The sequence below is a fragment of the Leuresthes tenuis genome, unplaced genomic scaffold (genome assembly GCF_036924035.1).
Source record: "Leuresthes tenuis unplaced genomic scaffold, fLeuTen1.0.hap1 SCAF_23, whole genome shotgun sequence".
Taxonomy (NCBI): Eukaryota; Metazoa; Chordata; class Actinopteri; order Atheriniformes; family Atherinopsidae; genus Leuresthes; species Leuresthes tenuis.
This window is the reverse complement of record NW_027325377.1, coordinates 6,728,983-7,017,340: the sequence shown is the minus strand read 5'-3', so window position 1 is coordinate 7,017,340 and position 288,358 is coordinate 6,728,983. Positions and strand designations below refer to the sequence as shown.

At 42.4% G+C, this 288,358-nt stretch overlaps 3 protein-coding genes, 1 long non-coding RNA gene and 54 other non-coding genes across 58 annotated transcripts; 55 read left to right on the top strand and 3 right to left on the bottom strand.

Annotated features, from left to right (window-relative positions):
- Positions 1–94,731: 94,731 nt before the first annotated feature.
- Positions 94,732–97,515, bottom strand: LOC140282889 (uncharacterized). Its single transcript, XM_072377468.1, has 6 exons — positions 96,695–97,515; positions 96,531–96,596; positions 96,381–96,449; positions 96,206–96,273; positions 95,126–95,666; positions 94,732–95,043 (listed from the first exon to the last, which is right to left on the bottom strand). The coding sequence occupies exons 1-4, from the start codon at positions 97,497–97,499 to the stop codon at positions 96,218–96,220; spliced, it is 996 nt and encodes a 331-aa protein (XP_072233569.1). The 5' UTR covers positions 97,500–97,515; the 3' UTR covers positions 94,732–95,043; positions 95,126–95,666; positions 96,206–96,217.
- A 10,241-nt stretch (positions 97,516–107,756) lies between these two features.
- Positions 107,757–109,626, bottom strand: LOC140282549 (uncharacterized). The gene is made up of 4 exons (XM_072377005.1): positions 109,556–109,626; positions 109,085–109,467; positions 108,501–109,006; positions 107,757–108,416 (listed from the first exon to the last, which is right to left on the bottom strand). Exons 2-4 carry the CDS (start codon positions 109,451–109,453, stop codon positions 107,786–107,788), a joined length of 1,506 nt encoding a protein of 501 aa, XP_072233106.1. The 5' UTR covers positions 109,454–109,467; positions 109,556–109,626; the 3' UTR covers positions 107,757–107,785.
- Positions 109,627–111,103: 1,477 nt separating this feature from the next.
- On the bottom strand, positions 111,104–113,887 carry LOC140282874 (uncharacterized). The gene is made up of 6 exons (XM_072377451.1): positions 113,067–113,887; positions 112,903–112,968; positions 112,753–112,821; positions 112,578–112,645; positions 111,498–112,038; positions 111,104–111,415 (listed from the first exon to the last, which is right to left on the bottom strand). Exons 1-4 carry the CDS (start codon positions 113,869–113,871, stop codon positions 112,590–112,592), a joined length of 996 nt encoding a protein of 331 aa, XP_072233552.1. The 5' UTR covers positions 113,872–113,887; the 3' UTR covers positions 111,104–111,415; positions 111,498–112,038; positions 112,578–112,589.
- Positions 113,888–158,455: 44,568 nt separating this feature from the next.
- Positions 158,456–158,543, top strand: trnas-gcu (transfer RNA serine (anticodon GCU)). Its single transcript has one exon. It is a non-coding gene; the product is annotated as a tRNA-Ser (tRNA).
- A 12,820-nt stretch (positions 158,544–171,363) lies between these two features.
- On the top strand, positions 171,364–172,026 carry LOC140282895 (uncharacterized). The gene is made up of 4 exons (XR_011909957.1): positions 171,364–171,452; positions 171,589–171,686; positions 171,770–171,861; positions 171,946–172,026. It is a non-coding gene; the product is annotated as an uncharacterized lncRNA (long non-coding RNA).
- Positions 172,027–172,988: 962 nt separating this feature from the next.
- trnas-gcu (transfer RNA serine (anticodon GCU)) lies at positions 172,989–173,076 on the top strand. The gene has a single exon. It is a non-coding gene; the product is annotated as a tRNA-Ser (tRNA).
- A 1,597-nt stretch (positions 173,077–174,673) lies between these two features.
- Positions 174,674–174,755, top strand: trnas-gcu (transfer RNA serine (anticodon GCU)). The gene has a single exon. It is a non-coding gene; the product is annotated as a tRNA-Ser (tRNA).
- A 1,602-nt stretch (positions 174,756–176,357) lies between these two features.
- Positions 176,358–176,439, top strand: trnas-gcu (transfer RNA serine (anticodon GCU)). Its single transcript has one exon. It is a non-coding gene; the product is annotated as a tRNA-Ser (tRNA).
- Positions 176,440–178,041: 1,602 nt separating this feature from the next.
- On the top strand, positions 178,042–178,123 carry trnas-gcu (transfer RNA serine (anticodon GCU)). Its single transcript has one exon. It is a non-coding gene; the product is annotated as a tRNA-Ser (tRNA).
- A 1,387-nt stretch (positions 178,124–179,510) lies between these two features.
- trnas-gcu (transfer RNA serine (anticodon GCU)) lies at positions 179,511–179,592 on the top strand. The gene has a single exon. It is a non-coding gene; the product is annotated as a tRNA-Ser (tRNA).
- A 1,519-nt stretch (positions 179,593–181,111) lies between these two features.
- Positions 181,112–181,193, top strand: trnas-gcu (transfer RNA serine (anticodon GCU)). Its single transcript has one exon. It is a non-coding gene; the product is annotated as a tRNA-Ser (tRNA).
- Positions 181,194–182,793: 1,600 nt separating this feature from the next.
- Positions 182,794–182,875, top strand: trnas-gcu (transfer RNA serine (anticodon GCU)). The gene has a single exon. It is a non-coding gene; the product is annotated as a tRNA-Ser (tRNA).
- A 1,600-nt stretch (positions 182,876–184,475) lies between these two features.
- trnas-gcu (transfer RNA serine (anticodon GCU)) lies at positions 184,476–184,557 on the top strand. Its single transcript has one exon. It is a non-coding gene; the product is annotated as a tRNA-Ser (tRNA).
- Positions 184,558–186,157: 1,600 nt separating this feature from the next.
- Positions 186,158–186,239, top strand: trnas-gcu (transfer RNA serine (anticodon GCU)). Its single transcript has one exon. It is a non-coding gene; the product is annotated as a tRNA-Ser (tRNA).
- Positions 186,240–187,839: 1,600 nt separating this feature from the next.
- trnas-gcu (transfer RNA serine (anticodon GCU)) lies at positions 187,840–187,921 on the top strand. Its single transcript has one exon. It is a non-coding gene; the product is annotated as a tRNA-Ser (tRNA).
- A 1,600-nt stretch (positions 187,922–189,521) lies between these two features.
- trnas-gcu (transfer RNA serine (anticodon GCU)) lies at positions 189,522–189,603 on the top strand. Its single transcript has one exon. It is a non-coding gene; the product is annotated as a tRNA-Ser (tRNA).
- A 1,600-nt stretch (positions 189,604–191,203) lies between these two features.
- Positions 191,204–191,285, top strand: trnas-gcu (transfer RNA serine (anticodon GCU)). Its single transcript has one exon. It is a non-coding gene; the product is annotated as a tRNA-Ser (tRNA).
- Positions 191,286–192,885: 1,600 nt separating this feature from the next.
- Positions 192,886–192,967, top strand: trnas-gcu (transfer RNA serine (anticodon GCU)). Its single transcript has one exon. It is a non-coding gene; the product is annotated as a tRNA-Ser (tRNA).
- Positions 192,968–194,567: 1,600 nt separating this feature from the next.
- Positions 194,568–194,649, top strand: trnas-gcu (transfer RNA serine (anticodon GCU)). Its single transcript has one exon. It is a non-coding gene; the product is annotated as a tRNA-Ser (tRNA).
- A 4,698-nt stretch (positions 194,650–199,347) lies between these two features.
- Positions 199,348–199,435, top strand: trnas-gcu (transfer RNA serine (anticodon GCU)). Its single transcript has one exon. It is a non-coding gene; the product is annotated as a tRNA-Ser (tRNA).
- A 1,597-nt stretch (positions 199,436–201,032) lies between these two features.
- Positions 201,033–201,114, top strand: trnas-gcu (transfer RNA serine (anticodon GCU)). The gene has a single exon. It is a non-coding gene; the product is annotated as a tRNA-Ser (tRNA).
- Positions 201,115–202,714: 1,600 nt separating this feature from the next.
- On the top strand, positions 202,715–202,796 carry trnas-gcu (transfer RNA serine (anticodon GCU)). Its single transcript has one exon. It is a non-coding gene; the product is annotated as a tRNA-Ser (tRNA).
- Positions 202,797–204,396: 1,600 nt separating this feature from the next.
- On the top strand, positions 204,397–204,478 carry trnas-gcu (transfer RNA serine (anticodon GCU)). Its single transcript has one exon. It is a non-coding gene; the product is annotated as a tRNA-Ser (tRNA).
- A 1,600-nt stretch (positions 204,479–206,078) lies between these two features.
- trnas-gcu (transfer RNA serine (anticodon GCU)) lies at positions 206,079–206,160 on the top strand. The gene has a single exon. It is a non-coding gene; the product is annotated as a tRNA-Ser (tRNA).
- Positions 206,161–207,764: 1,604 nt separating this feature from the next.
- Positions 207,765–207,846, top strand: trnas-gcu (transfer RNA serine (anticodon GCU)). Its single transcript has one exon. It is a non-coding gene; the product is annotated as a tRNA-Ser (tRNA).
- A 1,600-nt stretch (positions 207,847–209,446) lies between these two features.
- trnas-gcu (transfer RNA serine (anticodon GCU)) lies at positions 209,447–209,528 on the top strand. The gene has a single exon. It is a non-coding gene; the product is annotated as a tRNA-Ser (tRNA).
- Positions 209,529–211,128: 1,600 nt separating this feature from the next.
- Positions 211,129–211,210, top strand: trnas-gcu (transfer RNA serine (anticodon GCU)). Its single transcript has one exon. It is a non-coding gene; the product is annotated as a tRNA-Ser (tRNA).
- Positions 211,211–212,810: 1,600 nt separating this feature from the next.
- On the top strand, positions 212,811–212,892 carry trnas-gcu (transfer RNA serine (anticodon GCU)). The gene has a single exon. It is a non-coding gene; the product is annotated as a tRNA-Ser (tRNA).
- A 1,600-nt stretch (positions 212,893–214,492) lies between these two features.
- Positions 214,493–214,574, top strand: trnas-gcu (transfer RNA serine (anticodon GCU)). Its single transcript has one exon. It is a non-coding gene; the product is annotated as a tRNA-Ser (tRNA).
- A 1,601-nt stretch (positions 214,575–216,175) lies between these two features.
- On the top strand, positions 216,176–216,257 carry trnas-gcu (transfer RNA serine (anticodon GCU)). The gene has a single exon. It is a non-coding gene; the product is annotated as a tRNA-Ser (tRNA).
- Positions 216,258–217,859: 1,602 nt separating this feature from the next.
- Positions 217,860–217,941, top strand: trnas-gcu (transfer RNA serine (anticodon GCU)). Its single transcript has one exon. It is a non-coding gene; the product is annotated as a tRNA-Ser (tRNA).
- Positions 217,942–219,542: 1,601 nt separating this feature from the next.
- On the top strand, positions 219,543–219,624 carry trnas-gcu (transfer RNA serine (anticodon GCU)). Its single transcript has one exon. It is a non-coding gene; the product is annotated as a tRNA-Ser (tRNA).
- Positions 219,625–221,226: 1,602 nt separating this feature from the next.
- trnas-gcu (transfer RNA serine (anticodon GCU)) lies at positions 221,227–221,308 on the top strand. Its single transcript has one exon. It is a non-coding gene; the product is annotated as a tRNA-Ser (tRNA).
- A 1,600-nt stretch (positions 221,309–222,908) lies between these two features.
- Positions 222,909–222,990, top strand: trnas-gcu (transfer RNA serine (anticodon GCU)). The gene has a single exon. It is a non-coding gene; the product is annotated as a tRNA-Ser (tRNA).
- Positions 222,991–224,590: 1,600 nt separating this feature from the next.
- On the top strand, positions 224,591–224,672 carry trnas-gcu (transfer RNA serine (anticodon GCU)). Its single transcript has one exon. It is a non-coding gene; the product is annotated as a tRNA-Ser (tRNA).
- Positions 224,673–226,272: 1,600 nt separating this feature from the next.
- Positions 226,273–226,354, top strand: trnas-gcu (transfer RNA serine (anticodon GCU)). The gene has a single exon. It is a non-coding gene; the product is annotated as a tRNA-Ser (tRNA).
- A 1,600-nt stretch (positions 226,355–227,954) lies between these two features.
- Positions 227,955–228,036, top strand: trnas-gcu (transfer RNA serine (anticodon GCU)). Its single transcript has one exon. It is a non-coding gene; the product is annotated as a tRNA-Ser (tRNA).
- Positions 228,037–229,637: 1,601 nt separating this feature from the next.
- On the top strand, positions 229,638–229,719 carry trnas-gcu (transfer RNA serine (anticodon GCU)). Its single transcript has one exon. It is a non-coding gene; the product is annotated as a tRNA-Ser (tRNA).
- A 1,600-nt stretch (positions 229,720–231,319) lies between these two features.
- On the top strand, positions 231,320–231,401 carry trnas-gcu (transfer RNA serine (anticodon GCU)). Its single transcript has one exon. It is a non-coding gene; the product is annotated as a tRNA-Ser (tRNA).
- A 1,600-nt stretch (positions 231,402–233,001) lies between these two features.
- trnas-gcu (transfer RNA serine (anticodon GCU)) lies at positions 233,002–233,083 on the top strand. Its single transcript has one exon. It is a non-coding gene; the product is annotated as a tRNA-Ser (tRNA).
- A 1,600-nt stretch (positions 233,084–234,683) lies between these two features.
- Positions 234,684–234,765, top strand: trnas-gcu (transfer RNA serine (anticodon GCU)). Its single transcript has one exon. It is a non-coding gene; the product is annotated as a tRNA-Ser (tRNA).
- Positions 234,766–236,365: 1,600 nt separating this feature from the next.
- trnas-gcu (transfer RNA serine (anticodon GCU)) lies at positions 236,366–236,447 on the top strand. Its single transcript has one exon. It is a non-coding gene; the product is annotated as a tRNA-Ser (tRNA).
- Positions 236,448–238,047: 1,600 nt separating this feature from the next.
- trnas-gcu (transfer RNA serine (anticodon GCU)) lies at positions 238,048–238,129 on the top strand. The gene has a single exon. It is a non-coding gene; the product is annotated as a tRNA-Ser (tRNA).
- A 1,600-nt stretch (positions 238,130–239,729) lies between these two features.
- On the top strand, positions 239,730–239,811 carry trnas-gcu (transfer RNA serine (anticodon GCU)). The gene has a single exon. It is a non-coding gene; the product is annotated as a tRNA-Ser (tRNA).
- Positions 239,812–241,411: 1,600 nt separating this feature from the next.
- Positions 241,412–241,493, top strand: trnas-gcu (transfer RNA serine (anticodon GCU)). The gene has a single exon. It is a non-coding gene; the product is annotated as a tRNA-Ser (tRNA).
- A 1,600-nt stretch (positions 241,494–243,093) lies between these two features.
- On the top strand, positions 243,094–243,175 carry trnas-gcu (transfer RNA serine (anticodon GCU)). Its single transcript has one exon. It is a non-coding gene; the product is annotated as a tRNA-Ser (tRNA).
- A 1,601-nt stretch (positions 243,176–244,776) lies between these two features.
- On the top strand, positions 244,777–244,858 carry trnas-gcu (transfer RNA serine (anticodon GCU)). Its single transcript has one exon. It is a non-coding gene; the product is annotated as a tRNA-Ser (tRNA).
- A 1,600-nt stretch (positions 244,859–246,458) lies between these two features.
- trnas-gcu (transfer RNA serine (anticodon GCU)) lies at positions 246,459–246,540 on the top strand. Its single transcript has one exon. It is a non-coding gene; the product is annotated as a tRNA-Ser (tRNA).
- Positions 246,541–248,141: 1,601 nt separating this feature from the next.
- On the top strand, positions 248,142–248,223 carry trnas-gcu (transfer RNA serine (anticodon GCU)). Its single transcript has one exon. It is a non-coding gene; the product is annotated as a tRNA-Ser (tRNA).
- A 1,600-nt stretch (positions 248,224–249,823) lies between these two features.
- trnas-gcu (transfer RNA serine (anticodon GCU)) lies at positions 249,824–249,905 on the top strand. The gene has a single exon. It is a non-coding gene; the product is annotated as a tRNA-Ser (tRNA).
- A 1,601-nt stretch (positions 249,906–251,506) lies between these two features.
- trnas-gcu (transfer RNA serine (anticodon GCU)) lies at positions 251,507–251,588 on the top strand. The gene has a single exon. It is a non-coding gene; the product is annotated as a tRNA-Ser (tRNA).
- Positions 251,589–253,188: 1,600 nt separating this feature from the next.
- Positions 253,189–253,270, top strand: trnas-gcu (transfer RNA serine (anticodon GCU)). The gene has a single exon. It is a non-coding gene; the product is annotated as a tRNA-Ser (tRNA).
- Positions 253,271–254,870: 1,600 nt separating this feature from the next.
- On the top strand, positions 254,871–254,952 carry trnas-gcu (transfer RNA serine (anticodon GCU)). Its single transcript has one exon. It is a non-coding gene; the product is annotated as a tRNA-Ser (tRNA).
- Positions 254,953–256,552: 1,600 nt separating this feature from the next.
- On the top strand, positions 256,553–256,634 carry trnas-gcu (transfer RNA serine (anticodon GCU)). Its single transcript has one exon. It is a non-coding gene; the product is annotated as a tRNA-Ser (tRNA).
- A 4,661-nt stretch (positions 256,635–261,295) lies between these two features.
- trnas-gcu (transfer RNA serine (anticodon GCU)) lies at positions 261,296–261,383 on the top strand. Its single transcript has one exon. It is a non-coding gene; the product is annotated as a tRNA-Ser (tRNA).
- A 1,597-nt stretch (positions 261,384–262,980) lies between these two features.
- trnas-gcu (transfer RNA serine (anticodon GCU)) lies at positions 262,981–263,062 on the top strand. Its single transcript has one exon. It is a non-coding gene; the product is annotated as a tRNA-Ser (tRNA).
- Positions 263,063–264,653: 1,591 nt separating this feature from the next.
- On the top strand, positions 264,654–264,735 carry trnas-gcu (transfer RNA serine (anticodon GCU)). The gene has a single exon. It is a non-coding gene; the product is annotated as a tRNA-Ser (tRNA).
- A 1,591-nt stretch (positions 264,736–266,326) lies between these two features.
- Positions 266,327–266,408, top strand: trnas-gcu (transfer RNA serine (anticodon GCU)). The gene has a single exon. It is a non-coding gene; the product is annotated as a tRNA-Ser (tRNA).
- Positions 266,409–288,358: the final 21,950 nt, after the last annotated feature.

The window sequence follows — 288,358 nt, the reverse complement described above, 5'->3', positions numbered from 1 at the left end:
AGATATGGAAGGCAAATTAGGACAAATTAGAAAGGGCTTGCTTTCTGTGAAAACTGGTGGGATTAATGTCTACATTCCTCAGAAATCTTTTAGGTGCTCTTCTGGTTAGAGGACTTAACGGTCGTCTTATAAAGGCTGACCAACTCATGTGCATGTACAAATTTGTTTAAAAACTGAAGAAAAAAAGAATCTGCAAAACCATGAAACACTACGGAATTCCCGTGTCTCACTGATCGGACGCAAGGCTCCTCTTGATACATTCAGCTAGTCTGAAAAACACACTGAGCAAAATCAGCAAGCTACAACTGTGACATCTATTCCTTTTGATCTATCAAGGAATGGATCGTTTGGTCAGAAATGGTCGTTAATTTGGAAGGACAAAGAAAGGACTGATACGGCTCCTCAACACATCATCTGATTTGCAAATAAGTTCCCACGGGGACTGGAGTTGACCTACGTTCATCTAAATGGAATAATAGTCTATTGCCTTAAAAAACACATAGATCAATGCAAATTACCTGAGGACAAGTGCAAGGGGAAATTAGGGTTACGAGAAAACTGCATTCTCAGCACACCAATAAGAGGGGAATTAGCTTGGTCAGAAATGGTCGAAATGGTCGTTAATTTGGAAGGACAAAGAAAGGACTGATACGGCTCCTCAACACATCATCTGATTTGACAATAAGTGCCCATGGGGACTGGAGTTCACCTGCGTTCACCTAAATGGAATAATAGTCTATTGCCTTAAAAAACGCATAGATCAATGCAAATGACCTGAGGACAAGTGCAAGGGGAAATTAGGGTTACGAGAAAACTGCATTCTCAGCACACCAATTAAAGGGGAATTAGCTTGGTCAGAAATGGTCGAAATGGTCGTTAATTTGGAAGGACTAAGAAAGGACTGATATGGCTCCTAAACAAATAAGTGCCCACGGGGACTGGAGTTGACCTGCGTCCACCTAAATGGAATAATAGTCTATTGCCTTAAAAAACGCATAGATCAATGCAAATGACCTGAGGAAAAGTGCAAGGGGAAATTAGGGTTACGAGAAAACTGCATTCTCAGCACACCAATAAGAGGGGAATTAGCTCAAGTGGTAGAGCGCTCGCTTAGCATGTGAGAGGTAGCGGGATCAATGCCCGCATTCTCCAGGAAGATGTAACTTAATCTGTGAAGACTACCATTGTCACTTGATGTATTGTTGTTCTATACTTTGCATCTCACATTTGAGCTTCATAATATGCAATGACCTTTCAGGAAGAGGATATGAACTGCTCCTCCTTTCACAGAAGTGGAGTAATTATTATCTCACTGTAGGGATGTTTGAGGTTCTCTGATTTGCAAAAAAGGGTGAAAAAAATTAAACTGCACTTTGGATACGTCAAATTTAGGGTTGGGCTTTTACAATCTATTCAGTATTTACCAAGATATGGAAGGCAAATTAGGACAAATTAGAAAGGGCTTGCTTTCTGTGAAAACTGGTGGGATTAATGTCTACATTCCTCAGAAATCTTTTAGGTGCTCTTCTGGTTAGAGGACTTAACGGTCGTCTTATAAAGGCTGACCAACTCATGTGCATGTACAAATTTGTTTAAAAACTGAAGAAAAAAAGAATCTGCAAAACCATGAAACACTACGGAATTCCCGTGTCTCACTGATCGGACGCAAGGCTCCTCTTGATACATTCAGCTAGTCTGAAAAACACACTGAGCAAAATCAGCAAGCTACAACTGTGACATCTATTCCTTTTGATCTATCAAGGAATGGATCGTTTGGTCAGAAATGGTCGTTAATTTGGAAGGACAAAGAAAGGACTGATACGGCTCCTCAACACATCATCTGATTTGCAAATAAGTTCCCACGGGGACTGGAGTTGACCTACGTTCATCTAAATGGAATAATAGTCTATTGCCTTAAAAAACACATAGATCAATGCAAATTACCTGAGGACAAGTGCAAGGGGAAATTAGGGTTACGAGAAAACTGCATTCTCAGCACACCAATAAGAGGGGAATTAGCTTGGTCAGAAATGGTCGAAATGGTCGTTAATTTGGAAGGACAAAGAAAGGACTGATACGGCTCCTCAACACATCATCTGATTTGACAATAAGTGCCCATGGGGACTGGAGTTCACCTGCGTTCACCTAAATGGAATAATAGTCTATTGCCTTAAAAAACGCATAGATCAATGCAAATGACCTGAGGACAAGTGCAAGGGGAAATTAGGGTTACGAGAAAACTGCATTCTCAGCACACCAATTAAAGGGGAATTAGCTTGGTCAGAAATGGTCGAAATGGTCGTTAATTTGGAAGGACTAAGAAAGGACTGATATGGCTCCTAAACAAATAAGTGCCCACGGGGACTGGAGTTGACCTGCGTCCACCTAAATGGAATAATAGTCTATTGCCTTAAAAAACGCATAGATCAATGCAAATGACCTGAGGAAAAGTGCAAGGGGAAATTAGGGTTACGAGAAAACTGCATTCTCAGCACACCAATAAGAGGGGAATTAGCTCAAGTGGTAGAGCGCTCGCTTAGCATGTGAGAGGTAGCGGGATCAATGCCCGCATTCTCCAGGAAGATGTAACTTAATCTGTGAAGACTACCATTGTCACTTGATGTATTGTTGTTCTATTCTTTGCATCTCACATTTGAGCTTCATAATATGCAATGACCTTTCAGGAAGAGGATATGAACTGCTCCTCCTTTCACAGAAGTGGAGTTATTATTATCTCACTGTAGGGATGTTTGAGGTTCTCTGATTTGCAAAAAAGGGTGAAAAAAATTAAACTGCACTTTGGATACGTCAAATTTAGGGTTGGGCTTTTACAATCTATTCAGTATTTACCAAGATATGGAAGGCAAATTAGGACAAATTAGAAAGGGCTTGCTTTCTGTGAAAACTGGTGGGATTAATGTCTACATTCCTCAGAAATCTTTTAGGTGCTCTTCTGGTTAGAGGACTTAACGGTCGTCTTATAAAGGCTGACCAACTCATGTGCATGTACAAATTTGTTTAAAAACTGAAGAAAAAAAGAATCTGCAAAACCATGAAACACTACGGAATTCCCGTGTCTCACTGATCGGACGCAAGGCTCCTCTTGATACATTCAGCTAGTCTGAAAAACACACTGAGCAAAATCAGCAAGCTACAACTGTGACATCTATTCCTTTTGATCTATCAAGGAATGGATCGTTTGGTCAGAAATGGTCGTTAATTTGGAAGGACAAAGAAAGGACTGATACGGCTCCTCAACACATCATCTGATTTGCAAATAAGTTCCCACGGGGACTGGAGTTGACCTACGTTCATCTAAATGGAATAATAGTCTATTGCCTTAAAAAACACATAGATCAATGCAAATTACCTGAGGACAAGTGCAAGGGGAAATTAGGGTTACGAGAAAACTGCATTCTCAGCACACCAATAAGAGGGGAATTAGCTTGGTCAGAAATGGTCGAAATGGTCGTTAATTTGGAAGGACAAAGAAAGGACTGATACGGCTCCTCAACACATCATCTGATTTGACAATAAGTGCCCATGGGGACTGGAGTTCACCTGCGTTCACCTAAATGGAATAATAGTCTATTGCCTTAAAAAACGCATAGATCAATGCAAATGACCTGAGGACAAGTGCAAGGGGAAATTAGGGTTACGAGAAAACTGCATTCTCAGCACACCAATTAAAGGGGAATTAGCTTGGTCAGAAATGGTCGAAATGGTCGTTAATTTGGAAGGACTAAGAAAGGACTGATATGGCTCCTAAACAAATAAGTGCCCACGGGGACTGGAGTTGACCTGCGTCCACCTAAATGGAATAATAGTCTATTGCCTTAAAAAACGCATAGATCAATGCAAATGACCTGAGGAAAAGTGCAAGGGGAAATTAGGGTTACGAGAAAACTGCATTCTCAGCACACCAATAAGAGGGGAATTAGCTCAAGTGGTAGAGCGCTCGCTTAGCATGTGAGAGGTAGTGGGATCAATGCCCGCATTCTCCAGGAAGATGTAACTTAATCTGTGAAGACTACCATTGTCACTTGATGTATTGTTGTTCTATACTTTGCATCTCACATTTGAGCTTCATAATATGCAATGACCTTTCAGGAAGAGGATATGAACTGCTCCTCCTTTCACAGAAGTGGAGTAATTATTATCTCACTGTAGGGATGTTTGAGGTTCTCTGATTTGCAAAAAAGGGTGAAAAAAATTAAACTGCACTTTGGATACGTCAAATTTAGGGTTGGGCTTTTACAATCTATTCAGTATTTACCAAGATATGGAAGGCAAATTAGGACAAATTAGAAAGGGCTTGCTTTCTGTGAAAACTGGTGGGATTAATGTCTACATTCCTCAGAAATCTTTTAGGTGCTCTTCTGGTTAGAGGACTTAACGGTCGTCTTATAAAGGCTGACTAACTCATGTGCATGTACAAATTTGTTTAAAAACTGAAGAAAAAAAGAATCTGCAAAACCATGAAACACTACGGAATTCCCGTGTCTCACTGATCGGACGCAAGGCTCCTCTTGATACATTCAGCTAGTCTGAAAAACACACTGAGCAAAATCAGCAAGCTACAACTGTGACATCTATTCCTTTTGATGTATCAAGGAATGGATCGTTTGGTCAGAAATGGTCGTTAATTTGGAAGGACAAAGAAAGGACTGATACGGCTCCTCAACACATCATCTGATTTGCAAATAAGTTCCCACGGGGACTGGAGTTGACCTACGTTCATCTAAATGGAATAATAGTCTATTGCCTTAAAAAACACATAGATCAATGCAAATGACCTGAGGACAAGTGCAAGGGGAAATTAGGGTTACGAGAAAACTGCATTCTCAGCACAGCAATTGAAGGGGAATTAACTGAAGTGGTAGAGCGCTTGCATCGCATGTGAGAGGTAGCGGGATCAATGCGCGCATTCTCCAGGAAGATGTAACTTAATCTGTGAAGACTACCATTGTCACTTGGTGTATTATTGTTATGTACTTTTCATCTCACGTTTGAGCTTCATAATATGCAATGACCCTTCAGGTAGAGGATATGAATTATTCCTCCTTTCACAGAAGTGGAGTAATTATTATCTCACTGTAGCGATGTTTGAGGTTCTGTGATTTGCAAAAAAAAAAGGGTGAAAAAAATTAAACTGCACTTTGGATACGTCAAGTTTAGGGTTGGGCTTTTACAATCTATTCAGTATATACCAAGATATGGAAGGCAAATTAGGACAAATTAGAAAGGGCTTGCTTTCTGTGGAAACTGGTGGGATTAATGTCTACATTCCTCAGAAATCTTTTAGGTGCTCTTCTGGTTAGAGGACTTAACCGTCGTCTTATAAAGGCTGACCAACGCATGTGCATTTACAAATTTGTTTAAAAGCTGAAGAACAAAAGAATCTGCAAAACCATGAAACACTACGGAATTCCCGTGTCTCACTGATCGGACGCAAGGCTCCTCTTGATACATTCAGCTAGTCTAAAAAACACACTGAGCAAAATCAGCAAGCTACAACTGTGACATCTATTCCTTTTGATGTATCAAGGAATGGATCGTTTGGTCAGAAATGGTCGTTAATTTGGAAGGACAAAGAAAGGACTGATACGGCTCCTCAACACATCATCTGATTTGACAATAAGTGCCCATGGGGACTGGAGTTCACCTGCGTTCACCTAAATGGAATAATAGTCTATTGCCTTAAAAAACGCATAGATCAATGCAAATGACCTGAGGACAAGTGCAAGGGGAAATTAGGGTTACGAGAAAACTGCATTCTCAGCACACCAATTAAAGGGGAATTAGCTTGGTCAGAAATGGTCGAAATGGTCGTTAATTTGGAAGGACAAAGAAAGGACTGATACGGCTCCTCAACACATCATCTGATTTGACAATAAGTGCCCATGGGGACTGGAGTTCACCTGCGTTCACCTAAATGGAATAATAGTCTATTGCCTTAAAAAACGCATAGATCAATGCAAATGACCTGAGGACAAGTGCAAGGGGAAATTAGGGTTACGAGAAAACTGCATTCTCAGCACACCAATTAAAGGGGAATTAGCTTGGTCAGAAATGGTCGAAATGGTCGTTAATTTGGAAGGACAAAGAAAGGACTGATACGGCTCCTCAACACATCATCTGATTTGACAATAAGTGCCCATGGGGACTGGAGTTCACCTGCGTTCACCTAAATGGAATAATAGTCTATTGCCTTAAAAAACGCATAGATCAATGCAAATGACCTGAGGACAAGTGCAAGGGGAAATTAGGGTTACGAGAAAACTGCATTCTCAGCACACCAATTAAAGGGGAATTAGCTTGGTCAGAAATGGTCGAAATGGTCGTTAATTTGGAAGGACTAAGAAAGGACTGATATGGCTCCTAAACAAATAAGTGCCCACGGGGACTGAAGTTGACCTGCGTCCACCTAAATGGAATAATAGTCTATTGCCTTAAAAAACGCATAGATCAATGCAAATGACCTGAGGAAAAGTGCAAGGGGAAATTAGGGTTACGAGAAAACTGCATTCTCAGCACACCAATAAGAGGGGAATTAGCTTGGTCAGAAATGGTCGAAATGGTCGTTAATTTGGAAGGACAAAGAAAGGACTGATACGGCTCCTCAACACATCATCTGATTTGACAATAAGTGCCCATGGGGACTGGAGTTCACCTGCGTTCACCTAAATGGAATAATAGTCTATTGCCTTAAAAAACGCATAGATCAATGCAAATGACCTGAGGACAAGTGCAAGGGGAAATTAGGGTTACGAGAAAACTGCATTCTCAGCACACCAATTAAAGGGGAATTAGCTTGGTCAGAAATGGTCGAAATGGTCGTTAATTTGGAAGGACTAAGAAAGGACTGATATGGCTCCTAAACAAATAAGTGCCCACGGGGACTGGAGTTGACCTGCGTCCACCTAAATGGAATAATAGTCTATTGCCTTAAAAAACGCATAGATCAATGCAAATGACCTGAGGAAAAGTGCAAGGGGAAATTAGGGTTACGAGAAAACTGCATTCTCAGCACACCAATAAGAGGGGAATTAGCTTGGTCAGAAATGGTCGAAATGGTCGTTAATTTGGAAGGACAAAGAAAGGACTGATACGGCTCCTCAACACATCATCTGATTTGACAATAAGTGCCCATGGGGACTGGAGTTCACCTGCGTTCACCTAAATGGAATAATAGTCTATTGCCTTAAAAAACGCATAGATCAATGCAAATGACCTGAGGACAAGTGCAAGGGGAAATTAGGGTTACGAGAAAACTGCATTCTCAGCACACCAATTAAAGGGGAATTAGCTTGGTCAGAAATGGTCGAAATGGTCGTTAATTTGGAAGGACTAAGAAAGGACTGATATGGCTCCTAAACAAATAAGTGCCCACGGGGACTGGAGTTGACCTGCGTCCACCTAAATGGAATAATAGTCTATTGCCTTAAAAAACGCATAGATCAATGCAAATGACCTGAGGAAAAGTGCAAGGGGAAATTAGGGTTACGAGAAAACTGCATTTTCAGCACACCAATAAGAGGGGAATTAGCTCAAGTGGTAGAGCGCTCGCTTAGCATGTGAGAGGTAGCGGGATCAATGCCCGCATTCTCCAGGAAGATGTAACTTAATCTGTGAAGACTACCATTGTCACTTGATGTATTGTTGTTCTATACTTTGCATCTCACATTTGAGCTTCATAATATGCAATGACCTTTCAGGAAGAGGATATGAACTGCTCCTCCTTTCACAGAAGTGGAGTAATTATTATCTCACTGTAGGGATGTTTGAGGTTCTCTGATTTGCAAAAAAGGGTGAAAAAAATTAAACTGCACTTTGGATACGTCAAATTTAGGGTTGGGCTTTTACAATCTATTCAGTATTTACCAAGATATGGAAGGCAAATTAGGACAAATTAGAAAGGGCTTGCTTTCTGTGAAAACTGGTGGGATTAATGTCTACATTCCTCAGAAATCTTTTAGGTGCTCTTCTGGTTAGAGGACTTAACGGTCGTCTTATAAAGGCTGACCAACTCATGTGCATGTACAAATTTGTTTAAAAACTGAAGAAAAAAAGAATCTGCAAAACCATGAAACACTACGGAATTCCCGTGTCTCACTGATCGGACGCAAGGCTCCTCTTGATACATTCAGCTAGTCTGAAAAACACACTGAGCAAAATCAGCAAGCTACAACTGTGACATCTATTCCTTTTGATCTATCAAGGAATGGATCGTTTGGTCAGAAATGGTCGTTAATTTGGAAGGACAAAGAAAGGACTGATACGGCTCCTCAACACATCATCTGATTTGCAAATAAGTTCCCACGGGGACTGGAGTTGACCTACGTTCATCTAAATGGAATAATAGTCTATTGCCTTAAAAAACACATAGATCAATGCAAATTACCTGAGGACAAGTGCAAGGGGAAATTAGGGTTACGAGAAAACTGCATTCTCAGCACACCAATAAGAGGGGAATTAGCTTGGTCAGAAATGGTCGAAATGGTCGTTAATTTGGAAGGACAAAGAAAGGACTGATACGGCTCCTCAACACATCATCTGATTTGACAATAAGTGCCCATGGGGACTGGAGTTCACCTGCGTTCACCTAAATGGAATAATAGTCTATTGCCTTAAAAAACGCATAGATCAATGCAAATGACCTGAGGACAAGTGCAAGGGGAAATTAGGGTTACGAGAAAACTGCATTCTCAGCACACCAATTAAAGGGGAATTAGCTTGGTCAGAAATGGTCGAAATGGTCGTTAATTTGGAAGGACTAAGAAAGGACTGATATGGCTCCTAAACAAATAAGTGCCCACGGGGACTGGAGTTGACCTGCGTCCACCTAAATGGAATAATAGTCTATTGCCTTAAAAAACGCATAGATCAATGCAAATGACCTGAGGAAAAGTGCAAGGGGAAATTAGGGTTACGAGAAAACTGCATTTTCAGCACACCAATAAGAGGGGAATTAGCTCAAGTGGTAGAGCGCTCGCTTAGCATGTGAGAGGTAGCGGGATCAATGCCCGCATTCTCCAGGAAGATGTAACTTAATCTGTGAAGACTACCATTGTCACTTGATGTATTGTTGTTCTATACTTTGCATCTCACATTTGAGCTTCATAATATGCAATGACCTTTCAGGAAGAGGATATGAACTGCTCCTCCTTTCACAGAAGTGGAGTAATTATTATCTCACTGTAGGGATGTTTGAGGTTCTCTGATTTGCAAAAAAGGGTGAAAAAAATTAAACTGCACTTTGGATACGTCAAATTTAGGGTTGGGCTTTTACAATCTATTCAGTATTTACCAAGATATGGAAGGCAAATTAGGACAAATTAGAAAGGGCTTGCTTTCTGTGAAAACTGGTGGGATTAATGTCTACATTCCTCAGAAATCTTTTAGGTGCTCTTCTGGTTAGAGGACTTAACGGTCGTCTTATAAAGGCTGACCAACTCATGTGCATGTACAAATTTGTTTAAAAACTGAAGAAAAAAAGAATCTGCAAAACCATGAAACACTACGGAATTCCCGTGTCTCACTGATCGGACGCAAGGCTCCTCTTGATACATTCAGCTAGTCTGAAAAACACACTGAGCAAAATCAGCAAGCTACAACTGTGACATCTATTCCTTTTGATCTATCAAGGAATGGATCGTTTGGTCAGAAATGGTCGTTAATTTGGAAGGACAAAGAAAGGACTGATACGGCTCCTCAACACATCATCTGATTTGCAAATAAGTTCCCACGGGGACTGGAGTTGACCTACGTTCATCTAAATGGAATAATAGTCTATTGCCTTAAAAAACACATAGATCAATGCAAATGACCTGAGGACAAGTGCAAGGGGAAATTAGGGTTACGAGAAAACTGCATTCTCAGCACACCAATAAGAGGGGAATTAGCTTGGTCAGAAATGGTCGAAATGGTCGTTAATTTGGAAGGACAAAGAAAGGACTGATACGGCTCCTCAACACATCATCTGATTTGACAATAAGTGCCCATGGGGACTGGAGTTCACCTGCGTTCACCTAAATGGAATAATAGTCTATTGCCTTAAAAAACGCATAGATCAATGCAAATGACCTGAGGACAAGTGCAAGGGGAAATTAGGGTTACGAGAAAACTGCATTCTCAGCACACCAATTAAAGGGGAATTAGCTTGGTCAGAAATGGTCGAAATGGTCGTTAATTTGGAAGGACTAAGAAAGGACTGATATGGCTCCTAAACAAATAAGTGCCCACGGGGACTGGAGTTGACCTGCGTCCACCTAAATGGAATAATAGTCTATTGCCTTAAAAAACGCATAGATCAATGCAAATGACCTGAGGAAAAGTGCAAGGGGAAATTAGGGTTACGAGAAAACTGCATTCTCAGCACACCAATAAGAGGGGAATTAGCTTGGTCAGAAATGGTCGAAATGGTCGTTAATTTGGAAGGACAAAGAAAGGACTGATACGGCTCCTCAACACATCATCTGATTTGACAATAAGTGCCCATGGGGACTGGAGTTCACCTGCGTTCACCTAAATGGAATAATAGTCTATTGCCTTAAAAAACGCATAGATCAATGCAAATGACCTGAGGACAAGTGCAAGGGGAAATTAGGGTTACGAGAAAACTGCATTCTCAGCACACCAATTAAAGGGGAATTAGCTTGGTCAGAAATGGTCGAAATGGTCGTTAATTTGGAAGGACTAAGAAAGGACTGATATGGCTCCTAAACAAATAAGTGCCCACGGGGACTGGAGTTGACCTGCGTCCACCTAAATGGAATAATAGTCTATTGCCTTAAAAAACGCATAGATCAATGCAAATGACCTGAGGAAAAGTGCAAGGGGAAATTAGGGTTACGAGAAAACTGCATTTTCAGCACACCAATAAGAGGGGAATTAGCTCAAGTGGTAGAGCGCTCGCTTAGCATGTGAGAGGTAGCGGGATCAATGCCCGCATTCTCCAGGAAGATGTAACTTAATCTGTGAAGACTACCATTGTCACTTGATGTATTGTTGTTCTATACTTTGCATCTCACATTTGAGCTTCATAATATGCAATGACCTTTCAGGAAGAGGATATGAACTGCTCCTCCTTTCACAGAAGTGGAGTAATTATTATCTCACTGTAGGGATGTTTGAGGTTCTCTGATTTGCAAAAAAGGGTGAAAAAAATTAAACTGCACTTTGGATACGTCAAATTTAGGGTTGGGCTTTTACAATCTATTCAGTATTTACCAAGATATGGAAGGCAAATTAGGACAAATTAGAAAGGGCTTGCTTTCTGTGAAAACTGGTGGGATTAATGTCTACATTCCTCAGAAATCTTTTAGGTGCTCTTCTGGTTAGAGGACTTAACGGTCGTCTTATAAAGGCTGACCAACTCATGTGCATGTACAAATTTGTTTAAAAACTGAAGAAAAAAAGAATCTGCAAAACCATGAAACACTACGGAATTCCCGTGTCTCACTGATCGGACGCAAGGCTCCTCTTGATACATTCAGCTAGTCTGAAAAACACACTGAGCAAAATCAGCAAGCTACAACTGTGACATCTATTCCTTTTGATCTATCAAGGAATGGATCGTTTGGTCAGAAATGGTCGTTAATTTGGAAGGACAAAGAAAGGACTGATACGGCTCCTCAACACATCATCTGATTTGCAAATAAGTTCCCACGGGGACTGGAGTTGACCTACGTTCATCTAAATGGAATAATAGTCTATTGCCTTAAAAAACACATAGATCAATGCAAATTACCTGAGGACAAGTGCAAGGGGAAATTAGGGTTACGAGAAAACTGCATTCTCAGCACACCAATTAAAGGGGAATTAGCTTGGTCAGAAATGGTCGAAATGGTCGTTAATTTGGAAGGACTAAGAAAGGACTGATATGGCTCCTAAACAAATAAGTGCCCACGGGGACTGGAGTTGACCTGCGTCCACCTAAATGGAATAATAGTCTATTGCCTTAAAAAACGCATAGATCAATGCAAATGACCTGAGGAAAAGTGCAAGGGGAAATTAGGGTTACGAGAAAACTGCATTTTCAGCACACCAATAAGAGGGGAATTAGCTCAAGTGGTAGAGCGCTCGCTTAGCATGTGAGAGGTAGCGGGATCAATGCCCGCATTCTCCAGGAAGATGTAACTTAATCTGTGAAGACTACCATTGTCACTTGATGTATTGTTGTTCTATACTTTGCATCTCACATTTGAGCTTCATAATATGCAATGACCTTTCAGGAAGAGGATATGAACTGCTCCTCCTTTCACAGAAGTGGAGTAATTATTATCTCACTGTAGGGATGTTTGAGGTTCTCTGATTTGCAAAAAAGGGTGAAAAAAATTAAACTGCACTTTGGATACGTCAAATTTAGGGTTGGGCTTTTACAATCTATTCAGTATTTACCAAGATATGGAAGGCAAATTAGGACAAATTAGAAAGGGCTTGCTTTCTGTGAAAACTGGTGGGATTAATGTCTACATTCCTCAGAAATCTTTTAGGTGCTCTTCTGGTTAGAGGACTTAACGGTCGTCTTATAAAGGCTGACCAACTCATGTGCATGTACAAATTTGTTTAAAAACTGAAGAAAAAAAGAATCTGCAAAACCATGAAACACTACGGAATTCCCGTGTCTCACTGATCGGACGCAAGGCTCCTCTTGATACATTCAGCTAGTCTGAAAAACACACTGAGCAAAATCAGCAAGCTACAACTGTGACATCTATTCCTTTTGATCTATCAAGGAATGGATCGTTTGGTCAGAAATGGTCGTTAATTTGGAAGGACAAAGAAAGGACTGATACGGCTCCTCAACACATCATCTGATTTGCAAATAAGTTCCCACGGGGACTGGAGTTGACCTACGTTCATCTAAATGGAATAATAGTCTATTGCCTTAAAAAACACATAGATCAATGCAAATTACCTGAGGACAAGTGCAAGGGGAAATTAGGGTTACGAGAAAACTGCGTTCTCAGCACACCAATAAGAGGGGAATTAGCTTGGTCAGAAATGGTCGAAATGGTCGTTAATTTGGAAGGACAAAGAAAGGACTGATACGGCTCCTCAACACATCATCTGATTTGACAATAAGTGCCCATGGGGACTGGAGTTCACCTGCGTTCACCTAAATGGAATAATAGTCTATTGCCTTAAAAAACGCATAGATCAATGCAAATGACCTGAGGACAAGTGCAAGGGGAAATTAGGGTTACGAGAAAACTGCATTCTCAGCACACCAATAAGAGGGGAATTAGCTCAAGTGGTAGAGCGCTCGCTTAGCATGTGAGAGGTAGCGGGATCAATGCCCGCATTCTCCAGGAAGATGTAACTTAATCTGTGAAGACTACCATTGTCACTTGATGTATTGTTGTTCTATACTTTGCATCTCACATTTGAGCTTCATAATATGCAATGACCTTTCAGGAAGAGGATATGAACTGCTCCTCCTTTCACAGAAGTGGAGTAATTATTATCTCACTGTAGGGATGTTTGAGGTTCTCTGATTTGCAAAAAAGGGTGAAAAAAATTAAACTGCACTTTGGATACGTCAAATTTAGGGTTGGGCTTTTACAATCTATTCAGTATTTACCAAGATATGGAAGGCAAATTAGGACAAATTAGAAAGGGCTTGCTTTCTGTGAAAACTGGTGGGATTAATGTCTACATTCCTCAGAAATCTTTTAGGTGCTCTTCTGGTTAGAGGACTTAACGGTCGTCTTATAAAGGCTGACCAACTCATGTGCATGTACAAATTTGTTTAAAAACTGAAGAAAAAAAGAATCTGCAAAACCATGAAACACTACGGAATTCCCGTGTCTCACTGATCGGACGCAAGGCTCCTCTTGATACATTCAGCTAGTCTGAAAAACACACTGAGCAAAATCAGCAAGCTACAACTGTGACATCTATTCCTTTTGATCTATCAAGGAATGGATCGTTTGGTCAGAAATGGTCGTTAATTTGGAAGGACAAAGAAAGGACTGATACGGCTCCTCAACACATCATCTGATTTGCAAATAAGTTCCCACGGGGACTGGAGTTGACCTACGTTCATCTAAATGGAATAATAGTCTATTGCCTTAAAAAACACATAGATCAATGCAAATTACCTGAGGACAAGTGCAAGGGGAAATTAGGGTTACGAGAAAACTGCATTCTCAGCACACCAATAAGAGGGGAATTAGCTTGGTCAGAAATGGTCGAAATGGTCGTTAATTTGGAAGGACAAAGAAAGGACTGATACGGCTCCTCAACACATCATCTGATTTGACAATAAGTGCCCATGGGGACTGGAGTTCACCTGCGTTCACCTAAATGGAATAATAGTCTATTGCCTTAAAAAACGCATAGATCAATGCAAATGACCTGAGGACAAGTGCAAGGGGAAATTAGGGTTACGAGAAAACTACATTCTCAGCACACCAATAAGAGGGGAATTAGCTCAAGTGGTAGAGCGCTCGCTTAGCATGTGAGAGGTAGCGGGATCAATGCCCGCATTCTCCAGGAAGATGTAACTTAATCTGTGAAGACTACCATTGTCACTTGATGTATTGTTGTTCTATACTTTGCATCTCACATTTGAGCTTCATAATATGCAATGACCTTTCAGGAAGAGGATATGAACTGCTCCTCCTTTCACAGAAGTGGAGTAATTATTATCTCACTGTAGGGATGTTTGAGGTTCTCTGATTTGCAAAAAAGGGTGAAAAAAATTAAACTGCACTTTGGATACGTCAAATTTAGGGTTGGGCTTTTACAATCTATTCAGTATTTACCAAGATATGGAAGGCAAATTAGGACAAATTAGAAAGGGCTTGCTTTCTGTGAAAACTGGTGGGATTAATGTCTACATTCCTCAGAAATCTTTTAGGTGCTCTTCTGGTTAGAGGACTTAACGGTCGTCTTATAAAGGCTGACCAACTCATGTGCATGTACAAATTTGTTTAAAAACTGAAGAAAAAAAGAATCTGCAAAACCATGAAACACTACGGAATTCCCGTGTCTCACTGATCGGACGCAAGGCTCCTCTTGATACATTCAGCTAGTCTGAAAAACACACTGAGCAAAATCAGCAAGCTACAACTGTGACATCTATTCCTTTTGATCTATCAAGGAATGGATCGTTTGGTCAGAAATGGTCGTTAATTTGGAAGGACAAAGAAAGGACTGATACGGCTCCTCAACACATCATCTGATTTGCAAATAAGTTCCCACGGGGACTGGAGTTGACCTACGTTCATCTAAATGGAATAATAGTCTATTGCCTTAAAAAACGCATAGATCAATGCAAATGACCTGAGGACAAGTGCAAGGGGAAATTAGGGTTACGAGAAAACTGCATTCTCAGCACACCAATTAAAGGGGAATTAGCTTGGTCAGAAATGGTCGAAATGGTCGTTAATTTGGAAGGACTAAGAAAGGACTGATATGGCTCCTAAACAAATAAGTGCCCACGGGGACTGGAGTTGACCTGCGTCCACCTAAATGGAATAATAGTCTATTGCCTTAAAAAACGCATAGATCAATGCAAATGACCTGAGGAAAAGTGCAAGGGGAAATTAGGGTTACGAGAAAACTGCATTCTCAGCACACCAATAAGAGGGGAATTAGCTTGGTCAGAAATGGTCGAAATGGTCGTTAATTTGGAAGGACAAAGAAAGGACTGATACGGCTCCTCAACACATCATCTGATTTGACAATAAGTGCCCATGGGGACTGGAGTTCACCTGCGTTCACCTAAATGGAATAATAGTCTATTGCCTTAAAAAACGCATAGATCAATGCAAATGACCTGAGGACAAGTGCAAGGGGAAATTAGGGTTACGAGAAAACTGCATTCTCAGCACACCAATTAAAGGGGAATTAGCTTGGTCAGAAATGGTCGAAATGGTCGTTAATTTGGAAGGACTAAGAAAGGACTGATATGGCTCCTAAACAAATAAGTGCCCACGGGGACTGGAGTTGACCTGCGTCCACCTAAATGGAATAATAGTCTATTGCCTTAAAAAACGCATAGATCAATGCAAATGACCTGAGGAAAAGTGCAAGGGGAAATTAGGGTTACGAGAAAACTGCATTCTCAGCACACCAATAAGAGGGGAATTAGCTTGGTCAGAAATGGTCGAAATGGTCGTTAATTTGGAAGGACAAAGAAAGGACTGATACGGCTCCTCAACACATCATCTGATTTGACAATAAGTGCCCATGGGGACTGGAGTTCACCTGCGTTCACCTAAATGGAATAATAGTCTATTGCCTTAAAAAACGCATAGATCAATGCAAATGACCTGAGGACAAGTGCAAGGGGAAATTAGGGTTACGAGAAAACTGCATTCTCAGCACACCAATTAAAGGGGAATTAGCTTGGTCAGAAATGGTCGAAATGGTCGTTAATTTGGAAGGACTAAGAAAGGACTGATATGGCTCCTAAACAAATAAGTGCCCACGGGGACTGGAGTTGACCTGCGTCCACCTAAATGGAATAATAGTCTATTGCCTTAAAAAACGCATAGATCAATGCAAATGACCTGAGGAAAAGTGCAAGGGGAAATTAGGGTTACGAGAAAACTGCATTTTCAGCACACCAATAAGAGGGGAATTAGCTCAAGTGGTAGAGCGCTCGCTTAGCATGTGAGAGGTAGCGGGATCAATGCCCGCATTCTCCAGGAAGATGTAACTTAATCTGTGAAGACTACCATTGTCACTTGATGTATTGTTGTTCTATACTTTGCATCTCACATTTGAGCTTCATAATATGCAATGACCTTTCAGGAAGAGGATATGAACTGCTCCTCCTTTCACAGAAGTGGAGTAATTATTATCTCACTGTAGGGATGTTTGAGGTTCTCTGATTTGCAAAAAAGGGTGAAAAAAATTAAACTGCACTTTGGATACGTCAAATTTAGGGTTGGGCTTTTACAATCTATTCAGTATTTACCAAGATATGGAAGGCAAATTAGGACAAATTAGAAAGGGCTTGCTTTCTGTGAAAACTGGTGGGATTAATGTCTACATTCCTCAGAAATCTTTTAGGTGCTCTTCTGGTTAGAGGACTTAACGGTCGTCTTATAAAGGCTGACCAACTCATGTGCATGTACAAATTTGTTTAAAAACTGAAGGAAAAAAGAATCTGCAAAACCATGAAACACTACGGAATTCCCGTGTCTCACTGATCGGACGCAAGGCTCCTCTTGATACATTCAGCTAGTCTGAAAAACACACTGAGCAAAATCAGCAAGCTACAACTGTGACATCTATTCCTTTTGATCTATCAAGGAATGGATCGTTTGGTCAGAAATGGTCGTTAATTTGGAAGGACAAAGAAAGGACTGATACGGCTCCTCAACACATCATCTGATTTGCAAATAAGTTCCCACGGGGACTGGAGTTGACCTACGTTCATCTAAATGGAATAATAGTCTATTGCCTTAAAAAACACATAGATCAATGCAAATTACCTGAGGACAAGTGCAAGGGGAAATTAGGGTTACGAGAAAACTGCATTCTCAGCACACCAATAAGAGGGGAATTAGCTTGGTCAGAAATGGTCGAAATGGTCGTTAATTTGGAAGGACAAAGAAAGGACTGATACGGCTCCTCAACACATCATCTGATTTGACAATAAGTGCCCATGGGGACTGGAGTTCACCTGCGTTCACCTAAATGGAATAATAGTCTATTGCCTTAAAAAACGCATAGATCAATGCAAATGACCTGAGGACAAGTGCAAGGGGAAAATAGGGTTACGAGAAAACTGCATTCTCAGCACACCAATAAGAGGGGAATTAGCTCAAGTGGTAGAGCGCTCGCTTAGCATGTGAGAGGTAGCGGGATCAATGCCCGCATTCTCCAGGAAGATGTAACTTAATCTGTGAAGACTACCATTGTCACTTGATGTATTGTTGTTCTATACTTTGCATCTCACATTTGAGCTTCATAATATGCAATGACCTTTCAGGAAGAGGATATGAACTGCTCCTCCTTTCACAGAAGTGGAGTAATTATTATCTCACTGTAGGGATGTTTGAGGTTCTCTGATTTGCAAAAAAGGGTGAAAAAAATTAAACTGCACTTTGGATACGTCAAATTTAGGGTTGGGCTTTTACAATCTATTCAGTATTTACCAAGATATGGAAGGCAAATTAGGACAAATTAGAAAGGGCTTGCTTTCTGTGAAAACTGGTGGGATTAATGTCTACATTCCTCAGAAATCTTTTAGGTGCTCTTCTGGTTAGAGGACTTAACGGTCGTCTTATAAAGGCTGACCAACTCATGTGCATGTACAAATTTGTTTAAAAACTGAAGAAAAAAAGAATCTGCAAAACCATGAAACACTACGGAATTCCCGTGTCTCACTGATCGGACGCAAGGCTCCTCTTGATACATTCAGCTAGTCTGAAAAACACACTGAGCAAAATCAGCAAGCTACAACTGTGACATCTATTCCTTTTGATCTATCAAGGAATGGATCGTTTGGTCAGAAATGGTCGTTAATTTGGAAGGACAAAGAAAGGACTGATACGGCTCCTCAACACATCATCTGATTTGCAAATAAGTTCCCACGGGGACTGGAGTTGACCTACGTTCATCTAAATGGAATAATAGTCTATTGCCTTAAAAAACACATAGATCAATGCAAATTACCTGAGGACAAGTGCAAGGGGAAATTAGGGTTACGAGAAAACTGCATTCTCAGCACACCAATAAGAGGGGAATTAGCTTGGTCAGAAATGGTCGAAATGGTCGTTAATTTGGAAGGACAAAGAAAGGACTGATACGGCTCCTCAACACATCATCTGATTTGACAATAAGTGCCCATGGGGACTGGAGTTCACCTGCGTTCACCTAAATGGAATAATAGTCTATTGCCTTAAAAAACGCATAGATCAATGCAAATGACCTGAGGACAAGTGCAAGGGGAAATTAGGGTTACGAGAAAACTGCATTCTCAGCACACCAATTAAAGGGGAATTAGCTTGGTCAGAAATGGTCGAAATGGTCGTTAATTTGGAAGGACTAAGAAAGGACTGATATGGCTCCTAAACAAATAAGTGCCCACGGGGACTGGAGTTGACCTGCGTCCACCTAAATGGAATAATAGTCTATTGCCTTAAAAAACGCATAGATCAATGCAAATGACCTGAGGAAAAGTGCAAGGGGAAATTAGGGTTACGAGAAAACTGCATTTTCAGCACACCAATAAGAGGGGAATTAGCTCAAGTGGTAGAGCGCTCGCTTAGCATGTGAGAGGTAGCGGGATCAATGCCCGCATTCTCCAGGAAGATGTAACTTAATCTGTGAAGACTACCATTGTCACTTGATGTATTGTTGTTCTATACTTTGCATCTCACATTTGAGCTTCATAATATGCAATGACCTTTCAGGAAGAGGATATGAACTGCTCCTCCTTTCACAGAAGTGGAGTAATTATTATCTCACTGTAGGGATGTTTGAGGTTCTCTGATTTGCAAAAAAGGGTGAAAAAAATTAAACTGCACTTTGGATACGTCAAATTTAGGGTTGGGCTTTTACAATCTATTCAGTATTTACCAAGATATGGAAGGCAAATTAGGACAAATTAGAAAGGGCTTGCTTTCTGTGAAAACTGGTGGGATTAATGTCTACATTCCTCAGAAATCTTTTAGGTGCTCTTCTGGTTAGAGGACTTAACGGTCGTCTTATAAAGGCTGACCAACTCATGTGCATGTACAAATTTGTTTAAAAACTGAAGAAAAAAAGAATCTGCAAAACCATGAAACACTACGGAATTCCCGTGTCTCACTGATCGGACGCAAGGCTCCTCTTGATACATTCAGCTAGTCTGAAAAACACACTGAGCAAAATCAGCAAGCTACAACTGTGACATCTATTCCTTTTGATCTATCAAGGAATGGATCGTTTGGTCAGAAATGGTCGTTAATTTGGAAGGACAAAGAAAGGACTGATACGGCTCCTCAACACATCATCTGATTTGCAAATAAGTTCCCACGGGGACTGGAGTTGACCTACGTTCATCTAAATGGAATAATAGTCTATTGCCTTAAAAAACGCATAGATCAATGCAAATGACCTGAGGACAAGTGCAAGGGGAAATTAGGGTTACGAGAAAACTGCATTCTCAGCACACCAATTAAAGGGGAATTAGCTTGGTCAGAAATGGTCGAAATGGTCGTTAATTTGGAAGGACTAAGAAAGGACTGATATGGCTCCTAAACAAATAAGTGCCCACGGGGACTGGAGTTGACCTGCGTCCACCTAAATGGAATAATAGTCTATTGCCTTAAAAAACGCATAGATCAATGCAAATGACCTGAGGAAAAGTGCAAGGGGAAATTAGGGTTACGAGAAAACTGCATTCTCAGCACACCAATAAGAGGGGAATTAGCTTGGTCAGAAATGGTCGAAATGGTCGTTAATTTGGAAGGACAAAGAAAGGACTGATACGGCTCCTCAACACATCATCTGATTTGACAATAAGTGCCCATGGGGACTGGAGTTCACCTGCGTTCACCTAAATGGAATAATAGTCTATTGCCTTAAAAAACGCATAGATCAATGCAAATGACCTGAGGACAAGTGCAAGGGGAAATTAGGGTTACGAGAAAACTGCATTCTCAGCACACCAATTAAAGGGGAATTAGCTTGGTCAGAAATGGTCGAAATGGTCGTTAATTTGGAAGGACTAAGAAAGGACTGATATGGCTCCTAAACAAATAAGTGCCCACGGGGACTGGAGTTGACCTGCGTCCACCTAAATGGAATAATAGTCTATTGCCTTAAAAAACGCATAGATCAATGCAAATGACCTGAGGAAAAGTGCAAGGGGAAATTAGGGTTACGAGAAAACTGCATTTTCAGCACACCAATAAGAGGGGAATTAGCTCAAGTGGTAGAGCGCTCGCTTAGCATGTGAGAGGTAGCGGGATCAATGCCCGCATTCTCCAGGAAGATGTAACTTAATCTGTGAAGACTACCATTGTCACTTGATGTATTGTTGTTCTATACTTTGCATCTCACATTTGAGCTTCATAATATGCAATGACCTTTCAGGAAGAGGATATGAACTGCTCCTCCTTTCACAGAAGTGGAGTAATTATTATCTCACTGTAGGGATGTTTGAGGTTCTCTGATTTGCAAAAAAGGGTGAAAAAAATTAAACTGCACTTTGGATACGTCAAATTTAGGGTTGGGCTTTTACAATCTATTCAGTATTTACCAAGATATGGAAGGCAAATTAGGACAAATTAGAAAGGGCTTGCTTTCTGTGAAAACTGGTGGGATTAATGTCTACATTCCTCAGAAATCTTTTAGGTGCTCTTCTGGTTAGAGGACTTAACGGTCGTCTTATAAAGGCTGACCAACTCATGTGCATGTACAAATTTGTTTAAAAACTGAAGAAAAAAAGAATCTGCAAAACCATGAAACACTACGGAATTCCCGTGTCTCACTGATCGGACGCAAGGCTCCTCTTGATACATTCAGCTAGTCTGAAAAACACACTGAGCAAAATCAGCAAGCTACAACTGTGACATCTATTCCTTTTGATCTATCAAGGAATGGATCGTTTGGTCAGAAATGGTCGTTAATTTGGAAGGACAAAGAAAGGACTGATACGGCTCCTCAACACATCATCTGATTTGACAATAAGTGCCCATGGGGACTGGAGTTCACCTGCGTTCACCTAAATGGAATAATAGTCTATTGCCTTAAAAAACGCATAGATCAATGCAAATGACCTGAGGACAAGTGCAAGGGGAAATTAGGGTTACGAGAAAACTGCATTCTCAGCACACCAATTAAAGGGGAATTAGCTTGGTCAGAAATGGTCGAAATGGTCGTTAATTTGGAAGGACTAAGAAAGGACTGATATGGCTCCTAAACAAATAAGTGCCCACGGGGACTGGAGTTGACCTGCGTCCACCTAAATGGAATAATAGTCTATTGCCTTAAAAAACGCATAGATCAATGCAAATGACCTGAGGAAAAGTGCAAGGGGAAATTAGGGTTACGAGAAAACTGCATTTTCAGCACACCAATAAGAGGGGAATTAGCTCAAGTGGTAGAGCGCTCGCTTAGCATGTGAGAGGTAGCGGGATCAATGCCCGCATTCTCCAGGAAGATGTAACTTAATCTGTGAAGACTACCATTGTCCCTTGATGTATTGTTGTTCTATACTTTGCATCTCACATTTGAGCTTCATAATATGCAATGACCTTTCAGGAAGAGGATATGAACTGCTCCTCCTTTCACAGAAGTGGAGTAATTATTATCTCACTGTAGGGATGTTTGAGGTTCTCTGATTTGCAAAAAAGGGTGAAAAAAATTAAACTGCACTTTGGATACGTCAAATTTAGGGTTGGGCTTTTACAATCTATTCAGTATTTACCAAGATATGGAAGGCAAATTAGGACAAATTAGAAAGGGCTTGCTTTCTGTGAAAACTGGTGGGATTAATGTCTACATTCCTCAGAAATCTTTTAGGTGCTCTTCTGGTTAGAGGACTTAACGGTCGTCTTATAAAGGCTGACCAACTCATGTGCATGTACAAATTTGTTTAAAAACTGAAGAAAAAAAGAATCTGCAAAACCATGAAACACTACGGAATTCCCGTGTCTCACTGATCGGACGCAAGGCTCCTCTTGATACATTCAGCTAGTCTGAAAAACACACTGAGCAAAATCAGCAAGCTACAACTGTGACATCTATTCCTTTTGATCTATCAAGGAATGGATCGTTTGGTCAGAAATGGTCGTTAATTTGGAAGGACAAAGAAAGGACTGATACGGCTCCTCAACACATCATCTGATTTGCAAATAAGTTCCCACGGGGACTGGAGTTGACCTACGTTCATCTAAATGGAATAATAGTCTATTGCCTTAAAAAACACATAGATCAATGCAAATTACCTGAGGACAAGTGCAAGGGGAAATTAGGGTTACGAGAAAACTGCATTCTCAGCACACCAATAAGAGGGGAATTAGCTTGGTCAGAAATGGTCGAAATGGTCGTTAATTTGGAAGGACAAAGAAAGGACTGATACGGCTCCTCAACACATCATCTGATTTGACAATAAGTGCCCATGGGGACTGGAGTTCACCTGCGTTCACCTAAATGGAATAATAGTCTATTGCCTTAAAAAACGCATAGATCAATGCAAATGACCTGAGGACAAGTGCAAGGGGAAATTAGGGTTACGAGAAAACTGCATTCTCAGCACACCAATTAAAGGGGAATTAGCTTGGTCAGAAATGGTCGAAATGGTCGTTAATTTGGAAGGACTAAGAAAGGACTGATATGGCTCCTAAACAAATAAGTGCCCACGGGGACTGGAGTTGACCTGCGTCCACCTAAATGGAATAATAGTCTATTGCCTTAAAAAACGCATAGATCAATGCAAATGACCTGAGGAAAAGTGCAAGGGGAAATTAGGGTTACGAGAAAACTGCATTTTCAGCACACCAATAAGAGGGGAATTAGCTCAAGTGGTAGAGCGCTCGCTTAGCATGTGAGAGGTAGCGGGATCAATGCCCGCATTCTCCAGGAAGATGTAACTTAATCTGTGAAGACTACCATTGTCACTTGATGTATTGTTGTTCTATACTTTGCATCTCACATTTGAGCTTCATAATATGCAATGACCTTTCAGGAAGAGGATATGAACTGCTCCTCCTTTCACAGAAGTGGAGTAATTATTATCTCACTGTAGGGATGTTTGAGGTTCTCTGATTTGCAAAAAAGGGTGAAAAAAATTAAACTGCACTTTGGATACGTCAAATTTAGGGTTGGGCTTTTACAATCTATTCAGTATTTACCAAGATATGGAAGGCAAATTAGGACAAATTAGAAAGGGCTTGCTTTCTGTGAAAACTGGTGGGATTAATGTCTACATTCCTCAGAAATCTTTTAGGTGCTCTTCTGGTTAGAGGACTTAACGGTCGTCTTATAAAGGCTGACCAACTCATGTGCATGTACAAATTTGTTTAAAAACTGAAGAAAAAAAGAATCTGCAAAACCATGAAACACTACGGAATTCCCGTGTCTCACTGATCGGACGCAAGGCTCCTCTTGATACATTCAGCTAGTCTGAAAAACACACTGAGCAAAATCAGCAAGCTACAACTGTGACATCTATTCCTTTTGATCTATCAAGGAATGGATCGTTTGGTCAGAAATGGTCGTTAATTTGGAAGGACAAAGAAAGGACTGATACGGCTCCTCAACACATCATCTGATTTGCAAATAAGTTCCCACGGGGACTGGAGTTGACCTACGTTCATCTAAATGGAATAATAGTCTATTGCCTTAAAAAACGCATAGATCAATGCAAATGACCTGAGGACAAGTGCAAGGGGAAATTAGGGTTACGAGAAAACTGCATTCTCAGCACACCAATTAAAGGGGAATTAGCTTGGTCAGAAATGGTCGAAATGGTCGTTAATTTGGAAGGACTAAGAAAGGACTGATATGGCTCCTAAACAAATAAGTGCCCACGGGGACTGGAGTTGACCTGCGTCCACCTAAATGGAATAATAGTCTATTGCCTTAAAAAACGCATAGATCAATGCAAATGACCTGAGGAAAAGTGCAAGGGGAAATTAGGGTTACGAGAAAACTGCATTCTCAGCACACCAATAAGAGGGGAATTAGCTTGGTCAGAAATGGTCGAAATGGTCGTTAATTTGGAAGGACAAAGAAAGGACTGATACGGCTCCTCAACACATCATCTGATTTGACAATAAGTGCCCATGGGGACTGGAGTTCACCTGCGTTCACCTAAATGGAATAATAGTCTATTGCCTTAAAAAACGCATAGATCAATGCAAATGACCTGAGGACAAGTGCAAGGGGAAATTAGGGTTACGAGAAAACTGCATTCTCAGCACACCAATTAAAGGGGAATTAGCTTGGTCAGAAATGGTCGAAATGGTCGTTAATTTGGAAGGACTAAGAAAGGACTGATATGGCTCCTAAACAAATAAGTGCCCACGGGGACTGGAGTTGACCTGCGTCCACCTAAATGGAATAATAGTCTATTGCCTTAAAAAACGCATAGATCAATGCAAATGACCTGAGGAAAAGTGCAAGGGGAAATTAGGGTTACGAGAAAACTGCATTTTCAGCACACCAATAAGAGGGGAATTAGCTCAAGTGGTAGAGCGCTCGCTTAGCATGTGAGAGGTAGCGGGATCAATGCCCGCATTCTCCAGGAAGATGTAACTTAATCTGTGAAGACTACCATTGTCACTTGATGTATTGTTGTTCTATACTTTGCATCTCACATTTGAGCTTCATAATATGCAATGACCTTTCAGGAAGAGGATATGAACTGCTCCTCCTTTCACAGAAGTGGAGTAATTATTATCTCACTGTAGGGATGTTTGAGGTTCTCTGATTTGCAAAAAAGGGTGAAAAAAATTAAACTGCACTTTGGATACGTCAAATTTAGGGTTGGGCTTTTACAATCTATTCAGTATTTACCAAGATATGGAAGGCAAATTAGGACAAATTAGAAAGGGCTTGCTTTCTGTGAAAACTGGTGGGATTAATGTCTACATTCCTCAGAAATCTTTTAGGTGCTCTTCTGGTTAGAGGACTTAACGGTCGTCTTATAAAGGCTGACCAACTCATGTGCATGTACAAATTTGTTTAAAAACTGAAGAAAAAAAGAATCTGCAAAACCATGAAACACTACGGAATTCCCGTGTCTCACTGATCGGACGCAAGGCTCCTCTTGATACATTCAGCTAGTCTGAAAAACACACTGAGCAAAATCAGCAAGCTACAACTGTGACATCTATTCCTTTTGATCTATCAAGGAATGGATCGTTTGGTCAGAAATGGTCGTTAATTTGGAAGGACAAAGAAAGGACTGATACGGCTCCTCAACACATCATCTGATTTGCAAATAAGTTCCCACGGGGACTGGAGTTGACCTACGTTCATCTAAATGGAATAATAGTCTATTGCCTTAAAAAACACATAGATCAATGCAAATTACCTGAGGACAAGTGCAAGGGGAAATTAGGGTTACGAGAAAACTGCATTCTCAGCACACCAATAAGAGGGGAATTAGCTTGGTCAGAAATGGTCGAAATGGTCGTTAATTTGGAAGGACAAAGAAAGGACTGATACGGCTCCTCAACACATCATCTGATTTGCAAATAAGTGCCCATGGGGACTGGAGTTCACCTGCGTTCACCTAAATGGAATAATAGTCTATTGCCTTAAAAAACGCATAGATCAATGCAAATGACCTGAGGACAAGTGCAAGGGGAAATTAGGGTTACGAGAAAACTGCATTCTCAGCACACCAATAAGAGGGGAATTAGCTCAAGTGGTAGAGCGCTCGCTTAGCATGTGAGAGGTAGCGGGATCAATGCCCGCATTCTCCAGGAAGATGTAACTTAATCTGTGAAGACTACCATTGTCACTTGATGTATTGTTGTTCTATACTTTGCATCTCACATTTGAGCTTCATAATATGCAATGACCTTTCAGGAAGAGGATATGAACTGCTCCTCCTTTCACAGAAGTGGAGTAATTATTATCTCACTGTAGGGATGTTTGAGGTTCTCTGATTTGCAAAAAAGGGTGAAAAAAATTAAACTGCACTTTGGATACGTCAAATTTAGGGTTGGGCTTTTACAATCTATTCAGTATTTACCAAGATATGGAAGGCAAATTAGGACAAATTAGAAAGGGCTTGCTTTCTGTGAAAACTGGTGGGATTAATGTCTACATTCCTCAGAAATCTTTTAGGTGCTCTTCTGGTTAGAGGACTTAACGGTCGTCTTATAAAGGCTGACCAACTCATGTGCATGTACAAATTTGTTTAAAAACTGAAGAAAAAAAGAATCTGCAAAACCATGAAACACTACGGAATTCCCGTGTCTCACTGATCGGACGCAAGGCTCCTCTTGATACATTCAGCTAGTCTGAAAAACACACTGAGCAAAATCAGCAAGCTACAACTGTGACATCTATTCCTTTTGATCTATCAAGGAATGGATCGTTTGGTCAGAAATGGTCGTTAATTTGGAAGGACAAAGAAAGGACTGATACGGCTCCTCAACACATCATCTGATTTGCAAATAAGTTCCCACGGGGACTGGAGTTGACCTACGTTCATCTAAATGGAATAATAGTCTATTGCCTTAAAAAACGCATAGATCAATGCAAATGACCTGAGGACAAGTGCAAGGGGAAATTAGGGTTACGAGAAAACTGCATTCTCAGCACACCAATTAAAGGGGAATTAGCTTGGTCAGAAATGGTCGAAATGGTCGTTAATTTGGAAGGACTAAGAAAGGACTGATATGGCTCCTAAACAAATAAGTGCCCACGGGGACTGGAGTTGACCTGCGTCCACCTAAATGGAATAATAGTCTATTGCCTTAAAAAACGCATAGATCAATGCAAATGACCTGAGGAAAAGTGCAAGGGGAAATTAGGGTTACGAGAAAACTGCATTCTCAGCACACCAATAAGAGGGGAATTAGCTTGGTCAGAAATGGTCGAAATGGTCGTTAATTTGGAAGGACAAAGAAAGGACTGATACGGCTCCTCAACACATCATCTGATTTGACAATAAGTGCCCATGGGGACTGGAGTTCACCTGCGTTCACCTAAATGGAATAATAGTCTATTGCCTTAAAAAACGCATAGATCAATGCAAATGACCTGAGGACAAGTGCAAGGGGAAATTAGGGTTACGAGAAAACTGCATTCTCAGCACACCAATTAAAGGGGAATTAGCTTGGTCAGAAATGGTCGAAATGGTCGTTAATTTGGAAGGACTAAGAAAGGACTGATATGGCTCCTAAACAAATAAGTGCCCACGGGGACTGGAGTTGACCTGCGTCCACCTAAATGGAATAATAGTCTATTGCCTTAAAAAACGCATAGATCAATGCAAATGACCTGAGGAAAAGTGCAAGGGGAAATTAGGGTTACGAGAAAACTGCATTTTCAGCACACCAATAAGAGGGGAATTAGCTCAAGTGGTAGAGCGCTCGCTTAGCATGTGAGAGGTAGCGGGATCAATGCCCGCATTCTCCAGGAAGATGTAACTTAATCTGTGAAGACTACCATTGTCACTTGATGTATTGTTGTTCTATACTTTGCATCTCACATTTGAGCTTCATAATATGCAATGACCTTTCAGGAAGAGGATATGAACTGCTCCTCCTTTCACAGAAGTGGAGTAATTATTATCTCACTGTAGGGATGTTTGAGGTTCTCTGATTTGCAAAAAAGGGTGAAAAAAATTAAACTGCACTTTGGATACGTCAAATTTAGGGTTGGGCTTTTACAATCTATTCAGTATTTACCAAGATATGGAAGGCAAATTAGGACAAATTAGAAAGGGCTTGCTTTCTGTGAAAACTGGTGGGATTAATGTCTACATTCCTCAGAAATCTTTTAGGTGCTCTTCTGGTTAGAGGACTTAACGGTCGTCTTATAAAGGCTGACCAACTCATGTGCATGTACAAATTTGTTTAAAAACTGAAGAAAAAAAGAATCTGCAAAACCATGAAACACTACGGAATTCCCGTGTCTCACTGATCGGACGCAAGGCTCCTCTTGATACATTCAGCTAGTCTGAAAAACACACTGAGCAAAATCAGCAAGCTACAACTGTGACATCTATTCCTTTTGATCTATCAAGGAATGGATCGTTTGGTCAGAAATGGTCGAAATGGTCGTTAATTTGGAAGGACAAAGAAAGGACTGATACGGCTCCTCAACACATCATCTGATTTGACAATAAGTGCCCATGGGGACTGGAGTTCACCTGCGTTCACCTAAATGGAATAATAGTCTATTGCCTTAAAAAACGCATAGATCAATGCAAATGACCTGAGGACAAGTGCAAGGGGAAATTAGGGTTACGAGAAAACTGCATTCTCAGCACACCAATTAAAGGGGAATTAGCTTGGTCAGAAATGGTCGAAATGGTCGTTAATTTGGAAGGACTAAGAAAGGACTGATATGGCTCCTAAACAAATAAGTGCCCACGGGGACTGGAGTTGACCTGCGTCCACCTAAATGGAATAATAGTCTATTGCCTTAAAAAACGCATAGATCAATGCAAATGACCTGAGGAAAAGTGCAAGGGGAAATTAGGGTTACGAGAAAACTGCATTTTCAGCACACCAATAAGAGGGGAATTAGCTCAAGTGGTAGAGCGCTCGCTTAGCATGTGAGAGGTAGCGGGATCAATGCCCGCATTCTCCAGGAAGATGTAACTTAATCTGTGAAGACTACCATTGTCCCTTGATGTATTGTTGTTCTATACTTTGCATCTCACATTTGAGCTTCATAATATGCAATGACCTTTCAGGAAGAGGATATGAACTGCTCCTCCTTTCACAGAAGTGGAGTAATTATTATCTCACTGTAGGGATGTTTGAGGTTCTCTGATTTGCAAAAAAGGGTGAAAAAAATTAAACTGCACTTTGGATACGTCAAATTTAGGGTTGGGCTTTTACAATCTATTCAGTATTTACCAAGATATGGAAGGCAAATTAGGACAAATTAGAAAGGGCTTGCTTTCTGTGAAAACTGGTGGGATTAATGTCTACATTCCTCAGAAATCTTTTAGGTGCTCTTCTGGTTAGAGGACTTAACGGTCGTCTTATAAAGGCTGACCAACTCATGTGCATGTACAAATTTGTTTAAAAACTGAAGAAAAAAAGAATCTGCAAAACCATGAAACACTACGGAATTCCCGTGTCTCACTGATCGGACGCAAGGCTCCTCTTGATACATTCAGCTAGTCTGAAAAACACACTGAGCAAAATCAGCAAGCTACAACTGTGACATCTATTCCTTTTGATCTATCAAGGAATGGATCGTTTGGTCAGAAATGGTCGTTAATTTGGAAGGACAAAGAAAGGACTGATACGGCTCCTCAACACATCATCTGATTTGCAAATAAGTTCCCACGGGGACTGGAGTTGACCTACGTTCATCTAAATGGAATAATAGTCTATTGCCTTAAAAAACGCATAGATCAATGCAAATGACCTGAGGACAAGTGCAAGGGGAAATTAGGGTTACGAGAAAACTGCATTCTCAGCACACCAATTAAAGGGGAATTAGCTTGGTCAGAAATGGTCGAAATGGTCGTTAATTTGGAAGGACTAAGAAAGGACTGATATGGCTCCTAAACAAATAAGTGCCCACGGGGACTGGAGTTGACCTGCGTCCACCTAAATGGAATAATAGTCTATTGCCTTAAAAAACGCATAGATCAATGCAAATGACCTGAGGAAAAGTGTAAGGGGAAATTAGGGTTACGAGAAAACTGCATTCTCAGCACACCAATAAGAGGGGAATTAGCTTGGTCAGAAATGGTCGAAATGGTCGTTAATTTGGAAGGACAAAGAAAGGACTGATACGGCTCCTCAACACATCATCTGATTTGACAATAAGTGCCCATGGGGACTGGAGTTCACCTGCGTTCACCTAAATGGAATAATAGTCTATTGCCTTAAAAAACGCATAGATCAATGCAAATGACCTGAGGACAAGTGCAAGGGGAAATTAGGGTTACGAGAAAACTGCATTCTCAGCACACCAATTAAAGGGGAATTAGCTTGGTCAGAAATGGTCGAAATGGTCGTTAATTTGGAAGGACTAAGAAAGGACTGATATGGCTCCTAAACAAATAAGTGCCCACGGGGACTGGAGTTGACCTGCGTCCACCTAAATGGAATAATAGTCTATTGCCTTAAAAAACGCATAGATCAATGCAAATGACCTGAGGAAAAGTGCAAGGGGAAATTAGGGTTACGAGAAAACTGCATTTTCAGCACACCAATAAGAGGGGAATTAGCTCAAGTGGTAGAGCGCTCGCTTAGCATGTGAGAGGTAGCGGGATCAATGCCCGCATTCTCCAGGAAGATGTAACTTAATCTGTGAAGACTACCATTGTCACTTGATGTATTGTTGTTCTATACTTTGCATCTCACATTTGAGCTTCATAATATGCAATGACCTTTCAGGAAGAGGATATGAACTGCTCCTCCTTTCACAGAAGTGGAGTAATTATTATCTCACTGTAGGGATGTTTGAGGTTCTCTGATTTGCAAAAAAGGGTGAAAAAAATTAAACTGCACTTTGGATACGTCAAATTTAGGGTTGGGCTTTTACAATCTATTCAGTATTTACCAAGATATGGAAGGCAAATTAGGACAAATTAGAAAGGGCTTGCTTTCTGTGAAAACTGGTGGGATTAATGTCTACATTCCTCAGAAATCTTTTAGGTGCTCTTCTGGTTAGAGGACTTAACGGTCGTCTTATAAAGGCTGACCAACTCATGTGCATGTACAAATTTGTTTAAAAACTGAAGAAAAAAAGAATCTGCAAAACCATGAAACACTACGGAATTCCCGTGTCTCACTGATCGGACGCAAGGCTCCTCTTGATACATTCAGCTAGTCTGAAAAACACACTGAGCAAAATCAGCAAGCTACAACTGTGACATCTATTCCTTTTGATCTATCAAGGAATGGATCGTTTGGTCAGAAATGGTCGTTAATTTGGAAGGACAAAGAAAGGACTGATACGGCTCCTCAACACATCATCTGATTTGCAAATAAGTTCCCACGGGGACTGGAGTTGACCTACGTTCATCTAAATGGAATAATAGTCTATTGCCTTAAAAAACACATAGATCAATGCAAATTACCTGAGGACAAGTGCAAGGGGAAATTAGGGTTACGAGAAAACTGCATTCTCAGCACACCAATAAGAGGGGAATTAGCTTGGTCAGAAATGGTCGAAATGGTCGTTAATTTGGAAGGACAAAGAAAGGACTGATACGGCTCCTCAACACATCATCTGATTTGACAATAAGTGCCCATGGGGACTGGAGTTCACCTGCGTTCACCTAAATGGAATAATAGTCTATTGCCTTAAAAAACGCATAGATCAATGCAAATGACCTGAGGACAAGTGCAAGGGGAAATTAGGGTTACGAGAAAACTGCATTCTCAGCACACCAATTAAAGGGGAATTAGCTTGGTCAGAAATGGTCGAAATGGTCGTTAATTTGGAAGGACTAAGAAAGGACTGATATGGCTCCTAAACAAATAAGTGCCCACGGGGACTGGAGTTGACCTGCGTCCACCTAAATGGAATAATAGTCTATTGCCTTAAAAAACGCATAGATCAATGCAAATGACCTGAGGAAAAGTGCAAGGGGAAATTAGGGTTACGAGAAAACTGCATTCTCAGCACACCAATAAGAGGGGAATTAGCTTGGTCAGAAATGGTCGAAATGGTCGTTAATTTGGAAGGACAAAGAAAGGACTGATACGGCTCCTCAACACATCATCTGATTTGACAATAAGTGCCCATGGGGACTGGAGTTCACCTGCGTTCACCTAAATGGAATAATAGTCTATTGCCTTAAAAAACGCATAGATCAATGCAAATGACCTGAGGACAAGTGCAAGGGGAAATTAGGGTTACGAGAAAACTGCATTCTCAGCACACCAATTAAAGGGGAATTAGCTTGGTCAGAAATGGTCGAAATGGTCGTTAATTTGGAAGGACTAAGAAAGGACTGATATGGCTCCTAAACAAATAAGTGCCCACGGGGACTGGAGTTGACCTGCGTCCACCTAAATGGAATAATAGTCTATTGCCTTAAAAAACGCATAGATCAATGCAAATGACCTGAGGAAAAGTGCAAGGGGAAATTAGTTTTACGAGAAAACTGCATTCTCAGCACACCAATAAGAGGGGAATTAGCTCAAGTGGTAGAGCGCTCGCTTAGCATGTGAGAGGTAGCGGGATCAATGCCCGCATTCTCCAGGAAGATGTAACTTAATCTGTGAAGACTACCATTGTCACTTGATGTATTGTTGTTCTATACTTTGCATCTCACATTTGAGCTTCATAATATGCAATGACCTTTCAGGAAGAGGATATGAACTGCTCCTCCTTTCACAGAAGTGGAGTAATTATTATCTCACTGTAGGGATGTTTGAGGTTCTCTGATTTGCAAAAAAGGGTGAAAAAAATTAAACTGCACTTTGGATACGTCAAATTTAGGGTTGGGCTTTTACAATCTATTCAGTATTTACCAAGATATGGAAGGCAAATTAGGACAAATTAGAAAGGGCTTGCTTTCTGTGAAAACTGGTGGGATTAATGTCTACATTCCTCAGAAATCTTTTAGGTGCTCTTCTGGTTAGAGGACTTAACGGTCGTCTTATAAAGGCTGACCAACTCATGTGCATGTACAAATTTGTTTAAAAACTGAAGAAAAAAAGAATCTGCAAAACCATGAAACACTACGGAATTCCCGTGTCTCACTGATCGGACGCAAGGCTCCTCTTGATACATTCAGCTAGTCTGAAAAACACACTGAGCAAAATCAGCAAGCTACAACTGTGACATCTATTCCTTTTGATCTATCAAGGAATGGATCGTTTGGTCAGAAATGGTCGTTAATTTGGAAGGACAAAGAAAGGACTGATACGGCTCCTCAACACATCATCTGATTTGCAAATAAGTTCCCACGGGGACTGGAGTTGACCTACGTTCATCTAAATGGAATAATAGTCTATTGCCTTAAAAAACACATAGATCAATGCAAATTACCTGAGGACAAGTGCAAGGGGAAATTAGGGTTACGAGAAAACTGCATTCTCAGCACACCAATAAGAGGGGAATTAGCTTGGTCAGAAATGGTCGAAATGGTCGTTAATTTGGAAGGACAAAGAAAGGACTGATACGGCTCCTCAACACATCATCTGATTTGACAATAAGTGCCCATGGGGACTGGAGTTCACCTGCGTTCACCTAAATGGAATAATAGTCTATTGCCTTAAAAAACGCATAGATCAATGCAAATGACCTGAGGACAAGTGCAAGGGGAAATTAGGGTTACGAGAAAACTGCATTCTCAGCACACCAATTAAAGGGGAATTAGCTTGGTCAGAAATGGTCGAAATGGTCGTTAATTTGGAAGGACTAAGAAAGGACTGATATGACTCCTAAACAAATAAGTGCCCACGGGGACTGGAGTTGACCTGCGTCCACCTAAATGGAATAATAGTCTATTGCCTTAAAAAACGCATAGATCAATGCAAATGACCTGAGGAAAAGTGCAAGGGGAAATTAGGGTTACGAGAAAACTGCATTCTCAGCACACCAATAAGAGGGGAATTAGCTCAAGTGGTAGAGCGCTCGCTGCGCAAAGGCAGGGAGCCGATCTTTCCGCTCGTCTCGCCAGCAAAAAGACCCAAAAAAATAAAGAATAAAGAAATATCATTGACATTATTCCCTACAGCTATATTCAGGCGATATCTCTGAGCATTATGGAACATTGTTAGTTGTATGTTAATTGAGTCACCTGGCGTGAGGTAGATGCGAACCGGAGATCTGCCGGACAGAGCTATGACGCTCCCCAGCGATCAGCGATCAGAAATCCGATTGCGATTTCTGATCATTGTATTAATTAATACTTATTCTGTGTGTATTACTAAGAATATGGCTTTAGCTTTAGGATTCTATGCCCCCAATGACAAGTAATTCTTATCTGTTTATTGTTATTATAATAATAATAGCCATAATAATAATAATAAGACTGATGCCATAACAGTGTCACGTTATTGTATTTATTCATACTTATTATTTTGTGTTTATTATGAAGAAGATTGCTGACTTTAAGATCACATGCCCCTCATTGGCTTGTAATGTTTATTTCTGTTTCTGTGTAATGATAATAACAATAAAGTGTGTCTTCAAAGGCTGTGGGACAATATGGAGCTTTTTTGATGATGTCTTAAATGTTGGTACAATCAGATTTAATGTATATGGACATATAAGTAAAATAAACAAATATTTAAGAATCAAGAGTCTTTATTGTCTGTATATGAGGCAATGACATTTTAATAAAACACTGAAGTGAAACTACAGAAAAGTAAAAAAAACTGTACACTAAGTAAAAAAAATAAATAAGTAAAAGCATAAAAACTATATACATTCTATACATGGATATACAATATTTACAAGCAAAACAGTTGTAATTTATTTTGCTGGTGGTCTTTTCTCTTTTAACCACTCTTCAAGTGTTTTTTCATTCGAGGCACGCGAGCAGAATGTTTCATTCCCGTGACGGCTGTGCCCGAACTCCTTTGTTTTCGGGTGGCCACACTGGCTACAGGTGTTGTAGCCGACTCCTCTGACATATTTCCTTTTTTGGACTCCACTCTCCTCCTCAAGAGCCCGCCGGCGCCTGTTCCTCTCTGTGTACCGGGACACAGGAGCAGCAGGGGACTGAATTAGTGGAGCTGGGCCCGCACTAGAAGTTGAGGCACCAGACGCTGTCAGTACCAGTGACACAGTATTGACTGGATTAATGATGAAAGTGCCAAACTGTGGTGACATGGGCTGCGCAGGGTCTGGTGCCTTGGGGGAGGGTAAAATAGGGTGTGCCCTGGTGGCAGCAGCGGGCCGTCGGCCTGGCCGCAGAACAGGAGCCTGTCCTTCCAGATTTGGAGGGAGGACAAACTCATGTCTTGGGCCAGATGTGGAGGGAAGGAGCCCCAGCTTCTCCTTTGGTGGTGGAAGCTGGTCGGGTGCCAGAGGAATCGGGTTGGTTGGAGCCATTCCCTGAGAAAGGACACTCTTCTCCTGGCTCTTCTGTCGCCGTTGAAACCTGAGAGAAGACCATTTTTTGTTAGATATGTATTCATTAGAGAACTATTCAGTCAATTTGAGGTGAATAATGTGCCTGACCTACCACTGAATGAGTGTCCTCTGATTTAGCTCAAAGAGCTGGATCATCGTCTCAGCCAGGACCCCAGGACTGCTAAGCACCAAGTCCCGGATGTGGTGGTAGTCGCTCAGGATCTTGGACCATCTGGGGGTGGAAACTCCAGCCTTCTTGGTGGTAGTCTTGTGCAAAGTGCACAGCCTTATGCACATTGCCTCCACCAAGCGGCTGGTGCTGGGCCACTGTGCTGGCCCCCCAGGATGTCCTATCAAGCAGCGCTTCACACTCTCCACACCCGGCGTGACTCCAGACCGCTTAGGAGCCTTAAAACGACCACTTGTCAGTCGCGGCTGATGACGAGGCTGGTAGTTGACCCGCTCTTTGTCGCCTTCAGGGAGAGCTGTCCACAGCTGGATGACCTGGGTCACCTGCAGCTCAGTGAGGTAAGAGGCCTCACGGAGACCCACCAGATAAGCAGCGAGATCCTGGACCTTGTCCCACCCAGCGAGCCCATCTGGTCCGATGACCACTCCCTAATAAATAAACCGATTAATAGTAATATATCTGAAATAAAATGTAATTGGATTTAAATAGCCCTTAATGTGTCTTACCTGAGCCTCGTTGGACGGATTGCCTTCACTCTTCAGAGCAGCCTGAGAAGTGTCAGGAAGCTCTGAAGGGGCGGCGGCAGAATGTTGTCCTCCATCACGTGACGTGGACGGCAGATTAGCAGGTGATGCAGGGGCCTGGGGTGGAGAGGCCTGAGGACTCGTCATCAACGATGAGGGCCTGTTCACCAGATCACGACAGGGGTCATCCTCATGGAGCACAGGAACTGTGATGTCGTTCAAGGTCTCCTCTTCAAACCCCTCATCCTGTACATCCTCATCATTGACTTCCTGCACCAGCCTGTCCTCCTCCTCTGGGTTCTGGAGCACAGGAGTCAGTGTATTGCCGGTCTGGCTGTACAGATACTCCATTCCCAGCAATTCACCTACAAAAACAAAACAGAAAAAAGAAAGTAATTCATATTTAATCTAATCTACTATCTATCTAATAATTTTGTCCTCATCTCGGCTGACATCTCCTGGACAGACAACATCACAGCGGTCATCATGAAGGCTCAGCAGCAGCTACACTTTCCCTTCCCACTGCATCAAGATACCTTGTGCACCTTCACATTCACTGATTAAGGAGTTGCTTTTAATCTCATTGTACATATATATTGAGATAGTCTATTCTATTCTAATACATTAAAGGTTTAACTGATTAATAAATAGTGACATTAAATATCAAATTAATCATGGTGTTCTTTTTCATGTTGAAAGGGGCACAATGTCTTGCCTGTGTATGCTCCAGGCGTGCGGTAGCGCTCATCCCAGCGTCTCTGCAGCACCCTTTGGCTGAGCTGGTCCACTGCCTCTCTCAGAGCACTGCCATAGGAGCGGAAAGCAGGCGCTCCTTTCACGGCGTCCTCCATCCGGTCATCATTCCAGCGCATCAGCCCTTCCAGAAGATACGCTTGGAAATGCGCATCACTGGCACTGGTTCCTGAAGGGTAAATGCACAGAGAAGCATTTGTCACATTAGATATTCAGAACATATGACATGCATATGCTATGAAGTATCTGTAATGTGTAATAGAATTACAACCAGATAATGAGAAAAAAATAAAAATAGGTAGTAACCCGTTTGTATGCAATAAATACCTGGAATGAATCTGTTTAAGTGGAGGTGGAAGGACTCCAGGGAGGTAGAGCCACGGGCACACCTGTAGCAGCACAGCTCCACACCGCCTTTCTTCAGGGTGCCCGTCTTTATGTAAAGCGGGAAGTCCTCTGGGTCTTGGATACAGCCGACGTGTTTCCTCTGCTCCTGCCATATCTGCTGGATCCGTTCGTGGTCCAGCAGAGGAACACCCAGAGTGTCCTTCCCGCTTGTACTGTCAAACAGACTGATCAGTGACCCAATCAGTCTGGTGGTCTCCTCTACCCCTCTGGTCCTCCTCCTGCAGTGCAGCGCCAACTCCCTCCGGGTAATGCGAGTGGTCAGCGTCTCCTCCGAGATGTGGCCAATCCTCTTCGCTGCCAGCTCACTCTCCTTGGCACGGCGAAGAGCAGCAACATCTTCCGGATCCCACTCGAAAATGCACGTGGACAGGCGTGCCATGAAAATGCTGTAGAGGAGGTGAGCCTCAGTTGTGACGCCTGCAGCAAACCGCCGCATGAAATGCCAGATATCAAGGCGCACCTGAAGCTCATCCCACTCTGCAAACATGGCCTTCACCCGACAAAGGCCATGCTGACTGCAGCAGTCTCTGTCCACGTACATTATTTTTGGTGGCTCCTCTCCTGCCGCCCTGTACCGCTTCATTAGGCCAGCTGCCATCGCGTCAAGTGCCTGTCCCTCACCGGCTGTCATGACCGAGACAAGAACTTGACCGTGCTCGTTGCCCACATTAGTGCACCAGGCAGCTGTACCTGCAGCAGCACCAGCAAGTTTCTTGGTAACCTATTCAGAAAAGATAAAATTAGAAAAGATTAGAAAAAAAAAAGTTAAAATCAGTATTCATTATGTATACACTCAAAATTCTGCATATAAACAGGGCTGTGATACCTTTTTTGTGGAGTCCATCTTGAGGACAGAGCCAAAGATGCTGGTTATTTTGGCCTTCACCTCATGCAGTCGCCCAAGAACATCCCTGGCATACACAGCCAACAGCCACTTGGGCTTGGGAAGGGCTGGTAAGAGGGGAGGCTCAGCGAATGCAGGGGTGTGCACAACAGAGGACCTTGTGAATGGTTCACAAGCTGTCAGGTACTGCAGGACACGCTGCATCCACGCTTCGCTGTGTTGTTCCTGCAGTTTTCTGTACAGTTGAGTCACACTGTTGCCCATTGTCCTCTCCCTCATCATCCTCAGCACCCGGATGTCACATGAGTATCTAAGGAAAATAAAGAGTGTAATGACTAAAGAACAACACAAATGTAAGCACCTCATAATGGTTGACATTCATTATGAATTACCTGTATGTAAGCAAAGCTGGAAATTGGCTGCGGTGGCCCATATCCAGCTGGCCTAAGATGTCCTCAGACCAAGCGGGATACTTTTTAGAGCAGCGTTTGCACTCCAGATACTCAGTGGCAAGATCATACCACCCATCAATGTCCAAAACCTTGCGCACTGTTTGGTACAGCCCTGCTGCTGTTAGTCTGTGCTTGCCACAGGCTGGACGGACACAGACGAGAGGAAACAGCCACATCTTCTGGGGCATCCATAAGAAGACTGGCCGACAGAAGAACTGGTCAGGTGAGGCGGGAGGCTGGGTGTGTATGAGAGGGGCCTGAGGAGGATGCCACCAAAGCTTCAGCGGGGTCACTAGCTCTGGCTTGCCGGTTCGTGGGTTGGCCTTGAATAACGTGCGCCGAATCCACTCCTGCTGGAAAGATGGAAGCTGACCCTTCCAGTGACTTGGGAGCTCAGCTGGTGGCTGATGAATGACAAGACCTGGTATCGCTGCTGGTGGAGGATCGGCACAGGCCTCAAGGTGCACAGTGGCTGCAAGAGCTAATGAAGGAGAAGTGAGGCAAACAGGCAGCAAAACAATATTAGGTTGACTGTTGCGTTTCATATTAAGATGCCATAAATGCAGCTAACAAACAGGCGCCGTGCAGAAATACTACAGAAAGAAACTGAAAAAAATGGTGTTAAAATGCAAAAAAGCCAGTGGAACTTTTAGATGCAAGAAATATGAAGTAAATACAGCTGAATTTTAAATGAAATGATGTTAAAAAGTTACAATTAAATGAAATAGAGTAAGGAAAATTATGCAAAATGAATTCAGTCGAATTAATGATGCCCACAGATATGAAACATGCACACAGACACTGTAATGACTACTATTCTAATCGTTAGAACAACGAATGTTCACCGTCCTGTGGGCTCAGAGGGAGAGGGAGACAGAGGGAGTTAGAGGGAGCTAAAGCGTGAATGGGAGGAGCATGCGGTGTAACTGTGAAAAATTCAGGTGATTGTTTTAGAGCACACGGATGTGCAGAGTTAAGTTGAAGTGAGCAGGGATAAGCAAAATAACAATACACAGACACCTTTGTACATCCTTAAGGTTTGGAAGAAGTGCACTCAAAGAATGCATCCCGGTTGATGTGATATATTTCTGTATTGTGAAGAAAAATATATTTAAAACGTAGAAATTTTCCACAAAATAATGCTTTTTAGTGTTGTCACTAAACATTCACACAATATTTGTGTCATATGCCACACCTGTATTTAGCTGTGCTTCACATTGCGCTGCAGCAGATACCAGCTCCTCATCATCATCCTCAGAAGTGCCTGATGAACAAATATTAAAACTATCAGGCCTACTGTTAACAACACACAGAGACAAATGTTCACAAGATGCTGCGCACTTACCAGCAGAGAAAAGCTGTTTGGTCGGGGGTTTGGAAGGTGGTGGTAAGGGACACTGTGGTGCTGGAGCTGAAAAAAATGGACAAGTCTGTGTAGTCAAGTAAAATGGTAAAGCCACACATGTAGAACTGCTGTCGGGGAAATTCAAAGTTCAAACTCCTACTCACAGGGTTTAACTGGTGATGTCAGCTTTTTTGCCAGCTGTGAGGGAGACAAATGTTTGCCCCGCGCCAACAGCGCTTTCACAGTGGCAGTTTTCCATGGACCAGTTTGGAGTCCTGGTGCAGAGGAAGTGGAGGCTGCAGATGGAGGTGCAGAGGAAGTGGAGGTTGCAGATGGAGGTGCAGAGGAAGTGGAGGCAGATGTCCGTCTCTTCAAGACATATGCCTTGAACAAGGCCATGTTGGTGTTGGGCCGGGCATCTGCTCTGACCAGGTAATTAATGAGGGCCTGGGCCTCCTTGCTGTGGTCCTCATAAACCTCCTTCATGGAGCGGCCCTTAAATTCTCCAAACTCCACCATCAAAAAGCCCGGGTCTCCAGTTTCCTGTGCTTTAGCCTGCATGTCCTGCTTCTTCCTAAACTTCTCCAGTTCCTCTGTCATCTCTCTGATTTGGGAAGTGTACTGCAGGAAAAGCTGTTTATTTTGTGCTAGCGGGTTTTCCTGTGCTCTTTCTTTCGAGATACTATCCACTAAATATAGTGCATAGCTAAGATTGTGCTCCAGGAGCCATCTAAATCTCTGGCCTTGGTACATACCAAACTGAAGCTGGCAGTGAGCCAGTACTAAAAAGTCATCAGTTTGGTCTCCACCATGGCCAGTGACAAAAGTCCTGGCCTCTGCCAGCACCTCCTCTTTGGGTTTCGCCCTTACAGGCCTGACACTGCCAAACCTCTTTGCCTCCTCCGACGGCGCCATGAGAAGTCTGGTTGAACTGGCTGACTGGCGGCGAAAAACTGGATATGCATACATTCTGTGAATGAATATGAAAAATAAGGAAAAGTGTGTAAATTAAACTGTAACAGAGGCTGTTACATCCCATGGGTACTTGCAAGAGGCACAGTGACAGAGCTGAGGAAAAGTGTTTTTCTTCCCATCCATGCCACGCCCCCACCCAACACCCTCGCACCTGCTGTAACACAGAGGTGTGAAAAACAGCAGGGGGTGCAGCCAGAGCTTCTTTTCCACACTTAGCCTGAGGACCTGGTGGTTATTTATCTTTCTTTCAATCAGAAGTAAAATCAGCGAATCAGATCCGCGGATTAACGCCACATTAACATCACGCAACCTCCCCACAGGACCATGGAAAATGCCATTAGGCTAACTTTCAGTACATACAGTATATCTGTCCATATGGGCTTTAAGGCACGCAGCATAACATCATTAAGGCCTAAGATAATTGCTGTGACATTTATTAACTGTACTCTGTAACTGTAACCGGCACTTATTCGTGTCATATGGTAGCATGACAGCAACGTTTTACTCCTAGCCACATGTTACCTGTAACTAGCTACATTTTTCTAAACACAACTGTCAATATTTGGACATCTCTCCTGGCACTACTCCATCTATCCATCTATCCAACTATCCAACTACCCATCCATCCATCAATCCATCCATTCATTCATTCATTCATCCGTTTTTTCGGCTTTCATAAAACAGCGCTTCGCTCATAATTCACACATAATCATCGCATACTTTTAACTTTTTATATTTTGCATTTTATGCTAAGTTTAGCAACACCCTTTGCTATTTATTAACGGTAGAAAAGCATACAAGTTTACAGTCGATAACGGAATGAAACAGGACGACTTACCTTAGCGATAGATGGAGAGACGAGAACTGCCTGACCGCAATGCTTCAAAATATGACGGAGGAGAGGGAGGAACGCTGATTGGTCAAAAGTAAGCCAGCAGAGGGAAGAACCGTGATTGGTCAAATGTAAGCCCAAAGTAAGCCCACAGGAGGAGACGTGATTGGTCAAAAGTAAGCCACAGGGAGACGTGATTGGCTAATGTGGGCTTACTTTGGGCTTACTTTGGGCTTACTTTGGCGAAATTGACGGAACTCAGCAAGCGCAAGTGAGAGGTAGCGGGATCAATGCCCGCATTCTCCAGGAAGATGTAACTTAATCTGTGAAGACTACCATTGTCACTTGATGTATTGTTGTTCTATACTTTGCATCTCACATTTGAGCTTCATAATATGCAATGACCTTTCAGGAAGAGGATATGAACTGCTCCTCCTTTCACAGAAGTGGAGTAATTATTATCTCACTGTAGGGATGTTTGAGGTTCTCTGATTTGCAAAAAAGGGTGAAAAAAATTAAACTGCACTTTGGATACGTCAAATTTAGGGTTGGGCTTTTACAATCTATTCAGTATTTACCAAGATATGGAAGGCAAATTAGGACAAATTAGAAAGGGCTTGCTTTCTGTGAAAACTGGTGGGATTAATGTCTACATTCCTCAGAAATCTTTTAGGTGCTCTTCTGGTTAGAGGACTTAACGGTCGTCTTATAAAGGCTGACCAACTCATGTGCATGTACAAATTTGTTTAAAAACTGAAGAAAAAAAGAATCTGCAAAACCATGAAACACTACGGAATTCCCGTGTCTCACTGATCGGACGCAAGGCTCCTCTTGATACATTCAGCTAGTCTGAAAAACACACTGAGCAAAATCAGCAAGCTACAACTGTGACATCTATTCCTTTTGATCTATCAAGGAATGGATCGTTTGGTCAGAAATGGTCGTTAATTTGGAAGGACAAAGAAAGGACTGATACGGCTCCTCAACACATCATCTGATTTGCAAATAAGTTCCCACGGGGACTGGAGTTGACCTACGTTCATCTAAATGGAATAATAGTCTATTGCCTTAAAAAACACATAGATCAATGCAAATTACCTGAGGACAAGTGCAAGGGGAAATTAGGGTTACGAGAAAACTGCATTCTCAGCACAGCAATTGAAGGGGAATTAACTGAAGTGGTAGAGCGCTTGCATCGCATGTGAGAGGTAGCGGGATCAATGCCCGCATTCTCCAGGAAGATGTAACTTAATCTGTGAAGACTACCATTGTCACTTGATGTATTGTTGTTCTATACTTTGCATCTCACATTTGAGCTTCATAATATGCAATGACCTTTCAGGAAGAGGATATGAACTGCTCCTCCTTTCACAGAAGTGGAGTAATTATTATCTCACTGTAGGGATGTTTGAGGTTCTCTGATTTGCAAAAAAGGGTGAAAAAAATTAAACTGCACTTTGGATACGTCAAATTTAGGGTTGGGCTTTTACAATCTATTCAGTATTTACCAAGATATGGAAGGCAAATTAGGACAAATTAGAAAGGGCTTGCTTTCTGTGAAAACTGGTGGGATTAATGTCTACATTCCTCAGAAATCTTTTAGGTGCTCTTCTGGTTAGAGGACTTAACGGTCGTCTTATAAAGGCTGACCAACTTATGTGCATGTACAAATTTGTTTAAAAACTGAAGAAAAAAAGAATCTGCAAAACCATGAAACACTACGGAATTCCCGTGTCTCACTGATCGGACGCAAGGCTCCTCTTGATACATTCAGCTAGTCTGAAAAACACACTGAGCAAAATCAGCAAGCTACAACTGTGACATCTATTCCTTTTGATCTATCAAGGAATGGATCGTTTGGTCAGAAATGGTCGTTAATTTGGAAGGACAAAGAAAGGACTGATACGGCTCCTCAACACATCATCTGATTTGCAAATAAGTTCCCACGGGGACTGGAGTTGACCTACGTTCATCTAAATGGAATAATAGTCTATTGCCTTAAAAAACACATAGATCAATGCAAATTACCTGAGGACAAGTGCAAGGGGAAATTAGGGTTACGAGAAAACTGCATTCTCAGCACAGCAATTGAAGGGGAATTAACTGAAGTGGTAGAGCGCTTGCATCGCATGTGAGAGGTAGCGGGATCAATGCGCGCATTCTCCAGGAAGATGTAACTTAATCTGTGAAGACTACCATTGTCACTTGGTGTATTATTGTTATGTACTTTGCATCTCACGTTTGAGCTTCATAATATGCAATGATCCTTCAGGTAGAGGATATGAATTATTCCTCCTTTCACAGAAGTGGAGTAATTATTATCTCACTGTAGCGATGTTTGAGGTTCTGTGATTTGCAAAAAAAAAAGGGTGAAAAAAATTAAACTGCACTTTGGATACGTCAAGTTTAGGGTTGGGCTTTTACAATCTATTCAGTATATACCAAGATATGGAAGGCAAATTAGGACAAATTAGAAAGGGCTTGCTTTCTGTGGAAACTGGTGGGATTAATGTCTACATTCCTCAGAAATCTTTTAGGTGCTCTTCTGGTTAGAGGACTTAACCGTCGTCTTATAAAGGCTGACCAACGCATGTGCATTTACAAATTTGTTTAAAAGCTGAAGAAAAAAAGAATCTGCAAAACCATGAAACACTACGGAATTCCCGTGTCTCACTGATCGGACGCAAGGCTCCTCTTGATACATTCAGCTAGTCTAAAAAACACACTGAGCAAAATCAGCAAGCTACAACTGTGACATCTATTCCTTTTGATGTATCAAGGAATGGATCGTTTGGTCAGAAATGGTCGTTAATTTGGAAGGACAAAGAAAGGACTGATACGGCTCCTCAACACATCATCTGATTTGCAAATAAGTTCCCACGGGGACTGGAGTTGACCTACGTTCATCTAAATGGAATAATAGTCTATTGCCTTAAAAAACACATAGATCAATGCAAATTACCTGAGGACAAGTGCAAGGGGAAATTAGGGTTACGAGAAAACTGCATTCTCAGCACAGCAATTGAAGGGGAATTAACTGAAGTGGTAGAGCGCTTGCATCGCATGTGAGAGGTAGCGGGATCAATGCCCGCATTCTCCAGGAAGATGTAACTTAATCTGTGAAGACTACCATTGTCACTTGATGTATTGTTGTTCTATACTTTGCATCTCACATTTGAGCTTCATAATATGCAATGACCTTTCAGGAAGAGGATATGAACTGCTCCTCCTTTCACAGAAGTGGAGTAATTATTATCTCACTGTAGGGATGTTTGAGGTTCTCTGATTTGCAAAAAAGGGTGAAAAAAATTAAACTGCACTTTGGATACGTCAAATTTAGGGTTGGGCTTTTACAATCTATTCAGTATTTACCAAGATATGGAAGGCAAATTAGGACAAATTAGAAAGGGCTTGCTTTCTGTGAAAACTGGTGGGATTAATGTCTACATTCCTCAGAAATCTTTTAGGTGCTCTTCTGGTTAGAGGACTTAACGGTCGTCTTATAAAGGCTGACCAACTTATGTGCATGTACAAATTTGTTTAAAAACTGAAGAAAAAAAGAATCTGCAAAACCATGAAACACTACGGAATTCCCGTGTCTCACTGATCGGACGCAAGGCTCCTCTTGATACATTCAGCTAGTCTGAAAAACACACTGAGCAAAATCAGCAAGCTACAACTGTGACATCTATTCCTTTTGATCTATCAAGGAATGGATCGTTTGGTCAGAAATGGTCGTTAATTTGGAAGGACAAAGAAAGGACTGATACGGCTCCTCAACACATCATCTGATTTGCAAATAAGTTCCCACGGGGACTGGAGTTGACCTACGTTCATCTAAATGGAATAATAGTCTATTGCCTTAAAAAACACATAGATCAATGCAAATTACCTGAGGACAAGTGCAAGGGGAAATTAGGGTTACGAGAAAACTGCATTCTCAGCACAGCAATTGAAGGGGAATTAACTGAAGTGGTAGAGCGCTTGCATCGCATGTGAGAGGTAGCGGGATCAATGCGCGCATTCTCCAGGAAGATGTAACTTAATCTGTGAAGACTACCATTGTCACTTGGTGTATTATTGTTATGTACTTTGCATCTCACGTTTGAGCTTCATAATATGCAATGACCCTTCAGGTAGAGGATATGAATTATTCCTCCTTTCACAGAAGTGGAGTAATTATTATCTCACTGTAGCGATGTTTGAGGTTCTGTGATTTGCAAAAAAAAAAGGGTGAAAAAAATTAAACTGCACTTTGGATACGTCAAGTTTAGGGTTGGGCTTTTACAATCTATTCAGTATATACCAAGATATGGAAGGCAAATTAGGACAAATTAGAAAGGGCTTGCTTTCTGTGGAAACTGGTGGGATTAATGTCTACATTCCTCAGAAATCTTTTAGGTGCTCTTCTGGTTAGAGGACTTAACCGTCGTCTTATAAAGGCTGACCAACGCATGTGCATTTACAAATTTGTTTAAAAGCTGAAGAAAAAAAGAATCTGCAAAACCATGAAACACTACGGAATTCCCGTGTCTCACTGATCGGACGCAAGGCTCCTCTTGATACATTCAGCTAGTCTAAAAAACACACTGAGCAAAATCAGCAAGCTACAACTGTGACATCTATTCCTTTTGATGTATCAAGGAATGGATCGTTTGGTCAGAAATGGTCGTTAATTTGGAAGGACAAAGAAAGGACTGATACGGCTCCTCAACACATCATCTGATTTGACAATAAGTGCCCATGGGGACTGGAGTTCACCTGCGTTCACCTAAATGGAATAATAGTCTATTGCCTTAAAAAACGCATAGATCAATGCAAATGACCTGAGGACAAGTGCAAGGGGAAATTAGGGTTACGAGAAAACTGCATTCTCAGCACACCAATTAAAGGGGAATTAGCTTGGTCAGAAATGGTCGAAATGGTCGTTAATTTGGAAGGACAAAGAAAGGACTGATACGGCTCCTCAACACATCATCTGATTTGACAATAAGTGCCCATGGGGACTGGAGTTCACCTGCGTTCACCTAAATGGAATAATAGTCTATTGCCTTAAAAAACGCATAGATCATTGCAAATGACCTGAGGACAAGTGCAAGGGGAAATTAGGGTTACGAGAAAACTGCATTCTCAGCACACCAATTAAAGGGGAATTAGCTTGGTCAGAAATGGTCGAAATGGTCGTTAATTTGGAAGGACTAAGAAAGGACTGATATGGCTCCTAAACAAATAAGTGCCCACGGGGACTGGAGTTGACCTGCGTCCACCTAAATGGAATAATAGTCTATTGCCTTAAAAAACGCATAGATCAATGCAAATGACCTGAGGAAAAGTGCAAGGGGAAATTAGGGTTACGAGAAAACTGCATTCCCAGCACACCAATAAGAGGGGAATTAGCTCAAGTGGTAGAGCGCTAGCTTAGCATGTGAGAGGTAGCGGGATCAATGCCCGCATTCTCCAGGAAGATGTAACTTAATCTGTGAAGACTACCATTGTCACTTGATGTATTGTTGTTCTATACTTTGCATCTCACATTTGAGCTTCATAATATGCAATGACCTTTCAGGAAGAGGATATGAACTGCTCCTCCTTTCACAGAAGTGGAGTAATTATTATCTCACTGTAGGGATGTTTGAGGTTCTCTGATTTGCAAAAAAGGGTGAAAAAAATTAAACTGCACTTTGGATACGTCAAATTTAGGGTTGGGCTTTTACAATCTATTCAGTATTTACCAAGATATGGAAGGCAAATTAGGACAAATTAGAAAGGGCTTGCTTTCTGTGAAAACTGGTGGGATTAATGTCTACATTCCTCAGAAATCTTTTAGGTGCTCTTCTGGTTAGAGGACTTAACGGTCGTCTTATAAAGGCTGACCAACTTATGTGCATGTACAAATTTGTTTAAAAACTGAAGAAAAAAAGAATCTGCAAAACCATGAAACACTACGGAATTCCCGTGTCTCACTGATCGGACGCAAGGCTCCTCTTGATACATTCAGCTAGTCTGAAAAACACACTGAGCAAAATCAGCAAGCTACAACTGTGACATCTATTCCTTTTGATCTATCAAGGAATGGATCGTTTGGTCAGAAATGGTCGTTAATTTGGAAGGACAAAGAAAGGACTGATACGGCTCCTCAACACATCATCTGATTTGCAAATAAGTTCCCACGGGGACTGGAGTTGACCTACGTTCATCTAAATGGAATAATAGTCTATTGCCTTAAAAAACACATAGATCAATGCAAATTACCTGAGGACAAGTGCAAGGGGAAATTAGGGTTACGAGAAAACTGCATTCTCAGCACAGCAATTGAAGGGGAATTAACTGAAGTGGTAGAGCGCTTGCATCGCATGTGAGAGGTAGCGGGATCAATGCGCGCATTCTCCAGGAAGATGTAACTTAATCTGTGAAGACTACCATTGTCACTTGGTGTATTATTGTTATGTACTTTGCATCTCACGTTTGAGCTTCATAATATGCAATGATCCTTCAGGTAGAGGATATGAATTATTCCTCCTTTCACAGAAGTGGAGTAATTATTATCTCACTGTAGCGATGTTTGAGGTTCTGTGATTTGCAAAAAAAAAAGGGTGAAAAAAATTAAACTGCACTTTGGATACGTCAAGTTTAGGGTTGGGCTTTTACAATCTATTCAGTATATACCAAGATATGGAAGGCAAATTAGGACAAATTAGAAAGGGCTTGCTTTCTGTGGAAACTGGTGGGATTAATGTCTACATTCCTCAGAAATCTTTTAGGTGCTCTTCTGGTTAGAGGACTTAACGGTCGTATTATAAAGGCTGACCAACGCATGTGCATTTACAAATTTGTTTAAAAGCTGAAGAAAAAAAGAATCTGCAAAACCATGAAACACTACGGAATTCCCGTGTCTCACTGATCGGACGCAAGGCTCCTCTTGATACATTCAGCTAGTCTAAAAAACACACTGAGCAAAATCAGCAAGCTACAACTGTGACATCTATTCCTTTTGATGTATCAAGGAATGGATCGTTTGGTCAGAAATGGTCGTTAATTTGGAAGGACAAAGAAAGGACTGATACGGCTCCTCAACACATCATCTGATTTGCAAATAAGTTCCCACGGGGACTGGAGTTGACCTACGTTCATCTAAATGGAATAATAGTCTATTGCCTTAAAAAACACATAGATCAATGCAAATTACCTGAGGACAAGTGCAAGGGGAAATTAGGGTTACGAGAAAACTGCATTCTCAGCACAGCAATTGAAGGGGAATTAACTGAAGTGGTAGAGCGCTTGCATCGCATGTGAGAGGTAGCGGGATCAATGCCCGCATTCTCCAGGAAGATGTAACTTAATCTGTGAAGACTACCATTGTCACTTGATGTATTGTTGTTCTATACTTTGCATCTCACATTTGAGCTTCATAATATGCAATGACCTTTCAGGAAGAGGATATGAACTGCTCCTCCTTTCACAGAAGTGGAGTAATTATTATCTCACTGTAGGGATGTTTGAGGTTCTCTGATTTGCAAAAAAGGGTGAAAAAAATTAAACTGCACTTTGGATACGTCAAATTTAGGGTTGGGCTTTTACAATCTATTCAGTATTTACCAAGATATGGAAGGCAAATTAGGACAAATTAGAAAGGGCTTGCTTTCTGTGAAAACTGGTGGGATTAATGTCTACATTCCTCAGAAATCTTTTAGGTGCTCTTCTGGTTAGAGGACTTAACGGTCGTCTTATAAAGGCTGACCAACTTATGTGCATGTACAAATTTGTTTAAAAACTGAAGAAAAAAAGAATCTGCAAAACCATGAAACACTACGGAATTCCCGTGTCTCACTGATCGGACGCAAGGCTCCTCTTGATACATTCAGCTAGTCTGAAAAACACACTGAGCAAAATCAGCAAGCTACAACTGTGACATCTATTCCTTTTGATCTATCAAGGAATGGATCGTTTGGTCAGAAATGGTCGTTAATTTGGAAGGACAAAGAAAGGACTGATACGGCTCCTCAACACATCATCTGATTTGCAAATAAGTTCCCACGGGGACTGGAGTTGACCTACGTTCATCTAAATGGAATAATAGTCTATTGCCTTAAAAAACACATAGATCAATGCAAATTACCTGAGGACAAGTGCAAGGGGAAATTAGGGTTACGAGAAAACTGCATTCTCAGCACAGCAATTGAAGGGGAATTAACTGAAGTGGTAGAGCGCTTGCATCGCATGTGAGAGGTAGCGGGATCAATGCGCGCATTCTCCAGGAAGATGTAACTTAATCTGTGAAGACTACCATTGTCACTTGGTGTATTATTGTTATGTACTTTGCATCTCACGTTTGAGCTTCATAATATGCAATGATCCTTCAGGTAGAGGATATGAATTATTCCTCCTTTCACAGAAGTGGAGTAATTATTATCTCACTGTAGCGATGTTTGAGGTTCTGTGATTTGCAAAAAAAAAAGGGTGAAAAAAATTAAACTGCACTTTGGATACGTCAAGTTTAGGGTTGGGCTTTTACAATCTATTCAGTATATACCAAGATATGGAAGGCAAATTAGGACAAATTAGAAAGGGCTTGCTTTCTGTGGAAACTGGTGGGATTAATGTCTACATTCCTCAGAAATCTTTTAGGTGCTCTTCTGGTTAGAGGACTTAACGGTCGTCTTATAAAGGCTGACCAACGCATGTGCATTTACAAATTTGTTTAAAAGCTGAAGAAAAAAAGAATCTGCAAAACCATGAAACACTACGGAATTCCCGTGTCTCACTGATCGGACGCAAGGCTCCTCTTGATACATTCAGCTAGTCTAAAAAACACACTGAGCAAAATCAGCAAGCTACAACTGTGACATCTATTCCTTTTGATGTATCAAGGAATGGATCGTTTGGTCAGAAATGGTCGTTAATTTGGAAGGACAAAGAAAGGACTGATACGGCTCCTCAACACATCATCTGATTTGCAAATAAGTTCCCACGGGGACTGGAGTTGACCTACGTTCATCTAAATGGAATAATAGTCTATTGCCTTAAAAAACACATAGATCAATGCAAATTACCTGAGGACAAGTGCAAGGGGAAATTAGGGTTACGAGAAAACTGCATTCTCAGCACAGCAATTGAAGGGGAATTAACTGAAGTGGTAGAGCGCTTGCATCGCATGTGAGAGGTAGCGGGATCAATGCCCGCATTCTCCAGGAAGATGTAACTTAATCTGTGAAGACTACCATTGTCACTTGATGTATTGTTGTTCTATACTTTGCATCTCACATTTGAGCTTCATAATATGCAATGACCTTTCAGGAAGAGGATATGAACTGCTCCTCCTTTCACAGAAGTGGAGTAATTATTATCTCACTGTAGGGATGTTTGAGGTTCTCTGATTTGCAAAAAAGGGTGAAAAAAATTAAACTGCACTTTGGATACGTCAAATTTAGGGTTGGGCTTTTACAATCTATTCAGTATTTACCAAGATATGGAAGGCAAATTAGGACAAATTAGAAAGGGCTTGCTTTCTGTGAAAACTGGTGGGATTAATGTCTACATTCCTCAGAAATCTTTTAGGTGCTCTTCTGGTTAGAGGACTTAACGGTCGTCTTATAAAGGCTGACCAACTTATGTGCATGTACAAATTTGTTTAAAAACTGAAGAAAAAAAGAATCTGCAAAACCATGAAACACTACGGAATTCCCGTGTCTCACTGATCGGACGCAAGGCTCCTCTTGATACATTCAGCTAGTCTGAAAAACACACTGAGCAAAATCAGCAAGCTACAACTGTGACATCTATTCCTTTTGATCTATCAAGGAATGGATCGTTTGGTCAGAAATGGTCGTTAATTTCGAAGGACAAAGAAAGGACTGATACGGCTCCTCAACACATCATCTGATTTGCAAATAAGTTCCCACGGGGACTGGAGTTGACCTACGTTCATCTAAATGGAATAATAGTCTATTGCCTTAAAAAACACATAGATCAATGCAAATTACCTGAGGACAAGTGCAAGGGGAAATTAGGGTTACGAGAAAACTGCATTCTCAGCACAGCAATTGAAGGGGAATTAACTGAAGTGGTAGAGCGCTTGCATCGCATGTGAGAGGTAGCGGGATCAATGCGCGCATTCTCCAGGAAGATGTAACTTAATCTGTGAAGACTACCATTGTCACTTGGTGTATTATTGTTATGTACTTTGCATCTCACGTTTGAGCTTCATAATATGCAATGACCCTTCAGGTAGAGGATATGAATTATTCCTCCTTTCACAGAAGTGGAGTAATTATTATCTCACTGTAGCGATGTTTGAGGTTCTGTGATTTGCAAAAAAAAAAGGGTGAAAAAAATTAAACTGCACTTTGGATACGTCAAGTTTAGGGTTGGGCTTTTACAATCTATTCAGTATATACCAAGATATGGAAGGCAAATTAGGACAAATTAGAAAGGGCTTGCTTTCTGTGGAAACTGGTGGGATTAATGTCTACATTCCTCAGAAATCTTTTAGGTGCTCTTCTGGTTAGAGGACTTAACCGTCGTCTTATAAAGGCTGACCAACGCATGTGCATTTACAAATTTGTTTAAAAGCTGAAGAAAAAAAGAATCTGCAAAACCATGAAACACTACGGAATTCCCGTGTCTCACTGATCGGACGCAAGGCTCCTCTTGATACATTCAGCTAGTCTAAAAAACACACTGAGCAAAATCAGCAAGCTACAACTGTGACATCTATTCCTTTTGATGTATCAAGGAATGGATCGTTTGGTCAGAAATGGTCGTTAATTTGGAAGGACAAAGAAAGGACTGATACGGCTCCTCAACACATCATCTGATTTGACAATAAGTGCCCATGGGGACTGGAGTTCACCTGCGTTCACCTAAATGGAATAATAGTCTATTGCCTTAAAAAACGCATAGATCAATGCAAATGACCTGAGGACAAGTGCAAGGGGAAATTAGGGTTACGAGAAAACTGCATTCTCAGCACACCAATTAAAGGGGAATTAGCTTGGTCAGAAATGGTCGAAATGGTCGTTAATTTGGAAGGACAAAGAAAGGACTGATACGGCTCCTCAACACATCATCTGATTTGACAATAAGTGCCCATGGGGACTGGAGTTCACCTGCGTTCACCTAAATGGAATAATAGTCTATTGCCTTAAAAAACGCATAGATCAATGCAAATGACCTGAGGACAAGTGCAAGGGGAAATTAGGGTTACGAGAAAACTGCATTCTCAGCACACCAATTAAAGGGGAATTAGCTTGGTCAGAAATGGTCGAAATGGTCGTTAATTTGGAAGGACTAAGAAAGGACTGATATGGCTCCTAAACAAATAAGTGCCCACGGGGACTGGAGTTGACCTGCGTCCACCTAAATGGAATAATAGTCTATTGCCTTAAAAAACGCATAGATCAATGCAAATGACCTGAGGAAAAGTGCAAGGGGAAATTAGGGTTACGAGAAAACTGCATTCTCAGCACACCAATAAGAGGGGAATTAGCTCAAGTGGTAGAGCGCTAGCTTAGCATGTGAGAGGTAGCGGGATCAATGCCCGCATTCTCCAGGAAGATGTAACTTAATCTGTGAAGACTACCATTGTCACTTGATGTATTGTTGTTCTATACTTTGCATCTCACATTTGAGCTTCATAATATGCAATGACCTTTCAGGAAGAGGATATGAACTGCTCCTCCTTTCACAGAAGTGGAGTAATTATTATCTCACTGTAGGGATGTTTGAGGTTCTCTGATTTGCAAAAAAGGGTGAAAAAAATTAAACTGCACTTTGGATACGTCAAATTTAGGGTTGGGCTTTTACAATCTATTCAGTATTTACCAAGATATGGAAGGCAAATTAGGACAAATTAGAAAGGGCTTGCTTTCTGTGAAAACTGGTGGGATTAATGTCTACATTCCTCAGAAATCTTTTAGGTGCTCTTCTGGTTAGAGGACTTAACGGTCGTCTTATAAAGGCTGACCAACTCATGTGCATGTACAAATTTGTTTAAAAACTGAAGAAAAAAAGAATCTGCAAAACCATGAAACACTACGGAATTCCCGTGTCTCACTGATCGGACGCAAGGCTCCTCTTGATACATTCAGCTAGTCTGAAAAACACACTGAGCAAAATCAGCAAGCTACAACTGTGACATCTATTCCTTTTGATCTATCAAGGAATGGATCGTTTGGTCAGAAATGGTCGTTAATTTGGAAGGACAAAGAAAGGACTGATACGGCTCCTCAACACATCATCTGATTTGCAAATAAGTTCCCACGGGGACTGGAGTTGACCTACGTTCATCTAAATGGAATAATAGTCTATTGCCTTAAAAAACACATAGATCAATGCAAATTACCTGAGGACAAGTGCAAGGGGAAATTAGGGTTACGAGAAAACTGCATTCTCAGCACAGCAATTGAAGGGGAATTAACTGAAGTGGTAGAGCGCTTGCATCGCATGTGAGAGGTAGCGGGATCAATGCCCGCATTCTCCAGGAAGATGTAACTTAATCTGTGAAGACTACCATTGTCACTTGGTGTATTATTGTTATGTACTTTGCATCTCACGTTTGAGCTTCATAATATGCAATGATCCTTCAGGTAGAGGATATGAATTATTCCTCCTTTCACAGAAGTGGAGTAATTATTATCTCACTGTAGCGATGTTTGAGGTTCTGTGATTTGCAAAAAAAAAAGGGTGAAAAAAATTAAACTGCACTTTGGATACGTCAAGTTTAGGGTTGGGCTTTTACAATCTATTCAGTATATACCAAGATATGGAAGGCAAATTAGGACAAATTAGAAAGGGCTTGCTTTCTGTGGAAACTGGTGGGATTAATGTCTACATTCCTCAGAAATCTTTTAGGTGCTCTTCTGGTTAGAGGACTTAACGGTCGTATTATAAAGGCTGACCAACGCATGTGCATTTACAAATTTGTTTAAAAGCTGAAGAAAAAAAGAATCTGCAAAACCATGAAACACTACGGAATTCCCGTGTCTCACTGATCGGACGCAAGGCTCCTCTTGATACATTCAGCTAGTCTAAAAAACACACTGAGCAAAATCAGCAAGCTACAACTGTGACATCTATTCCTTTTGATGTATCAAGGAATGGATCGTTTGGTCAGAAATGGTCGTTAATTTGGAAGGACAAAGAAAGGACTGATACGGCTCCTCAACACATCATCTGATTTGCAAATAAGTTCCCACGGGGACTGGAGTTGACCTACGTTCATCTAAATGGAATAATAGTCTATTGCCTTAAAAAACACATAGATCAATGCAAATTACCTGAGGACAAGTGCAAGGGGAAATTAGGGTTACGAGAAAACTGCATTCTCAGCACAGCAATTGAAGGGGAATTAACTGAAGTGGTAGAGCGCTTGCATCGCATGTGAGAGGTAGCGGGATCAATGCCCGCATTCTCCAGGAAGATGTAACTTAATCTGTGAAGACTACCATTGTCACTTGATGTATTGTTGTTCTATACTTTGCATCTCACATTTGAGCTTCATAATATGCAATGACCTTTCAGGAAGAGGATATGAACTGCTCCTCCTTTCACAGAAGTGGAGTAATTATTATCTCACTGTAGGGATGTTTGAGGTTCTCTGATTTGCAAAAAAGGGTGAAAAAAATTAAACTGCACTTTGGATACGTCAAATTTAGGGTTGGGCTTTTACAATCTATTCAGTATTTACCAAGATATGGAAGGCAAATTAGGACAAATTAGAAAGGGCTTGCTTTCTGTGAAAACTGGTGGGATTAATGTCTACATTCCTCAGAAATCTTTTAGGTGCTCTTCTGGTTAGAGGACTTAACGGTCGTCTTATAAAGGCTGACCAACTTATGTGCATGTACAAATTTGTTTAAAAACTGAAGAAAAAAAGAATCTGCAAAACCATGAAACACTACGGAATTCCCGTGTCTCACTGATCGGACGCAAGGCTCCTCTTGATACATTCAGCTAGTCTGAAAAACACACTGAGCAAAATCAGCAAGCTACAACTGTGACATCTATTCCTTTTGATCTATCAAGGAATGGATCGTTTGGTCAGAAATGGTCGTTAATTTGGAAGGACAAAGAAAGGACTGATACGGCTCCTCAACACATCATCTGATTTGCAAATAAGTTCCCACGGGGACTGGAGTTGACCTACGTTCATCTAAATGGAATAATAGTCTATTGCCTTAAAAAACACATAGATCAATGCAAATTACCTGAGGACAAGTGCAAGGGGAAATTAGGGTTACGAGAAAACTGCATTCTCAGCACAGCAATTGAAGGGGAATTAACTGAAGTGGTAGAGCGCTTGCATCGCATGTGAGAGGTAGCGGGATCAATGCGCGCATTCTCCAGGAAGATGTAACTTAATCTGTGAAGACTACCATTGTCACTTGGTGTATTATTGTTATGTACTTTGCATCTCACGTTTGAGCTTCATAATATGCAATGACCCTTCAGGTAGAGGATATGAATTATTCCTCCTTTCACAGAAGTGGAGTAATTATTATCTCACTGTAGCGATGTTTGAGGTTCTGTGATTTGCAAAAAAAAAAGGGTGAAAAAAATTAAACTGCACTTTGGATACGTCAAGTTTAGGGTTGGGCTTTTACAATCTATTCAGTATATACCAAGATATGGAAGGCAAATTAGGACAAATTAGAAAGGGCTTGCTTTCTGTGGAAACTGGTGGGATTAATGTCTACATTCCTCAGAAATCTTTTAGGTGCTCTTCTGGTTAGAGGACTTAACCGTCGTCTTATAAAGGCTGACCAACGCATGTGCATTTACAAATTTGTTTAAAAGCTGAAGAAAAAAAGAATCTGCAAAACCATGAAACACTACGGAATTCCCGTGTCTCACTGATCGGACGCAAGGCTCCTCTTGATACATTCAGCTAGTCTAAAAAACACACTGAGCAAAATCAGCAAGCTACAACTGTGACATCTATTCCTTTTGATGTATCAAGGAATGGATCGTTTGGTCAGAAATGGTCGTTAATTTGGAAGGACAAAGAAAGGACTGATACGGCTCCTCAACACATCATCTGATTTGACAATAAGTGCCCATGGGGACTGGAGTTCACCTGCGTTCACCTAAATGGAATAATAGTCTATTGCCTTAAAAAACGCATAGATCAATGCAAATGACCTGAGGACAAGTGCAAGGGGAAATTAGGGTTACGAGAAAACTGCATTCTCAGCACACCAATTAAAGGGGAATTAGCTTGGTCAGAAATGGTCGAAATGGTCGTTAATTTGGAAGGACAAAGAAAGGACTGATACGGCTCCTCAACACATCATCTGATTTGACAATAAGTGCCCATGGGGACTGGAGTTCACCTGCGTTCACCTAAATGGAATAATAGTCTATTGCCTTAAAAAACGCATAGATCAATGCAAATGACCTGAGGACAAGTGCAAGGGGAAATTAGGGTTACGAGAAAACTGCATTCTCAGCACACCAATTAAAGGGGAATTAGCTTGGTCAGAAATGGTCGAAATGGTCGTTAATTTGGAAGGACAAAGAAAGGACTGATACGGCTCCTCAACACATCATCTGATTTGACAATAAGTGCCCATGGGGACTGGAGTTCACCTGCGTTCACCTAAATGGAATAATAGTCTATTGCCTTAAAAAACGCATAGATCAATGCAAATGACCTGAGGACAAGTGCAAGGGGAAATTAGGGTTACGAGAAAACTGCATTCTCAGCACACCAATTAAAGGGGAATTAGCTTGGTCAGAAATGGTCGAAATGGTCGTTAATTTGGAAGGACTAAGAAAGGACTGATATGGCTCCTAAACAAATAAGTGCCCACGGGGACTGAAGTTGACCTGCGTCCACCTAAATGGAATAATAGTCTATTGCCTTAAAAAACGCATAGATCAATGCAAATGACCTGAGGAAAAGTGCAAGGGGAAATTAGGGTTACGAGAAAACTGCATTCTCAGCACACCAATAAGAGGGGAATTAGCTCAAGTGGTAGAGCGCTAGCTTAGCATGTGAGAGGTAGCGGGATCAATGCCCGCATTCTCCAGGAAGATGTAACTTAATCTGTGAAGACTACCATTGTCACTTGATGTATTGTTGTTCTATACTTTGCATCTCACATTTGAGCTTCATAATATGCAATGACCTTTCAGGAAGAGGATATGAACTGCTCCTCCTTTCACAGAAGTGGAGTAATTATTATCTCACTGTAGGGATCTTTGAGGTTCTCTGATTTGCAAAAAAGGGTGAAAAAAATTAAACTGCACTTTGGATACGTCAAATTTAGGGTTGGGCTTTTACAATCTATTCAGTATTTACCAAGATATGGAAGGCAAATTAGGACAAATTAGAAAGGGCTTGCTTTCTGTGAAAACTGGTGGGATTAATGTCTACATTCCTCAGAAATCTTTTAGGTGCTCTTCTGGTTAGAGGACTTAACGGTCGTCTTATGAAGGCTGACCAACTCATGTGCATGTACAAATTTGTTTAAAAACTGAAGAAAAAAAGAATCTGCAAAACCATGAAACACTACGGAATTCCCGTGTCTCACTGATCGGACGCAAGGCTCCTCTTGATACATTCAGCTAGTCTGAAAAACACACTGAGCAAAATCAGCAAGCTACAACTGTGACATCTATTCCTTTTGATCTATCAAGGAATGGATCGTTTGGTCAGAAATGGTCGTTAATTTGGAAGGACAAAGAAAGGACTGATACGGCTCCTCAACACATCATCTGATTTGCAAATAAGTTCCCACGGGGACTGGAGTTGACCTACGTTCATCTAAATGGAATAATAGTCTATTGCCTTAAAAAACACATAGATCAATGCAAATTACCTGAGGACAAGTGCAAGGGGAAATTAGGGTTACGAGAAAACTGCATTCTCAGCACACCAATAAGAGGGGAATTAGCTTGGTCAGAAATGGTCGAAATGGTCGTTAATTTGGAAGGACAAAGAAAGGACTGATACGGCTCCTCAACACATCATCTGATTTGACAATAAGTGCCCATGGGGACTGGAGTTCACCTGCGTTCACCTAAATGGAATAATAGTCTATTGCCTTAAAAAACGCATAGATCAATGCAAATGACCTGAGGACAAGTGCAAGGGGAAATTAGGGTTACGAGAAAACTGCATTCTCAGCACACCAATTAAAGGGGAATTAGCTTGGTCAGAAATGGTCGAAATGGTCGTTAATTTGGAAGGACTAAGAAAGGACTGATATGGCTCCTAAACAAATAAGTGCCCACGGGGACTGGAGTTGACCTGCGTCCACCTAAATGGAATAATAGTCTATTGCTTTAAAAAACGCATAGATCAATGCAAATGACCTGAGGAAAAGTGCAAGGGGAAATTAGGGTTACGAGAAAACTGCATTCTCAGCACACCAATAAGAGGGGAATTAGCTCAAGTGGTAGAGCGCTCGCTTAGCATGTGAGAGGTAGCGGGATCAATGCCCGCATTCTCCAGGAAGATGTAACTTAATCTGTGAAGACTACCATTGTCACTTGATGTATTGTTATTCTATACTTTGCATCTCACATTTGAGCTTCATAATATGCAATGACCTTTCAGGAAGAGGATATGAACTGCTCCTCCTTTCACAGAAGTGGAGTAATTATTATCTCACTGTAGGGATGTTTGAGGTTCTCTGATTTGCAAAAAAGGGTGAAAAAAATTAAACTGCACTTTGGATACGTCAAATTTAGGGTTGGGCTTTTACAATCTATTCAGTATTTACCAAGATATGGAAGGCAAATTAGGACAAATTAGAAAGGGCTTGCTTTCTGTGAAAACTGGTGGGATTAATGTCTACATTCCTCAGAAATCTTTTAGGTGCTCTTCTGGTTAGAGGACTTAATGGTCGTCTTATAAAGGCTGACCAACTCATGTGCATGTACAAATTTGTTTAAAAACTGAAGAAAAAAAGAATCTGCAAAACCATGAAACACTACGGAATTCCCGTGTCTCACTGATCGGACGCAAGGCTCCTCTTGATACATTCAGCTAGTCTGAAAAACACACTGAGCAAAATCAGCAAGCTACAACTGTGACATCTATTCCTTTTGATCTATCAAGGAATGGATCGTTTGGTCAGAAATGGTCGTTAATTTGGAAGGACAAAGAAAGGACTGATACGGCTCCTCAACACATCATCTGATTTGCAAATAAGTTCCCACGGGGACTGGAGTTGACCTACGTTCATCTAAATGGAATAATAGTCTATTGCCTTAAAAAACACATAGATCAATGCAAATTACCTGAGGACAAGTGCAAGGGGAAATTAGGGTTACGAGAAAACTGCATTCTCAGCACAGCAATTGAAGGGGAATTAACTGAAGTGGTAGAGCGCTTGCATCGCATGTGAGAGGTAGTGGGATCAATGCCCGCATTCTCCAGGAAGATGTAACTTAATCTGTGAAGACTACCATTGTCACTTGATGTATTGTTGTTCTATACTTTGCATCTCACATTTGAGCTTCATAATATGCAATGACCTTTCAGGAAGAGGATATGAACTGCTCCTCCTTTCACAGAAGTGGAGTAATTATTATCTCACTGTAGGGATGTTTGAGGTTCTCTGATTTGCAAAAAAGGGTGAAAAAAATTAAACTGCACTTTGGATACGTCAAATTTAGGGTTGGGCTTTTACAATCTATTCAGTATTTACCAAGATATGGAAGGCAAATTAGGACAAATTAGAAAGGGCTTGCTTTCTGTGAAAACTGGTGGGATTAATGTCTACATTCCTCAGAAATCTTTTAGGTGCTCTTCTGGTTAGAGGACTTAACGGTCGTCTTATAAAGGCTGACCAACTTATGTGCATGTACAAATTTGTTTAAAAACTGAAGAAAAAAAGAATCTGCAAAACCATGAAACACTACGGAATTCCCGTGTCTCACTGATCGGACGCAAGGCTCCTCTTGATACATTCAGCTAGTCTGAAAAACACACTGAGCAAAATCAGCAAGCTACAACTGTGACATCTATTCCTTTTGATCTATCAAGGAATGGATCGTTTGGTCAGAAATGGTCGTTAATTTGGAAGGACAAAGAAAGGACTGATACGGCTCCTCAACACATCATCTGATTTGCAAATAAGTTCCCACGGGGACTGGAGTTGACCTACGTTCATCTAAATGGAATAATAGTCTATTGCCTTAAAAAACACATAGATCAATGCAAATTACCTGAGGACAAGTGCAAGGGGAAATTAGGGTTACGAGAAAACTGCATTCTCAGCACAGCAATTGAAGGGGAATTAACTGAAGTGGTAGAGCGCTTGCATCGCATGTGAGAGGTAGCGGGATCAATGCGCGCATTCTCCAGGAAGATGTAACTTAATCTGTGAAGACTACCATTGTCACTTGGTGTATTATTGTTATGTACTTTGCATCTCACGTTTGAGCTTCATAATATGCAATGATCCTTCAGGTAGAGGATATGAATTATTCCTCCTTTCACAGAAGTGGAGTAATTATTATCTCACTGTAGCGATGTTTGAGGTTCTGTGATTTGCAAAAAAAAAAGGGTGAAAAAAATTAAACTGCACTTTGGATACGTCAAGTTTAGGGTTGGGCTTTTACAATCTATTCAGTATATACCAAGATATGGAAGGCAAATTAGGACAAATTAGAAAGGGCTTGCTTTCTGTGGAAACTGGTGGGATTAATGTCTACATTCCTCAGAAATCTTTTAGGTGCTCTTCTGGTTAGAGGACTTAACGGTCGTATTATAAAGGCTGACCAACGCATGTGCATTTACAAATTTGTTTAAAAGCTGAAGAAAAAAAGAATCTGCAAAACCATGAAACACTACGGAATTCCCGTGTCTCACTGATCGGACGCAAGGCTCCTCTTGATACATTCAGCTAGTCTAAAAAACACACTGAGCAAAATCAGCAAGCTACAACTGTGACATCTATTCCTTTTGATGTATCAAGGAATGGATCGTTTGGTCAGAAATGGTCGTTAATTTGGAAGGACAAAGAAAGGACTGATACGGCTCCTCAACACATCATCTGATTTGCAAATAAGTTCCCACGGGGACTGGAGTTGACCTACGTTCATCTAAATGGAATAATAGTCTATTGCCTTAAAAAACACATAGATCAATGCAAATTACCTGAGGACAAGTGCAAGGGGAAATTAGGGTTACGAGAAAACTGCATTCTCAGCACAGCAATTGAAGGGGAATTAACTGAAGTGGTAGAGCGCTTGCATCGCATGTGAGAGGTAGCGGGATCAATGCCCGCATTCTCCAGGAAGATGTAACTTAATCTGTGAAGACTACCATTGTCACTTGATGTATTGTTGTTCTATACTTTGCATCTCACATTTGAGCTTCATAATATGCAATGACCTTTCAGGAAGAGGATATGAACTGCTCCTCCTTTCACAGAAGTGGAGTAATTATTATCTCACTGTAGGGATGTTTGAGGTTCTCTGATTTGCAAAAAAGGGTGAAAAAAATTAAACTGCACTTTGGATACGTCAAATTTAGGGTTGGGCTTTTACAATCTATTCAGTATTTACCAAGATATGGAAGGCAAATTAGGACAAATTAGAAAGGGCTTGCTTTCTGTGAAAACTGGTGGGATTAATGTCTACATTCCTCAGAAATCTTTTAGGTGCTCTTCTGGTTAGAGGACTTAACGGTCGTCTTATAAAGGCTGACCAACTTATGTGCATGTACAAATTTGTTTAAAAACTGAAGAAAAAAAGAATCTGCAAAACCATGAAACACTACGGAATTCCCGTGTCTCACTGATCGGACGCAAGGCTCCTCTTGATACATTCAGCTAGTCTGAAAAACACACTGAGCAAAATCAGCAAGCTACAACTGTGACATCTATTCCTTTTGATCTATCAAGGAATGGATCGTTTGGTCAGAAATGGTCGTTAATTTGGAAGGACAAAGAAAGGACTGATACGGCTCCTCAACACATCATCTGATTTGCAAATAAGTTCCCACGGGGACTGGAGTTGACCTACGTTCATCTAAATGGAATAATAGTCTATTGCCTTAAAAAACACATAGATCAATGCAAATTACCTGAGGACAAGTGCAAGGGGAAATTAGGGTTACGAGAAAACTGCATTCTCAGCACAGCAATTGAAGGGGAATTAACTGAAGTGGTAGAGCGCTTGCATCGCATGTGAGAGGTAGCGGGATCAATGCGCGCATTCTCCAGGAAGATGTAACTTAATCTGTGAAGACTACCATTGTCACTTGGTGTATTATTGTTATGTACTTTGCATCTCACGTTTGAGCTTCATAATATGCAATGACCCTTCAGGTAGAGGATATGAATTATTCCTCCTTTCACAGAAGTGGAGTAATTATTATCTCACTGTAGCGATGTTTGAGGTTCTGTGATTTGCAAAAAAAAAAGGGTGAAAAAAATTAAACTGCACTTTGGATACGTCAAGTTTAGGGTTGGGCTTTTACAATCTATTCAGTATATACCAAGATATGGAAGGCAAATTAGGACAAATTAGAAAGGGCTTGCTTTCTGTGGAAACTGGTGGGATTAATGTCTACATTCCTCAGAAATCTTTTAGGTGCTCTTCTGGTTAGAGGACTTAACCGTCGTCTTATAAAGGCTGACCAACGCATGTGCATTTACAAATTTGTTTAAAAGCTGAAGAAAAAAAGAATCTGCAAAACCATGAAACACTACGGAATTCCCGTGTCTCACTGATCGGACGCAAGGCTCCTCTTGATACATTCAGCTAGTCTAAAAAACACACTGAGCAAAATCAGCAAGCTACAACTGTGACATCTATTCCTTTTGATGTATCAAGGAATGGATCGTTTGGTCAGAAATGGTCGTTAATTTGGAAGGACAAAGAAAGGACTGATACGGCTCCTCAACACATCATCTGATTTGACAATAAGTGCCCATGGGGACTGGAGTTCACCTGCGTTCACCTAAATGGAATAATAGTCTATTGCCTTAAAAAACGCATAGATCAATGCAAATGACCTGAGGACAAGTGCAAGGGGAAATTAGGGTTACGAGAAAACTGCATTCTCAGCACACCAATTAAAGGGGAATTAGCTTGGTCAGAAATGGTCGAAATGGTCGTTAATTTGGAAGGACAAAGAAAGGACTGATACGGCTCCTCAACACATCATCTGATTTGACAATAAGTGCCCATGGGGACTGGAGTTCACCTGCGTTCACCTAAATGGAATAATAGTCTATTGCCTTAAAAAACGCATAGATCAATGCAAATGACCTGAGGACAAGTGCAAGGGGAAATTAGGGTTACGAGAAAACTGCATTCTCAGCACACCAATTAAAGGGGAATTAGCTTGGTCAGAAATGGTCGAAATGGTCGTTAATTTGGAAGGACAAAGAAAGGACTGATACGGCTCCTCAACACATCATCTGATTTGACAATAAGTGCCCATGGGGACTGGAGTTCACCTGCGTTCACCTAAATGGAATAATAGTCTATTGCCTTAAAAAACGCATAGATCAATGCAAATGACCTGAGGACAAGTGCAAGGGGAAATTAGGGTTACGAGAAAACTGCATTCTCAGCACACCAATTAAAGGGGAATTAGCTTGGTCAGAAATGGTCGAAATGGTCGTTAATTTGGAAGGACTAAGAAAGGACTGATATGGCTCCTAAACAAATAAGTGCCCACGGGGACTGAAGTTGACCTGCGTCCACCTAAATGGAATAATAGTCTATTGCCTTAAAAAACGCATAGATCAATGCAAATGACCTGAGGAAAAGTGCAAGGGGAAATTAGGGTTACGAGAAAACTGCATTCTCAGCACACCAATAAGAGGGGAATTAGCTTGGTCAGAAATGGTCGAAATGGTCGTTAATTTGGAAGGACAAAGAAAGGACTGATACGGCTCCTCAACACATCATCTGATTTGACAATAAGTGCCCATGGGGACTGGAGTTCACCTGCGTTCACCTAAATGGAATAATAGTCTATTGCCTTAAAAAACGCATAGACCAATGCAAATGACCTGAGGACAAGTGCAAGGGGAAATTAGGGTTACGAGAAAACTGCATTCTCAGCACACCAATTAAAGGGGAATTAGCTTGGTCAGAAATGGTCGAAATGGTCGTTAATTTGGAAGGACTAAGAAAGGACTGATATGGCTCCTAAACAAATAAGTGCCCACGGGGACTGGAGTTGACCTGCGTCCACCTAAATGGAATAATAGTCTATTGCCTTAAAAAACGCATAGATCAATGCAAATGACCTGAGGACAAGTGCAAGGGGAAATTAGGGTTACGAGAAAACTGCATTCTCAGCACACCAATTAAAGGGGAATTAGCTTGGTCAGAAATGGTCGAAATGGTCGTTAATTTGGAAGGACTAAGAAAGGACTGATATGGCTCCTAAACAAATAAGTGCCCACGGGGACTGGAGTTGACCTGCGTCCACCTAAATGGAATAATAGTCTATTGCCTTAAAAAACGCATAGATCAATGCAAATTACCTGAGGACAAGTGCAAGGGGAAATTAGGGTTACGAGAAAACTGCATTCTCAGCACACCAATTAAAGGGGAATTAGCTTGGTCAGAAATGGTCGAAATGGTCGTTAATTTGGAAGGACTAAGAAAGGACTGATATGGCTCCTAAACAAATAAGTGCCCACGGGGACTGGAGTTGACCTGCGTCCACCTAAATGGAATAATAGTCTATTGCCTTAAAAAACGCATAGATCAATGCAAATGACCTGAGGAAAAGTGCAAGGGGAAATTAGGGTTACGAGAAAACTGCATTCTCAGCACACCAATAAGAGGGGAATTAGCTCAAGTGGTAGAGCGCTCGCTTAGCATGTGAGAGGTAGCGGGATCAATGCCCGCATTCTCCAGGAAAATTTAACTTAAACTGTGAAGACTACCATTGTCACTTGATGTATTGTTGTTATATACTTTGCATCTCACATTTGAGCTTCATAATATGCAATGACCTTTCAGGAAGAGGATATGAACTGCTCCTCCTTTCACAGAAGTGGAGTAATTATTATCTCACTGTAGGGATGTTTGAGGTTCTCTGATTTGCAAAAAAGGGTGAAAAAAATTAAACTGCACTTTGGATACGTCAAATTTAGGGTTGGGCTTTTACAATCTATTCAGTATTTACCAAGATATGGAAGGCAAATTAGGACAAATTAGAAAGGGCTTGCTTTCTGTGAAAACTGGTGGGATTAATGTCTACATTCCTCAGAAATCTTTTAGGTGCTCTTCTGGTTAGAGGACTTAACGGTCGTCTTATAAAGGCTGACCAACTCATGTGCATGTACAAATTTGTTTAAAAACTGAAGAAAAAAAGAATCTGCAAAACCATGAAACACTACGGAATTCCCGTGTCTCACTGATCGGACGCAAGGCTCCTCTTGATACATTCAGCTAGTCTGAAAAACACACTGAGCAAAATCAGCAAGCTACAACTGTGACATCTATTCCTTTTGATCTATCAAGGAATGGATCGTTTGGTCAGAAATGGTCGTTAATTTGGAAGGACAAAGAAAGGACTGATACGGCTCCTCAACACATCATCTGATTTGCAAATAAGTTCCCACGGGGACTGGAGTTGACCTACGTTCATCTAAATGGAATAATAGTCTATTGCCTTAAAAAACACATAGATCAATGCAAATTACCTGAGGACAAGTGCAAGGGGAAATTAGGGTTACGAGAAAACTGCATTCTCAGCACAGCAATTGAAGGGGAATTAACTGAAGTGGTAGAGCGCTTGCATCGCATGTGAGAGGTAGCGGGATCAATGCGCGCATTCTCCAGGAAGATGTAACTTAATCTGTGAAGACTACCATTGTCACTTGATGTATTGTTGTTCTATACTTTGCATCTCACATTTGAGCTTCATAATATGCAATGACCTTTCAGGAAGAGGATATGAACTGCTCCTCCTTTCACAGAAGTGGAGTAATTATTATCTCACTGTAGGGATGTTTGAGGTTCTCTGATTTGCAAAAAAGGGTGAAAAAAATTAAACTGCACTTTGGATACGTCAAATTTAGGGTTGGGCTTTTACAATCTATTCAGTATTTACCAAGATATGGAAGGCAAATTAGGACAAATTAGAAAGGGCTTGCTTTCTGTGAAAACTGGTGGGATTAATGTCTACATTCCTCAGAAATCTTTTAGGTGCTCTTCTGGTTAGAGGACTTAACGGTCGTCTTATAAAGGCTGACCAACTCATGTGCATGTACAAATTTGTTTAAAAACTGAAGAAAAAAAGAATCTGCAAAACCATGAAACACTACGGAATTCCCGTGTCTCACTGATCGGACGCAAGGCTCCTCTTGATACATTCAGCTAGTCTGAAAAACACACTGAGCAAAATCAGCAAGCTACAACTGTGACATCTATTCCTTTTGATCTATCAAGGAATGGATCGTTTGGTCAGAAATGGTCGTTAATTTGGAAGGACAAAGAAAGGACTGATACGGCTCCTCAACACATCATCTGATTTGCAAATAAGTTCCCACGGGGACTGGAGTTGACCTACGTTCATCTAAATGGAATAATAGTCTATTGCCTTAAAAAACACATAGATCAATGCAAATTACCTGAGGACAAGTGCAAGGGGAAATTAGGGTTACGAGAAAACTGCATTCTCAGCACAGCAATTGAAGGGGAATTAACTGAAGTGGTAGAGCGCTTGCATCGCATGTGAGAGGTAGCGGGATCAATGCGCGCATTCTCCAGGAAGATGTAACTTAATCTGTGAAGACTACCATTGTCACTTGATGTATTGTTGTTCTATACTTTGCATCTCACATTTGAGCTTCATAATATGCAATGACCTTTCAGGAAGAGGATATGAACTGCTCCTCCTTTCACAGAAGTGGAGTAATTATTATCTCACTGTAGGGATGTTTGAGGTTCTCTGATTTGCAAAAAAGGGTGAAAAAAATTAAACTGCACTTTGGATACGTCAAATTTAGGGTTGGGCTTTTACAATCTATTCAGTATTTACCAAGATATGGAAGGCAAATTAGGACAAATTAGAAAGGGCTTGCTTTCTGTGAAAACTGGTGGGATTAATGTCTACATTCCTCAGAAATCTTTTAGGTGCTCTTCTGGTTAGAGGACTTAACGGTCGTCTTATAAAGGCTGACCAACTCATGTGCATGTACAAATTTGTTTAAAAACTGAAGAAAAAAAGAATCTGCAAAACCATGAAACACTACGGAATTCCCGTGTCTCACTGATCGGACGCAAGGCTCCTCTTGATACATTCAGCTAGTCTGAAAAACACACTGAGCAAAATCAGCAAGCTACAACTGTGACATCTATTCCTTTTGATCTATCAAGGAATGGATCGTTTGGTCAGAAATGGTCGTTAATTTGGAAGGACAAAGAAAGGACTGATACGGCTCCTCAACACATCATCTGATTTGCAAATAAGTTCCCACGGGGACTGGAGTTGACCTACGTTCATCTAAATGGAATAATAGTCTATTGCCTTAAAAAACACATAGATCAATGCAAATTACCTGAGGACAAGTGCAAGGGGAAATTAGGGTTACGAGAAAACTGCATTCTCAGCACAGCAATTGAAGGGGAATTAACTGAAGTGGTAGAGCGCTTGCATCGCATGTGAGAGGTAGCGGGATCAATGCGCGCATTCTCCAGGAAGATGTAACTTAATCTGTGAAGACTACCATTGTCACTTGGTGTATTATTGTTATGTACTTTGCATCTCACGTTTGAGCTTCATAATATGCAATGACCCTTCAGGTAGAGGATATGAATTATTCCTCCTTTCACAGAAGTGGAGTAATTATTATCTCACTGTAGCGATGTTTGAGGTTCTGTGATTTGCAAAAAAAAAAGGGTGAAAAAAATTAAACTGCACTTTGGATACGTCAAGTTTAGGGTTGGGCTTTTACAATCTATTCAGTATATACCAAGATATGGAAGGCAAATTAGGACAAATTAGAAAGGGCTTGCTTTCTGTGGAAACTGGTGGGATTAATGTCTACATTCCTCAGAAATCTTTTAGGTGCTCTTCTGGTTAGAGGACTTAACCGTCGTCTTATAAAGGCTGACCAACGCATGTGCATTTACAAATTTGTTTAAAAGCTGAAGAAAAAAAGAATCTGCAAAACCATGAAACACTACGGAATTCCCGTGTCTCACTGATCGGACGCAAGGCTCCTCTTGATACATTCAGCTAGTCTAAAAAACACACTGAGCAAAATCAGCAAGCTACAACTGTGACATCTATTCCTTTTGATGTATCAAGGAATGGATCGTTTGGTCAGAAATGGTCGTTAATTTGGAAGGACAAAGAAAGGACTGATACGGCTCCTCAACACATCATCTGATTTGACAATAAGTGCCCATGGGGACTGGAGTTCACCTGCGTTCACCTAAATGGAATAATAGTCTATTGCCTTAAAAAACGCATAGATCAATGCAAATGACCTGAGGACAAGTGCAAGGGGAAATTAGGGTTACGAGAAAACTGCATTCTCAGCACACCAATTAAAGGGGAATTAGCTTGGTCAGAAATGGTCGAAATGGTCGTTAATTTGGAAGGACAAAGAAAGGACTGATACGGCTCCTCAACACATCATCTGATTTGACAATAAGTGCCCATGGGGACTGGAGTTCACCTGCGTTCACCTAAATGGAATAATAGTCTATTGCCTTAAAAAACGCATAGATCAATGCAAATGACCTGAGGACAAGTGCAAGGGGAAATTAGGGTTACGAGAAAACTGCATTCTCAGCACACCAATTAAAGGGGAATTAGCTTGGTCAGAAATGGTCGAAATGGTCGTTAATTTGGAAGGACTAAGAAAGGACTGATATGGCTCCTAAACAAATAAGTGCCCACGGGGACTGAAGTTGACCTGCGTCCACCTAAATGGAATAATAGTCTATTGCCTTAAAAAACGCATAGATCAATGCAAATGACCTGAGGAAAAGTGCAAGGGGAAATTAGGGTTACGAGAAAACTGCATTCTCAGCACACCAATAAGAGGGGAATTAGCTTGGTCAGAAATGGTCGTTAATTTGGAAGGACAAAGAAAGGACTGATACGGCTCCTCAACACATCATCTGATTTGACAATAAGTGCCCATTGGGACTGGAGTTCACCTGCGTTCACCTAAATGGAATAATAGTCTATTGCCTTAAAAAACGCATAGATCAATGCAAATGACCTGAGGACAAGTGCAAGGGGAAATTAGGGTTACGAGAAAACTGCATTCTCAGCACACCAATTAAAGGGGAATTAGCTTGGTCAGAAATGGTCGAAATGGTCGTTAATTTGGAAGGACTAAGAAAGGACTGATATGGCTCCTAAACAAATAAGTGCCCACGGGGACTGGAGTTGACCTGCGTCCACCTAAATGGAATAATAGTCTATTGCCTTAAAAAACGCATAGATCAATGCAAATGACCTGAGGAAAAGTGCAAGGGGAAATTAGGGTTACGAGAAAACTGCATTCTCAGCACACCAATAAGAGGGGAATTAGCTCAAGTGGTAGAGCGCTCGCTTAGCATAGGCAGGGAGCCGATCTTTCCGCTCGTCTCGCCAGCAAAAAGACCCAAAAAAATAAAGAATAACGAAATATCATTGACATTATTCCCTACAGCTATATTCAGGCGATATCTCTGAGCATTATGGAACATTGTTAGTTGTATGTTAATTGAGTCACCTGGCGTGAGGTAGATGCGAACCGGAGATCTGCCGGACAGAGCTATGACGCTTCCCAGCGATCAGAAATCCGATTGCGATTTCTGATCATTGTATTAATTAATACTTATTCTGTGTGTATTACTAAGAACATGGCTTTAGCTTTAGGATTCTATGCCCCCAATGACAAGTAATTATTATCTGTTTATTGTTATTATAATAATAATAGCCATAATAATAATAATAAGAGTGATGCCATAACAGTGTCACGTTATTGTATTTATTCATACTTATTATTTTGTGTTTATTATGAAGAACATTGCTGGCTTTAAGATCACATGCCCCTCATTGGCTTGTAATGTTTATTTCTGTTTCTGTGTAATGATAATAACAATAAAGTGTGTCTTCAAAGGCTGTGGGACAATATGGAGCTTTTTTGATGATGTCTTAAATGTTGGTACAATCAGATTTAATGTATATGGACATATAAGTAAAATAAACAAATATTTAAGAATCAAGAGTCTTTATTGTCTGTATATGAGGCAATGACATTTTAATAAAACACTGAAGTGAAACTACAGAAAAGTAAAAAACTGTACACTAAGTAAAAAAAATAAATAAGTAAAAGCATAAAAACTATATACATTCTATACATGGATATACAATATTTACAAGCAAAACAGTTGTAATTTATTTTGCTGGTGGTCTTTTCTCTTTTAACCACTCTTCAAGTGTTTTTCCGTTCGAGGCACGCGAGCAGAATGTTTCATTCCCGTGACGGCTGTGCCCGAACTCCTTTGTTTTCGGGTGGCCACACTGGCTACAGGTGTTGTAGCCGACTCCTCTGACATATTTCCTTTTTTGGACTCCACTCTCCTCCTCAAGAGCCCGCCGGCGCCTGTTCCTCTCTGTGTACCGGGACACAGGAGCAGCAGGGGACTGAATTAGTGGAGCTGGGCCCGCACTAGAAGTTGAGGCACCAGACGCTGTCAGTACCAGTGACACAGTATTGACTGGATTAATGATGAAAGTGCCAAACTGTGGTGACATGGGCTGCGCAGGGTCTGGTGCCTTGGGGGAGGGTAAAATAGGGTGTGCCCTGGTGGCAGCAGCGGGCCGTCGGCCTGGCCGCAGAACAGGAGCCTGTCCTTCCAGATTTGGAGGGAGGACAAACTCATGTCTTGGGCCAGATGTGGAGGGAAGGAGCCCCAGCTTCTCCTTTGGTGGTGGAAGCTGGTCGGGTGCCAGAGGAATCGGGTTGGTTGGAGCCATTCCCTGAGAAAGGACACTCTTCTCCTGGCTCTTCTGTCGCCGTTGAAACCTGAGAGAAGACCATTTTTTGTTAGATATGTATTCATTAGAGAACTATTCAGTCAATTTGAGGTGAATAATGTGTCTTACCTACCATTGAATGCGTGTCCTCTGATTTAGCTCAAAGAGCTGGATCATCGTCTCAGCCAGGACCCCGGGACTGCTAAGCACCAAGTCCTGGATGTGGTGGTAGTCGCTCAGGATCTTGGACCATCTGGGGGTGAAAACTCCAGCCTTCTTGGTGGTAGTCTTGTGCAAAGTGCACAGCCTTATGCACATTGCCTCCACCAAGCGGCTGGTTTTTGTTTTCTGTACAGTTGAGTCGCACTGTTGCCCATTGTCCTCTCCCTCATCATCCTCAGCACCCGGATGTCACATGAGTATCTAAGGAAAATAACGAGTGTAATGTCTAAAGAACAACACAAATGTAAGCACCTCATAATGGTTGACATTCATTATGAATTACCTGTATGTAAGCAAAGCTGGAAATTGGCTGCGGTGGCCCATATCCAGCTGGCCTAAGATGTCCTCAGACCAAGCGGGATACTTTTTAGAGCAGCGTTTGCACTCCAGATACTCAGTGGCAAGATCATACCACCCATCAATATCCAACACCTTGCGCACTGTTTGGTACAGCCCTGCTGCTGTTAGTCTGTGCTTGCCACAGGCTGGACGGACACAGACGAGAGGAAACAGCCACATCTTCTGGGGCATCCATAAGAAGACTGGCCGACAGAAGAACTGGTCAGGTGAGGCGGGAGGCTGGGTGTGTATGAGAGGGGCCTGAGGAGGATGCCACCAAAGCTTCAGCGGGGTCACTAGCTCTGGCTTGCCGGTTCGTGGGTTGGCCTTGAATAACGTGCGCCGAATCCACTCCTGCTGGAAAGATGGAAGCTGACCCTTCCAGTGACTTGGGAGCTCAGCTGGTGGCTGATGAATGATGAGACCTGGTTATTGCTGCTGGTGGAGGATCGGCACAGGCCTCAAGGTGCACAGTGGCTGCAAGAGCTAATGAAGGAGAAGTGAGGCAAACAGGCAGCAAAACAATATTAGGTTGACTGTTGCGTTTCATATTAAGATGCCATAAATGCAGCTCACAAACAGGCGCAGTGCAGAAATACTACAGAAAGAAACTGAAAAAAATGGTGTTAAAAAGCAAAAAAGCCAGTGGAACTTTTAGATGCAAGAAATATGAAGTAAATACAGCTGAATTTTAAATGAAATGATGTTAAAAAGTTACAATTAAATGAAATAGAGTAAGGAAAATGATGCAAAATGAATTCAGTCGAATTAATGATGCCCACAGATATGAAACATGCACACAGACACTGTAATGACTACTATTCTAATCGTTAGAACAACGAATGTTCACCGTCCTGTGGGCTCAGAGGGAGAGGGAGACAGAGGGAGTTAGAGGGAGCTAAAGCGTGAATGGGAGGAGCATGCGGTGTAACTGTGAAAAATTCAGGTGATTGTTTTAGAGCACACGGATGTGCAGAGTTAAGTTGAAGTGAGCAGGGATAAGCAAAACAACAATACACAGACACCTTTGTACATCCTTAAGGTTTGGAAGAAGTGCACTCAAAGAATGCATCCCGGTTGATGTGATATATTTCTGTATTGTGAAGAAAAATATATTTAAAACGTAGAAATTTTCCACAAAATAATGCTTTTTAGTGTTGTCACTAAACATTCACACAATATTTGTGTCATATGCCACACCTGTATTTAGCTGTGCTTCACATTGCGCTGCAGCCGATACCAGCTCCTCATCATCATCCTCAGAAGTGCCTGATGAACAAATATTAAAACTATCAGGCCTACTGTTAACAACACACAGAGACAAATGTTCACAAGATGCTGCGCACTTACCAGCAGAGAAAAGCTGCCGTTTGGCCAAGTGTTCGGTCGGGGGTTTTGAAGGTGGTGGTAAGGGACACTGTGGTGCTGGAGCTGAAAAAAGTGGACAAGTCTGTGTAGTCAAGTAAAATGGTAAAGCCACACATGTAGAACTGCTGTAGGGGAAATTCAAACTCCTACTCACAGGGTTTAACTGGTGATGTCAGCTTTTTTGCCAGCTGTGAGGGAGACAAATGTTTGCCCTGCGCCAACAGCGCTTTCACAGTGGCAGTTTTCCATGGACCAGTTTGGAGTCCTGGTGCAGAGGAAGTGGAGGCAGATGTCCGTCTCTTCAAGACATATGCCTTGAACAAGGCCATGTTGGTGTTGGGCCGGGCATCTGCTCTGACCAGGTAATTAATGAGGGCCTGGGCCTCCTTGCTGTGGTCCTCATAAACCTCCTTCATGGAGCGGCCCTTGAATTCTCCAAACTCCACCATCAAAAAGCCCGGTGCTTTAGCCTGCATGTCCTGCTTCTTCCTAAACTTCTCCAGTTCCTCTGTCATCTCTCTGATCTGGCAAGTGTACTGCAGGAAAAGCTGTTTATTTTGTGCTAGCAGGTTTTCCTGTGCTCTTTCCTTTGAGATACTATCCACTAAATATAGTGCATAGCCAAGATTGTGCTCCAGGAGCCATCTAAATCTCGCAGCATAACATCATTAAGGCCTAAGATAATTGCTGTGAAATTTATTAACTGTACTCTGTAACTGTAACCGGCACTTATTCGTGTCATATGGTAGCATGACAGCAACGTTTTACTCCTACCCACATGTTACCTGTAACTAGCTACATTTTTCTAAACACAACTGTCAATATTTGAACATCTCTCCTGGCACTACTCCATTTATCCATATATCCAACTACCCATCCATCCATCAATCCATCCATTCATTCATTCATTCATTCATTCATTCATCCGTTTTTTCGGCTTTCATAAAACAGCGCTTCGCTCATAATTCACACATAATCATCGCATACTTTTAACTTTTTATATTTTGCATTTTATGCCAAGTTTAGCAACACCCTTTGCTATTTATTTACGGTAGAAAAGCATACAAGTTTACATTCGATAACGGAATGAAACAGGACGACTTACCTTAGCGATAGATGGAGAGACGAGAACTGCCGGACCGCAATGCTTCAAAATATGACGTAGGAGAGAGAGGAACGGCGATTGGTCAAAAGTAAGCCAGCAGAGAGAAGAGCCGTGATTGGTCAAATGTAAGCCCAAAGTAAGCCCACAGGAGGAGACGTGATTGGTCAAAAGTAAGCCACAGGGAGACGTGATTGGCTAATGTGGGCTTACTTTGGGCTTACTTTGGGCTTACTTTGGCGAAATTGACGGAACTCAGCAACATGTGAGGCAGGGAGCCGATCTTTCCGCTCGTCTCGCCAGCAAAAAGACCCAAAAAAATAAAGAATAACGAAATATCATTGACATTATTCCCTACAGCTATATTCAGGCGATATCTCTGAGCATTATGGAACATTGTTAGTTGTATGTTAATTGAGTCACCTGGCGTGAGGTAGATGCGAACCGGAGATCTGCCGGACAGAGCTATGACGCTTCCCAGCGATCAGAAATCCGATTGCGATTTCTGATCATTGTATTAATTAATACTTATTCTGTGTGTATTACTAAGAACATGGCTTTAGCTTTAGGATTCTATGCCCCCAATGACAAGTAATTATTATCTGTTTATTGTTATTATAATAATAATAGCCATAATAATAATAATAAGAGTGATGCCATAACAGTGTCACGTTATTGTATTTATTCATACTTATTATTTTGTGTTTATTATGAAGAACATTGCTGGCTTTAAGATCACATGCCCCTCATTGGCTTGTAATGTTTATTTCTGTTTCTGTGTAATGATAATAACAATAAAGTGTGTCTTCAAAGGCTGTGGGACAATATGGAGCTTTTTTGATGATGTCTTAAATGTTGGTACAATCAGATTTAATGTATATGGACATATAAGTAAAATAAACAAATATTTAAGAATCAAGAGTCTTTATTGTCTGTATATGAGGCAATGACATTTTAATAAAACACTGAAGTGAAACTACAGAAAAGTAAAAAACTGTACACTAAGTAAAAAAAATAAATAAGTAAAAGCATAAAAACTATATACATTCTATACATGGATATACAATATTTACAAGCAAAACAGTTGTAATTTATTTTGCTGGTGGTCTTTTCTCTTTTAACCACTCTTCAAGTGTTTTTCCGTTCGAGGCACGCGAGCAGAATGTTTCATTCCCGTGACGGCTGTGCCCGAACTCCTTTGTTTTCGGGTGGCCACACTGGCTACAGGTGTTGTAGCCGACTCCTCTGACATATTTCCTTTTTTGGACTCCACTCTCCTCCTCAAGAGCCCGCCGGCGCCTGTTCCTCTCTGTGTACCGGGACACAGGAGCAGCAGGGGACTGAATTAGTGGAGCTGGGCCCGCACTAGAAGTTGAGGCACCAGACGCTGTCAGTACCAGTGACACAGTATTGACTGGATTAATGATGAAAGTGCCAAACTGTGGTGACATGGGCTGCGCAGGGTCTGGTGCCTTGGGGGAGGGTAAAATAGGGTGTGCCCTGGTGGCAGCAGCGGGCCGTCGGCCTGGCCGCAGAACAGGAGCCTGTCCTTCCAGATTTGGAGGGAGGACAAACTCATGTCTTGGGCCAGATGTGGAGGGAAGGAGCCCCAGCTTCTCCTTTGGTGGTGGAAGCTGGTCGGGTGCCAGAGGAATCGGGTTGGTTGGAGCCATTCCCTGAGAAAGGACACTCTTCTCCTGGCTCTTCTGTCGCCGTTGAAACCTGAGAGAAGACCATTTTTTGTTAGATATGTATTCATTAGAGAACTATTCAGTCAATTTGAGGTGAATAATGTGTCTTACCTACCATTGAATGCGTGTCCTCTGATTTAGCTCAAAGAGCTGGATCATCGTCTCAGCCAGGACCCCGGGACTGCTAAGCACCAAGTCCTGGATGTGGTGGTAGTCGCTCAGGATCTTGGACCATCTGGGGGTGAAAACTCCAGCCTTCTTGGTGGTAGTCTTGTGCAAAGTGCACAGCCTTATGCACATTGCCTCCACCAAGCGGCTGGTTTTTGTTTTCTGTACAGTTGAGTCGCACTGTTGCCCATTGTCCTCTCCCTCATCATCCTCAGCACCCGGATGTCACATGAGTATCTAAGGAAAATAACGAGTGTAATGTCTAAAGAACAACACAAATGTAAGCACCTCATAATGGTTGACATTCATTATGAATTACCTGTATGTAAGCAAAGCTGGAAATTGGCTGCGGTGGCCCATATCCAGCTGGCCTAAGATGTCCTCAGACCAAGCGGGATACTTTTTAGAGCAGCGTTTGCACTCCAGATACTCAGTGGCAAGATCATACCACCCATCAATATCCAACACCTTGCGCACTGTTTGGTACAGCCCTGCTGCTGTTAGTCTGTGCTTGCCACAGGCTGGACGGACACAGACGAGAGGAAACAGCCACATCTTCTGGGGCATCCATAAGAAGACTGGCCGACAGAAGAACTGGTCAGGTGAGGCGGGAGGCTGGGTGTGTATGAGAGGGGCCTGAGGAGGATGCCACCAAAGCTTCAGCGGGGTCACTAGCTCTGGCTTGCCGGTTCGTGGGTTGGCCTTGAATAACGTGCGCCGAATCCACTCCTGCTGGAAAGATGGAAGCTGACCCTTCCAGTGACTTGGGAGCTCAGCTGGTGGCTGATGAATGATGAGACCTGGTTATTGCTGCTGGTGGAGGATCGGCACAGGCCTCAAGGTGCACAGTGGCTGCAAGAGCTAATGAAGGAGAAGTGAGGCAAACAGGCAGCAAAACAATATTAGGTTGACTGTTGCGTTTCATATTAAGATGCCATAAATGCAGCTCACAAACAGGCGCAGTGCAGAAATACTACAGAAAGAAACTGAAAAAAATGGTGTTAAAAAGCAAAAAAGCCAGTGGAACTTTTAGATGCAAGAAATATGAAGTAAATACAGCTGAATTTTAAATGAAATGATGTTAAAAAGTTACAATTAAATGAAATAGAGTAAGGAAAATGATGCAAAATGAATTCAGTCGAATTAATGATGCCCACAGATATGAAACATGCACACAGACACTGTAATGACTACTATTCTAATCGTTAGAACAACGAATGTTCACCGTCCTGTGGGCTCAGAGGGAGAGGGAGACAGAGGGAGTTAGAGGGAGCTAAAGCGTGAATGGGAGGAGCATGCGGTGTAACTGTGAAAAATTCAGGTGATTGTTTTAGAGCACACGGATGTGCAGAGTTAAGTTGAAGTGAGCAGGGATAAGCAAAACAACAATACACAGACACCTTTGTACATCCTTAAGGTTTGGAAGAAGTGCACTCAAAGAATGCATCCCGGTTGATGTGATATATTTCTGTATTGTGAAGAAAAATATATTTAAAACGTAGAAATTTTCCACAAAATAATGCTTTTTAGTGTTGTCACTAAACATTCACACAATATTTGTGTCATATGCCACACCTGTATTTAGCTGTGCTTCACATTGCGCTGCAGCCGATACCAGCTCCTCATCATCATCCTCAGAAGTGCCTGATGAACAAATATTAAAACTATCAGGCCTACTGTTAACAACACACAGAGACAAATGTTCACAAGATGCTGCGCACTTACCAGCAGAGAAAAGCTGCCGTTTGGCCAAGTGTTCGGTCGGGGGTTTTGAAGGTGGTGGTAAGGGACACTGTGGTGCTGGAGCTGAAAAAAGTGGACAAGTCTGTGTAGTCAAGTAAAATGGTAAAGCCACACATGTAGAACTGCTGTAGGGGAAATTCAAACTCCTACTCACAGGGTTTAACTGGTGATGTCAGCTTTTTTGCCAGCTGTGAGGGAGACAAATGTTTGCCCTGCGCCAACAGCGCTTTCACAGTGGCAGTTTTCCATGGACCAGTTTGGAGTCCTGGTGCAGAGGAAGTGGAGGCAGATGTCCGTCTCTTCAAGACATATGCCTTGAACAAGGCCATGTTGGTGTTGGGCCGGGCATCTGCTCTGACCAGGTAATTAATGAGGGCCTGGGCCTCCTTGCTGTGGTCCTCATAAACCTCCTTCATGGAGCGGCCCTTGAATTCTCCAAACTCCACCATCAAAAAGCCCGGTGCTTTAGCCTGCATGTCCTGCTTCTTCCTAAACTTCTCCAGTTCCTCTGTCATCTCTCTGATCTGGCAAGTGTACTGCAGGAAAAGCTGTTTATTTTGTGCTAGCAGGTTTTCCTGTGCTCTTTCCTTTGAGATACTATCCACTAAATATAGTGCATAGCCAAGATTGTGCTCCAGGAGCCATCTAAATCTCGCAGCATAACATCATTAAGGCCTAAGATAATTGCTGTGAAATTTATTAACTGTACTCTGTAACTGTAACCGGCACTTATTCGTGTCATATGGTAGCATGACAGCAACGTTTTACTCCTACCCACATGTTACCTGTAACTAGCTACATTTTTCTAAACACAACTGTCAATATTTGAACATCTCTCCTGGCACTACTCCATTTATCCATATATCCAACTACCCATCCATCCATCAATCCATCCATTCATTCATTCATTCATTCATTCATTCATCCGTTTTTTCGGCTTTCATAAAACAGCGCTTCGCTCATAATTCACACATAATCATCGCATACTTTTAACTTTTTATATTTTGCATTTTATGCCAAGTTTAGCAACACCCTTTGCTATTTATTTACGGTAGAAAAGCATACAAGTTTACATTCGATAACGGAATGAAACAGGACGACTTACCTTAGCGATAGATGGAGAGACGAGAACTGCCGGACCGCAATGCTTCAAAATATGACGTAGGAGAGAGAGGAACGGCGATTGGTCAAAAGTAAGCCAGCAGAGAGAAGAGCCGTGATTGGTCAAATGTAAGCCCAAAGTAAGCCCACAGGAGGAGACGTGATTGGTCAAAAGTAAGCCACAGGGAGACGTGATTGGCTAATGTGGGCTTACTTTGGGCTTACTTTGGGCTTACTTTGGCGAAATTGACGGAACTCAGCAACATGTGAGGCAGGGAGCCGATCTTTCCGCTCGTCTCGCCAGCAAAAAGACCCAAAAAAATAAAGAATAACGAAATATCATTGACATTATTCCCTACAGCTATATTCAGGCGATATCTCTGAGCATTATGGAACATTGTTAGTTGTATGTTAATTGAGTCACCTGGCGTGAGGTAGATGCGAACCGGAGATCTGCCGGACAGAGCTATGACGCTTCCCAGCGATCAGAAATCCGATTGCGATTTCTGATCATTGTATTAATTAATACTTATTCTGTGTGTATTACTAAGAACATGGCTTTAGCTTTAGGATTCTATGCCCCCAATGACAAGTAATTATTATCTGTTTATTGTTATTATAATAATAATAGCCATAATAATAATAATAAGAGTGATGCCATAACAGTGTCACGTTATTGTATTTATTCATACTTATTATTTTGTGTTTATTATGAAGAACATTGCTGGCTTTAAGATCACATGCCCCTCATTGGCTTGTAATGTTTATTTCTGTTTCTGTGTAATGATAATAACAATAAAGTGTGTCTTCAAAGGCTGTGGGACAATATGGAGCTTTTTTGATGATGTCTTAAATGTTGGTACAATCAGATTTAATGTATATGGACATATAAGTAAAATAAACAAATATTTAAGAATCAAGAGTCTTTATTGTCTGTATATGAGGCAATGACATTTTAATAAAACACTGAAGTGAAACTACAGAAAAGTAAAAAACTGTACACTAAGTAAAAAAAATAAATAAGTAAAAGCATAAAAACTATATACATTCTATACATGGATATACAATATTTACAAGCAAAACAGTTGTAATTTATTTTGCTGGTGGTCTTTTCTCTTTTAACCACTCTTCAAGTGTTTTTCCGTTCGAGGCACGCGAGCAGAATGTTTCATTCCCGTGACGGCTGTGCCCGAACTCCTTTGTTTTCGGGTGGCCACACTGGCTACAGGTGTTGTAGCCGACTCCTCTGACATATTTCCTTTTTTGGACTCCACTCTCCTCCTCAAGAGCCCGCCGGCGCCTGTTCCTCTCTGTGTACCGGGACACAGGAGCAGCAGGGGACTGAATTAGTGGAGCTGGGCCCGCACTAGAAGTTGAGGCACCAGACGCTGTCAGTACCAGTGACACAGTATTGACTGGATTAATGATGAAAGTGCCAAACTGTGGTGACATGGGCTGCGCAGGGTCTGGTGCCTTGGGGGAGGGTAAAATAGGGTGTGCCCTGGTGGCAGCAGCGGGCCGTCGGCCTGGCCGCAGAACAGGAGCCTGTCCTTCCAGATTTGGAGGGAGGACAAACTCATGTCTTGGGCCAGATGTGGAGGGAAGGAGCCCCAGCTTCTCCTTTGGTGGTGGAAGCTGGTCGGGTGCCAGAGGAATCGGGTTGGTTGGAGCCATTCCCTGAGAAAGGACACTCTTCTCCTGGCTCTTCTGTCGCCGTTGAAACCTGAGAGAAGACCATTTTTTGTTAGATATGTATTCATTAGAGAACTATTCAGTCAATTTGAGGTGAATAATGTGTCTTACCTACCATTGAATGCGTGTCCTCTGATTTAGCTCAAAGAGCTGGATCATCGTCTCAGCCAGGACCCCGGGACTGCTAAGCACCAAGTCCTGGATGTGGTGGTAGTCGCTCAGGATCTTGGACCATCTGGGGGTGAAAACTCCAGCCTTCTTGGTGGTAGTCTTGTGCAAAGTGCACAGCCTTATGCACATTGCCTCCACCAAGCGGCTGGTTTTTGTTTTCTGTACAGTTGAGTCGCACTGTTGCCCATTGTCCTCTCCCTCATCATCCTCAGCACCCGGATGTCACATGAGTATCTAAGGAAAATAACGAGTGTAATGTCTAAAGAACAACACAAATGTAAGCACCTCATAATGGTTGACATTCATTATGAATTACCTGTATGTAAGCAAAGCTGGAAATTGGCTGCGGTGGCCCATATCCAGCTGGCCTAAGATGTCCTCAGACCAAGCGGGATACTTTTTAGAGCAGCGTTTGCACTCCAGATACTCAGTGGCAAGATCATACCACCCATCAATATCCAACACCTTGCGCACTGTTTGGTACAGCCCTGCTGCTGTTAGTCTGTGCTTGCCACAGGCTGGACGGACACAGACGAGAGGAAACAGCCACATCTTCTGGGGCATCCATAAGAAGACTGGCCGACAGAAGAACTGGTCAGGTGAGGCGGGAGGCTGGGTGTGTATGAGAGGGGCCTGAGGAGGATGCCACCAAAGCTTCAGCGGGGTCACTAGCTCTGGCTTGCCGGTTCGTGGGTTGGCCTTGAATAACGTGCGCCGAATCCACTCCTGCTGGAAAGATGGAAGCTGACCCTTCCAGTGACTTGGGAGCTCAGCTGGTGGCTGATGAATGATGAGACCTGGTTATTGCTGCTGGTGGAGGATCGGCACAGGCCTCAAGGTGCACAGTGGCTGCAAGAGCTAATGAAGGAGAAGTGAGGCAAACAGGCAGCAAAACAATATTAGGTTGACTGTTGCGTTTCATATTAAGATGCCATAAATGCAGCTCACAAACAGGCGCAGTGCAGAAATACTACAGAAAGAAACTGAAAAAAATGGTGTTAAAAAGCAAAAAAGCCAGTGGAACTTTTAGATGCAAGAAATATGAAGTAAATACAGCTGAATTTTAAATGAAATGATGTTAAAAAGTTACAATTAAATGAAATAGAGTAAGGAAAATGATGCAAAATGAATTCAGTCGAATTAATGATGCCCACAGATATGAAACATGCACACAGACACTGTAATGACTACTATTCTAATCGTTAGAACAACGAATGTTCACCGTCCTGTGGGCTCAGAGGGAGAGGGAGACAGAGGGAGTTAGAGGGAGCTAAAGCGTGAATGGGAGGAGCATGCGGTGTAACTGTGAAAAATTCAGGTGATTGTTTTAGAGCACACGGATGTGCAGAGTTAAGTTGAAGTGAGCAGGGATAAGCAAAACAACAATACACAGACACCTTTGTACATCCTTAAGGTTTGGAAGAAGTGCACTCAAAGAATGCATCCCGGTTGATGTGATATATTTCTGTATTGTGAAGAAAAATATATTTAAAACGTAGAAATTTTCCACAAAATAATGCTTTTTAGTGTTGTCACTAAACATTCACACAATATTTGTGTCATATGCCACACCTGTATTTAGCTGTGCTTCACATTGCGCTGCAGCCGATACCAGCTCCTCATCATCATCCTCAGAAGTGCCTGATGAACAAATATTAAAACTATCAGGCCTACTGTTAACAACACACAGAGACAAATGTTCACAAGATGCTGCGCACTTACCAGCAGAGAAAAGCTGCCGTTTGGCCAAGTGTTCGGTCGGGGGTTTTGAAGGTGGTGGTAAGGGACACTGTGGTGCTGGAGCTGAAAAAAGTGGACAAGTCTGTGTAGTCAAGTAAAATGGTAAAGCCACACATGTAGAACTGCTGTAGGGGAAATTCAAACTCCTACTCACAGGGTTTAACTGGTGATGTCAGCTTTTTTGCCAGCTGTGAGGGAGACAAATGTTTGCCCTGCGCCAACAGCGCTTTCACAGTGGCAGTTTTCCATGGACCAGTTTGGAGTCCTGGTGCAGAGGAAGTGGAGGCAGATGTCCGTCTCTTCAAGACATATGCCTTGAACAAGGCCATGTTGGTGTTGGGCCGGGCATCTGCTCTGACCAGGTAATTAATGAGGGCCTGGGCCTCCTTGCTGTGGTCCTCATAAACCTCCTTCATGGAGCGGCCCTTGAATTCTCCAAACTCCACCATCAAAAAGCCCGGTGCTTTAGCCTGCATGTCCTGCTTCTTCCTAAACTTCTCCAGTTCCTCTGTCATCTCTCTGATCTGGCAAGTGTACTGCAGGAAAAGCTGTTTATTTTGTGCTAGCAGGTTTTCCTGTGCTCTTTCCTTTGAGATACTATCCACTAAATATAGTGCATAGCCAAGATTGTGCTCCAGGAGCCATCTAAATCTCGCAGCATAACATCATTAAGGCCTAAGATAATTGCTGTGAAATTTATTAACTGTACTCTGTAACTGTAACCGGCACTTATTCGTGTCATATGGTAGCATGACAGCAACGTTTTACTCCTACCCACATGTTACCTGTAACTAGCTACATTTTTCTAAACACAACTGTCAATATTTGAACATCTCTCCTGGCACTACTCCATTTATCCATATATCCAACTACCCATCCATCCATCAATCCATCCATTCATTCATTCATTCATTCATTCATTCATCCGTTTTTTCGGCTTTCATAAAACAGCGCTTCGCTCATAATTCACACATAATCATCGCATACTTTTAACTTTTTATATTTTGCATTTTATGCCAAGTTTAGCAACACCCTTTGCTATTTATTTACGGTAGAAAAGCATACAAGTTTACATTCGATAACGGAATGAAACAGGACGACTTACCTTAGCGATAGATGGAGAGACGAGAACTGCCGGACCGCAATGCTTCAAAATATGACGTAGGAGAGAGAGGAACGGCGATTGGTCAAAAGTAAGCCAGCAGAGAGAAGAGCCGTGATTGGTCAAATGTAAGCCCAAAGTAAGCCCACAGGAGGAGACGTGATTGGTCAAAAGTAAGCCACAGGGAGACGTGATTGGCTAATGTGGGCTTACTTTGGGCTTACTTTGGGCTTACTTTGGCGAAATTGACGGAACTCAGCAACATGTGAGAGGTAGCGGGATCAATGCCCGCATTCTCCAGGAAGATGTAACTTAATCTGTGAAGACTACCATTGTCACTTGATGTATTGTTGTTCTATACTTTGCATCTCACATTTGAGCTTCATAATATGCAATGACCTTTCAGGAAGAGGATATGAACTGCTCCTCCTTTCACAGAAGTGGAGTAATTATTATCTCACTGTAGGGATGTTTGAGGTTCTCTGATTTGCAAAAAAGGGTGAAAAAAATTAAACTGCACTTTGGATACGTCTAATTTAGGGTTGGGCTTTTACAATCTATTCAGTATTTACCAAGATATGGAAGGCAAATTAGGACAAATTAGAAAAGGCTTGCTTTCTGTGAAAACTGGTGGGATTAATGTCTACATTCCTCAGAAATCTTTTAGGTGCTCTTCTGGTTAGAGGACTTAACGGTCGTCTTATAAAGGCTGACCAACTCATGTGCATGTACAAATTTGTTTAAAAACTGAAGAAAAAAAGAATCTGCAAAACCATGAAACACTACGGAATTCCCGTGTCTCACTGATCGGACGCAAGGCTCCTCTTGATAGATTCAGCTAGTCTGAAAAACACACTGAGCAAAATCAGCAAGCTACAACTGTGACATCTATTCCTTTTGATCTATCAAGGAATGGATCGTTTGGTCAGAAATGGTCGTTAATTTGGAAGGACAAAGAAAGGACTGATACGGCTCCTCAACACATCATCTGATTTGCAAATAAGTGCCCATGGGGACTGGAGTTCACCTGCGTTCACCTAAATGGAATAATAGTCTATTGCCTTAAAAAACGCATAGATCAATGCAAATGACCTGAGGACAAGTGCAAGGGGAAATTAGGGTTACGAGAAAACTGCATTCTCAGCACACCAATTAAAGGGGAATTAGCTTGGTCAGAAATGGTCGAAATGGTCGTTAATTTGGAAGGACTAAGAAAGGACTGATATGGCTCCTAAACAAATAAGTGCCCACGGGGACTGGAGTTGACCTGCGTCCACCTAAATGGAATAATAGTCTATTGCCTTAAAAAACGCATAGATCAATGCAAATGACCTGAGGAAAAGTGCAAGGGGAAATTAAGGTTACGAGAAAACTGCATTCTCAGCACACCAATAAGAGGGGAATTAGCTTGGTCAGAAATGGTCGTTAATTTGGAAGGACAAAGAAAGGACTGATACGGCTCCTCAACACATTATCTGATTTGACAATAAGTGCCCATGGGGACTGGAGTTCACCTGCGTTCACCTAAATGGAATAATAGTCTATTGCCTTAAAAAACGCATAGATCAATGCAAATGACCTGAGGAAAAGTGCAAGGGGAAATTAGGGTTACGAGAAAACTGCATTCTCAGCACACCAATAAGAGGGGAATTAGCTTGGTCAGAAATGGTCGAAATGGTCGTTAATTTGGAAGGACAAAGAAAGGACTGATACGGCTCCTCAACACATCATCTGATTTGACAATAAGTGCCCATGGGGACTGGAGTTCACCTGCGTTCACCTAAATGGAATAATAGTCTATTGCCTTAAAAAACGCATAGATCAATGCAAATGACCTGAGGACAAGTGCAAGGGGAAATTAGGGTTACGAGAAAACTGCATTCTCAGCACACCAATTAAAGGGGAATTAGCTTGGTCAGAAATGGTCGAAATGGTCGTTAATTTGGAAGGACTAAGAAAGGACTGATATGGCTCCTAAACAAATAAGTGCCCACGGGGACTGGAGTTGACCTGCGTCCACCTAAATGGAATAATAGTCTATTGCCTTAAAAAACGCATAGATCAATGCAAATGACCTGAGGAAAAGTGCAAGGGGAAATTAGGGTTACGAGAAAACTGCATTCTCAGCACACCAATAAGAGGGGAATTAGCTCAAGTGGTAGAGCGCTCGCTTAGCATGTGAGAGGTAGCGGGATCAATGCCCGCATTCTCCAGGAAGATGTAACTTAATCTGTGAAGACTACCATTGTCACTTGATGTATTGTTGTTCTATACTTTGCATCTCACATTTGAGCTTCATAATATGCAATGACCTTTCAGGAAGAGGATATGAACTGCTCCTCCTTTCACAGAAGTGGAGTAATTATTATCTCACTGTAGGGATGTTTGAGGTTCTCTGATTTGCAAAAAAGGGTGAAAAAAATTAAACTGCACTTTGGATACGTCAAATTTAGGGTTGGGCTTTTACAATCTATTCAGTATTTACCAAGATATGGAAGGCAAATTAGAAAAGGCTTGCTTTCTGTGAAAACTGGTGGGATTAATGTCTACATTCCTCAGAAATCTTTTAGGTGCTCTTCTGGTTAGAGGACTTAACGGTCGTCTTATAAAGGCTGACCAACTCATGTGCATGTACAAATTTGTTTAAAAACTGAAGAAAAAAAGAATCTGCAAAACCATGAAACACTACGGAATTCCCGTGTCTCACTGATCGGACGCAAGGCTCCTCTTGATACATTCAGCTAGTCTGAAAAACACACTGAGCAAAATCAGCAAGCTACAACTGTGACATCTATTCCTTTTGATCTATCAAGGAATGGATCGTTTGGTCAGAAATGGTCGTTAATTTGGAAGGACAAAGAAAGGACTGATACAGCTCCTCAACACATCATCTGATTTGCAAATAAGTTCCCACGGGGACTGGAGTTGACCTACGTTCATCTAAATGGAATAATAGTCTATTGCCTTAAAAAACACATAGATCAATGCAAATTACCTGAGGACAAGTGCAAGGGGAAATTAGGGTTACGAGAAAACTGCATTCTCAGCACACCAATAAGAGGGGAATTAGCTTGGTCAGAAATGGTCGAAATGGTCGTTAATTTGGAAGGACAAAGAAAGGACTAATACGGCTCCTCAACACATCATCTGATTTGACAATAAGTGCCCATGGGGACTGGAGTTCACCTGCGTTCACCTAAATGGAATAATAGTCTATTGCCTTAAAAAACGCATAGATCAATGCAAATGACCTGAGGACAAGTGCAAGGGGAAATTAGGGTTACGAGAAAACTGCATTCTCAGCACACCAATTAAAGGGGAATTAGCTTGGTCAGAAATGGTCGAAATGGTCGTTAATTTGGAAGGACTAAGAAAGGACTGATATGGCTCCTAAACAAATAAGTGCCCACGGGGACTGGAGTTGACCTGCGTCCACCTAAATGGAATAATAGTCTATTGCCTTAAAAAACGCATAGATCAATGCAAATGACCTGAGGAAAAGTGCAAGGGGAAATTAGGGTTACGAGAAAACTGCATTCTCAGCACACCAATAAGAGGGGAATTAGCTCAAGTGGTAGAGCGCTCGCTTAGCATGTGAGAGGTAGCGGGATCAATGCCCGCATTCTCCAGGAAGATGTAACTTAATCTGTGAAGACTACCATTGTCACTTGATGTATTGTTGTTCTATACTTTGCATCTCACATTTGAGCTTCATAATATGCAATGACCTTTCAGGAAGAGGATATGAACTGCTCCTCCTTTCACAGAAGTGGAGTAATTATTATCTCACTGTAGGGATGTTTGAGGTTCTCTGATTTGCAAAAAAGGGTGAAAAAAATTAAACTGCACTTTGGATACGTCAAATTTAGGTTTGGGCTTTTACAATCTATTCAGTATTTACCAAGATATGGAAGGCAAATTAGGACAAATTAGAAAGGGCTTGCTTTCTGTGAAAACTGGTGGGATTAATGTCTACATTCCTCAGAAATCTTTTAGGTGCTCTTCTGGTTAGAGGACTTAACGGTCGTCTTATAAAGGCTGACCAACTCATGTGCATGTACAAATTTGTTTAAAAACTGAAGAAAAAAAGAATCTGCAAAACCATGAAACACTACGGAATTCCCGTGTCTCACTGATCGGACGCAAGGCTCCTCTTGATACATTCAGCTAGTCTGAAAAACACACTGAGCAAAATCAGCAAGCTACAACTGTGACATCTATTCCTTTTGATGTATCAAGGAATGGATCGTTTGGTCAGAAATGGTCGTTAATTTGGAAGGACAAAGAAAGGACTGATACGGCTCCTCAACACATCATCTGATTTGACAATAAGTGCCCATGGGGACTGGAGTTCACCTGCGTTCACCTAAATGGAATAATAGTCTATTGCCTTAAAAAACGCATAGATCAATGCAAATGACCTGAGGACAAGTGCAAGGGGAAATTAGGGTTACGAGAAAACTGCATTCTCAGCACACCAATTAAAGGGGAATTAGCTTGGTCAGAAATGGTCGAAATGGTCGTTAATTTGGAAGGACAAAGAAAGGACTGATACGGCTCCTCAACACATCATCTGATTTGACAATAAGTGCCCATGGGGACTGGAGTTCACCTGCGTTCACCTAAATGGAATAATAGTCTATTGCCTTAAAAAACGCATAGATCAATGCAAATGACCTGAGGACAAGTGCAAGGGGAAATTAGGGTTACGAGAAAACTGCATTCTCAGCACACCAATTAAAGGGGAATTAGCTTGGTCAGAAATGGTCGAAATGGTCGTTAATTTGGAAGGACTAAGAAAGGACTGATATGGCTCCTAAACAAATAAGTGCCCACGGGGACTGGAGTTGACCTGCGTCCACCTAAATGGAATAATAGTCTATTGCCTTAAAAAACGCATAGATCAATGCAAATGACCTGAGGACAAGTGCAAGGGGAAATTAGGGTTACGAGAAAACTGCATTCTCAGCACACCAATTAAAGGGGAATTAGCTTGGTCAGAAATGGTTGAAATGGTCGTTAATTTGGAAGGACAAAGAAAGGACTGATACGGCTCCTCAACACATCATCTGATTTGACAATAAGTGCCCATGGGGACTGGAGTTCACCTGCGTTCACCTAAATGGAATAATAGTCTATTGCCTTAAAAAACGCATAGATCAATGCAAATGACCTGAGGACAAGTGCAAGGGGAAATTAGGGTTACGAGAAAACTGCATTCTCAGCACACCAATTAAAGGGGAATTAGCTTGGTCAGAAATGGTCGAAATGGTCGTTAATTTGGAAGGACAAAGAAAGGACTGATACGGCTCCTCAACACATCATCTGATTTGACAATAAGTGCCCATGGGGACTGGAGTTCACCTGCGTTCACCTAAATGGAATAATAGTCTATTGCCTTAAAAAACGCATAGATCAATGCAAATGACCTGAGGACAAGTGCAAGGGGAAATTAGGGTTACGAGAAAACTGCATTCTCAGCACACCAATTAAAGGGGAATTAGCTTGGTCAGAAATGGTCGAAATGGTCGTTAATTTGGAAGGACTAAGAAAGGACTGATATGGCTCCTAAACAAATAAGTGCCCACGGGGACTGGAGTTGACCTGCGTCCACCTAAATGGAATAATAGTCTATTGCCTTAAAAAACGCATAGATCAATGCAAATGACCTGAGGACAAGTGCAAGGGGAAATTAGGGTTACGAGAAAACTGCATTCTCAGCACACCAATTAAAGGGGAATTAGCTTGGTCAGAAATGGTCGAAATGGTCGTTAATTTGGAAGGACAAAGAAAGGACTGATACGGCTCCTCAACACATCATCTGATTTGACAATAAGTGCCCATGGGGACTGGAGTTCACCTGCGTTCACCTAAATGGAATAATAGTCTATTGCCTTAAAAAACGCATAGATCAATGCAAATGACCTGAGGACAAGTGCAAGGGGAAATTAGGGTTACGAGAAAACTGCATTCTCAGCACACCAATTAAAGGGGAATTAGCTTGGTCAGAAATGGTCGAAATGGTCGTTAATTTGGAAGGACTAAGAAAGGACTGATATGGCTCCTAAACAAATAAGTGCCCACGGGGACTGGAGTTGACCTGCGTCCACCTAAATGGAATAATAGTCTATTGCCTTAAAAAACGCATAGATCAATGCAAATGACCTGAGGAAAAGTGCAAGGGGAAATTAGGGTTACGAGAAAACTGCATTCTCAGCACACCAATAAGAGGGGAATTAGCTCAAGTGGTAGAGCGCTCGCTTAGCATAGGCAGGGAGCCAATCTTTCCGCCCGCCTCGCCAGCAAAAAGACCCCAAAAAATAAAGAATAAAGAAATATCATTGACATTATTCCCTGCAGCTATATTCAGGCGATATCTCTGAACATTGTTAGTTGTATGTTAATTGAGTCACCTGGCGTGAGGTAGATGCGAACCGGAGATCTGCCGGACAGAGCTATGACGCTCCCCACCCCAGCGATCAGAAATCCGATTGCGATTTCTGATCATTGTATTAATTAATACTTATTCTGTGTGTATTACTAAGAACATGGCTTTAGCTTTAGGATTCTATGCCCCCAATGACAAGTAATTATTATCTGTTTATTGTTATTATAATAATAATAGCCATAATAATAATAATAAGACTGATGCCATAACAGTGTCACGTTATTGTATTTATTCATACTTATTATTTTGTGTTTATTATGAAGAACATTGCTGGCTTTAAGATCACATGCCCCTCATTGGCTTGTAATGTTTATTTCTGTTTCTGTGTAATGATAATAACAATAAAGTGTGTCTTCAAAGGCTGTGGGACAATATGGAGCTTTTTTGATGATGTCTTAAATGTTGGTACAATCAGATTTAATGTATATGGACATATAAGTAAAATAAACAAATATTTAAGAATCAAGAGTCTTTATTGTCTGTATATGAGGCAATGACATTTTAATAAAACACTGAAGTGAAACTACAGAAAAGTAAAAAACTGTACACTAAGTAAAAAAAATAAATAAGTAAAAGCATAAAAACTATATACATTCTATACATGGATATACAATATTTACAAGCAAAACAGTTGTAATTTATTTTGCTGGTGGTCTTTTCTCTTTTAACCACTCTTCAAGTGTTTTTTCATTCGAGGCACGCGAGCAGAATGTTTCATTCCCGTGACGGCTGTGCCCGAACTCCTTTGTTTTCGGGTGGCCACACTGGCTACAGGTGTTGTAGCCGACTCCTCTGACATATTTCCTTTTTTGGACTCCACTCTCCTCCTCAAGAGCCCGCCGGCGCCTGTTCCTCTCTGTGTACCGGGACACAGGAGCAGCAGGGGACTGAATTAGTGGAGCTGGGCCCGCACTAGAAGTTGAGGCACCAGACGCTGTCAGTACCAGTGACACAGTATTGACTGGATTAATGATGAAAGTGCCAAACTGTGGTGACATGGGCTGCGCAGGGTCTGGTGCCTTGGGGGAGGGTAAAATAGGGTGTGCCCTGGTGGCAGCAGCGGGCCGTCGGCCTGGCCGCAGAACAGGAGCCTGTCCTTCCAGATTTGGAGGGAGGACAAACTCATGTCTTGGGCCAGATGTGGAGGGAAGGAGCCCCAGCTTCTCCTTTGGTGGTGGAAGCTGGTCGGGTGCCAGAGGAATCGGGTTGGTTGGAGCCATTCCCTGAGAAAGGACACTCTTCTCCTGGCTCTTCTGTCGCCGTTGAAACCTGAGAGAAGACCATTTTTTGTTAGATATGTATTCATTAGAGAACTATTCAGTCAATTTGAGGTGAATAATGTGCCTGACCTACCACTGAATGAGTGTCCTCTGATTTAGCTCAAAGAGCTGGATCATCGTCTCAGCCAGGACCCCAGGACTGCTAAGCACCAAGTCCCGGATGTGGTGGTAGTCGCTCAGGATCTTGGACCATCTGGGGGTGGAAACTCCAGCCTTCTTGGTGGTAGTCTTGTGCAAAGTGCACAGCCTTATGCACATTGCCTCCACCAAGCGGCTGGTGCTGGGCCACTGTGCTGGCCCCCCAGGATGTCCTATCAAGCAGCGCTTCACACTCTCCACACCCGGCGTGACTCCAGACCGCTTAGGAGCCTTAAAACGACCACTTGTCAGTCGCGGCTGATGACGAGGCTGGTAGTTGACCCGCTCTTTGTCGCCTTCAGGGAGAGCTGTCCACAGCTGGATGACCTGGGTCACCTGCAGCTCAGTGAGGTAAGAGGCCTCACGGAGACCCACCAGATAAGCAGCGAGATCCTGGACCTTGTCCCACCCAGCGAGCCCATCTGGTCCGATGACCACTCCCTAATAAATAAACCGATTAATAGTAATATATCTGAAATAAAATGTAATTGGATTTAAATAGCCCTTAATGTGTCTTACCTGAGCCTCGTTGGACGGATTGCCTTCACTCTTCAGAGCAGCCTGAGAAGTGTCAGGAAGCTCTGAAGGGGCGGCGGCAGAATGTTGTCCTCCATCACGTGACGTGGACGGCAGATTAGCAGGTGATGCAGGGGCCTGGGGTGGAGAGGCCTGAGGACTCGTCATCAACGATGAGGGCCTGTTCACCAGATCACGACAGGGGTCATCCTCATGGAGCACAGGAACTGTGATGTCGTTCAAGGTCTCCTCTTCAAACCCCTCATCCTGTACATCCTCATCATTGACTTCCTGCACCAGCCTGTCCTCCTCCTCTGGGTTCTGGAGCACAGGAGTCAGTGTATTGCCGGTCTGGCTGTACAGATACTCCATTCCCAGCAATTCACCTACAAAAACAAAACAGAAAAAAGAAAGTAATTCATATTTAATCTAATCTACTATCTATCTAATAATTTTGTCCTCATCTCGGCTGACATCTCCTGGACAGACAACATCACAGCGGTCATCATGAAGGCTCAGCAGCAGCTACACTTTCCCTTCCCACTGCATCAAGATACCTTGTGCACCTTCACATTCACTGATTAAGGAGTTGCTTTTAATCTCATTGTACATATATATTGAGATAGTCTATTCTATTCTAATACATTAAAGGTTTAACTGATTAATAAATAGTGACATTAAATATCAAATTAATCATGGTGTTCTTTTTCATGTTGAAAGGGGCACAATGTCTTGCCTGTGTATGCTCCAGGCGTGCGGTAGCGCTCATCCCAGCGTCTCTGCAGCACCCTTTGGCTGAGCTGGTCCACTGCCTCTCTCAGAGCACTGCCATAGGAGCGGAAAGCAGGCGCTCCTTTCACGGCGTCCTCCATCCGGTCATCATTCCAGCGCATCAGCCCTTCCAGAAGATACGCTTGGAAATGCGCATCACTGGCACTGGTTCCTGAAGGGTAAATGCACAGAGAAGCATTTGTCACATTAGATATTCAGAACATATGACATGCATATGCTATGAAGTATCTGTAATGTGTAATAGAATTACAACCAGATAATGAGAAAAAAATAAAAATAGGTAGTAACCCGTATGTATGCAATACCTGGAATGAATCTGTTTAAGTGGAGGTGGAAGGACTCCAGGGAGGTAGAGCCACGGGCACACCTGTAGCAGCACAGCTCCACACCGCCTTTCTTCAGGGTGCCCGTCTTTATGTAAAGCGGGAAGTCCTCTGGGTCTTGGATACAGCCGACGTGTTTCCTCTGCTCCTGCCATATCTGCTGGATCCGTTCGTGGTCCAGCAGAGGAACACCCAGAGTGTCCTTCCCGCTTGTACTGTCAAACAGACTGATCAGTGACCCAATCAGTCTGGTGGTCTCCTCTACCCCTCTGGTCCTCCTCCTGCAGTGCAGCGCCAACTCCCTCCGGGTAATGCGAGTGGTCAGCGTCTCCTCCGAGATGTGGCCAATCCTCTTCGCTGCCAGCTCACTCTCCTTGGCACGGCGAAGAGCAGCAACATCTTCCGGATCCCACTCGAAAATGCACGTGGACAGGCGTGCCATGAAAATGCTGTAGAGGAGGTGAGCCTCAGTTGTGACGCCTGCAGCAAACCGCCGCATGAAATGCCAGATATCAAGGCGCACCTGAAGCTCATCCCACTCTGCAAACATGGCCTTCACCCGACAAAGGCCATGCTGACTGCAGCAGTCTCTGTCCACGTACATTATTTTTGGTGGCTCCTCTCCTGCCGCCCTGTACCGCTTCATTAGGCCAGTTGCCATCGCGTCAAGTGCCTGTCCCTCACCGGCTGTCATGACCGAGACAAGAACTTGACCGTGCTCGTTGCCCACATTAGTGCACCAGGCAGCTGTACCTGCAGCAGCACCAGCAAGTTTCTTGGTAACCTATTCAGAAAAGATAAAATTAGAAAAGATTAGAAAAAAAAAAAGTTAAAATCAGTATTCATTATGTATACACTCAAAATTCTGCATATAAACAGGGCTGTGATACCTTTTTTGTGGAGTCCATCTTGAGGACAGAGCCAAAGATGCTGGTTATTTTGGCCTTCACCTCATGCAGTCGCCCAAGAACATCCCTGGCATACACAGCCAACAGCCACTTGGGCTTGGGAAGGGCTGGTAAGAGGGGAGGCTCAGCGAATGCAGGGGTGTGCACAACAGAGGACCTTGTGAATGGTTCACAAGCTGTCAGGTACTGCAGGACACGCTGCATCCACGCTTCGCTGTGTTGTTCCTGCAGTTTTCTGTACAGTTGAGTCACACTGTTGCCCATTGTCCTCTCCCTCATCATCCTCAGCACCCGGATGTCACATGAGTATCTAAGGAAAATAAAGAGTGTAATGACTAAAGAACAACACAAATGTAAGCACCTCATAATGGTTGACATTCATTATGAATTACCTGTATGTAAGCAAAGCTGGAAATTGGCTGCGGTGGCCCATATCCAGCTGGCCTAAGATGTCCTCAGACCAAGCGGGATACTTTTTAGAGCAGCGTTTGCACTCCAGATACTCAGTGGCAAGATCATACCACCCATCAATGTCCAAAACCTTGCGCACTGTTTGGTACAGCCCTGCTGCTGTTAGTCTGTGCTTGCCACAGGCTGGACGGACACAGACGAGAGGAAACAGCCACATCTTCTGGGGCATCCATAAGAAGACTGGCCGACAGAAGAACTGGTCAGGTGAGGCGGGAGGCTGGGTGTGTATGAGAGGGGCCTGAGGAGGATGCCACCAAAGCTTCAGCGGGGTCACTAGCTCTGGCTTGCCGGTTCGTGGGTTGGCCTTGAATAACGTGCGCCGAATCCACTCCTGCTGGAAAGATGGAAGCTGACCCTTCCAGTGACTTGGGAGCTCAGCTGGTGGCTGATGAATGACAAGACCTGGTATCGCTGCTGGTGGAGGATCGGCACAGGCCTCAAGGTGCACAGTGGCTGCAAGAGCTAATGAAGGAGAAGTGAGGCAAACAGGCAGCAAAACAATATTAGGTTGACTGTTGCGTTTCATATTAAGATGCCATAAATGCAGCTCACAAACAGGCGCCGTGCAGAAATACTACAGAAAGAAACTGAAAAAAATGGTGTTAAAATGCAAAAAAGCCAGTGGAACTTTTAGATGCAAGAAATATGAAGTAAATACAGCTGAATTTTAAATGAAATGATGTTAAAAAGTTACAATTAAATGAAATAGAGTAAGGAAAATTATGCAAAATGAATTCAGTCGACTTAATGATGCCCACAGATATGAAACATGCACACAGACACTGTAATGACTACTATTCTAATCGTTAGAACAACGAATGTTCACCGTCCTGTGGGCTCAGAGGGAGAGGGAGGCAGAGGGAGTTAGAGGGAGCTAAAGCGTGAATGGGAGGAGCATGCGGTGTAACTGTGAAAAATTCAGGTGATTGTTTTAGAGCACACGGATGTGCAGAGTTAAGTTGAAGTGAGCAGGGATAAGCAAAATAACAATACACAGACACCTTTGTACATCCTTAAGGTTTGGAAGAAGTGCACTCAAAGAATGCATCCCGGTTGATGTGATATATTTCTGTATTGTGAAGAAAAATATATTTAAAACGTAGAAATTTTCCACAAAATAATGCTTTTTAGTGTTGTCACTAAACATTCACACAATATTTGTGTCATATGCCACACCTGTATTTAGCTGTGCTTCACATTGCGCTGCAGCAGATACCAGCTCCTCATCATCATCCTCAGAAGTGCCTGATGAACAAATATTAAAACTATCAGGCCTACTGTTAACAACACACAGAGACAAATGTTCACAAGATGCTGCGCACTTACCAGCAGAGAAAAGCTGTTTGGTCGGGGGTTTGGAAGGTGGTGGTAAGGGACACTGTGGTGCTGGAGCTGAAAAAAATGGACAAGTCTGTGTAGTCAAGTAAAATGGTAAAGCCACACATGTAGAACTGCTGTCGGGGAAATTCAAAGTTCAAACTCCTACTCACAGGGTTTAACTGGTGATGTCAGCTTTTTTGCCAGCTGTGAGGGAGACAAATGTTTGCCCCGCGCCAACAGCGCTTTCACAGTGGCAGTTTTCCATGGACCAGTTTGGAGTCCTGGTGCAGAGGAAGTGGAGGCTGCAGATGGAGGTGCAGAGGAAGTGGAGGCTGCAGATGGAGGTGCAGAGGAAGTGGAGGCAGATGTCCGTCTCTTCAAGACATATGCCTTGAACAAGGCCATGTTGGTGTTGGGCCGGGCATCTGCTCTGACCAGGTAATTAATGAGGGCCTGGGCCTCCTTGCTGTGGTCCTCATAAACCTCCTTCATGGAGCGGCCCTTAAATTCTCCAAACTCCACCATCAAAAAGCCCGGGTCTCCAGTTTCCTGTGCTTTAGCCTGCATGTCCTGCTTCTTCCTAAACTTCTCCAGTTCCTCTGTCATCTCTCTGATTTGGGAAGTGTACTGCAGGAAAAGCTGTTTATTTTGTGCTAGCGGGTTTTCCTGTGCTCTTTCTTTCGAGATACTATCCACTAAATATAGTGCATAGCTAAGATTGTGCTCCAGGAGCCATCTAAATCTCTGGCCTTGGTACATACCAAACTGAAGCTGGCAGTGAGCCAGTACTAAAAAGTCATCAGTTTGGTCTCCACCATGGCCAGTGACAAAAGTCCTGGCCTCTGCCAGCACCTCCTCTTTGGGTTTCGCCCTTACAGGCCTGACACTGCCAAACCTCTTTGCCTCCTCCGACGGCGCCATGAGAAGTCTGGTTGAACTGGCTGACTGGCGGCGAAAAACTGGATATGCATACATTCTGTGAATGAAAATAAGGAAAAGTGTGTAAATTAAACTGTAACAGAGGCTGTTACATCCCATGGGTACTTGCAAGAGGCACAGTGACAGAGCTGAGGAAAAGTGTTTTTCTTCCCATCCATGCCACGCCCCCACCCAACACCCTCGCACCTGCTGTAACACAGAGGTGTGAAAAACAGCAGGGGGTGCAGCCAGAGCTTCTTTTCCACACTTAGCCTGAGGACCTGGTGGTTATTTATCTTTCTTTCAATCAGAAGAAAAATCAGCGAATCAGATCCGTGGATTAACGCCACATTAACATCACGCAACCTCCCCACAGGACCATGGAAAATGCCATTAGGCTAACTTTCAGTACATACAGTATATCTGTCCATATGGGCTTTAAGGCACGCAGCATAACATCATTAAGGCCTAAGATAATTGCTGTGACATTTATTAACTGTACTCTGTAACTGTAACCGGCACTTATTCGTGTCATATGGTAGCATGACAGCAACGTTTTACTCCTAGCCACATGTTACCTGTAACTAGCTACATTTTTCTAAACACAACTGTCAATATTTGGACATCTCTCCTGGCACTACTCCATCTATCCATCTATCCAACTATCCAACTACCCATCCATCCATCAATCCATTCATTCATTCATTCATTCATTCATCCGTTTTTTCGGCTTTCATAAAACAGCGCTTCGCTCATAATTCACACATAATCATCGCATACTTTTAACTTTTTATATTTTGCATTTTATGCTAAGTTTAGCAACACCCTTTGCTATTTATTAACGGTAGAAAAGCATACAAGTTTACAGTCGATAACGGAATGAAACAGGACGACTTACCTTAGCGATAGATGGAGAGACGAGAACTGCCTGACCGCAATGCTTCAAAATATGACGGAGGAGAGGGAGGAACGCTGATTGGTCAAAAGTAAGCCAGCAGAGGGAAGAACCGTGATTGGTCAAATGTAAGCCCAAAGTAAGCCCACAGGAGGAGACGTGATTGGTCAAAAGTAAGCCACAGGGAGACGTGATTGGCTAATGTGGGCTTACTTTGGGCTTACTTTGGGCTTACTTTGGCGAAATTGACGGAACTCAGCAAGCGCAAGTGAGAGGTAGCGGGATCAATGCCCGCATTCTCCAGGAAAATTTAACTTAAACTGTGAAGACTACCATTGTCACTTGATGTATTGTTGTTCTATACTTTGCATCTCACATTTGAGCTTCATAATATGCAATGACCTTTCAGGAAGAGGATATGAACTGCTCCTCCTTTCACAGAAGTGGAGTAATTATTATCTCACTGTAGGGATGTTTGAGGTTCTCTGATTTGCAAAAAAGGGTGAAAAAAATTAAACTGCACTTTGGATACGTCAAATTTAGGGTTGGGCTTTTACAATCTATTCAGTATTTACCAAGATATGGAAGGCTTATTAGGACAAATTAGAAAGGGCTTGCTTTCTGTGAAAACTGGTGGGATTAATGTCTACATTCCTCAGAAATCTTTTAGGTGCTCTTCTGGTTAGAGGACTTAACGGTCGTCTTATAAAGGCTGACCAACTCATGTGCATGTACAAATTTGTTTAAAAACTGAAGAAAAAAAGAATCTGCAAAACCATGAAACACTACGGAATTCCCGTGTCTCACTGATCGGACGCAAGGCTCCTCTTGATACATTCAGCTAGTCTGAAAAACACACTGAGCAAAATCAGCAAGCTACAACTGTGACATCTATTCCTTTTGATCTATAAAGGAATGGATCGTTTGGTCAGAAATGGTCGTTAATTTGGAAGGACAAAGAAAGGACTGATACGGCTCCTCAACACATCATCTGATTTGACAATAAGTGCCCATGGGGACTGGAGTTCACCTGCGTTCACCTAAATGGAATAATAGTCTATTGCCTTAAAAAACGCATAGATCAATGCAAATGACCTGAGGACAAGTGCAAGGGGAAATTAGGGTTACGAGAAAACTGCATTCTCAGCACACCAATTAAAGGGGAATTAGCTTGGTCAGAAATGGTCGAAATGGTCGTTAATTTGGAAGGACAAAGAAAGGACTGATACGGCTCCTCAACACATCATCTGATTTGACAATAAGTGCCCATGGGGACTGGAGTTCACCTGCGTTCACCTAAATGGAATAATAGTCTATTGCCTTAAAAAACGCATAGATCAATGCAAATGACCTGAGGACAAGTGCAAGGGGAAATTAGGGTTACGAGAAAACTGCATTCTCAGCACACCAATTAAAGGGGAATTAGCTTGGTCAGAAATGGTCGAAATGGTCGTTAATTTGGAAGGACTAAGAAAGGACTGATATGGCTCCTAAACAAATAAGTGCCCACGGGGACTGAAGTTGACCTGCGTCCACCTAAATGGAATAATAGTCTATTGCCTTAAAAAACGCATAGATCAATGCAAATGACCTGAGGAAAAGTGCAAGGGGAAATTAGGGTTACGAGAAAACTGCATTCTCAGCACACCAATAAGAGGGGAATTAGCTTGGTCAGAAATGGTCGAAATGGTCGTTAATTTGGAAGGACAAAGAAAGGACTGATACGGCTCCTCAACACATCATCTGATTTGACAATAAGTGCCCATGGGGACTGGAGTTCACCTGCGTTCACCTAAATGGAATAATAGTCTATTGCCTTAAAAAACGCATAGATCAATGCAAATGACCTGAGGACAAGTGCAAGGGGAAATTAGGGTTACGAGAAAACTGCATTCTCAGCACACCAATTAAAGGGGAATTAGCTTGGTCAGAAATGGTCGAAATGGTCGTTAATTTGGAAGGACTAAGAAAGGACTGATATGGCTCCTAAACAAATAAGTGCCCACGGGGACTGGAGTTGACCTGCGTCCACCTAAATGGAATAATAGTCTATTGCCTTAAAAAACGCATAGATCAATGCAAATGACCTGAGGAAAAGTGCAAGGGGAAATTAGGGTTACGAGAAAACTGCATTCTCAGCACACCAATTAAAGGGGAATTAGCTTGGTCAGAAATGGTCGAAATGGTCGTTAATTTGGAAGGACTAAGAAAGGACTGATATGGCTCCTAAACAAATAAGTGCCCACGGGGACTGGAGTTGACCTGCGTCCACCTAAATGGAATAATAGTCTATTGCCTTAAAAAACACATAGATCAATGCAAATTACCTGAGGACAAGTGCAAGGGGAAATTAGGGTTACGAGAAAACTGCATTCTCAGCACAGCAATTGAAGGGGAATTAACTGAAGTGGTAGAGCGCTTGCATCGCATGTGAGAGGTAGCGGGATCAATGCGCGCATTCTCCAGGAAGATGTAACTTAATCTGTGAAGACTACCATTGTCACTTGATGTATTGTTGTTCTATACTTTGCATCTCACATTTGAGCTTCATAATATGCAATGACCTTTCAGGAAGAGGATATGAACTGCTCCTCCTTTCACAGAAGTGGAGTAATTATTATCTCACTGTAGGGATGTTTGAGGTTCTCTGATTTGCAAAAAAGGGTGAAAAAAATTAAACTGCACTTTGGATACGTCAAATTTAGGTTTGGGCTTTTACAATCTATTCAGTATTTACCAAGATATGGAAGGCAAATTAGGACAAATTAGAAAGGGCTTGCTTTCTGTGAAAACTGGTGGGATTAATGTCTACATTCCTCAGAAATCTTTTAGGTGCTCTTCTGGTTAGAGGACTTAACGGTCGTCTTATAAAGGCTGACCAACTCATGTGCATGTACAAATTTGTTTAAAAACTGAAGAAAAAAAGAATCTGCAAAACCATGAAACACTACGGAATTCCCGTGTCTCACTGATCGGACGCAAGGCTCCTCTTGATACATTCAGCTAGTCTGAAAAACACACTGAGCAAAATCAGCAAGCTACAACTGTGACATCTATTCCTTTTGATCTATCAAGGAATGGATCGTTTGGTCAGAAATGGTCGTTAATTTGGAAGGACAAAGAAAGGACTGATACGGCTCCTCAACACATCATCTGATTTGCAAATAAGTTCCCACGGGGACTGGAGTTGACCTACGTTCATCTAAATGGAATAATAGTCTATTGCCTTAAAAAACATATAGATCAATGCAAATTACCTGAGGACAAGTGCAAGGGGAAATTAGGGTTACGAGAAAACTGCATTCTCAGCACAGCAATTGAAGGGGAATTAACTGAAGTGGTAGAGCGCTTGCATCGCATGTGAGAGGTAGCGGGATCAATGCGCGCATTCTCCAGGAAGATGTAACTTAATCTGTGAAGACTACCATTGTCACTTGATGTATTGTTGTTCTATACTTTGCATCTCACATTTGAGCTTCATAATATGCAATGACCCTTCAGGTAGAGGATATGAATTATTCCTCCTTTCACAGAAGTGGAGTAATTATTATCTCACTGTAGCGATGTTTGAGGTTCTGTGATTTGCAAAAAAAAAAGGGTGAAAAAAATTAAACTGCACTTTGGATACGTCAAGTTTAGGGTTGGGCTTTTACAATCTATTCAGTATATACCAAGATATGGAAGGCAAATTAGGACAAATTAGAAAGGGCTTGCTTTCTGTGGAAACTGGTGGGATTAATGTCTACATTCCTCAGAAATCTTTTAGGTGCTCTTCTGGTTAGAGGACTTAACCGTCGTCTTATAAAGGCTGACCAACGCATGTGCATTTACAAATTTGTTTAAAAGCTGAAGAAAAAAAGAATCTGCAAAACCATGAAACACTACGGAATTCCCGTGTCTCACTGATCGGACGCAAGGCTCCTCTTGATACATTCAGCTAGTCTAAAAAACACACTGAGCAAAATCAGCAAGCTACAACTGTGACATCTATTCCTTTTGATGTATCAAGGAATGGATCGTTTGGTCAGAAATGGTCGTTAATTTGGAAGGACAAAGAAAGGACTGATACGGCTCCTCAACACATCATCTGATTTGACAATAAGTGCCCATGGGGACTGGAGTTCACCTGCGTTCACCTAAATGGAATAATAGTCTATTGCCTTAAAAAACGCATAGATCAATGCAAATGACCTGAGGACAAGTGCAAGGGGAAATTAGGGTTACGAGAAAACTGCATTCTCAGCACACCAATTAAAGGGGAATTAGCTTGGTCAGAAATGGTCGAAATGGTCGTTAATTTGGAAGGACAAAGAAAGGACTGATACGGCTCCTCAACACATCATCTGATTTGACAATAAGTGCCCATGGGGACTGGAGTTCACCTGCGTTCACCTAAATGGAATAATAGTCTATTGCCTTAAAAAACGCATAGATCAATGCAAATGACCTGAGGACAAGTGCAAGGGGAAATTAGGGTTACGAGAAAACTGCATTCTCAGCACACCAATTAAAGGGGAATTAGCTTGGTCAGAAATGGTCGAAATGGTCGTTAATTTGGAAGGACTAAGAAAGGACTGATATGGCTCCTAAACAAATAAGTGCCCACGGGGACTGAAGTTGACCTGCGTCCACCTAAATGGAATAATAGTCTATTGCCTTAAAAAACGCATAGATCAATGCAAATGACCTGAGGAAAAGTGCAAGGGGAAATTAGGGTTACGAGAAAACTGCATTCTCAGCACACCAATAAGAGGGGAATTAGCTTGGTCAGAAATGGTCGTTAATTTGGAAGGACAAAGAAAGGACTGATACGGCTCCTCAACACATCATCTGATTTGACAATAAGTGCCCATTGGGACTGGAGTTCACCTGCGTTCACCTAAATGGAATAATAGTCTATTGCCTTAAAAAACGCATAGATCAATGCAAATGACCTGAGGACAAGTGCAAGGGGAAATTAGGGTTACGAGAAAACTGCATTCTCAGCACACCAATTAAAGGGGAATTAGCTTGGTCAGAAATGGTCGAAATGGTCGTTAATTTGGAAGGACTAAGAAAGGACTGATATGGCTCCTAAACAAATAAGTGCCCACGGGGACTGGAGTTGACCTGCGTCCACCTAAATGGAATAATAGTCTATTGCCTTAAAAAACGCATAGATCAATGCAAATGACCTGAGGAAAAGTGCAAGGGGAAATTAGGGTTACGAGAAAACTGCATTCTCAGCACACCAATAAGAGGGGAATTAGCTCAAGTGGTAGAGCGCTCGCTTAGCATGTGAGAGGTAGCGGGATCAATGCCCGCATTCTCCAGGAAGATGTAACTTAATCTGTGAAGACTACCATTGTCACTTGATGTATTGTTGTTCTATACTTTGCATCTCACATTTGAGCTTCATAATATGCAATGACCTTTCAGGAAGAGGATATGAACTGCTCCTCCTTTCACAGAAGTGGAGTAATTATTATCTCACTGTAGGGATGTTTGAGGTTCTCTGATTTGCAAAAAAGGGTGAAAAAAATTAAACTGCACTTTGGATACGTCTAATTTAGGGTTGGGCTTTTACAATCTATTCAGTATTTACCAAGATATGGAAGGCAAATTAGGACAAATTAGAAAAGGCTTGCTTTCTGTGAAAACTGGTGGGATTAATGTCTACATTCCTCAGAAATCTTTTAGGTGCTCTTCTGGTTAGAGGACTTAACGGTCGTCTTATAAAGGCTGACCAACTCATGTGCATGTACAAATTTGTTTAAAAACTGAAGAAAAAAAGAATCTGCAAAACCATGAAACACTACGGAATTCCCGTGTCTCACTGATCGGACGCAAGGCTCCTCTTGATACATTCAGCTAGTCTGAAAAACACACTGAGCAAAATCAGCAAGCTACAACTGTGACATCTATTCCTTTTGATCTATCAAGGAATGGATCGTTTGGTCAGAAATGGTCGTTAATTTGGAAGGACAAAGAAAGGACTGATACGGCTCCTCAACACATCATCTGATTTGCAAATAAGTGCCCATGGGGACTGGAGTTCACCTGCGTTCACCTAAATGGAATAATAGTCTATTGCCTTAAAAAACGCATAGATCAATGCAAATGACCTGAGGACAAGTGCAAGGGGAAATTAGGGTTACGAGAAAACTGCATTCTCAGCACACCAATTAAAGGGGAATTAGCTTGGTCAGAAATGGTCGAAATGGTCGTTAATTTGGAAGGACTAAGAAAGGACTGATATGGCTCCTAAACAAATAAGTGCCCACGGGGACTGGAGTTGACCTGCGTCCACCTAAATGGAATAATAGTCTATTGCCTTAAAAAACGCATAGATCAATGCAAATGACCTGAGGAAAAGTGCAAGGGGAAATTAGGGTTACGAGAAAACTGCATTCTCAGCACACCAATAAGAGGGGAATTAGCTTGGTCAGAAATGGTCGTTAATTTGGAAGGACAAAGAAAGGACTGATACGGCTCCTCAACACATTATCTGATTTGACAATAAGTGCCCATGGGGACTGGAGTTCACCTGCGTTCACCTAAATGGAATAATAGTCTATTGCCTTAAAAAACGCATAGATCAATGCAAATGACCTGAGGAAAAGTGCAAGGGGAAATTAGGGTTACGAGAAAACTGCATTCTCAGCACACCAATAAGAGGGGAATTAGCTTGGTCAGAAATGGTCGAAATGGTCGTTAATTTGGAAGGACAAAGAAAGGACTGATACGGCTCCTCAACACATCATCTGATTTGACAATAAGTGCCCATGGGGACTGGAGTTCACCTGCGTTCACCTAAATGGAATAATAGTCTATTGCCTTAAAAAACGCATAGATCAATGCAAATGACCTGAGGACAAGTGCAAGGGGAAATTAGGGTTACGAGAAAACTGCATTCTCAGCACACCAATTAAAGGGGAATTAGCTTGGTCAGAAATGGTCGAAATGGTCGTTAATTTGGAAGGACTAAGAAAGGACTGATATGGCTCCTAAACAAATAAGTGCCCACGGGGACTGGAGTTGACCTGCGTCCACCTAAATGGAATAATAGTCTATTGCCTTAAAAAACGCATAGATCAATGCAAATGACCTGAGGAAAAGTGCAAGGGGAAATTAGGGTTACGAGAAAACTGCATTCTCAGCACACCAATAAGAGGGGAATTAGCTCAAGTGGTAGAGCGCTCGCTTAGCATGTGAGAGGTAGCGGGATCAATGCCCGCATTCTCCAGGAAGATGTAACTTAATCTGTGAAGACTACCATTGTCACTTGATGTATTGTTGTTCTATACTTTGCATCTCACATTTGAGCTTCATAATATGCAATGACCTTTCAGGAAGAGGATATGAACTGCTCCTCCTTTCACAGAAGTGGAGTAATTATTATCTCACTGTAGGGATGTTTGAGGTTCTCTGATTTGCAAAAAAGGGTGAAAAAAATTAAACTGCACTTTGGATACGTCAAATTTAGGGTTGGGCTTTTACAATCTATTCAGTATTTACCAAGATATGGAAGGCAAATTAGGACAAATTAGAAAAGGCTTGCTTTCTGTGAAAACTGGTGGGATTAATGTCTACATTCCTCAGAAATCTTTTAGGTGCTCTTCTGGTTAGAGGACTTAACGGTCGTCTTATAAAGGCTGACCAACTCATGTGCATGTACAAATTTGTTTAAAAACTGAAGAAAAAAAGAATCTGCAAAACCATGAAACACTACGGAATTCCCGTGTCTCACTGATCGGACGCAAGGCTCCTCTTGATACATTCAGCTAGTCTGAAAAACACACTGAGCAAAATCAGCAAGCTACAACTGTGACATCTATTCCTTTTGATCTATCAAGGAATGGATCGTTTGGTCAGAAATGGTCGTTAATTTGGAAGGACAAAGAAAGGACTGATACGGCTCCTCAACACATCATCTGATTTGCAAATAAGTTCCCACGGGGACTGGAGTTGACCTACGTTCATCTAAATGGAATAATAGTCTATTGCCTTAAAAAACACATAGATCAATGCAAATTACCTGAGGACAAGTGCAAGGGGAAATTAGGGTTACGAGAAAACTGCATTCTCAGCACACCAATAAGAGGGGAATTAGCTTGGTCAGAAATGGTCGAAATGGTCGTTAATTTGGAAGGACAAAGAAAGGACTGATACGGCTCCTCAACACATCATCTGATTTGACAATAAGTGCCCATGGGGACTGGAGTTCACCTGCGTTCACCTAAATGGAATAATAGTCTATTGCCTTAAAAAACGCATAGATCAATGCAAATGACCTGAGGACAAGTGCAAGGGGAAATTAGGGTTACGAGAAAACTGCATTCTCAGCACACCAATTAAAGGGGAATTAGCTTGGTCAGAAATGGTCGAAATGGTCGTTAATTTGGAAGGACTAAGAAAGGACTGATATGGCTCCTAAACAAATAAGTTCCCACGGGGACTGGAGTTGACCTGCGTCCACCTAAATGGAATAATAGTCTATTGCCTTAAAAAACGCATAGATCAATGCAAATGACCTGAGGAAAAGTGCAAGGGGAAATTAGGGTTACGAGAAAACTGCATTCTCAGCACACCAATAAGAGGGGAATTAGCTCAAGTGGTAGAGCGCTCGCTGCGCAAAGGCAGGGAGCCGATCTTTCCGCTCGTCTCGCCAGCAAAAAGACCCAAAAAAATAAAGAATAAAGAAATATCATTGACATTATTCCCTACAGCTATATTCAGGCGATATCTCTGAGCATTATGGAACATTGTTAGTTGTATGTTAATTGAGTCACCTGGCGTGAGGTAGATGCGAACCGGAGATCTGCCGGACAGAGCTATGACGCTCCCCAGCGATCAGCGATCAGAAATCCGATTGCGATTTCTGATCATTGTATTAATTAATACTTATTCTGTGTGTATTACTAAGAATATGGCTTTAGCTTTAGGATTCTATGCCCCCAATGACAAGTAATTCTTATCTGTTTATTGTTATTATAATAATAATAGCCATAATAATAATAATAAGACTGATGCCATAACAGTGTCACGTTATTGTATTTATTCATACTTATTATTTTGTGTTTATTATGAAGAAGATTGCTGACTTTAAGATCACATGCCCCTCATTGGCTTGTAATGTTTATTTCTGTTTCTGTGTAATGATAATAACAATAAAGTGTGTCTTCAAAGGCTGTGGGACAATATGGAGCTTTTTTGATGATGTCTTAAATGTTGGTACAATCAGATTTAATGTATATGGACATATAAGTAAAATAAACAAATATTTAAGAATCAAGAGTCTTTATTGTCTGTATATGAGGCAATGACATTTTAATAAAACACTGAAGTGAAACTACAGAAAAGTAAAAAAAACTGTACACTAAGTAAAAAAAATAAATAAGTAAAAGCATAAAAACTATATACATTCTATACATGGATATACAATATTTACAAGCAAAACAGTTGTAATTTATTTTGCTGGTGGTCTTTTCTCTTTTAACCACTCTTCAAGTGTTTTTTCATTCGAGGCACGCGAGCAGAATGTTTCATTCCCGTGACGGCTGTGCCCGAACTCCTTTGTTTTCGGGTGGCCACACTGGCTACAGGTGTTGTAGCCGACTCCTCTGACATATTTCCTTTTTTGGACTCCACTCTCCTCCTCAAGAGCCCGCCGGCGCCTGTTCCTCTCTGTGTACCGGGACACAGGAGCAGCAGGGGACAGAATTAGTGGAGCTGGGCCCGCACTAGAAGTTGAGGCACCAGACGCTGTCAGTACCAGTGACACAGTATTGACTGGATTAATGATGAAAGTGCCAAACTGTGGTGACATGGGCTGCGCAGGGTCTGGTGCCTTGGGGGAGGGTAAAATAGGGTGTGCCCTGGTGGCAGCAGCGGGCCGTCGGCCTGGCCGCAGAACAGGAGCCTGTCCTTCCAGATTTGGAGGGAGGACAAACTCATGTCTTGGGCCAGATGTGGAGGGAAGGAGCCCCAGCTTCTCCTTTGGTGGTGGAAGCTGGTCGGGTGCCAGAGGAATCGGGTTGGTTGGAGCCATTCCCTGAGAAAGGACACTCTTCTCCTGGCTCTTCTGTCGCCGTTGAAACCTGAGAGAAGACCATTTTTTGTTAGATATGTATTCATTAGAGAACTATTCAGTCAATTTGAGGTGAATAATGTGCCTGACCTACCATTGAATGAGTGTCCTCTGATTTAGCTCAAAGAGCTGGATCATCGTCTCTGCCAGGACCCCGGGACTGCTAAGCACCAAGTCCCGGATGTGGTGGTAGTCGCTCAGGATCTTGGACCATCTGGGGGTGGAAACTCCAGCCTTCTTGGTGGTAGTCTTGTGCAAAGTGCACAGCCTTATGCACATTGCCTCCACCAAGCGGCTGGTGCTGGGCCACTGTGCTGGCCCCCCAGGATGTCCTATCAAGCAGCGCTTCACACTCTCCACACCCGGCGTGACTCCAGACCGCTTAGGAGCCTTAAAACGACCACTTGTCAGTCGTGGCTGATGACGAGGCTGGTAGTTGACCCGCTCTTTGTCGCCTTCAGGGAGAGCTGTCCACAGCTGGATGACCTGGGTCACCTGCAGCTCAGTGAGGTAAGAGGCCTCACGGAGACCCACCAGATAAGCAGCGAGATCCTGGACCTTGTCCCACCCAGCGAGCCCATCTGGTCCGATGACCACTCCCTAATAAATAAACCGATTAATAGTAATATATCTGAAATAAAATGTAATTGGATTTAAATAGCCCTTAATGTGTCTTACCTGAGCCTCGTTGGACGGATTGCCTTCACTCTTCAGAGCAGCCTGAGAAGTGTCAGGAAGCTCTGAAGGGGCGGCGGCAGGATGTTGTCCTCCATCACGTGACGTGGACGGCAGATTAGCAGGTGATGCAGGGGCCTGGGGTGGAGAGGCCTGAGGACTCGTCATCAACGATGAGGGCCTGTTCACCAGATCACGACAGGGGTCATCCTCATGGAGCACAGGAACTGTGATGTCGTTCAAGGTCTCCTCTTCAAACCCCTCATCCTGTACATCCTCATCATTGACTTCCTGCACCAGCCTGTCCTCCTCCTCTGGGTTCTGGAGCACAGGAGTCAGTGTATTGCCGGTCTGGCTGTACAGATACTCCATTCCCAGCAATTCACCTACAAAAACAAAACAGAAAAAAGAAAGTAATTCATATTTAATCTAATTTACTATCTATCTAATAATTTTGTCCTCATCTCGGCTGACATCTCCTGGACAGACAACATCACAGCGGTCATCATGAAGGCTCAGCAGCAGCTACACTTTCCCTTCCCACTGCATCAAGATACCTTGTGCACCTTCACATTCACTGATTAAGGAGTTGCTTTTAATCTCATTGTACATATATATTGAGATAGTCTATTCTATTCTAATACATTAAAGGTTTAACTGATTAATAAATAGTGACATTAAATATCAAATTAATCATGGTGTTCTTTTTCATGTTGAAAGGGGCACAATGTCTTGCCTGTGTATGCTCCAGGCGTGCGGTAGCGCTCATCCCAGCGTCTCTGCAGCACCCTTTGGCTGAGCTGGTCCACTGCCTCTCTCAGAGCACTGCCATAGGAGCGGAAAGCAGGCGCTCCTTTCACGGCGTCCTCCATCCGGTCATCATTCCAGCGCATCAGCCCTTCCAGAAGATACGCTTGGAAATGCGCATCACTGGCACTGGTTCCTGAAGGGTAAATGCACAGAGAAGCATTTGTCACATTAGATATTCAGAACATATGACATGCATATGCTATGAAGTATCTGTAATGTGTAATAGAATTACAACCAGATAATGAGAAAAAAATAAAAATAGGTAGTAACCCGTATGTATGCAATACCTGGAATGAATCTGTTTAAGTGGAGGTGGAAGGACTCCAGGGAGGTAGAGCCACGGGCACACCTGTAGCAGCACAGCTCCACACCGCCTTTCTTCAGGGTGCCCGTCTTTATGTAAAGCGGGAAGTCCTCTGGGTCTTGGATACAGCCGACGTGTTTCCTCTGCTCCTGCCATATCTGCTGGATCCGTTCGTGGTCCAGCAGAGGAACACCCAGAGTGTCCTTCCCGCTTGTACTGTCAAACAGACTGATCAGTGACCCAATCAGTCTGGTGGTCTCCTCTACCCCTCTGGTCCTCCTCCTGCAGTGCAGCGCCAACTCCCTCCGGGTAATGCGAGTGGTCAGCGTCTCCTCCGAGATGTGGCCAATCCTCTTCGCTGCCAGCTCACTCTCCTTGGCACGGCGAAGAGCAGCAACATCTTCCGGATCCCACTCGAAAATGCACGTGGACAGGCGTGCCATGAAAATGCTGTAGAGGAGGTGAGCCTCAGTTGTGACGCCTGCAGCAAACCGCCGCATGAAATGCCAGATATCAAGGCGCACCTGAAGCTCATCCCACTCTGCAAACATGGCCTTCACCCGACAAAGGCCATGCTGACTGCAGCAGTCTCTGTCCACGTACATTATTTTTGGTGGCTCCTCTCCTGCCGCCCTGTACCGCTTCATTAGGCCAGCTGCCATCGCGTCAAGTGCCTGTCCCTCACCGGCTGTCATGACCGAGACAAGAACTTGACCGTGCTCGTTGCCCACATTAGTGCACCAGGCAGCTGTACCTGCAGCAGCACCAGCAAGTTTCTTGGTAACCTATTCAGAAAAGATAAAATTAGAAAAGATTAGAAAAAAAAAAAAGTTAAAATCAGTATTCATTATGTATACACTCAAAATTCTGCATATAAACAGGGCTGTGATACCTTTTTTGTGGAGTCCATCTTGAGGACAGAGCCAAAGATGCTGGTTATTTTGGCCTTCACCTCATGCAGTCGCCCAAGAACATCCCTGGCATACACAGCCAACAGCCACTTGGGCTTGGGAAGGGCTGGTAAGAGGGGAGGCTCAGCGAATGCAGGGGTGTGCACAACAGAGGACCTTGTGAATGGTTCACAAGCTGTCAGGTACTGCAGGACACGCTGCATCCACGCTTCGCTGTGTTGTTCCTGCAGTTTTCTGTACAGTTGAGTCACACTGTTGCCCATTGTCCTCTCCCTCATCATCCTCAGCACCCGGATGTCACATGAGTATCTAAGGAAAATAAAGAGTGTAATGACTAAAGAACAACACAAATGTAAGCACCTCATAATGGTTGACATTCATTATGAATTACCTGTATGTAAGCAAAGCTGGAAATTGGCTGCGGTGGCCCATATCCAGCTGGCCTAAGATGTCCTCAGACCAAGCGGGATACTTTTTAGAGCAGCGTTTGCACTCCAGATACTCAGTGGCAAGATCATACCACCCATCAATGTCCAAAACCTTGCGCACTGTTTGGTACAGCCCTGCTGCTGTTAGTCTGTGCTTGCCACAGGCTGGACGGACACAGACGAGAGGAAACAGCCACATCTTCTGGGGCATCCATAAGAAGACTGGCCGACAGAAGAACTGGTCAGGTGAGGCGGGAGGCTGGGTGTGTATGAGAGGGGCCTGAGGAGGATGCCACCAAAGCTTCAGCGGGGTCACTAGCTCTGGCTTGCCGGTTCGTGGGTTGGCCTTGAATAACGTGCGCCGAATCCACTCCTGCTGGAAAGATGGAAGCTGACCCTTCCAGTGACTTGGGAGCTCAGCTGGTGGCTGATGAATGACAAGACCTGGTATCGCTGCTGGTGGAGGATCGGCACAGGCCTCAAGGTGCACAGTGGCTGCAAGAGCTAATGAAGGAGAAGTGAGGCAAACAGGCAGCAAAACAATATTAGGTTGACTGTTGCGTTTCATATTAAGATGCCATAAATGCAGCTAACAAACAGGCGCCGTGCAGAAATACTACAGAAAGAAACTGAAAAAAATGGTGTTAAAATGCAAAAAAGCCAGTGGAACTTTTAGATGCAAGAAATATGAAGTAAATACAGCTGAATTTTAAATGAAATGATGTTAAAAAGTTACAATTAAATGAAATAGAGTAAGGAAAATTATGCAAAATGAATTCAGTCGAATTAATGATGCCCACAGATATGAAACATGCACACAGACACTGTAATGACTACTATTCTAATCGTTAGAACAACGAATGTTCACCGTCCTGTGGGCTCAGAGGGAGAGGGAGGCAGAGGGAGTTAGAGGGAGCTAAAGCGTGAATGGGAGGAGCATGCGGTGTAACTGTGAAAAATTCAGGTGATTGTTTTAGAGCACACGGATGTGCAGAGTTAAGTTGAAGTGAGCAGGGATAAGCAAAATAACAATACACAGACACCTTTGTACATCCTTAAGGTTTGGAAGAAGTGCACTCAAAGAATGCATCCCGGTTGATGTGATATATTTCTGTATTGTGAAGAAAAATATATTTAAAACGTAGAAATTTTCCACAAAATAATGCTTTTTAGTGTTGTCACTAAACATTCACACAATATTTGTGTCATATGCCACACCTGTATTTAGCTGTGCTTCACATTGCGCTGCAGCAGATACCAGCTCCTCATCATCATCCTCAGAAGTGCCTGATGAACAAATATTAAAACTATCAGGCCTACTGTTAACAACACACAGAGACAAATGTTCACAAGATGCTGCGCACTTACCAGCAGAGAAAAGCTGTTTGGTCGGGGGTTTGGAAGGTGGTGGTAAGGGACACTGTGGTGCTGGAGCTGAAAAAAATGGACAAGTCTGTGTAGTCAAGTAAAATGGTAAAGCCACACATGTAGAACTGCTGTCGGGGAAATTCAAAGTTCAAACTCCTACTCACAGGGTTTAACTGGTGATGTCAGCTTTTTTGCCAGCTGTGAGGGAGACAAATGTTTGCCCCGCGCCAACAGCGCTTTCACAGTGGCAGTTTTCCATGGACCAGTTTGGAGTCCTGGTGCAGAGGAAGTGGAGGCTGCAGATGGAGGTGCAGAGGAAGTGGAGGCTGCAGATGGAGGTGCAGAGGAAGTGGAGGCAGATGTCCGTCTCTTCAAGACATATGCCTTGAACAAGGCCATGTTGGTGTTGGGCCGGGCATCTGCTCTGACCAGGTAATTAATGAGGGCCTGGGCCTCCTTGCTGTGGTCCTCATAAACCTCCTTCATGGAGCGGCCCTTAAATTCTCCAAACTCCACCATCAAAAAGCCCGGGTCTCCAGTTTCCTGTGCTTTAGCCTGCATGTCCTGCTTCTTCCTAAACTTCTCCAGTTCCTCTGTCATCTCTCTGATTTGGGAAGTGTACTGCAGGAAAAGCTGTTTATTTTGTGCTAGCGGGTTTTCCTGTGCTCTTTCTTTCGAGATACTATCCACTAAATATAGTGCATAGCTAAGATTGTGCTCCAGGAGCCATCTAAATCTCTGGCCTTGGTACATACCAAACTGAAGCTGGCAGTGAGCCAGTACTAAAAAGTCATCAGTTTGGTCTCCACCATGGCCAGTGACAAAAGTCCTGGCCTCTGCCAGCACCTCCTCTTTGGGTTTCGCCCTTACAGGCCTGACACTGCCAAACCTCTTTGCCTCCTCCGACGGCGCCATGAGAAGTCTGGTTGAACTGGCTGACTGGCGGCGAAAAACTGGATATGCATACATTCTGTGAATGAAAATAAGGAAAAGTGTGTAAATTAAACTGTAACAGAGGCTGTTACATCCTATGGGTACTTGCAAGAGGCACAGTGACAGAGCTGAGGAAAAGTGTTTTTCTTCCCATCCATGCCACGCCCCCACCCAACACCCTCGCACCTGCTGTAACACAGAGGTGTGAAAAACAGCAGGGGGTGCAGCCAGAGCTTCTTTTCCACACTTAGCCTGAGGACCTGGTGGTTATTTATCTTTCTTTCAATCAGAAGTAAAATCAGCGAATCAGATCCGTGGATTAACGCCACATTAACATCACGCAACCTCCCCACAGGACCATGGAAAATGCCATTAGGCTAACTTTCAGTACATACAGTATATCTGTCCATATGGGCTTTAAGGCACGCAGCATAACATCATTAAGGCCTAAGATAATTGCTGTGACATTTATTAACTGTACTCTGTAACTGTAACCGGCACTTATTCGTGTCATATGGTAGCATGACAGCAACGTTTTACTCCTAGCCACATGTTACCTGTAACTAGCTAAATTTTTCTAAACACAACTGTCAATATTTGGACATCTCTCCTGGCACTACTCCATCTATCCATCTATCCAACTATCCAACTACCCATCCATCCATCAATCCATCCATTCATTCATTCATTCATCCGTTTTTTCGGCTTTCATAAAACAGCGCTTCGCTCATAATTCACACATAATCATCGCATACTTTTAACTTTTTATATTTTGCATTTTATGCTAAGTTTAGCAACACCCTTTGCTATTTATTTACGGTAGAAAAGCATACAAGTTTACATTCGATAACGGAATGAAACAGGACGACTTACCTTAGCGATAGATGGAGAGACGAGAACTGCCTGACCGCAATGCTTCAAAATATGACGGAGGAGAGGGAGGAACGCTGATTGGTCAAAAGTAAGCCAGCAGAGGGAAGAACCGTGATTGGTCAAATGTAAGCCCAAAGTAAGCCCACAGGAGGAGACGTGATTGGTCAAAAGTAAGCCACAGGGAGACGTGATTGGCTAATGTGGGCTTACTTTGGGCTTACTTTGGGCTTACTTTGGCGAAATTGACGGAACTCAGCAAGCGCAAGTGAGAGGTAGCGGGATCAATGCCCGCATTCTCCAGGAAAATTTAACTTAAACTGTGAAGACTACCATTGTCACTTGATGTATTGTTGTTCTATACTTTGCATCTCACATTTGAGCTTCATAATATGCAATGACCTTTCAGGAAGAGGATATGAACTGCTCCTCCTTTCACAGAAGTGGAGTAATTATTATCTCACTGTAGGGATGTTTGAGGTTCTCTGATTTGCAAAAAAGGGTGAAAAAAATTAAACTGCACTTTGCATACGTCAAATTTAGGGTTGGGCTTTTACAATCTATTCAGTATTTACCAAGATATGGAAGGCAAATTAGGACAAATTAGAAAGGGCTTGCTTTCTGTGAAAACTGGTGGGATTAATGTCTACATTCCTCAGAAATCTTTTAGGTGCTCTTCTGGTTAGAGGACTTAACGGTCGTCTTATAAAGGCTGACCAACTCATGTGCATGTACAAATTTGTTTAAAAACTGAAGAAAAAAAGAATCTGCAAAACCATGAAACACTACGGAATTCCCGTGTCTCACTGATCGGACGCAAGGCTCCTCTTGATACATTCAGCTAGTCTGAAAAACACACTGAGCAAAATCAGCAAGCTACAACTGTGACATCTATTCCTTTTGATCTATCAAGGAATGGATCGTTTGGTCAGAAATGGTCGTTAATTTGGAAGGACAAAGAAAGGACTGATACGGCTCCTCAACACATCATCTGATTTGCAAATAAGTTCCCACGGGGACTGGAGTTGACCTACGTTCATCTAAATGGAATAATAGTCTATTGCCTTAAAAAACACATAGATCAATGCAAATTACCTGAGGACAAGTGCAAGGGGAAATTAGGGTTACGAGAAAACTGCATTCTCAGCACAGCAATTGAAGGGGAATTAACTGAAGTGGTAGAGCGCTTGCATCGCATGTGAGAGGTAGCGGGATCAATGCCCGCATTCTCCAGGAAGATGTAACTTAATCTGTGAAGACTACCATTGTCACTTGATGTATTGTTGTTCTATACTTTGCATCTCACATTTGAGCTTCATAATATGCAATGACCTTTCAGGAAGAGGATATGAACTGCTCCTCCTTTCACAGAAGTGGAGTAATTATTATCTCACTGTAGGGATGTTTGAGGTTCTCTGATTTGCAAAAAAGGGTGAAAAAAATTAAACTGCACTTTGGATACGTCAAGTTTAGGGTTGGGCTTTTACAATCTATTCAGTATATACCAAGATATGGAAGGCAAATTAGGACAAATTAGAAAGGGCTTGCTTTCTGTGGAAACTGGTGGGATTAATGTCTACATTCCTCAGAAATCTTTTAGGTGCTCTTCTGGTTAGAGGACTTAACCGTCGTCTTATAAAGGCTGACCAACGCATGTGCATTTACAAATTTGTTTAAAAGCTGAAGAAAAAAAGAATCTGCAAAACCATGAAACACTACGGAATTCCCGTGTCTCACTGATCGGACGCAAGGCTCCTCTTGATACATTCAGCTAGTCTAAAAAACACACTGAGCAAAATCAGCAAGCTACAACTGTGACATCTATTCCTTTTGATGTATCAAGGAATGGATCGTTTGGTCAGAAATGGTCGTTAATTTGGAAGGACAAAGAAAGGACTGATACGGCTCCTCAACACATCATCTGATTTGACAATAAGTGCCCATGGGGACTGGAGTTCACCTGCGTTCACCTAAATGGAATAATAGTCTATTGCCTTAAAAAACGCATAGATCAATGCAAATGACCTGAGGACAAGTGCAAGGGGAAATTAGGGTTACGAGAAAACTGCATTCTCAGCACACCAATTAAAGGGGAATTAGCTTGGTCAGAAATGGTCGAAATGGTCGTTAATTTGGAAGGACAAAGAAAGGACTGATACGGCTCCTCAACACATCATCTGATTTGACAATAAGTGCCCATGGGGACTGGAGTTCACCTGCGTTCACCTAAATGGAATAATAGTCTATTGCCTTAAAAAACGCATAGATCAATGCAAATGACCTGAGGACAAGTGCAAGGGGAAATTAGGGTTACGAGAAAACTGCATTCTCAGCACACCAATTAATGGGGAATTAGCTTGGTCAGAAATGGTCGAAATGGTCGTTAATTTGGAAGGACTAAGAAAGGACTGATATGGCTCCTAAACAAATAAGTGCCCACGGGGACTGGAGTTGACCTGCGTCCACCTAAATGGAATAATAGTCTATTGCCTTAAAAAACGCATAGATCAATGCAAATGACCTGAGGACAAGTGCAAGGGGAAATTAGGGTTACGAGAAAACTGCATTCTCAGCACACCAATTAAAGGGGAATTAGCTTGGTCAGAAATGGTCGAAATGGTCGTTAATTTGGAAGGACAAAGAAAGGACTGATACGGCTCCTCAACACATCATCTGATTTGACAATAAGTGCCCATGGGGACTGGAGTTCACCTGCGTTCACCTAAATGGAATAATAGTCTATTGCCTTAAAAAACGCATAGATCAATGCAAATGACCTGAGGACAAGTGCAAGGGGAAATTAGGGTTACGAGAAAACTGCATTCTCAGCACACCAATTAAAGGGGAATTAGCTTGGTCAGAAATGGTCGAAATGGTCGTTAATTTGGAAGGACTAAGAAAGGACTGATATGGCTCCTAAACAAATAAGTGCCCACGGGGACTGGAGTTGACCTGCGTCCACCTAAATGGAATAATAGTCTATTGCCTTAAAAAACGCATAGATCAATGCAAATGACCTGAGGACAAGTGCAAGGGGAAATTAGGGTTACGAGAAAACTGCATTCTCAGCACACCAATTAAAGGGGAATTAGCTTGGTCAGAAATGGTCGAAATGGTCGTTAATTTGGAAGGACAAAGAAAGGACTGATACGGCTCCTCAACACATCATCTGATTTGACAATAAGTGCCCACGGGGACTGGAGTTCACCTGCGTTCACCTAAATGGAATAATAGTCTATTGCCTTAAAAAACGCATAGATCAATGCAAATGACCTGAGGAAAAGTGCAAGGGGAAATTAGGGTTACGAGAAAACTGCATTCTCAGCACACCAATTAAAGGGGAATTAGCTTGGTCAGAAATGGTCGAAATGGTCGTTAATTTGGAAGGACTAAGAAAGGACTGATATGGCTCCTAAACAAATAAGTGCCCACGGGGACTGGAGTTGACCTGCGTCCACCTAAATGGAATAATAGTCTATTGCCTTAAAAAACGCATAGATCAATGCAAATGACCTGAGGACAAGTGCAAGGGGAAATTAGGGTTACGAGAAAACTGCATTCTCAGCACACCAATTAAAGGGGAATTAGCTTGGTCAGAAATGGTCGAAATGGTCGTTAATTTGGAAGGACAAAGAAAGGACTGATACGGCTCCTCAACACATCATCTGATTTGACAATAAGTGCCCACGGGGACTGGAGTTCACCTGCGTTCACCTAAATGGAATAATAGTCTATTGCCTTAAAAAACGCATAGATCAATGCAAATGACCTGAGGAAAAGTGCAAGGGGAAATTAGGGTTACGAGAAAACTGCATTCTCAGCACACCAATAAGAGGGGAATTAGCTCAAGTGGTAGAGCGCTCGCTTAGCATGTGAGAGGTAGCGGGATCAATGCCCGCATTCTCCAGGAAAATTTAACTTAAACTGTGAAGACTACCATTGTCACTTGATGTATTGTTGTTCTATACTTTGCATCTCACATTTGAGCTTCATAATATGCAATGACCTTTCAGGAAGAGGATATGAACTGCTCCTCCTTTCACAGAAGTGGAGTAATTATTATCTCACTGTAGGGATGTTTGAGGTTCTCTGATTTGCAAAAAAGGGTGAAAAAAATTAAACTGCACTTTGGATACGTCAAATTTAGGGTTGGGCTTTTACAATCTATTCAGTATTTACCAAGATATGGAAGGCAAATTAGGACAAATTAGAAAGGGCTTGCTTTCTGTGAAAACTGGTGGGATTAATGTCTACATTCCTCAGAAATCTTTTAGGTGCTCTTCTGGTTAGAGGACTTAACGGTCGTCTTATAAAGGCTGACCAACTCATGTGCATGTACAAATTTGTTTAAAAACTGAAGAAAAAAAGAATCTGCAAAACCATGAAACACTACGGAATTCCCGTGTCTCACTGATCGGACGCAAGGCTCCTCTTGATACATTCAGCTAGTCTGAAAAACACACTGAGCAAAATCAGCAAGCTACAACTGTGACATCTATTCCTTTTGATCTATCAAGGAATGGATCGTTTGGTCAGAAATGGTCGTTAATTTGGAAGGACAAAGAAAGGACTGATACGGCTCCTCAACACATCATCTGATTTGACAATAAGTGCCCATGGAGACTGGAGTTCACCTGCGTTCACCTAAATGGAATAATAGTCTATTGCCTTAAAAAACGCATAGATCAATGCAAATGACCTGAGGACAAGTGCAAGGGGAAATTAGGGTTACGAGAAAACTGCATTCTCAGCACACCAATTAAAGGGGAATTAGCTTGGTCAGAAATGGTCGAAATGGTCGTTAATTTGGAAGGACAAAGAAAGGACTGATACGGCTCCTCAACACATCATCTGATTTGACAATAAGTGCCCATGGGGACTGGAGTTCACCTGCGTTCACCTAAATGGAATAATAGTCTATTGCCTTAAAAAACGCATAGATCAATGCAAATGACCTGAGGACAAGTGCAAGGGGAAATTAGGGTTACGAGAAAACTGCATTCTCAGCACACCAATTAAAGGGGAATTAGCTTGGTCAGAAATGGTCGAAATGGTCGTTAATTTGGAAGGACTAAGAAAGGACTGATATGGCTCCTAAACAAATAAGTGCCCACGGGGACTGAAGTTCACCTGCGTCCACCTAAATGGAATAATAGTCTATTGCCTTAAAAAACGCATAGATCAATGCAAATGACCTGAGGACAAGTGCAAGGGGAAATTAGGGTTACGAGAAAACTGCATTCTCAGCACACCAATAAGAGGGGAATTAGCTTGGTCAGAAATGGTCGAAATGGTCGTTAATTTGGAAGGACAAAGAAAGGACTTATACGGCTCCTCAACACATCATCTGATTTGACAATAAGTGCCCATGGGGACTGGAGTTCACCTGCGTTCACCTAAATGGAATAATAGTCTATTGCCTTAAAAAACGCATAGATCAATGCAAATGACCCGAGGACAAGTGCAAGGGGAAATTAGGGTTACGAGAAAACTGCATTCTCAGCACACCAATTAAAGGGGAATTAGCTTGGTCAGAAATGGTCGAAATGGTCGTTAATTTGGAAGGACTAAGAAAGGACTGATATGGCTCCTAAACAAATAAGTGCCCACGGGGACTGGAGTTGACCTGCGTCCACCTAAATGGAATAATAGTCTATTGCCTTAAAAAACGCATAGATCAATGCAAATGACCTGAGGAAAAGTGCAAGGGGAAATTAGGGTTACGAGAAAACTGCATTCTCAGCACACCAATAAGAGGGGAATTAGCTCAAGTGGTAGAGCGCTCGCTTAGCATGTGAGAGGTAGCGGGATCAATGCCCGCATTCTCCAGGAAGATGTAACTTAATCTGTGAAGACTACCATTGTCACTTGATGTATTGTTGTTCTATACTTTGCATCTCACATTTGAGCTTCATAATATGCAATGACCTTTCAGGAAGAGGATATGAACTGCTCCTCCTTTCACAGAAGTGGAGTAATTATTATCTCACTGTAGGGATGTTTGAGGTTCTCTGATTTGCAAAAAAGGGTGAAAAAAATTAAACTGCACTTTGGATACGTCAAATTTAGGGTTGGGCTTTTACAATCTATTCAGTATTTACCAAGATATGGAAGGCAAATTAGGACAAATTAGAAAGGGCTTGCTTTCTGTGAAAACTGGTGGGATTAATGTCTACATTCCTCAGAAATCTTTTAGGTGCTCTTCTGGTTAGAGGACTTAACGGTCGTCTTATAAAGGCTGACCAACTCATGTGCATGTACAAATTTGTTTAAAAACTGAAGAAAAAAAGAATCTGCAAAACCATGAAACACTACGGAATTCCCGTGTCTCACTGATCGGACGCAAGGCTCCTCTTGATACATTCAGCTAGTCTGAAAAACACACTGAGCAAAATCAGCAAGCTACAACTGTGACATCTATTCCTTTTGATCTATCAAGGAATGGATCGTTTGGTCAGAAATGGTCGTTAATTTGGAAGGACAAAGAAAGGACTGATACGGCTCCTCAACACATCATCTGATTTGCAAATAAGTTCCCACGGGGACTGGAGTTGACCTACGTTCATCTAAATGGAATAATAGTCTATTGCCTTAAAAAACACATAGATCAATGCAAATTACCTGAGGACAAGTGCAAGGGGAAATTAGGGTTACGAGAAAACTGCATTCTCAGCACAGCAATTGAAGGGGAATTAACTGAAGTGGTAGAGCGCTTGCATCGCATGTGAGAGGTAGCGGGATCAATGCCCGCATTCTCCAGGAAGATGTAACTTAATCTGTGAAGACTACCATTGTCACTTGATGTATTGTTGTTCTATACTTTGCATCTCACATTTGAGCTTCATAATATGCAATGACCTTTCAGGAAGAGGATATGAACTGCTCCTCCTTTCACAGAAGTGGAGTAATTATTATCTCACTGTAGGGATGTTTGAGGTTCTCTGATTTGCAAAAAAGGGTGAAAAAAATTAAACTGCACTTTGGATACGTCAAATTTAGGGTTGGGCTTTTACAATCTATTCAGTATTTACCAAGATATGGAAGGCTTATTAGGACAAATTAGAAAGGGCTTGCTTTCTGTGAAAACTGGTGGGATTAATGTCTACATTCCTCAGAAATCTTTTAGGTGCTCTTCTGGTTAGAGGACTTAACGGTCGTCTTATAAAGGCTGACCAACTCATGTGCATGTACAAATTTGTTTAAAAACTGAAGAAAAAAAGAATCTGCAAAACCATGAAACACTACGGAATTCCCGTGTCTCACTGATCGGACGCAAGGCTCCTCTTGATACATTCAGCTAGTCTGAAAAACACACTGAGCAAAATCAGCAAGCTACAACTGTGACATCTATTCCTTTTGATCTATCAAGGAATGGATCGTTTGGTCAGAAATGGTCGTTAATTTGGAAGGACAAAGAAAGGACTGATACGGCTCCTCAACACATCATCTGATTTGCAAATAAGTTCCCACGGGGACTGGAGTTGACCTACGTTCATCTAAATGGAATAATAGTCTATTGCCTTAAAAAACACATAGATCAATGCAAATTACCTGAGGACAAGTGCAAGGGGAAATTAGGGTTACGAGAAAACTGCATTCTCAGCACAGCAATTGAAGGGGAATTAACTGAAGTGGTAGAGCGCTTGCATCGCATGTGAGAGGTAGCGGGATCAATGCGCGCATTCTCCAGGAAGATGTAACTTAATCTGTGAAGACTACCATTGTCACTTGGTGTATTATTGTTATGTACTTTGCATCTCACGTTTGAGCTTCATAATATGCAATGACCCTTCAGGTAGAGGATATGAATTATTCCTCCTTTCACAGAAGTGGAGTAATTATTATCTCACTGTAGCGATGTTTGAGGTTCTGTGATTTGCAAAAAAAAAAGGGTGAAAAAAATTAAACTGCACTTTGGATACGTCAAATTTAGGGTTGGGCTTTTACAATCTATTCAGTATTTACCAAGATATGGAAGGCAAATTAGGACAAATTAGAAAGGGCTTGCTTTCTGTGAAAACTGGTGGGATTAATGTCTACATTCCTCAGAAATCTTTTAGGTGCTCTTCTGGTTAGAGGACTTAACGGTCGTCTTATAAAGGCTGACCAACTCATGTGCATGTACAAATTTGTTTAAAAACTGAAGAAAAAAAGAATCTGCAAAACCATGAAACACTACGGAATTCCCGTGTCTCACTGATCGGACGCAAGGCTCCTCTTGATACATTCAGCTAGTCTGAAAAACACTCTGAGCAAAATCAGCAAGCTACAACTGTGACATCTATTCCTTTTGATCTATCAAGGAATGGATCGTTTGGTCAGAAATGGTCGTTAATTTGGAAGGACAAAGAAAGGACTGATACGGCTCCTCAACACATCATCTGATTTGCAAATATGTTCCCACGGGGACTGGAGTTGACCTACGTTCATCTAAATGGAATAATAGTCTATTGCCTTAAAAAACACATAGATCAATGCAAATTACCTGAGGACAAGTGCAAGGGGAAATTAGGGTTACGAGAAAACTGCATTCTCAGCACAGCAATTGAAGGGGAATTAACTGAAGTGGTAGAGCGCTTGCATCGCATGTGAGAGGTAGCGGGATCAATCCCCGCATTCTCCAGGAAGATGTAACTTAATCTGTGAAGACTACCATTGTCACTTGGTGTATTATTGTTATGTACTTTGCATCTCACATTTGAGCTTCATAATATGCAATGACCCTTCAGGTAGAGGATATGAATTATTCCTCCTTTCACAGAAGTGGAGTAATTATTATCTCACTGTAGGGATGTTTGAGGTTCTGTGATTTGCAAAAAAAAAAGGGTGAAAAAAATTAAACTGCACTTTGGATACGTCAAGTTTAGGGTTGGGCTTTTACAATCTATTCAGTATATACCAATATATGGAAGGCAAATTAGGACAAATTAGAAAGGGCTTGCTTTCTGTGAAAACTGGTGGGATTAATGTCTACATTCCTCAGAAATCTTTTAGGTGCTCTTCTGGTTAGAGGACTTAACGGTCGTCTTATAAAGGCTGACCAACTCATGTGCATGTACAAATTTGTTTAAAAACTGAAGAAAAAAAGAATCTGCAAAACCATGAAACACTACGGAATTCCCGTGTCTCACTGATCGGACGCAAGGCTCCTCTTGATACATTCAGCTAGTCTGAAAAACACACTGAGCAAAATCAGCAAGCTACAACTGTGACATCTATTCCTTTTGATCTATCAAGGAATGGATCGTTTGGTCAGAAATGGTCGTTAATTTGGAAGGACAAAGAAAGGACTGATACGGCTCCTCAACACATCATCTGATTTGCAAATAAGTTCCCACGGGGACTGGAGTTGACCTACGTTCATCTAAATGGAATAATAGTCTATTGCCTTAAAAAACACATAGATCAATGCAAATTACCTGAGGACAAGTGCAAGGGGAAATTAGGGTTACGAGAAAACTGCATTCTCAGCACAGCAATTGAAGGGGAATTAACTGAAGTGGTAGAGCGCTTGCATCGCATGTGAGAGGTAGTGGGATCAATGCCCGCATTCTCCAGGAAGATGTAACTTAATCTGTGAAGACTACCATTGTCACTTGGTGTATTATTGTTATGTACTTTGCATCTCACATTTGAGCTTCATAATATGCAATGACCCTTCAGGTAGAGGATATGAATTATTCCTCCTTTCACAGAAGTGGAGTAATTATTATCTCACTGTAGGGATGTTTGAGGTTCTCTGATTTGCAAAAAAGGGTGAAAAAAATTAAACTGCACTTTGGATACGTCAAATTTAGGGTTGGGCTTTTACAATCTATTCAGTATTTACCAAGATATGGAAGGCAAATTAGGACAAATTAGAAAGGGCTTGCTTTCTGTGAAAACTGGTGGGATTAATGTCTACATTCCTCAGAAATCTTTTAGGTGCTCTTCTGGTTAGAGGACTTAACGGTCGTCTTATAAAGGCTGACCAACTCATGTGCATGTACAAATTTGTTTAAAAACTGAAGAAAAAAAGAATCTGCAAAACCATGAAACACTACGGAATTCCGGTGTCTCACTGATCGGACGCAAGGCTCCTCTTGATACATTCAGCTAGTCTAAAAAACACACTGAGCAAAATCAGCAAGCTACAACTGTGACATCTATTCCTTTTGATCTATCAAGGAATGGATCGTTTGGTCAGAAATGGTCGTTAATTTGGAAGGACAAAGAAAGGACTGATACGGCTCCTCAACACATCATCTGATTTGACAATAAGTGCCCATGGGGACTGGAGTTCACCTGCGTTCACCTAAATGGAATAATAGTCTATTGCCTTAAAAAACGCATATATCAATGCAAATGACCTGAGGACAAGTGCAAGGGGAAATTAGGGTTACGAGAAAACTGCATTCTCAGCACACCAATTAAAGGGGAATTAGCTTGGTCAGAAATGGTCGAAATGGTCGTTAATTTGGAAGGACTAAGAAAGGACTGATATGGCTCCTAAACAAATAAGTGCCCACGGGGACTGGAGTTGACCTGCGTCCACCTAAATGGAATAATAGTCTATTGCCTTAAAAAACGCATAGATCAATGCAAATGACCTGAGGAAAAGTGCAAGGGGAAATTAGGGTTACGAGAAAACTGCATTCTCAGCACACCAATAAGAGGGGAATTAGCTCAAGTGGTAGAGCGCTCGCTGCGCAAAGGCAGGGAGCCGATCTTTCCGCCCGTCTCGCCAGCAAAAAGACCCCAAAAAATAAAGAATAAAGAAATATCATTGACATTATTCCCTGCAGCTATATTCAGGTGATATCTCTGTGCATTATGGAAAATTTTTAGTTGTATGTTAATTGAGTCACCTGGCATGAGGTAGATGCGAACCGGAGATCTGCCGGACAGAGCTATGACGCTCCCCAGCGATCAGAAATCTGATTGCGATTTCTGATCATTGTATTAATTAATACTTATTCTGTGTGTATTACTAAGAACATGGCTTTAGCTTTAGGATTCTATGCCCCCAATGACATGTAATTCTTATCTGTTTATTGTTATTATAATAATAATAGCCATAATAATAATAAGACTGATGCCATAACAGTGTCACGTTATTGTATTTATTCATACTTATTATTTTGTGTTTATTATGAAGAACATTGCTGGCTTTAAGATCACATGCCCCTCATTGACTTGTAATGTTTATTTCTGTTTCTGTGTAATGATAATAACAATAATAAGTAAAATAAACAAATATTTAAGAATCAAGAGTCTTTATTGTCTGTATATGAGGCAATGAAATTTTAATAAAACACTGAAGTGAAACTACAGAAAAGTAAAAAACTGTACACTAAGTAAAAAAAATAAATAAGTAAAAGCATAAAAACTATATACATTCTATACATGGAAGCACACAATATACAATATTTACAAGCAAAACAGTTGTAATTTATTTTGCTGGTGGTCTTTTCTCTTTTAACCACTCTTCAAGTGTTTTTCCATTCGAGGCACGCGAGCAGAATGTTTCATTTCCGTGACGACTGTGCCCGAACTCTTTTGTTTTGGGGTGGCCACACTGGCTACAGGTGTTGTAGCCGACGCCTCTGACATATTTCCTTTTTTGGACTCCACCGGCGCCTGTTCCTCTCTGTGTACCGGGACACAGGAGCAGCAGGGGACAGAATTAGTGGAGCTGGGCCCGCACTAGAAGTTGAGGCACCAGACGCTGTCAGTACCAGTGACACAGTTTTGACTGGATTAATGATGAAAGTGCCAAACTGTGGTGACATGGGCTGCGCAGTGTCTGGTGCCTTGGGGGAGGGTAAAATAGGGTGTGCCCTGGTGGCAGCAGCGGGCCGTCGGCCTGGCCGCAGAACAGGAGCCTGTCCTTCCAGATTTGGAGGGAGGACAAACTCATGTCTTGGGCCAGATGTGGAGGGAAGGAGCCCCAGCTTCTCCTTTGGTGGTGGAAGCTGGTCGGGTGCCAGAGGAATCGGGTTGGTTGGAGCCATTCCCTGAGAAAGGACACTCTTCTCCTGGCTCTTCTGTCGCCGTTGAAACCTGAGAGAAGACCATTTTTTGTTAGATATGTATTCATTAGAGAACTATTCAGTCAATTTGAGGTGAATAATGTGCCTGACCTACCATTGAATGAGTGTCCTCTGATTTAGCTCAAAGAGCTGGATCATCGTCTCAGCCAGGACCCCGGGACTGCTAAGCACCAAGTCCCGGATGTGGTGGTAGTCGCTCAGGATCTTGGACCATCTGGGGGTGGAAACTCCAGCCTTCTTGGTGGTAGTCTTGTGCAATGTGCACATTACCTCCACCAAGCGGCTGGTGCTGGGCCACTGTGCTGGCCCCCCAGGATGTCCTATCAAGCAGCGCTTCACACTCTCCACACTCGGCGTGACTCTAGCCTTAAAACGTGAAAAAAAGTTAAAATCAGTATTCATTGTGTATACACTCAAAATTCTGCATATAAACAGGGCTGTGATACCTTTTTTGTGGAGTCCATCTTGAGGACAGAGCCACAGATACTTGTTATTTTGGCCTTCACCTCATGCAGTCGCCCAAGAACATCCCTGGCATACACAGCCAACAGCCACTTGGGCTTGGGAAGGGCTGGTAAGAGGGGAGGCTCAGCGAATGCAGGGGTGTGCACAACAGAGTAAGTTGTGAATGGTTCACAAGCTGTCAGGTACTGCAGGACTGCATCCACGCTTCGCTGTGTTGTTCCTGCAGTTTTCTGTACAGTTGAGTCACACTGTTGCCCATTGTCCTCTCCCTCATCATCCTCAGCACCCGGATGTCACATGAGTATCTAAGGAAAATAAAGAGTGTAATGTCTAAAGAACAACACAAATGTAAGCACCTCATAATGGTTGACATTCATTATGAATTACCTGTATTTAAGCAAAGCTGGAAACTGGCTGCGGTGGCCCATATCCAGCTGGCCTAAGATGTCCTCAGACCAAGCGGGATACTTTTTAGATGAAGTAAATACAGCTGAATTTTAAATGAAATGATGTTAAAAAGTTACAATTAAATGAAATAGAGTATGGAAAATTGTGCAAAATGAATTCAGTCGAATTAATGATGCCCACAGATATGAAACATGCACACAGACACTGTAATGACTACTATTCTAATCGTTAGAACAACGAATGTTCACCGTCCTGTGGGCTCAGAGGGAGAGGGAGAATGGGAGGAGCATGCGGTGTAACTGTGAAAAATTCAGGTGATTGTTTTAGAGCACACAGATGTGCAGAGTTAAGTTGAAGTGAGCAGGGATAAGCAAAATAACAATACAGTACCTTTGTACATCCTTAAGGTTTGGAAGAAGTGCACTCAAAGAATGCATCCCGGTTGATGTGATATATTTCTGTATTGTGAAGAAAAATATATTTAAAACGTAGAAATTTTCCACAAAATAATGCTTTTTAGTGTTGTCACTAAACATTCACACAATATTTGTGTCATATGCCACACCTGTATTTAGCTGTGCTTCACATTGCGCTGCAGCAGATACCAGCTCCTCATCATAATCCTCAGAAGTGCCTGATGAACAAATATTAAAACTATCAGGCCTACTGTTAACAACACACAGAGACAAATGTTCACAAGATGCTGCGCACTTACCACTTACCATTCTCCAAACTCCACCATCAAAAAGCCCGGGTCTCCAGTTTCCTGTGCTTTAGCCTGCATGTCCTGCTTCTTCCTAAACTTCTCCAGTTCCTCTGTCATCTCTCTGATTTGGGAAGTGTACTGCAGGAAAAGCTGTTTATTTTGAATCAGATCCGTGGATTAACGCCACATTAACATCACGCAACCAGGGGGGTTGCGTGATGTTAATGGACCATGGAAAATGCCATTAGGCTAACTTTCAGTACATACATACAGTATATCTGTCCATATGGGCTTTAAGGTACGCAGCATAACATCATTAAGGCCTAAGATAATTGCTGTGAAATTTATTAACTGTACTCTGTAACTGTAACCGGCACTTATTCGTGTCATATGGTAGCATGACAGCAACGTTTTACTCCTACCCACATGTTACCTGTAACTAGCTAAATTTTTCTAAACACAACTGTCAATATTTGAACATCTCTCCTGGCACTACTCCATCTATCCATCTATCCATCTATCCAACTACCCATCCATCAATCCATCCATCCATTCATTCATTCCTCCGTTTTTTCGGCTTTCATAAAACAGCGCTTCGCTCATAATTCACACATAATCATCGCATACTTTTTTATATTTTGCATTTTATGCTAAGTTTAGCAACACCCTTTGCTATTAATTTACGGTAGAAAAGCATACAAGTTTACATTCGATAACGGAATGAAACAGGACGACTTACCTTAGCGATAGATGGAGAGACGAGAACTGCCGGACCGCAATGCTTCAAAATATGACGGAGGAGAGAGAGGAACGGTGATTGGTCAAAAGTAAGCCAGTAGAGGGAAGAACCGTGATTGGTCAAATGTAAGCCCAAAGTAAGCCCACAGGGAGAGACGTGATTGGTCAAAAGTAAGCCACAGGGAGACGTGATTGGCTAATGTGGGCTTACTTTGGGCTTACTTTGGCGAAATAGACGGAACACAGCAAGCGCAAGTGAGAGGTAGCGGGATTGATGCCTGCATTCTCCAGGAATCCTTCCTTAGCTTCACATTTCAGTGGAGGAAATCATCAACAGCTGTGGTGGTACAGCTGAAGTTGGCTTAGGGTTTTGCGATATCTGCATCGTGAGCCCTACAACCATAGGGGATGGTGTTCGAATCGAAGAGCTCGTTGAGCATGTTGTGATCCATTCACGCCTTCTCCAGGAAGCTTTGACATGATCAGTGGAGGTTATTGTCATCGTTTGGTCTTGTGTTGCCTTTGTAAAATTTCAATCTCACATGAGCGCGTCACAAGGTACAAAGGCCTTGTGGGCAGAGCATATGAATTCCTCCTTTCACAAAAGGAGAATCATTATGATCTAAATATGTTTTCATGTAGGGATCTTTGAGGTTCTTTGATTTACAAATAGGGCAAAACAAATGCAGTTGGATTTAGGGCAATTCAAATTTAGGGTTTCAGTCTCTTCAGTATATACTCAAATATGGAAGGCAAATTAGGTCAAACTATAAAGGGCTTGCTTTCTATGCAAAATGTGGCGGGATTCATGTCCTCATTCCTCAGAAATCTTTTAGGTGCTCTTCTGGTGAGAGGTCTAAATGGTGGTCTTATAAAGGCAGACCAACTAATATGCAAATTCAAATTTGTTTGAAAACTGAAAGCATGAAACACTACGGAATTCCTGTGTCTCACTAATCGGATGCAAGACTCTTCTTGATACATTCAACCAGTCTGAAAAACACACTGAGTAAAACCAACAAGCCACAATCGTGAGATCTATCAGAAATGGTCGTTGATTTGGAAGCACTAAGAAAAGACTGACATAGCTCCTGAACACATCATCTGATTTGCAAATAAGTGCCCATCAGGACCGGAGTTGACCCACTTGCATGGAAATGGAGTAGCGTCAATTACCTTCAAAAAGCATAAATCAATGCAAATGACCCTAGGACGAGCACAGGGGGGTGGGGTGGGGCTGGGGAATCCTTCCGTAGCTTCACATTTCAGTGGAGGAAATCATCAACAGCTATGGTGGTACAGCTGAAGTTGGCTTAGGGTTTTGCGATATCTGCATCGTGAGCCCTACAACCATAGGGGATGGTGTTCGAATCGGTGTGCTGAGAATAAAGTTTTCTCGTAACCTTAATTTCGCCTTGCACTTGTCCTCAGGTCATTTGCATTGATCTATGCAGGTCAACTCCAGTCCCCGTGGGCACTTATTTGCAAATCAGATGATGTTTTGAGGAGCCATATCAGTCCTTTCTTAGTCCTTCCAAACTAATGACTATTTCGACCATTTCTGACCAAGCTAATTCCCCTTCAATTGGTGTGCTGAGAATGCAGTTTTCTCGTAACCCTAATTTCCCCTTGCACTTGTCCTCAGGTCATTTGCATTGATCTATACTAAGTCCCCATTGGCACTTATTTGCAAATCAGATGATGTGTTGAGGAGCCGTATCAGTCCTTTCTTTGTCCTTCCAAATTAACGACCATTTCTGACCAAACGATCCATTCCTTGATAGATCAAAAGGAATAGATGTCACAGTTGTAGCTTGCTGATTTTGCTCAGTGTGTTTTTCAGACTAGCTGAATGTATCAAGAGGAGCCTTGCGTCCGATCAGTGAGACACGGGAAATCCGTAGTGTTTCATGGTTTTGCAGATTCTTTTTTTCTTCAGTTTTTAAACAAATTTGTACATGCACATGAGTTGGTCAGCCTTTATAAGACGATTGTTAAGTCCTCTAACCAGAAGAGCACCTAAAAGATTTCTGAGGAATGTAGACATTAATCCCACCAGTTTTCACAGAAAGCAAGCCCTTTCTAATTTGTCCTAATAAGCCTTCCATATCTTGGTAAATACTGAATAGATTGTAAAAGCCCAACTCTAAATTTGATGTATCCAAAGTGCAGTTTAATTTTTTTCACCCTTTTTTGCAAATCAGAGAACCTCAAACATCCCTACAGTGAGATAATAATTACTCCACTTCTGTGAAAGGAGGAATAATTCATATCCTCTACCTGAAGGGTCATTGCATATTATGAATCTCAAATGTGAGATGCAAAGTACATAACAATAATACACCAAGTGACAATGGTAGTCTTCACAGATTAAGTTACATCTTCCTGGAGAATGCGGGCATTAATCCCGCTACCGCTCACATGCGATGCAAGCGCTCTACCACTTCAGTTAATTCCCCTTCAATTGCTGTGCTGAGAATGCAGTTTTCTCGTAACCCTAATTTCCCCTTGCACTTGTCCTCAGGTAATTTGCATTGATCTATGTGTTTTTTAAGGCAATAGACTATTATTCCATTTAGATGAACGTAGGTCAACTCCAGTCCCCGTGGGAACTTATTTGTCAAATCAGATGATGTGTTGAGGAGCCGTATCAGTCCTTTCTTTGTCCTTCCAAATTAACGACCATTTCTGACCAAACGATCCATTCCTTGATAGATCAAAAGGAATAGATGTCACAGTTGTAGCTTGCTGATTTTGCTCAGTGTGTTTTTCAGACTAGCTGAATGTATCAAGAGGAGTCTTGTGTCCGATCAGTGAGACACGGGAATTCCGTAGTGTTTCATGGTTTTGCAGATTCTTTTTTTCTTCAGTTTTTAAACAAATTTGTACATGCACATGAGTTGGTCAGCCTTTATAAGACGATTGTTAAGTCCTCTAACCAGAAGAGCACCTAAAAGATTTCTGAGGAATGTAGACATTAATCCCACCAGTTTTCACAGAAAGCAAGCCCTTTTTAATTTGTCCTAATTTGCCTTCCATATCTTGGTAAATACTGAATAGATTGTAAAAGCCCAACCCTAAATTTGACGTATCCAAAGTGCAGTTTAATTTTTTTCACCCTTTTTTGCAAATCAGAGAACCTCAAACATCCCTACAGTGAGATAATAATTACTCCACTTCTGTGAAAGGAGGAGCAGTTCATATCCTCTTCCTGAAAGGTCATTGCATATTATGAAGCTCAAATGTGAGATGCAAAGTATAGAACAACAATACATCAAGTGACAATGGTAGTCTTCACAGATTAAGTTACATCTTCCTGGAGAATGCGGGCATTGATCCCGCTACCTCTCACTTGCGCTTGCTGAGTTCCGTCAATTTCGCCAAAGTAAGCCCAAAGTAAGCCCACATTAGCCAATCACGTCTCCCTGTGGCTTACTTTTGACCAATCACGTCTCCTCCTGTGGGCTTACTTTGGGCTTACATTTGACCAATCACGGTTCTTCCCTCTGCTGGCTTACTTTTGACCAATCAGCGTTCCTCCCTCTCCTCCGTCATATTTTGAAGCATTGCGGTCAGGCAGTTCTCGTCTCTCCATCTATCGCTAAGGTAAGTCGTCCTGTTTCATTCCGTTATCGACTGTAAACTTGTATGCTTTTCTACCGTTAATAAATAGCAAAGGGTGTTGCTAAACTTAGCATAAAATGCAAAATATAAAAAGTTAAAAGTATGCGATGATTATGTGTGAATTATGAGCGAAGCGCTGTTTTATGAAAGCCGAAAAAACTGATGAATGAATGAATGAATGGATGGATTGATGGATGGATGGGTAGTTGGATAGATGGATAGATGGAGTAGTGCCAGGAGAGATGTCCAAATATTGACAGTTGTGTTTAGAAAAATGTAGCTAGTTACAGGTAACATGTGGGTAGGAGTAAAACGTTGCTGTCATGCTACCATATGACACGAATAAGTGCCGGTTACAGTTACAGAGTACAGTTAATAAATGTCACAGCAATTATCTTAGGCCTTAATGATGTTATGCTGCGTGCCTTAAAGCCCATATGGACAGATATACTGTATGTACTGAAAGTTAGCCTAATGGCATTTTCCATGGTCCTGTGGGGGGGTTGCGTGATGTTAATGTAGCGTTAATCCACGGATCTGATTCGCTGATTTTACTTCTGATTGAAAGAAAGATAAATAACCACCAGGTCCTCAGCCTAAGTGTGGAAAAGAAGCTCTGGCTGCACCCCCTGCTGTTTTTCACACCTCTGTGTTACAGCAGGTGCGAGGGTGTTGGGTGGGGGCGTGGCATGGATGGGAAGAAAAACACTTTCCCTCAGCTCTGTCACTGTGCCTCTTGCAAGTACCCATGGGATGTAACAGCCTCTGTTACAGTTTAATTTACACACTTTTCCTTATTTTCATTCACAGAATGTATGCATATCCAGTTTTTCGCCGCCAGTCAGTCAGTTCAACCAGACTTCTCATGGCGCCGTCGGAGGAGGCAAAGAGGTTTGTCAGTGTCAGGCCTGTAAGGGCGAAACCCAAAGAGGAGGTGCTGGCAGAGGCCAGGACTTTTGTCACTGGCCATGGTGGAGACCAAACTGATGACTTTTTAGTACTGGCTCACTGCCAGCTTCAGTTTGGTATGTACCAAGGCCAGAGATTTAGATGGCTCCTGGAGCACAATCTTAGCTATGCACTATATTTAGTGGATAGTATCTCGAAAGAAAGAGCACAGGAAAACCCGCTAGCACAAAATAAACAGCTTTTCCTGCAGTACACTTCCCAAATCAGAGAGATGACAGAGGAACTGGAGAAGTTTAGGAAGAAGCAGGACATGCAGGCTAAAGCACAGGAAACTGGAGACCCGGGCTTTTTGATGGTGGAGTTTGGAGAATTTAAGGGCCGCTCCATGAAGGAGGTTTATGAGGACCACAGCAAGGAGGCCCAGGCCCTCATTAATTACCTGGTCAGAGCAGATGCCCGGCCCAACACCAACATGGCCTTGTTCAAGGCATATGTCTTGAAGAGACGGACATCTGCCTCCACTTCCTCTGCACCTGCAGCCTCCACTTCCTCTGCACCTCCATCTGCAGCCTCCACTTCCTCTGCACCTCCATCTGCAGCCTCCACTTCCTCTGCACCTCCATCTGCAGCCTCCACTTCCTCTGCACCAGGACTCCAAACTGGTCCATGGAAAACTGCCACTGTGAAAGCGCTGTTGGCGCGGGGCAAACATTTGTCTCCCTCACAGCTGGCAAAAAAGCTGACATCACCAGTTAAACCCTGTGAGTAGGAGTTTGAACTTTGAATTTCCCCGACAGCAGTTCTACATGTGTGGCTTTACCATTTTACTTGACTACACAGACTTGTCCATTTTTTTCAGCTCCAGCACCACAGTGTCCCTTACCACCACCTTCCAAACCCCCGACCAAACAGCTTTTCTCTGCTGGTAAGTGCGCAGCATCTTGTGAACATTTGTCTCTGTGTGTTGTTAACAGTAGGCCTGATAGTTTTAATATTTGTTCATCAGGCACTTCTGAGGATTATGATGAGGAGCTGGTATCTGCTGCAGCGCAATGTGAAGCACAGCTAAATACAGGTGTGGCATATGACACAAATATTGTGTGAATGTTTAGTGACAACACTAAAAAGCATTATTTTGTGGAAAATTTCTACGTTTTAAATATATTTTTCTTCACAATACAGAAATATATCACATCAACCGGGATGCATTCTTTGAGTGCACTTCTTCCAAACCTTAAGGATGTACAAAGGTACTGTATTGTTATTTTGCTTATCCCTGCTCACTTCAACTTAACTCTGCACATCTGTGTGCTCTAAAACAATCACCTGAATTTTTCACAGTTACACCGCATGCTCCTCCCATTCTCCCTCTCCCTCTGAGCCCACAGGACGGTGAACATTCGTTGTTCTAACGATTAGAATAGTAGTCATTACAGTGTCTGTGTGCATGTTTCATATCTGTGGGCATCATTAATTCGACTGAATTCATTTTGCACAATTTTCCATACTCTATTTCATTTAATTGTAACTTTTTAACATCATTTCATTTAAAATTCAGCTGTATTTACTTCATCTAAAAAGTATCCCGCTTGGTCTGAGGACATCTTAGGCCAGCTGGATATGGGCCACCGCAGCCAGTTTCCAGCTTTGCTTAAATACGGGTAATTCATAATGTATGTCAACCATTATGAGGTGCTTACATTTGTGTTGTTCTTTAGTCATTACACTCTTTATTTTCCTTAGATACTCATGTGACATCCGGGTGCTGAGGATGATGAGGGAGAGGACAATGGGCAACAGTGTGACTCAACTGTACAGAAAACTGCAGGAACAACACAGCGAAGCGTGGATGCAGCGTGTCCTGCAGTACCTGACAGCTTGTGAACCATTCACAAGGTCCTCTGTTGTGCACACCCCTGCATTCGCTGAGCCTCCCCTCTTACCAGCCCTTCCCAAGCCCAAGTGGCTGTTGGCTGTGTATGCCAGGGATGTTCTTGGGCGACTGCATGAGGTGAAGGCCAAAATAACAAGTATCTGTGGCTCTGTCCTCAAGATGGACTCCACAAAAAAGGTATCACAGCCCTGTTTATATGCAGAATTTTGAGTGTATACACAATGAATACTGATTTTAACTTTTTTTCACGTTTTAAGGCTGGAGTCACGCCGAGTGTGGAGAGTGTGAAGCGCTGCTTGATAGGACATCCTGGGGGGCCAGCACAGTGGCCCAGCACCAGCCGCTTGGTGGAGGTAATGTGCACATTGCACAAGACTACCACCAAGAAGGCTGGAGTTTCCACCCCCAGATGGTCCAAGATCCTGAGCGACTACCACCACATCCGGGACTTGGTGCTTAGCAGTCCCGGGGTCCTGGCTGAGACGATGATCCAGCTCTTTGAGCTAAATCAGAGGACACTCATTCAATGGTAGGTCAGGCACATTATTCACCTCAAATTGACTGAATAGTTCTCTAATGAATACATATCTAACAAAAAATGGTCTTCTCTCAGGTTTCAACGGCGACAGAAGAGCCAGGAGAAGAGTGTCCTTTCTCAGGGAATGGCTCCAACCAACCCGATTCCTCTGGCACCCGACCAGCTTCCACCACCAAAGGAGAAGCTGGGGCTCCTTCCCTCCACATCTGGCCCAAGACATGAGTTTGTCCTCCCTCCAAATCTGGAAGGACAGGCTCCTGTTCTGCGGCCAGGCCGACGGCCCGCTGCTGCCACCAGGGCACACCCTATTTTACCCTCCCCCAAGGCACCAGACACTGCGCAGCCCATGTCACCACAGTTTGGCACTTTCATCATTAATCCAGTCAAAACTGTGTCACTGGTACTGACAGCGTCTGGTGCCTCAACTTCTAGTGCGGGCCCAGCTCCACTAATTCTGTCCCCTGCTGCTCCTGTGTCCCGGTACACAGAGAGGAACAGGCGCCGGTGGAGTCCAAAAAAGGAAATATGTCAGAGGCGTCGGCTACAACACCTGTAGCCAGTGTGGCCACCCCAAAACAAAAGAGTTCGGGCACAGTCGTCACGGAAATGAAACATTCTGCTCGCGTGCCTCGAATGGAAAAACACTTGAAGAGTGGTTAAAAGAGAAAAGACCACCAGCAAAATAAATTACAACTGTTTTGCTTGTAAATATTGTATATTGTGTGCTTCCATGTATAGAATGTATATAGTTTTTATGCTTTTACTTATTTATTTTTTTTACTTAGTGTACAGTTTTTTACTTTTCTGTAGTTTCACTTCAGTGTTTTATTAAAATTTCATTGCCTCATATACAGACAATAAAGACTCTTGATTCTTAAATATTTGTTTATTTTACTTATTATTGTTATTATCATTACACAGAAACAGAAATAAACATTACAAGTCAATGAGGGGCATGTGATCTTAAAGCCAGCAATGTTCTTCATAATAAACACAAAATAATAAGTATGAATAAATACAATAACGTGACACTGTTATGGCATCAGTCTTATTATTATTATGGCTATTATTATTATAATAACAATAAACAGATAAGAATTACTTGTCATTGGGGGCATAGAATCCTAAAGCTAAAGCCATGTTCTTAGTAATACACACAGAATAAGTATTAATTAATACAATGATCAGAAATCGCAATCAGATTTCTGATCGCTGGGGAGCGTCATAGCTCTGTCCGGCAGATCTCCGGTTCGCATCTACCTCATGCCAGGTGACTCAATTAACATACAACTAAAAATTTTCCATAATGCACAGAGATATCACCTGAATATAGCTGCAGGGAATAATGTCAATGATATTTCTTTATTCTTTATTTTTTGGGGTCTTTTTGCTGGCGAGACGGGCGGAAAGATCGGCTCCCTGCCTATGCAAAGCGAGTGCTCTACCACTTGAGCTAATTCCCCTTTTTTTCCTTTTGTGAAGGAAGGGAGAATTGATTTCCTCCTTTCACAGCCCTGCGTTACTAATGAGGCTGCAATGTGAGACTGAAATTTTAGCAGCTGTTGTTGAGGACGCGAATTTTTAGCATCAAAACAACAGATGAGGGGACGAGTGGCTGTATCCTGTGCAGATTGAACTGCAAAAGTGTTCCTAACCATTTTCCTAACAAGGTCCTAACATATCCTAACAAAGTCCTAACAAAGTCCTAACAAGTCCTAACACATCCTAACAAAGTCCTAACACATCAAACAAAGTCCTAACAAAGTCCTAACAAAGTCCTAACAAGTCCTAACAAGGTTCCTAACACAGGTCCTAACAGGTCCTAACCTTCATAGGGGCAAAAGAACCAATCAGATGTTGGTTTGGGTTCCCGCTCTCCGATTGGTCAGTTGGCACCCCTGTGACGTGGGAGCGGTAACAAAAAGATGAGCCGACCGGCGGCGGGCAGTTTGATTGTCCGCAACACTTACAGTAAGTACAAAAATTAATGATGAATGATTTTAACTTGACTTTTCCCGCTTTAGATATGTTTGTGTAGTCCCCTGAACGGAATATTTGTATGTCGTTAAATTGATGTAAAAAAGTTAAGTTAAGTTAAGTTAAGTTAAGTTAAGTTAAGTTCTTCAGTTGACGTAAAAAAAAAAAAAAAGCAGAGTATGATGTTAGCTTACTATCGGAGCATAACGCATTTATTTAGTTATCAATGTGAAACTTTTTACGAAATACCTCGGATTGATTGTGACTTTACGTGCTAAAACTGATATAACATTCAGAGTGCTTGGTTAAATAAGGCAGCGTAATGTAAAATAGGCTATGATGTGACGGTCAGCCTCAACGCTGCCCTATTTTTTTATTTAAATTTATTTTTTTTTGGCTGTGTCACTCGACTTTAAAATGACTGAAATACAATAGAGAGATAATTCTATGTTCGATATAAAACGAGAGACGTAACATAAAAAAATGACCGGTCATTAGAAATGAATGGGGGACACAACACACACACACACACACACACACACATACAGTGAGTGATAAATATCCATTAAGAGAGAGGAGGCTTTTGATTGGTGTATGACCTATGATTTCTGTTGCTATGTCTCTCTATATACATCTCTCTGTCTCACACAAACTTTTTTTATGGTGGGTTTTAGTGGAGTCATTTCTGACCAGGAAGACCAAATTGTTCAACATTGAATGACGACAACATTAGGGTTAAAAAAATACACCAATTAATGAATAAGCTCTGGTGGACTTGGTCTATGGTAGGTAAAAAAGGGTTAATGATTTTATGGAAGAATATGCCTATGTGCTTTTTAGTGACATGTGAATGAAAGAAAATGGATCAATTTAACATTTTCTTGATTTGAGTAGATCCTTGTAGCCTACAACAGCTGTTGCCAAATAATTGCATTTTTTTTTCTATTTCTATTTCTCTATTTTCTATAGAAATGACAAAGACTGGGAAGCCAGACGCGTACTGGTCAGGTGTGATGTCCCTCTTTGCCAATGGAAAACACAGATTTTCCACTGGGCAGAGGCCTGGTTCCAGAAGGTGGAGGGCGGTATTTGAGAGGATAAAAATGTGTCCCCTGACCCCCCTACATGGCCAAACAGTTAGAAAATTAGACATTTTTGGTAAAAAGATACCCTGCAAATGTGGATACCATGAGGTAAGTAATGTCATTGAATCATTAAATTTTGAATGTGATATAAACATGCTGCCAAATGTTTTTTTTAATGAGTTGTGCGTGCGTGATTTTTTTTCAGTGTGGGAACAGTTTCTTTTATGCAGAGAATTGTTAGATGTAGAGGACATATACCAATGTAAATGCAATTTTTCCCCCCGCAGTCAGCAGAGCAGGCAGAGACAGCAGCTGCTGGAAGCAGTTCAGGACAGACACAGACACAGGCACAGGCAGTAGAGAAACATCCACGTCCAGTGGAAACATCCACGTCCAGTGCAGCAACTAAAGTTCAGGGAAGTTCAGGGGCAGGAGCCACATCCGAAAACTCAATTTCTTGCTCCCTGTGTGGCCAGGAGGTGATGTGTGACAACTACACACAGCATCTGTCGGACTTCCATGTTAAAGAGCAGTGTGAGCACTGTGGTGCAAAGGCCTGGGGTATTGTGGGGTTGTCACAGCACTTAGAGAACTGCCATCCTCTGAATACCATTCCTCCTTCTCCTCCTCCTCCTACCCCTTCAGCCCCTCCTCACCCTCCCACAGCTCAAGAGGTGACACCAGCACCACAAAACATCTGCTCCCAAGATGCTCCTAATGCCGCTGCTCACAAAGCCATCTCATCAGCACCACCTGGACCCCCATGTCGTCTGCGTCCTCCAGAGGTAAGCATGGTGAGGTATCTGCCAAAGCAGATTTTAAAGATCATCAAGGCGGGTGATCAGGAGTGGATAGCCCGGATCTTATATGAAAACTCTGTACAGCTCAGACAGAACCAGTCTCAAAACTGGTTCAACCCTCCAAACCCCACCCGATCTACCTCACCTCCGGCGCCACAGCATTATTTCAGACAGCGGCTGTTTCTGTGGGCTCCAATGCGGATGTGGGGCATTCCTTTGAAATGCACTCAGTGCAACACAAAGATGCACCACTCCGGCATATACACAAAGGTGAGGGAGGTCATAGATATAAATTCAAAATATTACCTTGTTGGAGGAGACTATCCAAAATGTAGTCAGTGCAAGGTACCTGTCTGCCCTTGGAGTACAGAAATTCTCAAACAATTAGATCCCTCCAAGAGGAATAAATTTCCAGCTGTCCTCACAACCCATCTGGCCCTGGACAGGAAGTGTGTGGCAATAATGCGCCCAAGAACACTGGGGAATAGCTCCAGCTATTTACAGCAAGCTATTCAGGAGGCACACAGCGAGGAGTGGGCAAGGAGAACAACTGATTACTTAACTGATTGTGTGATACACAAGAGGTCGTGTGTTCTCACCACAACTGAAGCTGTGTATAAGCCGCCGCCACCCTACTGTCCCCTGCCCCTGGCCCAGTGGTTTGAGACAGTTCACACAAATTACATTCTCAGCCACATAGATGAGCTGAAAGGAGTCATCACCTCAACATTTGGCAGAATACTAAAGCTTGATTCTACCAAAAAGGTAAACGTAAAACTTTGTACAGTTAATTCCATTTGTGCTTGTCAGTATGCCTAATAACATCTACGTTAACGCTCTGCAGATCACAAAAATGCTTGCAGGTGGCATTGAGGACACGGCCACCTGGATGACAAATATTGGCAACGAGTATGGCCAAGTCCTCAATTCTGTGCTGACCACTGGTGAGGGGGCTGGGCTTGATGAGCTGTGTCAAGGGGTTGTGAGGAGGTACATGGATGCTGGTGAGCCAGAGCCGGATGCCATATATGTGGACAGAGACTGCTGCAGTGAAACAGGTGTGTTTCCTCCATTTGTGCTGTGATGTAAATTTTTAATTTCACACATTTTACACATGTAGATCCGTGGGATTGTAATGCGATTGTAACTCGACTGATTTATTGTCTGTTGCTGATTTTTACAGGGATGAGCCCAGTTCTTAATTGGTTTCGCCCCTGGAAATCAGTAGTGAGGCTGGATGTGTTTCACTTCATGAGGCGTTTCTCAAAAGGTCTTACAACTGAGCACCATCCACTGTATGGCACGTTCTGCTCTAAGTTGTCCACTTGCATTTTTGAATGGGATAAGGAGGACATTCTTAAGCTGAAGGAGGCGAAGAGGGCAGAACTCAAAGAAAAGCGTGGCAGGCATGTACCTACTGACCCCCAGGTATTGTCCAGCATTACATCCAGTGAGCTGGCCAGGCACTGCCGCAGGAAGACCCGAGGGGTGGAGGAGACCCGCGTGCTGATCCGTCAACTGCTGGACTCCATGTGGGACCTCACAGACACAACTGGTTTGCATCTCATAAACCACGACAGTATGTCTCGTGTCTGGGAGGTCCAGCAGAAGCATCTGCCTTGCATCCAAGATCCACCTGGTGTGCAGTTGTACACAAACATCGGATCCCCGGTGGAGAAGGGAGGCAAAATCCTGGATGTCCTGAGGTGTGGCAGAGGCTCATCCTCTCTTGAGAGCTTCCATCGCCACCAGTGTGGCTTCATCCCAGGCAAGTTGAAATGTTATTTGAAAAATGTTGTTTATGAATGCTGTGTATGAAGTTGTCGTAAGACTCTTTTTTTGTTGTTGTTGTCGTCTGCAATGTTTTTGTCTTGCCAGGGTGGAGGTGTAATGCATTGCACACTCAGATGTACATGCTTGAGGGGCTATCGAGATGGAACATCAATCGGGCTCAGCAAGCGATGAACATGCGTGATACATCACGCACAAAAATATATGATGTGCACTTGATGTCCAGCTTGAATGCCCTTAGCAACAGGGTCCTGGGATATCCACTTCTGCCAGAGTTTAAACCCCCGGGGAAGCCGACCAGTAAGTTTCTCAGAACAATAACAGAACAGAATATTGTCTTAATAACGTGGATATTACATGATGGTTACACCTCTTTTTCATCCACTCATTCTATGCATTCTTTTTTTTCTGGTAACTACTTATGTCAGGTGAACGTATTGCAGTGGAATATTTGCTGGCACAGTCAAACAGAGGAGATCTACTGCGTCCGCAGACTGAGATTGGTACTGACCTGCCTGAGGTTCTGGATGAGGGCCCGGAGGATGAATGTCCTGATGTGACAATTCCTCAGGCCACTGACATCTCATTCCAGTCCTCATCTCAGGTATTGTGGTGGCACTTTAACCCCTGAATCTTCTTACAGGAAATCTAATTTGCAGAGTAATTTTCAATACCAATAGCATATGTTTGACTTTTCAAATCGACCATTCCTTTGTGTAATACGAGCACAACAGAGTTTTTCAGCTTCATTGTACTCCTCTCACTGCCTTGTGATTTCTTAGGATTGTACACTTGAAAGTGGCGATAGTGCTGGTCCTGTCAGCTCCCAATCTGAGGACCAGGGACCTGTTACTGCAACTCCGGTAAAGTTGTTAACCTCTGGTGATTAGAAATGCTTGGTCCTTTATGTTTTATTTTAAATTAGCTTCATGATAACTGGTTTTGTTTTCCTTTCATATTACAGGACAGTAGGTGTGATCCCAGAGGAGTACCCGGGTGGGAGGCTGTCGACGCCTTAGCAGAGTGTCTAGTGAATCTTAATCGCTCAATAACGGCTCTGTCAAATTCTGAAATAGCAGAGATATTGCGGTTGTACTCCTGTCTGGATCCAGCTGACAAGTCTACAACCAAATACTCTCTGAAAAGTAAGAAAAAGACACTTCAAGGGCCATGGAGAGCATCGAGAAAGCGTAGTGGCTCTGCTCCAGGCCAATAAGCTGCTGAGAGGTATGTGTCTTTAATATGCCTGGAATATTTGTGCACATGTATTTGTCTATTCACAGATATATGTATGCAGCACACATGTTCACAATACTCATACATAATGTGGACTGTCATCTGGTCATGTATTTGCAGATTGTTCATGGTGCATGGCCAGGCTGCCCAAAGACCTGACCATAACAGTACATCTGAGTGTGTTGCCCTCAGACTCTACAAAGAGTTCAAGGAAGCCAGAAACAGGCCAAAGGACAACAAAGGGAAAACCTTTGGAATACCTCAGTCCATTGTCATGGCTTACAGTCACATCAAGCAGCTGATTGAGGACTGCAAAGACATACTGGACAAGACCAATCTGGTACTGGTAACCATAAACACTACTACAGTGTCCTCTTGGTGAGTTTATTTTTATAATCTTATTTTTTCACGATTCAATATTTTACAATATTCTTACAAAGTAAATAAAAAACACTGACTGAACAACAATGTGTTCTTCTGACTTTTATTTCCTGTAGGCTGCACGATCGGCAGAAGAGAACTGACCGTGATGGATTACTTCAAGGTGTACAGCTTCCTCAGCAGATCCATTCGGCAGAGGAATCCCTCCTTCAGGCCCGGAACCTACCATCTGAGCCTATTCAACATGGGTACACCGTTATGGAGTTCCATGAACCTGAAAACCGCGAGGGCGAGGCAGTAATTCGTCGACGTCGCTCTGCCAGAACACCTGCACCCACACACACTGGAGATGATGCCTGGCTGGCAGAAAGTGATCTTGCTCATTGTGAGCAATCACTATCTTACTCAGGACTCACTCACCTCCAGGGCTGGTCCTCCTCCCAGCCATCCACATCTACTCCAGCGTCCCACACACAGGGCTGGTCCTCCTCCCAGCCATCCACATCAGCTCCAGCGTCCCACACACAGGGCTGGTCCTCCTCCCAGCCATCCACATCAGCTCCAGCGTCCCACACACAGGGCTGGTCCTCCTCCCAGCCATCCACATCAGCTCCAGCGTCCCACACACAGGGCTGGTCCTCCTCGCAGCCATCCACATCAGCTCCAGCGTCCCACACACAGGGCTGGTCCTCCTCCCAGCCACCCACATCAGCTCCAGCGTCCCACACACAGGGCTGGTCCTCCTCCCAGCCACCCACATCAGCTCCAGCGTCCCACACACAGGGCTGGTCCTCCTTCCAGCCACCCACATCAGCTCCAGCGTCCCACGCACAGGGCTGGTCCTCCTTCCAGCCACCCACATCAGCTCCAGCGTCCCACGCACAGGGCTGGTCCTCCTTCCAGCCAACATCAGCTCCAGCGTCCCACACACAGGGCTGGTCCTCCTTCCAGCCACCCACATCAGCTCCAGCGTCCCACACACAGGCCTGGTCCTCCTTCCAGCCACCCACATCAGCTCCAGCATCCCACACACAGGGCTGGTCCTCCTTCCAGCCACCCACATCAGCTCCAGCGTCCCACACACAGGGCTGGTCCTCCTTCCAGCCACCCCCGTCTACCCCAGCATCTCATTCTCAGGGTGGCCCTTCAGACTCACGATCCCCAGGTCCAGCTCCAATACCTCAAAAGACTCACAATCGGTTCAGGGGCACATTGTTAATATGTTAACATATTTTACTATTATATATTGTTGTTTGAGTATTTTATATATGTATATATATATATATATATATATATATATATATATATATATATGTGTGTGTGTGTGTATAGATATGTATTTTTGTAATATTTGATAATGGTAGATAAATATGTTCTCACTTCATGCATCTGTATCTACAACTTTTGAGAAAAAAAATTAAAGCCGTTTCTGAGCTTGCAATACTTTGTACTTTTTGCACTGGTTTTAAGAATGATAGAAAAATACTAAAATGCTACTAAACTATAAAATGAATACTTTATTTTTTGATAAATAATCTGATTAATTAATCAACATCATACTCCCATATGTTATATTATCAGACCACAATCTCGTTCTATTCACACTTTAGTATGTTACTGTAGTCTCAAGGCAGTTTGTCATCACAAGGATTAGAGGTATCGACAGTCTCACAGACTGCATCACAGGCTTCCAAAACAGGCTACACTGTTTCCCCAACAACAAGCCTTGGATGACCAGTGACTTGAAAGCTCTTCTGAATCAAAAGAAGGGAGCCATTTGATCTGGTGACAAGGATGAGTTGAAAAAGCTGCAGCGTTAACTGAGGTGTGAAAGTGTAATGGCTTCCTATAGGCAGAGGCTGGAGAGCAAACTCCAGCTGGAAACCATCCAGGATGTGTGAAAGGGTATGAAATAGATAACAAGTTTCAGCATCAAAGACCACTGGGGGGGGCCCTCAGGACCCACTAATGGGCCATCCCACACAGGCACAGTCCTCAGACCTTCCCTGGACCTGATTGCATCAGTAAGTCCTGTGCATCCTGCAACACAGTGTGGGTGATGCTGTCATGCTACCTGCTGCAGCGTGCCTTAAAGAAGCTGCACGGGATGCTTGTCAGCTCATCTACTGTCTCATGTGTTGATGATTATGTCAGGTTGATCATCTTTGGAGCTGTCTGTCTGATGTGATGGTCAGTAAAACAGGATCCCCACAGGAGACTGTTCTGTCTCCATTCCTGTTCACCATATTCAAGATCAAGATTCAAGATTGCCTTTATTGTCACTGAACGTATATATACAATATACAATAAATAGATGAAAATAAAATAAATACATAATATGGTTTGTGTCAATGCAGTGTATGGCTGCAGGGTTGGGGGTGAGTGTATGAGAGGGGCTCCAGGGGGTGAAGAATCGTGGCGATGGATCTGGCTGTCTTCCTGACCCAGCCTGCATAAATAGAGTACAGGTCTGGTTATTATTATGGGTGCCAATGCCAAAGGTAGGGCACACATATTACTATTGCTCATACTTATTGTGAGAATGCTTTAAGGCATTCTCACTATTGTTTTCCTGTTTCCCTTTATTATTATTATTCCACCGTTTTTTGGCGCTTAACTACTCCTGCAATCTTTCACCGATTTCAACAATTGTGGTATCAAAACGTTCAGCTTGTTCAGGAGATGTGTGCTATGACTTTTGGTGTTGATATCTTTTACACTATTTAAACTATTCAACTTCTATTCAACTTTTTTCCTCATTCAAATGAATGGAAATTTCTTTCAACTCTTCAAAAACGTCCTCCTCTTTCCAACCTAACTAGTTGAGCATACACCATTCAAACTTTAAAATGTTCACAAGACATTCAGCTATTACCAAATGTTTCAGCTTTGTCAAATATTAAGCCAATTTTGAAATATGACAGTTTCAAAATCATGAACATTTTTGCTCCTTCTTGATTTTTATGCATGAAAATAGGGCTGTAACTCAGCCATACAGTATCACAGAGACATCATTCAAAGTTTGTATGTGACAGGAAAGACTCAACTTTAACTGTGGTAAAGGGCTTGTCAATAGCTTATACAGCTTTGACACAACGGCAGTTTACGTTTTATGGAGCCAGAGGACTTCGTCTGATGGAGCGCACACTCTAATCCCCACTCTAAAATGATTTAAAAAGAACTTCCTCAAACAAATGCCTCTCACGTCCAAAATGTCTGCCTGATCTACACGAATTATACATCAAAACGTAGGTATTTTAGTCCTCTTTCACACAAAGTCACTCTCATTGAGCTTGGCCTCACTGATTTCTCACAAATCAACTCTAAGCGCAGAGAGTCGCACTCCAGCTCACATACTTTTCCATTATAAACAGGCCAAGCAATGAAATCAGTGTGAAAGCCTCATTTTAAAACTGCCAAAAAAACAAACCTTACACAAGATCAGAATAAAAGGTGTGCCCCTTGGAGGCTTCTGAACTCAGCCATACAAGGTCACACACACATCATTCAAAGTTTGTGTGTGACAGGAAAGACTCAGCTTTAACTGTGGTAAAGGGATTGTTAATAGCTTATATGGCTTTGACACAACGGCAGTTTACGTTTTAGGTGTCCAGAGGAGCTAATTTTCTGGCTTCACACTCTAAGTCTCACTCTAAAAATCTTTAACAAATTATTTTTCAAACAAATGCCTCTCACGTCCAAAATATCTGCCTGATCTGGATAAATTATACATCAAATCGTAGGTATTCTTTCACCCAATGTGACTGTCATTGAGCTGGGCCTCACAGATTTCTCAAAAATCACCTCTGAGCACAGAGAGGGAACATTAAATCCCATTATAAAACGGGCGAGGCCTGAAATCAGTCAGAAAAATAATTTTAAAACTGCCATAATAAAGGAGCCACGGGGGTTAGAAGAATAAAATGTACACCGCTGGCTTCCCCCGTCCCTTCTGGTGCTCACGGTGAAAGAATTATTCGGATACGACTCCTACTTTTCGAACAGCGACCGTTTGTTCCAGATTTCTTCCTCAAAATGAAAACCCCATGATTTTAAGGGGACAAAGTGAGGTGCAGATTTGGCAGTTGGCAGTCACAGCTGTTGCCCATAGCAACTAATTGGGAGCTCACTCAAGATGTCTGCCCTGTTCTATCACAGCTGATGAAGCCAGAGCCAAGATGGCTGGCCAGCTGTAACAGCATTGTGCCAGCCTGTTTTATCTGTGCTCCTAATACAATATAACATGACAGCCTCTGTCTGTCAGCAGGGCAGCCAAAACTGTGAAAACAGCTTCATGCCAGCTGCTCACGAGACAAATGCGCGCGATAGCGCGCACTGACTCATATGTTTTCCATTATGATCAACACATCAGCTATCATAACAGCTTCATGCTAGCCCTCACGAGACAAATGCGCGCGATAGCGCGCACTGACTCATGTTTTCCATTATGATCAACACATCATCTGTGATAACAGGTTCGTGCCACTCACGAGACAAATGCGCACGGACTCATATGTTTTCCATTATGATCAACACATCAGCTGTAATAACAGCTTCATGCCATTCGCTGACGACACATATGTCCGCGAAAGGAAAATTGCACGTCCGCAGTACATATTCAACCTTTATTGGACGTCAGCAATTCCACTGTTTTCATTGGTTGTTGGATCGTCACTTCGCCCCTGGTTCTTCGAATATTCTCGAATAGTCTTTCTGTCTGGCGAGCTTTGTTCAGGTAAGACCTATTTTTTGCTTGGTTTGGTTATATTGAACATTATCTGTCGTTGATCGTGGCGGAAATATGACCGTCTTCGAGTTAAATAAAGACCAGGTATTTGCTCATTTTCCTTCCGCCGATGTTTCTGTGTGACTGCCTTGTTCAGCATGCTACACTATTAGCCCGCTGTCTGACGTGGAATGCTGTGAAGGCTATGAATTTACTGAGAATTTATTTTAGTATAAGGCTTGTGTTGAGTGGTTATATTGAACATTATCTGTCGTTGATCGTGGCGGAAATATGAATGTCTTCGAGTTAAATAAAGAATAAGGTATTTGCTCATTTTCCTTCCGCTGATGTTTCTGTGTGCCTGCGTTAGCTTAGCATGCTACATTGTTAGCCCGCAGCCTGAACTTGAACGCTCTCGACGGCAAAAGCTATGTGCTGGTGTTGAATGAGTCAGAATGTGAATGCATTGTGATCTGAACAGAATATGGCTTGTGTTGACTGCTCATTTTGCTTATTTATCCATTTTTCTGTCTATTTATTCGTGTATATATTCTCAAATCATGAGCACTTTTGAATGATAATCATGGTATTTTATTTGACAGTTGGCAATTATGATGTTAATTATTGTACATATCTTCCAATCAGTGAAATATGAACTTTGAGGATCATGGCTTAACTAGTAGAGTGTGATTCTTCCTGATTGCTGTACCGTGCTGGCACGGTGATGCTTTGACAATTAGTTTATCATCCTTGACCATTTTTTTGGAAAAGAGCATCATGAGTTTGTTCAGTCAGAGAGCAGCAGCAGACACAGAGGAAAGAAGCCCACAGTGAAGACCAACTACACCACCAGTGATGAGAAGCTCAGAGAAGGCAGACGGGACAGAGACGGAGCAGCTTCAGTCAGACAGAGAAAAAGATTAAACTGAGGTAAATGTTGGAGTCAAAGGTTCAGAGTTACACCTCACACTTCACTCTGTTTAACGTGAATCCTTAACTCATAACATCACCAGATTGTTCCATTTATTCATTACAAGTTATCATGCTTTTGTTTTTCTTCTCTCAGAGAAACCAACACAACCCCCCCCCCCAGAAAACACTGATGCAGCATCTTCAGTTGGAGAAGCAGGACCTCATTAGATGTAACGCTGCACTTACAGGTGAGACTTCTACATGTATGAAGACAGTTTCAGTGCTTTTCATCATGTGTGCTTGGTGCTAATTTCATGATTGTCGTCTCCAGCTTTTAAAACATGAGCAACCAGATGGAAACCGGCATGAATCCAGACTACAGTCATCATGCAGATGCTGCAGAGACAGACAAAAAGGTCTAAAGTAAGTACTGACACTTCCCCTCACAGCTCACATACAGTAAGGATGTCTGTTTATGATTAATGCTGTTAATGATTATGTGTCCAGCTTTCCATCTGAGGTCCTGCTGAACCGAACACCTGCGCTTCCACAGGAGGATTCAAACTGCATCGTGACGTGTCCAAGGAGAAGAACTATAAAAAAAGGTGAGTGTTTTTATCTTTACTCAATACATTGATTGTACTTTAGATATTTTTTGTGATGAATCAAAAACAAGAAAATTGATCTACATTGACATGAGAAACTCAACATTTGGTTTCCTCTCTTTTTGTCTTACGAAGCAGAGAAGGACTCCCATCAGCTGCAGTGACCCAAACAACCTTCAGCAACCACAGATGTGACCGAGGACTCCGATGAAGACTGGAGTTTCTATCACCATAGGACAGAGGTAAGATTTGAATGTTGTTGGGTTTAATATCCTCTTGTCTGTAAAGTGGTCCATCGTGTGTAGCCTCTCTGTGTCTGTGTGTGGACGGGCAGAAGACGGGCAGCAGCTTGGCACCCATCAAAATTTCTTCAGAAATCTTCTAGTTATTATTAACCTCTGATTTCTAGTACCACTCTGAATCATTCCACCTGCAAGTTCTCTCATGGACAACTGCCTATACTCTGATCTCTTTTCTCTTTCTATAATGTTATATGGATAATGGTATATATGTAAGGTCTTGACTTTACTGCAAGGTGCCTTGAGATAATGATTGAGATTATGATTTGGCCACTACAAATAAAAATTGAATTCAAGTGAATTGAAACAAAATCAACTGCTCCTGAATGTGAATAAGACCAAGGAGATGGTGATCAACTTTAAATGGCTGAGGCAGTTGGAATAGTATTTGCTTTTTTATCATCTGCTGCTGTGGCAAAATAATTTCCTCTTGTAGGATTAATAAAGTATTGTGATTCTGATTAATTCTGAGTTAAGGGCACCTGACATCAGCCAATGATTCAACATATCTCCAACAGCGCCCTCTGCTGACCATTAGGGAGAACGACATCAGAATGAAGCCAAAATTCTCCTTTTTTTTTTCTCCTTTTCTTTCCCCCTCTTTCCTTGTTCTTCTTCCTTCCTTCCCCCACCGTGACAGTGCGTTTTGCCCCATTTTTACCCGCCGGTTTTTGGACTGCCTCAGAGGTCCTAACACTTCCGAACACATTCTGTCAGTTCCGAACAAGGTCCGAACACTTTCCTAACGACATCAAAGAGTTCCTAACGAGGTCCGAACAAGGTCCGAACAAGGTCCGAACACAGGTCCGAACACAGCCAAAAATGGGGCAAAAGGGACACGTGACGTGACGTCGGAGGGGGCGCGGTTAACGCTTTTGAATGTCGGCCATATTTTTCTTCGCATACACTTGTGACAAGCATGGGAACAAGGTTTGGAAACTTGATTAATACTCATAAAAGTAACGCCATGTATAAGCCGAATGTTAAACCGTGGGACAAACAATATGCAATTTAATCTTCCGTCCTCTCGGCACTTTATCCAAGTTGTATTTCAACTTCCTTGTAACGTAGCCATTTTGCCAATGGAAGTTCTGCCTGTAATAGCGTCGCTGTTCATACCAGCATTGTGTGGCGACGGTGGGGATGTTAGTGATATGACAGAATCAGAAGACAAATAGTAACTTATTTTTTTGTTTATTTGCCGTATAAACTATGCCGATTCCTCGGGGAAAGCCTTAAGATGTTAACTATTCTTTTTGCATTTATTGTCCGTCAGTGCAATAGTAATTCGTCGGCTATCTGTTGCGTTTTCTCCACTCTGGTAACGGAGCCTGGTTATGTGTTTGAGCAGAGCAGACAGATGTGTCCAGATGTATTAACCCTTGTGTTCTGGTCATATTTTTGTTACTCAGGCAATGTTTGTTGGTCTGGTGGACCCGCTGCATTTTTGGGGTTTTTCATTAAACACAATCAAACAATTTTATGTTAAAATACTTTACAGATATTTACTTCATCCCAATTACAAGCAATATAAACAACATACATGATTAACATGTAATATGATCACATTTATGTATTAAAGTGCAATTCGTTTTTTTCAGTAAATTGTGATTAAAAAATAAAAAGGATGGAAAACATTCAAGAAATGTGCAAATGAAGCAAGGTTTTTTGGTATAACTATCATGTATTATTCATTTGAACTTTTTTAGAACTTTGAACATTTACAAAACATAAGTAAGATCTCAATCTCAGCTTGGCTGCTGACCACTTGGTCCTGGGGCCTGCTGCTGTCTAGCTGTGGTTCATTCTCGTTTAGGAGATAGCTGATGATTAATGTCATCCTCTTCTAAAAGTCACTGTCAGACTCTGAATTTGATCTTCATATTCTGAAACCTCTGTCTTGACCAAAATCAATTTCAAGGCCTTGTGTGCAATGAAGCTTTTGGTTGTTGCAGAGAATCGGTTGTATTAGTAGTTATCACTGGGAAAGCTATATTTATTGCCCCCCCCCCCCTCAAAAAAAAAAAGAGGAGAGAAAAAAAAAGAGGGAAAATGAAAAATGTGCGGGAATATGATAACAGGTGCAGGTGCGTGAATGTCGGTTTGACACACGCACAGCCACGCACACGTGCGCTCACACACATACACACACACTATCAGCTGGCCAAGAGAGGAGGAGGACAGAGTTTAGGGACACAGGGCCTACAAGTTCCACACATTTATTAGACCTAGGTCCGATATAATATAAAAAAATAATTGTCATCACTGTGATCACAATTGTCATCACACGTTTTGATTTTTTTATCACAAGAAAAAGTCTTTCTTGTGATAAAAAAAATCAAAACGTCCCACAGACCCAAACCACACACAATTAAACATGCTTAATTGTGCCAAGTTTAAGTTTTACATCTGTCTGTGTGTGTAATAATAGTTATGATGATAATAATAATAACTTCATTCATATATAATATTTTAAAACATACATTTACAAAGTATTTCAACAACAATAAAACAGTAATGCAAAACATAACTAGATATATATATACATAAATTATGTACCTACCTACATACATACATACCTGTATAATCTCCGCTCTGTCTGTCTGTCTGTCTGTACGCACACATAGCCTGGCTTGACATTAACCTGTTTTATATTTAATGTTTGTAGATGACCAAGACAGGAAAACCGGACACATACTGGAAGGACATCTGTACAAAATATGCCCAGGGCCAGTACCATTTCTCCACTGGCAAACGACCAGGGGCCAAGAAATGGAAAAAGGCCTTGGAGCAAATAGATGCTTGCCCCCTGCAGAGCCACACAAAGGATCTGTTTGGGAGAAGGCTTCGGTGCTCCTGTGGGTTTCATAAGGTAGGTGAAATTATTTATTAAGTCATGATGATTCACTGTAGCATGTGCATTCATTTATTTAACAATATATATCTGCACAATTAGAGAAAACTACTAGTGTTCTTAGTGTGTTCTTAGTTGCATGTAGCATGGCCCTCTTTTTGTACCCCCCCCCCCCCGCCAGCAGATCTGTCATCAGGCGCTGGCTCTAGTGAGGCAGGAGCAGTTGAGATGGAGGCAGGGCAAGTCCGAGTCTGCGCGGAGTTAGGCAGAGGAGGCATGGAGACAGGGAAAGGAGACACAGAGGCAGGGAGAGGAGACGCAGTGGCAGGACCATCAGTGGCAAGACAGGGAGTGCAGTGTTACAAGTGCAACGAGTTTGTGGAAGGAGAAAAATTCTCTGAACACCTGTCTGACCACCATACAGAGGAGATGTGTGACACCTGTGGGGCCAAGGTGCAGGGTACTGTTGGTCTTTTGAACCATATACAAGCGGTTCACTATTCAGCATTAATCTCACCGCAAAAGCCAACACTATTACCACCTAAGCAAGTGCCATCTCTGCTCCCCCCTTCAAGTAGCTCTGCAACACCACACCACACTGCAACTCCACTGAGACCAACTTTTGCTAATTGGAAAGGTTTTCTTCCTGAACAATTTCGTAAGGTTATCCAGGAAGCAGATCAGGTGTGGATTGCAAAATGCCTATATGAGCCCACAGGCCAGCTGAAAAGGAACATAAAAGCATGTTGGTTTCACCCACCACTGGAGCCCAAACCATCTCCTCCTGAGCCTGGGTGGTACTACCGGCAGAGGATGTTCATCTGGGCACCAATGAGGATGTGGGGGATTCCACTTAAATGCCCACAATGTTCCCGAAAAATGAACAGCTCTGGGATTTACAGAAAGGTCAGAGAGGTGATTGATGTGGACAGCCGCTACTACCTAGTGGGAGGGGACTATCCACGTTGCAGCAAGTGCTCTCAGCCTGTCTGCCCATGGAGCCAGGATATGCTCTCCCAGCTGGATGTGGCACACAGGAGCCTGTTCCCTGCTGTCCTCACAACACAGCTGGCTCTGGACCGGAAATGCATGACTTTCCTGAAGCCGAGGACCAGTGGTAACAGTTCCTCCTACCTCCAGTCTGCGATAGAGGAAGCGCACAGCGAGGAGTGGGCACGTCAGACCATCCGCTACCTCTCAGACTGTGAGCGCCATACGAACATGGCTACCTTCGTCCCCTCCGCAGCTGTCCATAGTCCTCCACCACCCTTCAGGCCCCTTCCACTTGCCCGATGGTTTGAGACGGTCCACTCCAACGACATCCTCAGCCATCTGGATGAGATGAAGGGAGTGATCACCTCTACCTATGGTAGAATTCTTAAGATGGATTCAACAAAGAAGGTTAGGGTTTCAACAGTAAAAAAATATGGAAAATAGAACGTGTATAATTACAACAAACAGTTTGAAAGTAGTGTTTGTTTTACAGATCACCAAGAAGCTGGCTGGCGCTATTGGGGACAGCGCTGCATGGATGACAAACATCGGCAACGACTTTGGCCAGGTTCTGAACTCTGTTCTGACAACGGGTGAAGGTGCAGGGTTGGAGGAGTTGTGCCATGGCATCGTCACTCGATATAAGAATGCGGGCCAAGCTGAACCTGAGGTCATCTATGTTGACCGGGACTGCTGCAGCCAGTCAGGTGGGTAAAAATGATAAAATTCTTTATCAAATATACGTTTGAAAAACGCCACGCACACACACTGTTACCACTCCACTTGTGGGAGGAGGGGTACTGGCAATTGGGCAGCGGCTGACTTTGTTTTTCACAGGTGTGTCTTCAGTGGTGAAACTCTTCCACCCATGGAAGCCTGCAGTGCGCTTGGACAGCTTCCATTTTATGCGACGTTTTAACTGCGGCCTCACTACAGAACACCACCCTCTGTATGGCATCTTTTGCACCAAGCTTTCCTCCTGTCTCTTCGAATGGGACCAGGAGGATGTGCATCGCCTGAAGGAGGCCAAGAGAGCAGAGTGGAAGAGCAGCCACAGTGGACATGCTCCCACCGAGGAACAGCTCATGGCCACCATCAGCCCAGGGGAACTGAAGAGGCACTGCAGGAGAAGGACGCGTGGAGTGGAAGAAATGAGGAGCATGATTTCAGGGCTGCTGGAATCAGTGTGGGAGCTGACAGACACCACAGGGCTGCATCTGGTGAACCATGAAAGCATGCGCCACGTTTGGGAGGTGCAGCAGAAGCACCTGGAGTGCCTCCAAGACCCTGCAGGTGTTGCTCTGTACACAAAGGTGGGGACTCTCCAGAAGGGCGGCAAAGAGCTGGACATCCTTAGGTGTGGTAGAGGATCCTCCACACCAGTGTGCTTTCATTCCAGGTACATTCACATCTGTATTGTGCCTTTTTTTTATGTTCTTTTCTATTTATGACAGAGAATGTGTTGTAATTATTCGAAATGACACAATTATCACTGTCGGGTATTCATGTGTCTTCACTTTACAATACTGGTTGAGTATTTTGTTTCTTAGGCTGGCGGTGCAATGCAGTGCACATGCAGATGTACATGCTGGAGGGCGCATCAAGGTGGAACATGGGCCGGGCCAAGGAGGCAGTAGCTGTGGAGGGGGCCTCAACCCTCCGAACCTTTGATGTCCGGTTGATGTCTCACCTCAACAACATGAGCCAGCGGGTCCATGGTTGTGCTCTGGTTCCCGAGTTCACCCCACCCGGGAAACCTACTGGTAAGAAAGATCTCAGAGCAACACTGGTAGACCAGATTATTACATCCTCTCCTGTTTTTCTTAAGATTGTGCTATACATGTAGGAGATAGATGTGTGTATGTAGGTCCGTTCTTGATCTTTGTATTTATACTGGTTACAGGGGAGCGCATTGCTGTGGAGTATCTATTGGCCCAGACCAACAGAGGTGACCTGCTTGCTCCACAGCAGATGCCTGAAATCCCCTCCCAGGTGCTTGAGGAGGACGAGGATGAGCCAGATGCCACAGTAAACATGCCAGGTGATCTTGGGTCTGGTGATCCCTGGGATGAGGGTGAGCCTGACGCTGCTCTCTGCCAGTCAGCTGAGCTTGGGGCTGGTGATCCCAATCCTTCAAGTCCTGTGGAAGACCAGGTGTTGTCGGAGGGTGACACTGAACCCGGACCCCTCAACACCGAGGTCAATAACACTTTCTGTAACACCTTACTCAAAAACACAATATTTAACCGAAGAAAATCTGGTTAGATTTTAATAAGATAAATTAATTTAAAATCAGCATTGCTGACATAATTAGAAACAAGAGTGTACATTTATTTGCTTGTTTTTTTTTCTTTTTATCACTTTTCAGACCAGCCAATGTGACTCCAGAGGTGTTGTGGGATGGGAGGCAGTTGATGCACTGGCAGCCTACCTAGTTGGTTTGAACCGGACAATCACTGCCTTGTCAGCCAAGGAGGAGGCAGACATAGTGCACCTGTACACTGCTCTCCATGCCATGGACAAGGCGCCTTCAAGGTACAAATAGTAATTATTTTGTACACCATGATTAAACGCAGATTCCATGGAATGAATAAAGCATATGGAGGTCTCTTTCACCGTTTAGGTACACGCAGAAGGCTAAAAAGAAAGGATGCGCATCAGGAGGACCATGGAGAGCATCCAGGAAGCCGAGTGGCTCTGCTCCTGGACAGCAGGCGGCAGAGAGGTGTTTGAGCACAATTTGCTCTCATTTTGGTTCAATACAAGTCATTGAATTAGACAGCACTCATCATTGTGACAAGTATTTATTAAGTGTAAATTATTTTATTGCAGTCCCTGTTCTTTATGACTTTACATCCTTGTTCACAGTCCAGTTCATATCATCTTTCTCTCCCACAGACTATACATGACTCATGGCCAAGCAGCCCAGGACCCTGAAGCACACAGGGTCAGTGAGTGTGTTTGCCTCAGACTCTTTAAAGAATTTGAGCAAGCACGCAACCGGCCACGGGACGCAAAGGGGAAAACAATGCCCATCCCTCAGTCCATTGTTAGTGCCTACAGCCATGTCAAACAGCTGCTGGAGGACAGCAGGGTTGTCCTGGGTCAGAGCAACTTGGTTTTGGTGCCAGTTAATAACACCACTGTCTCTCTATGGTGTGTGCTATTTTGTTTACCTTTCCCATACAATCAAGATAAACAGTATATAAAGATTTCACCTCAAGAAAAACCGCCAACTGCATGCTTGTATATGGTATAACCTTAGGGGGATATGCTCACATGTTTAAAATAATGAATGTTTGTCTTGTAGGCTGCTTAGGAGGGATAAAAGGAAGGACAGGGACATGCTGCTGCAAGGCACTTCACTTCCTAAACATGTGCACCTGGCCAAGGAGTCTCTCCCTCCAGCAAATGCACTTCCGGCTGCCCCTGTGCCCCAGCATGAAGTGATGACTTTTGCAGAGCCTGAAAACCACGAGGGGGAAGCTTTCCCCCGCAAGCGCACTCTGACAGCAAACAGGCCTGTGTTTTATCCACCATTTCCACCTCCCCCATTCCCTCCACAATTTGGGCCATTCCACCAAGCTTCTCCATACCAGCAAGCTTCTCCATTCCACCAAGCTTCTCCATTCCACCAAGCTTCTCCATTCCACCAAGCTCCTCCATTCCACCAAGCTCCTCCATTCCACCAAGCTTCTCCGTTCCACCAAGCTCCTCCGTTCCTGCAAGCTCCTCCTCACCAGCAAGCTCCTGCTCACCAGCAAGCTCCTGCTCACCAGCAAGCTCCTGCTCACCAGCAAGCTCCTGCTCACCAGCAAACGTGCCTTCCATCTGAGCCAAGGCAACGTGCCTGGAGACTACATAAAGCTGCCCAGGAAGATGAGGAGCTAGCGACGAGGGGGGAGCCACCACGGAAACGGCTGGCAAAGGAAAAGTATCATTACACCTGCAAGGAGTGTGGCCTGGAAAAAAATAAAGGGACTGGACACACCCAGCTGAAGGGGCGGTGGTACTGTCCAGCCTCAGGACTGACCCTGGATCAGTGGAAGGACAGTTTACGTTAAGTGTCTGTCTGTCTGCCTGTCTGTCTGTTCGCAGATGATTGCTCGTCTGTTACTGTGTTATTATTGTTAGTAATAAAGTTTGATAATTTTACTTGAATCAAGAACAGCCTTCACATTTTTATTTAATTTCCCTTTGCAAAACAGGGCGACAGTGAGTGTGAGTGACATCCATTTAATGCAATTGTCAAAAGTGAAGCCGGAATTACTTGGAGAATTATTTTACATTTATTAACAAAACCCAACACTCTTTGTCTCAACCAAAGATTTTTTTAAAATACTTTCTTTGCTCAATTTGGAATTTGTTTCATTCACTTGTTGCACAAACAGTGATACAGATAGATAGCTAGTCTCTCAAATAATTGAGTGTACCAAAAAAAGAGGGGAAAAATGATGGGAGACTTATTTACATTTACAGTTATACACATTTTGTGTGCTGCCCCCTACAGTAGGCTTTAGTAACGTCCAAAGCACTGTGGTATGTTGGGGTGTTGCCACAATACAGGTTCGAATCCCACAAGAAACATGAAAATTAAACGGATGATAAACCTTGCAATAAGTGCAGAGGTGTGTGTAAACAATGTTGAGAAGATAAGAGAATAGAGAAAAGTGGATATAGTGTATGTTTTCCTCCTTTTTTCTCCTTTTCTTTTTCTCTCTTTCACCCACCTCCTTCCTCTTTTTTTTCTTTTCCCCCCTTTCGGGCAGTCCCTTTTGCCCCATTTTTGGCCGAGTGGTTAAGGCGATGGACTGCTAATCCATTGTGCTTTGCACGCATGGGTTCAAATCCCATTCTCGTCGGCTTTCCATCTAAAGCAGTGTTGTCAACACTTGTTTCTGATTCCACTTTGTGCAAATGCATTTTTCAAACAATGCTTATGTGGCAATATTTTTATTTTAGCTTACATTAGGTTCATTAGGGGGATTGAATGTGTCATGAACAATTTGTTTTCTGACTTCAGGGTAATCATGCTCTGAAAGATTACTTTTGCTTTCAGTTTACACCCACCTTTGACTTGTATATTAGCCGCAATCAGCTGTAAATGACTTTCTCCACAGAGCACAAGCAAGTTAAAGCTCCCTGGAGAATGCGGGCATCCCGCTATGTCTCGCATGTTAAGCAGGCGCTCTACCACTTGCGCTAATTCCCCTTTCATTGTTGAGTAGAGACTGCAGATATCATGGAACCCTAGCACCCCACCCCCCCCCCCCCCCCCACCCCGTGCTCGTCCTAGGGTCATTTGCATTGATTTATGCTTTTTGAAGGTAATTGACGCTAATCCATTTCCATGCAAGTGGGTCAACTCCGGTCCTGATGGGCACTTATTTGCAAATCAGATGATGTGTTCAGGAGCTATGTCAGTCTTTTCTTAGTGCTTCCAAATCAACGATCATTTCTGACCAAAAGATCTATTCCTCGATCCATCAAAAGGAATAGATCTCACGATTGTGGCTTGTTGGTTTTACTCAGTGTGTTTTTCAGACTGGTTGAATGTATCAAGAAGAGTCTTGCATCCGATTAGTGAGACACAGGAATTCCGTAGTGTTTCATGCTTTCAGTTTTTAAACAAATTTGAATTTGCATATTAGTTGGTCTGCCTTTATAAGACCACCATTTAGACCTCTCACCAGAAGAGCACCTAAAAGATTTCTGAGGAATGAGGACATGAATCCCGCCACATTTTGCATGGAAAGCAAGCCCTTTATAGTTTGACCTAATTTGCCTTCCATATTTGAGTATATACTGAAGAGACTGAAACCCTAAATTTGAATTGCCCTAAATCCAACTGCATTTGTTTTGCCCTATTTGTAAATCAAAGAACCTCAAAGATCCCTACATGAAAACATATTTAGATCATAATGATTCTCCTTTTGTGAAAGGAGGAATTCATATGCTCTGCCCACAAGGCCTTTGTACCTTGTGACGCGCTCATGTGAGATTGAAATTTTACAAAGGCAACACAAGACCAAACGATGACAATAACCTCCACTGATCATGTCAAAGCTTCCTGGAGAAGGCGTGAATGGATCACAACATGCTCAACCAGCTCTTGGATTCGAACACCATCCCCTATGGTTGTAGGGCTCACGATGCAGATATCGCAAAACCCTAAGCCAACTTCAACTGTACCACCACAGATGTTGATGATTTCCTCCACTGAAATGTGAAGCTAAGGAAGGATTCCTGGAGAATGCAGGCATCGATCCCGCTACCTCTCACATGCAAAGCGAGCCCTCTACCACTTGAGCTAATTCCCCTTTTTTTCCTTTTGTGAAGGAAGGGAGAATTGATTTCCTCCTTTCACAGCCCTGCGTTACTAATGAGGCTGCAATGTGAGACTGAAATTTTAGCAGCTGTTGTTGAGGACGCGAATTTTTAGCATCAAAACAACAGTTGAGGGGACGAGGTGGCCGTACCCTGTGCAGATTTAACTGCAAAAGTGTTCCTAACCATTTTCCTAACAAGGTCCTAACATATCCTAACAAAGTCCTAACAAAGTCCTAACAAGTCCTAACACATCCTAACAAAGTCCTAACACATCAAACAAAGTCCTAACAAAGTCCTAACAAAGTCCTAACAAGTCCTAACAAGGTTCCTAACAAAGGTCCTAACAGGTCCTAACCTTCATAGGGGCAAAAGAACCAATCAGATGTTGGTTTGGGTTCCCGCTCTCCGATTGGTCAGTTGGCACCCCTGTGACGTGGGAGCGGTAACAAAAAGATGAGCAGTTTGATTGTCCGCAACACTTACAGTAAGTACAAAAATTAATGATGAATGATTTTAACTTGACTTTTCCCGCTTTAGATATGTTTGTGTAGTCCCCTGAATGGAATATTTGTATGTCGTTAAATTGATGTAAAAAAGTTAAGTTAAGTTAAGTTAAGTTAAGTTAAGTTAAGTTCTTCAGTTGACGTAAAAAAAAAAAAAAAGCAGAGTATGATGTTAGCTTACTATCGGAGCATAACGCATTTATTTAGTTATCAATGTGAAACTTTTTACGAAATACCTCGGATTGATTGTGACTTTACGTGCTAAAACTGATATAACATTCAGAGTGCTTGGTTAAATAAGGCAGCGTAATGTAAAATAGGCTATGATGTGTCGGTCAGCCTCAACGCTGCCCTATTTTTTTATTTAAATTTTTTTTTTTTGGCTGTGTCACTCGACTTTAAAATGACTGAATTACAATAGAGAGATAATTCTATGTTCGATATAAAACGAGAGACGTAACATAAAAAAATGACCGGTCATTAGAAATGAATGGGGGACACAACACACACACACACACACACACATACAGTCAGTGATAAATATCCATTAAGAGAGAGGAGGCTTTTGATTGGTGTATGACCTATGATTTCTGTTGCTATGTCTCTCTATATACATCTCTCTGTCTCACACAAACTTTTTTTATGGTGGGTTTTAGTGGAGTCATTTCTGACCGGGAAGACCAAATTGTTCAACATTGAATGAAGACAACATTAGGGTTAAAAAAATACACCAATTAATGAATAAGCTCTGGTGGACTTGGTCTATGGTAGGTAAAAAAGGGTTAATGATTTTATGGAAGAATATGCCTATGTGCTTTTTAGTGACATGTGAATGAAAGAAAATGGATATTCAATTTAACATTTTCTTGATTTGAGTAGATCCTTGTAGCCTACAACAGCTGTTGCCAAATAATTGCATTTTTTTTTTCTATTTCTATTTCTCTATTTTCTATAGAAATGACAAAGACTGGGAAGCCAGACGCGTACTGGTCAGGTGTGATGTCCCTCTTTGCCCATGGAAAACACAGATTTTCCACTGGGCAGAGGCCTGGTTCCAGAAGGTGGAGGGCGGTATTTGAGAGGATAAAAATGTGTCCCCTGACCCCCCTACATGGCCAAACAGTTAGAAAATTAGACATTTTTGGTAAAAAGATACCCTGCAAATGTGGATACCATGAGGTAAGTAATGTCATTGAATCATTAAATTTTGAATGTGATATAAACATGCTGCCAAATGTTTTTTTTAATGAGTTGTGCGTGCGTGATTTTTTTTCAGTGTGGGAACAGTTTCTTTTATGCAGAGAATTGTTAGATATAGAGGACATATACAAATGTAAATGCAATTTTTCCCCCCGCAGTCAGCAGAGCAGGCAGAGACAGCAGCTGCTGGAAGCAGTTCAGGACAGACACAGACACAGGCACAGGCAGTAGAGAAACATCCACGTCCAGTGGAAACATCCACGTCCAGTGCAGCAGCTAAAGTTCAGGGAAGTTCAGGGGCAGGAGCCACATCCGAAAACTCAATTTCTTGCTCCCTGTGTGGCCAGGAGGTGATGTGTGGCAACTACACACAGCATCTGTCGGACTTCCATGTTAAAGAGCAGTGTGAGCACTGTGGTGCAAAGGCCTGGGGTATTGTGGGGTTGTCACAGCACTTAGAGAACTGCCATCCTCTGAATACCATTCCTCCTTCTCCTCCTCCTCCTCCTACCCCTTCAGCCCCTCCTCACCCTCCCACAGCTCAAGAGGTGACACCAGCACCACAAAACATCTGCTCCCAAGATGCTCCTAATGCCGCTGCTCACAAAGCCATCTCATCAGCACCATCAGCACCACCTGGACCCCCATGTCCTCTGCGTCCTCCAGAGGTAAGCATGGTGAGGTATCTGCCAAAGCAGTTTTTAAAGATCATCAAGGCGGGTGATCAGGAGTGGATAGCCCGGATCTTATATGAAAACTCTGTACAGCTCAGACAGAACCAGTCTCAAAACTGGTTCAACCCTCCAAACCCCACCCGATCTACCTCACCTCCGGAGCCACAGCATTATTTCAGACAGCGGCTGTTTCTGTGGGCTCCAATGCGGATGTGGGGCATTCCTTTGAAATGCACTCAGTGCAACACAAAGATGCACCACTCCGGCATATACACAAAGGTGAGGGAGGTCATAGATATAAATTCAAAATATTACCTTGTTGGAGGAGACTATCCAAAATGTAGTCAGTGCAAGGTACCTGTCTGCCCTTGGAGTACAGAAATTCTCAAACAATTAGATCCCTCCAAGAGGAATAAATTTCCAGCTGTCCTCACAACCCATCTGGCCCTGGACAGGAAGTGTGTGGCAATAATGCGCCCAAGAACACTGGGGAATAGCTCCAGCTATTTACAGCAAGCTATTCAGGAGGCACACAGCGAGGAGTGGGCAAGGAGAACAACTGATTACTTAACTGATTGTGTGATACACAAGAGGTCGTGTGTTCTCACCACAACTGAAGCTGTGTATAAGCCGCCGCCACCCTACTGTCCCCTGCCCCTGGCCCAGTGGTTTGAGACAGTTCACACAAATGACATAGACATAGATGAGCTGAAAGGAGTCATCACCTCAACATTTGGCAGAATACTAAAGCTTGATTCTACCAAAAAGGTAAACGTAAAACTTTGTACAGTTAATTCCATTTGTGCTTGTCAGTATGCCTAATAACATCTACGTTAACGCTCTGCAGATCACAAAAATGCTTGCAGGTGGCATTGAGGACACGGCCACCTGGATGACAAATATTGGCAACGAGTATGGCCAAGTCCTCAATTCTGTGCTGACCACTGGTGAGGGGGCTGGGCTTGATGAGCTGTGTCAAGGGGTTGTGAGGAGGTACATGGATGCTGGTGAGCCAGAGCCGGATGCCATATATGTGGACAGAGACTGCTGCAGTGAAACAGGTGTGTTTCCTCCATTTGTGCTGTGATGTAAATTTTTAATTTCACACATTTTACACATGTAGATCCGTGGGATTGTAATGCGATTGTAACTCGACTGATTTATTGTCTGTTGCTGATTTTTACAGGGATGAGCCCAGTTCTTAATTGGTTTCGCCCCTGGAAATCAGTAGTGAGGCTGGATGTGTTTCACTTCATGAGGCGTTTCTCAAAAGGTCTTACAACTGAGCACTATCCACTGTATGGCACGTTCTGCTCTAAGTTGTCCACTTGCATTTTTGAATGGGACAAGGAGGACATTCTTAAGCTGAAGGAGGCGAAGAGGGCAGAACTCAAAGAAAAGCGTGGCAGGCATGTACCTACTGACCCCCAGGTATTGTCCAGCATTACATCCAGTGAGCTGGCCAGGCACTGCCGCAGGAAGACCCGAGGGGTGGAGGAGACCCGCGTGCTGATCCGTCAACTGCTGGACTCCATGTGGGACCTCACAGACACAACTGGTTTGCATCTCATAAACCACGACAGTATGTCTCGTGTCTGGGAGGTCCAGCAGAAGCATCTGCCTTGCATCCAAGATCCACCTGGTGTGCAGTTGTACACAAACATCGGATCCCCGGTGGAGAAGGGAGGCAAAATCCTGGATGTCCTGAGGTGTGGCAGAGGCTCATCCTCTCTTGAGAGCTTCCATCGCCACCAGTGTGGCTTCATCCCAGGCAAGTTGAAATGTTATTTGAAAAATGTTGTTTATGAATGCTGTGTATGAAGTTGTCGTAAGACTCTTTTTTTGTTGTTGTTGTCGTCTGCAATGTTTTTGTCTTGCCAGGGTGGAGGTGTAATGCATTGCACACTCAGATGTACATGCTTGAGGGGCTATCGAGATGGAACATCAATCGGGCTCAGCAAGCGATGAACATGCGTGATACATCACGCACAAAAATATATGATGTGCACTTGATGTCCAGCTTGAATGCCCTTAGCAACAGGGTCCTGGGATATCCACTTCTGCCAGAGTTTAAACCCCCGGGGAAGCCGACCAGTAAGTTTCTCAGAACAATAACAGAACAGAATATTGTCTTAATAACGTGGATATTACATGATGGTTACACCTCTTTTTCATCCACTCATTCTATGCATTCTTTTTTTTTTCTGGTAACTACTTATGTCAGGTGAACGTATTGCAGTGGAATATTTGCTGGCACAGTCAAACAGAGGAGATCTACTGCGTCCGCAGACTGAGATTGGTACTGACCTGCCTGAGGTTCTGGATGAGGGCCCGGAGGATGAATGTCCTGATGTGACAATTCCTCAGGCCACTGACATCTCATTCCAGTCCTCATCTCAGGTATTGTGGTGGCACTTTAACCCCTGAATCTTCTTACAGGAAATCTAATTTGCAGAGTAATTTTCAATACCAATAGCATATGTTTGACTTTTCAAATCGACCATTCCTTTGTGTAATACGAGCACAACAGAGTTTTTCAGCTTCATTGTACTCCTCTCACTGCCTTGTGATTTCTTAGGATTGTACACTTGAAAGTGGCGATAGTGCTGGTCCTGTCAGCTCCCAATCTGAGGACCAGGGACCTGTTACTGCAACTCCGGTAAAGTTGTTAACCTCTGGTGATTAGAAATGCTTGGTCCTTTATGTTTTATTTTAAATTAGCTTCATTTCCTTTCATATTACAGGACAGTAGGTGTGATCCCAGAGGAGTACCCGGGTGGGAGGCTGTCGACGCCTTAGCAGAGTGTCTAGTGAATCTTAATCGCTCAATAACGGCTCTGTCAAATTCTGAAATAGCAAAGATATTGCGGTTGTACTCCTGTCTGGATCCAGCTGACAAGTCTACAACCAAATACTCTCTGAAAAGTAAGAAAAAGACACTTCAAGGGCCATGGAGAGCATCGAGAAAGTGTAGTGGCTCTGCTCCAGGCCAACAAGCTGCTGAGAGGTATGTGTCTTTAATATGCCTGGAATATTTGTGCACATGTATTTGTCTATTCACAGATATATGTATGCAGCACACATGTTCACAATACTCATACATAATGTGGACTGTCATCTGGTCATGTATTTGCAGATTGTTCATGGTGCATGGCCAGGCTGCCCAAAGACCTGACCATAACAGGACATCTGAGTGTGTTGCCCTCAGACTCTACAAAGAGTTCAAGGAAGCCAGAAACAGGCCAAAGGACAACAAAGGGAAAACCTTTGGAATACCTCAGTCCATTGTCATGGCTTACAGTCACATCAAGCAGCTGATTGAGGACTGCAAAGACATACTGGACAAGACCAATCTGGTACTGGTAACCATAAACACTACTACAGTGTCCTCTTGGTGAGTTTATTTTTATAATCTTATTTTTTCACGATTCTTACAATATTCTTACAAAGTAAATAAAAAACACTGACTGAACAACAATGTGTTCTTCTGACTTTTATTTCCTGTAGGCTGCACGATCGGCAGAAGAGAACTGACCGTGATGGATTACTGCAAGGTGTACAGCTTCCTCAGCAGATCCATTCGGCAGAGGAATCCCTCCTTCAGGCCCGGAACCTACCATCTGAGCCTATTCAACATGGGTACACCGTTATGGAGTTCCATGAACCTGAAAACCGCGAGGGCGAGGCAGTAATTCGTCGACGTCGCTCTGCCAGAACACCTGCACCCACACACACTGGAGATGATGCCTGGCTGGCAGAAAGTGATCTTGCTCATTGTGAGCAATCACTATCTTACTCAGCACTCACTCACCTCCAGGGCTGGTCCTCCTCCCAGCCATCCACATCTACTCCAGCGTCCCACACACAGGGCTGGTCCTCCTCCCAGCCATCCACATCAGCTCCAGCGTCCCACACACAGGGCTGGTCCTCCTCCCAGCCATCCACATCAGCTCCAGCGTCCCACACACAGGGCTGGTCCTCCTCGCAGCCATCCACATCAGCTCCAGCGTCCCACACACAGGGCTGGTCCTCCTCCCAGCCACCCACATCAGCTCCAGCGTCCCACACACAGGGCTGGTCCTCCTCCCAGCCACCCACATCAGCTCCAGCGTCCCACACACAGGGCTGGTCCTCCTTCCAGCCACCCACATCAGCTCCAGCGTCCCACACACAGGGCTGGTCCTCCTTCCAGCCACCCACATCAGCTCCAGCGTCCCACGCACAGGGCTGGTCCTCCTTCCAGCCACCCACATCAGCTCCAGCGTCCCACGCACAGGGCTGGTCCTCCTTCCAGCCAACATCAGCTCCAGCGTCCCACACACAGGGCTGGTCCTCCTCCCAGCCACCCACATCAGCTCCAGCGTCCCACACACAGGCCTGGTCCTCCTTCCAGCCACCCACATCAGCTCCAGCATCCCACACACAGGGCTGGTCCTCCTTCCAGCCACCCACATCAGCTCCAGCGTCCCACACACAGGGCTGGTCCTCCTTCCAGCCACCCCCGTCTACCCCAGCATCTCATTCTCAGGGTGGCCCTTCAGACTCACGATCCCCAGGTCCAGCTCCAATACCTCAAAAGACTCACAATCGGTTCAGGGGCACATTGTTAATATGTTAACATATTTTACTATTATATATTGTTGTTTGAATATTTTATATATGTATATATATATATATATATATATATATGTGTGTGTGTATAGATATGTATTTTTGTAATATTTGATAATGGTAGATAAATATGTTCTCACTTCATGCATCTGTATCTACAACTTTTGAGAAAAAAAATTAAAGCCGTTTCTGAGCTTGCAATACTTTGTACGTTTTGCACTGGTTTTAAGAATGATAGAAAAATACTAAAATGCTACTAAACTATAAAATGAATACTTTATTTTTTGATAAATAATCTGATTAATTAATCAACATCATACTCCCATATGTTATATTATCAGACCACAATCTCGTTCTATTCACACTTTAGTATGTTACTGTAGTCTCAAGGCAGTTTGTCATCACAAGGATTAGAGGTATCGACAGTCTCACAGACTGCATCACAGGCTTCCAAAACAGGCTACACTGTTTCCCCAACAACAAGCCTTGGATGACCAGTGACTTGAAAGCTCTTCTGAATCAAAAGAAGGGAGCCATTTGATCTGGTGACAAGGATGAGTTGAAAAAGCTGCAGCGTTAACTGAGGTGTGAAGGTGTAATGGCTTCCTATAGGCAGAGGCTGGAGAGCAAACTCCAGCTGGAAACCATCCAGGATGTGTGAAAGGGTATGAAATAGATAACAAGTTTCAGCATCAAAGACCACTGGGGGGGGGCCCTCAGGACCCACTAATGGGCCATCCCACACAGGCACAGTCCTCAGACCTTCTCTAAAAATTGCTTTCCCACAGTCACCCCTGCTGAGTGCCCTGGTCCTGATTGCATCAGTAAGTCCTGTGCATCCTGCAACACAGTGTGGGTGATGCTGTCATGCTACCTGCTGCAGCGTGCCTTAAAGAAGCTGCACGGGATGCTTGTCAGCTCATCTACTGTCTCATGTGTTGATGATTATGTCAGGTTGATCATCTTTGGAGCTGTCTGTCTGATGTGATGGTCAGTAAAACAGGATCCCCACAGGAGACTGTTCTGTCTCCATTCCTGTTCACCATATTCAAGATCAAGATTCAAGATTGCCTTTATTGTCACTGAACGTATATATACAATATACAATAAATAGATGAAAATAAAATAAATACATAATATGGTTTGTGTCAATGCAGTGTATGGCTGCAGGGTTGGGGGTGAGTGTATGAGAGGGGCTCCAGGGGGTGAAGAATCGTGGCGATGGATCTGGCTGTCTTCCTGACCCAGCCTGCATAAATAGAGTACAGGTCTGGTTATTATTATGGGTGCCAATGCCAAAGGTAGGGCACACATATTACTATTGCTCATACTTATTGTGAGAATGCTTTAAGGCATTCTCACTATTGTTTTCCTGTTTCCCTTTATTATTATTATTCCACCGTTTTTTGGCGCTTAACTACTCCTGCAATCTTTCACCGATTTCAACAATTGTGGTATCAAAACGTTCAGCTTGTTCAGGAGATGTGTGCTATGACTTTTGGTGTTGATATCTTTTACACTATTTAAACTATTCAACTTCTATTCAACTTTTTTCCTCATTCAAATGAATGGAAATTTCTTTCAACTCTTCAAAAACGTCCTCCTCTTTCCAACCTAACTAGTTGAGCATACACCATTCAAACTTTAAAATGTTCACAAGACATTCAGCTATTACCAAATGTTTCAGCTTTGTCAAATATTAAGCCAATTTTGAAATATGACAGTTTCAAAATCATGAACATTTTTGCTCCTTCTTGATTTTTATGCATGAAAATAGGGCTGTAACTCAGCCATACAGTATCACAGAGACATCATTCAAAGTTTGTATGTGACAGGAAAGACTCAACTTTAACTGTGGTAAAGGGCTTGTCAATAGCTTATACAGCTTTGACACAACGGCAGTTTACGTTTTATGGAGCCAGAGGACTTCGTCTGATGGAGCGCACACTCTAATCCCCACTCTAAAATGATTTAAAAAGAACTTCCTCAAACAAATGCCTCTCACGTCCAAAATGTCTGCCTGATCTACACGAATTATACATCAAAACGTAGGTATTTTAGTCCTCTTTCACACAAAGTCACTCTCATTGAGCTTGGCCTCACTGATTTCTCACAAATCAACTCTAAGCGCAGAGAGTCGCACTCCAGCTCACATACTTTTCCATTATAAACAGGCCAAGCAATGAAATCAGTGTGAAAGCCTCATTTTAAAACTGCCAAAAAAACAAACCTTACACAAGATCAGAATAAAAGGTGTGCCCCTTGGAGGCCTCTGAACTCAGCCATATAAGGTCACACACACATCATTCAAAGTTTGTGTGTGACAGGAAAGACTCAGCTTTAACTGTGGTAAAGGGCTTGTTAATAGCTTATATGGCTTTGACACAACGGCAGTTTACGTTTTAGGTGTCCAGAGGAGCTAATTTTCTGGCTTCACACTCTAAGTCTCACTCTAAAAATCTTTAACAAATTATTTTTCAAACAAATGCCTCTCACGTCCAAAATATCTGCCTGATCTGGATGAATTATACATCAAATCGTAGGTATTCTTTCACCCAATGTGACTGTCATTGAGCTGGGCCTCAAAGATTTCTCAAAAATCACCTCTGAGCACAGAGAGGGAACATTAAATCCCATTATAAAACGGGCGAGGCCTGAAATCAGTCAGAAAAATAATTTTAAAACTGCCATAATAAAGGAGCCACGGGGGTTAGAAGAATAAAATGTACACCGCTGGCTTCCCCCGTCCCTTCTGGTGCTCACGGTGAAAGAATTATTCGGATACGACTTCTACTTTTCGAACAGCGACCGTTTGTTCCAGATTTCTTCCTCAAAATGAAAACCCCATGATTTTAAGGGGACAAAGTGAGGTGCAGATTTGGCAGTTGGCAGTCACAGCTGTTGCCCATAGCAACTAATTGGGAGCTCACTCAAGATGTCTGCCCTGTTCTATCACAGCTGATGAAGCCAGAGCCAAGATGGCTGGCCAGCTGTAACAGCATTGTGCCAGCCTGTTTTATCTGTGCTCCTAATACAATATAACATGACAGCCTCTGTCTGTCAGCAGGGCAGCCAAAACTGTGAAAACAGCTTCATGCCAGCTGCTCACGAGACAAATGCGCGCGATAGCGCGCACTGACTCATATGTTTTCCATTATGATCAACACATCAGCTATCATAACAGCTTCATGCTAGCCCTCACGAGACAAATGCGCGCGATAGCGCGCACTGACTCATGTTTTCCATTATGATCAACACATCATCTGTGATAACAGGTTCGTGCCACTCACGAGACAAATGCGCACGGACTCATATGTTTTCCATTATGATCAACACATCAGCTGTAATAACAGCTTCATGCCATTCGCTGACGACACATATGTCCGCGAAAGGAAAATTGCACGTCCGCAGTACATATTCAACCTTTATTGGACGTCAGCAATTCCACTGTTTTCATTGGTTGTTGGATCGTCACTTCGCCCCTGGTTCTTCGAATATTCTCGAATAGTCTTTCTGTCTGGCGAGCTTTGTTCAGGTAAGACCTATTTTTTGCTTGGTTTGGTTATATTGAACATTATCTGTCGTTGATCGTGGCGGAAATATGACCGTCTTCGAGTTAAATAAAGACCAGGTATTTGCTCATTTTCCTTCCGCCGATGTTTCTGTGTGACTGCCTTGTTCAGCATGCTACACTATTAGCCCGCTGTCTGACGTGGAATGCTGTGAAGGCTATGAATTTACTGAGAATTTATTTTAGTATAAGGCTTGTGTTGAGTGGTTATATTGAACATTATCTGTCGTTGATCGTGGCGGAAATATGAATGTCTTCGAGTTAAATAAAGAATAAGGTATTTGCTCATTTTCCTTCCGCTGATGTTTCTGTGTGCCTGCGTTAGCTTAGTATGCTACATTGTTAGCCCGCAGCCTGAACTTGAACGCTCTCGACGGCAAAAGCTATGTGCTGGTGTTGAATGAGTCAGAATGTGAATGCATTGTGATCTGAACAGAATATGGCTTGTGTTGACTGCTCATTTTGCTTATTTATCCATTTTTCTGTCTATTTATTCGTGTATATATTCTCAAATCATGAGCACTTTTGAATGATAATCATGGTATTTTATTTGACAGTTGGCAATTATGATGTTAATTGTTGTACATATCTTCCAATCAGTGAAATATGAACTTTGAGGATCATGGCTTAACTAGTAGAGTGTGATTCTTCCTGATTGCTGTACCGTGCTGGCACGGTGATGCTTTGACAATTAGTTTATCATCCTTGACCATTTTTTTGGAAAAGAGCATCATGAGTTTGTTCAGTCAGAGAGCAGCAGCAGACACAGAGGAAAGAAGCCCACAGTGAAGACCAACTACACCACCAGTGATGAGAAGCTCAGAGAAGGCAGACGGGACAGAGACGGAGCAGCTTCAGTCAGACAGAGAAAAAGATGAAACTGAGGTAAATGTTGGAGTCAAAGGTTCAGAGTTACACCTCACACTTCACTCTGTTTAACGTGAATCCTTAACTCATAACATCACCAGATTGTTCCATTTATTCATTACAAGTTATCATGCTTTTGTTTTTCTTCTCTCAGAGAAACCAACACAACCCCCCCCCCCCCCCAGAAAACACTGATGCAGCATCTTCAGTTGGAGAAGCAGGACCTCATTAGATGTAACGCTGCACTTACAGGTGAGACTTCTACATGTATGAAGACAGTTTCAGTGCTTTTCATCATGTGTGCTTGGTGCTAATTTCATGATTGTTGTCTCCAGCTTTTAAAACATGAGCAACCAGATGGAAACCGGCATGAATCCAGACTACAGTCATCATGCAGATGCTGCAGAGACAGACAAAAAGGTCTAAAGTAAGTACTGACACTTCCCCTCACAGCTCACATACAGTAAGGATGTCTGTTTATGATTAATGCTGTTAATGATTATGTGTCCAGCTTTCCATCTGAGGTCCTGCTGAACCGAACACCTGCGCTTCCACAGGAGGATTCAAACTGCATCGTGACGTGTCCAAGGAGAAGAACTATAAAAAAAGGTGAGTGTTTTTATCTTTACTCAATACATTGATTGTACTTTAGATATTTTTTGTGATGAATCAAAAACAAGAAAATTGATCTACATTGACATGAGAAACTCAACATTTGGTTTCCTCTCTTTTTGTCTTACGAAGCAGAGAAGGACTCCCATCAGCTGCAGTGACCCAAACAACCTTCAGCAACCACAGATGTGACCGAGGACTCCGATGAAGACTGGAGTTTCTATCACCATAGGACAGAGGTAAGATTTGAATGTTGTTGGGTTTAATATCCTCTTGTCTGTAAAGTGGTCCATCGTGTGTAGCCTCTCTGTGTCTGTGTGTGGACGGGCAGAAGACGGGCAGCAGCTTGGCACCCATCAAAATTTCTTCAGAAATCTTCTAGTTATTATTAACCTCTGATTTCTAGTACCACTCTGAATCATTCCACCTGCAAGTTCTCTCATGGACAACTGCCTATACTCTGATCTCTTTTCTCTTTCTATAATGTTATATGGATAATGGTATATATGTAAGGTCTTGACTTTACTGCAAGGTGCCTTGAGATAATGATTGAGATTATGATTTGGCCACTACAAATAAAAATTGAATTCAAGTGAATTGAAACAAAATCAACTGCTCCTGAATGTGAATAAGACCAAGGAGATGGTGATCAACTTTAAATGGCTGAGGCAGTTGGAATAGTATTTGCTTTTTTATCATCTGCTGCTGTGGCAAAATAATTTCCTCTTGTAGGATTAATAAAGTATTGTGATTCTGATTAATTCTGAGTTAAGGGCACCTGACATCAGCCAATGATTCAACATATCTCCAACAGCGCCCTCTGCTGACCATTAGGGAGAACGACATCAGAATGAAGCCAAAATTCTCCTTTTTTTTCTCCTTTTCTTTCCCCCTCTTTCCTTGTTCTTCTTCCTTCCTTCCCCCACCGTGACAGTGCGTTTTGCCCCATTTTTGGCCAAGTGGTTAAGGCGATGGACTGCTAATCCATTGTGCTTTGCACGCATGGGTTCAAATCCCATTCTCGTCGGCTTTCCATCTAAAGCAGTGTTGTCAACACTTGTTTCTGATTCCACTTTGTGCAAATGCATTTTTCAAACAATGCTTATGTGGCAATATTTTTATTTTAGCTTACATTAGGTTCATTAGGGGGATTGAATGTGTCATGAACAATTTGTTTTCTGACTTCAGGGTAATCATGCTCTGAAAGATTACTTTTGCTTTCAGTTTACACCCACCTTTGACTTGTATATTAGCCGCAATCAGCTGTAAATGACTTTCTCCACAGAGCACAAGCAAGTTAAAGCTTCCTGGAGAATGCGGGCATCCCGCTATGTCTCGCATGTTAAGCAGGCGCTCTACCACTTGCGCTAATTCCCCTTTCATTGTTGAGTAGAGACTGCAGATATCATGGAACCCTAGCACCCCCCCAGCCCCACCCCACCCCCCCGTGCTCGTCCTAGGGTCATTTGCATTGATTTATGCTTTTTGAAGGTAATTGACGCTAATCCATTTCCATGCAAGTGGGTCAACTCCGGTCCTGATGGGCACTTATTTGCAAATCAGATGATGCGTTCAGGAGCTATGTCAGTCTTTTCTTAGTGCTTCCAAATCAACGATCATTTCTGACCAAAAGATCTATTCCTCGATCCATCAAAAGGAATAGATCTCACGATTGTGGCTTGTTGGTTTTACTCAGTGTGTTTTTCAGACTGGTTGAATGTATCAAGAAGAGTCTTGCATCCGATTAGTGAGACACAGGAATTCCGTAGTGTTTCATGCTTTCAGTTTTTAAACAAATTTGAATTTGCATATTAGTTGGTCTGCCTTTATAAGACCACCATTTAGACCTCTCACCAGAAGAGCACCTAAAAGATTTCTGAGGAATGAGGACATGAATCCCGCCACATTTTGCATGGAAAGCAAGCCCTTTATAGTTTGACCTAATTTGCCTTCCATATTTGAGTATATACTGAAGAGACTGAAACCCTAAATTTGAATTGCCCTAAATCCAACTGCATTTGTTTTGCCCTATTTGTAAATCAAAGAACCTCAAAGATCCCTACATGAAAACATATTTAGATCATAATGATTCTCCTTTTGTGAAAGGAGGAATTCATATGCTCTGCCCACAAGGCCTTTGTACCTTGTGACGCGCTCATGTGAGATTGAAATTTTACAAAGGCAACACAAGACCAAACGATGACAATAACCTCCACTGATCATGTCAAAGCTTCCTGGAGAAGGCGTGAATGGATCACAACATGCTCAACCAGCTCTTGGATTTGAACACCATCCCCTATGGTTGTAGGGCTCACGATGCAGATATCGCAAAACCCTAAGCCAACTTCAGCTGTACCACCACAGATGTTGATGATTTCCTCCACTGAAATGTGAAGCTAAGGAAGGATTCCTGGAGAATGCAGGCATCGATCCCGCTACCTCTCACATGCAAAGCGAGCGCTCTACCACTTGAGCTAATTCCCCTTTTTTTCCTTTTGTGAAGGAAGGGAGAATTGATTTCCTCCTTTCACAGCCCTGCGTTACTAATGAGGCTGCAATGTGAGACTGAAATTTTAGCAGCTGTTGTCGAGGACGCGAATTTTTAGCATCAAAACAACAGTTGAGGGGACGAGGTGGCCGAGTGGTTAAGGCGATGGACTGCTAATCCATTGTGCTTTGCACGCATGGGTTCAAATCCCATTCTCGTCGGCTTTCCATCTAAAGCAGTGTTGTCAACACTTGTTTCTGATTCCACTTTGTGCAAATGCATTTTTCAAACAATGCTTATGTGGCAATATTTTTATTTTAGCTTACATTAGGTTCATTAGGGGGATTGAATGTGTCATGAACAATTTGTTTTCTGACTTCAGGGTAATCATGCTCTGAAAGATTACTTTTGCTTTCAGTTTACACCCACCTTTGACTTGTATATTAGCCGCAATCAGCTGTAAATGACTTTCTCCACAGAGCACAAGCAAGTTAAAGCTTCCTGGAGAATGCGGGCATCCCGCTATGTCTCGCATGTTAAGCAGGCGCTCTACCACTTGCGCTAATTCCCCTTTCATTGTTGAGTAGAGACTGCAGATATCATGGAACCCTAGCACCCCCCCAGAACCCCACCCCACCCCCCCGTGCTCGTCCTAGGGTCATTTGCATTGATTTATGCTTTTTGAAGGTAATTGACGCTAATCCATTTCCATGCAAGTGGGTCAACTCCGGTCCTGATGGGCACTTATTTGCAAATCAGATGATGCGTTCAGGAGCTATGTCAGTCTTTTCTTAGTGCTTCCAAATCAACGATCATTTCTGACCAAAAGATCTATTCCTCGATCCATCAAAAGGAATAGATCTCACGATTGTGGCTTGTTGGTTTTACTCAGTGTGTTTTTCAGACTGGTTGAATGTATCAAGAAGAGTCTTGCATCCGATTAGTGAGACACAGGAATTCCGTAGTGTTTCATGCTTTCAGTTTTTAAACAAATTTGAATTTGCATATTAGTTGGTCTGCCTTTATAAGACCACCATTTAGACCTCTCACCAGAAGAGCACCTAAAAGATTTCTGAGGAATGAGGACATGAATCCCGCCACATTTTGCATGGAAAGCAAGCCCTTTATAGTTTGACCTAATTTGCCTTCCATATTTGAGTATATACTGAAGAGACTGAAACCCTAAATTTGAATTGCCCTAAATCCAACTGCATTTGTTTTGCCCTATTTGTAAATCAAAGAACCTCAAAGATCCCTACATGAAAACATATTTAGATCATAATGATTCTCCTTTTGTGAAAGGAGGAATTCATATGCTCTGCCCACAAGGCCTTTGTACCTTGTGACGCGCTCATGTGAGATTGAAATTTTACAAAGGCAACACAAGACCAAACGATGACAATAACCTCCACTGATCATGTCAAAGCTTCCTGGAGAAGGCGTGAATGGATCACAACATGCTCAACCAGCTCTTGGATTTGAACACCATCCCCTATGGTTGTAGGGCTCACGATGCAGATATCGCAAAACCCTAAGCCAACTTCAGCTGTACCACCACAGATGTTGATGATTTCCTCCACTGAAATGTGAAGCTAAGGAAGGATTCCTGGAGAATGCAGGCATCGATCCCGCTACCTCTCACATGCAAAGCGAGCGCTCTACCACTTGAGCTAATTCCCCTTTTTTTCCTTTTGTGAAGGAAGGGAGAATTGATTTCCTCCTTTCACAGCCCTGCGTTACTAATGAGGCTGCAATGTGAGACTGAAATTTTAGCAGCTGTTGTTGAGGACGCAAATTTTTAGCATCAAAACAACAGTTGAGGTGACGAGGTGGCCGAGTGGTTAAGGCGATGTACTGCTAATCCATTGTGCTTTGCACGCATGGGTTCAAATCCCATTCTCGTCGGCTTTCCATCTAAAGCAGTGTTGTCAACACTTGTTTCTGATTCCACTTTGTGCAAATGCATTTTTCAAACAATGCTTATGTGGCAATATTTTTATTTTAGCTTACATTAGGTTCATTAGGGGGATTTAATGTGTCATGAACAATTTGTTTTCTGACTTCAGGGTAATCATGCTCTGAAAGATTACTTTTGCTTTCAGTTTACACCCACCTTTGACTTGTATATTAGCCGCAATCAGCTGTAAATGACTTTCTCCACAGAGCACAAGCAAGTTAAAGCTTCCTGGAGAATGCGGGCATCCCGCTATGTCTCGCATGTTAAGCAGGCGCTCTACCACTTGCGCTAATTCCCCTTTCATTGTTGAGTAGAGACTGCAGATATCATGGAACCCTAGCACCCCCCCAGAACCCCACCCCACCCCCCCGTGCTCGTCCTAGGGTCATTTGCATTGATTTATGCTTTTTGAAGGTAATTGACGCTAATCCATTTCCATGCAAGTGGGTCAACTCCGGTCCTGATGGGCACTTATTTGCAAATCAGATGATGTGTTCAGGAGCTATGTCAGTCTTTTCTTAGTGCTTCCAAATCAACGATCATTTCTGACCAAAAGATCTATTCCTCGATCCATCAAAAGGAATAGATCTCACGATTGTGGCTTGTTGGTTTTACTCAGTGTGTTTTTCAGACTGGTTGAATGTATCAAGAAGAGTCTTGCATCCGATTAGTGAGACACAGGAATTCCGTAGTGTTTCATGCTTTCAGTTTTTAAACAAATTTGAATTTGCATATTAGTTGGTCTGCCTTTATAAGACCACCATTTAGACCTCTCACCAGAAGAGCACCTAAAAGATTTCTGAGGAATGAGGACATGAATCCCGCCACATTTTGCATGGAAAGCAAGCCCTTTATAGTTTGACCTAATTTGCCTTCCATATTTGAGTATATACTGAAGAGACTGAAACCCTAAATTTGAATTGCCCTAAATCCAACTGCATTTGTTTTGCCCTATTTGTAAATCAAAGAACCTCAAAGATCCCTACATGAAAACATATTTAGATCATAATGATTCTCCTTTTGTGAAAGGAGGAATTCATATGCTCTGCCCACAAGGCCTTTGTACCTTGTGACGCGCTCATGTGAGATTGAAATTTTACAAAGGCAACACAAGACCAAACGATGACAATAACCTCCACTGATCATGTCAAAGCTTCCTGGAGAAGGCGTGAATGGATCACAACATGCTCAACCAGCTCTTGGATTTGAACACCATCCCCTATGGTTGTAGGGCTCACGATGCAGATATCGCAAAACCCTAAGCCAACTTCAGCTGTACCACCACAGATGTTGATGATTTCCTCCACTGAAATGTGAAGCTAAGGAAGGATTCCTGGAGAATGCAGGCATCGATCCCGCTACCTCTCACATGCAAAGCGAGCGCTCTACCACTTGAGCTAATTCCCCTTTTTTTCCTTTTGTGAAGGAAGGGAGAATTGATTTCCTCCTTTCACAGCCCTGCGTTACTAATGAGGCTGCAATGTGAGACTGAAATTTTAGCAGCTGTTGTTGAGGACGCAAATTTTTAGCATCAAAACAACAGTTGAGGTGACGAGGTGGCCGAGTGGTTAAGGCGATGTACTGCTAATCCATTGTGCTTTGCACGCATGGGTTCAAATCCCATTCTCGTCGGCTTTCCATCTAAAGCAGTGTTGTCAACACTTGTTTCTGATTCCACTTTGTGCAAATGCATTTTTCAAACAATGCTTATGTGGCAATATTTTTATTTTAGCTTACATTAGGTTCATTAGGGGGATTTAATGTGTCATGAACAATTTGTTTTCTGACTTCAGGGTAATCATGCTCTGAAAGATTACTTTTGCTTTCAGTTTACACCCACCTTTGACTTGTATATTAGCCGCAATCAGCTGTAAATGACTTTCTCCACAGAGCACAAGCAAGTTAAAGCTTCCTGGAGAATGCGGGCATCCCGCTATGTCTCGCATTTTAAGCAGGCGCTCTACCACTTGCGCTAATTCCCCTTTCATTGTTGAGTAGAGACTGCAGATATCATGGAACCCTAGCACCCCCCCAGAACCCCACCCCACCCCCCCGTGCTCGTCCTAGGGTCATTTGCATTGATTTATGCTTTTTGAAGGTAATTGACGCTAATCCATTTCCATGCAAGTGGGTCAACTCCGGTCCTGATGGGCACTTATTTGCAAATCAGATGATGTGTTCAGGAGCTATGTCAGTCTTTTCTTAGTGCTTCCAAATCAACGATCATTTCTGACCAAAAGATCTATTCCTCGATCCATCAAAAGGAATAGATCTCACGATTGTGGCTTGTTGGTTTTACTCAGTGTGTTTTTCAGACTGGTTGAATGTATCAAGAAGAGTCTTGCATCCGATTAGTGAGACACAGGAATTCCGTAGTGTTTCAATTGAATTGCCCTAAATCCAACTGCATTTGTTTTGCCCTATTTGTAAATCAAAGAACCTCAAAGATCCCTACATGAAAACATATTTAGATCATAATGATTCTCCTTTTGTGAAAGGAGGAATTCATATGCTCTGCCCACAAGGCCTTTGTACCTTGTGACGCGCTCATGTGAGATTGAAATTTTACAAAGGCAACACAAGACCAAACGATGACAATAACCTCCACTGATCATGTCAAAGCTTCCTGGAGAAGGCGTGAATGGATCACAACATGCTCAACCAGCTCTTGGATTTGAACACCATCCCCTATGGTTGTAGGGCTCACGATGCAGATATCGCAAAACCCTAAGCCAACTTCAGCTGTACCACCACAGATGTTGATGATTTCCTCCACTGAAATGTGAAGCTAAGGAAGGATTCCTGGAGAATGCAGGCATCGATCCCGCTACCTCTCACATGCAAAGCGAGCGCTCTACCACTTGAGCTAATTCCCCTTTTTTTCCTTTTGTGAAGGAAGGGAGAATTGATTTCCTCCTTTCACAGCCCTGCGTTACTAATGAGGCTGCAATGTGAGACTGAAATTTTAGCAGCTGTTGTTGAGGACGCGAAATTTTAGCATCAAAACAACAGTTGAGGGGACGAGGTGGCCGAGTGGTTAAGGCGATGGACTGCTAATCCATTGTGCTTTGCACGCATGGGTTCAAATCCCATTCTCGTCGGCTTTCCATCTAAAGCAGTGTTGTCAACACTTGTTTCTGATTCCACTTTGTGCAAATGCATTTTTCAAACAATGCTTATGTGGCAATATTTTTATTTTAGCTTACATTAGGTTCATTAGGGGGATTGAATGTGTCATGAACAATTTGTTTTCTGACTTCAGGGTAATCATGCTCTGAAAGATTACTTTTGCTTTCAGTTTACACCCACCTTTGACTTGTATATTAGCCGCAATCAGCTGTAAATGACTTTCTCCACAGAGCACAAGCAAGTTAAAGCTTCCTGGAGAATGCGGGCATCCCGCTATGTCTCGCATGTTAAGCAGGCGCTCTACCACTTGCGCTAATTCCCCTTTCATTGTTGAGTAGAGACTGCAGATATCATGGAACCCTAGCACTCCCCCAGCCCCACCCCACCCCCCCGTGCTCGTCCTAGGGTCATTTGCATTGATTTATGCTTTTTGAAGGTAATTGACGCTAATCCATTTCCATGCAAGTGGGTCAACTCCGGTCCTGATGGGCACTTATTTGCAAATCAGATGATGTGTTCAGGAGCTATGTCAGTCTTTTCTTAGTGCTTCCAAATCAACGATCATTTCTGACCAAAAGATCTATTCCTCGATCCATCAAAAGGAATAGATCTCACGATTGTGGCTTGTTGGTTTTACTCAGTGTGTTTTTCAGACTGGTTGAATGTATCAAGAAGAGTCTTGCATCCGATTAGTGAGACACAGGAATTCCGTAGTGTTTCATGCTTTCAGTTTTTAAACAAATTTGAATTTGCATATTAGTTGGTCTGCCTTTATAAGACCACCATTTAGACCTCTCACCAGAAGAGCACCTAAAAGATTTCTGAGGAATGAGGACATGAATCCCGCCACATTTTGCATGGAAAGCAAGCCCTTTATAGTTTGACCTAATTTGCCTTCCATATTTGAGTATATACTGAAGAGACTGAAACCCTAAATTTGAATTGCCCTAAATCCAACTGCATTTGTTTTGCCCTATTTGTAAATCAAAGAACCTCAAAGATCCCTACATGAAAACATATTTAGATCATAATGATTCTCCTTTTGTGAAAGGAGGAATTCATATGCTCTGCCCACAAGGCCTTTGTACCTTGTGACGCGCTCATGTGAGATTGAAATTTTACAACATGCTCAACCAGCTCTTGGATTTGAACACCATCCCCTATGGTTGTAGGGCTCACGATGCAGATATCGCAAAACCCTAAGCCAACTTCAGCTGTACCACCACAGCTGTTGATGATTTCCTCCACTGAAATGTGAAGGTAAGGAAGGATTCCTGGAGAATGCAGGCATCGATCCCGCTACCTCTCACATGCAAAGCGAGCGCTCTACCACTTGAGCTAATTCCCCTTTTTTTCCTTTTGTGAAGGAAGGGAGAATTGATTTCCTCCTTTCACAGCCCTGCGTTACTAATGAGGCTGCAATGTGAGACTGAAATTTTAGCAGCTGTTGTTGAGGACGCGAATTTTTAGCATCAAAACAACAGTTGAGGTGACGAGGTGGCCGAGTGGTTAAGGCGATGGACTGCTAATCCATTGTGCTTTGCACGCATGGGTTCAAATCCCATTCTCGTCGGCTTTCCATCTAAAGCAGTGTTGTCAACACTTGTTTCTGATTCCACTTTGTGCAAATGCATTTTTCAAACAATGCTTATGTGGCAATATTTTTATTTTAGCTTACATTAGGTTCATTAGGGGGATTGAATGTGTCATGAACAATTTGTTTTCTGACTTCAGGGTAATCATGCTCTGAAAGATTACTTTTGCTTTCAGTTTACACCCACCTTTGACTTGTATATTAGCCGCAATCAGCTGTAAATGACTTTCTCCACAGAGCACAAGCAAGTTAAAGCTTCCTGGAGAATGCGGGCATCCCGCTATGTCTCGCATGTTAAGCAGGCGCTCTACCACTTGCGCTAATTCTCCTTTCATTGTTGAGTAGAGACTGCAGATATCATGGAACCCTAGCACCCCACCAGCCCCACCCCACCCCCCCGTGCTCGTCCTAGGGTCATTTGCATTGATTTATGCTTTTTGAAGGTAATTGACGCTAATCCATTTCCATGCAAGTGGGTCAACTCCGGTCCTGATGGGCACTTATTTGCAAATCAGATGATGTGTTCAGGAGCTATGTCAGTCTTTTCTTAGTGCTTCCAAATCAACGATCATTTCTGACCAAAAGATCTATTCCTCGATCCATCAAAAGGAATAGATCTCACGATTGTGGCTTGTTGGTTTTACTCAGTGTGTTTTTCAGACTGGTTGAATGTATCAAGAAGAGTCTTGCATCCGATTAGTGAGACACAGGAATTCCGTAGTGTTTCATGCTTTCAGTTTTTAAACAAATTTGAATTTGCATATTAGTTGGTCTGCCTTTATAAGACCACCATTTAGACCTCTCACCAGAAGAGCACCTAAAAGATTTCTGAGGAATGAGGACATGAATCCCGCCACATTTTGCATGGAAAGCAAGCCCTTTATAGTTTGACCTAATTTGCCTTCCATATTTGAGTATATACTGAAGAGACTGAAACCCTAAATTTGAATTGCCCTAAATCCAACTGCATTTGTTTTGCCCTATTTGTAAATCAAAGAACCTCAAAGATCCCTACATGAAAACATATTTAGATCATAATGATTCTCCTTTTGTGAAAGGAGGAATTCATATGCTCTGCCCACAAGGCCTTTGTACCTTGTGACGCGCTCATGTGAGATTGAAATTTTACAAAGGCAACACAAGACCAAACGATGACAATAACCTCCACTGATCATGTCAAAGCTTCCTGGAGAAGGCGTGAATGGATCACAACATGCTCAACCAGCTCTTGGATTTGAACACCATCCCCTATGGTTGTAGGGCTCACGATGCAGATATCGCAAAACCCTAAGCCAACTTCAGCTGTACCACCACAGATGTTGATGATTTCCTCCACTGAAATGTGAAGCTAAGGAAGGATTCCTGGAGAATGCAGGCATCGATCCCGCTACCTCTCACATGCAAAGCGAGCGCTCTACCACTTGAGCTAATTCCCCTTTTTTTCCTTTTGTGAAGGAAGGGAGAATTGATTTCCTCCTTTCACAGCCCTGCGTTACTAATGAGGCTGCAATGTGAGACTGAAATTTTAGCAGCTGTTGTCGAGGACGCGAATTTTTAGCATCAAAACAACAGTTGAGGGGACGAGGTGGCCGAGTGGTTAAGGCGATGGACTGCTAATCCATTGTGCTTTGCACGCATGGGTTCAAATCCCATTCTCGTCGGCTTTCCATCTAAAGCAGTGTTGTCAACACTTGTTTCTGATTCCACTTTGTGCAAATGCATTTTTCAAACAATGCTTATGTGGCAATATTTTTATTTTAGCTTACATTAGGTTCATTAGGGGGATTGAATGTGTCATGAACAATTTGTTTTCTGACTTCAGGGTAATCATGCTCTGAAAGATTACTTTTGCTTTCAGTTTACACCCACCTTTGACTTGTATATTAGCCGCAATCAGCTGTAAATGACTTTCTCCACAGAGCACAAGCAAGTTAAAGCTTCCTGGAGAATGCGGGCATCCCGCTATGTCTCGCATGTTAAGCAGGCGCTCTACCACTTGCGCTAATTCCCCTTTCATTGTTGAGTAGAGACTGCAGATATCATGGAACCCTAGCACCCCCCCAGCCCCACCCCACCCCCCCGTGCTCGTCCTAGGGTCATTTGCATTGATTTATGCTTTTTGAAGGTAATTGACGCTAATCCATTTCCATGCAAGTGGGTCAACTCCGGTCCTGATGGGCACTTATTTGCAAATCAGATGATGCGTTCAGGAGCTATGTCAGTCTTTTCTTAGTGCTTCCAAATCAACGATCATTTCTGACCAAAAGATCTATTCCTCGATCCATCAAAAGGAATAGATCTCACGATTGTGGCTTGTTGGTTTTACTCAGTGTGTTTTTCAGACTGGTTGAATGTATCAAGAAGAGTCTTGCATCCGATTAGTGAGACACAGGAATTCCGTAGTGTTTCATGCTTTCAGTTTTTAAACAAATTTGAATTTGCATATTAGTTGGTCTGCCTTTATAAGACCACCATTTAGACCTCTCACCAGAAGAGCACCTAAAAGATTTCTGAGGAATGAGGACATGAATCCCGCCACATTTTGCATGGAAAGCAAGCCCTTTATAGTTTGACCTAATTTGCCTTCCATATTTGAGTATATACTGAAGAGACTGAAACCCTAAATTTGAATTGCCCTAAATCCAACTGCATTTGTTTTGCCCTATTTGTAAATCAAAGAACCTCAAAGATCCCTACATGAAAACATATTTAGATCATAATGATTCTCCTTTTGTGAAAGGAGGAATTCATATGCTCTGCCCACAAGGCCTTTGTACCTTGTGACGCGCTCATGTGAGATTGAAATTTTACAAAGGCAACACAAGACCAAACGATGACAATAACCTCCACTGATCATGTCAAAGCTTCCTGGAGAAGGCGTGAATGGATCACAACATGCTCAACCAGCTCTTGGATTTGAACACCATCCCCTATGGTTGTAGGGCTCACGATGCAGATATCGCAAAACCCTAAGCCAACTTCAGCTGTACCACCACAGATGTTGATGATTTCCTCCACTGAAATGTGAAGCTAAGGAAGGATTCCTGGAGAATGCAGGCATCGATCCCGCTACCTCTCACATGCAAAGCGAGCGCTCTACCACTTGAGCTAATTCCCCTTTTTTTCCTTTTGTGAAGGAAGGGAGAATTGATTTCCTCCTTTCACAGCCCTGCGTTACTAATGAGGCTGCAATGTGAGACTGAAATTTTAGCAGCTGTTGTCGAGGACGCGAATTTTTAGCATCAAAACAACAGTTGAGGGGACGAGGTGGCCGAGTGGTTAAGGCGATGGACTGCTAATCCATTGTGCTTTGCACGCATGGGTTCAAATCCCATTCTCGTCGGCTTTCCATCTAAAGCAGTGTTGTCAACACTTGTTTCTGATTCCACTTTGTGCAAATGCATTTTTCAAACAATGCTTATGTGGCAATATTTTTATTTTAGCTTACATTAGGTTCATTAGGGGGATTGAATGTGTCATGAACAATTTGTTTTCTGACTTCAGGGTAATCATGCTCTGAAAGATTACTTTTGCTTTCAGTTTACACCCACCTTTGACTTGTATATTAGCCGCAATCAGCTGTAAATGACTTTCTCCACAGAGCACAAGCAAGTTAAAGCTTCCTGGAGAATGCGGGCATCCCGCTATGTCTCGCATGTTAAGCAGGCGCTCTACCACTTGCGCTAATTCCCCTTTCATTGTTGAGTAGAGACTGCAGATATCATGGAACCCTAGCACCCCCCCAGCCCCACCCCACCCCCCCGTGCTCGTCCTAGGGTCATTTGCATTGATTTATGCTTTTTGAAGGTAATTGACGCTAATCCATTTCCATGCAAGTGGGTCAACTCCGGTCCTGATGGGCACTTATTTGCAAATCAGATGATGCGTTCAGGAGCTATGTCAGTCTTTTCTTAGTGCTTCCAAATCAACGATCATTTCTGACCAAAAGATCTATTCCTCGATCCATCAAAAGGAATAGATCTCACGATTGTGGCTTGTTGGTTTTACTCAGTGTGTTTTTCAGACTGGTTGAATGTATCAAGAAGAGTCTTGCATCCGATTAGTGAGACACAGGAATTCCGTAGTGTTTCATGCTTTCAGTTTTTAAACAAATTTGAATTTGCATATTAGTTGGTCTGCCTTTATAAGACCACCATTTAGACCTCTCACCAGAAGAGCACCTAAAAGATTTCTGAGGAATGAGGACATGAATCCCGCCACATTTTGCATGGAAAGCAAGCCCTTTATAGTTTGACCTAATTTGCCTTCCATATTTGAGTATATACTGAAGAGACTGAAACCCTAAATTTGAATTGCCCTAAATCCAACTGCATTTGTTTTGCCCTATTTGTAAATCAAAGAACCTCAAAGATCCCTACGTGAAAACATATTTAGATCATAATGATTCTCCTTTTGTGAAAGGAGGAATTCATATGCTCTGCCCACAAGGCCTTTGTACCTTGTGACGCGCTCATGTGAGATTGAAATTTTACAAAGGCAACACAAGACCAAACGATGACAATAACCTCCACTGATCATGTCAAAGCTTCCTGGAGAAGGCGTGAATGGATCACAACATGCTCAACCAGCTCTTGGATTTGAACACCATCCCCTATGGTTGTAGGGCTCACGATGCAGATATCGCAAAACCCTAAGCCAACTTCAGCTGTACCACCACAGATGTTGATGATTTCCTCCACTGAAATGTGAAGCTAAGGAAGGATTCCTGGAGAATGCAGGCATCGATCCCGCTACCTCTCACATGCAAAGCGAGCGCTCTACCACTTAAGCTAATTCCCCTTTTTTTCCTTTTGTGAAGGAAGGGAGAATTGATTTCCTCCTTTCACAGCCCTGCGTTACTAATGAGGCTGCAATGTGAGACTGAAATTTTAGCAGCTGTTGTTGAGGACGCGAATTTTTAGCATCAAAACAACAGTTGAGGTGACGAGGTGGCCGAGTGGTTAAGGCGATGGACTGCTAATCCATTGTGCTTTGCACGCATGGGTTCAAATCCCATTCTCGTCGGCTTTCCATCTAAAGCAGTGTTGTCAACACTTGTTTCTGATTCCACTTTGTGCAAATGCATTTTTCAAACAATGCTTATGTGGCAATATTTTTATTTTAGCTTACATTAGGTTCATTAGGGGGATTGAATGTGTCATGAACAATTTGTTTTCTGACTTCAGGGTAATCATGCTCTGAAAGATTACTTTTGCTTTCAGTTTACACCCACCTTTGACTTGTATATTAGCCGCAATCAGCTGTAAATGACTTTCTCCACAGAGCACAAGCAAGTTAAAGCTTCCTGGAGAATGCGGGCATCCCGCTATGTCTCGCATGTTAAGCAGGCGCTCTACCACTTGCGCTAATTCCCCTTTCATTGTTGAGTAGAGACTGCAGATATCATGGAACCCTAGCACCCCCCCAGCCCCACCCCACCCCCCCGTGCTCGTCCTAGGGTCATTTGCATTGATTTATGCTTTTTGAAGGTAATTGACGCTAATCCATTTCCATGCAAGTGGGTCAACTCCGGTCCTGATGGGCACTTATTTGCAAATCAGATGATGTGTTCAGGAGCTATGTCAGTCTTTTCTTAGTGCTTCCAAATCAACGATCATTTCTGACCAAAAGATCTATTCCTCGATCCATCAAAAGGAATAGATCTCACGATTGTGGCTTGTTGGTTTTACTCAGTGTGTTTTTCAGACTGGTTGAATGTATCAAGAAGAGTCTTGCATCCGATTAGTGAGACACAGGAATTCCGTAGTGTTTCATGCTTTCAGTTTTTAAACAAATTTGAATTTGCATATTAGTTGGTCTGCCTTTATAAGACCACCATTTAGACCTCTCACCAGAAGAGCACCTAAAAGATTTCTGAGGAATGAGGACATGAATCCCGCCACATTTTGCATGGAAAGCAAGCCCTTTATAGTTTGACCTAATTTGCCTTCCATATTTGAGTATATACTGAAGAGACTGAAACCCTAAATTTGAATTGCCCTAAATCCAACTGCATTTGTTTTGCCCTATTTGTAAATCAAAGAACCTCAAAGATCCCTACGTGAAAACATATTTAGATCATAATGATTCTCCTTTTGTGAAAGGAGGAATTCATATGCTCTGCCCACAAGGCCTTTGTACCTTGTGACGCGCTCATGTGAGATTGAAATTTTACAAAGGCAACACAAGACCAAACGATGACAATAACCTCCACTGATCATGTCAAAGCTTCCTGGAGAAGGCGTGAATGGATCACAACATGCTCAACCAGCTCTTGGATTTGAACACCATCCCCTATGGTTGTAGGGCTCACGATGCAGATATCGCAAAACCCTAAGCCAACTTCAGCTGTACCACCACAGATGTTGATGATTTCCTCCACTGAAATGTGAAGCTAAGGAAGGATTCCTGGAGAATGCAGGCATCGATCCCGCTACCTCTCACATGCAAAGCGAGCGCTCTACCACTTAAGCTAATTCCCCTTTTTTTCCTTTTGTGAAGGAAGGGAGAATTGATTTCCTCCTTTCACAGCCCTGCGTTACTAATGAGGCTGCAATGTGAGACTGAAATTTTAGCAGCTGTTGTTGAGGACGCGAATTTTTAGCATCAAAACAACAGTTGAGGTGACGAGGTGGCCGAGTGGTTAAGGCGATGGACTGCTAATCCATTGTGCTTTGCACGCATGGGTTCAAATCCCATTCTCGTCGGCTTTCCATCTAAAGCAGTGTTGTCAACACTTGTTTCTGATTCCACTTTGTGCAAATGCATTTTTCAAACAATGCTTATGTGGCAATATTTTTATTTTAGCTTACATTAGGTTCATTAGGGGGATTGAATGTGTCATGAACAATTTGTTTTCTGACTTCAGGGTAATCATGCTCTGAAAGATTACTTTTGCTTTCAGTTTACACCCACCTTTGACTTGTATATTAGCCGCAATCAGCTGTAAATGACTTTCTCCACAGAGCACAAGCAAGTTAAAGCTTCCTGGAGAATGCGGGCATCCCGCTATGTCTCGCATGTTAAGCAGGCGCTCTACCACTTGCGCTAATTCCCCTTTCATTGTTGAGTAGAGACTGCAGATATCATGGAACCCTAGCACCCCCCCAGCCCCACCCCACCCCCCCGTGCTCGTCCTAGGGTCATTTGCATTGATTTATGCTTTTTGAAGGTAATTGACGCTAATCCATTTCCATGCAAGTGGGTCAACTCCGGTCCTGATGGGCACTTATTTGCAAATCAGATGATGTGTTCAGGAGCTATGTCAGTCTTTTCTTAGTGCTTCCAAATCAACGATCATTTCTGACCAAAAGATCTATTCCTCGATCCATCAAAAGGAATAGATCTCACGATTGTGGCTTGTTGGTTTTACTCAGTGTGTTTTTCAGACTGGTTGAATGTATCAAGAAGAGTCTTGCATCCGATTAGTGAGACACAGGAATTCCGTAGTGTTTCATGCTTTCAGTTTTTAAACAAATTTGAATTTGCATATTAGTTGGTCTGCCTTTATAAGACCACCATTTAGACCTCTCACCAGAAGAGCACCTAAAAGATTTCTGAGGAATGAGGACATGAATCCCGCCACATTTTGCATGGAAAGCAAGCCCTTTATAGTTTGACCTAATTTGCCTTCCATATTTGAGTATATACTGAAGAGACTGAAACCCTAAATTTGAATTGCCCTAAATCCAACTGCATTTGTTTTGCCCTATTTGTAAATCAAAGAACCTCAAAGATCCCTACATGAAAACATATTTAGATCATAATGATTCTCCTTTTGTGAAAGGAGGAATTCATATGCTCTGCCCACAAGGCCTTTGTACCTTGTGACGCGCTCATGTGAGATTGAAATTTTACAAAGGCAACACAAGACCAAACGATGACAATAACCTCCACTGATCATGTCAAAGCTTCCTGGAGAAGGCGTGAATGGATCACAACATGCTCAACCAGCTCTTGGATTTGAACACCATCCCCTATGGTTGTAGGGCTCACGATGCAGATATCGCAAAACCCTAAGCCAACTTCAGCTGTACCACCACAGATGTTGATGATTTCCTCCACTGAAATGTGAAGCTAAGGAAGGATTCCTGGAGAATGCAGGCATCGATCCCGCTACCTCTCACATGCAAAGCGAGCGCTCTACCACTTGAGCTAATTCCCCTTTTTTTCCTTTTGTGAAGGAAGGGAGAATTGATTTCCTCCTTTCACAGCCCTGCGTTACTAATGAGGCTGCAATGTGAGACTGAAATTTTAGCAGCTGTTGTTGAGGACGCGAATTTTTAGCATCAAAACAACAGTTGAGGTGACGAGGTGGCCGAGTGGTTAAGGCGATGGACTGCTAATCCATTGTGCTTTGCACGCATGGGTTCAAATCCCATTCTCGTCGGCTTTCCATCTAAAGCAGTGTTGTCAACACTTGTTTCTGATTCCACTTTGTGCAAATGCATTTTTCAAACAATGCTTATGTGGCAATATTTTTATTTTAGCTTACATTAGGTTCATTAGGGGGATTGAATGTGTCATGAACAATTTGTTTTCTGACTTCAGGGTAATCATGCTCTGAAAGATTACTTTTGCTTTCAGTTTACACCCACCTTTGACTTGTATATTAGCCGCAATCAGCTGTAAATGACTTTCTCCACAGAGCACAAGCAAGTTAAAGCTTCCTGGAGAATGCGGGCATCCCGCTATGTCTCGCATGTTAAGCAGGCGCTCTACCACTTGCGCTAATTCCCCTTTCATTGTTGAGTAGAGACTGCAGATATCATGGAACCCTAGCACCCCCCCAGCCCCACCCCACCCCCCCGTGCTCGTCCTAGGGTCATTTGCATTGATTTATGCTTTTTGAAGGTAATTGACGCTAATCCATTTCCATGCAAGTGGGTCAACTCCGGTCCTGATGGGCACTTATTTGCAAATCAGATGATGCGTTCAGGAGCTATGTCAGTCTTTTCTTAGTGCTTCCAAATCAACGATCATTTCTGACCAAAAGATCTATTCCTCGATCCATCAAAAGGAATAGATCTCACGATTGTGGCTTGTTGGTTTTACTCAGTGTGTTTTTCAGACTGGTTGAATGTATCAAGAAGAGTCTTGCATCCGATTAGTGAGACACAGGAATTCCGTAGTGTTTCATGCTTTCAGTTTTTAAACAAATTTGAATTTGCATATTAGTTGGTCTGCCTTTATAAGACCACCATTTAGACCTCTCACCAGAAGAGCACCTAAAAGATTTCTGAGGAATGAGGACATGAATCCCGCCACATTTTGCATGGAAAGCAAGCCCTTTATAGTTTGACCTAATTTGCCTTCCATATTTGAGTATATACTGAAGAGACTGAAACCCTAAATTTGAATTGCCCTAAATCCAACTGCATTTGTTTTGCCCTATTTGTAAATCAAAGAACCTCAAAGATCCCTACGTGAAAACATATTTAGATCATAATGATTCTCCTTTTGTGAAAGGAGGAATTCATATGCTCTGCCCACAAGGCCTTTGTACCTTGTGACGCGCTCATGTGAGATTGAAATTTTACAAAGGCAACACAAGACCAAACGATGACAATAACCTCCACTGATCATGTCAAAGCTTCCTGGAGAAGGCGTGAATGGATCACAACATGCTCAACCAGCTCTTGGATTTGAACACCATCCCCTATGGTTGTAGGGCTCACGATGCAGATATCGCAAAACCCTAAGCCAACTTCAGCTGTACCACCACAGATGTTGATGATTTCCTCCACTGAAATGTGAAGCTAAGGAAGGATTCCTGGAGAATGCAGGCATCGATCCCGCTACCTCTCACATGCAAAGCGAGCGCTCTACCACTTGAGCTAATTCCCCTTTTTTTCCTTTTGTGAAGGAAGGGAGAATTGATTTCCTCCTTTCACAGCCCTGCGTTACTAATGAGGCTGCAATGTGAGACTGAAATTTTAGCAGCTGTTGTTGAGGACGCGAATTTTTAGCATCAAAACAACAGTTGAGGGGACGAGGTGGCCGAGTGGTTAAGGTGATGGACTGCTAATCCATGGTGCTTTGCACGCATGGGTTCAAATCCCATTCTCGTCGGCTTTCCATCTAAAGCAGTGTTGTCAACACTTGTTTCTGATTCCACTTTGTGCAAATGCATTTTTCAAACAATGCTTATGTGGCAATATTTTTATTTTAGCTTACATTAGGTTCATTAGGGGGATTGAATGTGTCATGAACAATTTGTTTTCTGACTTCAGGGTAATCATGCTCTGAAAGATTACTTTTGCTTTCAGTTTACACCCACCTTTGACTTGTATATTAGCCGCAATCAGCTGTAAATTACTTTCTCCACAGAGCACAAGCAAGTTAAAGCTTCCTGGAGAATGCGGGCATCCCGCTATGTCTCGCATGTTAAGCAGGCGCTCTACCACTTGCGCTAATTCCCCTTTCATTGTTGAGTAGAGACTGCCGATATCATGGAACCCTAGCACTCCCCCAGCCCCACCACACCCCCCCGTGCTCGTCCTAGGGTCATTTGCATTGATTTATGCTTTTTGAAGGTAATTGACGCTAATCCATTTCCATGCAAGTGGGTCAACTCCGGTCCTGATGGGCACTTATTTGCAAATCAGATGATGCGTTCAGGAGCTATGTCAGTCTTTTCTTAGTGCTTCCAAATCAACGATCATTTCTGACCAAAAGATCTATTCCTCGATCCATCAAAAGGAATAGATCTCACGATTGTGGCTTGTTGGTTTTACTCAGTGTGTTTTTCAGACTGGTTGAATGTATCAAGAAGAGTCTTGCATCCGATTAGTGAGACACAGGAATTCCGTAGTGTTTCATGCTTTCAGTTTTTAAACAAATTTGAATTTGCATATTAGTTGGTCTGCCTTTATAAGACCACCATTTAGACCTCTCACCAGAAGAGCACCTAAAAGATTTCTGAGGAATGAGGACATGAATCCCGCCACATTTTGCATGGAAAGCAAGCCCTTTATAGTTTGACCTAATTTGCCTTCCATATTTGAGTATATACTGAAGAGACTGAAACCCTAAATTTGAATTGCCCTAAATCCAACTGCATTTGTTTTGCCCTATTTGTAAATCAAAGAACCTCAAAGATCCCTACATGAAAACATATTTAGATCATAATGATTCTCCTTTTGTGAAAGGAGGAATTCATATGCTCTGCCCACAAGGCCTTTGTACCTTGTGACGCGCTCATGTGAGATTGAAATTTTACAAAGGCAACACAAGACCAAACGATGACAATAACCTCCACTGATCATGTCAAAGCTTCCTGGAGAAGGCGTGAATGGATCACAACATGCTCAACCAGCTCTTGGATTTGAACACCATCCCCTATGGTTGTAGGGCTCACGATGCAGATATCGCAAAACCCTAAGCGAACTTCAGCTGTACCACCACAGATGTTGATGATTTCCTCCACTGAAATGTGAAGCTAAGGAAGGATTCCTGGAGAATGCAGGCATCGATCCCGCTACCTCTCACATGCAAAGCGAGCGCTCTACCACTTGAGCTAATTCCCCTTTTTTTCCTTTTGTGAAGGAAGGGAGAATTGATTTCCTCCTTTCACAGCCCTGCGTTACTAATGAGGCTGCAATGTGAGACTGAAATTTTAGCAGCTGTTGTTGAGGACGCGAATTTTTAGCATCAAAACAACAGTTGAGGTGACGAGGTGGCCGAGTGGTTAAGGCGATGGACTGCTAATCCATTGTGCTTTGCACGCATGGGTTCAAATCCCATTCTCGTCGGCTTTCCATCTAAAGCAGTGTTGTCAACACTTGTTTCTGATTCCACTTTGTGCAAATGCATTTTTCAAACAATGCTTATGTGGCAATATTTTTATTTTAGCTTACATTAGGTTCATTAGGGGGATTGAATGTGTCATGAACAATTTGTTTTCTGACTTCAGGGTAATCATGCTCTGAAAGATTACTTTTGCTTTCAGTTTACACCCACCTTTGACTTGTATATTAGCCGCAATCAGCTGTAAATGACTTTCTCCACAGAGCACAAGCAAGTTAAAGCTTCCTGGAGAATGCGGGCATCCCGCTATGTCTCGCATGTTAAGCAGGCGCTCTACCACTTGCGCTAATTCCCCTTTCATTGTTGAGTAGAGACTGCAGATATCATGGAACCCTAGCACCCCCCCAGCCCCACCCCACCCCCCCGTGCTCGTCCTAGGGTCATTTGCATTGATTTATGCTTTTTGAAGGTAATTGACGCTAATCCATTTCCATGCAAGTGGGTCAACTCCGGTCCTGATGGGCACTTATTTGCAAATCAGATGATGTGTTCAGGAGCTATGTCAGTCTTTTCTTAGTGCTTCCAAATCAACGATCATTTCTGACCAAAAGATCTATTCCTCGATCCATCAAAAGGAATAGATCTCACGATTGTGGCTTGTTGGTTTTACTCAGTGTGTTTTTCAGACTGGTTGAATGTATCAAGAAGAGTCTTGCATCCGATTAGTGAGACACAGGAATTCCGTAGTGTTTCATGCTTTCAGTTTTTAAACAAATTTGAATTTGCATATTAGTTGGTCTGCCTTTATAAGACCACCATTTAGACCTCTCACCAGAAGAGCACCTAAAAGATTTCTGAGGAATGAGGACATGAATCCCGCCACATTTTGCATGGAAAGCAAGCCCTTTATAGTTTGACCTAATTTGCCTTCCATATTTGAGTATATACTGAAGAGACTGAAACCCTAAATTTGAATTGCCCTAAATCCAACTGCATTTGTTTTGCCCTATTTGTAAATCAAAGAACCTCAAAGATCCCTACATGAAAACATATTTAGATCATAATGATTCTCCTTTTGTGAAAGGAGGAATTCATATGCTCTGCCCACAAGGCCTTTGTACCTTGTGACGCGCTCATGTGAGATTGAAATTTTACAAAGGCAACACAAGACCAAACGATGACAATAACCTCCACTGATCATGTCAAAGCTTCCTGGAGAAGGCGTGAATGGATCACAACATGCTCAACCAGCTCTTGGATTTGAACACCATCCCCTATGGTTGTAGGGCTCACGATGCAGATATCGCAAAACCCTAAGCCAACTTCAGCTGTACCACCACAGATGTTGATGATTTCCTCCACTGAAATGTGAAGCTAAGGAAGGATTCCTGGAGAATGCAGGCATCGATCCCGCTACCTCTCACATGCAAAGCGAGCGCTGTACCACTTGAGCTAATTCCCCTTTTTTTCCTTTTGTGAAGGAAGGGAGAATTGATTTCCTCCTTTCACAGCCCTGCGTTACTAATGAGGCTGCAATGTGAGACTGAAATTTTAGCAGCTGTTGTTGAGGACGCGAATTTTTAGCATCAAAACAACAGTTGAGGTGACGAGGTGGCCGAGTGGTTAAGGCGATGGACTGCTAATCCATTGTGCTTTGCACGCATGGGTTCAAATCCCATTCTCGTCGGCTTTCCATCTAAAGCAGTGTTGTCAACACTTGTTTCTGATTCCACTTTGTGCAAATGCATTTTTCAAACAATGCTTATGTGGCAATATTTTTATTTTAGCTTACATTAGGTTCATTAGGGGGATTGAATGTGTCATGAACAATTTGTTTTCTGACTTCAGGGTAATCATGCTCTGAAAGATTACTTTTGCTTTCAGTTTACACCCACCTTTGACTTGTATATTAGCCGCAATCAGCTGTAAATGACTTTCTCCACAGAGCACAAGCAAGTTAAAGCTTCCTGGAGAATGCGGGCATCCCGCTATGTCTCGCATGTTAAGCAGGCGCTCTACCACTTGCGCTAATTCCCCTTTCATTGTTGAGTAGAGACTGCAGATATCATGGAACCCTAGCACCCCCCCAGCCCCACCCCACCCCCCCGTGCTCGTCCTAGGGTCATTTGCATTGATTTATGCTTTTTGAAGGTAATTGACGCTAATCCATTTCCATGCAAGTGGGTCAACTCCGGTCCTGATGGGCACTTATTTGCAAATCAGATGATGCGTTCAGGAGCTATGTCAGTCTTTTCTTAGTGCTTCCAAATCAACGATCATTTCTGACCAAAAGATCTATTCCTCGATCCATCAAAAGGAATAGATCTCACGATTGTGGCTTGTTGGTTTTACTCAGTGTGTTTTTCAGACTGGTTGAATGTATCAAGAAGAGTCTTGCATCCGATTAGTGAGACACAGGAATTCCGTAGTGTTTCATGCTTTCAGTTTTTAAACAAATTTGAATTTGCATATTAGTTGGTCTGCCTTTATAAGACCACCATTTAGACCTCTCACCAGAAGAGCACCTAAAAGATTTCTGAGGAATGAGGACATGAATCCCGCCACATTTTGCATGGAAAGCAAGCCCTTTATAGTTTGACCTAATTTGCCTTCCATATTTGAGTATATACTGAAGAGACTGAAACCCTAAATTTGAATTGCCCTAAATCCAACTGCATTTGTTTTGCCCTATTTGTAAATCAAAGAACCTCAAAGATCCCTACGTGAAAACATATTTAGATCATAATGATTCTCCTTTTGTGAAAGGAGGAATTCATATGCTCTGCCCACAAGGCCTTTGTACCTTGTGACGCGCTCATGTGAGATTGAAATTTTACAAAGGCAACACAAGACCAAACGATGACAATAACCTCCACTGATCATGTCAAAGCTTCCTGGAGAAGGCGTGAATGGATCACAACATGCTCAACCAGCTCTTGGATTTGAACACCATCCCCTATGGTTGTAGGGCTCACGATGCAGATATCGCAAAACCCTAAGCCAACTTCAGCTGTACCACCACAGATGTTGATGATTTCCTCCACTGAAATGTGAAGCTAAGGAAGGATTCCTGGAGAATGCAGGCATCGATCCCGCTACCTCTCACATGCAAAGCGAGCGCTCTACCACTTGAGCTAATTCCCCTTTTTTTCCTTTTGTGAAGGAAGGGAGAATTGATTTCCTCCTTTCACAGCCCTGCGTTACTAATGAGGCTGCAATGTGAGACTGAAATTTTAGCAGCTGTTGTTGAGGACGCGAATTTTTAGCATCAAAACAACAGTTGAGGGGACGAGGTGGCCGTACCCGCCGGTTTTTGGACTGCCTCAGAGGTCCTAACACTTCCGAACACATTCTGTCAGGTCCGAACAAGGTCCGAACACTTTCCTAACGACATCAAAGAGTTCCTAACGAGGTCCGAACAAGGTCCGAACAAGGTCCGAACAAGGTCCGAACACAGGTCCGAACACAGCCAAAAATGGGGCAAAAGGGACACGTGACGTGACGTCGGAGGGGGCGCGGTTAACGCTTTTGAGTGTCGGCCATATTTTTCTTCGCATACACTTGTGACAAGCACGGGAACAAGGTTTGTAAACTTGATTAATACTCATAAAAGTAACGCCATGTATAAGCCGAATGTTAAACCGTGGGACAAACAATATGCAATTTAATCTTCCGTCCTCTCGGCACTTTATCCAAGTTGTATTTCAACTTCCTTGTAACGTAGCCATTTTGCCAATGGAAGTTCTGCCTGTAATAGCGTCGCTGTTCATACCAGCATTGTGTGGCGACGGTGGGGATGTTAGTGATATGACAGAATCAGAAGACAAATAGTAACTGATTTTTTTGTTTATTTGCCTTATAAACTCTGCCGATTCCTCGGGGAAAGCCTTAAAATTTGAACTATCTTTTTTTGCATTTTTGTCCGTCAGTGCAATAGTAATTAATCGGCTATCTGTGGCGTTTTCTCCACTCTGGTAACGGAGCCTGGTTATGTGTTTGAGCAGAGCAGACAGATGTGTCCAGATGTATTAACCCTTGTTTTCTGGTCATATTTTTGTTACTCAAGCAATGTTTGTTGGTCTGGTGGACCCGCTGCATTTTTGGGGTTTTTAATTCAACACAATCAAACAATTTTATGTTAAAATACTCTACAGATGTTTACTTCATCCCAATTTCAAGCAATATAAACAACAAGGTTTTTTGGTATAACTATCATGTATTATTCATTTACAACTTTTTTACAACTTTGAACATTTACAAAACATAAGTAAGATCTCAATCTCAGCTCGGCTGCTGACCACTTGGTCCTGGGGCCTGCTGCTGTCTAGCTGTGGTTCATTCTCATTTAGGAGATAGCTGATGATTAATGTCATCCTCTTCTAAAAGTCACTGTCAGACTCTGAATTTGATCTTCATATTCTGAAACCTCCTCCCCCACATTGTCATCAAATGTGTCTGTCTTGACCAAAATCAATTTTAAGGCCTTGTGTGCGATGAATCTTTTGGTTGTTGCGGAGAATCGGTTGTATTAGTAGTTATCACTGGGAAAGCTATATTTATTGCCCCCCCCCCCCAAAAAAAAGAGGAATATGATAACAGGTGCAAGTGCGTGAATGTCGGTTTGACACACGCACATGTGTATAATTACAACAAACAGTTTGAAAGTAGTGTTTGTTTTACAGATCACCAAGAAGCTGGCTGGCGCTATTGGGGACAGTGCTGCATGGATGACAAACATCGGCAACGAGTTTGGCCAGGTTCTGAACTCTGTTTTGACGACGGGTGAAGGTGCAGGGTTGGAGGAGTTGTGCCATGGCATCGTCACTCGATATAAGAATGCGGGCCAAGCTGAACCTGAGGTCATCTATGTTGACCGGGACTGCTGCAGCCAGTCAGGTGGGTGAAAATGATAAAATTCTTTATCAAATATACGTTTGAAAAACTGTGTGCCACACACACACACACTGTTACCACTCCACTTGTGGGAGGAGGGGTACTGGCAATTGGGCAGCGGCTGACTTTGTTTTTCACAGGTGTGTCTTCAGTGGTCAAACTCTTCCACCCATGGAGGTCTGCAGTGCGCTTGGACAGCTTCCATTTCATGCGGCGTTTTAACTGCGGCGTTAAGTTTACATTAAGTGTCTGTCTGTCTGTCTGTCTGTTCGCAGATGATTGCTCGTCTGTTACTGTGTGATTATTGTTACAATGTTAATAAAGTTTGATAATTTTACTTGAACCAAGAACAGCCTTCACATTTTTATTTAATTTCCATTTGCAAAACAGGACGACAGTGAGTGTGAGTGACATCCATTTAATGCAATTGTCAAAAGTGAAGCCAGAATTACTTGGAGAATTATTTTACATTTATTAATAAAACCCAACACTCTTTGTCTCAACCAAAGATTTTTTAAAAATACTTTCTTTGCTCAATTTGGAATTTGTTTCATTCACTTGTGTTGCACAAATAGTGATACAGATAGATAGCTAGTGTTAGCCCGATTTTTTCATTGGAAGCCCAAGAACAAGCTGGAGAAATCGTTTATTAAAAAAGTATTTATCAGTGGTCACATAGTAAAGTATATTGCAGCGCTGGACTCGGAGTGCCAGAGCTCCCGCAGGAAATCCGTCAGGCCAAGCCCCGATATCCGGAAACATGTCATATTTATATTCAGCTTTATCTCACAGAAGTTGTTTTCACACTTGTCAGAGTATAATTGGCCAGTTTTTAGTGGCATGATCAGGCCAGTTGCTGTCCTTGTTGTGTTATTTGGATGTGAGAAACAATGTGTGTGTATGTGTGAGTGCTGTTTTAGGCGTGGATCTAATGTACCAGACCTATCTACTCTACTAGAGATGTTTTGTCTGACCCAGTTGTTTATGTCATTCTAAAGTCTTGGACCCTTTTAAGGTCATCGATTGTGCAGTATGAACAGAGTGGAAAAGTACCAGCTAGGAACATTTAGGAAAATACAGAATATGAATTTATAATGTCTAAGATCAAAGCCAATCATAACACTAGTCTCTCAAATAATTGAGTGTACCAAAAAAAGAGGGGAAAAATGATGGGAGACTTATTTACATTTACAGTTATACACATTTTGTGTGCTGCCCCCTACAGTAGGCTTTAGTAACGTCCAAAGCACTGTGGTATGTTGGGGTGTTGCCACAATACAGGTTCGAATCCCACAAGAAACATGAAAATTAAATGGATGATAAACCTTGCAATAAGTGCAGAGGTGTGTGTAAACAATGTTGAGAAGATAAGAGAATAGAGAAAAGTGGATATAGTGTACGTTTTCCTCCTTTTTTCTCCTTTTCTTTTTCTCTCTTTTCCCCCCCTCCTTCCTCTTTTTTTCCTTTTCCCCCCTTTCGGGCAGTCCCTTTTGCCCCATTTTTGGCCGAGTGGTTAAGGTGATGGACTGCTAATCCATGGTGCTTTGCATGCATGGGTTCAAATCCCATTCTCGTCGGCTTTCCATCTAAAGCAGTGTTGTCAACACTTGTTTCTGATTCCACTTTGTGCAAATGCATTTTTCAAACAATGCTTATGTGGCAATATTTTTATTTTAGCTTACATTAGGTTCATTAGGGGGATTGAATGTGTCATGAACAATTTGTTTTCTGACTTCAGGGTAATCATGCTCTGAAAGATTACTTTTGCTTTCAGTTTACACCCACCTTTGACTTGTATATTAGCCGCAATCAGCTGTAAATTACTTTCTCCACAGAGCACAAGCAAGTTAAAGCTTCCTGGAGAATGCGGGCATCCCGCTATGTCTCGCATGTTAAGCAGGCGCTCTACCACTTGCGCTAATTCCCCTTTCATTGTTGAGTAGAGACTGCCGATATCATGGAACCCTAGCACTCCCCCAGCCCCACCACACCCCCCCGTGCTCGTCCTAGGGTCATTTGCATTGATTTATGCTTTTTGAAGGTAATTGACGCTAATCCATTTCCATGCAAGTGGGTCAACTCCGGTCCTGATGGGCACTTATTTGCAAATCAGATGATGCGTTCAGGAGCTATGTCAGTCTTTTCTTAGTGCTTCCAAATCAACGATCATTTCTGACCAAAAGATCTATTCCTCGATCCATCAAAAGGAATAGATCTCACGATTGTGGCTTGTTGGTTTTACTCAGTGTGTTTTTCAGACTGGTTGAATGTATCAAGAAGAGTCTTGCATCCGATTAGTGAGACACAGGAATTCCGTAGTGTTTCATGCTTTCAGTTTTTAAACAAATTTGAATTTGCATATTAGTTGGTCTGCCTTTATAAGACCACCATTTAGACCTCTCACCAGAAGAGCACCTAAAAGATTTCTGAGGAATGAGGACATGAATCCCGCCACATTTTGCATGGAAAGCAAGCCCTTTATAGTTTGACCTAATTTGCCTTCCATATTTGAGTATATACTGAAGAGACTGAAACCCTAAATTTGAATTGCCCTAAATCCAACTGCATTTGTTTTGCCCTATTTGTAAATCAAAGAACCTCAAAGATCCCTACATGAAAACATATTTAGATCATAATGATTCTCCTTTTGTGAAAGGAGGAATTCATATGCTCTGCCCACAAGGCCTTTGTACCTTGTGACGCGCTCATGTGAGATTGAAATTTTACAAAGGCAACACAAGACCAAACGATGACAATAACCTCCACTGATCATGTCAAAGCTTCCTGGAGAAGGCGTGAATGGATCACAACATGCTCAACCAGCTCTTGGATTTGAACACCATCCCCTATGGTTGTAGGGCTCACGATGCAGATATCGCAAAACCCTAAGCGAACTTCAGCTGTACCACCACAGATGTTGATGATTTCCTCCACTGAAATGTGAAGCTAAGGAAGGATTCCTGGAGAATGCAGGCATCGATCCCGCTACCTCTCACATGCAAAGCGAGCGCTCTACCACTTGAGCTAATTCCCCTTTTTTTCCTTTTGTGAAGGAAGGGAGAATTGATTTCCTCCTTTCACAGCCCTGCGTTACTAATGAGGCTGCAATGTGAGACTGAAATTTTAGCAGCTGTTGTTGAGGACGCGAATTTTTAGCATCAAAACAACAGTTGAGGTGACGAGGTGGCCGAGTGGTTAAGGCGATGGACTGCTAATCCATTGTGCTTTGCACGCATGGGTTCAAATCCCATTCTCGTCGGCTTTCCATCTAAAGCAGTGTTGTCAACACTTGTTTCTGATTCCACTTTGTGCAAATGCATTTTTCAAACAATGCTTATGTGGCAATATTTTTATTTTAGCTTACATTAGGTTCATTAGGGGGATTGAATGTGTCATGAACAATTTGTTTTCTGACTTCAGGGTAATCATGCTCTGAAAGATTACTTTTGCTTTCAGTTTACACCCACCTTTGACTTGTATATTAGCCGCAATCAGCTGTAAATGACTTTCTCCACAGAGCACAAGCAAGTTAAAGCTTCCTGGAGAATGCGGGCATCCCGCTATGTCTCGCATGTTAAGCAGGCGCTCTACCACTTGCGCTAATTCCCCTTTCATTGTTGAGTAGAGACTGCAGATATCATGGAACCCTAGCACCCCCCCAGCCCCACCCCACCCCCCCGTGCTCGTCCTAGGGTCATTTGCATTGATTTATGCTTTTTGAAGGTAATTGACGCTAATCCATTTCCATGCAAGTGGGTCAACTCCGGTCCTGATGGGCACTTATTTGCAAATCAGATGATGTGTTCAGGAGCTATGTCAGTCTTTTCTTAGTGCTTCCAAATCAACGATCATTTCTGACCAAAAGATCTATTCCTCGATCCATCAAAAGGAATAGATCTCACGATTGTGGCTTGTTGGTTTTACTCAGTGTGTTTTTCAGACTGGTTGAATGTATCAAGAAGAGTCTTGCATCCGATTAGTGAGACACAGGAATTCCGTAGTGTTTCATGCTTTCAGTTTTTAAACAAATTTGAATTTGCATATTAGTTGGTCTGCCTTTATAAGACCACCATTTAGACCTCTCACCAGAAGAGCACCTAAAAGATTTCTGAGGAATGAGGACATGAATCCCGCCACATTTTGCATGGAAAGCAAGCCCTTTATAGTTTGACCTAATTTGCCTTCCATATTTGAGTATATACTGAAGAGACTGAAACCCTAAATTTGAATTGCCCTAAATCCAACTGCATTTGTTTTGCCCTATTTGTAAATCAAAGAACCTCAAAGATCCCTACATGAAAACATATTTAGATCATAATGATTCTCCTTTTGTGAAAGGAGGAATTCATATGCTCTGCCCACAAGGCCTTTGTACCTTGTGACGCGCTCATGTGAGATTGAAATTTTACAAAGGCAACACAAGACCAAACGATGACAATAACCTCCACTGATCATGTCAAAGCTTCCTGGAGAAGGCGTGAATGGATCACAACATGCTCAACCAGCTCTTGGATTTGAACACCATCCCCTATGGTTGTAGGGCTCACGATGCAGATATCGCAAAACCCTAAGCCAACTTCAGCTGTACCACCACAGATGTTGATGATTTCCTCCACTGAAATGTGAAGCTAAGGAAGGATTCCTGGAGAATGCAGGCATCGATCCCGCTACCTCTCACATGCAAAGCGAGCGCTCTACCACTTGAGCTAATTCCCCTTTTTTTCCTTTTGTGAAGGAAGGGAGAATTGATTTCCTCCTTTCACAGCCCTGCGTTACTAATGAGGCTGCAATGTGAGACTGAAATTTTAGCAGCTGTTGTTGAGGACGCGAATTTTTAGCATCAAAACAACAGTTGAGGGGACGAGGTGGCCGAGTGGTTAAGGTGATGGACTGCTAATCCATTGTGCTTTGCACGCATGGGTTCAAATCCCATTCTCGTCGGCTTTCCATCTAAAGCAGTGTTGTCAACACTTGTTTCTGATTCCACTTTGTGCAAATGCATTTTTCAAACAATGCTTATGTGGCAATATTTTTATTTTAGCTTACATTAGGTTCATTAGGGGGATTGAATGTGTCATGAACAATTTGTTTTCTGACTTCAGGGTAATCATGCTCTGAAAGATTACTTTTGCTTTCAGTTTACACCCACCTTTGACTTGTATATTAGCCGCAATCAGCTGTAAATGACTTTCTCCACAGAGCACAAGCAAGTTAAAGCTTCCTGGAGAATGCGGGCATCCCGCTATGTCTCGCATGTTAAGCAGGCGCTCTACCACTTGCGCTAATTCCCCTTTCATTGTTGAGTAGAGACTGCAGATATCATGGAACCCTAGCACTCCCCCAGCCCCACCACACCCCCCCGTGCTCGTCCTAGGGTCATTTGCATTGATTTATGCTTTTTGAAGGTAATTGACGCTAATCCATTTCCATGCAAGTGGGTCAACTCCGGTCCTGATGGGCACTTATTTGCAAATCAGATGATGCGTTCAGGAGCTATGTCAGTCTTTTCTTAGTGCTTCCAAATCAACGATCATTTCTGACCAAAAGATCTATTCCTCGATCCATCAAAAGGAATAGATCTCACGATTGTGGCTTGTTGGTTTTACTCAGTGTGTTTTTCAGACTGGTTGAATGTATCAAGAAGAGTCTTGCATCCGATTAGTGAGACACAGGAATTCCGTAGTGTTTCATGCTTTCAGTTTTTAAACAAATTTGAATTTGCATATTAGTTGGTCTGCCTTTATAAGACCACCATTTAGACCTCTCACCAGAAGAGCACCTAAAAGATTTCTGAGGAATGAGGACATGAATCCCGCCACATTTTGCATGGAAAGCAAGCCCTTTATAGTTTGACCTAATTTGCCTTCCATATTTGAGTATATACTGAAGAGACTGAAACCCTAAATTTGAATTGCCCTAAATCCAACTGCATTTGTTTTGCCCTATTTGTAAATCAAAGAACCTCAAAGATCCCTACATGAAAACATATTTAGATCATAATGATTCTCCTTTTGTGAAAGGAGGAATTCATATGCTCTGCCCACAAGGCCTTTGTACCTTGTGACGCGCTCATGTGAGATTGAAATTTTACAAAGGCAACACAAGACCAAACGATGACAATAACCTCCACTGATCATGTCAAAGCTTCCTGGAGAAGGCGTGAATGGATCACAACATGCTCAACCAGCTCTTGGATTTGAACACCATCCCCTATGGTTGTAGGGCTCACGATGCAGATATCGCAAAACCCTAAGCCAACTTCAGCTGTACCACCACAGATGTTGATGATTTCCTCCACTGAAATGTGAAGCTAAGGAAGGATTCCTGGAGAATGCAGGCATCGATCCCGCTACCTCTCACATGCAAAGCGAGCGCTCTACCACTTGAGCTAATTCCCCTTTTTTTCCTTTTGTGAAGGAAGGGAGAATTGATTTCCTCCTTTCACAGCCCTGCGTTACTAATGAGGCTGCAATGTGAGACTGAAATTTTAGCAGCTGTTGTTGAGGACGCGAATTTTTAGCATCAAAACAACAGTTGAGGAGACGAGGTGGCCGAGTGGTTAAGGCGATGGACTGCTAATCCATTGTGCTTTGCACGCATGGGTTCAAATCCCATTCTCGTCGGCTTTCCATCTAAAGCAGTGTTGTCAACACTTGTTTCTGATTCCACTTTGTGCAAATGCATTTTTCAAACAATGCTTATGTGGCAATATTTTTATTTTAGCTTACATTAGGTTCATTAGGGGGATTGAATGTGTCATGAACAATTTGTTTTCTGACTTCAGGGTAATCATGCTCTGAAAGATTACTTTTGCTTTCAGTTTACACCCACCTTTGACTTGTATATTAGCCGCAATCAGCTGTAAATGACTTTCTCCACAGAGCACAAGCAAGTTAAAGCTTCCTGGAGAATGCGGGCATCCCGCTATGTCTCGCATGTTAAGCAGGCGCTCTACCACTTGCGCTAATTCCCCTTTCATTGTTGAGTAGAGACTGCAGATATCATGGAACCCTAGCACCCCCCCAGCCCCACCCCACCCCCCCGTGCTCGTCCTAGGGTCATTTGCATTGATTTATGCTTTTTGAAGGTAATTGACGCTAATCCATTTCCATGCAAGTGGGTCAACTCCGGTCCTGATGGGCACTTATTTGCAAATCAGATGATGTGTTCAGGAGCTATGTCAGTCTTTTCTTAGTGCTTCCAAATCAACGATCATTTCTGACCAAAAGATCTATTCCTCGATCCATCAAAAGGAATAGATCTCACGATTGTGGCTTGTTGGTTTTACTCAGTGTGTTTTTCAGACTGGTTGAATGTATCAAGAAGAGTCTTGCATCCGATTAGTGAGACACAGGAATTCCGTAGTGTTTCATGCTTTCAGTTTTTAAACAAATTTGAATTTGCATATTAGTTGGTCTGCCTTTATAAGACCACCATTTAGACCTCTCACCAGAAGAGCACCTAAAAGATTTCTGAGGAATGAGGACATGAATCCCGCCACATTTTGCATGGAAAGCAAGCCCTTTATAGTTTGACCTAATTTGCCTTCCATATTTGAGTATATACTGAAGAGACTGAAACCCTAAATTTGAATTGCCCTAAATCCAACTGCATTTGTTTTGCCCTATTTGTAAATCAAAGAACCTCAAAGATCCCTACATGAAAACATATTTAGATCATAATGATTCTCCTTTTGTGAAAGGAGGAATTCATATGCTCTGCCCACAAGGCCTTTGTACCTTGTGACGCGCTCATGTGAGATTGAAATTTTACAAAGGCAACACAAGACTAAACGATGACAATAACCTCCACTGATCATGTCAAAGCTTCCTGGAGAAGGCGTGAATGGATCACAACATGCTCAACCAGCTCTTGGATTCAAACACCATCCCCTATGGTTGTAGGGCTCACGATGCAGATATCGCAAAACCCTAAGCCAACTTCAGCTGTACCACCACAGATGTTGATGATTTCCTCCACTGAAATGTGAAGCTAAGGAAGGATTCCTGGAGAATGCAGGCATCGATCCCGCTACCTCTCACATGCAAAGCGAGCGCTCTACCACTTGAGCTAATTCCCCTTTTTTTCCTTTTGTGAAGGAAGGGAGAATTGATTTCCTCCTTTCACAGCCCTGCGTTACTAATGAGGCTGCAATGTGAGACTGAAATTTTAGCAGCTGTTGTTGAGGACGCGAATTTTTAGCATCAAAATAACAGTTGAGGGGACGAGGTGGCCGAGTGGTTAAGGCGATGGACTGCTAATCCATTGTGCTTTGCACGCATGGGTTCAAATCCCATTCTCGTCGGCTTTCCATCTAAAGCAGTGTTGTCAACACTTGTTTCTGATTCCACTTTGTGCAAATGCATTTTTCAAACAATGCTTATGTGGCAATATTTTTATTTTAGCTTACATTAGGTTCATTAGGGGGATTGAATGTGTCATGAACAATTTGTTTTCTGACTTCAGGGTAATCATGCTCTGAAAGATTACTTTTGCTTTCAGTTTACACCCACCTTTGACTTGTATATTAGCCGCAATCAGCTGTAAATGACTTTCTCCACAGAGCACAAGCAAGTTAAAGCTTCCTGGAGAATGCGGGCATCCCGCTATGTCTCGCATGTTAAGCAGGCGCTCTACCACTTGCGCTAATTCCCCTTTCATTGTTGAGTAGAGACTGCAGATATCATGGAACCCTAGCACCCCCCCAGCCCCACCCCCCCCCCCCCCCCGTGCTCGTCCTAGGGTCATTTGCATTGATTTATGCTTTTTGAAGGTAATTGACGCTAATCCATTTCCATGCAAGTGGGTCAACTCCGGTCCTGATGGGCACTTATTTGCAAATCAGATGATGTGTTCAGGAGCTATGTCAGTCTTTTCTTAGTGCTTCCAAATCAACGATCATTTCTGACCAAAAGATCTATTCCTCGATCCATCAAAAGGAATAGATCTCACGATTGTGGCTTGTTGGTTTTACTCAGTGTGTTTTTCAGACTGGTTGAATGTATCAAGAAGAGTCTTGCATCCGATTAGTGAGACACAGGAATTCCGTAGTGTTTCATGCTTTCAGTTTTTAAACAAATTTGAATTTGCATATTAGTTGGTCTGCCTTTATAAGACCACCATTTAGACCTCTCACCAGAAGAGCACCTAAAAGATTTCTGAGGAATGAGGACATGAATCCCGCCACATTTTGCATGGAAAGCAAGCCCTTTATAGTTTGACCTAATTTGCCTTCCATATTTGAGTATATACTGAAGAGACTGAAACCCTAAATTTGAATTGCCCTAAATCCAACTGCATTTGTTTTGCCCTATTTGTAAATCAAAGAACCTCAAAGATCCCTACATGAAAACATATTTAGATCATAATGATTCTCCTTTTGTGAAAGGAGGAATTCATATGCTCTGCCCACAAGGCCTTTGTACCTTGTGACGCGCTCATGTGAGATTGAAATTTTACAAAGGCAACACAAGACCAAACGATGACAATAACCTCCACTGATCATGTCAAAGCTTCCTGGAGAAGGCGTGAATGGATCACAACATGCTCAACCAGCTCTTGGATTCGAACACCATCCCCTATGGTTGTAGGGCTCACGATGCAGATATCGCAAAACCCTAAGCCAACTTCAGCTGTACCACCACAGATGTTGATGATTTCCTCCACTGAAATGTGAAGCTAAGGAAGGATTCCTGGAGAATGCAGGCATCGATCCCGCTACCTCTCACTTGCAAAGCGAGCGCTCTACCACTTGAGCTAATTCCCCTTTTTTTCCTTTTGTGAAGGAAGGGAGAATTGATTTCCTCCTTTCACAGCCCTGCGTTACTAATGAGGCTGCAATGTGAGACTGAAATTTTAGCAGCTGTTGTTGAGGACGCGAATTTTTAGCATCAAAACAACAGTTGAGGAGACGAGGTGGCCGAGTGGTTAAGGCGATGGACTGCTAATCCATTGTGCTTTGCACGCATGGGTTCAAATCCCATTCTCGTCGGCTTTCCATCTAAAGCAGTGTTGTCAACACTTGTTTCTGATTCCACTTTGTGCAAATGCATTTTTCAAACAATGCTTATGTGGCAATATTTTTATTTTAGCTTACATTAGGTTCATTAGGGGGATTGAATGTGTCATGAACAATTTGTTTTCTGACTTCAGGGTAATCATGCTCTGAAAGATTACTTTTGCTTTCAGTTTACACCCACCTTTGACTTGTATATTAGCCGCAATCAGCTGTAAATGACTTTCTCCACAGAGCACAAGCAAGTTAAAGCTTCCTGGAGAATGCGGGCATCCCGCTATGTCTCGCATGTTAAGCAGGCGCTCTACCACTTGCGCTAATTCCCCTTTCATTGTTGAGTAGAGACTGCAGATATCATGGAACCCTAGCACCCCCCCAGCCCCACCCCACCCCCCCGTGCTCGTCCTAGGGTCATTTGCATTGATTTATGCTTTTTGAAGGTAATTGACGCTAATCCATTTCCATGCAAGTGGGTCAACTCCGGTCCTGATGGGCACTTATTTGCAAATCAGATGATGTGTTCAGGAGCTATGTCAGTCTTTTCTTAGTGCTTCCAAATCAACGATCATTTCTGACCAAAAGATCTATTCCTCGATCCATCAAAAGGAATAGATCTCACGATTGTGGCTTGTTGGTTTTACTCAGTGTGTTTTTCAGACTGGTTGAATGTATCAAGAAGAGTCTTGCATCCGATTAGTGAGACACAGGAATTCCGTAGTGTTTCATGCTTTCAGTTTTTAAACAAATTTGAATTTGCATATTAGTTGGTCTGCCTTTATAAGACCACCATTTAGACCTCTCACCAGAAGAGCACCTAAAAGATTTCTGAGGAATGAGGACATGAATCCCGCCACATTTTGCATGGAAAGCAAGCCCTTTATAGTTTGACCTAATTTGCCTTCCATATTTGAGTATATACTGAAGAGACTGAAACCCTAAATTTGAATTGCCCTAAATCCAACTGCATTTGTTTTGCCCTATTTGTAAATCAAAGAACCTCAAAGATCCCTACATGAAAACATATTTAGATCATAATGATTCTCCTTTTGTGAAAGGAGGAATTCATATGCTCTGCCCACAAGGCCTTTGTACCTTGTGACGCGCTCATGTGAGATTGAAATTTTACAAAGGCAACACAAGACCAAACGATGACAATAACCTCCACTGATCATGTCAAAGCTTCCTGGAGAAGGCGTGAATGGATCACAACATGCTCAACCAGCTCTTGGATTCAAACACCATCCCCTATGGTTGTAGGGCTCACGATGCAGATATCGCAAAACCCTAAGCCAACTTCAGCTGTACCACCACAGATGTTGATGATTTCCTCCACTGAAATGTGAAGCTAAGGAAGGATTCCTGGAGAATGCAGGCATCGATCCCGCTACCTCTCACATGCAAAGCGAGCGCTCTACCACTTGAGCTAATTCCCCTTTTTTTCCTTTTGTGAAGGAAGGGAGAATTGATTTCCTCCTTTCACAGCCCTGCGTTACTAATGAGGCTGCAATGTGAGACTGAAATTTTAGCAGCTGTTGTTGAGGACGCGAATTTTTAGCATCAAAACAACAGTTGAGGAGACGAGGTGGCCGAGTGGTTAAGGCGATGGACTGCTAATCCATTGTGCTTTGCACGCATGGGTTCAAATCCCATTCTCGTCGGCTTTCCATCTAAAGCAGTGTTGTCAACACTTGTTTCTGATTCCACTTTGTGCAAATGCATTTTTCAAACAATGCTTATGTGGCAATATTTTTATTTTAGCTTACATTAGGTTCATTAGGGGGATTGAATGTGTCATGAACAATTTGTTTTCTGACTTCAGGGTAATCATGCTCTGAAAGATTACTTTTGCTTTCAGTTTACACCCACCTTTGACTTGTATATTAGCCGCAATCAGCTGTAAATGACTTTCTCCACAGAGCACAAGCAAGTTAAAGCTTCCTGGAGAATGCGGGCATCCCGCTATGTCTCGCATGTTAAGCAGGCGCTCTACCACTTGCGCTAATTCCCCTTTCATTGTTGAGTAGAGACTGCAGATATCATGGAACCCTAGCACCCCCCCAGCCCCACCCCACCCCCCCGTGCTCGTCCTAGGGTCATTTGCATTGATTTATGCTTTTTGAAGGTAATTGACGCTAATCCATTTCCATGCAAGTGGGTCAACTCCGGTCCTGATGGGCACTTATTTGCAAATCAGATGATGTGTTCAGGAGCTATGTCAGTCTTTTCTTAGTGCTTCCAAATCAACGATCATTTCTGACCAAAAGATCTATTCCTCGATCCATCAAAAGGAATAGATCTCACGATTGTGGCTTGTTGGTTTTACTCAGTGTGTTTTTCAGACTGGTTGAATGTATCAAGAAGAGTCTTGCATCCGATTAGTGAGACACAGGAATTCCGTAGTGTTTCATGCTTTCAGTTTTTAAACAAATTTGAATTTGCATATTAGTTGGTCTGCCTTTATAAGACCACCATTTAGACCTCTCACCAGAAGAGCACCTAAAAGATTTCTGAGGAATGAGGACATGAATCCCGCCACATTTTGCATGGAAAGCAAGCCCTTTATAGTTTGACCTAATTTGCCTTCCATATTTGAGTATATACTGAAGAGACTGAAACCCTAAATTTGAATTGCCCTAAATCCAACTGCATTTGTTTTGCCCTATTTGTAAATCAAAGAACCTCAAAGATCCCTACATGAAAACATATTTAGATCATAATGATTCTCCTTTTGTGAAAGGAGGAATTCATATGCTCTGCCCACAAGGCCTTTGTACCTTGTGACGCGCTCATGTGAGATTGAAATTTTACAAAGGCAACACAAGACCAAACGATGACAATAACCTCCACTGATCATGTCAAAGCTTCCTGGAGAAGGCGTGAATGGATCACAACATGCTCAACCAGCTCTTGGATTTGAACACCATCCCCTATGGTTGTAGGGCTCACGATGCAGATATCGCAAAACCCTAAGCCAACTTCAGCTGTACCACCACAGATGTTGATGATTTCCTCCACTGAAATGTGAAGCTAAGGAAGGATTCCTGGAGAATGCAGGCATCGATCCCGCTACCTCTCACATGCAAAGCGAGCGCTCTACCACTTGAGCTAATTCCCCTTTTTTTCCTTTTGTGAAGGAAGGGAGAATTGATTTCCTCCTTTCACAGCCCTGCGTTACTAATGAGGCTGCAATGTGAGACTGAAATTTTAGCAGCTGTTGTTGAGGACGCGAATTTTTAGCATCAAAACAACAGTTGAGGGGACGAGGTGGCCGAGTGGTTAAGGCGATGGACTGCTAATCCATTGTGCTTTGCACGCATGGGTTCAAATCCCATTCTCGTCGGCTTTCCATCTAAAGCAGTGTTGTCAACACTTGTTTCTGATTCCACTTTGTGCAAATGCATTTTTCAAACAATGCTTATGTGGCAATATTTTTATTTTAGCTTACATTAGGTTCATTAGGGGGATTGAATGTGTCATGAACAATTTGTTTTCTGACTTCAGGGTAATCATGCTCTGAAAGATTACTTTTGCTTTCAGTTTACACCCACCTTTGACTTGTATATTAGCCGCAATCAGCTGTAAATGACTTTCTCCACAGAGCACAAGCAAGTTAAAGCTTCCTGGAGAATGCGGGCATCCCGCTATGTCTCGCATGTTAAGCAGGCGCTCTACCACTTGCGCTAATTCCCCTTTCATTGTTGAGTAGAGACTGCAGATATCATGGAACCCTAGCACCCCCCCAGCCCCACCCCACCCCCCCGTGCTCGTCCTAGGGTCATTTGCATTGATTTATGCTTTTTGAAGGTAATTGACGCTAATCCATTTCCATGCAAGTGGGTCAACTCCGGTCCTGATGGGCACTTATTTGCAAATCAGATGATGTGTTCAGGAGCTATGTCAGTCTTTTCTTAGTGCTTCCAAATCAACGATCATTTCTGACCAAAAGATCTATTCCTCGATCCATCAAAAGGAATAGATCTCACGATTGTGGCTTGTTGGTTTTACTCAGTGTGTTTTTCAGACTGGTTGAATGTATCAAGAAGAGTCTTGCATCCGATTAGTGAGACACAGGAATTCCGTAGTGTTTCATGCTTTCAGTTTTTAAACAAATTTGAATTTGCATATTAGTTGGTCTGCCTTTATAAGACCACCATTTAGACCTCTCACCAGAAGAGCACCTAAAAGATTTCTGAGGAATGAGGACATGAATCCCGCCACATTTTGCATGGAAAGCAAGCCCTTTATAGTTTGACCTAATTTGCCTTCCATATTTGAGTATATACTGAAGAGACTGAAACCCTAAATTTGAATTGCCCTAAATCCAACTGCATTTGTTTTGCCCTATTTGTAAATCAAAGAACCTCAAAGATCCCTACGTGAAAACATATTTAGATCATAATGATTCTCCTTTTGTGAAAGGAGGAATTCATATGCTCTGCCCACAAGGCCTTTGTACCTTGTGACGCGCTCATGTGAGATTGAAATTTTACAAAGGCAACACAAGACCAAACGATGACAATAACCTCCACTGATCATGTCAAAGCTTCCTGGAGAAGGCGTGAATGGATCACAACATGCTCAACCAGCTCTTGGATTCGAACACCATCCCCTATGGTTGTAGGGCTCACGATGCAGATATCGCAAAACCCTAAGCCAACTTCAGCTGTACCACCACAGATGTTGATGATTTCCTCCACTGAAATGTGAAGCTAAGGAAGGATTCCTGGAGAATGCAGGCATCGATCCCGCTACCTCTCACTTGCAAAGCGAGCGCTCTACCACTTGAGCTAATTCCCCTTTTTTTCCTTTTGTGAAGGAAGGGAGAATTGATTTCCTCCTTTCACAGCCCTGCGTTACTAATGAGGCTGCAATGTGAGACTGAAATTTTAGCAGCTGTTGTTGAGGACGCGAATTTTTAGCATCAAAACAACAGTTGAGGAGACGAGGTGGCCGAGTGGTTAAGGCGATGGACTGCTAATCCATTGTGCTTTGCACGCATGGGTTCAAATCCCATTCTCGTCGGCTTTCCATCTAAAGCAGTGTTGTCAACACTTGTTTCTGATTCCACTTTGTGCAAATGCATTTTTCAAACAATGCTTATGTGGCAATATTTTTATTTTAGCTTACATTAGGTTCATTAGGGGGATTGAATGTGTCATGAACAATTTGTTTTCTGACTTCAGGGTAATCATGCTCTGAAAGATTACTTTTGCTTTCAGTTTACACCCACCTTTGACTTGTATATTAGCCGCAATCAGCTGTAAATGACTTTCTCCACAGAGCACAAGCAAGTTAAAGCTTCCTGGAGAATGCGGGCATCCCGCTATGTCTCGCATGTTAAGCAGGCGCTCTACCACTTGCGCTAATTCCCCTTTCATTGTTGAGTAGAGACTGCAGATATCATGGAACCCTAGCACCCCCCCAGCCCCACCCCACCCCCCCGTGCTCGTCCTAGGGTCATTTGCATTGATTTATGCTTTTTGAAGGTAATTGACGCTAATCCATTTCCATGCAAGTGGGTCAACTCCGGTCCTGATGGGCACTTATTTGCAAATCAGATGATGTGTTCAGGAGCTATGTCAGTCTTTTCTTAGTGCTTCCAAATCAACGATCATTTCTGACCAAAAGATCTATTCCTCGATCCATCAAAAGGAATAGATCTCACGATTGTGGCTTGTTGGTTTTACTCAGTGTGTTTTTCAGACTGGTTGAATGTATCAAGAAGAGTCTTGCATCCGATTAGTGAGACACAGGAATTCCGTAGTGTTTCATGCTTTCAGTTTTTAAACAAATTTGAATTTGCATATTAGTTGGTCTGCCTTTATAAGACCACCATTTAGACCTCTCACCAGAAGAGCACCTAAAAGATTTCTGAGGAATGAGGACATGAATCCCGCCACATTTTGCATGGAAAGCAAGCCCTTTATAGTTTGACCTAATTTGCCTTCCATATTTGAGTATATACTGAAGAGACTGAAACCCTAAATTTGAATTGCCCTAAATCCAACTGCATTTGTTTTGCCCTATTTGTAAATCAAAGAACCTCAAAGATCCCTACATGAAAACATATTTAGATCATAATGATTCTCCTTTTGTGAAAGGAGGAATTCATATGCTCTGCCCACAAGGCCTTTGTACCTTGTGACGCGCTCATGTGAGATTGAAATTTTACAAAGGCAACACAAGACCAAACGATGACAATAACCTCCACTGATCATGTCAAAGCTTCCTGGAGAAGGCGTGAATGGATCACAACATGCTCAACCAGCTCTTGGATTCGAACACCATCCCCTATGGTTGTAGGGCTCACGATGCAGATATCGCAAAACCCTAAGCCAACTTCAGCTGTACCACCACAGATGTTGATGATTTCCTCCACTGAAATGTGAAGCTAAGGAAGCATTCCTGGAGAATGCAGGCATCGATCCCGCTACCTCTCACTTGCAAAGCGAGCGCTCTACCACTTGAGCTAATTCCCCTTTTTTTCCTTTTGTGAAGGAAGGGAGAATTGATTTCCTCCTTTCACAGCCCTGCGTTACTAATGAGGCTGCAATGTGAGACTGAAATTTTAGCAGCTGTTGTTGAGGACGCGAATTTTTAGCATCAAAACAACAGTTGAGGAGACGAGGTGGCCGAGTGGTTAAGGCGATGGACTGCTAATCCATTGTGCTTTGCACGCATGGGTTCAAATCCCATTCTCGTCGGCTTTCCATCTAAAGCAGTGTTGTCAACACTTGTTTCTGATTCCACTTTGTGCAAATGCATTTTTCAAACAATGCTTATGTGGCAATATTTTTATTTTAGCTTACATTAGGTTCATTAGGGGGATTGAATGTGTCATGAACAATTTGTTTTCTGACTTCAGGGTAATCATGCTCTGAAAGATTACTTTTGCTTTCAGTTTACACCCACCTTTGACTTGTATATTAGCCGCAATCAGCTGTAAATGACTTTCTCCACAGAGCACAAGCAAGTTAAAGCTTCCTGGAGAATGCGGGCATCCCGCTATGTCTCGCATGTTAAGCAGGCGCTCTACCACTTGCGCTAATTCCCCTTTCATTGTTGAGTAGAGACTGCAGATATCATGGAACCCTAGCACCCCCCCAGCCCCACCCCACCCCCCCCGTGCTCGTCCTAGGGTCATTTGCATTGATTTATGCTTTTTGAAGGTAATTGACGCTAATCCATTTCCATGCAAGTGGGTCAACTCCGGTCCTGATGGGCACTTATTTGCAAATCAGATGATGTGTTCAGGAGCTATGTCAGTCTTTTCTTAGTGCTTCCAAATCAACGATCATTTCTGACCAAAAGATCTATTCCTCGATCCATCAAAAGGAATAGATCTCACGATTGTGGCTTGTTGGTTTTACTCAGTGTGTTTTTCAGACTGGTTGAATGTATCAAGAAGAGTCTTGCATCCGATTAGTGAGACACAGGAATTCCGTAGTGTTTCATGCTTTCAGTTTTTAAACAAATTTGAATTTGCATATTAGTTGGTCTGCCTTTATAAGACCACCATTTAGACCTCTCACCAGAAGAGCACCTAAAAGATTTCTGAGGAATGAGGACATGAATCCCGCCACATTTTGCATGGAAAGCAAGCCCTTTATAGTTTGACCTAATTTGCCTTCCATATTTGAGTATATACTGAAGAGACTGAAACCCTAAATTTGAATTGCCCTAAATCCAACTGCATTTGTTTTGCCCTATTTGTAAATCAAAGAACCTCAAAGATCCCTACATGAAAACATATTTAGATCATAATGATTCTCCTTTTGTGAAAGGAGGAATTCATATGCTCTGCCCACAAGGCCTTTGTACCTTGTGACGCGCTCATGTGAGATTGAAATTTTACAAAGGCAACACAAGACCAAACGATGACAATAACCTCCACTGATCATGTCAAAGCTTCCTGGAGAAGGCGTGAATGGATCACAACATGCTCAACCAGCTCTTGGATTCGAACACCATCCCCTATGGTTGTAGGGCTCACGATGCAGATATCGCAAAACCCTAAGCCAACTTCAGCTGTACCACCACAGATGTTGATGATTTCCTCCACTGAAATGTGAAGCTAAGGAAGCATTCCTGGAGAATGCAGGCATCGATCCCACTACCTCTCACTTGCAAAGCGAGCGCTCTACCACTTGAGCTAATTCCCCTTTTTTTCCTTTTGTGAAGGAAGGGAGAATTGATTTCCTCCTTTCACAGCCCTGCGTTACTAATGAGGCTGCAATGTGAGACTGAAATTTTAGCAGCTGTTGTTGAGGACGCGAATTTTTAGCATCAAAACAACAGTTGAGGAGACGAGGTGGCCGAGTGGTTAAGGCGATGGACTGCTAATCCATTGTGCTTTGCACGCATGGGTTCAAATCCCATTCTCGTCGGCTTTCCATCTAAAGCAGTGTTGTCAACACTTGTTTCTGATTCCACTTTGTGCAAATGCATTTTTCAAACAATGCTTATGTGGCAATATTTTTATTTTAGCTTACATTAGGTTCATTAGGGGGATTGAATGTGTCATGAACAATTTGTTTTCTGACTTCAGGGTAATCATGCTCTGAAAGATTACTTTTGCTTTCAGTTTACACCCACCTTTGACTTGTATATTAGCCGCAATCAGCTGTAAATGACTTTCTCCACAGAGCACAAGCAAGTTAAAGCTTCCTGGAGAATGCGGGCATCCCGCTATGTCTCGCATGTTAAGCAGGCGCTCTACCACTTGCGCTAATTCCCCTTTCATTGTTGAGTAGAGACTGCAGATATCATGGAACCCTAGCACCCCCCCAGCCCCACCCCACCCCCCCCCGTGCTCGTCCTAGGGTCATTTGCATTGATTTATGCTTTTTGAAGGTAATTGACGCTAATCCATTTCCATGCAAGTGGGTCAACTCCGGTCCTGATGGGCACTTATTTGCAAATCAGATGATGTGTTCAGGAGCTATGTCAGTCTTTTCTTAGTGCTTCCAAATCAACGATCATTTCTGACCAAAAGATCTATTCCTCGATCCATCAAAAGGAATAGATCTCACGATTGTGGCTTGTTGGTTTTACTCAGTGTGTTTTTCAGACTGGTTGAATGTATCAAGAAGAGTCTTGCATCCGATTAGTGAGACACAGGAATTCCGTAGTGTTTCATGCTTTCAGTTTTTAAACAAATTTGAATTTGCATATTAGTTGGTCTGCCTTTATAAGACCACCATTTAGACCTCTCACCAGAAGAGCACCTAAAAGATTTCTGAGGAATGAGGACATGAATCCCGCCACATTTTGCATGGAAAGCAAGCCCTTTATAGTTTGACCTAATTTGCCTTCCATATTTGAGTATATACTGAAGAGACTGAAACCCTAAATTTGAATTGCCCTAAATCCAACTGCATTTGTTTTGCCCTATTTGTAAATCAAAGAACCTCAAAGATCCCTACATGAAAACATATTTAGATCATAATGATTCTCCTTTTGTGAAAGGAGGAATTCATATGCTCTGCCCACAAGGCCTTTGTACCTTGTGACGCGCTCATGTGAGATTGAAATTTTACAAAGGCAACACAAGACCAAACGATGACAATAACCTCCACTGATCATGTCAAAGCTTCCTGGAGAAGGCGTGAATGGATCACAACATGCTCAACCAGCTCTTGGATTCGAACACCATCCCCTATGGTTGTAGGGCTCACGATGCAGATATCGCAAAACCCTAAGCCAACTTCAGCTGTACCACCACAGATGTTGATGATTTCCTCCACTGAAATGTGAAGCTAAGGAAGCATTCCTGGAGAATGCAGGCATCGATCCCGCTACCTCTCACTTGCAAAGCGAGCGCTCTACCACTTGAGCTAATTCCCCTTTTTTTCCTTTTGTGAAGGAAGGGAGAATTGATTTCCTCCTTTCACAGCCCTGCGTTACTAATGAGGCTGCAATGTGAGACTGAAATTTTAGCAGCTGTTGTTGAGGACGCGAATTTTTAGCATCAAAACAACAGTTGAGGAGACGAGGTGGCCGAGTGGTTAAGGCGATGGACTGCTAATCCATTGTGCTTTGCACGCATGGGTTCAAATCCCATTCTCGTCGGCTTTCCATCTAAAGCAGTGTTGTCAACACTTGTTTCTGATTCCACTTTGTGCAAATGCATTTTTCAAACAATGCTTATGTGGCAATATTTTTATTTTAGCTTACATTAGGTTCATTAGGGGGATTGAATGTGTCATGAACAATTTGTTTTCTGACTTCAGGGTAATCATGCTCTGAAAGATTACTTTTGCTTTCAGTTTACACCCACCTTTGACTTGTATATTAGCCGCAATCAGCTGTAAATGACTTTCTCCACAGAGCACAAGCAAGTTAAAGCTTCCTGGAGAATGCGGGCATCCCGCTATGTCTCGCATGTTAAGCAGGCGCTCTACCACTTGCGCTAATTCCCCTTTCATTGTTGAGTAGAGACTGCAGATATCATGGAACCCTAGCACCCCCCCAGCCCCACCCCACCCCCCCGTGCTCGTCCTAGGGTCATTTGCATTGATTTATGCTTTTTGAAGGTAATTGACGCTAATCCATTTCCATGCAAGTGGGTCAACTCCGGTCCTGATGGGCACTTATTTGCAAATCAGATGATGTGTTCAGGAGCTATGTCAGTCTTTTCTTAGTGCTTCCAAATCAACGATCATTTCTGACCAAAAGATCTATTCCTCGATCCATCAAAAGGAATAGATCTCACGATTGTGGCTTGTTGGTTTTACTCAGTGTGTTTTTCAGACTGGTTGAATGTATCAAGAAGAGTCTTGCATCCGATTAGTGAGACACAGGAATTCCGTAGTGTTTCATGCTTTCAGTTTTTAAACAAATTTGAATTTGCATATTAGTTGGTCTGCCTTTATAAGACCACCATTTAGACCTCTCACCAGAAGAGCACCTAAAAGATTTCTGAGGAATGAGGACATGAATCCCGCCACATTTTGCATGGAAAGCAAGCCCTTTATAGTTTGACCTAATTTGCCTTCCATATTTGAGTATATACTGAAGAGACTGAAACCCTAAATTTGAATTGCCCTAAATCCAACTGCATTTGTTTTGCCCTATTTGTAAATCAAAGAACCTCAAAGATCCCTACATGAAAACATATTTAGATCATAATGATTCTCCTTTTGTGAAAGGAGGAATTCATATGCTCTGCCCACAAGGCCTTTGTACCTTGTGACGCGCTCATGTGAGATTGAAATTTTACAAAGGCAACACAAGACCAAACGATGACAATAACCTCCACTGATCATGTCAAAGCTTCCTGGAGAAGGCGTGAATGGATCACAACATGCTCAACCAGCTCTTGGATTCAAACACCATCCCCTATGGTTGTAGGGCTCACGATGCAGATATCGCAAAACCCTAAGCCAACTTCAGCTGTACCACCACAGATGTTGATGATTTCCTCCACTGAAATGTGAAGCTAAGGAAGGATTCCTGGAGAATGCAGGCATCGATCCCGCTAGTCGATCACATGCAAAGCGAGCGCTCTACCACTTGAGCTAATTCCCCTTTTTTTCCTTTTGTGAAGGAAGGGAGAATTGATTTCCTCCTTTCACAGCCCTGCGTTACTAATGAGGCTGCAATGTGAGACTGAAATTTTAGCAGCTGTTGTTGAGGACGCGAATTTTTAGCATCAAAACAACAGTTGAGGAGACGAGGTGGCCGAGTGGTTAAGGCGATGGACTGCTAATCCATTGTGCTTTGCACGCATGGGTTCAAATCCCATTCTCGTCGGCTTTCCATCTAAAGCAGTGTTGTCAACACTTGTTTCTGATTCCACTTTGTGCAAATGCATTTTTCAAACAATGCTTATGTGGCAATATTTTTATTTTAGCTTACATTAGGTTCATTAGGGGGATTGAATGTGTCATGAACAATTTGTTTTCTGACTTCAGGGTAATCATGCTCTGAAAGATTACTTTTGCTTTCAGTTTACACCCACCTTTGACTTGTATATTAGCCGCAATCAGCTGTAAATGACTTTCTCCACAGAGCACAAGCAAGTTAAAGCTTCCTGGAGAATGCGGGCATCCCGCTATGTCTCGCATGTTAAGCAGGCGCTCTACCACTTGCGCTAATTCCCCTTTCATTGTTGAGTAGAGACTGCAGATATCATGGAACCCTAGCACCCCCCCCAGCCCCACCCCACCCCCCCCGTGCTCGTCCTAGGGTCATTTGCATTGATTTATGCTTTTTGAAGGTAATTGACGCTAATCCATTTCCATGCAAGTGGGTCAACTCCGGTCCTGATGGGCACTTATTTGCAAATCAGATGATGTGTTCAGGAGCTATGTCAGTCTTTTCTTAGTGCTTCCAAATCAACGATCATTTCTGACCAAAAGATCTATTCCTCGATCCATCAAAAGGAATAGATCTCACGATTGTGGCTTGTTGGTTTTACTCAGTGTGTTTTTCAGACTGGTTGAATGTATCAAGAAGAGTCTTGCATCCGATTAGTGAGACACAGGAATTCCGTAGTGTTTCATGCTTTCAGTTTTTAAACAAATTTGAATTTGCATATTAGTTGGTCTGCCTTTATAAGACCACCATTTAGACCTCTCACCAGAAGAGCACCTAAAAGATTTCTGAGGAATGAGGACATGAATCCCGCCACATTTTGCATGGAAAGCAAGCCCTTTATAGTTTGACCTAATTTGCCTTCCATATTTGAGTATATACTGAAGAGACTGAAACCCTAAATTTGAATTGCCCTAAATCCAACTGCATTTGTTTTGCCCTATTTGTAAATCAAAGAACCTCAAAGATCCCTACATGAAAACATATTTAGATCATAATGATTCTCCTTTTGTGAAAGGAGGAATTCATATGCTCTGCCCACAAGGCCTTTGTACCTTGTGACGCGCTCATGTGAGATTGAAATTTTACAAAGGCAACACAAGACCAAACGATGACAATAACCTCCACTGATCATGTCAAAGCTTCCTGGAGAAGGCGTGAATGGATCACAACATGCTCAACCAGCTCTTGGATTCGAACACCATCCCCTATGGTTGTAGGGCTCACGATGCAGATATCGCAAAACCCTAAGCCAACTTCAGCTGTACCACCACAGATGTTGATGATTTCCTCCACTGAAATGTGAAGCTAAGGAAGGATTCCTGGAGAATGCAGGCATCGATCCCGCTACCTCTCACTTGCAAAGCGAGCGCTCTACCACTTGAGCTAATTCCCCTTTTTTTCCTTTTGTGAAGGAAGGGAGAATTGATTTCCTCCTTTCACAGCCCTGCGTTACTAATGAGGCTGCAATGTGAGACTGAAATTTTAGCAGCTGTTGTTGAGGACGCGAATTTTTAGCATCAAAACAACAGTTGAGGAGACGAGGTGGCCGAGTGGTTAAGGCGATGGACTGCTAATCCATTGTGCTTTGCACGCATGGGTTCAAATCCCATTCTCGTCGGCTTTCCATCTAAAGCAGTGTTGTCAACACTTGTTTCTGATTCCACTTTGTGCAAATGCATTTTTCAAACAATGCTTATGTGGCAATATTTTTATTTTAGCTTACATTAGGTTCATTAGGGGGATTGAATGTGTCATGAACAATTTGTTTTCTGACTTCAGGGTAATCATGCTCTGAAAGATTACTTTTGCTTTCAGTTTACACCCACCTTTGACTTGTATATTAGCCGCAATCAGCTGTAAATGACTTTCTCCACAGAGCACAAGCAAGTTAAAGCTTCCTGGAGAATGCGGGCATCCCGCTATGTCTCGCATGTTAAGCAGGCGCTCTACCACTTGCGCTAATTCCCCTTTCATTGTTGAGTAGAGACTGCAGATATCATGGAACCCTAGCACCCCCCCAGCCCCACCCCACCCCCCCGTGCTCGTCCTAGGGTCATTTGCATTGATTTATGCTTTTTGAAGGTAATTGACGCTAATCCATTTCCATGCAAGTGGGTCAACTCCGGTCCTGATGGGCACTTATTTGCAAATCAGATGATGTGTTCAGGAGCTATGTCAGTCTTTTCTTAGTGCTTCCAAATCAACGATCATTTCTGACCAAAAGATCTATTCCTCGATCCATCAAAAGGAATAGATCTCACGATTGTGGCTTGTTGGTTTTACTCAGTGTGTTTTTCAGACTGGTTGAATGTATCAAGAAGAGTCTTGCATCCGATTAGTGAGACACAGGAATTCCGTAGTGTTTCATGCTTTCAGTTTTTAAACAAATTTGAATTTGCATATTAGTTGGTCTGCCTTTATAAGACCACCATTTAGACCTCTCACCAGAAGAGCACCTAAAAGATTTCTGAGGAATGAGGACATGAATCCCGCCACATTTTGCATGGAAAGCAAGCCCTTTATAGTTTGACCTAATTTGCCTTCCATATTTGAGTATATACTGAAGAGACTGAAACCCTAAATTTGAATTGCCCTAAATCCAACTGCATTTGTTTTGCCCTATTTGTAAATCAAAGAACCTCAAAGATCCCTACATGAAAACATATTTAGATCATAATGATTCTCCTTTTGTGAAAGGAGGAATTCATATGCTCTGCCCACAAGGCCTTTGTACCTTGTGACGCGCTCATGTGAGATTGAAATTTTACAAAGGCAACACAAGACCAAACGATGACAATAACCTCCACTGATCATGTCAAAGCTTCCTGGAGAAGGCGTGAATGGATCACAACATGCTCAACCAGCTCTTGGATTCAAACACCATCCCCTATGGTTGTAGGGCTCACGATGCAGATATCGCAAAACCCTAAGCCAACTTCAGCTGTACCACCACAGATGTTGATGATTTCCTCCACTGAAATGTGAAGCTAAGGAAGGATTCCTGGAGAATGCAGGCATCGATCCCGCTACCTCTCACATGCAAAGCGAGCGCTCTACCACTTGAGCTAATTCCCCTTTTTTTCCTTTTGTGAAGGAAGGGAGAATTGATTTCCTCCTTTCACAGCCCTGCGTTACTAATGAGGCTGCAATGTGAGACTGAAATTTTAGCAGCTGTTGTTGAGGACGCGAATTTTTAGCATCAAAACAACAGTTGAGGAGACGAGGTGGCCGAGTGGTTAAGGCGATGGACTGCTAATCCATTGTGCTTTGCACGCATGGGTTCAAATCCCATTCTCGTCGGCTTTCCATCTAAAGCAGTGTTGTCAACACTTGTTTCTGATTCCACTTTGTGCAAATGCATTTTTCAAACAATGCTTATGTGGCAATATTTTTATTTTAGCTTACATTAGGTTCATTAGGGGGATTGAATGTGTCATGAACAATTTGTTTTCTGACTTCAGGGTAATCATGCTCTGAAAGATTACTTTTGCTTTCAGTTTACACCCACCTTTGACTTGTATATTAGCCGCAATCAGCTGTAAATGACTTTCTCCACAGAGCACAAGCAAGTTAAAGCTTCCTGGAGAATGCGGGCATCCCGCTATGTCTCGCATGTTAAGCAGGCGCTCTACCACTTGCGCTAATTCCCCTTTCATTGTTGAGTAGAGACTGCAGATATCATGGAACCCTAGCACCCCCCCAGCCCCACCCCACCCCCCCGTGCTCGTCCTAGGGTCATTTGCATTGATTTATGCTTTTTGAAGGTAATTGACGCTAATCCATTTCCATGCAAGTGGGTCAACTCCGGTCCTGATGGGCACTTATTTGCAAATCAGATGATGTGTTCAGGAGCTATGTCAGTCTTTTCTTAGTGCTTCCAAATCAACGATCATTTCTGACCAAAAGATCTATTCCTCGATCCATCAAAAGGAATAGATCTCACGATTGTGGCTTGTTGGTTTTACTCAGTGTGTTTTTCAGACTGGTTGAATGTATCAAGAAGAGTCTTGCATCCGATTAGTGAGACACAGGAATTCCGTAGTGTTTCATGCTTTCAGTTTTTAAACAAATTTGAATTTGCATATTAGTTGGTCTGCCTTTATAAGACCACCATTTAGACCTCTCACCAGAAGAGCACCTAAAAGATTTCTGAGGAATGAGGACATGAATCCCGCCACATTTTGCATGGAAAGCAAGCCCTTTATAGTTTGACCTAATTTGCCTTCCATATTTGAGTATATACTGAAGAGACTGAAACCCTAAATTTGAATTGCCCTAAATCCAACTGCATTTGTTTTGCCCTATTTGTAAATCAAAGAACCTCAAAGATCCCTACATGAAAACATATTTAGATCATAATGATTCTCCTTTTGTGAAAGGAGGAATTCATATGCTCTGCCCACAAGGCCTTTGTACCTTGTGACGCGCTCATGTGAGATTGAAATTTTACAAAGGCAACACAAGACCAAACGATGACAATAACCTCCACTGATCATGTCAAAGCTTCCTGGAGAAGGCGTGAATGGATCACAACATGCTCAACCAGCTCTTGGATTTGAACACCATCCCCTATGGTTGTAGGGCTCACGATGCAGATATCGCAAAACCCTAAGCCAACTTCAGCTGTACCACCACAGATGTTGATGATTTCCTCCACTGAAATGTGAAGCTAAGGAAGGATTCCTGGAGAATGCAGGCATCGATCCCGCTACCTCTCACATGCAAAGCGAGCGCTCTACCACTTGAGCTAATTCCCCTTTTTTTCCTTTTGTGAAGGAAGGGAGAATTGATTTCCTCCTTTCACAGCCCTGCGTTACTAATGAGGCTGCAATGTGAGACTGAAATTTTAGCAGCTGTTGTTGAGGACGCGAATTTTTAGCATCAAAACAACAGTTGAGGGGACGAGGTGGCCGAGTGGTTAAGGCGATGGACTGCTAATCCATTGTGCTTTGCACGCATGGGTTCAAATCCCATTCTCGTCGGCTTTCCATCTAAAGCAGTGTTGTCAACACTTGTTTCTGATTCCACTTTGTGCAAATGCATTTTTCAAACAATGCTTATGTGGCAATATTTTTATTTTAGCTTACATTAGGTTCATTAGGGGGATTGAATGTGTCATGAACAATTTGTTTTCTGACTTCAGGGTAATCATGCTCTGAAAGATTACTTTTGCTTTCAGTTTACACCCACCTTTGACTTGTATATTAGCCGCAATCAGCTGTAAATGACTTTCTCCACAGAGCACAAGCAAGTTAAAGCTTCCTGGAGAATGCGGGCATCCCGCTATGTCTCGCATGTTAAGCAGGCGCTCTACCACTTGCGCTAATTCCCCTTTCATTGTTGAGTAGAGACTGCAGATATCATGGAACCCTAGCACCCCCCCAGCCCCACCCCACCCCCCCGTGCTCGTCCTAGGGTCATTTGCATTGATTTATGCTTTTTGAAGGTAATTGACGCTAATCCATTTCCATGCAAGTGGGTCAACTCCGGTCCTGATGGGCACTTATTTGCAAATCAGATGATGTGTTCAGGAGCTATGTCAGTCTTTTCTTAGTGCTTCCAAATCAACGATCATTTCTGACCAAAAGATCTATTCCTCGATCCATCAAAAGGAATAGATCTCACGATTGTGGCTTGTTGGTTTTACTCAGTGTGTTTTTCAGACTGGTTGAATGTATCAAGAAGAGTCTTGCATCCGATTAGTGAGACACAGGAATTCCGTAGTGTTTCATGCTTTCAGTTTTTAAACAAATTTGAATTTGCATATTAGTTGGTCTGCCTTTATAAGACCACCATTTAGACCTCTCACCAGAAGAGCACCTAAAAGATTTCTGAGGAATGAGGACATGAATCCCGCCACATTTTGCATGGAAAGCAAGCCCTTTATAGTTTGACCTAATTTGCCTTCCATATTTGAGTATATACTGAAGAGACTGAAACCCTAAATTTGAATTGCCCTAAATCCAACTGCATTTGTTTTGCCCTATTTGTAAATCAAAGAACCTCAAAGATCCCTACATGAAAACATATTTAGATCATAATGATTCTCCTTTTGTGAAAGGAGGAATTCATATGCTCTGCCCACAAGGCCTTTGTACCTTGTGACGCGCTCATGTGAGATTGAAATTTTACAAAGGCAACACAAGACCAAACGATGACAATAACCTCCACTGATCATGTCAAAGCTTCCTGGAGAAGGCGTGAATGGATCACAACATGCTCAACCAGCTCTTGGATTCGAACACCATCCCCTATGGTTGTAGGGCTCACGATGCAGATATCGCAAAACCCTAAGCCAACTTCAGCTGTACCACCACAGATGTTGATGATTTCCTCCACTGAAATGTGAAGCTAAGGAAGGATTCCTGGAGAATGCAGGCATCGATCCCGCTACCTCTCACTTGCAAAGCGAGCGCTCTACCACTTGAGCTAATTCCCCTTTTTTTCCTTTTGTGAAGGAAGGGAGAATTGATTTCCTCCTTTCACAGCCCTGCGTTACTAATGAGGCTGCAATGTGAGACTGAAATTTTAGCAGCTGTTGTTGAGGACGCGAATTTTTAGCATCAAAACAACAGTTGAGGAGACGAGGTGGCCGAGTGGTTAAGGCGATGGACTGCTAATCCATTGTGCTTTGCACGCATGGGTTCAAATCCCATTCTCGTCGGCTTTCCATCTAAAGCAGTGTTGTCAACACTTGTTTCTGATTCCACTTTGTGCAAATGCATTTTTCAAACAATGCTTATGTGGCAATATTTTTATTTTAGCTTACATTAGGTTCATTAGGGGGATTGAATGTGTCATGAACAATTTGTTTTCTGACTTCAGGGTAATCATGCTCTGAAAGATTACTTTTGCTTTCAGTTTACACCCACCTTTGACTTGTATATTAGCCGCAATCAGCTGTAAATGACTTTCTCCACAGAGCACAAGCAAGTTAAAGCTTCCTGGAGAATGCGGGCATCCCGCTATGTCTCGCATGTTAAGCAGGCGCTCTACCACTTGCGCTAATTCCCCTTTCATTGTTGAGTAGAGACTGCAGATATCATGGAACCCTAGCACCCCCCCAGCCCCACCCCACCCCCCCGTGCTCGTCCTAGGGTCATTTGCATTGATTTATGCTTTTTGAAGGTAATTGACGCTAATCCATTTCCATGCAAGTGGGTCAACTCCGGTCCTGATGGGCACTTATTTGCAAATCAGATGATGTGTTCAGGAGCTATGTCAGTCTTTTCTTAGTGCTTCCAAATCAACGATCATTTCTGACCAAAAGATCTATTCCTCGATCCATCAAAAGGAATAGATCTCACGATTGTGGCTTGTTGGTTTTACTCAGTGTGTTTTTCAGACTGGTTGAATGTATCAAGAAGAGTCTTGCATCCGATTAGTGAGACACAGGAATTCCGTAGTGTTTCATGCTTTCAGTTTTTAAACAAATTTGAATTTGCATATTAGTTGGTCTGCCTTTATAAGACCACCATTTAGACCTCTCACCAGAAGAGCACCTAAAAGATTTCTGAGGAATGAGGACATGAATCCCGCCACATTTTGCATGGAAAGCAAGCCCTTTATAGTTTGACCTAATTTGCCTTCCATATTTGAGTATATACTGAAGAGACTGAAACCCTAAATTTGAATTGCCCTAAATCCAACTGCATTTGTTTTGCCCTATTTGTAAATCAAAGAACCTCAAAGATCCCTACATGAAAACATATTTAGATCATAATGATTCTCCTTTTGTGAAAGGAGGAATTCATATGCTCTGCCCACAAGGCCTTTGTACCTTGTGACGCGCTCATGTGAGATTGAAATTTTACAAAGGCAACACAAGACCAAACGATGACAATAACCTCCACTGATCATGTCAAAGCTTCCTGGAGAAGGCGTGAATGGATCACAACATGCTCAACCAGCTCTTGGATTCGAACACCATCCCCTATGGTTGTAGGGCTCACGATGCAGATATCGCAAAACCCTAAGCCAACTTCAGCTGTACCACCACAGATGTTGATGATTTCCTCCACTGAAATGTGAAGCTAAGGAAGCATTCCTGGAGAATGCAGGCATCGATCCCGCTACCTCTCACTTGCAAAGCGAGCGCTCTACCACTTGAGCTAATTCCCCTTTTTTTCCTTTTGTGAAGGAAGGGAGAATTGATTTCCTCCTTTCACAGCCCTGCGTTACTAATGAGGCTGCAATGTGAGACTGAAATTTTAGCAGCTGTTGTTGAGGACGCGAATTTTTAGCATCAAAACAACAGTTGAGGAGACGAGGTGGCCGAGTGGTTAAGGCGATGGACTGCTAATCCATTGTGCTTTGCACGCATGGGTTCAAATCCCATTCTCGTCGGCTTTCCATCTAAAGCAGTGTTGTCAACACTTGTTTCTGATTCCACTTTGTGCAAATGCATTTTTCAAACAATGCTTATGTGGCAATATTTTTATTTTAGCTTACATTAGGTTCATTAGGGGGATTGAATGTGTCATGAACAATTTGTTTTCTGACTTCAGGGTAATCATGCTCTGAAAGATTACTTTTGCTTTCAGTTTACACCCACCTTTGACTTGTATATTAGCCGCAATCAGCTGTAAATGACTTTCTCCACAGAGCACAAGCAAGTTAAAGCTTCCTGGAGAATGCGGGCATCCCGCTATGTCTCGCATGTTAAGCAGGCGCTCTACCACTTGCGCTAATTCCCCTTTCATTGTTGAGTAGAGACTGCAGATATCATGGAACCCTAGCACCCCCCCAGCCCCACCCCACCCCCCCCGTGCTCGTCCTAGGGTCATTTGCATTGATTTATGCTTTTTGAAGGTAATTGACGCTAATCCATTTCCATGCAAGTGGGTCAACTCCGGTCCTGATGGGCACTTATTTGCAAATCAGATGATGTGTTCAGGAGCTATGTCAGTCTTTTCTTAGTGCTTCCAAATCAACGATCATTTCTGACCAAAAGATCTATTCCTCGATCCATCAAAAGGAATAGATCTCACGATTGTGGCTTGTTGGTTTTACTCAGTGTGTTTTTCAGACTGGTTGAATGTATCAAGAAGAGTCTTGCATCCGATTAGTGAGACACAGGAATTCCGTAGTGTTTCATGCTTTCAGTTTTTAAACAAATTTGAATTTGCATATTAGTTGGTCTGCCTTTATAAGACCACCATTTAGACCTCTCACCAGAAGAGCACCTAAAAGATTTCTGAGGAATGAGGACATGAATCCCGCCACATTTTGCATGGAAAGCAAGCCCTTTATAGTTTGACCTAATTTGCCTTCCATATTTGAGTATATACTGAAGAGACTGAAACCCTAAATTTGAATTGCCCTAAATCCAACTGCATTTGTTTTGCCCTATTTGTAAATCAAAGAACCTCAAAGATCCCTACATGAAAACATATTTAGATCATAATGATTCTCCTTTTGTGAAAGGAGGAATTCATATGCTCTGCCCACAAGGCCTTTGTACCTTGTGACGCGCTCATGTGAGATTGAAATTTTACAAAGGCAACACAAGACCAAACGATGACAATAACCTCCACTGATCATGTCAAAGCTTCCTGGAGAAGGCGTGAATGGATCACAACATGCTCAACCAGCTCTTGGATTTGAACACCATCCCCTATGGTTGTAGGGCTCACGATGCAGATATCGCAAAACCCTAAGCCAACTTCAGCTGTACCACCACAGATGTTGATGATTTCCTCCACTGAAATGTGAAGCTAAGGAAGGATTCCTGGAGAATGCAGGCATCGATCCCGCTACCTCTCACATGCAAAGCGAGCGCTCTACCACTTGAGCTAATTCCCCTTTTTTTCCTTTTGTGAAGGAAGGGAGAATTGATTTCCTCCTTTCACAGCCCTGCGTTACTAATGAGGCTGCAATGTGAGACTGAAATTTTAGCAGCTGTTGTTGAGGACGCGAATTTTTAGCATCAAAACAACAGTTGAGGAGACGAGGTGGCCGAGTGGTTAAGGCGATGGACTGCTAATCCATTGTGCTTTGCACGCATGGGTTCAAATCCCATTCTCGTCGGCTTTCCATCTAAAGCAGTGTTGTCAACACTTGTTTCTGATTCCACTTTGTGCAAATGCATTTTTCAAACAATGCTTATGTGGCAATATTTTTATTTTAGCTTACATTAGGTTCATTAGGGGGATTGAATGTGTCATGAACAATTTGTTTTCTGACTTCAGGGTAATCATGCTCTGAAAGATTACTTTTGCTTTCAGTTTACACCCACCTTTGACTTGTATATTAGCCGCAATCAGCTGTAAATGACTTTCTCCACAGAGCACAAGCAAGTTAAAGCTTCCTGGAGAATGCGGGCATCCCGCTATGTCTCGCATGTTAAGCAGGCGCTCTACCACTTGCGCTAATTCCCCTTTCATTGTTGAGTAGAGACTGCAGATATCATGGAACCCTAGCACCCCCCCAGCCCCACCCCACCCCCCCGTGCTCGTCCTAGGGTCATTTGCATTGATTTATGCTTTTTGAAGGTAATTGACGCTAATCCATTTCCATGCAAGTGGGTCAACTCCGGTCCTGATGGGCACTTATTTGCAAATCAGATGATGTGTTCAGGAGCTATGTCAGTCTTTTCTTAGTGCTTCCAAATCAACGATCATTTCTGACCAAAAGATCTATTCCTCGATCCATCAAAAGGAATAGATCTCACGATTGTGGCTTGTTGGTTTTACTCAGTGTGTTTTTCAGACTGGTTGAATGTATCAAGAAGAGTCTTGCATCCGATTAGTGAGACACAGGAATTCCGTAGTGTTTCATGCTTTCAGTTTTTAAACAAATTTGAATTTGCATATTAGTTGGTCTGCCTTTATAAGACCACCATTTAGACCTCTCACCAGAAGAGCACCTAAAAGATTTCTGAGGAATGAGGACATGAATCCCGCCACATTTTGCATGGAAAGCAAGCCCTTTATAGTTTGACCTAATTTGCCTTCCATATTTGAGTATATACTGAAGAGACTGAAACCCTAAATTTGAATTGCCCTAAATCCAACTGCATTTGTTTTGCCCTATTTGTAAATCAAAGAACCTCAAAGATCCCTACATGAAAACATATTTAGATCATAATGATTCTCCTTTTGTGAAAGGAGGAATTCATATGCTCTGCCCACAAGGCCTTTGTACCTTGTGACGCGCTCATGTGAGATTGAAATTTTACAAAGGCAACACAAGACCAAACGATGACAATAACCTCCACTGATCATGTCAAAGCTTCCTGGAGAAGGCGTGAATGGATCACAACATGCTCAACCAGCTCTTGGATTTGAACACCATCCCCTATGGTTGTAGGGCTCACGATGCAGATATCGCAAAACCCTAAGCCAACTTCAGCTGTACCACCACAGATGTTGATGATTTCCTCCACTGAAATGTGAAGCTAAGGAAGGATTCCTGGAGAATGCAGGCATCGATCCCGCTACCTCTCACATGCAAAGCGAGCGCTCTACCACTTGAGCTAATTCCCCTTTTTTTCCTTTTGTGAAGGAAGGGAGAATTGATTTCCTCCTTTCACAGCCCTGCGTTACTAATGAGGCTGCAATGTGAGACTGAAATTTTAGCAGCTGTTGTTGAGGACGCGAATTTTTAGCATCAAAACAACAGTTGAGGGGACGAGGTGGCCGAGTGGTTAAGGTGATGGACTGCTAATCCATTGTGCTTTGCACGCATGGGTTCAAATCCCATTCTCGTCGGCTTTCCATCTAAAGCAGTGTTGTCAACACTTGTTTCTGATTCCACTTTGTGCAAATGCATTTTTCAAACAATGCTTATGTGGCAATATTTTTATTTTAGCTTACATTAGGTTCATTAGGGGGATTGAATGTGTCATGAACAATTTGTTTTCTGACTTCAGGGTAATCATGCTCTGAAAGATTACTTTTGCTTTCAGTTTACACCCACCTTTGACTTGTATATTAGCCGCAATCAGCTGTAAATGACTTTCTCCACAGAGCACAAGCAAGTTAAAGCTTCCTGGAGAATGCGGGCATCCCGCTATGTCTCGCATGTTAAGCAGGCGCTCTACCACTTGCGCTAATTCCCCTTTCATTGTTGAGTAGAGACTGCAGATATCATGGAACCCTAGCACTCCCCCAGCCCCACCACACCCCCCCGTGCTCGTCCTAGGGTCATTTGCATTGATTTATGCTTTTTGAAGGTAATTGACGCTAATCCATTTCCATGCAAGTGGGTCAACTCCGGTCCTGATGGGCACTTATTTGCAAATCAGATGATGCGTTCAGGAGCTATGTCAGTCTTTTCTTAGTGCTTCCAAATCAACGATCATTTCTGACCAAAAGATCTATTCCTCGATCCATCAAAAGGAATAGATCTCACGATTGTGGCTTGTTGGTTTTACTCAGTGTGTTTTTCAGACTGGTTGAATGTATCAAGAAGAGTCTTGCATCCGATTAGTGAGACACAGGAATTCCGTAGTGTTTCATGCTTTCAGTTTTTAAACAAATTTGAATTTGCATATTAGTTGGTCTGCCTTTATAAGACCACCATTTAGACCTCTCACCAGAAGAGCACCTAAAAGATTTCTGAGGAATGAGGACATGAATCCCGCCACATTTTGCATGGAAAGCAAGCCCTTTATAGTTTGACCTAATTTGCCTTCCATATTTGAGTATATACTGAAGAGACTGAAACCCTAAATTTGAATTGCCCTAAATCCAACTGCATTTGTTTTGCCCTATTTGTAAATCAAAGAACCTCAAAGATCCCTACATGAAAACATATTTAGATCATAATGATTCTCCTTTTGTGAAAGGAGGAATTCATATGCTCTGCCCACAAGGCCTTTGTACCTTGTGACGCGCTCATGTGAGATTGAAATTTTACAAAGGCAACACAAGACCAAACGATGACAATAACCTCCACTGATCATGTCAAAGCTTCCTGGAGAAGGCGTGAATGGATCACAACATGCTCAACCAGCTCTTGGATTTGAACACCATCCCCTATGGTTGTAGGGCTCACGATGCAGATATCGCAAAACCCTAAGCCAACTTCAGCTGTACCACCACAGATGTTGATGATTTCCTCCACTGAAATGTGAAGCTAAGGAAGGATTCCTGGAGAATGCAGGCATCGATCCCGCTACCTCTCACATGCAAAGCGAGCGCTCTACCACTTGAGCTAATTCCCCTTTTTTTCCTTTTGTGAAGGAAGGGAGAATTGATTTCCTCCTTTCACAGCCCTGCGTTACTAATGAGGCTGCAATGTGAGACTGAAATTTTAGCAGCTGTTGTTGAGGACGCGAATTTTTAGCATCAAAACAACAGTTGAGGGGACGAGGTGGCCGAGTGGTTAAGGTGATGGACTGCTAATCCATTGTGCTTTGCACGCATGGGTTCAAATCCCATTCTCGTCGGCTTTCCATCTAAAGCAGTGTTGTCAACACTTGTTTCTGATTCCACTTTGTGCAAATGCATTTTTCAAACAATGCTTATGTGGCAATATTTTTATTTTAGCTTACATTAGGTTCATTAGGGGGATTGAATGTGTCATGAACAATTTGTTTTCTGACTTCAGGGTAATCATGCTCTGAAAGATTACTTTTGCTTTCAGTTTACACCCACCTTTGACTTGTATATTAGCCGCAATCAGCTGTAAATGACTTTCTCCACAGAGCACAAGCAAGTTAAAGCTTCCTGGAGAATGCGGGCATCCCGCTATGTCTCGCATGTTAAGCAGGCGCTCTACCACTTGCGCTAATTCCCCTTTCATTGTTGAGTAGAGACTGCAGATATCATGGAACCCTAGCACTCCCCCAGCCCCACCACACCCCCCCGTGCTCGTCCTAGGGTCATTTGCATTGATTTATGCTTTTTGAAGGTAATTGACGCTAATCCATTTCCATGCAAGTGGGTCAACTCCGGTCCTGATGGGCACTTATTTGCAAATCAGATGATGCGTTCAGGAGCTATGTCAGTCTTTTCTTAGTGCTTCCAAATCAACGATCATTTCTGACCAAAAGATCTATTCCTCGATCCATCAAAAGGAATAGATCTCACGATTGTGGCTTGTTGGTTTTACTCAGTGTGTTTTTCAGACTGGTTGAATGTATCAAGAAGAGTCTTGCATCCGATTAGTGAGACACAGGAATTCCGTAGTGTTTCATGCTTTCAGTTTTTAAACAAATTTGAATTTGCATATTAGTTGGTCTGCCTTTATAAGACCACCATTTAGACCTCTCACCAGAAGAGCACCTAAAAGATTTCTGAGGAATGAGGACATGAATCCCGCCACATTTTGCATGGAAAGCAAGCCCTTTATAGTTTGACCTAATTTGCCTTCCATATTTGAGTATATACTGAAGAGACTGAAACCCTAAATTTGAATTGCCCTAAATCCAACTGCATTTGTTTTGCCCTATTTGTAAATCAAAGAACCTCAAAGATCCCTACATGAAAACATATTTAGATCATAATGATTCTCCTTTTGTGAAAGGAGGAATTCATATGCTCTGCCCACAAGGCCTTTGTACCTTGTGACGCGCTCATGTGAGATTGAAATTTTACAAAGGCAACACAAGACCAAACGATGACAATAACCTCCACTGATCATGTCAAAGCTTCCTGGAGAAGGCGTGAATGGATCACAACATGCTCAACCAGCTCTTGGATTTGAACACCATCCCCTATGGTTGTAGGGCTCACGATGCAGATATCGCAAAACCCTAAGCCAACTTCAGCTGTACCACCACAGATGTTGATGATTTCCTCCACTGAAATGTGAAGCTAAGGAAGGATTCCTGGAGAATGCAGGCATCGATCCCGCTACCTCTCACATGCAAAGCGAGCGCTCTACCACTTGAGCTAATTCCCCTTTTTTTCCTTTTGTGAAGGAAGGGAGAATTGATTTCCTCCTTTCACAGCCCTGCGTTACTAATGAGGCTGCAATGTGAGACTGAAATTTTAGCAGCTGTTGTTGAGGACGCGAATTTTTAGCATCAAAACAACAGTTGAGGGGACGAGGTGGCCGAGTGGTTAAGGTGATGGACTGCTAATCCATTGTGCTTTGCACGCATGGGTTCAAATCCCATTCTCGTCGGCTTTCCATCTAAAGCAGTGTTGTCAACACTTGTTTCTGATTCCACTTTGTGCAAATGCATTTTTCAAACAATGCTTATGTGGCAATATTTTTATTTTAGCTTACATTAGGTTCATTAGGGGGATTGAATGTGTCATGAACAATTTGTTTTCTGACTTCAGGGTAATCATGCTCTGAAAGATTACTTTTGCTTTCAGTTTACACCCACCTTTGACTTGTATATTAGCCGCAATCAGCTGTAAATGACTTTCTCCACAGAGCACAAGCAAGTTAAAGCTTCCTGGAGAATGCGGGCATCCCGCTATGTCTCGCATGTTAAGCAGGCGCTCTACCACTTGCGCTAATTCCCCTTTCATTGTTGAGTAGAGACTGCAGATATCATGGAACCCTAGCACTCCCCCAGCCCCACCCCACCCCCCCGTGCTCGTCCTAGGGTCATTTGCATTGATTTATGCTTTTTGAAGGTAATTGACGCTAATCCATTTCCATGCAAGTGGGTCAACTCCGGTCCTGATGGGCACTTATTTGCAAATCAGATGATGTGTTCAGGAGCTATGTCAGTCTTTTCTTAGTGCTTCCAAATCAACGATCATTTCTGACCAAAAGATCTATTCCTCGATCCATCAAAAGGAATAGATCTCACGATTGTGGCTTGTTGGTTTTACTCAGTGTGTTTTTCAGACTGGTTGAATGTATCAAGAAGAGTCTTGCATCTGATTAGTGAGACACAGGAATTCCGTAGTGTTTCATGCTTTCAGTTTTTAAACAAATTTGAATTTGCATATTAGTTGGTCTGCCTTTATAAGACCACCATTTAGACCTCTCACCAGAAGAGCACCTAAAAGATTTCTGAGGAATGAGGACATGAATCCCGCCACATTTTGCATGGAAAGCAAGCCCTTTATAGTTTGACCTAATTTGCCTTCCATATTTGAGTATATACTGAAGAGACTGAAACCCTAAATTTGAATTGCCCTAAATCCAACTGCATTTGTTTTGCCCTATTTGTAAATCAAAGAACCTCAAAGATCCCTACATGAAAACATATTTAGATCATAATGATTCTCCTTTTGTGAAAGGAGGAATTCATATGCTCTGCCCACAAGGCCTTTGTACCTTGTGACGCGCTCATGTGAGATTGAAATTTTACAAAGGCAACACAAGACCAAACGATGACAATAACCTCCACTGATCATGTCAAAGCTTCCTGGAGAAGGCGTGAATGGATCACAACATGCTCAACCAGCTCTTGGATTCAAACGCCATCCCCTATGGTTGTAGGGCTCACGATGCAGATATCGCAAAACCCTAAGCCAACTTCAGCTGTACCACCACAGATGTTGATGATTTCCTCCACTGAAATGTGAAGCTAAGGAAGGATTCCTGGAGAATGCAGGCATCGATCCCGCTACCTCTCACATGCAAAGCGAACGCTCTACCACTTGAGCTAATTCCCCTTTTTTTCCTTTTGTGAAGGAAGGGAGAATTGATTTCCTCCTTTCACAGCCCTGCGTTACTAATGAGGCTGCAATGTGAGACTGAAATTTTAGCAGCTGTTGTTGAGGACGCGAATTTTTAGCATCAAAATAACAGTTGAGGGGACGAGGTGGCCGAGTGGTTAAGGCGATGGACTGCTAATCCATTGTGCTTTGCACGCATGGGTTCAAATCCCATTCTCGTCGGCTTTCCATCTAAAGCAGTGTTGTCAACACTTGTTTCTGATTCCACTTTGTGCAAATGCATTTTTCAAACAATGCTTATGTGGCAATATTTTTATTTTAGCTTACATTAGGTTCATTAGGGGGATTGAATGTGTCATGAACAATTTGTTTTCTGACTTCAGGGTAATCATGCTCTGAAAGATTACTTTTGCTTTCAGTTTACACCCACCTTTGACTTGTATATTAGCCGCAATCAGCTGTAAATGACTTTCTCCACAGAGCACAAGCAAGTTAAAGCTTCCTGGAGAATGCGGGCATCCCGCTATGTCTCGCATGTTAAGCAGGCGCTCTACCACTTGCGCTAATTCCCCTTTCATTGTTGAGTAGAGACTGCAGATATCATGGAACCCTAGCACCCCCCCAGCCCCACCCCACCCCCCCGTGCTCGTCCTAGGGTCATTTGCATTGATTTATGCTTTTTGAAGGTAATTGACGCTAATCCATTTCCATGCAAGTGGGTCAACTCCGGTCCTGATGGGCACTTATTTGCAAATCAGATGATGTGTTCAGGAGCTATGTCAGTCTTTTCTTAGTGCTTCCAAATCAACGATCATTTCTGACCAAAAGATCTATTCCTCGATCCATCAAAAGGAATAGATCTCACGATTGTGGCTTGTTGGTTTTACTCAGTGTGTTTTTCAGACTGGTTGAATGTATCAAGAAGAGTCTTGCATCCGATTAGTGAGACACAGGAATTCCGTAGTGTTTCATGCTTTCAGTTTTTAAACAAATTTGAATTTGCATATTAGTTGGTCTGCCTTTATAAGACCACCATTTAGACCTCTCACCAGAAGAGCACCTAAAAGATTTCTGAGGAATGAGGACATGAATCCCGCCACATTTTGCATGGAAAGCAAGCCCTTTATAGTTTGACCTAATTTGCCTTCCATATTTGAGTATATACTGAAGAGACTGAAACCCTAAATTTGAATTGCCCTAAATCCAACTGCATTTGTTTTGCCCTATTTGTAAATCAAAGAACCTCAAAGATCCCTACATGAAAACATATTTAGATCATAATGATTCTCCTTTTGTGAAAGGAGGAATTCATATGCTCTGCCCACAAGGCCTTTGTACCTTGTGACGCGCTCATGTGAGATTGAAATTTTACAAAGGCAACACAAGACCAAACGATGACAATAACCTCCACTGATCATGTCAAAGCTTCCTGGAGAAGGCGTGAATGGATCACAACATGCTCAACCAGCTCTTGGATTCGAACACCATCCCCTATGGTTGTAGGGCTCACGATGCAGATATCGCAAAACCCTAAGCCAACTTCAGCTGTACCACCACAGATGTTGATGATTTCCTCCACTGAAATGTGAAGCTAAGGAAGGATTCCTGGAGAATGCAGGCATCGATCCCGCTACCTCTCACTTGCAAAGCGAGCGCTCTACCACTTGAGCTAATTCCCCTTTTTTTCCTTTTGTGAAGGAAGGGAGAATTGATTTCCTCCTTTCACAGCCCTGCGTTACTAATGAGGCTGCAATGTGAGACTGAAATTTTAGCAGCTGTTGTTGAGGACGCGAATTTTTAGCATCAAAACAACAGTTGAGGAGACGAGGTGGCCGAGTGGTTAAGGCGATGGACTGCTAATCCATTGTGCTTTGCACGCATGGGTTCAAATCCCATTCTCGTCGGCTTTCCATCTAAAGCAGTGTTGTCAACACTTGTTTCTGATTCCACTTTGTGCAAATGCATTTTTCAAACAATGCTTATGTGGCAATATTTTTATTTTAGCTTACATTAGGTTCATTAGGGGGATTGAATGTGTCATGAACAATTTGTTTTCTGACTTCAGGGTAATCATGCTCTGAAAGATTACTTTTGCTTTCAGTTTACACCCACCTTTGACTTGTATATTAGCCGCAATCAGCTGTAAATGACTTTCTCCACAGAGCACAAGCAAGTTAAAGCTTCCTGGAGAATGCGGGCATCCCGCTATGTCTCGCATGTTAAGCAGGCGCTCTACCACTTGCGCTAATTCCCCTTTCATTGTTGAGTAGAGACTGCAGATATCATGGAACCCTAGCACCCCCCCAGCCCCACCCCACCCCCCCGTGCTCGTCCTAGGGTCATTTGCATTGATTTATGCTTTTTGAAGGTAATTGACGCTAATCCATTTCCATGCAAGTGGGTCAACTCCGGTCCTGATGGGCACTTATTTGCAAATCAGATGATGTGTTCAGGAGCTATGTCAGTCTTTTCTTAGTGCTTCCAAATCAACGATCATTTCTGACCAAAAGATCTATTCCTCGATCCATCAAAAGGAATAGATCTCACGATTGTGGCTTGTTGGTTTTACTCAGTGTGTTTTTCAGACTGGTTGAATGTATCAAGAAGAGTCTTGCATCCGATTAGTGAGACACAGGAATTCCGTAGTGTTTCATGCTTTCAGTTTTTAAACAAATTTGAATTTGCATATTAGTTGGTCTGCCTTTATAAGACCACCATTTAGACCTCTCACCAGAAGAGCACCTAAAAGATTTCTGAGGAATGAGGACATGAATCCCGCCACATTTTGCATGGAAAGCAAGCCCTTTATAGTTTGACCTAATTTGCCTTCCATATTTGAGTATATACTGAAGAGACTGAAACCCTAAATTTGAATTGCCCTAAATCCAACTGCATTTGTTTTGCCCTATTTGTAAATCAAAGAACCTCAAAGATCCCTACATGAAAACATATTTAGATCATAATGATTCTCCTTTTGTGAAAGGAGGAATTCATATGCTCTGCCCACAAGGCCTTTGTACCTTGTGACGCGCTCATGTGAGATTGAAATTTTACAAAGGCAACACAAGACCAAACGATGACAATAACCTCCACTGATCATGTCAAAGCTTCCTGGAGAAGGCGTGAATGGATCACAACATGCTCAACCAGCTCTTGGATTCAAACACCATCCCCTATGGTTGTAGGGCTCACGATGCAGATATCGCAAAACCCTAAGCCAACTTCAGCTGTACCACCACAGATGTTGATGATTTCCTCCACTGAAATGTGAAGCTAAGGAAGGATTCCTGGAGAATGCAGGCATCGATCCCGCTACCTCTCACATGCAAAGCGAGCGCTCTACCACTTGAGCTAATTCCCCTTTTTTTCCTTTTGTGAAGGAAGGGAGAATTGATTTCCTCCTTTCACAGCCCTGCGTTACTAATGAGGCTGCAATGTGAGACTGAAATTTTAGCAGCTGTTGTTGAGGACGCGAATTTTTAGCATCAAAACAACAGTTGAGGAGACGAGGTGGCCGAGTGGTTAAGGCGATGGACTGCTAATCCATTGTGCTTTGCACGCATGGGTTCAAATCCCATTCTCGTCGGCTTTCCATCTAAAGCAGTGTTGTCAACACTTGTTTCTGATTCCACTTTGTGCAAATGCATTTTTCAAACAATGCTTATGTGGCAATATTTTTATTTTAGCTTACATTAGGTTCATTAGGGGGATTGAATGTGTCATGAACAATTTGTTTTCTGACTTCAGGGTAATCATGCTCTGAAAGATTACTTTTGCTTTCAGTTTACACCCACCTTTGACTTGTATATTAGCCGCAATCAGCTGTAAATGACTTTCTCCACAGAGCACAAGCAAGTTAAAGCTTCCTGGAGAATGCGGGCATCCCGCTATGTCTCGCATGTTAAGCAGGCGCTCTACCACTTGCGCTAATTCCCCTTTCATTGTTGAGTAGAGACTGCAGATATCATGGAACCCTAGCACCCCCCCAGCCCCACCCCACCCCCCCGTGCTCGTCCTAGGGTCATTTGCATTGATTTATGCTTTTTGAAGGTAATTGACGCTAATCCATTTCCATGCAAGTGGGTCAACTCCGGTCCTGATGGGCACTTATTTGCAAATCAGATGATGTGTTCAGGAGCTATGTCAGTCTTTTCTTAGTGCTTCCAAATCAACGATCATTTCTGACCAAAAGATCTATTCCTCGATCCATCAAAAGGAATAGATCTCACGATTGTGGCTTGTTGGTTTTACTCAGTGTGTTTTTCAGACTGGTTGAATGTATCAAGAAGAGTCTTGCATCCGATTAGTGAGACACAGGAATTCCGTAGTGTTTCATGCTTTCAGTTTTTAAACAAATTTGAATTTGCATATTAGTTGGTCTGCCTTTATAAGACCACCATTTAGACCTCTCACCAGAAGAGCACCTAAAAGATTTCTGAGGAATGAGGACATGAATCCCGCCACATTTTGCATGGAAAGCAAGCCCTTTATAGTTTGACCTAATTTGCCTTCCATATTTGAGTATATACTGAAGAGACTGAAACCCTAAATTTGAATTGCCCTAAATCCAACTGCATTTGTTTTGCCCTATTTGTAAATCAAAGAACCTCAAAGATCCCTACATGAAAACATATTTAGATCATAATGATTCTCCTTTTGTGAAAGGAGGAATTCATATGCTCTGCCCACAAGGCCTTTGTACCTTGTGACGCGCTCATGTGAGATTGAAATTTTACAAAGGCAACACAAGACCAAACGATGACAATAACCTCCACTGATCATGTCAAAGCTTCCTGGAGAAGGCGTGAATGGATCACAACATGCTCAACCAGCTCTTGGATTTGAACACCATCCCCTATGGTTGTAGGGCTCACGATGCAGATATCGCAAAACCCTAAGCCAACTTCAGCTGTACCACCACAGATGTTGATGATTTCCTCCACTGAAATGTGAAGCTAAGGAAGGATTCCTGGAGAATGCAGGCATCGATCCCGCTACCTCTCACATGCAAAGCGAGCGCTCTACCACTTGAGCTAATTCCCCTTTTTTTCCTTTTGTGAAGGAAGGGAGAATTGATTTCCTCCTTTCACAGCCCTGCGTTACTAATGAGGCTGCAATGTGAGACTGAAATTTTAGCAGCTGTTGTTGAGGACGCGAATTTTTAGCATCAAAACAACAGTTGAGGGGACGAGGTGGCCGAGTGGTTAAGGCGATGGACTGCTAATCCATTGTGCTTTGCACGCATGGGTTCAAATCCCATTCTCGTCGGCTTTCCATCTAAAGCAGTGTTGTCAACACTTGTTTCTGATTCCACTTTGTGCAAATGCATTTTTCAAACAATGCTTATGTGGCAATATTTTTATTTTAGCTTACATTAGGTTCATTAGGGGGATTGAATGTGTCATGAACAATTTGTTTTCTGACTTCAGGGTAATCATGCTCTGAAAGATTACTTTTGCTTTCAGTTTACACCCACCTTTGACTTGTATATTAGCCGCAATCAGCTGTAAATGACTTTCTCCACAGAGCACAAGCAAGTTAAAGCTTCCTGGAGAATGCGGGCATCCCGCTATGTCTCGCATGTTAAGCAGGCGCTCTACCACTTGCGCTAATTCCCCTTTCATTGTTGAGTAGAGACTGCAGATATCATGGAACCCTAGCACCCCCCCAGCCCCACCCCACCCCCCCGTGCTCGTCCTAGGGTCATTTGCATTGATTTATGCTTTTTGAAGGTAATTGACGCTAATCCATTTCCATGCAAGTGGGTCAACTCCGGTCCTGATGGGCACTTATTTGCAAATCAGATGATGTGTTCAGGAGCTATGTCAGTCTTTTCTTAGTGCTTCCAAATCAACGATCATTTCTGACCAAAAGATCTATTCCTCGATCCATCAAAAGGAATAGATCTCACGATTGTGGCTTGTTGGTTTTACTCAGTGTGTTTTTCAGACTGGTTGAATGTATCAAGAAGAGTCTTGCATCCGATTAGTGAGACACAGGAATTCCGTAGTGTTTCATGCTTTCAGTTTTTAAACAAATTTGAATTTGCATATTAGTTGGTCTGCCTTTATAAGACCACCATTTAGACCTCTCACCAGAAGAGCACCTAAAAGATTTCTGAGGAATGAGGACATGAATCCCGCCACATTTTGCATGGAAAGCAAGCCCTTTATAGTTTGACCTAATTTGCCTTCCATATTTGAGTATATACTGAAGAGACTGAAACCCTAAATTTGAATTGCCCTAAATCCAACTGCATTTGTTTTGCCCTATTTGTAAATCAAAGAACCTCAAAGATCCCTACATGAAAACATATTTAGATCATAATGATTCTCCTTTTGTGAAAGGAGGAATTCATATGCTCTGCCCACAAGGCCTTTGTACCTTGTGACGCGCTCATGTGAGATTGAAATTTTACAAAGGCAACACAAGACCAAACGATGACAATAACCTCCACTGATCATGTCAAAGCTTCCTGGAGAAGGCGTGAATGGATCACAACATGCTCAACCAGCTCTTGGATTCGAACACCATCCCCTATGGTTGTAGGGCTCACGATGCAGATATCGCAAAACCCTAAGCCAACTTCAGCTGTACCACCACAGATGTTGATGATTTCCTCCACTGAAATGTGAAGCTAAGGAAGGATTCCTGGAGAATGCAGGCATCGATCCCGCTACCTCTCACTTGCAAAGCGAGCGCTCTACCACTTGAGCTAATTCCCCTTTTTTTCCTTTTGTGAAGGAAGGGAGAATTGATTTCCTCCTTTCACAGCCCTGCGTTACTAATGAGGCTGCAATGTGAGACTGAAATTTTAGCAGCTGTTGTTGAGGACGCGAATTTTTAGCATCAAAACAACAGTTGAGGAGACGAGGTGGCCGAGTGGTTAAGGCGATGGACTGCTAATCCATTGTGCTTTGCACGCATGGGTTCAAATCCCATTCTCGTCGGCTTTCCATCTAAAGCAGTGTTGTCAACACTTGTTTCTGATTCCACTTTGTGCAAATGCATTTTTCAAACAATGCTTATGTGGCAATATTTTTATTTTAGCTTACATTAGGTTCATTAGGGGGATTGAATGTGTCATGAACAATTTGTTTTCTGACTTCAGGGTAATCATGCTCTGAAAGATTACTTTTGCTTTCAGTTTACACCCACCTTTGACTTGTATATTAGCCGCAATCAGCTGTAAATGACTTTCTCCACAGAGCACAAGCAAGTTAAAGCTTCCTGGAGAATGCGGGCATCCCGCTATGTCTCGCATGTTAAGCAGGCGCTCTACCACTTGCGCTAATTCCCCTTTCATTGTTGAGTAGAGACTGCAGATATCATGGAACCCTAGCACCCCCCCAGCCCCACCCCACCCCCCCCGTGCTCGTCCTAGGGTCATTTGCATTGATTTATGCTTTTTGAAGGTAATTGACGCTAATCCATTTCCATGCAAGTGGGTCAACTCCGGTCCTGATGGGCACTTATTTGCAAATCAGATGATGTGTTCAGGAGCTATGTCAGTCTTTTCTTAGTGCTTCCAAATCAACGATCATTTCTGACCAAAAGATCTATTCCTCGATCCATCAAAAGGAATAGATCTCACGATTGTGGCTTGTTGGTTTTACTCAGTGTGTTTTTCAGACTGGTTGAATGTATCAAGAAGAGTCTTGCATCCGATTAGTGAGACACAGGAATTCCGTAGTGTTTCATGCTTTCAGTTTTTAAACAAATTTGAATTTGCATATTAGTTGGTCTGCCTTTATAAGACCACCATTTAGACCTCTCACCAGAAGAGCACCTAAAAGATTTCTGAGGAATGAGGACATGAATCCCGCCACATTTTGCATGGAAAGCAAGCCCTTTATAGTTTGACCTAATTTGCCTTCCATATTTGAGTATATACTGAAGAGACTGAAACCCTAAATTTGAATTGCCCTAAATCCAACTGCATTTGTTTTGCCCTATTTGTAAATCAAAGAACCTCAAAGATCCCTACATGAAAACATATTTAGATCATAATGATTCTCCTTTTGTGAAAGGAGGAATTCATATGCTCTGCCCACAAGGCCTTTGTACCTTGTGACGCGCTCATGTGAGATTGAAATTTTACAAAGGCAACACAAGACCAAACGATGACAATAACCTCCACTGATCATGTCAAAGCTTCCTGGAGAAGGCGTGAATGGATCACAACATGCTCAACCAGCTCTTGGATTCGAACACCATCCCCTATGGTTGTAGGGCTCACGATGCAGATATCGCAAAACCCTAAGCCAACTTCAGCTGTACCACCACAGATGTTGATGATTTCCTCCACTGAAATGTGAAGCTAAGGAAGCATTCCTGGAGAATGCAGGCATCGATCCCGCTACCTCTCACTTGCAAAGCGAGCGCTCTACCACTTGAGCTAATTCCCCTTTTTTTCCTTTTGTGAAGGAAGGGAGAATTGATTTCCTCCTTTCACAGCCCTGCGTTACTAATGAGGCTGCAATGTGAGACTGAAATTTTAGCAGCTGTTGTTGAGGACGCGAATTTTTAGCATCAAAACAACAGTTGAGGAGACGAGGTGGCCGAGTGGTTAAGGCGATGGACTGCTAATCCATTGTGCTTTGCACGCATGGGTTCAAATCCCATTCTCGTCGGCTTTCCATCTAAAGCAGTGTTGTCAACACTTGTTTCTGATTCCACTTTGTGCAAATGCATTTTTCAAACAATGCTTATGTGGCAATATTTTTATTTTAGCTTACATTAGGTTCATTAGGGGGATTGAATGTGTCATGAACAATTTGTTTTCTGACTTCAGGGTAATCATGCTCTGAAAGATTACTTTTGCTTTCAGTTTACACCCACCTTTGACTTGTATATTAGCCGCAATCAGCTGTAAATGACTTTCTCCACAGAGCACAAGCAAGTTAAAGCTTCCTGGAGAATGCGGGCATCCCGCTATGTCTCGCATGTTAAGCAGGCGCTCTACCACTTGCGCTAATTCCCCTTTCATTGTTGAGTAGAGACTGCAGATATCATGGAACCCTAGCACCCCCCCAGCCCCACCCCACCCCCCCGTGCTCGTCCTAGGGTCATTTGCATTGATTTATGCTTTTTGAAGGTAATTGACGCTAATCCATTTCCATGCAAGTGGGTCAACTCCGGTCCTGATGGGCACTTATTTGCAAATCAGATGATGTGTTCAGGAGCTATGTCAGTCTTTTCTTAGTGCTTCCAAATCAACGATCATTTCTGACCAAAAGATCTATTCCTCGATCCATCAAAAGGAATAGATCTCACGATTGTGGCTTGTTGGTTTTACTCAGTGTGTTTTTCAGACTGGTTGAATGTATCAAGAAGAGTCTTGCATCCGATTAGTGAGACACAGGAATTCCGTAGTGTTTCATGCTTTCAGTTTTTAAACAAATTTGAATTTGCATATTAGTTGGTCTGCCTTTATAAGACCACCATTTAGACCTCTCACCAGAAGAGCACCTAAAAGATTTCTGAGGAATGAGGACATGAATCCCGCCACATTTTGCATGGAAAGCAAGCCCTTTATAGTTTGACCTAATTTGCCTTCCATATTTGAGTATATACTGAAGAGACTGAAACCCTAAATTTGAATTGCCCTAAATCCAACTGCATTTGTTTTGCCCTATTTGTAAATCAAAGAACCTCAAAGATCCCTACATGAAAACATATTTAGATCATAATGATTCTCCTTTTGTGAAAGGAGGAATTCATATGCTCTGCCCACAAGGCCTTTGTACCTTGTGACGCGCTCATGTGAGATTGAAATTTTACAAAGGCAACACAAGACCAAACGATGACAATAACCTCCACTGATCATGTCAAAGCTTCCTGGAGAAGGCGTGAATGGATCACAACATGCTCAACCAGCTCTTGGATTCGAACACCATCCCCTATGGTTGTAGGGCTCACGATGCAGATATCGCAAAACCCTAAGCCAACTTCAGCTGTACCACCACAGATGTTGATGATTTCCTCCACTGAAATGTGAAGCTAAGGAAGGATTCCTGGAGAATGCAGGCATCGATCCCGCTACCTCTCACTTGCAAAGCGAGCGCTCTACCACTTGAGCTAATTCCCCTTTTTTTCCTTTTGTGAAGGAAGGGAGAATTGATTTCCTCCTTTCACAGCCCTGCGTTACTAATGAGGCTGCAATGTGAGACTGAAATTTTAGCAGCTGTTGTTGAGGACGCGAATTTTTAGCATCAAAACAACAGTTGAGGAGACGAGGTGGCCGAGTGGTTAAGGCGATGGACTGCTAATCCATTGTGCTTTGCACGCATGGGTTCAAATCCCATTCTCGTCGGCTTTCCATCTAAAGCAGTGTTGTCAACACTTGTTTCTGATTCCACTTTGTGCAAATGCATTTTTCAAACAATGCTTATGTGGCAATATTTTTATTTTAGCTTACATTAGGTTCATTAGGGGGATTGAATGTGTCATGAACAATTTGTTTTCTGACTTCAGGGTAATCATGCTCTGAAAGATTACTTTTGCTTTCAGTTTACACCCACCTTTGACTTGTATATTAGCCGCAATCAGCTGTAAATGACTTTCTCCACAGAGCACAAGCAAGTTAAAGCTTCCTGGAGAATGCGGGCATCCCGCTATGTCTCGCATGTTAAGCAGGCGCTCTACCACTTGCGCTAATTCCCCTTTCATTGTTGAGTAGAGACTGCAGATATCATGGAACCCTAGCACCCCCCCAGCCCCACCCCACCCCCCCCGTGCTCGTCCTAGGGTCATTTGCATTGATTTATGCTTTTTGAAGGTAATTGACGCTAATCCATTTCCATGCAAGTGGGTCAACTCCGGTCCTGATGGGCACTTATTTGCAAATCAGATGATGTGTTCAGGAGCTATGTCAGTCTTTTCTTAGTGCTTCCAAATCAACGATCATTTCTGACCAAAAGATCTATTCCTCGATCCATCAAAAGGAATAGATCTCACGATTGTGGCTTGTTGGTTTTACTCAGTGTGTTTTTCAGACTGGTTGAATGTATCAAGAAGAGTCTTGCATCCGATTAGTGAGACACAGGAATTCCGTAGTGTTTCATGCTTTCAGTTTTTAAACAAATTTGAATTTGCATATTAGTTGGTCTGCCTTTATAAGACCACCATTTAGACCTCTCACCAGAAGAGCACCTAAAAGATTTCTGAGGAATGAGGACATGAATCCCGCCACATTTTGCATGGAAAGCAAGCCCTTTATAGTTTGACCTAATTTGCCTTCCATATTTGAGTATATACTGAAGAGACTGAAACCCTAAATTTGAATTGCCCTAAATCCAACTGCATTTGTTTTGCCCTATTTGTAAATCAAAGAACCTCAAAGATCCCTACATGAAAACATATTTAGATCATAATGATTCTCCTTTTGTGAAAGGAGGAATTCATATGCTCTGCCCACAAGGCCTTTGTACCTTGTGACGCGCTCATGTGAGATTGAAATTTTACAAAGGCAACACAAGACCAAACGATGACAATAACCTCCACTGATCATGTCAAAGCTTCCTGGAGAAGGCGTGAATGGATCACAACATGCTCAACCAGCTCTTGGATTTGAACACCATCCCCTATGGTTGTAGGGCTCACGATGCAGATATCGCAAAACCCTAAGCCAACTTCAGCTGTACCACCACAGATGTTGATGATTTCCTCCACTGAAATGTGAAGCTAAGGAAGGATTCCTGGAGAATGCAGGCATCGATCCCGCTACCTCTCACATGCAAAGCGAGCGCTCTACCACTTGAGCTAATTCCCCTTTTTTTCCTTTTGTGAAGGAAGGGAGAATTGATTTCCTCCTTTCACAGCCCTGCGTTACTAATGAGGCTGCAATGTGAGACTGAAATTTTAGCAGCTGTTGTTGAGGACGCGAATTTTTAGCATCAAAACAACAGTTGAGGGGACGAGGTGGCCGAGTGGTTAAGGCGATGGACTGCTAATCCATTGTGCTTTGCACGCATGGGTTCAAATCCCATTCTCGTCGGCTTTCCATCTAAAGCAGTGTTGTCAACACTTGTTTCTGATTCCACTTTGTGCAAATGCATTTTTCAAACAATGCTTATGTGGCAATATTTTTATTTTAGCTTACATTAGGTTCATTAGGGGGATTGAATGTGTCATGAACAATTTGTTTTCTGACTTCAGGGTAATCATGCTCTGAAAGATTACTTTTGCTTTCAGTTTACACCCACCTTTGACTTGTATATTAGCCGCAATCAGCTGTAAATGACTTTCTCCACAGAGCACAAGCAAGTTAAAGCTTCCTGGAGAATGCGGGCATCCCGCTATGTCTCGCATGTTAAGCAGGCGCTCTACCACTTGCGCTAATTCCCCTTTCATTGTTGAGTAGAGACTGCAGATATCATGGAACCCTAGCACCCCCCCAGCCCCACCCCACCCCCCCGTGCTCGTCCTAGGGTCATTTGCATTGATTTATGCTTTTTGAAGGTAATTGACGCTAATCCATTTCCATGCAAGTGGGTCAACTCCGGTCCTGATGGGCACTTATTTGCAAATCAGATGATGTGTTCAGGAGCTATGTCAGTCTTTTCTTAGTGCTTCCAAATCAACGATCATTTCTGACCAAAAGATCTATTCCTCGATCCATCAAAAGGAATAGATCTCACGATTGTGGCTTGTTGGTTTTACTCAGTGTGTTTTTCAGACTGGTTGAATGTATCAAGAAGAGTCTTGCATCCGATTAGTGAGACACAGGAATTCCGTAGTGTTTCATGCTTTCAGTTTTTAAACAAATTTGAATTTGCATATTAGTTGGTCTGCCTTTATAAGACCACCATTTAGACCTCTCACCAGAAGAGCACCTAAAAGATTTCTGAGGAATGAGGACATGAATCCCGCCACATTTTGCATGGAAAGCAAGCCCTTTATAGTTTGACCTAATTTGCCTTCCATATTTGAGTATATACTGAAGAGACTGAAACCCTAAATTTGAATTGCCCTAAATCCAACTGCATTTGTTTTGCCCTATTTGTAAATCAAAGAACCTCAAAGATCCCTACATGAAAACATATTTAGATCATAATGATTCTCCTTTTGTGAAAGGAGGAATTCATATGCTCTGCCCACAAGGCCTTTGTACCTTGTGACGCGCTCATGTGAGATTGAAATTTTACAAAGGCAACACAAGACCAAACGATGACAATAACCTCCACTGATCATGTCAAAGCTTCCTGGAGAAGGCGTGAATGGATCACAACATGCTCAACCAGCTCTTGGATTTGAACACCATCCCCTATGGTTGTAGGGCTCACGATGCAGATATCGCAAAACCCTAAGCCAACTTCAGCTGTACCACCACAGATGTTGATGATTTCCTCCACTGAAATGTGAAGCTAAGGAAGGATTCCTGGAGAATGCAGGCATCGATCCCGCTACCTCTCACATGCAAAGCGAGCGCTCTACCACTTGAGCTAATTCCCCTTTTTTTCCTTTTGTGAAGGAAGGGAGAATTGATTTCCTCCTTTCACAGCCCTGCGTTACTAATGAGGCTGCAATGTGAGACTGAAATTTTAGCAGCTGTTGTTGAGGACGCGAATTTTTAGCATCAAAACAACAGTTGAGGGGACGAGGTGGCCGAGTGGTTAAGGCGATGGACTGCTAATCCATTGTGCTTTGCACGCATGGGTTCAAATCCCATTCTCGTCGGCTTTCCATCTAAAGCAGTGTTGTCAACACTTGTTTCTGATTCCACTTTGTGCAAATGCATTTTTCAAACAATGCTTATGTGGCAATATTTTTATTTTAGCTTACATTAGGTTCATTAGGGGGATTGAATGTGTCATGAACAATTTGTTTTCTGACTTCAGGGTAATCATGCTCTGAAAGATTACTTTTGCTTTCAGTTTACACCCACCTTTGACTTGTATATTAGCCGCAATCAGCTGTAAATGACTTTCTCCACAGAGCACAAGCAAGTTAAAGCTTCCTGGAGAATGCGGGCATCCCGCTATGTCTCGCATGTTAAGCAGGCGCTCTACCACTTGCGCTAATTCCCCTTTCATTGTTGAGTAGAGACTGCAGATATCATGGAACCCTAGCACCCCCCCAGCCCCACCCCACCCCCCCCGTGCTCGTCCTAGGGTCATTTGCATTGATTTATGCTTTTTGAAGGTAATTGACGCTAATCCATTTCCATGCAAGTGGGTCAACTCCGGTCCTGATGGGCACTTATTTGCAAATCAGATGATGTGTTCAGGAGCTATGTCAGTCTTTTCTTAGTGCTTCCAAATCAACGATCATTTCTGACCAAAAGATCTATTCCTCGATCCATCAAAAGGAATAGATCTCACGATTGTGGCTTGTTGGTTTTACTCAGTGTGTTTTTCAGACTGGTTGAATGTATCAAGAAGAGTCTTGCATCCGATTAGTGAGACACAGGAATTCCGTAGTGTTTCATGCTTTCAGTTTTTAAACAAATTTGAATTTGCATATTAGTTGGTCTGCCTTTATAAGACCACCATTTAGACCTCTCACCAGAAGAGCACCTAAAAGATTTCTGAGGAATGAGGACATGAATCCCGCCACATTTTGCATGGAAAGCAAGCCCTTTATAGTTTGACCTAATTTGCCTTCCATATTTGAGTATATACTGAAGAGACTGAAACCCTAAATTTGAATTGCCCTAAATCCAACTGCATTTGTTTTGCCCTATTTGTAAATCAAAGAACCTCAAAGATCCCTACATGAAAACATATTTAGATCATAATGATTCTCCTTTTGTGAAAGGAGGAATTCATATGCTCTGCCCACAAGGCCTTTGTACCTTGTGACGCGCTCATGTGAGATTGAAATTTTACAAAGGCAACACAAGACCAAACGATGACAATAACCTCCACTGATCATGTCAAAGCTTCCTGGAGAAGGCGTGAATGGATCACAACATGCTCAACCAGCTCTTGGATTTGAACACCATCCCCTATGGTTGTAGGGCTCACGATGCAGATATCGCAAAACCCTAAGCCAACTTCAGCTGTACCACCACAGATGTTGATGATTTCCTCCACTGAAATGTGAAGCTAAGGAAGGATTCCTGGAGAATGCAGGCATCGATCCCGCTACCTCTCACATGCAAAGCGAGCGCTCTACCACTTGAGCTAATTCCCCTTTTTTTCCTTTTGTGAAGGAAGGGAGAATTGATTTCCTCCTTTCACAGCCCTGCGTTACTAATGAGGCTGCAATGTGAGACTGAAATTTTAGCAGCTGTTGTTGAGGACGCGAATTTTTAGCATCAAAACAACAGTTGAGGGGACGAGGTGGCCGAGTGGTTAAGGCGATGGACTGCTAATCCATTGTGCTTTGCACGCATGGGTTCAAATCCCATTCTCGTCAGCTTTCCATCTAAAGCAGTGTTGTCAACACTTGTTTCTGATTCCACTTTGTGCAAATGCATTTTTCAAACAATGCTTATGTGGCAATATTTTTATTTTAGCTTACATTAGGTTCATTAGGGGGATTGAATGTGTCATGAACAATTTGTTTTCTGACTTCAGGGTAATCATGCTCTGAAAGATTACTTTTGCTTTCAGTTTACACCCACCTTTAACTTGTATATTAGCCGCAATCAGCTGTAAATGACTTTCTCCACAGAGCACAAGCAAGTTAAAGCTTCCTGGAGAATGCGGGCATCCCGCTATGTCTCGCATGTTAAGCAGGCGCTCTACCACTTGCGCTAATTCCCCTTTCATTGTTGAGTAGAGACTGCAGATATCATGGAACCCTAGCACCCCCCCAGCCCCACCCCACCCCCCCGTGCTCGTCCTAGGGTCATTTGCATTGATTTATGCTTTTTGAAGGTAATTGACGCTAATCCATTTCCATGCAAGTGGGTCAACTCCGGTCCTGATGGGCACTTATTTGCAAATCAGATGATGTGTTCAGGAGCTATGTCAGTCTTTTCTTAGTGCTTCCAAATCAACGATCATTTCTGACCAAAAGATCTATTCCTCGATCCATCAAAAGGAATAGATCTCACGATTGTGGCTTGTTGGTTTTACTCAGTGTGTTTTTCAGACTGGTTGAATGTATCAAGAAGAGTCTTGCATCCGATTAGTGAGACACAGGAATTCCGTAGTGTTTCATGCTTTCAGTTTTTAAACAAATTTGAATTTGCATATTAGTTGGTCTGCCTTTATAAGACCACCATTTAGACCTCTCACCAGAAGAGCACCTAAAAGATTTCTGAGGAATGAGGACATGAATCCCGCCACATTTTGCATGGAAAGCAAGCCCTTTATAGTTTGACCTAATTTGCCTTCCATATTTGAGTATATACTGAAGAGACTGAAACCCTAAATTTGAATTGCCCTAAATCCAACTGCATTTGTTTTGCCCTATTTGTAAATCAAAGAACCTCAAAGATCCCTACATGAAAACATATTTAGATCATAATGATTCTCCTTTTGTGAAAGGAGGAATTCATATGCTCTGCCCACAAGGCCTTTGTACCTTGTGACGCGCTCATGTGAGATTGAAATTTTACAAAGGCAACACAAGACCAAACGATGACAATAACCTCCACTGATCATGTCAAAGCTTCCTGGAGAAGGCGTGAATGGATCACAACATGCTCAACCAGCTCTTGGATTCGAACACCATCCCCTATGGTTGTAGGGCTCACGATGCAGATATCGCAAAACCCTAAGCCAACTTCAGCTGTACCACCACAGATGTTGATGATTTCCTCCACTGAAATGTGAAGCTAAGGAAGGATTCCTGGAGAATGCAGGCATCGATCCCGCTACCTCTCACATGCAAAGCGAGCGCTCTACCACTTGAGCTAATTCCCCTTTTTTTCCTTTTGTGAAGGAAGGGAGAATTGATTTCCTCCTTTCACAGCCCTGCGTTACTAATGAGGCTGCAATGTGAGACTGAAATTTTAGCAGCTGTTGTTGAGGACGCGAATTTTTAGCATCAAAACAACAGTTGAGGGGACGAGGTGGCCGAGTGGTTAAGGCGATGGACTGCTAATCCATTGTGCTTTGCACGCATGGGTTCAAATCCCATTCTCGTCGGCTTTCCATCTAAAGCAGTGTTGTCAACACTTGTTTCTGATTCCACTTTGTGCAAATGCATTTTTCAAACAATGCTTATGTGGCAATATTTTTATTTTAGCTTACATTAGGTTCATTAGGGGGATTGAATGTGTCATGAACAATTTGTTTTCTGACTTCAGGGTAATCATGCTCTGAAAGATTACTTTTGCTTTCAGTTTACACCCACCTTTGACTTGTATATTAGCCGCAATCAGCTGTAAATGACTTTCTCCACAGAGCACAAGCAAGTTAAAGCTTCCTGGAGAATGCGGGCATCCCGCTATGTCTCGCATGTTAAGCAGGCGCTCTACCACTTGCGCTAATTCCCCTTTCATTGTTGAGTAGAGACTGCAGATATCATGGAACCCTAGCACCCCCCCAGCCCCACCCCACCCCCCCGTGCTCGTCCTAGGGTCATTTGCATTGATTTATGCTTTTTGAAGGTAATTGACGCTAATCCATTTCCATGCAAGTGGGTCAACTCCGGTCCTGATGGGCACTTATTTGCAAATCAGATGATGTGTTCAGGAGCTATGTCAGTCTTTTCTTAGTGCTTCCAAATCAACGATCATTTCTGACCAAAAGATCTATTCCTCGATCCATCAAAAGGAATAGATCTCACGATTGTGGCTTGTTGGTTTTACTCAGTGTGTTTTTCAGACTGGTTGAATGTATCAAGAAGAGTCTTGCATCCGATTAGTGAGACACAGGAATTCCGTAGTGTTTCATGCTTTCAGTTTTTAAACAAATTTGAATTTGCATATTAGTTGGTCTGCCTTTATAAGACCACCATTTAGACCTCTCACCAGAAGAGCACCTAAAAGATTTCTGAGGAATGAGGACATGAATCCCGCCACATTTTGCATGGAAAGCAAGCCCTTTATAGTTTGACCTAATTTGCCTTCCATATTTGAGTATATACTGAAGAGACTGAAACCCTAAATTTGAATTGCCCTAAATCCAACTGCATTTGTTTTGCCCTATTTGTAAATCAAAGAACCTCAAAGATCCCTACATGAAAACATATTTAGATCATAATGATTCTCCTTTTGTGAAAGGAGGAATTCATATGCTCTGCCCACAAGGCCTTTGTACCTTGTGACGCGCTCATGTGAGATTGAAATTTTACAAAGGCAACACAAGACCAAACGATGACAATAACCTCCACTGATCATGTCAAAGCTTCCTGGAGAAGGCGTGAATGGATCACAACATGCTCAACCAGCTCTTGGATTTGAACACCATCCCCTATGGTTGTAGGGCTCACGATGCAGATATCGCAAAACCCTAAGCCAACTTCAGCTGTACCACCACAGATGTTGATGATTTCCTCCACTGAAATGTGAAGCTAAGGAAGGATTCCTGGAGAATGCAGGCATCGATCCCGCTACCTCTCACATGCAAAGCGAGCGCTCTACCACTTGAGCTAATTCCCCTTTTTTTCCTTTTGTGAAGGAAGGGAGAATTGATTTCCTCCTTTCACAGCCCTGCGTTACTAATGAGGCTGCAATGTGAGACTGAAATTTTAGCAGCTGTTGTTGAGGACGCGAATTTTTAGCATCAAAACAACAGTTGAGGGGACGAGGTGGCCGAGTGGTTAAGGCGATGGACTGCTAATCCATTGTGCTTTGCACGCATGGGTTCAAATCCCATTCTCGTCGGCTTTCCATCTAAAGCAGTGTTGTCAACACTTGTTTCTGATTCCACTTTGTGCAAATGCATTTTTCAAACAATGCTTATGTGGCAATATTTTTATTTTAGCTTACATTAGGTTCATTAGGGGGATTGAATGTGTCATGAACAATTTGTTTTCTGACTTCAGGGTAATCATGCTCTGAAAGATTACTTTTGCTTTCAGTTTACACCCACCTTTGACTTGTATATTAGCCGCAATCAGCTGTAAATGACTTTCTCCACAGAGCACAAGCAAGTTAAAGCTTCCTGGAGAATGCGGGCATCCCGCTATGTCTCGCATGTTAAGCAGGCGCTCTACCACTTGCGCTAATTCCCCTTTCATTGTTGAGTAGAGACTGCAGATATCATGGAACCCTAGCACCCCACCAGCCCCACCCCACCCCCCCGTGCTCGTCCTAGGGTCATTTGCATTGATTTATGCTTTTTGAAGGTAATTGACGCTAATCCATTTCCATGCAAGTGGGTCAACTCCGGTCCTGATGGGCACTTATTTGCAAATCAGATGATGTGTTCAGGAGCTATGTCAGTCTTTTCTTAGTGCTTCCAAATCAACGATCATTTCTGACCAAAAGATCTATTCCTCGATCCATCAAAAGGAATAGATCTCACGATTGTGGCTTGTTGGTTTTACTCAGTGTGTTTTTCAGACTGGTTGAATGTATCAAGAAGAGTCTTGCATCCGATTAGTGAGACACAGGAATTCCGTAGTGTTTCATGCTTTCAGTTTTTAAACAAATTTGAATTTGCATATTAGTTGGTCTGCCTTTATAAGACCACCATTTAGACCTCTCACCAGAAGAGCACCTAAAAGATTTCTGAGGAATGAGGACATGAATCCCGCCACATTTTGCATGGAAAGCAAGCCCTTTATAGTTTGACCTAATTTGCCTTCCATATTTGAGTATATACTGAAGAGACTGAAACCCTAAATTTGAATTGCCCTAAATCCAACTGCATTTGTTTTGCCCTATTTGTAAATCAAAGAACCTCAAAGATCCCTACATGAAAACATATTTAGATCATAATGATTCTCCTTTTGTGAAAGGAGGAATTCATATGCTCTGCCCACAAGGCCTTTGTACCTTGTGACGCGCTCATGTGAGATTGAAATTTTACAAAGGCAACACAAGACCAAACGATGACAATAACCTCCACTGATCATGTCAAAGCTTCCTGGAGAAGGCGTGAATGGATCACAACATGCTCAACCAGCTCTTGGATTTGAACACCATCCCCTATGGTTGTAGGGCTCACGATGCAGATATCGCAAAACCCTAAGCCAACTTCAGCTGTACCACCACAGATGTTGATGATTTCCTCCACTGAAATGTGAAGCTAAGGAAGGATTCCTGGAGAATGCAGGCATCGATCCCGCTACCTCTCACATGCAAAGCGAGCGCTCTACCACTTGAGCTAATTCCCCTTTTTTTCCTTTTGTGAAGGAAGGGAGAATTGATTTCCTCCTTTCACAGCCCTGCGTTACTAATGAGGCTGCAATGTGAGACTGAAATTTTAGCAGCTGTTGTTGAGGACGCGAATTTTTAGCATCAAAACAACAGTTGAGGGGACGAGGTGGCCGAGTGGTTAAGGCGATGGACTGCTAATCCATTGTGCTTTGCACGCATGGGTTCAAATCCCATTCTCGTCGGCTTTCCATCTAAAGCAGTGTTGTCAACACTTGTTTCTGATTCCACTTTGTGCAAATGCATTTTTCAAACAATGCTTATGTGGCAATATTTTTATTTTAGCTTACATTAGGTTCATTAGGGGGATTGAATGTGTCATGAACAATTTGTTTTCTGACTTCAGGGTAATCATGCTCTGAAAGATTACTTTTGCTTTCAGTTTACACCCACCTTTGACTTGTATATTAGCCGCAATCAGCTGTAAATGACTTTCTCCACAGAGCACAAGCAAGTTAAAGCTTCCTGGAGAATGCGGGCATCCCGCTATGTCTCGCATGTTAAGCAGGCGCTCTACCACTTGCGCTAATTCCCCTTTCATTGTTGAGTAGAGACTGCAGATATCATGGAACCCTAGCACCCCCCCAGCCCCACCCCACCCCCCCGTGCTCGTCCTAGGGTCATTTGCATTGATTTATGCTTTTTGAAGGTAATTGACGCTAATCCATTTCCATGCAAGTGGGTCAACTCCGGTCCTGATGGGCACTTATTTGCAAATCAGATGATGTGTTCAGGAGCTATGTCAGTCTTTTCTTAGTGCTTCCAAATCAACGATCATTTCTGACCAAAAGATCTATTCCTCGATCCATCAAAAGGAATAGATCTCACGATTGTGGCTTGTTGGTTTTACTCAGTGTGTTTTTCAGACTGGTTGAATGTATCAAGAAGAGTCTTGCATCCGATTAGTGAGACACAGGAATTCCGTAGTGTTTCATGCTTTCAGTTTTTAAACAAATTTGAATTTGCATATTAGTTGGTCTGCCTTTATAAGACCACCATTTAGACCTCTCACCAGAAGAGCACCTAAAAGATTTCTGAGGAATGAGGACATGAATCCCGCCACATTTTGCATGGAAAGCAAGCCCTTTATAGTTTGACCTAATTTGCCTTCCATATTTGAGTATATACTGAAGAGACTGAAACCCTAAATTTGAATTGCCCTAAATCCAACTGCATTTGTTTTGCCCTATTTGTAAATCAAAGAACCTCAAAGATCCCTACATGAAAACATATTTAGATCATAATGATTCTCCTTTTGTGAAAGGAGGAATTCATATGCTCTGCCCACAAGGCCTTTGTACCTTGTGACGCGCTCATGTGAGATTGAAATTTTACAAAGGCAACACAAGACCAAACGATGACAATAACCTCCACTGATCATGTCAAAGCTTCCTGGAGAAGGCGTGAATGGATCACAACATGCTCAACCAGCTCTTGGATTTGAACACCATCCCCTATGGTTGTAGGGCTCACGATGCAGATATCGCAAAACCCTAAGCCAACTTCAGCTGTACCACCACAGATGTTGATGATTTCCTCCACTGAAATGTGAAGCTAAGGAAGGATTCCTGGAGAATGCAGGCATCGATCCCGCTACCTCTCACATGCAAAGCGAGCGCTCTACCACTTGAGCTAATTCCCCTTTTTTTCCTTTTGTGAAGGAAGGGAGAATTGATTTCCTCCTTTCACAGCCCTGCGTTACTAATGAGGCTGCAATGTGAGACTGAAATTTTAGCAGCTGTTGTTGAGGACGCGAATTTTTAGCATCAAAACAACAGTTGAGGGGACGAGGTACCCGCCGGTTTTTGGACTGCCTCAGAGGTCCTAACACTTCCGAACACATTCTGTCAGGTCCGAACAAGGTCCGAACACTTTCCTAACGACATCAAAGAGTTCCTAACGAGGTCCGAACAAGGTCCGAACACAGGTCCGAACACAGCCAAAAATGGGGCAAAAGGGACACGTGACGTGACGTCGGAGGGGGCGCGGTTAACGCTTTTGAGTGTCGGCCATATTTTTCTTCGCATACACTTGTGACAAGCACGGGAACAAGGTTTGTAAACTTGATTAATACTCATAAAAGTAACGCCATGTATAAGCCGAATGTTAAACCGTGGGACAAACAATATGCAATTTAATCTTCCGTCCTCTCGGCACTTTATCCAAGTTGTATTTCAACTTCCTTGTAACGTAGCCATTTTGCCAATGGAAGTTCTGCCTGTAATAGCGTCGCTGTTCATACCAGCATTGTGTGGCGACGGTGGGGATGTTAGTGATATGACAGAATCAGAAGACAAATAGTAACTGATTTTTTTGTTTATTTGCCTTATAAACTCTGCCGATTCCTCGGGGAAAGCCTTAAAATTTGAACTATCTTTTTTTGCATTTTTGTCCGTCAGTGCAATAGTAATTAATCGGCTATCTGTGGCGTTTTCTCCACTCTGGTAACGGAGCCTGGTTATGTGTTTGAACAGAGCAGACAGATGTGTCCAGATGTATTAACCCTTGTTTTCTGGTCATATTTTTGTTACTCAAGCAATGTTTGTTGGTCTGGTGGACCCGCTGCATTTTTGGGGTTTTTAATTCAACACAATCAAACAATTTTATGTTAAAATACTCTACAGATGTTTACTTCATCCCAATTTCAAGCAATATAAACAACAAGGTTTTTTGGTATAACTATCATGTATTATTCATTTACAACTTTTTTACAACTTTGAACATTTACAAAACATAAGTAAGATCTCAATCTCAGCTTGGCTGCTGACCACTTGGTCCTGGGGCCTGCTGCTGTCTAGCTGTGGTTCATTCTCATTTAGGAGATAGCTGATGATTAATGTCATCCTCTTCTAAAAGTCACTGTCAGACTCTGAATTTGATCTTCATATTCTGAAACCTCCTCCCCCACATTGTCATCAAATGTGTCTGTCTTGACCAAAATCAATTTCAAGGCCTTGTGTGCGATGAATCTTTTGGTTGTTGCGGAGAATCGGTTGTATTAGTAGTTATCACTGGGAAAGCTATATTTATTGCCCCCCCCCCCCCCAAAAAAAAGAGGAATATGATAACAGGTGCAAGTGTGTGAATGTCGGTTTGACACATGCACACGTGTATAATTACAACAAACAGTTTGAAAGTAGTGTTTGTTTTACAGATCACCAAGAAGCTGGCTGGTGCTATTGGGGACAGTGCTGCATGGATGACAAACATCGGCAACGAGTTTGGCCAGGTTCTGAACTCTGTTCTGACGACGGGTGAAGGTGCAGGGTTGGAAGAGTTGTGCCATGGCATCGTCACTCGATACAAGAATGCGGGCCAAGCTGAACCTGAGGTCATCTATGTTGACCGGGACTGCTGCAGCCAGTCAGGTGGGTAAAAATGATAAAATTCTTTATCAAATATACGTTTGAAAAACTGTGTGCCACACACACTGTTACCACTCCACTTGTGGGAGGAGGGGTACTGGCAATTGGGCAGCGGCTGACTTTGTTTTTCACAGGTGTGTCTTCAGTGGTCAAACTCTTCCACCCATGGAGGTCTGCAGTGCGCTTGGACAGCTTCCATTTCATGCGGCGTTTTAACTGCGGCGTTAAGTTTACATTAAGTGTCTGTCTGTCTGTTCGCAGATGATTGCTCGTCTGTTACTGTGTGATTATTGTTACAATGTTAATAAAGTTTGATCATTTTACTTGAACCGAGAACAGTTTTTATTTAATTTAATTTATTTAATTTCCATTTGCAAAACAGGACGACAGTGAGTGTGAGTGACATCCATTTAATGCAATTGTCAAAAGTGAAGCCAGAATTACTTGGAGAATTATTTTACATTTATTAATAAAACCCAACACTCTTTGTCTCAACCAAAGATTTTTTAAAAATACTTTCTTTGCTCAATTTGGAATTTGTTTCATTCACTTGTGTTGCACAAATAGTGATACAGATAGATAGCTAGTGTTAGCCCGATTTTTTCATTGGAAGCCCAAGAACAAGCTGGAGAAATCGTTTATTAAAAAAGTATTTATCAGTGGTCACATGTAAAGTATATTGCAGCTGGACTCGGAGTGCCAGAGCTCCCGCAGGAAATCCGTCAGGCCGAGCCCCGATATCAAGAAGCATTCCATATTTATATTCAGCTTTATCTCCCAGAAGTTGTTTTCACACTTGTCAGAGTATAATTGGCCAGTTTTTAGTGGCCTGATCAGGCCAGCTGCTGTCCTTGTTGTGTTCTGTGGATGTGATAAACAATGTGTGTGTATGTGTGAGTGCTGTTTTAGGCGTGGATCTAATGTACCAGACCTATCTACTCTAATAGAGATATTTTGTCTGACCCAGTTTTTTATGTCATTCTAAAGTCTTGGACCCTTTTAAGGTCATCGATTGTGCAGTATGAGCAGAGTGGAAAAGTACCAGCTAGGAACATTTAGGAAAATACAGAATATGAATTTATAATGTCTAAGATCAAAGCCAATTATAACACTAGTCTCTCAAATAATTGAGTGTACCAAAAAAAGAGGGGAAAAATGATGGGAGACTTATTTACATTTACAGTTATACACATTTTGTGTGCTGCCCCCTACAGTAGGCTTTAGTAACGTCCAAAGCACTGTGGTATGTTGGGGTGTTGCCACAATACAGGTTCGAATCCCACAAGAAACATGAAAATTAAATGGATGATAAACCTTGCAATAAGTGCAGAGGTGTGTGTAAACAATGTTGAGAAGATAAGAGAATAGAGAAAAGTGGATATAGTGTACGTTTTCCTCCTTTTTTCTCCTTTTCTTTTTCTCTCTTTTCCCCCCCTCCTTCCTCTTTTTTTCCTTTTCCCCCCTTTCGGGCAGTCCCTTTTGCCCCATTTTTGGCCGAGTGGTTAAGGCGATGGACTGCTAATCCATTGTGCTTTGCACGCATGGGTTCAAATCCCATTCTCGTCGGCTTTCCATCTAAAGCAGTGTTGTCAACACTTGTTTCTGATTCCACTTTGTGCAAATGCATTTTTCAAACAATGCTTATGTGGCAATATTTTTATTTTAGCTTACATTAGGTTCATTAGGGGGATTGAATGTGTCATGAACAATTTGTTTTCTGACTTCAGGGTAATCATGCTCTGAAAGATTACTTTTGCTTTCAGTTTACACCCACCTTTGACTTGTATATTAGCCGCAATCAGCTGTAAATGACTTTCTCCACAGAGCACAAGCAAGTTAAAGCTTCCTGGAGAATGCGGGCATCCCGCTATGTCTCGCATGTTAAGCAGGCGCTCTACCACTTGCGCTAATTCCCCTTTCATTGTTGAGTAGAGACTGCAGATATCATGGAACCCTAGCACCCCCCCAGCCCCACCCCACCCCCCCGTGCTCGTCCTAGGGTCATTTGCATTGATTTATGCTTTTTGAAGGTAATTGACGCTAATCCATTTCCATGCAAGTGGGTCAACTCCGGTCCTGATGGGCACTTATTTGCAAATCAGATGATGTGTTCAGGAGCTATGTCAGTCTTTTCTTAGTGCTTCCAAATCAACGATCATTTCTGACCAAAAGATCTATTCCTCGATCCATCAAAAGGAATAGATCTCACGATTGTGGCTTGTTGGTTTTACTCAGTGTGTTTTTCAGACTGGTTGAATGTATCAAGAAGAGTCTTGCATCCGATTAGTGAGACACAGGAATTCCGTAGTGTTTCATGCTTTCAGTTTTTAAACAAATTTGAATTTGCATATTAGTTGGTCTGCCTTTATAAGACCACCATTTAGACCTCTCACCAGAAGAGCACCTAAAAGATTTCTGAGGAATGAGGACATGAATCCCGCCACATTTTGCATGGAAAGCAAGCCCTTTATAGTTTGACCTAATTTGCCTTCCATATTTGAGTATATACTGAAGAGACTGAAACCCTAAATTTGAATTGCCCTAAATCCAACTGCATTTGTTTTGCCCTATTTGTAAATCAAAGAACCTCAAAGATCCCTACATGAAAACATATTTAGATCATAATGATTCTCCTTTTGTGAAAGGAGGAATTCATATGCTCTGCCCACAAGGCCTTTGTACCTTGTGACGCGCTCATGTGAGATTGAAATTTTACAAAGGCAACACAAGACCAAACGATGACAATAACCTCCACTGATCATGTCAAAGCTTCCTGGAGAAGGCGTGAATGGATCACAACATGCTCAACCAGCTCTTGGATTTGAACACCATCCCCTATGGTTGTAGGGCTCACGATGCAGATATCGCAAAACCCTAAGCCAACTTCAGCTGTACCACCACAGATGTTGATGATTTCCTCCACTGAAATGTGAAGCTAAGGAAGGATTCCTGGAGAATGCAGGCATCGATCCCGCTACCTCTCACATGCAAAGCGAGCGCTCTACCACTTGAGCTAATTCCCCTTTTTTTCCTTTTGTGAAGGAAGGGAGAATTGATTTCCTCCTTTCACAGCCCTGCGTTACTAATGAGGCTGCAATGTGAGACTGAAATTTTAGCAGCTGTTGTTGAGGACGCGAATTTTTAGCATCAAAACAACAGTTGAGGGGACGAGGTGGCCGAGTGGTTAAGGCGATGGACTGCTAATCCATTGTGCTTTGCACGCATGGGTTCAAATCCCATTCTCGTCGGCTTTCCATCTAAAGCAGTGTTGTCAACACTTGTTTCTGATTCCACTTTGTGCAAATGCATTTTTCAAACAATGCTTATGTGGCAATATTTTTATTTTAGCTTACATTAGGTTCATTAGGGGGATTGAATGTGTCATGAACAATTTGTTTTCTGACTTCAGGGTAATCATGCTCTGAAAGATTACTTTTGCTTTCAGTTTACACCCACCTTTGACTTGTATATTAGCCGCAATCAGCTGTAAATGACTTTCTCCACAGAGCACAAGCAAGTTAAAGCTTCCTGGAGAATGCGGGCATCCCGCTATGTCTCGCATGTTAAGCAGGCGCTCTACCACTTGCGCTAATTCCCCTTTCATTGTTGAGTAGAGACTGCAGATATCATGGAACCCTAGCACCCCCCCAGCCCCACCCCACCCCCCCGTGCTCGTCCTAGGGTCATTTGCATTGATTTATGCTTTTTGAAGGTAATTGACGCTAATCCATTTCCATGCAAGTGGGTCAACTCCGGTCCTGATGGGCACTTATTTGCAAATCAGATGATGTGTTCAGGAGCTATGTCAGTCTTTTCTTAGTGCTTCCAAATCAACGATCATTTCTGACCAAAAGATCTATTCCTCGATCCATCAAAAGGAATAGATCTCACGATTGTGGCTTGTTGGTTTTACTCAGTGTGTTTTTCAGACTGGTTGAATGTATCAAGAAGAGTCTTGCATCCGATTAGTGAGACACAGGAATTCCGTAGTGTTTCATGCTTTCAGTTTTTAAACAAATTTGAATTTGCATATTAGTTGGTCTGCCTTTATAAGACCACCATTTAGACCTCTCACCAGAAGAGCACCTAAAAGATTTCTGAGGAATGAGGACATGAATCCCGCCACATTTTGCATGGAAAGCAAGCCCTTTATAGTTTGACCTAATTTGCCTTCCATATTTGAGTATATACTGAAGAGACTGAAACCCTAAATTTGAATTGCCCTAAATCCAACTGCATTTGTTTTGCCCTATTTGTAAATCAAAGAACCTCAAAGATCCCTACATGAAAACATATTTAGATCATAATGATTCTCCTTTTGTGAAAGGAGGAATTCATATGCTCTGCCCACAAGGCCTTTGTACCTTGTGACGCGCTCATGTGAGATTGAAATTTTACAAAGGCAACACAAGACCAAACGATGACAATAACCTCCACTGATCATGTCAAAGCTTCCTGGAGAAGGCGTGAATGGATCACAACATGCTCAACCAGCTCTTGGATTCGAACACCATCCCCTATGGTTGTAGGGCTCACGATGCAGATATCGCAAAACCCTAAGCCAACTTCAGCTGTACCACCACAGATGTTGATGATTTCCTCCACTGAAATGTGAAGCTAAGGAAGGATTCCTGGAGAATGCAGGCATCGATCCCGCTACCTCTCACTTGCAAAGCGAGCGCTCTACCACTTGAGCTAATTCCCCTTTTGTGAAGGAAGGGAGAATTGATTTCCTCCTTTCACAGCCCTGCGTTACTAATGAGGCTGCAATGTGAGACTGAAATTTTAGCAGCTGTTGTTGAGGACGCGAATTTTTAGCATCAAAACAACAGTTGAGGGGACGAGGTGGCCGAGTGGTTAAGGCGATGGACTGCTAATCCATTGTGCTTTGCACGCATGGGTTCAAATCCCATTCTCGTCGGCTTTCCATCTAAAGCAGTGTTGTCAACACTTGTTTCTGATTCCACTTTGTGCAAATGCATTTTTCAAACAATGCTTATGTGGCAATATTTTTATTTTAGCTTACATTAGGTTCATTAGGGGGATTGAATGTGTCATGAACAATTTGTTTTCTGACTTCAGGGTAATCATGCTCTGAAAGATTACTTTTGCTTTCAGTTTACACCCACCTTTGACTTGTATATTAGCCGCAATCAGCTGTAAATGACTTTCTCCACAGAGCACAAGCAAGTTAAAGCTTCCTGGAGAATGCGGGCATCCCGCTATGTCTCGCATGTTAAGCAGGCGCTCTACCACTTGCGCTAATTCCCCTTTCATTGTTGAGTAGAGACTGCAGATATCATGGAACCCTAGCACCCCCCCAGCCCCACCCCACCCCCCCGTGCTCGTCCTAGGGTCATTTGCATTGATTTATGCTTTTTGAAGGTAATTGACGCTAATCCATTTCCATGCAAGTGGGTCAACTCCGGTCCTGATGGGCACTTATTTGCAAATCAGATGATGTGTTCAGGAGCTATGTCAGTCTTTTCTTAGTGCTTCCAAATCAACGATCATTTCTGACCAAAAGATCTATTCCTCGATCCATCAAAAGGAATAGATCTCACGATTGTGGCTTGTTGGTTTTACTCAGTGTGTTTTTCAGACTGGTTGAATGTATCAAGAAGAGTCTTGCATCCGATTAGTGAGACACAGGAATTCCGTAGTGTTTCATGCTTTCAGTTTTTAAACAAATTTGAATTTGCATATTAGTTGGTCTGCCTTTATAAGACCACCATTTAGACCTCTCACCAGAAGAGCACCTAAAAGATTTCTGAGGAATGAGGACATGAATCCCGCCACATTTTGCATGGAAAGCAAGCCCTTTATAGTTTGACCTAATTTGCCTTCCATATTTGAGTATATACTGAAGAGACTGAAACCCTAAATTTGAATTGCCCTAAATCCAACTGCATTTGTTTTGCCCTATTTGTAAATCAAAGAACCTCAAAGATCCCTACATGAAAACATATTTAGATCATAATGATTCTCCTTTTGTGAAAGGAGGAATTCATATGCTCTGCCCACAAGGCCTTTGTACCTTGTGACGCGCTCATGTGAGATTGAAATTTTACAAAGGCAACACAAGACCAAACGATGACAATAACCTCCACTGATCATGTCAAAGCTTCCTGGAGAAGGCGTGAATGGATCACAACATGCTCAACCAGCTCTTGGATTCGAACACCATCCCCTATGGTTGTAGGGCTCACGATGCAGATATCGCAAAACCCTAAGCCAACTTCAGCTGTACCACCACAGATGTTGATGATTTCCTCCACTGAAATGTGAAGCTAAGGAAGGATTCCTGGAGAATGCAGGCATCGATCCCGCTACCTCTCACTTGCAAAGCGAGCGCTCTACCACTTGAGCTAATTCCCCTTTTGTGAAGGAAGGGAGAATTGATTTCCTCCTTTCACAGCCCTGCGTTACTAATGAGGCTGCAATGTGAGACTGAAATTTTAGCAGCTGTTGTTGAGGACGCGAATTTTTAGCATCAAAACAACAGTTGAGGGGACGAGGTGGCCGAGTGGTTAAGGCGATGGACTGCTAATCCATTGTGCTTTGCACGCATGGGTTCAAATCCCATTCTCGTCGGCTTTCCATCTAAAGCAGTGTTGTCAACACTTGTTTCTGATTCCACTTTGTGCAAATGCATTTTTCAAACAATGCTTATGTGGCAATATTTTTATTTTAGCTTACATTAGGTTCATTAGGGGCATTGAATGTGTCATGAACAATTTGTTTTCTGACTTCAGGGTAATCATGCTCTGAAAGATTACTTTTGCTTTCAGTTTACACCCACCTTTGACTTGTATATTAGCCGCAATCAGCTGTAAATGACTTTCTCCACAGAGCACAAGCAAGTTAAAGCTTCCTGGAGAATGCGGGCATCCCGCTATGTCTCGCATGTTAAGCAGGCGCTCTACCACTTGCGCTAATTCCCCTTTCATTGTTGAGTAGAGACTGCAGATATCATGGAACCCTAGCACTCCCCCAGCCCCACCCCACCCCCCCCCCGTGCTCGTCCTAGGGTCATTTGCATTGATTTATGCTTTTTGAAGGTAATTGACGCTAATCCATTTCCATGCAAGTGGGTCAACTCCGGTCCTGATGGGCACTTATTTGCAAATCAGATGATGTGTTCAGGAGCTATGTCAGTCTTTTCTTAGTGCTTCCAAATCAACGATCATTTCTGACCAAAAGATCTATTCCTCGATCCATCAAAAGGAATAGATCTCACGATTGTGGCTTGTTGGTTTTACTCAGTGTGTTTTTCAGACTGGTTGAATGTATCAAGAAGAGTCTTGCATCCGATTAGTGAGACACAGGAATTCCGTAGTGTTTCATGCTTTCAGTTTTTAAGCAAATTTGAATTTGCATATTAGTTGGTCTGCCTTTATAAGACCACCATTTAGACCTCTCACCAGAAGAGCACCTAAAAGATTTCTGAGGAATGAGGACATGAATCCCGCCACATTTTGCATGGAAAGCAAGCCCTTTATAGTTTGACCTAATTTGCCTTCCATATTTGAGTATATACTGAAGAGACTGAAACCCTAAATTTGAATTGCCCTAAATCCAACTAAGGAAGCTAAGGAAGGATTCCTGGAGAATGCAGGCATCGATCCCGCTACCTCTCACATGCAAAGCGAGCGCTCTACCACTTGAGCTAATTCCCCTTTTTTTCCTTTTGTGAAGGAAGGGAGAATTGATTTCCTCCTTTCACAGCCCTGCGTTACTAATGAGGCTGCAATGTGAGACTGAAATTTTAGCAGCTGTTGTTGAGGACGCGAATTTTTAGCATCAACGGGTGAAGGTGCAGGGTTGGAAGAGTTGTGCCATGGCATCGTCACTCGATACAAGAATGCGGGCCAAGCTGAACCTGAGGTCATCTATGTTGACCGGGACTGCTGCAGCCAGTCAGGTGGGTGAAAATGATAAAATTCTTTATCAAATATACATTTGAAAAACTGTGTGCCACACACACTGTTACCACTCCACTTGTGGGAGGAGTGGTACTGGCAATTGGGCAGCGGCTGACTTTGTTTTTCACAGATGTGTCTTCAGTGGTCAAACTCTTCCACCCATGGAGGTCTGCAGTGCGCTTGGACAGCTTCCATTTCATGCGGCGTTTTAACTGCGGCATTAAGTTTACATTAAGTGTCTGTCTGTCTGTCTGTCTGTCTGTCTATTCGCAGATGGTTGCTCGTCTGTTACTGTGTGATTATTGTTACAATGTTAATAAAGTTTGATAATTTTACTTGAACCAAGAACAGCCTTCACATTTTTATTTAATTTCCATTTGCAAAACAGGACGACAGTGAGTGTGAGTGACATCCATTTAATGCAATTGTCAAAAGTGAATTACTTGGAGAATTATTTTACATTTATTAATAAAACCCAACACTCTTTGTCTCAACCAAAGATTTTTTTAAAATACTTTCTTTGCTCAATTTGGAATTTGTTTCATTCACTTGTGTTGCACAAATAGTGATACAGATAGATAGCTAGTGTTAGCCCGATTTTTTCATTGGAAGCCCAAGAACAAGCTGGAGAAATCGTTTATTAAAAAAGTATTTATCAGTGGTCACATAGTAAAGTATATTGCAGCGCTGGACTCGGAGTGCCAGAGCTCCCGCAGGAAATCCGTCAGGCCGAGCCCCGATATCCGGAAACATGTCATATTTATATTCAGCTTTATCTCACAGAAGTTGTTTTCACACTTGTCAGAGTATAATTGGCCAGTTTTTAGTGGCATGATCAGGCCAGTTGCTGTCCTTGTTGTGTTCTTTGGATGTGAGAAACAATGTGTGTGTATGTGTGAGTGCTGTTTTAGGCGTGGATCTAATGTACCAGACCTATCTACTCTACTAGAGATGTTTTGTCTGACCCAGTTGTTTATGTCATTCTAAAGTCTTGGACCCTTTTAAGGTCATCGATTGTGCAGTATGAACAGAGTGGAAAAGTACCAGCTAGGAACATTTAGGAAAATACAGAATATGAATTTATAATGTCTAAGATCAAAGCCAATTATAACACTAGTCTCTCAAATAATTGAGTGTACCAAAAAAAGAGGGGAAAAATGATGGGAGACTTATTTACATTTACAGTTATACACATTTTGTGTGCTGCCCCCTACAGTAGGCTTTAGTAACGTCCAAAGCACTGTGGTATGTTGGGGTGTTGCCACAATACAGGTTCGAATCCCACAAGAAACATGAAAATTAAACGGATGATAAACCTTGCAATAAGTGCAGAGGTGTGTGTAAACAATGTTGAGAAGATAAGAGAATAGAGAAAAGTGGATATAGTGTACATTTTCCTCCTTTTTTTCTCCTTTTCTTTTTCTCTCTCCCCCCCCCCCCCTCCTTCCTCTTTTTTTGCTTTTCCCCCCATTCGGGCAGTCCCTTTTGCCCCATTTTTGGCCTAATGGATAAGGCACTGGCCTCCTAAGCCAGGGATTGTGGGTTCGAGTCCCATCTGGGGTGTGTAGCAGAGTGGCGCAGCGGAAGCGTGCTGGGCCCATAACCCAGAGGTCGATGGACCGAAACCATCCTCTGCTATGTATGACTTTTCAAAACAAACTCAATCTCACTCATTAAAGAACATTTAAAAAGATAATGTAACATTCACAGCATGTTCAAAATACTCACTTCACCAACTCTCAAAGCCTTAATGCATACTCTCAATTCAAACTATTTAGGTGTGCTCATGACTGTCTTTCGAACTCCACTTTTCAGATATAATAAGTGTGAAAAAAAATTGTCGTGTACAAACGTTGAAGTCTTTCATACTTTTGTGAAATTGTGAACAGAAAACAGTCAAGTACTTGAGGGGACACGGCTGACTTCCAGCAACACACCGTCCTTGTAATGTTTCTTCTTCCATCAGAGAAAAGGCATCTTGTTCCGATTACCGATGCAGTGCTTTTTTCGTGGAACTTAAGAATTTGGGGACTTTTCCGGGGCATGTCCAAGAAATCGTAAAAAAAATTCTATGGCATTAACCGGAGTCTTTTGTGGTGATTTTTTCCATGGTGGTTATCACATATGTATTAGTTTGCAGATCAAAGAGGTCAAATTTCTGTATTGTAGTATGGTGGGAAAGGACTTCCACATTCAAACAGAACACAGTCAAGTATTTGAGGGGACACGGCTGACTTCCATCAACACATCGTCAACACACCGTCCTTGTAATGTTTCTTCTTCCATCAGAGTAAAGGCATCTTGTTCCGATTACCGATGCAGTGCTTTTTTCGTGGAACTTAAGAATTTGGGGACCTTTCCGGGGCATGTCCAAGAAATCGTAAAAAAAATTCTATGGCATTAACCGGAGTCTTTTGTGGTGATTTTTTCCATGGTGGTTATCACATAAGTATTACTTTGCAGATCAAAGAGGTCAAATTTCTGTATTGTAGTATGGTGGGAAAGGACTTCCACATTCAAACAGAACACAGTCAAGTATTTGAGGGGACACGGCTGACTTCCATCAACACATCTACCTTGTAATGTTTCCTCTTCCATCAGAGTAAAGGCATCTTGTACCGATGCAAATAATAAAGCAAACAATGTCCAAAACATAACTAGTGCAGTGTCATTTTGCATATTAACGACTGCTCTACAGCCAAAAAAGACCCAGGGTACGGCACTGGCCTCCTAAACCAGGGATTGTGGGTTCGAGTCCCATCTGGGGTGTGTAGCAGAGTGGCGCAGCGGAAGCGTGCTGGGCCCATAACCCAGAGGTCGATGGACCGAAACCATCCTCTGCTATGTATAACTTTTCAAAACAAACTCAATCTCACTCATTAAAGAACATTTAAAAAGATAATGTAACATTCACAGCATGTTCAAAATACTCACTTCACCAACTGTCAAAGCCTTAATGCATACTCTCAATTCAAACTATTTAGGTGTGCTCATGACTGTCTTTCGAACTCCACTTTTCAGATATAATAAGTTGGAAAAAAAATTGTCGTGTACAAACGTTGAAGTCTTTCATACTTTTGTGAAATTGAAATTGTGAACAGAAAACAGTCAAGTACTTGAGGGGACACGGCTGACTTCCATCAACACATCTACCTTGTAATGTTTCCTCTTCCATCAGAGTAAAGGCATCTTGTACCGATGCAAATAATAAAGCAAACAATGTCCAAAACATAACTAGTGCAGTGTCATTTTGCATATTAACGACTGCTCTACAGCCAAAAAAGACCCAGGGTACGGCACTGGCCTCCTAAACCAGGGATTGTGGGTTAGAGTCCCATCTGGGGTGTGTAGCAGAGTGGCGCAGCGGAAGCGTGCTGGGCCCATAACCCAGAGGTCGATGGACCGAAACCATCCTCTGCTATGTATGACTTTTCAAAACAAACTCAATCTCACTCATTAAAGAACATTTAAAAAGATAATGTAACATTCACAGCATGTTCAAAATACTCACTTCACCAACTGTCAAAGCCTTAATGCATACTCTCAATTCAAACTATTTAGGTGTGCTCATGACTGTCTTTTGAACTCCACTTTTCAGATATAATAAGTTGGAAAAAAAATTGTCGTGTACAAACGTTGAAGTCTTTCATACTTTTGTGAAATTGAAATTGTGAACAGAAAACAGTCAAGTACTTGAGGGGACACGGCTGACTTCCATCAACACATCTACCTTGTAATGTTTCCTCTTCCATCAGAGTAAAGGCATCTTGTACCGATGCAAATAATAAAGCAAACAATGTCCAAAACATAACTAGTGCAGTGTCATTTTGCATATTAACGACTGCTCTACAGCCAAAAAAGACCCAGGGTACGGCACTGGCCTCCTAAACCAGGGATTGTGGGTTCGAGTCCCATCTGGGGTGTGTAGCAGAGTGGCGCAGCGGAAGCGTGCTGGGCCCATAACCCAGAGGTCGATGGACCGAAACCATCCTCTGCTATGTATGACTTTTCAAAACAAACTCAATCTCACTCATTAAAGAACATTTAAAAAGATAATGTAACATTCACAGCATGTTCAAAATACTCACTTCACCAACTCTCAAAGCCTTAATGCATACTCTCAATTCAAACTATTTAGGTGTGCTCATGACTGTCTTTCGAACTCCACTTTTCAGATATAATAAGTTGGAAAAAAAATTGTCGTGTACAAACGTTGAAGTCTTTCATACTTTTGTGAAATTGAAATTGTGAACAGAAAACAGTCAAGTACTTGAGGGGACACGGCTGACTTCCATCAACACATCTACCTTGTAATGTTTCCTCTTCCATCAGAGTAAAGGCATCTTGTACCGATGCAAATAATAAAGCAAACAATGTCCAAAACATAACTAGTGCAGTGTCATTTTGCATATTAACGACTGCTCTACAGCCAAAAAAGACCCAGGGTACGGCACTGGCCTCCTAAACCAGGGATTGTGGGTTCGAGTCCCATCTGGGGTGTGTAGCAGAGTGGCGCAGCGGAAGCGTGCTGGGCCCATAACCCAGAGGTCGATGGACCGAAACCATCCTCTGCTATGTATGACTTTTCAAAACAAACTCAATCTCACTCATTAAAGAACATTTAAAAAGATAATGTAACATTCACAGCATGTTCAAAATACTCACTTCACCAACTGTCAAAGCCTTAATGCATACTCTCAATTCAAACTATTTAGGTGTGCTCATGACTGTCTTTTGAACTCCACTTTTCAGATATAATAAGTTGGAAAAAAAATTGTCGTGTACAAACGTTGAAGTCTTTCATACTTTTGTGAAATTGAAATTGTGAACAGAAAACAGTCAAGTACTTGAGGGGACACGGCTGACTTCCATCAACACATCTACCTTGTAATGTTTCCTCTTCCATCAGAGTAAAGGCATCTTGTACCGATGCAAATAATAAAGCAAACAATGTCCAAAACATAACTAGTGCAGTGTCATTTTGCATATTAACGACTGCTCTACAGCCAAAAAAGACCCAGGGTACGGCACTGGCCTCCTAAACCAGGGATTGTGGGTTCGAGTCCCATCTGGGGTGTGTAGCAGAGTGGCGCAGCGGAAGCGTGCTGGGCCCATAACCCAGAGGTCGATGGACCGAAACCATCCTCTGCTATGTATGACTTTTCAAAACAAACTCAATCTCACTCATTAAAGAACATTTAAAAAGATAATGTAACATTCACAGCATGTTCAAAATACTCACTTCACCAACTCTCAAAGCCTTAATGCATACTCTCAATTCAAACTATTTAGGTGTGCTCATGACTGTCTTTCGAACTCCACTTTTCAGATATAATAAGTTGGAAAAAAAATTGTCGTGTACAAACGTTGAAGTCTTTCATACTTTTGTGAAATTGAAATTGTGAACAGAAAACAGTCAAGTACTTGAGGGGACACGGCTGACTTCCATCAACACATCTACCTTGTAATGTTTCCTCTTCCATCAGAGTAAAGGCATCTTGTACCGATGCAAATAATAAAGCAAACAATGTCCAAAACATAACTAGTGCAGTGTCATTTTGCATATTAACGACTGCTCTACAGCCAAAAAAGACCCAGGGTACGGCACTGGCCTCCTAAACCAGGGATTGTGGGTTCGAGTCCCATCTGGGGTGTGTAGCAGAGTGGCGCAGCGGAAGCGTGCTGGGCCCATAACCCAGAGGTCGATGGACCGAAACCATCCTCTGCTATGTATGACTTTTCAAAACAAACTCAATCTCACTCATTAAAGAACATTTAAAAAGATAATGTAACATTCACAGCATGTTCAAAATACTCACTTCACCAACTCTCAAAGCCTTAATGCATACTCTCAATTCAAACTATTTAGGTGTGCTCATGACTGTCTTTCGAACTCCACTTTTCAGATATAATAAGTTGGAAAAAAAATTGTCGTGTACAAACGTTGAAGTCTTTCATACTTTTGTGAAATTGAAATTGTGAACAGAAAACAGTCAAGTACTTGAGGGGACACGGCTGACTTCCATCAACACATCTACCTTGTAATGTTTCCTCTTCCATCAGAGTAAAGGCATCTTGTACCGATGCAAATAATAAAGCAAACAATGTCCAAAACATAACTAGTGCAGTGTCATTTTGCATATTAACGACTGCTCTACAGCCAAAAAAGACCCAGGGTACGGCACTGGCCTCCTAAACCAGGGATTGTGGGTTCGAGTCCCATCTGGGGTGTGTAGCAGAGTGGCGCAGCGGAAGCGTGCTGGGCCCATAACCCAGAGGTCGATGGACCGAAACCATCCTCTGCTATGTATGACTTTTCAAAACAAACTCAATCTCACTCATTAAAGAACATTTAAAAAGATAATGTAACATTCACAGCATGTTCAAAATACTCACTTCACCAACTGTCAAAGCCTTAATGCATACTCTCAATTCAAACTATTTAGGTGTGCTCATGACTGTCTTTTGAACTCCACTTTTCAGATATAATAAGTTGGAAAAAAAATTGTCGTGTACAAACGTTGAAGTCTTTCATACTTTTGTGAAATTGAAATTGTGAACAGAAAACAGTCAAGTACTTGAGGGGACACGGCTGACTTCCATCAACACATCTACCTTGTAATGTTTCCTCTTCCATCAGAGTAAAGGCATCTTGTACCGATGCAAATAATAAAGCAAACAATGTCCAAAACATAACTAGTGCAGTGTCATTTTGCATATTAACGACTGCTCTACAGCCAAAAAAGACCCAGGGTACGGCACTGGCCTCCTAAACCAGGGATTGTGGGTTAGAGTCCCATCTGGGGTGTGTAGCAGAGTGGCGCAGCGGAAGCGTGCTGGGCCCATAACCCAGAGGTCGATGGACCGAAACCATCCTCTGCTATGTATGACTTTTCAAAACAAACTCAATCTCACTCATTAAAGAACATTTAAAAAGATAATGTAACATTCACAGCATGTTCAAAATACTCACTTCACCAACTCTCAAAGCCTTAATGCATACTCTCAATTCAAACTATTTAGGTGTGCTCATGACTGTCTTTTGAACTCCACTTTTCAGATATAATAAGTTGGAAAAAAAATTGTCGTGTACAAACGTTGAAGTCTTTCATACTTTTGTGAAATTGAAATTGTGAACAGAAAACAGTCAAGTACTTGAGGGGACACGGCTGACTTCCATCAACACATCTACCTTGTAATGTTTCCTCTTCCATCAGAGTAAAGGCATCTTGTACCGATGCAAATAATAAAGCAAACAATGTCCAAAACATAACTAGTGCAGTGTCATTTTGCATATTAACGACTGCTCTACAGCCAAAAAAGACCCAGGGTACGGCACTGGCCTCCTAAACCAGGGATTGTGGGTTCGAGTCCCATCTGGGGTGTGTAGCAGAGTGGCGCAGCGGAAGCGTGCTGGGCCCATAACCCAGAGGTCGATGGACCGAAACCATCCTCTGCTATGTATGACTTTTCAAAACAAACTCAATCTCACTCATTAAAGAACATTTAAAAAGATAATGTAACATTCACAGCATGTTCAAAATACTCACTTCACCAACTCTCAAAGCCTTAATGCATACTCTCAATTCAAACTATTTAGGTGTGCTCATGACTGTCTTTCGAACTCCACTTTTCAGATATAATAAGTTGGAAAAAAAATTGTCGTGTACAAACGTTGAAGTCTTTCATACTTTTGTGAAATTGAAATTGTGAACAGAAAACAGTCAAGTACTTGAGGGGACACGGCTGACTTCCATCAACACATCTACCTTGTAATGTTTCCTCTTCCATCAGAGTAAAGGCATCTTGTACCGATGCAAATAATAAAGCAAACAATGTCCAAAACATAACTAGTGCAGTGTCATTTTGCATATTAACGACTGCTCTACAGCCAAAAAAGACCCAGGGTACGGCACTGGCCTCCTAAACCAGGGATTGTGGGTTCGAGTCCCATCTGGGGTGTGTAGCAGAGTGGCGCAGCGGAAGCGTGCTGGGCCCATAACCCAGAGGTCGATGGACCGAAACCATCCTCTGCTATGTATGACTTTTCAAAACAAACTCAATCTCACTCATTAAAGAACATTTAAAAAGATAATGTAATATTCACAGCATGTTCAAAATACTCACTTCACCAACTCTCAAAGCCTTAATGCATACTCTCAATTCAAACTATTTAGGTGTGCTCATGACTGTCTTTCGAACTCCACTTTTCAGATATAATAAGTTGGAAAAAAAATTGTCGTGTACAAACGTTGAAGTCTTTCATACTTTTGTGAAATTGAAATTGTGAACAGAAAACAGTCAAGTACTTGAGGGGACACGGCTGACTTCCAGCAACACACCGTCCTTGTAATGTTTCTTCTTCCATCAGAGAAAAGGCATCTTGTTCCGATTACCGATGCAGTGCTTTTTTCGTGGAACTTAAGAATTTGGGGACTTTTCCGGGGCATGTCCAAGAAATCGTAAAAAAAATTCTATGGCATTAACCGGAGTCTTTTGTGGTGATTTTTTCCATGGTGGTTATCACATATGTATTAGTTTGCAGATCAAAGAGGTCAAATTTCTGTATTGTAGTATGGTGGGAAAGGACTTCCACATTCAAACAGAACACAGTCAAGTATTTGAGGGGACACGGCTGACTTCCATCAACACATCGTCAACACACCGTCCTTGTAATGTTTCTTCTTCCATCAGAGTAAAGGCATCTTGTTCCGATTACCGATGCAGTGCTTTTTTCGTGGAACTTAAGAATTTGGGGACCTTTCCGGGGCATGTCCAAGAAATCGTAAAAAAAATTCTATGGCATTAACCGGAGTCTTTTGTGGTGATTTTTTCCATGGTGGTTATCACATAAGTATTACTTTGCAGATCAAAGAGGTCAAATTTCTGTATTGTAGTATGGTGGGAAAGGACTTCCACATTCAAACAGAACACAGTCAAGTATTTGAGGGGACACGGCTGACTTCCATCAACACATCTACCTTGTAATGTTTCCTCTTCCATCAGAGTAAAGGCATCTTGTACCGATGCAAATAATAAAGCAAACAATGTCCAAAACATAACTAGTGCAGTGTCATTTTGCATATTAACGACTGCTCTACAGCCAAAAAAGACCCAGGGTACGGCACTGGCCTCCTAAACCAGGGATTGTGGGTTCGAGTCCCATCTGGGGTGTGTAGCAGAGTGGCGCAGCGGAAGCGTGCTGGGCCCATAACCCAGAGGTCGATGGACCGAAACCATCCTCTGCTATGTATAACTTTTCAAAACAAACTCAATCTCACTCATTAAAGAACATTTAAAAAGATAATGTAACATTCACAGCATGTTCAAAATACTCACTTCACCAACTGTCAAAGCCTTAATGCATACTCTCAATTCAAACTATTTAGGTGTGCTCATGACTGTCTTTCGAACTCCACTTTTCAGATATAATAAGTTGGAAAAAAAATTGTCGTGTACAAACGTTGAAGTCTTTCATACTTTTGTGAAATTGAAATTGTGAACAGAAAACAGTCAAGTACTTGAGGGGACACGGCTGACTTCCATCAACACATCTACCTTGTAATGTTTCCTCTTCCATCAGAGTAAAGGCATCTTGTACCGATGCAAATAATAAAGCAAACAATGTCCAAAACATAACTAGTGCAGTGTCATTTTGCATATTAACGACTGCTCTACAGCCAAAAAAGACCCAGGGTACGGCACTGGCCTCCTAAACCAGGGATTGTGGGTTAGAGTCCCATCTGGGGTGTGTAGCAGAGTGGCGCAGCGGAAGCGTGCTGGGCCCATAACCCAGAGGTCGATGGACCGAAACCATCCTCTGCTATGTATGACTTTTCAAAACAAACTCAATCTCACTCATTAAAGAACATTTAAAAAGATAATGTAACATTCACAGCATGTTCAAAATACTCACTTCACCAACTGTCAAAGCCTTAATGCATACTCTCAATTCAAACTATTTAGGTGTGCTCATGACTGTCTTTTGAACTCCACTTTTCAGATATAATAAGTTGGAAAAAAAATTGTCGTGTACAAACGTTGAAGTCTTTCATACTTTTGTGAAATTGAAATTGTGAACAGAAAACAGTCAAGTACTTGAGGGGACACGGCTGACTTCCATCAACACATCTACCTTGTAATGTTTCCTCTTCCATCAGAGTAAAGGCATCTTGTACCGATGCAAATAATAAAGCAAACAATGTCCAAAACATAACTAGTGCAGTGTCATTTTGCATATTAACGACTGCTCTACAGCCAAAAAAGACCCAGGGTACGGCACTGGCCTCCTAAACCAGGGATTGTGGGTTCGAGTCCCATCTGGGGTGTGTAGCAGAGTGGCGCAGCGGAAGCGTGCTGGGCCCATAACCCAGAGGTCGATGGACCGAAACCATCCTCTGCTATGTATGACTTTTCAAAACAAACTCAATCTCACTCATTAAAGAACATTTAAAAAGATAATGTAACATTCACAGCATGTTCAAAATACTCACTTCACCAACTCTCAAAGCCTTAATGCATACTCTCAATTCAAACTATTTAGGTGTGCTCATGACTGTCTTTCGAACTCCACTTTTCAGATATAATAAGTTGGAAAAAAAATTGTCGTGTACAAACGTTGAAGTCTTTCATACTTTTGTGAAATTGAAATTGTGAACAGAAAACAGTCAAGTACTTGAGGGGACACGGCTGACTTCCATCAACACATCTACCTTGTAATGTTTCCTCTTCCATCAGAGTAAAGGCATCTTGTACCGATGCAAATAATAAAGCAAACAATGTCCAAAACATAACTAGTGCAGTGTCATTTTGCATATTAACGACTGCTCTACAGCCAAAAAAGACCCAGGGTACGGCACTGGCCTCCTAAACCAGGGATTGTGGGTTCGAGTCCCATCTGGGGTGTGTAGCAGAGTGGCGCAGCGGAAGCGTGCTGGGCCCATAACCCAGAGGTCGATGGACCGAAACCATCCTCTGCTATGTATGACTTTTCAAAACAAACTCAATCTCACTCATTAAAGAACATTTAAAAAGATAATGTAACATTCACAGCATGTTCAAAATACTCACTTCACCAACTGTCAAAGCCTTAATGCATACTCTCAATTCAAACTATTTAGGTGTGCTCATGACTGTCTTTTGAACTCCACTTTTCAGATATAATAAGTTGGAAAAAAAATTGTCGTGTACAAACGTTGAAGTCTTTCATACTTTTGTGAAATTGAAATTGTGAACAGAAAACAGTCAAGTACTTGAGGGGACACGGCTGACTTCCATCAACACATCTACCTTGTAATGTTTCCTCTTCCATCAGAGTAAAGGCATCTTGTACCGATGCAAATAATAAAGCAAACAATGTCCAAAACATAACTAGTGCAGTGTCATTTTGCATATTAACGACTGCTCTACAGCCAAAAAAGACCCAGGGTACGGCACTGGCCTCCTAAACCAGGGATTGTGGGTTCGAGTCCCATCTGGGGTGTGTAGCAGAGTGGCGCAGCGGAAGCGTGCTGGGCCCATAACCCAGAGGTCGATGGACCGAAACCATCCTCTGCTATGTATGACTTTTCAAAACAAACTCAATCTCACTCATTAAAGAACATTTAAAAAGATAATGTAACATTCACAGCATGTTCAAAATACTCACTTCACCAACTCTCAAAGCCTTAATGCATACTCTCAATTCAAACTATTTAGGTGTGCTCATGACTGTCTTTCGAACTCCACTTTTCAGATATAATAAGTTGGAAAAAAAATTGTCGTGTACAAACGTTGAAGTCTTTCATACTTTTGTGAAATTGAAATTGTGAACAGAAAACAGTCAAGTACTTGAGGGGACACGGCTGACTTCCATCAACACATCTACCTTGTAATGTTTCCTCTTCCATCAGAGTAAAGGCATCTTGTACCGATGCAAATAATAAAGCAAACAATGTCCAAAACATAACTAGTGCAGTGTCATTTTGCATATTAACGACTGCTCTACAGCCAAAAAAGACCCAGGGTACGGCACTGGCCTCCTAAACCAGGGATTGTGGGTTCGAGTCCCATCTGGGGTGTGTAGCAGAGTGGCGCAGCGGAAGCGTGCTGGGCCCATAACCCAGAGGTCGATGGACCGAAACCATCCTCTGCTATGTATGACTTTTCAAAACAAACTCAATCTCACTCATTAAAGAACATTTAAAAAGATAATGTAACATTCACAGCATGTTCAAAATACTCACTTCACCAACTGTCAAAGCCTTAATGCATACTCTCAATTCAAACTATTTAGGTGTGCTCATGACTGTCTTTTGAACTCCACTTTTCAGATATAATAAGTTGGAAAAAAAATTGTCGTGTACAAACGTTGAAGTCTTTCATACTTTTGTGAAATTGAAATTGTGAACAGAAAACAGTCAAGTACTTGAGGGGACACGGCTGACTTCCATCAACACATCTACCTTGTAATGTTTCCTCTTCCATCAGAGTAAAGGCATCTTGTACCGATGCAAATAATAAAGCAAACAATGTCCAAAACATAACTAGTGCAGTGTCATTTTGCATATTAACGACTGCTCTACAGCCAAAAAAGACCCAGGGTACGGCACTGGCCTCCTAAACCAGGGATTGTGGGTTCGAGTCCCATCTGGGGTGTGTAGCAGAGTGGCGCAGCGGAAGCGTGCTGGGCCCATAACCCAGAGGTCGATGGACCGAAACCATCCTCTGCTATGTATGACTTTTCAAAACAAACTCAATCTCACTCATTAAAGAACATTTAAAAAGATAATGTAACATTCACAGCATGTTCAAAATACTCACTTCACCAACTCTCAAAGCCTTAATGCATACTCTCAATTCAAACTATTTAGGTGTGCTCATGACTGTCTTTCGAACTCCACTTTTCAGATATAATAAGTTGGAAAAAAAATTGTCGTGTACAAACGTTGAAGTCTTTCATACTTTTGTGAAATTGAAATTGTGAACAGAAAACAGTCAAGTACTTGAGGGGACACGGCTGACTTCCATCAACACATCTACCTTGTAATGTTTCCTCTTCCATCAGAGTAAAGGCATCTTGTACCGATGCAAATAATAAAGCAAACAATGTCCAAAACATAACTAGTGCAGTGTCATTTTGCATATTAACGACTGCTCTACAGCCAAAAAAGACCCAGGGTACGGCACTGGCCTCCTAAACCAGGGATTGTGGGTTCGAGTCCCATCTGGGGTGTGTAGCAGAGTGGCGCAGCGGAAGCGTGCTGGGCCCATAACCCAGAGGTCGATGGACCGAAACCATCCTCTGCTATGTATGACTTTTCAAAACAAACTCAATCTCACTCATTAAAGAACATTTAAAAAGATAATGTAACATTCACAGCATGTTCAAAATACTCACTTCACCAACTCTCAAAGCCTTAATGCATACTCTCAATTCAAACTATTTAGGTGTGCTCATGACTGTCTTTCGAACTCCACTTTTCAGATATAATAAGTTGGAAAAAAAATTGTCGTGTACAAACGTTGAAGTCTTTCATACTTTTGTGAAATTGAAATTGTGAACAGAAAACAGTCAAGTACTTGAGGGGACACGGCTGACTTCCATCAACACATCTACCTTGTAATGTTTCCTCTTCCATCAGAGTAAAGGCATCTTGTACCGATGCAAATAATAAAGCAAACAATGTCCAAAACATAACTAGTGCAGTGTCATTTTGCATATTAACGACTGCTCTACAGCCAAAAAAGACCCAGGGTACGGCACTGGCCTCCTAAACCAGGGATTGTGGGTTCGAGTCCCATCTGGGGTGTGTAGCAGAGTGGCGCAGCGGAAGCGTGCTGGGCCCATAACCCAGAGGTCGATGGACCGAAACCATCCTCTGCTATGTATGACTTTTCAAAACAAACTCAATCTCACTCATTAAAGAACATTTAAAAAGATAATGTAATATTCACAGCATGTTCAAAATACTCACTTCACCAACTCTCAAAGCCTTAATGCATACTCTCAATTCAAACTATTTAGGTGTGCTCATGACTGTCTTTCGAACTCCACTTTTCAGATATAATAAGTTGGAAAAAAAATTGTCGTGTACAAACGTTGAAGTCTTTCATACTTTTGTGAAATTGAAATTGTGAACAGAAAACAGTCAAGTACTTGAGGGGACACGGCTGACTTCCATCAACACATCTACCTTGTAATGTTTCCTCTTCCATCAGAGTAAAGGCATCTTGTACCGATGCAAATAATAAAGCAAACAATGTCCAAAACATAACTAGTGCAGTGTCATTTTGCATATTAACGACTGCTCTACAGCCAAAAAAGACCCAGGGTACGGCACTGGCCTCCTAAACCAGGGATTGTGGGTTAGAGTCCCATCTGGGGTGTGTAGCAGAGTGGCGCAGCGGAAGCGTGCTGGGCCCATAACCCAGAGGTCGATGGACCGAAACCATCCTCTGCTATGTATGACTTTTCAAAACAAACTCAATCTCACTCATTAAAGAACATTTAAAAAGATAATGTAACATTCACAGCATGTTCAAAATACTCACTTCACCAACTGTCAAAGCCTTAATGCATACTCTCAATTCAAACTATTTAGGTGTGCTCATGACTGTCTTTTGAACTCCACTTTTCAGATATAATAAGTTGGAAAAAAAATTGTCGTGTACAAACGTTGAAGTCTTTCATACTTTTGTGAAATTGAAATTGTGAACAGAAAACAGTCAAGTACTTGAGGGGACACGGCTGACTTCCATCAACACATCTACCTTGTAATGTTTCCTCTTCCATCAGAATAAAGGCATCTTGTACCGATGCAAATAATAAAGCAAACAATGTCCAAAACATAACTAGTGCAGTGTCATTTTGCATATTAACGACTGCTCTACAGCCAAAAAAGACCCAGGGTACGGCACTGGCCTCCTAAACCAGGGATTGTGGGTTCGAGTCCCATCTGGGGTGTGTAGCAGAGTGGCGCAGCGGAAGCGTGCTGGGCCCATAACCCAGAGGTCGATGGACCGAAACCATCCTCTGCTATGTATGACTTTTCAAAACAAACTCAATCTCACTCATTAAAGAACATTTAAAAAGATAATGTAACATTCACAGCATGTTCAAAATACTCACTTCACCAACTCTCAAAGCCTTAATGCATACTCTCAATTCAAACTATTTAGGTGTGCTCATGACTGTCTTTTGAACTCCACTTTTCAGATATAATAAGTTGGAAAAAAAATTGTCGTGTACAAACGTTGAAGTCTTTCATACTTTTGTGAAATTGAAATTGTGAACAGAAAACAGTCAAGTACTTGAGGGGACACGGCTGACTTCCATCAACACATCTACCTTGTAATGTTTCCTCTTCCATCAGAGTAAAGGCATCTTGTACCGATGCAAATAATAAAGCAAACAATGTCCAAAACATAACTAGTGCAGTGTCATTTTGCATATTAACGACTGCTCTACAGCCAAAAAAGACCCAGGGTACGGCACTGGCCTCCTAAACCAGGGATTGTGGGTTCGAGTCCCATCTGGGGTGTGTAGCAGAGTGGCGCAGCGGAAGCGTGCTGGGCCCATAACCCAGAGGTCGATGGACCGAAACCATCCTCTGCTATGTATGACTTTTCAAAACAAACTCAATCTCACTCATTAAAGAACATTTAAAAAGATAATGTAACATTCACAGCATGTTCAAAATACTCACTTCACCAACTCTCAAAGCCTTAATGCATACTCTCAATTCAAACTATTTAGGTGTGCTCATGACTGTCTTTCGAACTCCACTTTTCAGATATAATAAGTTGGAAAAAAAATTGTCGTGTACAAACGTTGAAGTCTTTCATACTTTTGTGAAATTGAAATTGTGAACAGAAAACAGTCAAGTACTTGAGGGGACACGGCTGACTTCCATCAACACATCTACCTTGTAATGTTTCCTCTTCCATCAGAGTAAAGGCATCTTGTACCGATGCAAATAATAAAGCAAACAATGTCCAAAACATAACTAGTGCAGTGTCATTTTGCATATTAACGACTGCTCTACAGCCAAAAAAGACCCAGGGTACGGCACTGGCCTCCTAAACCAGGGATTGTGGGTTCGAGTCCCATCTGGGGTGTGTAGCAGAGTGGCGCAGCGGAAGCGTGCTGGGCCCATAACCCAGAGGTCGATGGACCGAAACCATCCTCTGCTATGTATGACTTTTCAAAACAAACTCAATCTCACTCATTAAAGAACATTTAAAAAGATAATGTAACATTCACAGCATGTTCAAAATACTCACTTCACCAACTCTCAAAGCCTTAATGCATACTCTCAATTCAAACTATTTAGGTGTGCTCATGACTGTCTTTCGAACTCCACTTTTCAGATATAATAAGTTGGAAAAAAAATTGTCGTGTACAAACGTTGAAGTCTTTCATACTTTTGTGAAATTGAAATTGTGAACAGAAAACAGTCAAGTACTTGAGGGGACACGGCTGACTTCCATCAACACATCTACCTTGTAATGTTTCCTCTTCCATCAGAGTAAAGGCATCTTGTACCGATGCAAATAATAAAGCAAACAATGTCCAAAACATAACTAGTGCAGTGTCATTTTGCATATTAACGACTGCTCTACAGCCAAAAAAGACCCAGGGTACGGCACTGGCCTCCTAAACCAGGGATTGTGGGTTCGAGTCCCATCTGGGGTGTGTAGCAGAGTGGCGCAGCGGAAGCGTGCTGGGCCCATAACCCAGAGGTCGATGGACCGAAACCATCCTCTGCTATGTATGACTTTTCAAAACAAACTCAATCTCACTCATTAAAGAACATTTAAAAAGATAATGTAACATTCACAGCATGTTCAAAATACTCACTTCACCAACTCTCAAAGCCTTAATGCATACTCTCAATTCAAACTATTTAGGTGTGCTCATGACTGTCTTTCGAACTCCACTTTTCAGATATAATAAGTGTGAAAAAAAATTGTCGTGTACAAACGTTGAAGTCTTTCATACTTTTGTGAAATTGTGAACAGAAAACAGTCAAGTACTTGAGGGGACACGGCTGACTTCCAGCAACACACCGTCCTTGTAATGTTTCTTCTTCCATCAGAGAAAAGGCATCTTGTTCCGATTACCGATGCAGTGCTTTTTTCGTGGAACTTAAGAATTTGGGGACTTTTCCGGGGCATGTCCAAGAAATCGTAAAAAAAATTCTATGGCATTAACCGGAGTCTTTTGTGGTGATTTTTTCCATGGTGGTTATCACATATGTATTAGTTTGCAGATCAAAGAGGTCAAATTTCTGTATTGTAGTATGGTGGGAAAGGACTTCCACATTCAAACAGAACACAGTCAAGTATTTGAGGGGACACGGCTGACTTCCATCAACACATCGTCAACACACCGTCCTTGTAATGTTTCTTCTTCCATCAGAGTAAAGGCATCTTGTTCCGATTACCGATGCAGTGCTTTTTTCGTGGAACTTAAGAATTTGGGGACCTTTCCGGGGCATGTCCAAGAAATCGTAAAAAAAATTCTATGGCATTAACCGGAGTCTTTTGTGGTGATTTTTTTCCATGGTGGTTATCACATAAGTATTACTTTGCAGATCAAAGAGGTCAAATTTCTGTATTGTAGTATGGTGGGAAAGGACTTCCACATTCAAACAGAACACAGTCAAGTATTTGAGGGGACACGGCTGACTTCCATCAACACATCTACCTTGTAATGTTTCCTCTTCCATCAGAGTAAAGGCATCTTGTACCGATGCAAATGATAAAGCAAACAATGTCCAAAACATAACTAGTGGAGTGTCATTTTGCATATTAACGACTGCTCTACAGCCAAAAAAGACCCAGGGTACGGCACTGGCCCCCTAAGCCAGGGATTGTGGGTTTGAGTCCCATCTGGGGTGTGTAGCAGAGTGGCGCAGCGGAAGCGTGCTGGGCCCATAACCCAGAGGTCGATGGACCGAAACCATCCTCTGCTATGTATGACTTTTCAAAACAAACTCAATCTCACTCATTAAAGAACATTTAAAAAGATAATGTAACATTCACAGCATGTTCAAAATACTCACTTCACCAACTCTCAAAGCCTTAATGCATACTCTCAATTCAAACTATTTAGGTGTGCTCATGACTGTCTTTCGAACTCCACTTTTCAGATATAATAAGTTGGAAAAAAAATTGTCGTGTACAAACGTTGAAGTCTTTCATACTTTTGTGAAATTGTGAACAGAAAACAGTCAAGTACTTGAGGGGACACGGCTGACTTCCAGCAACACACCGTCCTTGTAATGTTTCTTCTTCCATCAGAGAAAAGGCATCTTGTTCCGATTACCGATGCAGTGCTTTTTTCGTGGAACTTAAGAATTTGGGGACTTTTCCGGGGCATGTCCAAGAAATCGTAAAAAAAATTCTATGGCATTAACCGGAGTCTTTTGTGGTGATTTTTTCCATGGTGGTTATCACATAAGTATTAGTTTGCAGATCAAAGAGGTCAAATTTCTGTATTGTAGTATGGTGGGAAAGGACTTCCACATTCAAACAGAACACAGTCAAGTATTTGAGGGGACACGGCTGACTTCCATCAACACATCGTCAACACACCGTCCTTGTAATGTTTCTTCTTCCATCAGAGTAAAGGCATCTTGTTCCGATTACCGATGCAGTGCTTTTTTCGTGGAACTTAAGAATTTGGGGACCTTTCCGGGGCATGTCCAAGAAATCGTAAAAAAAATTCTATGGCATTAACCGGAGTCTTTTGTGGTGATTTTTTCCATGGTGGTTATCACATAAGTATTACTTTGCAGATCAAAGAGGTCAAATTTCTGTATTGTAGTATGGTGGGAAAGGACTTCCACATTCAAACAGAACACAGTCAAGTATTTGAGGGGACACGGCTGACTTCCATCAACACATCTACCTTGTAATGTTTCCTCTTCCATCAGAGTAAAGGCATCTTGTACCGATGCAAATAATAAAGCAAACAATGTCCAAAACATAACTAGTGCAGTGTCATTTTGCATATTAACGACTGCTCTACAGCCAAAAAAGACCCAGGGTACGGCACTGGCCTCCTAAACCAGGGATTGTGGGTTCGAGTCCCATCTGGGGTGTGTAGCAGAGTGGCGCAGCGGAAGCGTGCTGGGCCCATAACCCAGAGGTCGATGGACCGAAACCATCCTCTGCTATGTATGACTTTTCAAAACAAACTCAATCTCACTCATTAAAGAACATTTAAAAAGATAATGTAACATTCACAGCATGTTCAAAATACTCACTTCACCAACTCTCAAAGCCTTAATGCATACTCTCAATTCAAACTATTTAGGTGTGCTCATGACTGTCTTTCGAACTCCACTTTTCAGATATAATAAGTTGGCAAAAAAATTGTCGTGTACAAACGTTGAAGTCTTTCATACTTTTGTGAAATTGTGAACAGAAAACAGTCAAGTACTTGAGGGGACACGGCTGACTTCCAGCAACACACCGTCCTTGTAATGTTTCTTCTTCCATCAGAGAAAAGGCATCTTGTTCCGATTACCGATGCAGTGCTTTTTTCGTGGAACTTAAGAATTTGGGGACTTTTCCGGGGCATGTCCAAGAAATCGTAAAAAAAATTCTATGGCATTAACCGGAGTCTTTTGTGGTGATTTTTTCCATGGTGGTTATCACATAAGTATTAGTTTGCAGATCAAAGAGGTCAAATTTCTGTATTGTAGTATGGTGGGAAAGGACTTCCACATTCAAACAGAACACAGTCAAGTATTTGAGGGGACACGGCTGACTTCCATCAACACATCGTCAACACACCGTCCTTGTAATGTTTCTTCTTCCATCAGAGTAAAGGCATCTTGTTCCGATTACCGATGCAGTGCTTTTTTCGTGGAACTTAAGAATTTGGGGACCTTTCCGGGGCATGTCCAAGAAATCGTAAAAAAAATTCTATGGCATTAACCGGAGTCTTTTGTGGTGATTTTTTCCATGGTGGTTATCACATAAGTATTACTTTGCAGATCAAAGAGGTCAAATTTCTGTATTGTAGTATGGTGGGAAAGGACTTCCACATTCAAACAGAACACAGTCAAGTATTTGAGGGGACACGGCTGACTTCCATCAACACATCTACCTTGTAATGTTTCCTCTTCCATCAGAGTAAAGGCATCTTGTACCGATGCAAATAATAAAGCAAACAATGTCCAAAACATAACTAGTGCAGTGTCATTTTGCATATTAACGACTGCTCTACAGCCAAAAAAGACCCAGGGTACGGCACTGGCCTCCTAAACCAGGGATTGTGGGTTCGAGTCCCATCTGGGGTGTGTAGCAGAGTGGCGCAGCGGAAGCGTGCTGGGCCCATAACCCAGAGGTCGATGGACCAAAACCATCCTCTGCTATGTATGACTTTTCAAAACAAACTCAATCTCACTCATTAAAGAACATTTAAAAAGATAATGTAACATTCACAGCATGTTCAAAATACTCACTTCACCAACTCTCAAAGCCTTAATGCATACTCTCAATTCAAACTATTTAGGTGTGCTCATGACTGTCTTTCGAACTCCACTTTTCAGATATAATAAGTTGGAAAAAAAATTGTCGTGTACAAACGTTGAAGTCTTTCATACTTTTGTGAAATTGAAATTG

Coding starts and splice junctions, on each gene's coding strand:
- LOC140282889 (XM_072377468.1), bottom strand. CDS start 97,499: ATGTATGCATATCCAGTTTTTCGCCGCCAGTCAGCCAGTTCAACCAGA. Junction 96,597..96,694: donor GACATCACCAGTTAAACCCT/GTGAGTAGGAGT, acceptor CATTTTTTTCAG/CTCCAGCACCACAGTGTCCC. Junction 96,450..96,530: donor CAAACAGCTTTTCTCTGCTG/GTAAGTGCGCAG, acceptor TTTGTTCATCAG/GCACTTCTGAGGATGATGAT.
- LOC140282549 (XM_072377005.1), bottom strand. CDS start 109,453: ATGGAGTATCTGTACAGCCAGACCGGCAATACACTGACTCCTGTGCTC. Junction 109,007..109,084: donor ATCCGTCCAACGAGGCTCAG/GTAAGACACATT, acceptor TTTATTTATTAG/GGAGTGGTCATCGGACCAGA. Junction 108,417..108,500: donor CAGAGGACACTCATTCAATG/GTAGGTCAGGCA, acceptor GTCTTCTCTCAG/GTTTCAACGGCGACAGAAGA.
- LOC140282874 (XM_072377451.1), bottom strand. CDS start 113,871: ATGTATGCATATCCAGTTTTTCGCCGCCAGTCAGCCAGTTCAACCAGA. Junction 112,969..113,066: donor GACATCACCAGTTAAACCCT/GTGAGTAGGAGT, acceptor CATTTTTTTCAG/CTCCAGCACCACAGTGTCCC. Junction 112,646..112,752: donor TGAAGCACAGCTAAATACAG/GTGTGGCATATG, acceptor TTCACAATACAG/AAATATATCACATCAACCGG.